This window comes from Paroedura picta, chromosome 4 (genome assembly GCF_049243985.1).
Source record: "Paroedura picta isolate Pp20150507F chromosome 4, Ppicta_v3.0, whole genome shotgun sequence".
Lineage (NCBI taxonomy): Eukaryota > Metazoa > Chordata > Lepidosauria > Squamata > Gekkonidae > Paroedura > Paroedura picta.
The window spans coordinates 110,384,563-110,621,904 of record NC_135372.1 but is presented as its reverse complement, the minus strand read 5'-3'; the positions used below and the strand labels follow the sequence as shown (position 1 = coordinate 110,621,904).

The 237,342-nt window shown below is 42.8% G+C and overlaps 4 protein-coding genes across 12 annotated transcripts; 2 read left to right on the top strand and 2 right to left on the bottom strand.

Moving 5' to 3' along the window:
- The first annotated feature begins 2,015 nt into the window (after positions 1-2,015).
- On the top strand, positions 2,016-38,407 carry LAD1 (ladinin 1). Its single transcript, XM_077335017.1, has 10 exons — positions 2,016-2,476; positions 18,342-18,485; positions 23,382-23,964; positions 24,529-24,663; positions 25,517-25,557; positions 28,736-28,808; positions 31,459-31,593; positions 33,717-33,806; positions 34,692-34,769; positions 36,848-38,407. Exons 1-9 carry the CDS (start codon positions 2,439-2,441, stop codon positions 34,728-34,730), a joined length of 1,278 nt encoding a protein of 425 aa, XP_077191132.1. The 5' UTR covers positions 2,016-2,438; the 3' UTR covers positions 34,731-34,769; positions 36,848-38,407.
- Positions 38,408-41,834: 3,427 nt separating this feature from the next.
- On the top strand, positions 41,835-73,762 carry TNNT2 (troponin T2, cardiac type). Of its 6 annotated transcripts, none has more exons than XM_077335023.1 (16): positions 41,835-41,972; positions 48,480-48,530; positions 51,666-51,676; positions 51,774-51,791; positions 52,580-52,609; positions 54,282-54,338; positions 55,311-55,343; positions 56,005-56,026; positions 59,976-60,036; positions 60,160-60,276; positions 61,640-61,717; positions 63,005-63,115; positions 64,340-64,449; positions 66,602-66,692; positions 70,488-70,528; positions 73,432-73,762. In XM_077335023.1, the coding sequence occupies exons 2-16, from the start codon at positions 48,493-48,495 to the stop codon at positions 73,478-73,480; spliced, it is 867 nt and encodes a 288-aa protein (XP_077191138.1). In that variant the 5' UTR covers positions 41,835-41,972; positions 48,480-48,492; the 3' UTR covers positions 73,481-73,762. The 6 variants fall into 6 exon arrangements, with proteins under 6 accessions (XP_077191138.1, XP_077191139.1, XP_077191140.1 ...); XM_077335024.1 differs by lacking the exon at positions 70,488-70,528 and adding an exon at positions 69,508-69,548; XM_077335025.1 differs by lacking the exon at positions 52,580-52,609.
- Positions 73,763-93,477: 19,715 nt separating this feature from the next.
- PKP1 (plakophilin 1) lies at positions 93,478-157,650 on the bottom strand. Its single transcript, XM_077335016.1, has 14 exons — positions 157,254-157,650; positions 141,286-141,386; positions 129,239-129,657; positions 113,941-114,085; positions 112,163-112,370; positions 109,443-109,620; positions 107,208-107,322; positions 105,176-105,331; positions 104,139-104,315; positions 103,553-103,706; positions 101,030-101,216; positions 100,606-100,690; positions 99,273-99,377; positions 93,478-97,775 (listed from the first exon to the last, which is right to left on the bottom strand). The coding sequence occupies exons 1-13, from the start codon at positions 157,459-157,461 to the stop codon at positions 99,306-99,308; spliced, it is 2,205 nt and encodes a 734-aa protein (XP_077191131.1). The 5' UTR covers positions 157,462-157,650; the 3' UTR covers positions 93,478-97,775; positions 99,273-99,305.
- A 24,905-nt stretch (positions 157,651-182,555) lies between these two features.
- IGFN1 (immunoglobulin like and fibronectin type III domain containing 1) lies at positions 182,556-232,748 on the bottom strand. Of its 4 annotated transcripts, none has more exons than XM_077335014.1 (24): positions 232,546-232,748; positions 223,191-223,259; positions 221,731-221,853; positions 220,339-220,478; positions 218,804-218,903; positions 217,197-217,244; positions 216,976-217,021; positions 216,095-216,272; positions 215,704-215,820; positions 214,693-214,864; positions 213,660-213,932; positions 205,429-209,307; positions 205,196-205,320; positions 202,996-203,137; positions 199,810-200,106; positions 198,321-198,620; positions 196,953-197,126; positions 195,358-195,486; positions 193,197-193,499; positions 192,239-192,327; positions 189,835-190,030; positions 187,150-187,449; positions 186,602-186,928; positions 182,556-185,128 (listed from the first exon to the last, which is right to left on the bottom strand). In XM_077335014.1, the coding sequence occupies exons 2-24, from the start codon at positions 223,207-223,209 to the stop codon at positions 185,115-185,117; spliced, it is 7,491 nt and encodes a 2,496-aa protein (XP_077191129.1). In that variant the 5' UTR covers positions 223,210-223,259; positions 232,546-232,748; the 3' UTR covers positions 182,556-185,114. The 4 variants fall into 4 exon arrangements, with proteins under 4 accessions (XP_077191129.1, XP_077191127.1, XP_077191128.1 ...); XM_077335012.1 differs by having other exon boundaries at positions 182,556-185,094; XM_077335013.1 differs by having other exon boundaries at positions 182,556-185,094; positions 223,194-223,259.
- Positions 232,749-237,342: the final 4,594 nt, after the last annotated feature.

Genomic DNA, 237,342 nt, shown 5'->3' with positions numbered 1-237,342 from the left:
GCAAATTGGGTATGTGCTGAAAAAGGGAGATTTCAGTGTGGAAATGAAAAACTCAACCCAATGCAAATCTGAGTCAAAACCCTCACCTGGAAGGGCACCAGCTACTACCACTGAGTTCCTCTGAAGGAGGGAGGGGGGTTGGTTGTTGCACTGAAGGGCATCAGGACCTCAAGCCTTCTCGCACATCCCTAGGAAAACTGCTAACCAGACACAGGTGATGACAATTCACAGAGGTCCCCCCCCCTTTCTAATCCACCCAGTGCCTACCTGGTGCTGAGCATCCCATCGAGTATCTCATCATGATATTCTAGTGTTCATACTCCCCAATCCTCAGGGAAACAATGGGGGGGGGGACAACAAATGGTTCCCCATCCCCTTCTGTCTCTTCTTATAGTCCAACAGCCCTACTGTAAGCAGGGAAAAGCCCTTTCCAGAACTTTGTATGATTGGCAGCAGTATAAGGGGCAAGCTGGGTCAGCCTTTTATTACTCTTTTTAAACATGGTTAAAGAAGGAGCACTCCCCCTGCCTCCCATGCATTGGTAGTGAGGCAATGGCCACTGCGATGTCAGAAAGTGATGTGGTGGCGGAAAACAGGTTGCCTCCCAAGGGTTCTGTTTGTATCCTGCCTGTGGTTTCCCTAAAAGACCGACTTTGGCAGTTCGCCGGTGCCTGCCCTCACACTTCAGCTCTCTCTCGCTTGGAACGTTTAAGAACTGTCTTCCCCAACTAGTAACCAGCCACCTGCTTGACAGATGAATGATTGCCCAGTCACAGTCATGCCAGGCAGATGTGAAAGAGTAGCTGGGAGAGGAGTAGGAAGTCTAGATTACTGGGCAGTGTGTTTCAAAGCCAGGCTATGTACCACTCCTTCTTGGGTTGGTAAAAAGTACCAGAGATATATTGATTTTGCTCCTCAGCTAGGCTGCTGGCCTAAGTGCACCCCTCTCTTGGAATCAAAGGCCAAGGAGTTGGTGCCATATTGGTCCATGGAGGGTCCTGCTAATCTCAGCCAGCCCTTAGATCTGCATTCCTAACAATCTCCCAGGAGGGCCATACATCCTCCCCACTTAATTTTATTTCTTATTTCGGGTAATAGAATTGAATAGTGGGTTATAGTGTAATGTAATGAATGGTAGAATGCAATGTACTTTAGAATGGGATACTGACATTTCATTTTCTGGCCTGAGGACAGAAATGTGCATGGCCAGTCACTTGTGGGGATGCCTCCATGAATGGAGCTAAGTGACAGGTTCTTTCTTAATTACTCTCAGGTTCCACAGTTGGGAATGCATCTATCCATTAATCTTTGATCTTGACATTTTTATTTCCTTTACCATGTTTTCCTTCCAGAGTTGAACCCAAACAAATGATAACCTGATAAATTTAGCTCATTACTTTTGTAAGGTCTGGTTAACATCTTTATTATGCTGGGTACTAATCCATGACCCCCTCTCTGCTTATATATGTGGCCTTGGAACACCCACTTCAATGTCTGGCAAAGTGCGCTATGCACAGGAAGACTTCCACCTCGAATAAAATGGCGTGGGTCTTCATGGTGCCCCTGGACTCCAGCTTCGTTCTGCTGCCTCACACCAACACGGGGGACCCACTTGCATTTAACCTCTCCGGGCAATTTTCCAACCGGGCCTCAGCACCCCGCTGCGGCTCTTCTCCCGCAGATCCTGCGGCGCCCTTCTTAGGAATCAGCCCTTGCCCGCCATCTCAGCGGCCCGTAGGAAGCTGCAGGGACCGCTCCACCATCTCCCAGGCGCCGGAGGAATGGCTTCGAGCAAGGGGGGGGGGGGCGGCGGCGAGGGAGGCGGGCTGAAACTGACATGAAAGTGACAAGACGAAGACGGCAGAAGCGACCGGCTTCAATGGGACACGGATGACTTGATCAACTCTTTCGCGCGCCTCCTTCCACCTCTTCTGCCTGCACCTTCGTGGGGAAATGGGCGGCAGAGACGGAGCGGCAGGAAAAACTGGTTTTGAGCAGGGAGTTGCCCCCGAAAATCCCAGGGCGCCTTGGCCCGAGCGCGGAACTGAATCCAAACCCTTCCCCAGCTCGGGCAAAGAATGGCTGGCTTTGTGCGCAGGCTGGGTCACGTCCCACCCTCGCAGGGTGCCTGCCTGTTGCAAGGTGCTGCGAAGAGACAAATCACAGCTCCCCGCCTGTCAGGTAGATAAGAGACCATGTGATGCAGCCCGGCAGTCGACGGGTGGCACCGTAGGGTAAAGGTGCACAGCGCGGCGGGGAGCGGAGCCCAGCAGCAGGCAAGCAGGGCAGCAGGCAGGCAGGCAGGCAGCGGGCAGGCGAGCGCTCTGCTGCGCGGGGCTCATCCGGCCGGCGTCTTCGCGCTGGATCGCAGACCTGTCTTGATGCCCTGAAGAGTTTGCCAACGCCTGGCGACCGCCCCGAAGCCCAGAGTCGGCAGCATGTCCTTCAACCGAAAAAACTGGTCGGCGCTTTCCAGGTGGGTGTCCCCCCCCCCCGTTCCCCGCCGCCGCTGCTACTGGGCAGGGCAGGGCAGGTCTCTCCACTCAGGGAAGGGAAAGGAAATAAGGCTGGTCGGTTCCCTTCCCAGCTCAGCAGCGCCTGGGCTCATCACGGCCAGAGAGGAGGAAAAGCGGCTTTGCTGTCAGGGAAGGCAGGCCCCTCCCGGGGAACTTTGGCGCTGTAGACTTAGGAGCCAGTAAGGCCAGGTGGTTCACACGTGCAGGGACAGCCCTTGTTGGCTTTTGACACTCACTGATTATGTGAACTGTGGCCTGGAAAGCATTGCATTTGAAATCAGGGGTAGCTAGATGGGAGCATTCTCAGTGGGGTATATGTGTGGCAGTGCATAGCATATCCTGGGGATGGAACTCTTCTCTTGACATGGCATCTATCAAGTGGTGGCCGATGAACATGTCAGCCAGGTCTTGTAAGGCCGAGTCTTGGCTGTGAAAGCTGTGTTTTGAGTGCAAGTGTAGCAATGGGAAAAGTTGCGTCCTGGAGTTATACTTGTGATGGCTTGTTCATCCCTCTGTTGTGTGGTGCTGCAGTTATCAAGTGATTAGCAGGTCTTGCTTAGAAAGCACCAAAAATATCCTGCCTTTTTTTTGACAGGCAGTCATTGAATCTTTGTCTCAAGGTGGCCCAGAGGTGCAGCATCAACTTAAGTGGTGCACCTGGGAGAAATTGACCAGGAAGAAGATGCTGCCGCTATATGGGGTATCAAAATGTCTCAGGCCAGCCATACCTTTATTCCCATTTTACAGCAGATGGAACTGAGGTTTAGAGTAACAAATTCCCACCCCACAGGTTCCCTCTCCTGTTCCCTCTCTTCAGCACTTAAACTGGAAGCAAAACATGCTATGAAGGATCAGACCCACTGCCAGCACCTCACGGCCCCACGATTCCCCTCTCTGCTGCAGTGATCAAACACATACTTTGATTCCCAAAGAGAGGCCCTGCAGGCACACCCCCGGTGAGCTCACCAAGTGCCCTGTGGCTCCAGCCCTTCTTGGGCCAAGTCCAGCCCCTGGCTTCATTGCTTTTTGCACCAGGCCTTGGTTGCTCCCAGGAACCACCCTGTGGGAAAAGTACAGCAGAAGATAGCCAAACAAACAGCCTTTGGAGAAACTGGCTGTTCCGAAAGTAGTGTGATGTTCACTGATTATAGATCTTTTAAGTCAACCTAGAAACCTTGCTTTTTACTGGCCAGCTGATCACAGTAAATACGATAACATCTCAGTGCAGGAAACAGCTTGAGATTATTTAAGGAAGATTAATTATTTCTCTGGATGAATACATCAAACATCATACATTCTTGGAGAAACCAACTGGAGGTTTGAAGCAAGAACTGATACAGTGAAGATATGGGCAATTATTGGCCTCTGGTCCACATTTGGACATCCAGCTTTTGCCATGCCAACATGTTAACCCATTTCCTGTGCAGCCATTAAAACGGAGCGTGTTCCCATGTACTGGAAGGCAACCATTGGCATTTTCTTCCAGCAATTCTCTTGTAATGGGGGGTGGGGGGCTTGAGCAACCCTAACTGCTCATCTCGGCTACCACTATTCACAGAAATGTCAGCAATACTGAAGAGTAACTATTGGAACAACTATGATTAAAATCCAGGGCCATTCCGCACCGGGATCCATGTTGCAAATTGTTTGCAGAACGAAAAATCACCATTTTAAATAGTGGAATTCGTCATTATGCATACCTGCCTTTGTAGTGGAATCCAGTTGCGTTTCTATCGTTTCCCACAGGGTTCCGGTCTCGGCAAAAATCGCTAGCCAGGAAGCACTATTGCTGAGCTCGTCCCGCCCCTGGCTGTCAAGCAGCCAATGGGCGGCCGTTATCATGCTCCCAAACAACCCCTTTCCCTTTAAGGAAGGTTTAAAAAAAAAACCACACACGTTGCAACGAATCTGTGTTGATTTGTTGCAATGGAGAGACCCATCCAGCTAGCAGGTGGTGTTTGAGCTGCCGTTTCATCGTTGCCACGTCCCCCCCGAGTGAACCCCCCCCTCACAGGTGCGATTTTCGGCCGAAAACAGTGTGAAAAATAAAGGGAAAATAAACCAGCAAACGGGCCTCTGTGCTTGGTGACTTTAAACAGAGGGACTGCAGCCAGGGAAGCCTCACTGGGTAAACGAAGGCTTGCCGGTGCATTGATCTCCGCTCGCTCAGAGAGAAAAAAATGGTGATCGCTTCGCCGGAAGATCAGAGGAGAGAGCCAGGGGGTGGGACTTTGCAGAAACCGCAACAATGGTAACGCACAGAACTTTCCTGCTAGTGTTGCAGATTGGTTGCAGGAGTGTAGCGCTTTCCGGAGGGTGAATCCACTTTTTGGGATTTCCCTGAAAGCGCTACAACGAAGCGCTTTTTGCGGATCGGTTTCAGGAGTGTTGCAGATTGTCAACGACATTGTGCATAACGGCAAAACTGTAGCGATTTCAATTAGTAACCATTGTGCTATTTTGAATGAATGCGGAATGGCCCCCAGTTAACAACCCATGTTTTTAAACCAGTTGTTAAGGATGCAATCAAATTACCCTAATAATAAGAATGATTATAGTCCTATTGAGATTGTATTCATTTGCATGTCATGGAAAGGGATGACACTATACTGATCACATGCACAGAGATTCTCCCCCCCCCCCCATTCCATTTGTGTGGTGTGTGTTTTTTTATCTCCCTGACTACAAGCCTCATTAGAGATGTGTTATACAGGTGTAACAGGGCAGGACTTGAACCCACATACCTTAGTCTTTATGGGATCTCAGGTGTGATACCAACTAAATTGCACATACCGTACAACCTGTTTTGCTCCAATATCCCAGGGAACACGAAATCTGCACACAGCAAAGGTGTGTCCCAGATAGAGGGAGAGAGGAAACCTTTCAGGTGCTGGAGGATGTAATGTGTCTCTGAGGTGCAGAAGGCTCTGTCTTCAAGGTCTGAATAAGAGTAGTGATAATCTGTTCATGAATAATTATTGGGATGTGGTGGGAGCCCAAAGGCAGATGTGGAAAGTGATGGGAGGGTGATTACCTCTGGCTTTCTGCATGTAATCAGGGATGCCACATAAGAAGGAATCATCGGCATTCAGTGGCTGTGGGGACTATACAGATGGAGAGACAAGTACCCTGGTAATGACGGCAGAGGGTAACCACGTTCATTTACTGCAGCAAAGAGGGGAGGTGGCAAGGTATAGCTTAATCTCACCAGATCTTGGAAGATCTTGGAAGCTTAGCTGTATCAGTACTTGGAAAGGAGACCACCAAGGAAGACTTGCCTTGAAAGCCCCTTGCTGGGGTCGCTGTAGGTCAGCTGTGACTTGACTTGATGTCCACCCACTTTCCAGCAGAAAAAACAGGAATCTTGTGGACCTTATCAAGATTTTATTCCAGCATATAGTGAGTTGATTAGAGCCCATTTAATCAGATGCATGTTGTTCTGAGGGTATCTGTGTGTCATCCCTTTGGTGGTTTCTTATATAAAGGGCTTCAGGCAAGACTAAAAACAGGTAGCTTTATTTTGGCAGAAGCTGTGACCAAGCAACAATCAATTATGTTTAAGGGGGGATTTGCAAGGACTCTTGGGAGACATCTTATTGTCCTCTGTTTCCCCTCCTCCGCTATTCCCTCTTCCCTTTTCCTGGAAGCCCCCATTCTCCCTTTTGTTCTTCTTCCTTGCCTTTATCAGCTCCCTGGTCTTCAGCTTTCTCACCTTCCTTTCTGCATGCAGCAGCCTCTCCCCATGAAAAGTCTGACCCAGCTGCATGGTAGCCACTGGACTAGGCCCAGTTGTGGAATAGCCACTGCTGGTGCTGGGCCAGACTGGACCCAGTTGCATTGTGGCTCCTGGGTTGGGCCCACCAGTGCAGGCACCTGGCCGGGGCCCAATTGTGTGGGCATTCTTTTCTTACAACTATATATCTTCTCTTATTTTGGAAAGTCTTAATCCCCTGATGTTTTGTTTTTGTTTTTTAGATTTCAGAATATTTTTCAAACTTCATCTCCAAATTTATTGTTTAAAATTATTGTTTCTGTCTGCCCACTTTTGGAGAGAGTGTACAAAGTCTGTCCATATCAAACATTCAGAAAATGATTTTGTAAAATCAGAATAATGGTTTTGTAAAAATAGTCATGTCAGCATAGACAGAAACTGAAATTCTGTGAAATAGAAAAGCTTGAAATTTTCAACATTGAGACTAGTTTAACAAAAATGGGCATCATCTGGCCAATGTCTGGATTCCTCCATATCCAATGGGAATAATTGAAACAGGTGGTTAATTCACCAACTGAAATGAATGGAAATTATTGAAGTGGGCTCTGGGTGGTTTACAACATCATTTAAGTATTCATAATTGAAATTTAAAACAGCCTACATTAAAAAAATCCCTCCCACCCCGTGACAAAAGGGATTAAAATGTATTATTTTCTATTTGCTGTTTTCTGAAGATGCATCTGGAATAGCTGCTCTGAGTGTAGACCCAACAGACCAGGAAGTGACCCAGAGGTCTGTCTGAGGATTCCTTCCCTTTCACTCTAGAATGGAGGAAGTGAGAACCATTATCCCAGTCTTGCTAATCACCTAGCACACCTCTGTTTATGACTGATAATAAGAGTCAAGCAGGTGATGATATTGTTATGTGTTCCTTGGTCTTCCCCAGAATTTCAGTTCCCCTTGGAGAGCCACACCTTCCAGTTTGTTAATGGCTCTTGTGTGCCAAAGGGTGACAGAGTGTGGAGCCTTGTGGAACTTCAGTCATGGGATGACCTGGATCTCTTCTCCACCCTCACCAATTCTCCAGGCATTGCACTGTCTCTGTTGTGTAAATGAACAGTACACTCTTCTTTAGCAGGGAGTGAGTTAAAATCCCAGGTCTATCACTCTGGAGGAGAGGATAGAGACAAGAACATGAGATAGTGGCACCAGCACTGACAGCATGTTTTCTAGATTTTTTACATGATTTCAAATCTCTCTCTGTTTCTGTAAAAAAGCCAAGCTGGTATTCCTACAAGGTCATGCGTTCCCAGGAAGTGGTTCCTAAAGGAAATTTCCAGTGATACTTCTACACACATGGCACACAGAAGACTTCAAAATAATTTGATGATTGAATGCATGATGCTGCCTTATACCACTGGTTAGCCAGACCCTTGGCCTGTCAAGGACATCATTGTGTATCCTTTCTAAAGGCACCTCTCCAGGCCCCCAGGCAGGGGTGTTTGATTCTTTTAACTGGAGATGTTGATCTTGGAGCCATCTGGATGCAAAGGAGATATTCTACTACTAAGTCACAGTTGCACTCTAAGACTGCTCAAGCTTATTTGCTGACTGTTTTTAAAGACAGGCTGATGTGGGTATTCTGAACTGCGTAGCCATAGTCCCTGATGTTTCACCAGTAACTGTGGCTGGCATCTTCAGAAGTAGGACATGGCAAGATGGGAATCTCTCTGTGCCAAAGCAAGGAGTGTGTGGACAGTTGCTGGGCATTTTATTTACCTTTTGGAGTTGGGAGGGACTAAAACTACCAGACAACTTCCAGACCATGGCCACACGGTCTGGAATATCCACAACAGCCAGTTGATTCTGGCCCTGAAAGTCTTTGATAATTCATTGTTAGGAACTTGAAACTCTTATCTGCTTTGATGACCTGTTTGAACAATGTAGAGATCATTCTGGAGCTCTGTCCAATTGCATTAACTCATCAGATTTGAAAAGCAGTCCAATCCAAGAACAAGGCATGTGTTATGCGGTTCATTTGAACAGGTATATACATCAAGGGCAGCTTTAATGTTCTTGAAACACATCTCCCCAATTGTAGTCAGTTGTCCTTAAAATGTTTTCTCAGAAATCGGCCCTGAGAGCAATGGGTACAACCCAGAGAAACTGAGATGAGCGTGAAGTCATGCTGAAAACAATGGCTTTGAACACAAAAGTTAACTTCACGTTCAATGGGCCAGGCACACATACCTTTCTCTGGGAAGTTTAAAAGAGATAAAATACTTTGTGGAGTTTCAGAGAGCCTTGCCAAGGCCAAAGAGGAGCCTTAGGATGACTGCAGAATCTGAATGAATGGAATCTCATGCGCTACCAGAGATTGGCCTCTCCAATGATTGGGAATGGCAATCCCATAGCTTTGTTTCATGCTGTTGTGATAACCCTTGAAGGCCTGGTCCTAGGGCTGCCAGCTCCAGGACATGGAATGGCATCAAATCTGCCTTCCCAAGTGGCCATTTTTCCAGGCGAATTGATCTCTGTTACTTGCAGGCTAGTAGTAATCCCAGGAGACCTCCAGCCACTACATGGAGATTGACAGCCTCATCTGGTACAATATGAGTGGGGCATGTGAACCTGTGCTGCTCGATGCCAGCTGGGCAATGACCGCATGGGAAAGGCCTATGAAATTGGCCCTGTCCTTCAGATAATCAGGCCACAAAACATTACAGCAATGCTACAGCCACAGAAAAGAAACATCTCCCATGCCACTGCTGTAGCGTATAAGGGGCACGGGGTGGCAGCAAATGTACTGAAATTGGAGAGAGGCAGAGATGATTAGCAGGGCTCCGGTAGATAAAGGGCAAAACACAGTCCAACCAGACAAGATGCTGGGTGATCTGCGAATGGATCTTGAACACATTTCTCTATTGCTAAGTAGCAGCTGTGGCCCATATTTGAATCAGAGCTATAGAGCAAAGTTGTGTGTGTGTGTGTGTTGCTTCCTGCTTCAAATGGCTCTGACCACAGCTGCTCATGGCCCCACTGGGAAAATGACCAGGGAGTTTGTTTCTTTATTAATTAAAATATTTATGACCTGTCTTCCTCTTGGCTCAAGGCAGTTTAGACATAGTAATTCAAAGACTGCAAATTAAAGTGGCAGGAGATGGTCCTTCAGATACATGGGCCATAAACCAGGAAGGGCTCTAAACATTATATCCAGAACCTTGAGCTGAACTCAGAAACAAACCTGCGGCCGATGTAGCTATTTCTCAATTGGTAAAACATCATCCCATCAGCTACACTCCAACATGGCAAAGAACACCTTTTGGGGGCCATTTGAGATTGGGAAGGCAACTTGGGGGAAGAAGAAGAAGAGTTGGTTCTTATGTGCTGCTTTTCTCTCCCCGAATTAGTCTCAAAGTGGCTTATATTTGTCTTCCCTTTCCTCTCCCCACAACAGACACCCTGTGAGGTGGGTGAGCCTGAGAGAGCCCTCAGATTACTACTTAGTCAAAACAGCTCTATCAGTGCTGTGAGCCCAAAGTCACCCAGCTTGTTGCATGTGGAGGGGCATGGAATCAAATCCGGCTGGCCAGATTAGAAGTCCGCACTCCTAACCACTACACTGTTGGGAAGAGTTCCCCTCTATTCTCCTGTACTGTAGCTCTGATCTGAATGCCTGTCTTTAGCAATAGATGCATGCCGGGGGTCCATTAATGGATCTTTCAAGTTCTTGTCTCATTTGACCCCAGTCATTCTCTGGTTCACTCTCTCCAGCCTCTTTCCATTTGTATTTATGATAATGGAATGGAAGAGCAGAGCGTTGTCTGTTAGGAAGGCAGGAAGGGAAACAGATAATTTGGAAGGCTGAGACCTGCCCTTGGAGTTGTTAATGCATGCCTGAGTTCCTGTTACATTATTTTCTTATGGTCTGTTGTTTTGATGATGAGTTACAAACAGGAAAACCCTTCCTAGGTATTTGGGACTCACTAATTCATTCCAATTGCTCCAATTAAGGCAAGCTAGCGGTCAATTGATGGTTTCCTGCTTATCTAGGTCTGATGACAGTTGTATCAGACCAGTAATTTTCTGGTTCATTAATAAACACTTTGGGGCACAAATGAAATACTTAAAGCAGCTTGGGATACACATTAAGCCTTTCCAAGGCAGCCTTAGGACATAGCAATGCAGTGCAGAAGATCCCTCCCTCCCAACCTAAGTATTGATGAGAAAAATCAGTAACAGTCCTGGTGGATATCATGCAGCCTACATGCTTGATGGTCCCTTATGTGAAAAGATAGTCCAGGTTTTCTTAACTAGGGTTTCGTGAAACCCTGGGTTTTTTTGACGGCCCAGGGAAGGTTTCCTAAATGGGTGGGTGCTAATTAATTTTTAATATATTTTTAAACATTTGTCAAACATTTATCTGGTGATATGACCATATATGGTCATGTTGGCCTCCACCCCAAATTGCTAATGGTGGGCCTGGAGAGGATGGGAAGGAGAGGGAGCCTGGGTGGGCGTGTACACAGCCATGCTTCCCAATGATTGCACCACCTCTGGGGTTTCTCAAACCCTGAATAACATTTCAGGGGTTTCTCAATGGTGAAAAAGTTGAGAAAGGCTGGGCTAGTCCAAGATATGTTGCTGCCTTGTGCTGCTGTGCTATGGAAACAAAGGGATGCGTCCCAGCCATTCTCTTGCAATTTTGCAGCTGATGCTGTGGGTGCATTGCATGCAGCCAAGAGTGTTGTCCCAGCCTCCATGGCATTACTGCCAGTGGCGTCTTCACCAGAACCCTTAAACAATTTTGCTGTCCCAGCTAAGTTAGTCCTGCGGTTAGGTAACATCTGCCTACTTTCATATTGTAAATACTTGGTCATGTTGCAGTCAAACTGTTCCCAAAAGATGGGTACTCAAAAGTTGAGCTCATGAAGAACAGACCAAACACATTGTGACCTACAGGAGTCTTCCTCAGTGGTCAATATATACTGTACAATGGTCTCTTGTCTAAAAACAAATTCTACAGTTTTGCTGGGTGGTCAAGAGAAATTTGTTTGGTGTAGCTCCAACCAATGTTTCTGAAGTGTTTCTTTTTGGAGCCCACCTTCTAAGAGATATGTCTAGGACCACCACTCTCAGTTGTAGTCTTATTCTGCATCAAGAGTGCATTTCATGTGTGTCAGAAAAAGTTTTCAAAGATAACATTAGGAATGTAGAAAAAATCAAGGGCGGAAGGTGCTGCCATTGGATGGACAGAGAACTAAGTTCAGATCTTGGAGGCCTGGGCTTGTAAAGCATTTCATGATTGCCTTGAGAATATCACTTGATCTCAGTCATGATTCCCTTCTATGAGGAAATGGGGATATTATTGTTAGCTGTTCTCTGGGTAGTAAAGGAAATTGTAATGCTGAAGTGCTTTTTTTGTGAAAGAGCAGTAATTGAGGCTAATGCTTAAGTTATTGTCATTAATCATTAGAAAAAATATCAAATGAAATTAACAGTTGCCAGTTTTAAAACATAACTCCACAAAATAAGAAATGAATTTGGCTGAACTTTTTGTGCTATGATAATATGAGATGCAAGAATATAACAAGGTTCCAGTAAAGGAAAACATAATGAAGGCTGGCCAAGTTATAAATAAGCCTGGATGACCAGGAATTGCATCGTTCTTTAAGATCATATTCCCAAGTTAATGACTGGAATGTATGATTCTTATGCCTGTACTTTGCTCTGAAAGCCATTTGGATCAGGGAAATATCAAATCATTTCCCCAGTACCCAATGCAGATAACCTTATTGCAGTTCCTTACTGTAAGACACATGTCAAACTTGCCAGTTCTTGCTGGTGTCCCAAAATGACAGCATTATCCTTTTGGTCATGCAGGTCTAACTATTATCCATTATGCATTAATAAGATGTATGCACATAATACAGTTTTGTTCCATTTTATGACATGGTATTTCACATTTCATGGAAATCTGATATGTTGACAATTGATAGGCTGTTTTATTTGTATGTGGCATGCAGCAATGAATTCATATCTCTTAGAATTTTGGACAGAGGTTTAGATAATAGAAGTTTGTTTCTAGAACAGAGAAATTCTGCTTAAACTGTTCTGTGGACATGACAAGCTGTTTAAAGGGAGTCTGATTTCTTCATCCTAGAGACTAGAATTTTCTCAATCAAATTCTTCATATCTCTTTCTCGATATAATGAGGTTTTTACTCCTCATAAGTGCATACAAATTATTTGGGAAAAGTTGGTCCCACCTGGGAATTTTGCCACCGCCTTGTCACGCTGGTGAGGAAGGCTGACTACAGTTCTGGTTCCCAAGCACTTGAGGTTTGCTGGAAATGGGCGTCAGGGATTTCTGTTCCCCAGCTGCTGCCACAGCAACTATAATTTATATGCATCCTCCATTCTCAGCTTCCTTTGAAAGAAGCCCAAACATGCTTGAAGTAGTGCTTCAGAAGGGCGTGCACTTTAAGAATAATTTGCACCAATTGGCTGCTTGATCTGATACCAGAAACTAATTTTGCTTCCCAGGACTACAGAGTCATTCACACCCAGCTCACAAGAAGCAAGGGACCTTCTTTAAAGATGGTGGGTTTTCTCATGGCCTGCTTGGGGCACATTTTGCTTCACCTCTTTATGGTCTCTCATCAATCCCCACGCTGTAAATGTCAATCGACAGAAAATTAAACACTAAACAATGAGCAACAAATGTTTTCCAGTTATCTAGCTAATAATCAAGATAACTGTAGATGGGGAATAAATTGAGAATGAGGGAGGATAATTTGCCCCAGGCCACCAATGAATCCACAGCACAATAAGGCTTTGATGTTTGGACCACACAAGGTTATTATTTGTTAGTTTGTTAGGTAACTGCTTGCTTCTGGTGTTACAGACTTCTAATGTAGTTGAATTTGCAAACTTGGCTTGGTAATGGGGAAGACTAAAAATTCCCATGATTTAATTCCACTCCTACTCTATTTTTGTAAACAAAAGATTTGCACTAACAAGGTGAGAGCTGTCTATCCTTAGTCATTTGGAAGCAAATCATCTGCTGGTTAAAATGCAAAGAACTCAGTCCAGCAGGGTCCCCCCCCCCTCTGCCTGCACAAATATCAGAGAAATGAAGGTGTGTGGAAGGTACTGGGACATGATGTTCTGAATCTACAAAGATCTGTGCATCTTCTTATTTAATGAAGTGCACTTTCTTAGAATTAATTGTATATGCAAGTGTTCTTGGGACAAATGAATGACCCCCCCCCTTCCGCCATTCTTGTGGACAGATTTATCCAAGGTGGACAGAAACTCTTGCTGCAGGATGCAACCAGATTCCATTTTTATATGGGATTTTCTAGCCAGTTTTTTAGAAATGCACTAGCTCAGACTGAGGATACAGCTAGGTTCCAGACATACAAAAATTGGATTTTTAAAATAGATGTAGCCAGACTTTCTCCAAATCTTTATTTAATGGATTTATTTCATTAGCACTTTGTGACTATTTTAGGATCCAGGATAGTCTTGCTATGAAATAATGATGAAGGGGTCTTCCACCTTCTTGGGGTCTTCCACCTTCTTGCTTCTGGTTCCAACTTCCCTCTATCCTGTCTTATATCTTTAAAGCTCCAGCCCAAAGTGGAGATGGAGTATATGACTCTTTGCTTCAAGCCTTCTAAGGAGTCAGATAGGATGTTGCTGTCCTCATCTGACACGTTGACAATTGATAGGCAGTTTTATTTGTATGTGGGAGGACACAGTGAATTCCCGTCTCTTAGAATTTTGGACAAATGAGGTTTAGATAATAGAAGTATCTGTTCCTCCTGCCAGAACTATGCAAGGCACACTCCCAAGCCTCCTCAACTAATAAACAATCATGTGCCACATAACTGCGGCTTTGCTGTAGGAGACAGGGCCCGAGCATTGACCTTGTAAGCATAGACCAATACAGTAAGAACCTTGCAGTGTCAAATGTGCTGCAGCCTATTTTTGAACATGAAAGCCATCACGCTTGTCATAAGTATATGGACTTGATGCAGTATCAGCAAACAGAATAACTTCCCTGATCTGGATCAGGTGCCCAAAAGAACTGCTGGAACAATATACCCCAGCATTTAATTCAGCATCGCTTAGAAGGAGTAGGGAACTTTATTTACCATAGACAGCAGTGACAAGAAGGGGAGAGCTGGCAAGGTCAATATGTAAGGGCAGATGGAGCAGATGCCCCTGGCTGATCTGACACAGAAAACTATCTATGCACTTCCCCTGTTCTTTTCCGAGGAAGTCCAGGGTGGTGTGCACATGAGTCTCCTTCCTGTTCTGTCCTCTCAAAAACCTTGTCATGAATGTTAGGCAGAGAGGTAGAAACTGTCCACAGTCACCTAATAAGTTTGATGAAACTAATCTTGCAGTGCCATTGGCGCATACTTATACCATTCTATGTTTATTGAAGTTAATGGGTTTGGAAGAGTGCAACTCTGTTTAGGATTGCACTGTTAGTCCTGCAGGTCCTGGTTGAACAGTCTTGTCATTGTAGCACACTGTAGCCTGCAGCCCACCACGCTGGCAGTAAGACCAATAAGATGGTGTGTCTTACTGCATTTTGGAGCAATATGCTTTATGGCAGCTTTAACAGCAGTTCTGAAGTGCTGTGATTCAGCAAGAGGCAGACTGTGATAAGTTGCTTCGTCTAAAAAGAGCAGGATCACCCAGTCCTCTGCTTGCCAAACCCTGAGACTCATCAGGTGGGGCTGATGATGTCACATTGAATTGCCCTACTTAATTACTGCGCTTCCACTCTCCACTGGGAATTGTACCATGATGCATCTGTGGGCTTGTGTATGTCATAATTAGAAGTCTTTGGAAAGATTTCTGCATAATTTAAAAAAATAACGTGGAGATTAACTATGTGCTAAATGGAAGAGGTAGTTAGTATCAGGTTTACTGGCTTGGATCTGAGTTTGCCAGTCATGCTTCTTATTATCTTCTGGAGCTTTTAGGAGGAGAGCCAGCATTAGGAAGCGCTGCAGGATGCCTCATGGCACGATGTGATGTCACATTGCAGTAGCAGTGCTCTAGCAACCCCCCCCCCAAACTCTATGATAGGAATGTGAAAACATTTACATTTCAGAAAGGGGGTTCATACTGGTATTCTGGGTTGTTCAGATCTCCAACTCTGTTTTGAAATTCAGATTTGTTTTTTGGGGGGGAAATTCTGAAATGTTTAGGGTTCATTGTTCCCCCATGTCCTGCATTGTAGAGGCAGTGGCCTGTTGCAGAGTACACACTTCTGGTTCCTGGACATTTCTGCTCAGCATCTTGATGGAGGAAGGATGGAGGAATACACTTCACAATGGAGCACCACTTCTCCAGTATAATTGGCAGAAATTGTTTGGTTCTAAGGCATTGTCCCCCACTTTCCATTTACATGCGCAGTTGTTTCCACAAGCAGTTAGGCATGAAGCCATAGAAGCAGCCACCAAGTGTGGGCTGGCTGACAGTCCTGAGCAGGGGTAGTCAAACTGCGGCCCTCCAGATGTCCATGGACTGCAATTCCCAGAAGCCCCTGCCAGCATTCGCAGGCAGGGGCTCCTGGGAATTGTAGTCCATGGACATCTGGAGGGCCGCAGTTTGACTACCCCTGGTCCTGAGGGTTGAACCTGCTGTGCTGGCCCCCGAATCTGGATTTCAGGGCTAAAGCTTGAGCAGTGGCAAGTGCTGCATGAATGTATTAGGTCCACATAATGACAAGATGGCAACAGTGAAGCATTTGTTTGTGCCGTCTGATTGACAGGCCAAAACGCAATAAGTTGAAAGCGTGTTGCTCACTCTTATGATTTTTCAGGCTGCAAATAAGGAGGGCAAAATGCCGAAAAGAGGTCTGAAAAAGGCAAGAAAGCTATAAAGTGTGGAGGGCCAATTCAGGCCATTCAGCGGGCGTTATTCGCTACTTCACTATTTTCAGGCTGAACATTCCCAAGTCCCTCAGCCTTTCCTTACAGGATTTGGTCCCCTGCCCCCAGAAGTGAGGTCTCCAGAACCGCACACAGTCCTCCAGGTGCGGTCTGACCAATGCAATATACAGCATGGCACAGTACCTGCTGCGAGCCCTGTTTCGTTAAAAAACAAAACAAAACCAGGTCATCGTAGAACCAGGTGGGGCAGCCTTGTTATGATCAAATCCAACAAAGGACTCTGTGAGTCATGAACGGGCCAGACGTTCCTGTGCATTTCAAACAGCCTGGTGCCCTTTCTCGGTTCACTAGCACTCGAGGGTGGGTAGAGAACTCCTCCAAGTCTGATTGGAAAGTTTCATGCCAAAGGTTCCAGGATGTTTTTCCTCTCCTGGGCTCCACGCTAGTTTTTCTCGCTTCCTCTCTCTTCCTCATTCACACAGACCCTCTCAGGCCGAGAAACCGCATAGCTGAACTTTTATTGAAAATAAAACTCAATGGAGAGATAATGATTAACCAGCCCCCTGTGATTGTTGTATGCTGGAGTGGCAGAGCAGGTGACCAGGCACCTTTCTTACCACACTCTGTAGCCGTGGCTCACTCTGTCACAGGAGTCCTCACCTGTCTTGAAGTCACCACCAAAACATGTTAACAACTCTGGAGGGCTTTCATTCAGATCTTTTTTGTGTGTCTCGGTTGCCCTTGTCAGTCATATTGATGATTGTTCCTTTGAGTTGCCAACTCCAACTTGGGAAATTCCCAGACATTTGGTAGGGGGGCTGAGCCTGGAGAAGGGAGATTTTGTGGAGGGGAAGGAGCTCAGCAGGGGTGGGATTCCATAGAGTTCACCTTATGAAGCTGTCATTTCTTCTGGGGGAACTGATCTCTAGTCTGGAGATCAGATGCAATTCGAGGACAACTCCAAACCCCAACTGGAGGCTGGTAGCTATCCATTCCTCTGCAAAGGGGAGGGATCCAGGGCTGGGCCCAGGTGTGTTGCACAGTGCAGGAAAGTACAGGAAGACACCATTTTCTCACGATATGCTAAGACATATTTTGACATATTTGTTTACAAAACCTATCGGGAAAAGCTGGGGCAAGACAGGTACAATCATCCACAAAAGACTGATCTTATTCCTTCTTCCCGTTGTTATTGTTAACCTAGAACCTTTTGTGTTCTTTAAACATTAAGAAAGCAAAAACAGCCAAAACCTTAAAGCATTTGTGGGTACTGATGTTGTACTGCAGAAATGCTATAATGCAGTTGGTATTCAATAGTTCTGACATAAAAGATGGCTATTCGACATGATGGGAAACAACAGGATATGGATGGTTAAATGTGGTTGCCATGAATATTTTGTTTTTCTTCTAAATAATAGTTATAGTATATAACTATAAGCAGTATTTCTTTTTATTTTCTGTATCTTTCTAATCTATGGATATTGCTTATTAATGGGATGACGTCTGCTGTATGAACACCCCCCCCCCCCGCCCCTGTATCTCCTTACTCGGAACTGGGCCAACAATGGATGACATCTGGTTTAAATTAGTAATGTGCAGGGGGCCTTTGTAATCTGCCTGCAGTCTCAATGAGAAAGGCAGACTATAAAGTAAATAAATACCCTTTCCAAACTGAACTCTAACTTCAGCCCTAAGCTGTCTGTGTGTGCCAGTTTTTTCCCCTGTAGGGCTTTGGCGACAGAGGACTTTGTATCACTTCTGACAGCTGTCCATCAAACGTTGTGGTTTTCATGGAGTTGGAATTCCTAGAAACAAATTGATAGATCACATATATGGGGTTGGGTAGTTCTTTTTCTCCCCTTCCCGCTAGCCACCAGATCTTGTAAAACCGCATCTGGAGTCAGGAATGCTATGATGAGAAAAGAAACATGATGACTCTTGAAAGCACAATACCTGTTTTAGATATTTGCTGAGATAGGAGACATCTGCCATGTTTTATTAAATTTTGTTTACGTAATCTTAAAATAAGGGGGCAGCGAAGGAAGGAAGGAAGGAAGGAAGGAAGGAAGGAAGGAAGGAAGGAAGGAAGGAAGGAAGTCTGTGGGGAAAGCATCCTAATTTTCTGATTTTGTTTATTCCTGATATATCTTCAGACTAAAATATGGTTCTCCTTCTCTTATGCTTTTCTCTTCAGCCTGGCCCAACAATGGAGTGCAGAAGATGAGGAAGAACAGGAAAGGGAGCGCCGGCGAAGACACCGACAGCTGAGTTCCAGCTCTGATGCGAAGCAGGAAACTCTCAGTACAGACACAAAGGTCACCTGTCAAGTACCAAATAGGTACATGTGCACACGTGCTTATGGTCAAATGCTCGCAGTGCCAGAATAGAAGAAAGACACTGTTTGACAGTGCAGGTTGAAATGGTTTCTGTCTGTTATAGAGCATGACCCAAATTTGTATTGATTTTGAAGTCAGATGGTACATTGCTGTTTATTCTTGTGGGTTCAGTTCAGGATTTAGGATGAAGAAGAGTTGGTTCTTATATGCTGCTTTTCTCTACTCAAAGGAGTCTCAAAGCAGCTTACAGTCGCCTTCCCTTTCCTCTCCCCACAACAGAAACCTTGCGAAGTGGGTGAGGCTGAGAGAGCCCTGATATCACTGCTCAGTCAGAAAAGCTTTATCAGCGCCATGGCAAGCCCAAGGTCACCCAGCTGGCTGCATGTGGGGGAGTGCAGAATTGAACCTGGCTCGCCAGATTAGAAGTCCGCACTCCTAAACACTACACCAAACCGAGCAGGTAAATCTAGATAACTAGATAGTGGAAGAGGAAGTGGGTCAGCATTTGTACTCAACACGTTGATCTGAAGTTGTGAGCAGAATCTGTGTACATACAAATTGTGTGGCAGCAGTCGGGTGTGGTGCAGCATTAGACTAGGAAACTTGAGTTCTAGCTCTAGTCTTAAGGTCTTTTACGGCTGAAAGAACTACTGTGGCTGGATGGTGCTTGAATGCCAGAGTGATGCACTATTATTAGTGATGAATCAAGTGGGGTGTGTGAGTTGTGTAGTCCACCCCAGACACAGCTTAAGGAAAGTCTTTGAAGGGGTCCTCAAAACCAGCATCCACTTTGAAAATATTTCCTTTGATCTTAAAGATGCCACTTGGGCCGCAGTCTAGGGAAGTCTGAGGGCCATTCCGCACAACTTAAATGTAGCCGAAGTCTTACCTTTTGTAAACGCTATTAATTTAACGTTCCACATGACATCATAAACAAACTGCAAAACTCCTGCCAAACTCCAGCAACGATCGGAATTTTATAGCGGATTATAGTGGATTCCCCCCCCCAAAAAAATGCTACACTCTGACACATAGGCCACCTGGCTCAGCGAGCATCCAGCCTTCCCTTTTGGGCTGGCCTAGCTCGCTCCAAGCCGCCTCACCTTTGAGGCCCCGCTCTTTTAAGTCCGATGCCCTCATCGAACTGCTCTAAGAGGCTCCTTCACCGTGCCATTTCCGCCCCATAAAAGCTGCGACAAAGATAATAAACAAATTATTAATGCAAAACACAACATCAAAATCAGATACAACAGGGTGGGTGGGTGGGTTCCGACCGCTCGCTGCTTTGGCGTTGAGAGGGGGAAAGAGGGTGGGCCAATGCCCCGCCGTGCCTTAAATAGGTGTGACGAGCACGCCTGCGTCCCCCAGCCCGCGCACGCCTCGTGCCTCTCTCCTCGCCCCCCTGCATTCCGAGGACGCTGAGTGTCCTTCTTCCCCCGCCCTGCCGCCTCATCAACAGAGGCTCTGGGGCCAAGGTAAGTCCCCAGCCTCATAAATTGAAGGTGTGTGGGATGATGAAATTCCACTATTAAATATAGTGTTTCTGCATATTGCAAACATTTAGCAACATTGGGCATTGTGCGGAATGACCCTGAGAATTTTTGCATTTGCAATATACATTGGATTTGACTTTTTAAAGCACCAAAGTTTATGTCCATTTCTGCACTTAAATCTGGCTTTTTATGTGTGGTTCCAAATTGCCCGCTCACCTACCCAGTGACAAATGACCAGTATATTTGAGGGGAAGGTGGTCAGTAATGATATCTGAAGGCAGGTACAGAATGGCGGAGTAATGGGATGCACTGAAAAGAAAGGCACAATTGGCACCATTTTACACTATGCGGAGACTAGAAAAGAGGAAATCAGAACGGGAGCAAAGCATGATGGGAGGTTGCCTCCTTTAAAACCATATGCAGGAAACATATGGCAGATTTCAACCTTGGGAACAAGGATGGAACGCCCAAATGCAAAAAGCCTAGTGGCAACTTGCAACATCAAATGGAAATCCAAAATGAGGCCAGAACAAGGTAGTTCTCAAATGTGGTCTGAGAATAGCAAAAGTTCTAGGATCAACTAAGCTTCCCTGGCTTCCTTCAGGACTCAAGCAGACTTCCTTAACAGATTGCACTGATAGTTGCTATAGTAATTGCCAGAAAGAGAACAAAGTTCGAGTCCAGTTTTATTCGCATGAGCTTTCTTGTGCATGCACACTTCTTGAGGAAGGGAAGGATTCTTCTTACTAGCACATGTTTTGCTCTTTACTTTGAGACCATCTCACACAGATAGGTTAAACAACAAAATCCGAGTTCAGTACCTTTAAGACCAATAAAGATTTATTCAAGGCATGAGCTTTTGAGTGCAAGCAGGAAGAGTGCTTGCACTCGAAAGTTCACACCTTGAATAAATCTTTGTTGGGCTTAAAGGTGCTACTGAACTCTGATTTTATTGTGCTACTCCAGACCAAAATGGCTACCCATTTGAAAATAGGTTAAAAGAAAGGCGGCACAGCAAAGAGATGCACTGGAATAAGGGGGAAGGGGAATTTAAAGGAAATTATTTTGGCGTATTCTGAAAAGGTATTTTTAGATTAGATTTCTCTGTGTCTATCTGGAATTTTATTTAGTTTCAAAAAGACCCTATTATAAATGTATAAATACATTTAGAGTTCTGTGTGTTCCAGCTCAGCATCTCTCTCCCCCCCCCACTGCTCTTTACAATAACCCCCCTCTCCTTTTGATTTTAAAACTGTTTAGTTATCATTACTAGTGTTGAATAGATCTTTCCTCGTCAGAAATTCAACATGTTATTTGACTGGGTTGATTCCCCTCTCCATTTTTCACTGATGATAAAAAAGCAAAGCATGAAAGAATGAAAGAAACACAAGGGTACAGTTTGAAAACTTTATTAGTATAAAAGTGTAGGAGTCCAAAGGCACCTTAACAACTAACAAAATTTGTGGCAGGGCCTGAGCTTTCATGATTCACTGTTCACCTCTTCTGATACAACTAGAATGTGAGTCCATCTGTCCTTATATCTCGGAGAGTAGAGTGAATTCTGATGATGATTGACAATAGCAGGTGTTGGTAATGAGACAGGAAACCTAGGTCATGATTCAGTCCAGGATGAGGCATTGTTTTGAGCTTCACTATTATTTGCAATTCAGCAGTCTCTCAAATTTCACTTTGAAATTCCATTGTATGAGAACTCCTACTATATTGTCAGCAACTGAATGTTCCCCTGCTATATTTGAAATGTTGTGATTTCTAACGGCAGACTTTTGTCCATTTATTCATTGCATCCTCCTGGACCTAAGTGAGATCTAGATTTCATTACCAGGGCTGATATCTTCATACCTAATACCTTTCTGCATAGCGCATCTAATCTAATCAGGCCTGCTATTGTCATTCATCTGCTATTGCATTCAGTATCTGAAATCACCTTTATAAAGTTTATATCTCCGATATCTGGCATTACATTTTATGGCACACATGGGCTGGTCCCAAAAAGTGACATTTATATCAGATATGGCCTTTGTCACAAATGAGTTCGACACCTCTGGTTTAGCCTTTCTCTTTCTCTTTCCTCGCAGCCAACACACCAAACCTTCAAAGCAGTAGCTCAGGTGTTGCAGCAAGATAAAACAACCTTCTCCTCTCTTAATTTCTCTCTCTTTTCCACATGTCTTTTATTCAGTTCTGTCTTCCTTTTTTTCTGTGCCCTCCCCTGACCTCAGGCGTTAATTAGAGCTTTTGTAGAGGTAGGTATTAGCAAACCACCTTTGAACATCTCTCGCCTTGAAAGTCATACGGGGTCGCCATCAGTCAGCTGTGACTTGATGGCAAATAAATAAATAAATAAATAGAGGAAGGGGTGTTAAAAATTATTTGCCCCAGGGGCCAAATAGGCTAGATATGCCACTGTTTGTACTTATGTTCTTAAGTGCTTACTTAATTCATACCCTAGTTTTTTCCTAATTGGGGACCCAAAGATTCTCTTTCCATTTGTTCCCCCCCCCATGCACAGAGGGTTGTGAGTGACAAAAGGGTGGGTAGAACCAGGACCAGGTATGTACTGAAAGCACATGCTGTAAAGGCCAAATTTATATGACCCCCTATTAGTTATAAAGATCTATGGTTTAAATTGTATATTATTTTCATTAAATGAATGTGTATCATTCTTTCGAGCCCAACTGGTGCCCATGGTCAGAATTAGAATACATCTCAGTATACTGCTCAAGGAGAGCATCTGAGCATGTGTGATTGGGAGGATAGAAGTGGTGTGAGTGAATTAATTGCTCAGTCTTCCAGCTCGTCGTATTTTTGAGTAGCTCTTGTTAACCTTGTCTAACAAGGCTATTCATTCTATATATATTTAATTTTAAGATGCAGTTTTCTATTTCTTAAACATGCTCCAACATCTTTTAGGGCCAGGTAGAACACTGAGAAATTGGGACTGTCATGAGCTACGGGCCAGAGTTTGGGGAATTGCCTCAGCTGTTAGTTCTGCATTTTAAGTTTTACCTCCCGAATGCTTGCTTGTGGCTTCTAGGTGCTGGGCATGATGGTATTCCTATACATTGAAAAGCCTTCCCTCTTAGAAATTCATTGCCTAGTTTTTTTAAAAAACAACAACCAAGAAACCAGGACATTTGGAACAAACTCCCATCCTTGAAAGACATATGCAATCCTTCCTATCCTGGTTTACATGTTTCATTCATTCATTCATTCATTCATTCATTCATTCATTCATTCATTCATTCTTTGATTTATATACTGTCTCTCACTGTAGTTCTCTGCCTACTTGACATCCACATATTCTCATGCACATTTTGACAATCAGACCTATTGTGCCCACCAGTGTTGCACCTGATTGATGCCTTCCTTTCTTTTTTGTTGTAGGTTCCATAATTCCTCAGAGGTAAAGCCATCAAAGGTGGGGAATGCCATACTAGAGAATGAGAGAAAACTGGTAGAGAAAATAAATAAGCAGGACAATAGAAGGACGAGGTGGAAGGCAGAGACCTTAAATAATGTGAAACAAGATAAGACGGAGACAATGAATGCCAGGAAGTTGGAAACTAAAGAAAAAAAAACAGAGTCTCTTACAGAATCAATTCAGGAACAGAAAGATCCAAACCCTACAAAATGCCAGGACCTGAGTCATCAGAAACCCCCCACAGAAGAAAAACCTCAAAACGTGCGGCTGATAAAGAGGGAACCAAAAGTGGGAAAACCTAAAAGTTTGGTGCAAAAAGAGGAAACCCCCGAAGTGTCTAAGGATAAACAATCAGACGAGGAGCAGAAGGTTCAGAATGCACATGACTCCCAGAGGGCACCGGAGGTCCAGAATGAGGAGACAATGCAAAAGCCTCAGCGTGCTGCTTGGGAACGCAAGAGCATCAGTCGACTTGAAGTGAAGATTAACTCAAGAATAAGAAATGGCACAGAAGCAGCTTCATCTCCGCCTGCCTCTGTCCAACAGGTGATTAGGTCTTGATACTTGTAGAGGAGAAAAGTGGAAGCCCAGGGGTTAGAAGTGATGGGTGTGAATGATGGTTAGAGGCGGCATGGACCAATGGAGCTGTCATGACTCACATCTGTTTCCAAAGCTGGCAGATTTGCAACAGGCAATCAGCAATGACATCTGCACTGCATTTAGCAAGGAGGGCTGAGTGGCTCAGAGATGGCCTAAGGAACGCTCAGTCTGATCAAGTGTTGGTGGATATTGGCATGTGAATCATCACTGCATAATTCTAAATTTTAATGGGTGTTTGTTTTGGCTTCATGCAACTGGACCTCAAATAGTTATGTGAGATTTAATGAAACTTCAGGGAACATCACTAACATGACTGTGATTGATTGCTTCATTAAATAAGTCTCCTAAATTATTCTTCAGCCGGTTGGTTTCTTGCCTCCCACAGTAATTCCAGAAGTTATAACCAGTCAGTGCAATCTGTTGGATCTAGACATGTATACTTTGCCTAATTCTGTGCACTGAACACTGCCTTTTATGTCCCCTTTTCCTTGATTCGTGTTTGTCTCCCAGGAAACAGAAAGAAGTATTCCTAAAATTGATGAAGTTGATAGTGAAGGTGGACCAGAGGTGTCTTCAGTTTCTCACCCTTTGGTTACATATAGTAGCTCATTCAAACGAATCAGTCCCAGGACAATCTCCTTCCGGGTAAGCATGAATGAGTAAGGGTATGGAATGGTGCCTGACTTGAAAAGGAAAAGGGCTTTTTTGTTGGACAAGCAGAGATTCCCTCCATCTTGCATCACTGCCTGTGCTTAATTCAGCCCCTTTTAAGCATCCTGCAAATTAGCTAACAAAAAGTCCAGAAAAGTATTAAACATGCTGTATCACTAGTAAATAGTGGAAACCATAGTACAAAATGGATCTCCAGCTGACTCCTGGAATCTTTATATATTTATGAGGTCATGGCTAATTCACAGAACTATTGTCTGAATTGTGAACATTTCAGTTTTCAAGGGTTCATTTTGCCATATTGGCCTTTGTTTCTGGAATATATGGCTCACCAAATCCTGGGAAACATCTAGGAAAGGAAGATGATTTATATCTGAGGAAAACTTTAACCATAAAAACCCTGTTGGATTAGACCGGTAGTCCATATAGTTTGCACAACAACTAATCTTTTGTTGTGGTAGGCCAACAAATAGGTCATAGAGGCCAAAGTCTTCCCCAAATGTTGCCTCCTAACCCTGATATTTAGAGGATTACTGTCTCTGAATGTGGAAGAGCAAGATTCAGTTCCAGTAACACCTTAGAGACCAAGAAAATTTTCTGGGTATAAATTTCCAAGATTCAAACTTCCCTTCATCAGATTTGAGGGTCCCTTTAGTGACTAGGATCTATGCTCCATGATTCTCTACAATCCCCTCTTAAAGTTATCTATGGTTCTGGCTATTGTTACATCTTCTGCCTGTGAATTTGGGGTTGCCAGCATTTAATCCCATTTAAACCTTTTGTTCTGACAGGGAACCTAATTTCTGATCTCCACTCCTTATGTTTCTAGGTGGTCTCTCCGAAAGAGAAACAAGATATACTATACAGAAGGTCAGCAGATGTTAGTTAATTCTTGTTTTAGATTTTTTTTGCTGTAGTTTGGGATACTTATATCTGTAGCCTGGCCATACAATATTAGGCATACTAAGTCTCTCACTACCCTCTGGACTTCTTGTTTCCTGCTGCCACTCAACAAAATGGTGGAGGGGGAGGATGAAGAGGGGGAGCTCTGGTTTTGCACCAAGGCAGGACATCACCAAAACTTTGACCACAGAATTAATGGGTGAAAAATAGAGTAGTACCCCAATGAAAAAGAGTTGTCAGTCTCCAGGTGTGGCCTGCAGCAGATGTCCCAGAATTCCAGCTGATCACTAGACAACAGAATCCTTGAGAAAATGATTGCTCTGGAGGATGGATTCTATGGCATTATACCATTGTCCCCCTCCTCCCAAAAACCTGTCCTCCCCAAGTATACCCCCGAGTTTTCAGGAATTTCCCAACTCTGGAGTTCACAACCCTAGGCGGAAGCAACATCATGCACGATGCCAAATCCCTTGGTCCACCCCCAAATTCTCCTCCTCAGGGTATCAAATAGAGCTGGGAACCTTGTAGAACTTGCATATTGTTAAACTGCTACTTTTCCCTGTGGCAATTGCTTATAATTGACAGTATGATCCCAAGCATTAATTGATGTCAATGATTCCTTATGTATTTGTTTTCCATATGAAGCAATCATTCTCTGTTGCTGCTGTGGTTGCCAATAGAGTGCAGTGGCAGCAGGGCTTCCATATGGCAGTTATCCTCACAGGTACCCTGAACCAGTCCTCACTGGTATCCACCATAATCCCAGAATTATCAGGATATTCAAACCGCAGTTGAATATTTTCTAATATCCAGTTGCTGATTTTATTAAGCCCCCTGGTGGCAGGAAGAGGAAATGGCTGCTATGTAGACAAGACCAACAAAATTCAGATTTTCCATCAACTTGGCAGCCGTCCAGGCTTTTTTACAATATTTTCTTAAACTTTGCAGCAAAACAGACGTGGGAAAGGTCAGAGAAAAACCAGGAAAACCACAGGAGGTGCATGAGCATACCATGGACCTGTGGGGAAGCAAGAATTCCCCCCCCAAAAAAGCATCAAACTTTGGGCAAATAAACCATGGGGAAATAGTGATAGTGTTCTAAGAGGAGCTGACACTCAATGCTACAATGGAAACTCAGTGGAAAAATGAAACATTAATTAATTGTGAGAGGGGTAGTCAAACTGCAGCCCTCCAGATGTCAATGGACTACAATTCCCATGAGCCCCTGCCAGCAAATTCCCTCATGGGAATTGTAGTCCATGGACATCTGGAGGGCTGTAGTTTGACTACCTCTGAATTGTGAGGTTGTTTTTGAACCCATGCCATTTTCTCTTTTTGCAAAGGAGTGATTGATAACTGTCTGTACTTTGATGGCACTGTTTTTTAATGTGCCCTAAAATGACAAAGTTGTAGAGCATGTCCCTGTGCATTCTGCAGAAAACAAGCACAATCAGGATTGGGGGAGCATCTCAAGTTCTCACACTGGCCACCAGAAGCAGAATCTGCAATTAATTACATCCTAAATGTGATATCTTAGCATCTGTACCCTTGGTAGTTGTAGAAATCACGTAAGACAAGATATTTTCCACAGAGTTTCTGGTGATTATTATAACTACGTATGCAAACTTCTGGTTGTGGTGTCATGCCACATCTATATCATGCCACATCTATATATATGTATGTGTGTGTATGTATGTATGTATGTATGTATGTATGTATGTGTATATATATATTTACCAGAAGTGGTGTACAACAGCAATTAATGTCACCACCCCCAACCTACCCAAAGTTGCTGCAGGGACCATTGGGGGGATAGCTAAGAAACCACAACAGTATTGCCAGCCTTCAAGCCTTGATTTCTGTCAGTAAAAGGAATTAGGGAGGACTCTTTTCTGGATTGTTTTAACTGCTGAGGGAGGAACTCATGAGGGCCAGGCCTGACAGCAACCACTGGGTGACTTGACTTTGTATGCCCACATGACTTTGTATGACTTACTCAGGACCAGTTGCTTGCTACTGTGCAACAACAGCCATCCCATAAGAGCTAGTTTAGTGTAGTGGTTAGTTTCAGACTAGGATCTGGAATGGCCAAGTTAAAATCATGACTCCGTTATGGAGACTCACTGGGTAGCCTTAGGCAAGTTATACATTCTCAGTCTAACTTACCTCGTAGGGTTGTTTTGATGATAAAACGGAGGAGCAAAGAATGGTGTAAACCCTATTATGGCTACTGGTAGGATATAAATGAAATAAATACATAATGAATCTGAGGGACAGCCTCTTCCGTTATGTTCCCCGGAGGGTACTCAGTTAATACCAACATGCTGATGATCTCTGGCCCTAGAGAAGTTCATCTGGTCTTGACCAGAGCTAGGGCTTTTTTGGCCCTGGCATTAGCCCTACCCTGTTGGAATGCATTGCCAGTTGAGATCTGGGCCCTGACATAGCTATCTAAGTTCTGCAGGACTTGCACTTTGAGCCTCCTTCGGGTAGGGAAAAGCGGCATATAAGAACCAACTCTTCTTCTTCTTCTTCACTCTTTCAGCAGGCCTATGGTTGGGTCCAAGGTCCAGTTGGGCCTCCCCTTTCCCTCTTTCTCCCTTTCCCCTCCCTCTTCCCCTCTTTTTATTTCCATACTGTGCTCTCTTCCCCCCTCTGAGGGGACCCATGAATAAATGAACAACCTGACTGTGGGAGAGATGGTTAGGGGTGGTTGAGTGGGGGTAATTGCTAGAACTCCTTTATGGAGGTTTTTGTTTTTATATTGTGAACTGCCCAAAACCCATTTGTGGGGAGGGGCAGTATACAAAGCCAACAAATAAATAAAATATAGCTGAAGATGGGAGGGACACAGATGGGTGGGTGAGGAAGGAAAGAAGGAAGCAGGGAAAGCTCACCCTCAGGTGGGAAAGAAGTAGCAGTGTGGGGAGGGGGTAGAGGGGAAATTGAGGAGCCCCTTCAAGTCCTTGCAAGTTTCTAACTGCACATGTTCCTTTTACATTTTCTAGCAGACAACAATCCAGTGATCCAAACTACAAGATGCCATCGGGCTTTCACTCAGGGGGCATGTCTACATTGTAATTGCTTTGATGAGGCTTGGGAGAAGTTTGTTCTCATTTTCTCTTTTCTTTCTCTGTTTCAATAGTGCTAGTATGAGGCTTCCAGCAAGTACAGCTAAATTTGGAGAGAAGCTGGAGAAATATACAACTGCTGTGCAGGTAAATGTCATGCCTATGGCAGGTTTGTACTAAGTCTTCAGGTATACGATGCAACTTTAAAAAGAGCCAAGTTATAGTTACACATTGTTATTATTTATTATATTTCTATAATACCTTCCTGGAACCAACTCAGGATGGTTCCATCGTACATTTACAAATAGTTAAAATAAAATAACATAATGTAAAATAACATAATAAAACATTAAAACAAAAATGTAAGCAGAATCTAGAAGAAGAAGGAGTTGGTTCTTATATGCTGCTTTTCTCTACCCGAAGGAGTCTCAAAGTGGCTTACATTTGCCTTCCCTTTGCTCTTCCCACAACAGACACCCTGTGAGGTAGATGAGGCTGAGAGAGCCCTGATATCACTGCTCAGTCAGAACAGCTTTATCAGTGCTGTGGTGAGCCCAAGTTCACCCAGTTGGCTGCATGTGGAGGAGCGGGGAATCAAATCCGGCTTGCCAGATTAGAATTCAGTACTCCTAACCACTACACCAACCAGTAGCAGCATCAATTATTGTCATACAACCCAGGGATTGGTTACTATCTGAAGATTTTCCAGATTAAGATGTATCAATGGGGGTATATTTATCAGGGAGGGCCTGTAGATGTTATGAGGTTATTGGCCCCAACCAAAGGTTTTGTGGAAAAGCTCCATTTTGCAGGCTCCGCAGAACTGTGCCAGCTCTGGCAGGGTTCAGATCTCCTCTGGGAGCTCATTCCATCAAGTTGGGGCCAGGACTGAGAATGTCCTAGTCCTGATTGAGGCCAGATGCACTTTCTGGGGGTCAGGGACCACCAACCAGTTGGAATTCACAGAGCAAACCTCTCTCCAGGAGACATAGGCAAGGAGGTACACTGGGACCCAACAGCAGATGATCTTAAATGTAAGAACCAGAACCTTAAACCCAATCTGGAATTCAATCAGAAGCCAGTGCAGCTGCTGAGCACATGCTGAATGTGGCCTTCCAATGTGTTCCTGTGAGGACCCGGGCAATGCATTTTGGACCAATTGCAGTTTCCAGGTCAGGGATAAGGAAAGGCTAGTGTAGAGCCAGCTACAGATTTGTAGTCTAGAAGTAGAAGAAGAAGAAGAAGAAGAGTTGGTTCTTATATGCCGCTTTTCCCTACCCAAAGGAGGCTCAAAGCGGCTTACAGTCGCCTTCCCATTCCTCTCCCCACAACAGACACCCTGTGGGGTGGGTGAGGCTGAGAGAGCCCTGATATCACTGCTCGGTCAGAACAGTTTTATCAGTGCCGTGGCGAGCCCAAGGTCACCCAGCTGGTGCATGTGGGGGAGCGCAGAATTGAACCCAGCATGCCAGATTAGAAGTCCGCACTCCTAACCACTACACCAAACTGGTAAACATCACATGGATCACTGTAGTTAGGGTGAGTTATGCATGTAAAGGTTTTTACTGAAGTCAGCATGCTGACCATTTTAAATCATCATTTTAAAAAAACGGTCATTTTTTCTGCAAGGATTATGCACTTGGAAGACTGAATTACGGCAGCAAATAGTTGGGGTGGACAATTCCAATGCTGTGTTAAACACTAATTGGCAGGCCATGGCCAGTTGCAATGCCACATGACTGCCACCCTGGCACATGCTACTGGCAGGGCCTTATAGGAATTGTCATTCACAGACAATGATACCTCAACAAGAAATTTCCATTGGGGCCCACACTCTTTTGAAAACACTACAATTTCCCCCCCTCGGAGGTATGCTGTTCCTCGTAGGGAGTGGATTGAAATGCTTGCAAATCCCTCTGAGGGAATGAATCAATTAATTTCTGCTGGTGTAATGTTGTGATAGCAGAGGTGGGAGGGCCTGCGCTGAACAATGGGTGCCTCAAGCTCCCATTGGTGTATAAGGGAATAGAGGCTGTCCATTCACCCATTGGGACAGGTGGCACAGGGAAGGAAATCAAAAACACGCTAGCATTTATGCATTCTGCTACACTGCTAGTTTTCTGTTTGTATGGAGTTTCTTTATGGAAATAAATATTCAGGTCTGGAATCCACTACCTGAAGCTGGGCAGTCCAGTTCTCTGCCCTCTTCTCTCTTCATTTCCTTGTTTTTGTGTATCAGGGGAAATCTCTTGAGTGATGCAAGAGCAGCTCAGGAAGCTTTCATTTTCTTTACCTTTAGATCCAAACAAAAATGGAATGATGTGAGTATCCAAAGTACAGCACTGAGGAAAAGGGGGGAAAAGCACCCGATTGTTACTGAAAGAAGGTGGTTACTAGCAACAGGAGGCCAAACCTTTTTCAGGGAAAGGGGCAGGGTATTTAATTACTTACATTTTTATTTCCTGCCACTCCCAAAGCCGGCTCGTGGTGGGTTACAAACAGTCCATAACGAAAAACCCCTATAAAACCCCATTAAAACATCAGAACATTACATAAAATCACAAACACCAGAATAAGAAACATGGCAGTATAACTCGATCCCCCCCCCCCCGATAACAATATCCAACAGAGGAAGTGGCAAGAGGGAGCCATAACCCAGCACCATAAGATGTTGTATGCCGTAACTGCTTCTTAACACAGGGGCCCCCCAATATCACTTGGAAGATGGAATTATCTGTCCTTTTCTTAATGCAATATGATTTTTCCCCTCCCTGCCCAACTCTCCTCTTGTTCTTAGAGAGCGGGGTCAATTAAATTGCCTCCATCTGCCCGGAGAAACTTCCAACCACTCTCAGAGGGTGTGGCCAGCAAGCGCAACATCTTTGAAGCCAGTGTTGCTGTCCGAGCTGAACCTATCACTACAGTCCGGAAGGTAAGGCCTGAACATAGATTTTTAAATGTATATCACACACACACACACACACACACACACACACACACACAGAGAGAGAGAGAGAGAGAGAGAGAGAGAGCTAAGACCCAAGGCAAGCAGCAACAATAAATAAACTGTTGATATTAAATTAATGAAAACACATGGTTTAAAAGAATAATTAAAACTAAAATAAAGTAGATAATTAAAACAATTAAAACAGCTCGGCGAAAGCCCTTTTTAAGTTCTCCATAAGCTCTTTTAAATAATTCTTTCTTACAGCCTTGCTTGAAAATAATGCAGAAACAGGTACTTATTCTTACCTGAAGTGACAAAATGGAAGCTCCAGGAGTTTTATTCTTTGTTAAAACTGACAATTCCTAGAGCTATCCTTTGTCACTTCTAGACCGTTTATGCACTGGAGGTTTCATGCTGGCCTGCAGGCTGGAGTTTTAGTCACCTCTTCCTGCACCCACACGGGGGAGCATTTGGACTGGTGTGCCTCATCTGCCCTTGATTTGTGCTCCTGCACGGACGCAGGGGCACTGAAGTTCCCAGTGCATAAATGGTCCTAGTGAGAACTTTTAGTAAGTACATGAGGATGCATGGGGGGGGGGGGATCCCACTATCACTCCAAGCAGCATGGGCAGTGCGACCAAGGGTTTGGCATCCATAGCTATAACAATGTACAGTATTGTCTAGTCCTGGACTGTAGCCTCCAGGGTGAGGAGGTTTGTAGGAGATCCTATTGTGAGGCACTGAATAATCCTGAAGTTGGAAGGGACTGGGATGCTTTCAAGGTGAAGCCCACGAAAGATAGCAAATAGCATTCTAGAGATGGATGAAACTAGAAGGCTGGTACTTCTTTTGGCACTTTTATTTAGGCAAATGTGGTCCTCCTTGGCCAGACTGCATGCTTTTTTATTTAGTAGTACCAGATCTATGGAACAGTCTGTGGTTGGCGGGGGTATGCAGAATCCCAGGTACTCTGGTTTTTAGAAACTAAATGAAGGAATTATTTTTCAGAGGACTTAATCCAATAGGGCTGTTCAGGGGGACAGGATTTTGGTTAACTGGACCATTTAAAAATTCTGAAACTATGGGCTGTGGCAGGCTGTTGGGATTTTGTGGCATGTGTTTTAAGTTTAATGATTCTATGGCTTTAATTACTTGCCTGCTTTGAACAGTGATAAAATAGCAGATACATTTTATGCTGGTGGAATCTTTCCAGTCTCTTCGGATTGCTTGGGAGGGGAAGGGAGGGGACTGTATGAACGGATCAGCAGTTACAGGCAGACTCTTCAAGGAGACTTTGGGTAACCTTCAAGAGGAAAGAGCTTGGGTATTGAACAGGTGTGTATATTAGTTTGTTTACAGTAAGGGATTAGCTGGTCCTTTCAGGGCAGAGCAGGGATGCTTTGGGACTGTCTCTAATTGGCCATGAGAGAGTACACATGCATGTTCACACACCCGCCCCCCTTGTGCCTGCTCCATACTGTATTAGGGTCTGGAGGCTTATTTAAATAGATCTTTTTAAAGGAGGACTGATAAGGTCTTAAGTAGGGTGATATGCTTAGTGTGGGCTGATGGTTAGGTTAGTTTAATTGGAAAGTACCCTGCAATATCTTGGGATAGGAAAAGGTAGCCAAAATCAGGACTTTTGAGTTATTCAGTCCATGTGCTGGGGATGGGAACTGTCTTGGTTCTGGTTGTCAGTTTCTGAAACTTCAGAAATGGCCTTGATGACCAACATCTTTTGGTACAACAATGGTGTGAAAACAAGAACAGTGAGGAAAATCTTGACTATATCTCTGTGGGCAGCACCAGGGGGATAGTTCCCATATGCTGGCTAATCCATTAAGCTTTTCAAGTGCCTATGCTGACAGGGGTGCTAACGATTTTACCAGATACAGTTCTGCTAATAAAATTCATTAAATAGTAGGCTTCTATGTGAGTATATATATGGTACTGAGAGAGAGAAAGAGAGAGAGAGATCTTCTGAAGAGATCCCTGTTTACTAAAATGTTTGTCATACTTGGAAGATCTAACATGATGGGGGCGGGGGGAGCCAGGATGGCATTCTTTCAACTCTACAATTCTATGCTGTATACTCCTCTGTGGTTTAGGAGAGTTTGACAGTTCCAGGAGGAGTGTCATCTCGTATCAATCTGTGGATCAGCCGAGCTCAGGAACCCAGCAAGGATGAAGGAATCAAGGTATGTGCATGCTGATCCATCAAGTGCGTCTGACAGCTTAGAGGGGCCAAATGCTCGCATATAGCTGCTCCAGTTGCTTTCTGCTCAACAGGAGCTCTCATACCATGGGAGGTCATTGTGATTTTGCTCATTTGATTTTGGAACGAGAGAGATTCTTCTGGGGGGATTGTTAAGGGCACCTGTTTTAGGATGGATTAGGACAAAGCTGGATCCCTTCCCTCTGTTCTCTTCTATCTACAATATCCATTCCTCCCTAAACAAACCTCAGTCCTTTTCTAGGCTACCACAGAAGGTGGGAGATTTTCCAGAGAGGCGCCATGGCTGTATCATTCTGGAATTTGCACAACTGCCATGGATCTATTCCTGTAATCAGGGTTATTTATGATAATGTTAAAAGTCCATTCAGAATGTACTTGAAGATGTGGATGGGCTGTCCGGATTTCACTTACATCTCATGGATCTGCTTGGAACTGCTGTTCCTTTTCCAAGGTCTTTCTGTAGTTTAGACTAGCGATCCCCAGCCTGTGGGCCGCAGACCACCTGTGGTCCATCGACTAATTGGAGGTGGGCTGGGAAGGATGCCTTCTCCCCCCCCCCCCGGCCCTTTACAACACACTTTGGGTGTCATTGTCTCCTATCACTCCCAGATGTCTGTATCTTATTTTGAAGGGATGTTTAAACATTACCATAGTTATCAGAAAGCGTTAGGGCAGTGGTTGAGAGTAGAGGAGTAAACTACCCCCCCCCACCGGGCCTCAGTAAAATTGTCAAGCGTAGAGTGGTCCCCAGTGATAAGAAGATTGGGGACCACTGGTTTAGACCACAAAATACTAGCCAACTATTTGTCTATGTTCCTCTAAAAACCTTTGACATTCTTTTCTGCAGGATATTCGAAGGCCTGAGAATGGTGCACAGCAAAGTTAGTGGAGGAAACGGTCCAGTGATTCTTGAAAGAAAACCAGGGTAAGAGCAAAAGAAGGGCAATCAGGACATTAAGGGATTTGATGAGTTCCTAATGAGTGCCAAAATGATTCTACAGGAATGCAGCTTCATTGCATCTGTGTAGAGTTCATAGAATCATAGTGTTGGAAGGGACCTCAGGGTCATCTAGTCCAACACCTGGCAGAATGCAGAAAATGGCCACATTGAGCATGATTTCCCTCACAAGAGAAGACTGAGGAGAAGTAGGAATTGAGTAGTTTGGCTCTTTCTATCACCTGTTAAAATTTCATTTTCTTGTCCCCACAATGGTTCTACCATGTCCTTACTCTTTTTCTTACTTTGAACATAACTAAAGAACCCTTTTTTACTGTATTTACCATTTCTCACTAGCCTAAGCTCATACTAAGCTTTAACTTTTCTAACATTCTCCTTACAAGCATTGGTTATTTGTTTATATTCATCCTTGGTTATAAGACCCTCCTTGCATTTTCTATTCATATCTTTTGAAAGCTGTTCATGGAACTACCCTGGCTTCCTTAGGCTCCTCCCATTTTTCCTTCTCAAAGAATTGTTTGTGATTGTGCCGTCATTATTTCATTTTTAAGAAACTTCCATCCCTCTTGAATTCCCAGCTCCGTACATTTTTCTGACCACTGGATTCTACTCAGGATAACTTAAAGTTTTTAAAATTTAGCTTTCCTGAAGTCCAGTCTATATGTCTGACTGTGTATAGTTATTCTCTTCCTCAAGATTGCAAATTTCAAAATCACATGGTCATTTCTCCCAAGTGTGCCCACTACTTTCACCTCATCAACTAGTTCCTCCCTATTGGTGAGAATCAAGTCTAAAATTGTGGACCTCCTAATTGTCCACTCCACCGTCTGGAAAATGAAGTTGTCAGCAAGACTTATCATTTTTATCAGAGTTGGTCTTCCAACAGATATCTGGGTAACTGAAATCACCTATGACCACTATGTCCTGCCTCCCTGAGAACTTCCTAAACTGGTCTAGGAGCATCTTATCCATGTCCTCTGCCTGGCCTGGTGGTCTATAGCAGTGGTCCCCAACCCCCGGTCTGGAGACCGGTACCAGTCCGTGGATCAGTCGATACCAGGTTGCAGCTCCTCCTCGTACTCCTCCCTGGCTGCTGCCTTGGGGGTTGTCTTGCCACTCTGCCGCCGGCTCACCTTTGGTGCTTTCCGGTGGCCGCCATAGTTGGGGCTCCTCCTCGGCATGGCACTGTGCAGCTGCTGCTGGCAGCTCCCCCCAGCGGGCAGCGGGAAGTCAGGGGTGCCAGGGGGAAAGCAAGTGGAGCAGGGGCTCAGTCGGCGGCAATGTCCCTCAGCAAAAGACTACTTCCCCACCCTGGGCCTCAGTAAAATTGTCAAACGGTCCCCGGTGATAAAAAGGTTGGGGACCACTGGTCTATAGCATACCCCCATGATAATGTGAACAATCAGTCATGAGATTCCTTCCTCAAATAGCAAGTGCGTTCATATGAGCCATTGTGGTATAGTGGTTAGAGTTTCAAACTGGGAGCTAGGAAAGCCAGGTTTGAATCCTGTCTCTGCCATGGAAGCTTGCTGGGTGACCTTGGGCCACTCACACTCTCAGCCTAACCTATCTTTTGGAGTTGTTGTGTGGGAAAAAACATAGCAGAGGAAAATGATACCACTGTGAGTTCCCACTGGGAAGAAAGGTGGGGTTTAAATGATGATAAGTAAGTAAATTCAGTCTATGTTAACCATACTACTGTCAAACTGTTAGATTGACTAGAAGTGAAATGAAATAAGTATAGGCTGAGCACTTTGGGAGGCCATCATGTATACACTCTGCTCATCTTCTTAGCCTGTTGATTTGAGAATACTGGCTTTGACAAATTAGTGTCTATACAGTGAGTCTTTAGAACAAAGGTTATTTTTTCCCTTGGAATATTTATTGGAAACATCTACTTTTCAGAATGACAATGTTTGTCAACTAGTGGTTATATAGGTTCAAAAGCTAGGATAGGTTTTGAACATTGTACCTTCAGTAGAAAAGTCATTTGCTGTCTCCATGACAATTTCTGCACTAGCCCAATGCTCTCTTGTGTCTTTCAGATGTAACATAGCAAGCTGCTCTGGGGGAAAAATATCTCCATTTAAATCAAAGGCCTGGACCACTTGAAATTATCCTGCTTCCCTTGGTTTTGGAATGTTTTCTTCCTATAGGCCAGTCATCTGGAAAATAACATCTATCAGCCAAACCTGCCTCCAGTGCCTTTGCACAGATGGGGGTCTAATGGTGCCTTTTAAAACATTGCTTCTGTTTGGTGGATGGGAAAGTTGATACTTATGGCATAGAAACTATATTACCCAGTGTATTTCTTCCCATGGAGCTAGATCAAGATGGGTAGCTGTGTTAGTCCATCTGCAGCAGCAGAAAAGAATCCAGTAGCATATTAAAGTCTAACAAAATTTCTAGTAGGGTATGAGTTGTTGTGAGTCACTGCTCATTTCAGATACCTGAAGGAGCGAGTAAGTGTGTGCATTTTCAGTGGTCCATTTCACTTCCCTCCTTACAAACAGAGGAAAGCAAAATGGTCAGGGGGTAAGGGTTCCAAGGGAGGCAGCAGGAGATCACACAAGGTTGGGGGAAGCTGGCAAGGAGGGAAAGAAGGCAGCAGGGAGGAGCACCAAGGGAGCATTGGATAGACCATGCAGTTGCCAGCCATGGCAGAAAAGAGAAAGGGGAGGGAGGTGCAGCCAAGAAGCATACCAACAGTGGGGTGTGAGGACCCGGAGGGGTGGTGGTGGTCAGAAGGCATGTAGCCAGAAGCAGAGAGGGTAGAGAACTTGCAGAGGACTACCAGAGGGGACACTGAGACTTTTGCCTGTGAGATGAGAAATAACAATGAGCAGTGATTGACAAAAACTCATATCCTACCACAAATTTTGTTAGACTTTAAGGCCCTATTGGACTCTTACTGTTTTATATTTCTTCCCAGTTGTGTATTTTCTATCTCCCAATACCAAAACTAACTTCTATCAGGAACCCTGAAGATATGAAATGGAAAGCACTTATGCGCCTGCCACAATGAATTATATACCAGGATCCACATGAATCGATCAGCAGCTAGCTTTGTTTGCCTTCAATGACGTCATCAAATGGCCAAATCTGACGGGCTACAGACCAGTGTTGGTGTTGCAAGGATGAAGAAGGCCAATATGAAGGAACAAAAATGATGACAAAGCTGCAAGAATTTGGAAAGAGGTTCCCATAGAGTGCTTGCCACCACTGCTGGAATGTCTGGATCAGGGAACTGTCTGCCTGAATGTGTGTTATGCTGCTCCCGCCATTAAAAAATAACCAAGAAGTCCCTTCTCTAAAATTGCTGGGGTGGGGGGTGAGGCAGAAAACTGGTTGTTCTTTTCTCAAAAAAAAATGCTCCCCCTTTGGTCCCTAGCTGAGACCCATTTCAGTGGGACTTAGAGTCATGACTACCTGGGACTATGTTGGGACAGTAGGCTCTTTTATCACTGCAATGCATTGAAAGTCATTTTATTTTAGCTCAGGATTTTGATTTTATTCGGCTGCCTATACCTAATTTTAGATTCAGTGGTTGAGGGGATATTTGGCTCTCATTGTATTTCACAATAAATTTCACTTTGGTTCAAGAAGTTCCTATCTTTGATTATTCTTCAGGTTGCCTTTGCTTTAAGTTGTTAAGTTGTTAAGAATAGAAGAAGTTTCCTCTAATCCAACCCCTTGCTTCCAACTGTGGTCAGTTAAATGTCTCAGGAGCTTCTCAAACAGGCTGTAAAAGACATTATAATTCTTTGAGCACTAAGGTTCCCTTGTTCATTTATGGTTAATGGCCACTGAGAGACCATGAATTTGTCTAATCCATCTCAGCTAGAAAGATTAGGGATAAGGAACCACATCAGCACTCCATACACTGCAAATAGAATAGAGTTAATATATAAGAGGTGATACGATAACCATCTTCAAGTACTTGAAGGGCTGTTATCTAGAAGATGGAGCAGAGTTGTTTTCTGTTGCCCCCTAAAGCAGGGGTGGTCAACCTGTGGTCCTCCAGATGTTCATGGACTACAATTCCAATGAGCCCCTGCTAGTGTTTGCTGGCAGGGGCTCATGGGAATTGTAGTCCATGAACATCTGGAGGACCACAGGTTGACTATCCCTGCCCTACAGGGTTCGCTGCAACTTAATGGCACTTCCCCCCTCCTTTTCTTTGTTATGCAGGTATTTTTTCTTGTAAAAGAAGAGAGAGTAGACAAATCATAACATTTAATGATGACTATGTTATATAATATCCTGAAGAAAAAGATAAGCAATAAGCCAAAAAAATAGTTCTCCCCATCTCCTCCTTGCGGAAATCTTAACAAAAATTAATATTTAACAATAAGTAGTTCTTAATTCAAATATTTTTAGCTAATCTACTTTATTATTCATTATATTATTAACTTTTAATGACTATTAATTCCATGTTATACATCTTATCACCACTACATATTCACTTTAGTATATTGAGATTTAACTGTAACCCTTAATATTATTATACTGCAATCTGAGCTGAAAATTCATTATATAACACATATTAGAGGAAATGATACAATTTTAAAACAATTGTTATTACTCAATTTCCAGTTCTTTATAAAATCATATAGTATTTTAAATTATTTTTCATTCTAAATTTATCTTCTGCTTTCCTCTCTATCTTTCTTCAAATGCCAAATAAGACGTTAATTTTGCCATTACAGCATATTTGGCCAATTCCATTTTGCAGCTTAGAAAGTTCTGGCTGCTGTCACCATAAATTCAAGTATCTCTTCCAAGACTTGGGGTAGTTTATCAAGTAATATACCCAATAGTACACTCTTAACTTCCATCGGAAATTTAAATTTTTATACATTTTGCATTTCTATTTTTTCAAGCCTCTTCTTATGTCTAACATAATCTGATATGTTAAAAAAAAACCCTTAAGAATCCAAGTATTTCTAGCATTTTTTGGTGCTACTGGGCTTCACTGTCAGATTACGTAAGTACTTATCACAGGAATGGGAGATATTTTTCCTGCACATATGCTTGAGTTTTAAATAAGGCGAAATAAAAATTCTCTTAATAAATAAGCTTTGCATCTTCATGTGAATATGCTCTCAGAGAAGGAATTACAAGAGTCTACAAGGAGGTGGGAAGAAAAATGTGAGGGAATACATTTATCATAGAATCATAGAACCATTGAGTTGGAAGGGACCATACTGGTCATCTAGTCCAACCTCCTGCTCAATGCAGGATCAGCCTAGAGCTTAAAGGCTGCCAGGATGTGTATCATGTTATTTAAAATACTCGTATTCCTCTTTTTAAAGTTTAAAGTGGTTCACAGAAGTGTTAAAACTATCCTAAAATATTACCAAAGAAGTCACAAATAAAAACAATTAAGAAATTGTTTTTAATTTACATCTTAACTTGATAGAATGCAACCAGGATCACTAAACATCACCAAGGGTACAAAGCATACTTCAACAGATTTATCAATGGAAGAATAATGAAAAAAGAACAGCCATATTTCCAGAGGATGCCTGAATGCTATTAAAGAAACTACTGGCAAATTTTCAGAACAAGAATTTTCTAAAGCTATGCTGCCATCATCAGCCTTTTATCATTGCCCAGTTCACTTCTGATGCAGGTTGTGATTCCCAGAGAAGGGACTTAATGGATTCATAAGTAGAGAAGCACATGCATAAGTAGAGAAGATGTTTTTCAAGTACATTGGATCAAGATCACAAAGGGCTTTTAATGGAATATCTTGGAAACAAATTGGTAGCCAACCCTGTTCTTTCAAAGCAGGCAAATATGGTTTAAGAAGTCTGACTATGCCAGCAGTGTATCTTTTTGGGATGAAGTTTCTAAGAGATTCTCAAAGGCAGCTTTTCTAAGTTGCATTACAGTGCATTAATATGAAGCACGTATAATGTAGCCACATCTTGTAGCTAAGTCAATGGCATCTCAGGTTGACAAAAATAGGTCATCCTGTAGCTAATGTAGTACTGTGGCTGGAGTTAGATTAGGATGACAAAAAGAGAGAAATCCATGAAGAAATAGTTCCAACAAGGTCAGCCATGACATTCTTTACTTAAGCCAGGGGTTGTCAAAAGGGTTTCTAGAGAACCTGGGATCCTTTGGGAGTTAATCAAGTGTTCCTCAGTGAGAATATCAGCAATGGTCCCTTGTCTACCTGCTGCAGGAGAGCATTTGAAGTGTTCTGGATTAACCCAGGCATTGATACAGGACAATGAAGAGGCTGCATAGGTCTGGTGTGCATTTGTTATGAACTGAATATGCATGCAGAAATGCATCCAAAACTTTTATTATACAATGTTCCTTGGTAGACAAGTCAATGTTGAAAGGATTTCCTTGAAAGCAGAAAGTTTAGAAAACGCTGAAATGAATCACATAAATCAGTGTGTGCATGAGAGAAATGCTAGAGGCAAAATCAGAATTTGGGTGAGAACTTTGTTCTTAGCAAAAAGTCAGATCTAAAGATCAGAGAAGTCCAGATCCAGGGTCCAGCCTCAAGTTCTAACTGGAATTTAGATGTAAGGACAAGGATGCTGTGTAGTTGACAGGAGAAGACTCGAAGTACCACAATTGATTGTTGGAGAGTCATCCCTCTAGTCTGCAATCTAATAGTGTTGATACAAACCTCCAGATTTATATGTCCTTTGTTCCCTACCATTTGCAGAAGCAGCTGCCCCAACAGTTAGGGATCTGTGATGAAGAACAAAACTAAGTGATGAAGTACATTTGCTAGCTTTCTGTATTTTGCCTTCTGTGGGGCAACACACACACACAATCCTTATCAGAGTTTCAGGCCACTCGAGAGTGACAGCTGGCTGGCTTGTGTCAGACTCTTGGGCACTTGGATATCTTGTGTTTAAAATAGCAATTCTCTGAGGCCATACAATAGCAAGTGCTTATATGGGCTCATGGGAGGGGGAGAAAAGAGTTGCGCAAGTGGGTTTGGCCAATGCTGCCAAAATAGCCACAAAGTTTAGCATTCCAAGCTGTTCCCTGCTGGCATTCTTCCAGCCAGGCATCTGGCTTGGGGGCGGTGGGTTGGGCTGGGGTGCTCTGGTTATAGCTTCACTCTTTGAAGTTGCTTCGCTTAGACTCAACACTTGTTTCCACTAGAAGGACCCTCTCCTGGTCTCTGGACAAGAGGTAAGGCACCATATCAATCCATTAGGTTCTTTCTTCTGAAATGTTTTGTATCTACTATATTTGGAAATCAATTGCCTTTCATGAAAATGGGGATGAAACCTTTATGTTAAGCAGTGCTGTTCTTAAGCTGCTGATTCTCATTTCACAGGCTAAAGCTCAATGTCTTTTTGCTAATTTGAAATGAGTGTAAAAAAAAAAAACATTTCTAACTACCAAAGCTTTATGTTCTGTCCTACATCCTAATGTGTGGCATAGAATTCAGACTGGCAAATGGGGCATCAGTGGTTGAAATGAGCGATGTTATGGAATGTATTTATCAGATCACATGGCAGATACCAGATGCAGGCAGAGAGTCTGTGGATGTGGAGGGCAGGATGTAGCGCTGGAACGAGAGGGAAATGAAAATTCGTTCAGTGCTCTTTGCACAACGGCTTGTCTAAATATGACATCTCTTCAAAAATGATGTTCAGCCACAATAGCTGCTCTGGTGGCTCCTTTTGCAGAGCAAGAAAGCAATTTAACATAGAACTACTCAAAGAGGAGGCATTAACAGCAACAACAGACCTCCAGATTGATTATGAATCATCCTTAGATTTCCTTAATGTGCTTTGTGCCGCTTAATGCCACCAATGAATGCTTTTCATATCCTCACTGGATTAGCAAAGAGATGATTGACTAAGACATTTGGCATTCATTTCATTTTGAGCTAATACCTGTATAAGTAAAAATGTTACAATTCTGAGTCAATGTTACTGGGGTTTTCCCCCCCTTCTCTATAAGACAAAAAGGCTGACTTTCTGTCAGCAGCAGAAAACTTTTTTGTCTAATTAGCTGGGTCCATCATGAAGTTGGAGACTTTAAGAAAATGTTTTGCAATAAGAATGTGCCTAGTACTCATGTCTGCAGTCTGAATCTGTAGATCAGACTTGCATGGCTTTAAATGAACATTGGTTTGATGTCTTAGTGTTTGGCTCATAGAGTCAGCATGGTGCAATGGTTAAGAGCCAGGGACTCTAATCTGAAGAAGAAGAGTTGGTTCTTATATGCCGCTTTTCTCTACCTGAAGGAGTCTCCAAGCGGCTTACAGTCACCTTCCCTTTCCTCTTCCCACAACAGACACCCTGAGGGGTGGGTGAGGCTGAGAGAGCCCTGATATCACTGCCCAGTCAGAACAACTTTTTCAGTGCTGTGGCGAGCCCAAGATCACCCAGCTGGTTGCATGTGGGGGAGTGCAGAATCGAACCCAGTATGCAAGATTAGAAGTCCGCACTCCTAACCACCACACCAAACAGGGTTTGATTCCCACACTCCTCCACATGATCCCTGCAGAGTGACCTTGAGCCAGTCGCCATTCTCTCAGAACTCTCTCAGTACCACCTACCTCACAAGGTGACTGTTGTGGACTGTTGTGAGGAAAGAAAGGGTAGGCTGTCATGAGACTTGTAAGAATAGCAAAAACTAGGGTATAAAAACCTACTCTTTCTGGAACCCAGCAGAGGCTCAGATTGAGCCTGAGATATCTCAGTTTGGAGCCAACCTCTGCCACAGAATGCTTTTATGGCCTAGACTCACAAGTGCCATTTTAAGCAGGGTTACACCCTTCTAAGCCCACTAACTTTTAGGGGATTTAGAAGGGTGTAACTCTGCTTAGGATGCCATTATTCATAATTCTCTTTTATAATATCTTCCATTTAGACAGTGATGGTCCCCAAATTGACTTCTTCAGGCTTGTAGAGAAGGTTTGTTTGGTCATGGGGAAGTAACAATCTGGAAATTATCTATTATATCACAAGTACAGTGACAAAGCAACAGGGAACTTTTGTTTAGAGTGGCTTAAAGCTATGAAAAGCATAGATTATTTTCTGAAAGTATATAGTAGATGTCTTGAAGCCTGACATCCAGACATATACAACCCTCATGTACTGGATGTTATTGTAAACTCCCCTTCCAAGATCATGCACAGTTATATGAATTGAAGCAGTCACATTCTTGATTCTGTTATCATACAGCTGTTATACATGACTTGGATATTCAAAGCTTTGATACTTAGTTCCAGAGAGTAAGAAGGACAGAGTGGTATGGAACAGCAACAGATGGCTTGACACATGGGAGTTATTTGTAGAGCTGTGCAAAACCTCCCTACCAAACCACTCCAATTTCACTTAGTTTGGGGATTTGCTTCAAACTTGCAGTAGGCAGTCTGGCTTTGCTGAAAGCTGTTGTTGAGTCTCAGGAATGTCCCAAGCAGCCACAGGTGCCTCAGCAAAGTCTGTGCAAGGCTCAAACTGCTGTATGATTAGGGAGGGGCATGAATCGAACCACAAAGAAAAATTTGCTCTCTTTGTGGTTTGTGAACCAAAGTTTGTGTCGTCTACTGTCATGGACTTCCATGAACTTTTAAAGTTCCTTTCATTTGTGGCAGTTTGTGGAGTTTGTGGAGACAGCAGAAAACTGGCGTTTAAAGGGACTGTACAAGAAAATGCAAAAACAGCTGAGTAAAGGTTACTCCCTGCCACTTGGCTGTTTTTTTTTTTTTTTTGTGCTTACTGCAAATCCCATAAAAAGACTATGGTCCCTTTCAACCAGTTTTGCAGGGCCACAAACCATGAACTGGTTCAGTTTGCAAATGAACATCCTGGTTTGGTAGTCTGAAGAGGTAGAATCCATTCTACTATCTCAGCATCCTGATACCTCATCTCCACCTCATTTGGCTGCATTTGTAGACCAAGCTTGTCACAGCTTTTTACTCCATGCAAGTCACCACTTAGTGCTGCTGTGGAAAATTTACGTTTGTGAACAACTATAAGCCATCTTCTTTCAGCCTCTTCATAATGTGGTCTACCTTACAAAGTTGTTACAAAGATTATAGAGGTAATAGGCTTGAATCCCAAATTGCCATTCTGTTGACAGAATAGCAATGCCAGTGGCAGAATGCATTTCCTACTGAGGAAGAGGAGATGGTCATTTCTATATTTTCCCCCACATTTAATATCTCTACGTAGACCTTGAGGATCCATGGCCCTCAGAAATACTGACTGAGGGGAAGAAAAAAAAAGCTGCAGTGTGGGGAAAATTCCCTTCCTCTAGTGCAGCTCTACTCACACTAATTAATATGCAAGGTTACGTATGCAAAGCACATTGAACGCATAGTGAAAAGTGTAGCTATTATTCCCAGAGTTTTCTCTTCAACCCATGAATGCTAAAAACCACATGTGGTGTAGTGATTAGAATGTTGGCCTAGGATCTTGGAGACCAGGTTTGAATCCCTGCTCTACCATGGAAGCTTGCTGAGTGACCTTGGGCCAGTGTCAAGGCTGACTTAAAATAACAGAGCTGGGAGGGGCCATACAGGCCATCTAGTCCAACCCCCTGCTCAGTGCAAGACCAGCCTAAAACATCCAGGATAAGTAACTGTCCAGCCCCTGCTTGAAGACTGCCAGTGAGGGGGAGCTCACCACCTCTTTAGGCAGCCTGTTTCACTGCTGAACTACTCTGACTGTGAATCCCCCCTCCCGATATCTAGCCAATACTATCCTTAGCCTGCCTTTGTCTGAATGAATTGTTTTCCTATATCAAATCTGAGACCCTGGACAAAGAATCTCTGTTACTAATGTAACCAAGCTTAACCTGGGTTTTAGCTAGTGAACACGCTGTACGCTGTAACACAAAATAAGTTTTATTAGGAAGAAAATAAGGGGAAACAAAGATTTTTAAAACCATATCAGCCCAGTGAATGGTTCAAGTGCTCAAAAGTGCTAACTTCCTAAATTTACTAACTGGACAGGATTTCTGCAGCCCAGGTCTTAACTTAATAAAACTTTAGCAAATTCAGCCCATGAGCAAGAAGCATAATAGATGTGCCATGTGGTGAATGCAGTATCAAGGGAGGGGGACAGGAAATAGAATATGGAATAGGAATCAGGCCTAGGAAGAGAGATTACATTTTATAGGAAATGAAGGCCATGGATCTCCTGACCTCCCTCAACCAATCACCATGGTATCTTCAAAGAGTCTTCTGGAAAATGAGCAACCCTCCCCTGCTCACCTGTGTCCAGCTGTAAACAGTGAGGTAATTAACAGGCCCGATAGAATAAAGGTTACAGTACTAGATCTCCATCCCCCACCTGGAGATTGGCAACCTCATGTATAGCTAAATAAATTAATGGCTTGAATTCTTCCTAGAGTTTTTGTGGGGGCATAGAGGAACAGTAGAAATTATTTTTGCTGATTGCCCCCTTTCACAGCAGCCCAAAATACCTCCCAAAATTCTTTTCCTAACATATGTCCTCCAAATCGCTTTTGGGGATTCAGAGGAAGTCAAAATCAACCCCCCGCCCACGGCTATGGAAAATCTAGCCAAGATACAAGGCAATGCCTCCTTCTTTCTTTCTTGAATCTGTAAATTGCTTTGGAATATTCAGTGTGGAGAAAACTGAAGTGAAAAGGGAACACAAAAATAAACCAATGCAGGCTATTTTTTGAGGTCAGGGGTTGGGTTTTTATTAAGTGGATGGAAAAGAAGAGCAATAGTGCCCCTTTATAAGGACACAAACACAAAAGGGAGCAAAGACATTCCCTCAGATTACATTTGTGCTCCTCTTAGCAAGCCTCCTCCTTCAGCCAGACCCCATTCTAATCTCTGTGTGCTAGTTCACATCATGCAACATTGCTTGCTCTTTGTTATCAATGCTGCTGACATGACAGTGTGGTTAATCTCCCATTGCCTATTTTAAGAGGACTCGGCTGTTGAGCAACAGATATATGGAAGAAAAGGCAGGCTCCATTTGGAGTTACACTGATAAATCCATGTTTTTAGAATCAAAACAATAGTGGTTTTCTGGAAAGCTTAAACCATGCCCTAGCTAGCAGAGTCCTTTTAGTTCTTGTTTCAGGGCATTCATCTTACTGACGGTGTACAGTTTATTCCAGGCATCAGCAACATGAGTCATGGAATAACACCATGAAGTACCAAGGAAGTTTTTTCAGCCTTCAACCTGATATTGTAATAATGATGAATATTTCCTTCCTTGGTTGTCATGGATGTTTAATATTATGCCAGTAGAAATATTTGATTCATGGACATCTGTTTGTTCATGTGAATTCCATGGTAGCCATGTTTCTAGAGTATGCTAATAGACGCCTCCCATTCTTCTTTGTTCCCCACAAATGGAGTGAGACAGATTGTGGAAGGCAGACAGGGGGTGCAACTAGACATTACCGACTGCATGAGTTTGCCATGCAGACTTGAGGATTAAAAAAAAAAGAATTCTTGCATTCTCCTCTGTCCGGGGGCTGCAGGACATTATCTTGTTATTTTCTCTGTGGGAAGACAAGAGACACTTTTCCAAGCTACAGCTGAATCCATGAATAGGGAATTCATATGTTACATCCTCCATATTATCTCAAGCATGTGTACAACTGATGATTCGGGGTTAATTTCTACCATGTGAAGTGCCATCAAAGCACAACCAAAATTTAATACCATAATTTGTGATATCTGAATATTAAAGCGTCTTTTTTAGGAGTCATGGCAACATACTATTTCAAATGAAAGTGATACCTAGGTTTGTTTGATGGGATGTCTGAAAGCATACCTAATAGGAACAGTGCGCATACACTCTTTACTTGCTATGACCATATGATGAGATATTCTCTCACTTAATGTAAAGCATGTTCTGCTATTTTCATCTGACAGATGTTGGAAGGGTTCTACTTCCCTCAAATCCTGGACCTTTAAGGTCAAGCTAGACATGACCCCGGGAGATCTCTGAATGGATGCCTTGTTTTTGTTTAAATTTTGACTTAAAGTCCTGCAGGTGTATGATTCAGATTGATACCTTGGTGTGTATTGTGGGTGGGGGTAGAGCCAACTCTTCCCTCTATGCTACTTTTGCATTGTAAAGGCCCTCTTCTGGAGCTTTTATTTACTCTGTGGGAAAGAACAAAGTACAGAGCATGGTACATGCACATTTCTGCCTGTGTCCTATAAAGGTGAATAATTCAGATGACCAAAACAATAGTGTAGGAAAAGAGGCCACCTCACACGGCATGCTGACAAAAGCAGTAATGTAAAGTTGAGGGAATAGTGAGGAACCATTTTGTTTTACCCTTCCTCTCCTGAGCCATTTTGAGTGCACATGACAGCTTTAGTGGATGAGTTCGCTTAGAGTCTGGTTGCTTATCTCAATATGCTTGATATCTCGGATTATAAAAACACTTTTGGATGGCAGTTTTTGAAGTGTCATAGCTATCTTACACAGTTGTTATTGAGGTAATTAAGAGAGTTGCCAGCTCTGGTTTGGAAAATTCCTGGAAGGATCACGGAGAGGCCTCAGAGTCTGCCCGGTAAAGCTGCTATTTTCTCCAGGGGAACAGATCTCTGTAGTCTGGAGACCAGCTGTAATTTCAGGAGATCTCTAGGCTCCACCTGTAGACTGATAAGATGATAATTAAACAATGTTGTTTTGTGGCTCTCTTGAAATTCCTAATCTTTCTTTTTTTCCATAGCAGGTAACTGAAAATGTCAGACACTGAGGAAATCATTGAAGAATATGAAGAGTAAGTGTTTGGTACCCAGCATATTTCTTTGGTCTTCAGTGTGTGCTGGCCAGGTGGTAAATATGTGGCCTTTTGTTCACTCATAATGGTGGTCGTGGTTCTATTACACTCAGATTTCCCCTGAAGATAGATTCAAGTGGGTAGCTGTGTTGGTCTGAAGCAATAGAACAAATGTTGAGTCCAGTAGCATCTGAGGAAGTGTGCATACACATGAAAGCTCATACCTTGAATAAAACTTTGTTGGTCTTAAAGGTGCTGTTGGACTTAAAATTCAGATTTGCAAGTTATGGTAAAACAAGGCCAAGGTCAATGATGCAAAAATAGGTAGTTATTACTCAGTTAAAAAAAAACTATTTAAAAGAATTCCAAGACCATTCCCGTACAGAGACATAAAACACTCTCCGCCTCCTGCTTGCAAATGCGGAATAGGAAACCACGTATTTGCATGCTTCCTGACAGGTGACCACTCCCGCATTATCCCGCTGCCTCATTGTGGCTTTTCCCTTCCCAATGAGGTGGCGGAGAAGCCTAAAACATGGACAATACACACTTTTCCCCTCTGTTCCTCGGGTTGTCAATCAATGCAAGCCACCAATCCCTTCACAGAGGTTGCTTTGAGGACTCAAACTTCCATCCCCCATCCCTGAGTCCTGAAATTAATTTTAAAAATACACTTCTGCATTGCCATGGGGAAATGCCACAATAGTAAAATATTTTTTTTCAAAAAACTTTCTCTTCCACGTTGCTATGGGATCACACAACAACAATAAGACATTTTCTCAGATCCCTTTTTGGGATACTTTGGATAATGGTCTCTCTTTATGAGTATATTTGTGGTAGGCTGGCCATGGTAACTGGACACTGATGACTGCGTGTTCACAATAAAGATTTAAAACACAGAGCACAAATGCCAAGCTAATAGGGAGATGGCTGCTTCATCATACACCCTGTTCATACCCCACCACCAGAAAACATAAACAGGAATGTGTTTTGGCCGCCCAAACCCAATATTACCATGCACAATGAAGAGAACATTTTATATGTACTGATGGCACATCACTTTGCGGTCGCATGGTAATGTAGACCGTGCCATTTTAAAAAATTGATCTGGAAATGGAGAGAGGAGGGTGGATGTGAAGGCAGGCAAAATGCTACTGATAATTATTTCCTTTAATCTTGAAATGGATTGCTGATATAATAACCATGGAATATTGATTTGTTCATCTCTAATATCTTGTCAAGATTTGAATTTCTCCAGAATATTTATTATTATAGAAGTTTGAAAGTCACTTTTATTTTTGGTATTTCTTATCATGATAAGCTTCTACTGGGAATGTAAGCAGATAATTTGGAGGATTCAGTAAATTCTATTGTGAGGACCATATTCTCAATAATCCATCTCTAATTATGTAATTCTTTTCTTGTAATCATTTTGATTGATTTCTTTATCAATAAATAATTATGTAGATTTAGGACTGCTAATTCAGGATTTCTTATTATTTGTTTTGGATTTATAATCCCCTTTGCAATGTAGACCAGACAGGCTATTTGATAATATAATTTTATCTTTGGAATTGCTACCCATTCTGGAAATTCTTTATACATTTCTTGATGCCCTGTTTCACACATACTTTCTCTGTTTCTTGCATGGCTGCCACTCGCTCATCAGCCTCTCACATAGTCTATTCTGTGTCCCCAAAGATCTCACTGATACCACTGAGAAATATTCTTTCACAGCCTGCCTTGTAATCCAACTGTAGCCTCCCATTTTTATCAACACCTGTTCTTCCCAGTAATTTGAACTGCATCTCCAGATGATGTATCAGATGAAGTTAAAATAATTCATTAACATGTGCAATGGACTTCATGCTACTTCATGTCTAATGCTACTTCATGTCCCCCCCCCCCCCGGAATAAACTGGCATTTAATCTGCGTGTTAATTAAATGGCTCTTATCCCAGCATTCACCAGTGCCATCTGACTCTGCTAGGTCTGGGGTGCCTAGTGTAGCACCCAGGAACACCCTGGTACCATCCAACACCTTTCCCAGAAGCCACCAAGTGTTTTTTAAAAGTTGGCTTCTGACCCTCAGTCTCCATGCTATACTTGTCATCTGCATTTCCTAAATAACTTGGAGAGTTTTCCATCATTTATGGTGATTTGGCAGCAGCATGAAAACTCTCCCTGCTGTCTGGAGGATCTATGATGTTGCTGGGGCATGTTTGACCTTGGAGGTAATTAGGTGAATCTTTGGACAGATAGGAGAAAGGACACAGGCAGTAAAGCTAAGTAGGGATGTGTGGATAGATACACTAGTGGATCAGACCCCGTAGTATCATCCTTAAGGTGATACTGCCAAGGCCTTGAAGCATAAGGTGATTCGAATGCCAGCACCTTGTTGTCCAGTGGCGGGAAACATAGAAAGGAAATAAGTGAACCTGTTCACCTAGAGTACAACATATATTACAGAGATTTAAACTTCTTTGTCTCTTCCCAGGGAGCTTTGGGAATTATAGATGAGGTAAGGATCTATGACCAAGAATTCTCAGCCAAACTTCACTGATTTGGTTGGATGTTGACTAAACTGCCAATTTCTGCTGATTCCACCTTCCAGCTGCAGACGCCCATTGTATTTTTCCTATCTCCTCGGAGAAACATTTTGGGGAGATGGGTGGGCTGCAGTAGAAGGAGGGAAAAAGGAAAGTTCTGTTCTGCCATCAGAAAATGTAGTCTGAATCCTACCCATTATATCTACAACATGCTAAAGCTGTTCCAGCCCAAAGGGTTTTTCAATCATCATCACAGTCTAGCCCTGCTCTACATTTCTCGTAACACAAAAGTAAATGGGGCTTCCATTTGCTTATCAACATTAAGGACTGGAAAGTCTCTTAATCTGCACCTGTGCCAAGGATTCAAAGTGACCAAAGCTATCTTACTGCGAAGAGTTAGTACTGGCTTGAGTCATATTTTAAATGTTGCCCTCTGCTGGCAATCAGTTGAGCAACGAAAAAAGACACTGGCTCATCGTTCTCTGAAGTGTACATGGTGGGAGTCATAACAAATTGCATTTGTGAAGTACAATCTTTTTACAACAACCATCATTCTAATGTGGGTGTGTCTCTTTTTGCTTTCCAGGGAGCAAGAAGGTAAGGAGACAAGAGCTATTCAATTCAAAATGTTTTTTCTAAATACATTGCGGCTCTAACAGTGCTTTCTCTTTCCCTCTCTTCGGGCTTGTCACAGAAGAATGTGTGGAAGAAGGTAAGATTTGTTTATTCAAAATGTTTCTCTCCTGCCCTTCCCTCAAAGGGCCCAATGTGGCTAACAATAAATATAACAAGAGATGCATTCTTAAAAAAAAATAACGTCACTATTTAGTGTAAAAACTGCAAACTATAACCATTAAAAATTCAGCCACCAGCCCAAGAAAGCAAAGAAAGACAGCACAGACAGCCAATATCAGCAAAATACTTTCCCATCTCTTTCTAATAGCAGGTAGGGATGAGTGGGTTGTTCCATAAGGCAGGGCGTAGAGTGAATCTCGGGAAACAGAGGTTTCAAAGTTAGGGGTGGGGAAGGTTCTTCTTACTGTGTTCTAAAAATACTCAATATGGCTTTAGGACTCATACGTGGATAGTCTCAATTCAACCCAGATGGTAACTGATATGTCAGACGACGCAGTTTGGAATGAGCTTTTTGCTACTCACATGGAGTCACCAGAAGCTGAACAATGTCTCTGGCATTTTTGCATGCAACTCACGACTCTTTGCGTGTGAATAAAAGCATAATTACTTATTTCTATGTATATATGAATTTGGGAGAGTTCTGGGTAGTCCAGAACTTGATATCCTGTGGCTTTGCTAATACTTGGCTTAATAAATGCTTAGCATGGGAAAATAAGCTGAGCACACCTGTGTGAAGTGAGGATCATTGTGCACTAAGAAAACCATTTTGCCTATAGATGCTTTTTCTTGACAGCACAGTTTTTTTGTGATCCCTGGCTAACCTTTACTTATTCCCTTTCACCTCCCCTGCTTGTCCTGCTTAAGAAGAGGAAGAATGGATAGAGGTGGAAGACGGTAGTAGAACATTTCTTTTTCATTTCACTTGACCGTTCCTTGCCAACAATACACAGGGTTGGCTGCTCATTGATGTCTCATGTGTAAACCTGTGCCCTGTATCACCTTTATAGCATCCCCCTCCCCAAATTTAAACAGGTTTGATAATCATCTGCTAGGAACTCTGGAAATAGTAGTCTGCTGAAAAGAATCTAGGGGGTTTCAGAGTTTTCCCCATCTTCAGTTCCCAGGATTCTTTTAGAGGAGGGATAATGGTTAACGTCATGTAAAAATGTATTTGCCTGGGTAATGATGTCCTGGGTGATGATGAGGACCTATCAAATAGCAGTACACTTTTCTGTACTTTTCTAGCAGAAGCCACCTCTCTTTGTAGACTGTAACAAATACTCAGGGATTACCATTGCCAGGTATTTGCTATCATGCATTACTCCAACTGGTTATTAAAATGGGATGTTGCTGGGAGACATTTCCTTCTATAAATACTCCTCTCCCCTGATTTGTTGTGAAAACATTTCAATTACAGTGTTCTGGGAATTCAGGCCAGCCTGGAGGCCATGGTTTTTGCCTTTGAAGTTCATACCTTTAATCCAGAGGTCCCTCCCTAGCCTTTTGGAGCCTGGAATTCTGACACAGTGTGCTGGACAGCCACACAATGGCTGCCATAGAGCCTTGGTGTTGCCAAGCTCTTAACAAACAATTATTTAAAAAAATGAAAAATATTTTAATCAAAAAAATCTGCACAGCCAATCAACTATCCAATGGCTAATCAGAAATCTTGCTGGACAAAACCCCCATGTGACCTGTCCATTTTCTAAAAATGATGGGTGCTAGGAAAGGAGTTGCTGGGCCCAACCTTAATCCATGTTGATTGTGGTTATCTGGTGATAAACTACTGTCCATGGCTTAGCTGATATGATGCTGTTCCACAGGCACTGAATGGCTTCTTCATTTGCAGGGGAAGGAAGGGTGATGTTTCGGCTGTTCACCAGATCCTGCTGCCTACTTCCTATACTGTTTGTTTTAGTCCATTGGTGCAAAGAAAGAGTATTGGGGCAGGGATTCATAAAAGGCTCCAGTGAGACAGGGGAGGTGGGGAATTGCCTTCATCTAGCACAACTCATGCCACTTTCAAACATGATTTCCCTGTGCAGGGCTGAGACAAAGCAAATTCAACCTCCATGTTTACTTGGCTTTCCCCACCTGCACCATGACACTGCAGAAATCTGTGAGTGCAAAGGCAACCTTGTGTTACTTGAGTGGGCTAGGACCCATCAATGCAACATCATACCTGTCTGTTCTCTGCCTTTATGCTTGAGTACTTAATGAGTTGACCCAGGAATGTGGGAAGCTCATGGACAGATGTATGCTGAGCAGCCTGTTTCCACATTTAAGAGGACTCCTCTTGAAAAGGGAAGGAGCTCATCTAGACACCAATGAAGTAGTCATGAAGCATCACTAGATGTTCCCAAACGTTTTCCATTGTAGACAGCAGTCCTAGGCTCTCTATTTTTTTCACTCATCTCAGCTTGAAGATTATGGAATCTTTCCCTATTTCTTATCTTGTTTGGTAAGCTTCCCAATGACTAGGGGCCATCGTAACAAATATAATTTTGTTTAGTTTTCTATTAACTTCCACAGATGTTAGTTTCATTCTGGTCTTTTTACTCCATAGACCAAGAAGAACAAACTGAAGAAGACAAGGAAGGTGAAAGGGAAACCATAACAGAAGGCATGTACTGATGTTCTGCTGAGGCAGCTCAAACTGATGGAAGCATTTTGATGGTGTACTCTTTGGTGATGCGCAACAATCACCTTGCATGAGCCAAATCTTGCATCAGTAACTTAATGGGAAATCTAACAGTCCAACCCAACCATGAACTGTAATTTGGCATTCAGCTATAGTTCCTTCTATGTGCGTTATCTTTTCAAGCCTGTCTTTATATCTTGGCTTGAATGCCTTTCCCAGCCTGGTCAGGAGGAGTATTATTGGCAAAAGGAGAATAAAGTAACAGACAGTATTTAGGGAACTGGCAGAGAGCTTTTCTCCAGTCCTTCTTCCATTTAGCATTTGCAAAGGATTATAATGCCCCTGTGACATCAGTAGCTACTACATCAGTCTTCATTTTTGTTTCAGAAACATTTACATGCTTGGCAATTAAAGAGCATAGTATGCCATTCTTAAAAGGCTTAGAAGAAAGGGTCAAGCATGAATTAGGGCATCTAAGGTGAGTAAAAACCAGAGTTTGCCCATTCATTCAAATGTCTTTAAAGACATTTACATATTAATGTCCAAAATTTGTGAGGTGATGATGCAAACTGATTTGCAGCCAGAGATTCAAAACATTTAACATTCTATACTGGCAGGATAACCTTGTGCTTTGTTTCTGATTAAAGTCTACTTTTTGAGGTCTGCCAAGGGCTTTGATATACTTAATGCTGACGTCACACCAGAATCCAACCTACCATGTCTGCTGCAACATTTAAAACAAGGACTGCTGCTGTCTCCAATTACCAAATCCCAGAATGCCAGCAATGTAACCCTTCCCAGCAATGAATGAATGAACTACAAAGCATGCAGGGAATTCAGAAGCATAGCTTAGATGAAATCAACTGTTTCATTCAGTTCAGGAGTGAGGATTGAATATAGAATTGTGTCTGTGTGATATTATCTTCTCTGAAAATTCTTCTCTTTTCAAATCAGAACATGAAGAACATTCTAAAGAACCAGAAGAAGGTAAATGAAAAACTGATTTCATGGTTTCATTATGAACAAACTTTGGATGTTCTCAGATTTACCAGGTTATTACTGCCAGGAAAGAGATAATCTAGAATGTTCATCATCATTTAAAGAACAACAGAGGTATGCTGTATGGAAGAAAAGTACTCACATTGAAAAGATATGTGCCTTTTCATCAGTGATCCTATGGGTACCATCCAGCTGATATCCTGACTAGGAACATAAACTACTCTATATATAGTAAAGAAAGGAAAGCAATGTAATCTGAGCAACTAAGGCAAGAATTGGAGGGAAAATACCTGCAATTTTAGTCAACTTGAAGGGTCATAAGGAAAGAAGATAATTGTACATGGCTCTGTAATTATGATGGTTATTATTTTCATGTATAGTTCACGAAAGTGAATCACAAGGAAAGGTGTGGGGGAAGGAGATAGGGGGATAGCAAAAAGCAGAGTGCAGGCTGTGTGATAACAAAGAGAGATTTAAAATCTGCACCATAATTTGGCAGCTGAAACCATTTCCATAAAAACTGATGCATAGGTCTCAATCAAGACAGAAGAAACATCGAATGTAGTATTTCTACAAGTTGTCTCCAAAAAAGTCATAGAAAATATTTTTTGTTTTTATTATCTTTCATTTTCACTGTGGTTTCTTGCAGGAGAATCAAAACCCAGACCCAAGTAAGTATATGTATACCTTTGATTTTGCATCAGAGGCAATTTATACCGAGCATTTTCTGCTGGTATTGAGGCACAACTAGATTGCTCACATTTTTCAGTGTGCTGTTTGAACATGCTCAATATTATTCTTATAAAACTTTTTTATGTCTGAAAAGTGAGTGCACAAAATGCTCAGCTATGGGTTTCTTTTAAATCACATTAGAGTTCCTATTTTTATGACATTTGTAATAACCTATCATTCCTCCAAAGAGCTCAGAATAGCAATTAGGTCTCATAAAACTTTTGGGAAATATGTTAGCCAGGGAAAGATTCACCTCTTAAAAGTCACTCTGTGAGTTTCACAGGGTATGGAACCTGAATTTCTCATTGCTAAGACCAATGCACATCAGTTTAGGTGGGGTGGCTAATAGGCTATAGGAAAGGATGATCATTCAAGGAGATCTGGATTGACTGAAAAATTGGGCCATAGCTAATACAATGAATTTTAATAGGGAGAAGTGTAAAGTGTTATGTCTGGGTAACAATAATGAGATGCATAAATATAAGATTATGGCTACCAAGCTGGATGTGAAAGGGACTTAAGATTTCTGGTGGACAATGTTGAATATGAACCAACATATGGCAGCTAAGAAGGCTAATGTGATATTAGGCTGCATTGTTAGGAGCATAGAATCTAGAGCAAGGGAAATTATAATTCCACTCTGTTCCATATTGGTTAGACTTCATTTGGAATCATCTGTCCAGTTCTGGGCATCACAGTTCAAGGATATTGACCAGTTGGAAGACATTCAAAGAAAGGCGACTAGAATGGCTGGAATCCAAGCCTTGTCAAGTTGAGAGAGTTGGGTGTGCATGGTTTGGAGAAGAGGAGGGAAGAGGGTGATATGATAGCTGTGTTTAGCTATGTAAAAAGTAGACGTGTTGAAAGAGGCAAGGACTAGGAGCAATGGATTCAAATTATGGGAAAGGATGTTCCACTTTCACATTAGAAAGCATTTTCTGATGATGAGGGCTGTTTGTAGATGGAATATGCTGATTTGGAGAGTGATGGATTCTTCATTGGAAGTTTTTAGGATGAGATTGAATGAGCACCTCTGGAGTATGTGATTTTTAAGTCCCTGAGAATGTGGGGGGCTGGACTGGATGGCCCTTGGTGGTTTCTTCCAGCTCTGTGTGATTATGATTCTGAGATTCAGGTGGGTAGCCATGTTGGTCTGAGGTAATAGAGCAAAGTTGGAGTCCAGTGGCACCATTAAGACCAACAAAGCTTCATTCTGGGTGTAAGCTGGAAGAAGTGTGCATGTATACCCAGGTTTAAACTTAGTTGGCCTTAAAGGCCAACTCTCCTCTAAGACCAATGAACTAAACCACAAGTTCCAATCCCATCCTGATATTATCTGGCTGTGCTGTAACATGGATACAACGGGCAGTTAGACTGGCTTTCTTAAAATAAATATATACAGCTTTGTTTTATGGCTTTTAGTCATGTTACAATTCATGTTTAATTAGGCAATGACCATTTTTAATGTTTACACAAACTAGATGTGTTGCTCATGAAGAGATAATCCTAGCAGCACCCATGAGGATCCCATTAGGTCAAGCATGTTTTGAAAGGAAGAGGTGGCTTAACCTTCCACCCCACCCCTTGCTGTTATTTCTTCTGAATGGGAAAATGATAGGCAAAGAGAAGAGGAGTTGGTTTTTTATGCTGCTTTTCTCTAACAGGAGTCTCAAAGTGGATTATAATTGCCTTGCCTTTCCTCTCCCCACAACACCCTGTGAGGTAGGTGAGGCTGAGGGAGCCCTGATATTACTGCTTGGTCAGAACAGCTCTATCAGTGCTCTATCAGTGCTGTGGTGAGCCCAAGTCACTCAGCTGGCTGCATGTGGAGGAGCATGGAATCAAACCTGGCTCACCAGATTAGAAGCTGCCACTCTAAACCTCTACACCAAGAGGAAGCCATTCTCCCCATCCCCCAGGGCTAAAATTATACATGAAAGGGTGTGTGCATCAGTTTGATGTGTAAAATCACATTGTCCCCAACCCCGATCCTCCCATCATTTTAGATACTGAGAAACAAGGTGGGAGATATGATGCTCTTTAAAGGCTAAAATTCTCAGTCCAGCCTGCACAGATATGAAGTTATCACAGCTGTTCAGTCTCTCCTATAAGCAGAGCGAACAGAAATAAGTCCAGCATGACAGGTGTAGCTGCTGTTAAAAGCCAAGCAACTACTGTGACATTCCACCTGGCGCCCTCAGACAAGCTATAAATTGTTTCCTTGGCTTGGGACAACATTGGTGTTGACATCTAGTTTAAATAAAATTTGCACAAATAGTTCTGAGAGCAACTAGAGTAAGTTTAGCTATTGCTTGAGTCACTGGGGGCTTATATGAAGAAAGAGGAGAAAAGTTAATACTGCATTTTAAAATGTTGTAAGCCACTTTGGGATTTTATGGTAAAAATGTAAGATGATTATATGGTGAAACCGCTCTTGGCCTCGACTATTTCAGGTAGGAGGTGAGTAATCACAAGACTAACTGCTACCATATATATTAAAAACATCCTTTAACACATAGAAAACTAGGGAAATCAGAGAGAAGGACCAGCCTTTACCTTGATGCACCAGTTATCTAAGTGTCAGGATTTTTCTTTCATGGGGAATCCACATGGGGAATGTGGAATTCGTTGGTTACTTGTAGTTTACAGTTGTTTGGAATATTTGAGCCATATTTATCTGTAACTTAGAAATGGGACATTAAAATCAGTCTTTTTCTCACCATTTTATATTTGACCTTTGCATAAGCTCTGCAATGAAAAGAAATGATTTGTTTGAAGGGTCCATCTTATGATGTAGTCCACAGTTATTCTTTGAAATGTGTACATAGAGTAAACTTCCAAGTGCTTCCCCTTGTTAACTTACTTAATAAAGATACAGATAACTGATCCTAAGATCTAACTGTGCTGAAGTTGGCATCTAAAAATGTAGACTGCCAACCTTTTCTAGAAATTGCAGGTGTAAACATCCTTACAACACTCCCCACTTAACTTAAGCAATGAGAAGGTTCAGAGGTGGCAGTACCTAAGTTTGTAGGAGAGAACATTAGGATTTTATGGTATTTGCCATAGACTAACACAGCACAGGAAGAGGCAAAGAGTTACTCCTTCAGAGCAGAAAATCTGCTACCACAATTACTAGAAAGATAGGAAAGGCTTATACTAGCTCACAGCTGTCTGTCTCCCAAACTCAAACTGCTGTCCCTGTCCCTCCTTCCTCCCTGCACTCAGTTGAAAAAGGTCACCTTCAAGTTATCATGGCTACTTGAAAAGAGCTATTAGGGGACCATACCCTAACAATTATCACCTGCTGTGGAAACATTAGCCAACAATTTGGGGTAATTAGTACATCAAAGGAATGGTCAGTCGGTAGGCACAACAACATTCCTAGATAAGCCCACATGGAAAAGTCAGCCACTTCCTTTCATCTATGATCCCCGGCATGCACAGTAGCCAGTAGCAAATGTGGGTTGAATGTTATACCCAATATTGCACTGAGGATGCTCTGCTCCTGGCAAGGATGACCAGTCCCTTAAGACGAATAGAGTAGGTCTTGTTTGAGGTTGTTGGGAGAACAGTGATAATGTAAATCAAACCCATGGAGTTCTAAAAATAGATGGTGGAACTAGGGTTGTCAACCTCCAGATCACACCTGGAGAGCTCCCATTACTATAATTGATCTCCAGCTGATCAAGTTCAAATCCACAGGTGAAAATACCTGCTTTGGAGGATGGACTCCATAGCATTATACCCTGCTTAGGTCCTTCCTCTCCCCAAACCCTGTTCTCTGTAGTTTCCATCCCACAAATCTCCACATAGAACTGGCTATCCTTGATAGAACAGAAGCCAAAGTATGGCAATGTCAATTGTTATTTCCTCCTCTAATTTCAGGCACTTTATGCCAAACTTGGTGCCTCCTAAAATCCCTGATGGAGAGAGAGTGGATTTTGATGTGAGTATTGACCAGTCTCAAACCACCTGAACAAGTTGTTCCACACCCAGCATTCCATGGTAGGTTTCTTCAGATCTGAGAAAAGGGAACCACATCTTGCCCATACCCTTTTCTGCCTTGCAGGACATCCACCGCAAGCGAATGGAGAAGGATCTGAATGAGCTGCAAGCCCTTATTGAGGCTCATTTTGAGAACAGGAAGAAGGAAGAGGAAGAACTGATATCCCTGAAGGACCGAATTGTAAGTCAAAGAGCTCTGTATCATATCCCTGGCACCATTAATGACTAGAAGTTACATTCTGTGGTTACGTCCATCCCTCTGTCAGGTTGTACTACTGAAAGTAGTAGCCAACAATGAGATGGCAAGGTCATAACTAATTTTCAGTCATAGTAGTATATAATCCTAAAAGAACCATCAGGTTTAGGGATCACAGATACCACAAAAGCACTTATTATATTTGTTTATTTAATACACTTATTAGATGCCTTTCTTCCATGAAGACTTCAAGATGGCTAACAAGCATAGATGAAACACAGAGGATAAATACATTAAAAACATAAAACCAAAATGTAACATTCAGGAGTGCTGCAGTCCTAGATAAAACCATCTTTAACGGCCTCCTAAAGACCAAAAGGGAGGGGAGCAGGTGTATTTCCATGGGGAATTCCCTGGGGAGGTTCCATAATCATGGAGCTGTCACTGAGAAAGCCCTGTCTTGTGTACCCCCAAATTAGTTTATTTGATTGATGGGGCAGTCAGGAAAGCCTGTGCTCTTAATTCTTGGGCAGGAATTCATGGGTGAAAACAATCTTTCAGATAATCCGAATCCCAGGAATTTAGAGCTTTAAAATACTATTTCCAGACTTTGAGTGGGGTTTAGGAGCAGATCAGTAGCCAGTGTGATTGTTGAACTATCAGGGTCACATGCTCCTGGTAGCTGGCCCCAACTACCAGTATTTACTCAAATGCAAGGTTAGTTTTTTCACAAGTATGGCATCAGAAAAATTAAAAGGGGAAGGTTGTTTTATGTTTGTATACAAATGATTATGTCCAATAATAATTTGTTGTGTGTGTATAGCATTTTCAAGGGGATCGTCTTACATTCAGGGTCATCTTCTTTTCAAGTAAATACAGTAATATTGTAGCCTAAAGTGCAGTTCTAAGGACATTTTGTTCAGAATGGTAGCAGAACTTCCTTTGTGTCCTACCCCCAAGTAGATTTACTAGTTTTTTACTTGGTTTCTATGTGCTTAAGAGGCAGGGAAATGGAAACTCTGCACATGGACTGGTCCTTCAAAACAAGGGACATTGCTATTAGGCATCAGGTTTTAGACTTCAACAAGAGGTAGCAAACTGTGCTATTTAATTAAATGTTTACTATTGGGAAAACCTGTCATTTGGGGATTTCTTGCCTCAGGCAACAAAATACTTCTGACCTGGTTTCCCCAAAAGCATTCATGTTTTAACATGCTTTAAGCAGATTTTAACATTTAACAACCTTGACTGCCCCAGGCCACACTTGCCATATTTAGGTGGGGCAGATACGCATTTGGGTATCACCAGGACTCCCCTGATCAGCTGTGAGGCTTTTGTTTTTGTACAGGAACAGCGGCGAGCAGAGCGAGCTGAGCAGCAGCGGATCCGTAGCGAACAAGAAAAGGAACGACAGGCCCGCTTGGCTGTGAGTATCCACAAGTTGCACAGGACTACTGGCACCTAGTAGGTAAGAGGACCAAGTGCTCCTCTCTGGCCCATAGAAAGTGCTGGGGAAAGCTGACCAATTCCCTGCAGAGTCCAGCCACACGGTGTGTGCAGCTGCTCAAGCATCAGGGAGTCTTGTGATTTAGTACGTGGCCTCAGGACGGCTTCAAAAGGGCTGGTTCTTGAATGAAGGGATGATTCAAGGCTCTTGAGATTTACATAACATTGTTAAGGTTAGAAGGTTTTCAGATTGTGTGCATTGTGTGCATTATACTCAGGTCTGGACAACTTCCCAGTGTACTTAAGCCTTGGCATTGGCTTAATACCAACTGGTATTGGCTTGTTGTGCCTAATGTATGAATCCAAGGTAATACCAAATAATAATTGTTATGCTCACAGTATAAACATAACTCTGTTATTGTTGTTGTCCCTTCTCTCTAGCTCCATTAAAATGAGGAAAGATCTAATATGGAATAGTTAGTACTCTGATTAATTTTAGGAATTTGCCATCATTAGGGAATAGATCCTTCCAGCACAATGCACTTGGATCCATGTAGCAGCAGCATGCCAACATGGTAGGATTTCCAACTCTAGCCTAGGGAATTCCTAGAGAGTTTGGGGGTGATGCCTGTGGGAGGGGCAATTTAGGACAGGTTTTCACCTAGAATCTATGGTATATCATAGAGGTTGCTCGATGAAGCTACCATTTTCTCCAGGGAAACTGATTACTCTAGTCCAGCCTTTTTCAACCTGTTGACTGTGGCAGAACCCCTGAAATAATTTCTCAGGCTTTGAGGAACCCCAGAAGTGATGTCAGCTGGAAGTGACATGTCACCAGAAGTGAACACAACATGCATGTCAACAGGCAGGTTTGAGGAGGAATGGGTGTTGGGGGACAGTGGGTGTTCAGGCTCCACATCCTTCCATGTGCAGAAACCTCATGCTTAGGAGGGGAGAGGGGGAGCAATGGAAGCAGTCAGTTCCCTAGCCTGTAGATGAGTCCATTAAGGCAGGATGGGAAAAGCCATGGATCCCCTTGGAGCTTCTGCAGACCATCAGGGGTCCATGGACCCCGGCTGCAAATCCCTGGTCTAATCTGAAGATCAGTTGTAATTTTAGGAAAACTTCAAGTGCCACTTGGAGGTTGGCACCCTTACCACCTGGATAAGCTGTGCCTGCCTATTCTTCTAAGCAGTGAAGTTGGCATCTGACCTCTCTGCAAATTCTTCTGCTTTTCAAAACCTCACTGTGATTGTGCTCTTGGCAGGAAGAGAGAGCCCGGAAAGAAGAAGAAGAGGCTCGGAAGAGAGCTGAAGAGGATGCAAGGAAGAAAAAGGCTTTCTCTAACATGCTCCATTTTGGAGGATACCTGCTGAAGGTATCTATCCAGCCTACGTGTGTTTTTTTTCTTGGGAGTGGGGATGTGACTAGTACAACCTAGAATTCATATCTTGGTACTGGGTGCTTGGGTGACTGATCATATATATGAATATAGTGTGGCAGATATGTAAGCCAAAAAACTTGAGAGCACACTGTTCTTGCCTTCATTAGATACTTAGGACAATTCTACACTGGATAAAGATAGTGAAATGCTTAACTTATGAAGATGCCATATATTTGACATTTTGCATGATGTCACCAACCTCCCATGTCTATCCAGCATATCTCGAGCCACATCCACCATTAAGATTCCAAAGTTTTGATTCCATAAGTGCGGCATTATAAAAAGCCCTATGCATTTATGATTAGACTAGTAATATAGCCCGCTGTATGAGGAATACAGCGGGCGCTAGGAACTAACCTTTGTGCGTGTCCCCCGGCGGCGATCCTCTGGGTCGGCTCTCTGGGGCGGCGGCTCTTTGAGGGGGCGGCCTGACGCGGCGAGAGGCGCTTCGTGCCTCTCGCCGCATCAGGCCGGGAGCAACTGCGAGCCGCGCTGCGTGCGGCTTGCAGTTGCTGGGGCTGGGAATCAGAGGGACCAATCGGCAGGTGCAAAGCGCCTGCCGATTGGTCCCTCCGATTGTCTGTCCAGAGGAAGGGTCCAATCTGGACCCTTCCTCATCACTGACACATCCCGCCCCAGAACCCCTTAGCGAATTATTTAGTCCGCGGCGCCCACGGTGCCACGGGCGGTGTTTAGATGCATAGGCATTTCAATGGAGAAGTTTTACTTAAAAAAAATTAGCGGGCATCGCAGGCCCTTTAAAACATTGTGAAAGAGGATTGGTTGGCTGGCTTGATTGACAGTCAGAAGAGAGTTGCATGTAAAGTGCGCCATTTCAAACAGCACTTGTGGAGTGTAAGAAGGTGGCAGATGAAAGTGAGAGAGCCAGAAGATGAGGAATGGCTGGAGGTGTGATAAATTTTTAGTGCTATGCCATTTTGCTGGTGTAACACTATTTTTTTCAATGTGCGGAAATGCCAGATTCTCACAATCTCTATACCTATTCTTAGGACATTACATGGGAAGCAGTCATTCTTTAACATGCCCCAGCATATTTTGTCATTCTAATTCCTGTGTGAATTCTCATTGGGGTGGAGAGGAAGATTTGTTTAAACTTAAGAAACATTGTTGACGATCATGTTAACTGGGCTTCTTTAGACAGAGAAGAAAAGTGGGAAAAAACAAACAGAGAGGGAAAAGAAGAAAAAGATCCTCGGTGAACGTCGGAAACCTCTGAACATTGATCACTTGAATGAAGACAAATTAAGGTGTGGATGCACTGTTCTTATCCCTCATTGTCCCCCTCAGTTTTATAAGCATTTCTTTTGCTATTCTGTTATTAGTATGTGATGTAACTGGGAATGGTTTTGAGGAGAAACACAATTGCTTTCCACCCAATTTGAACACTAGTCTTAGGGATTGCAAGGGATGTTCCCTGCCAGAATTCAGGCAGGTCAGAGAAAGGATTTATCCTGTTTAAGCCATTATGAATGACACACTCTTAAAGGGCTTTGCTGTACAAGCTTCAGTTGATGCAACAACTGAGGACAATGAGGCCTTCTTTGCCTTTACACATTAAGAGAAATTCCCCAGGCAATGAAAGACAAATAATGAACCCCACATCCAAAGCCCTTTTCAGACCTACCTAAGACTGTGTCCGCACACTTGGGGTTACAGATCATGTGACCTTATGTCCGTACAAGTACTTTTATCCATGTTTGAGTCCATTTGCAGCAATCCTTTCTACATAGTTCTAACTTCCAGGAGACTGGCAAGTCCAGGATTTGCCTGATTATCATCCTGTGGTGCTGGGATGTCAGTTTCACCTATGAAACTGTCACTGCATCAAGGGACACTCAAGGATTCATCTGAAACATTAAGATAAAACCCACAGTTTTGGGTGACTCTGAGCACATCCCATGATGTAATGATGTTACTTCCAGATATGCAGCTGGAAGTAATGTATCATGGGATGCCATTTCCCAACCCCACCTGACAGCAGGCAAGTGGCAGAAGGTATGGATGTTTAAAGTGGGTACTACACATCTTAAGTGGCAGGGGAGGGTATTGGCAATGCAAAACTAAGCAGAGTTTAGAAGGTGAAAGTCTGCTTAGGATGGCATGGTAAGTTCAATTGCAAACCTGTCATCAAGCCCCAAAGCTCTATAAGCTTTCAGCAATGACTGAAGATAGCTCACCTTCCATGATCATACAAATTCCATCTCAGGAAGAGGCAGCATAACTGGCCTTCACACCAAAGGATATAAAGCAAATGCAGGCTGTAACACCACTAGAGGGGGCACTGAGCACACACAAACCGAGGAAATCATGTCCATGTCCAAGTGCAGGCGGCAGTAAACCCATTGCCTCAATGTTGCTCAGTTTGTTTAAAACTTGCCAAAGAGCCCAGGCCTGGCAAAGGGATCAGGACCAGACCTTGTGAAGTGGGAATGAAAAAAACTAAAAGGGGGTACATACATTTTAAAATGAATGTAAGATAAGATATATGAAGGGGATGAAGGATGATTAGTTGGTAGACAGAACTTTAAAGAATCTTTCTGATTTAGGTACACTTTTGTTGAGCTCTTCTCACAGTGTCCTCAAAAGCCATAAATTCTATGAATGCCCATTCTCACAGGGTGATGCATATATGAGCAGATAATTAAATTCATATGCACCCAATATTCTCACGTTTTTGTACCCTATATGTAATCTTTATCCAAGATAATGTTTGGTTTGTGTGTGGATGATGTACATACTACCTGACTGGCCCTCAGTGGGGAGAGGGCAAGCCCCCACTGAGAGCCAATCATAGGTCTTCCCCAACCCCATCCTTCTCCTCAATGCCCCTTCTGGGCACTTGGGAGGAGGAAGAGCCAGCAGACGGCAAGCCAGGGAGGAGTCTGGCTGTGCTAGGACTGATGGCCCAGCCCCCTCTTGCCCGTCAGCAAGCAGGGGAGACCAAGTGACCACTGTACTCTGCCGAAGCCCTCCTGCCTGTCACCCCTTTTAAAGCCCATTTTTTAAATGGACTTTGATACTAGTATGTTAAATAAGCTGATTTACTTATATCATGTTGGCGTATGCACATCAGACTGTTTTGTATGACTATCCATCTCTTCTCCATGCTTAAGAAGCACATGCCCACAACAGGACAAAGGCCTCCATTCTTGACTAATGACCAGATTTTAACATTGGTAAAGTGGGACACCATTGACCGGGGGGGGGGGGGGTTCTTGATTAAAAATTTGGTCTATATGGAGCAACAAAATGTTTCATAGAATGCATAGAATGCAAAAATAGTATTGTAATATATATTTTTAATTGTTACATAAGTACAATTTGTCAGGTGCTCCCAGATGTCCCTCCAAAAGTGGGACAATCTGGTCACCTTACTAATGCTACATGTTTTCATTTCAGAGATAAAGCCAAGGAACTGTGGCAGAGCATTCATGATCTTGAAGCTGAGAAATTTGACTTGCAAGAAAAATTCAAACGGCAGAAATACGAGGTCAGTCTGACTGCATTTGTTGGACATCTGCTCTTTTCCTGCTTCTTTTTGTTTGAAGAATAGCTGCTAAGCTGGAACGGGGGGGGGGGGGGGGGGATGAATTTTGCTAGTATTTTCAGCTGCACTTAAACTAGTAAATTTTTCTGGATATTGCATTGAAAAAAGAGGAAAGTATTTATCTATTCTAACATTTCTTTATGTCAGCACATAGACAAATCTGACTGACTGTGAGGTGCTGTGACACCATCTCATTGTCTACACTCCTGCCAGTTGGTTGGGATCAGAGTGTGACAAAAAGCCCTGCCCTTTCCCCCAGCTGGCTTCATTGGGCCTCACTGATCCCATCATTTAATCAGATTTGTTTGGATGCAAAGCACTGTGATGCCATCCCATTCATTATACCATGCCCAACTGGCTGAGACTGACCCTTTTCTAAGAGAAGAGATGACCCCAAAAGTATAAGGAGCAAGGGGGTGGGGTGGGGGACGATACCACAAGGTAATCTTTAAAAAAGGTAACATTATCATCAATAAAAGTTTTCAAGAAGGTATGTTTCTCTTCTGGAAGAGTTACAGTACTTTAAATGGCCAAATACTCAATGTGTACTTACTTTCTACATTTAAAAAAAAACATGTATCCTTCTTGGTAACTTTATTTTTAGTCCCTGTTGTTTTTAACAGACAGGACTGATTTGACCTTATCTCAGTTTACAACCTACATCATATGTTAAAACCATTTTTTCTGCAGTGAATTAATGAGTGGAGTCATATTTACCTTCTTCAGATGGAAGTGGCTCAGTGGATAAAATGGCGTGACATCGGTTGGTCTATGTCTCTTAAAGGTCCAAGCTTGTGTTCTTGTGTCTCCCACAAACCCTACTATAAACTGCAATACAGACGCTGACTAAGCTGGATTCACTTTTGATAGACCAAGGAGATTTGTTTGTTTGTCCATTGGTGCACTCATGGCTGAGTTAGGAACCTGAAGGTTGAGCTGCAAAGATAATTCTAAAATGCAAATATTTATCAATGTTTTTAATATTTAACTTGTGCACTTCAGTGTAATAAATAGTGCATTTTTAAATTATTTTTGCAGCTCATCCTTTGGGTTCCTAACTTGTCTAGTTAGGTTGGGCTTTGTTTCCCTTTTTGGCTTTGCACTTATGGCTGAAACAAATTAATTACTGCCTCAGCAGTCCGTGTTATAATGGACTCTCAATATCAAAAAGTTCTCATTAATTACCACAGCTTATAGTCATTTCCCCAGTCTAACATTATTTATTTGTTTGTTTGTTTATTTGATTGATTTGTAGACCTCCCCTCCCGGCTAGCAGGCTCAGAATGGTTAATTGCACATGGACATAGAAATCAGTTAGTGCATAGTCAAAATTCTTAAAACAGTACAATATGTTATCTATATAAAGATAAGAGTAAATGCTCTGATAGTTCACTAGTGGAGCTATAAAATTAAAGCATTCCCAATTCTGAATGCAAATAGTAGAGAAGCAAAGAGGAGGGAGGCCCATCTTGGTGTTACATTTTGCTTATTTTGGCCTCAACCATATACCTGGTGGAAGAATGCCATTTTACAGGCCCTTCGGAACTTTGATAGTTTTAACAGGGCCTGGATCTCTGCTGGCAGCTCATTCCACCAAGCTGTTGCCAGGCCCAGGAAGGCCCTGGCTTTGGTTGAGGTCAATCGTACATCTTTGGGTTCAGGACCACCAACAAGTTGAAACTGGCAGAGGTAAATGCTCTTCAGGGTATATTCTCAGAGAAGCAGTTCTTCACGTACGCAAAGCTCTGACGGCGGAAGGCCTTAAAACCGGCATCTTAAACCTGACTCCTTAAAACTGGCAACCAATGTAGCTGCTGGAGGGCAGGTCAGATATGGGCCCTCTACAGCAGGAGTAGTCAAAGTGCAGCTCTCCAGATGTCCATGGACTACCATTCCCACTACCCCTACTCTACAGGGTCTTCATGAGGACCTGAGAAGCCACATTCTGCACTAGCTGTAATTTCCGGATCCAGGCTAAGGGAAGACCAGTGTAGAGTGAGTGTAGAATCTAGCCTGAAGGTGATCATCACATGGTAAGGTGCTCTGGGGCCAGATAGGTATTAGTAGCTTCACCTTAACCCTCCTGTGATAGTTTTAAGACCTGTTTAGTGGTTACTCTGAAAGGCCAGCAGAAAGAAAAGTCTTAGTGGAAGGGAAAAGACATCACACCAACCCCTCATTGTACAAAATGTTGAGTTATAACTCTTCCCACCTCTCTCAGCTGGGTCCACAAACAGCTTATGGTCAATGGCAGAGTCCCATTCCCTGCATTAGGTAATGACTCAAATCCTCCTGTATTCTAAATTCTTCCCTCCTTGCTTTTCCTTTGGCTTGATAGTCTTCACTGATCTACATGTCCCTTCTACAATGCCTTACTTTTCCTGCTGTTCAATGGTAGCTCAGAGCAGCTAGGTAATGTCACAGTGCCCACATGTTGAGGAGCAAGGATTAAGATGAGCAAGGATTTTATTGCAGAAGCTGCTATTAATTCTTAAATGTACCACTCCCATCATAGTTTGTAAGGCAAGTAATGGCACATGCTGCTCGCTTTCCTGCTTGCTTTCAGGCCTTCCTGTTATAGCTACTTGTACAGTCCCTTACCTCCAGAACTGCTTCCCCTTGAGCACATGGGCCCTTGGTGCCCATAAAGCTGAATGTGACCTTGCTTTCTCAGGATAAGTGCTCTCCCTCTGTTTTCCTCCCCTTTCCAAGGCTTCTTCTTTGTCCTTAATCGTCTCTTTTCTCTAACCCTGACCAGATTTCCATACTCACTGCTCGCTGCGATGAGTTAAGCAAGTAGTAAGTATGGCTTGTTCTGTGCCAACAGTGGAGTGGTGAATGTGATGGATGGGGTGTGCAGAGCCCTGATCAGAATATCCTCCTGTGATAGCCTGCTCAAGTGTGGGGCAGTCTTCTGTTTTGCATGTTTTCCCTGCTTGGCCTGCAATGATGTCTAGACTTCAGATTTCATTTACTGACCTTAGTGGAACCTCAGGTTCTCTGAGCTAAACTCTAATAAGTAAGTGGAAACTCCTTCCTAAGGAATAACTTTCTCTCTTTTTTGGCTTGAAATCTTACTCCAGAAGCATGAGTAAGCTGGCAATTTAACCAGGAAAAAGTCAACTCCTTTACTTATGGATTTGCTCTTGAAATCAATGCCATGATAGGCTGTGATTGAACTTTGTGAAGTAGGTGTGTCTGTGCAAGGAACAAAACATAAGCTTGAGCCAACTATGCAACAGAAGTAGCTTTTGAAAGCAGCACCATGTTCAGGAAATGCAGTGGTAAGCTTTGTTTACTGAAGGGAAGATATCTCAACCACTTGTGTGAAGGAGGCTCTGGCCAATATAACCATGGAATGACACTGGAAAGACATCCTGAAAATTACACCCCTGGAAGAATGGGCTCCATCTCAATCTCTGCACCAACTGGTCTCAATTTCATTTCAGCCAGCTGAATGTGTATAGATCTAGAAAATGTGCTTCATGAGGGAAGAACAGATTATTACATAAAAAGAAGGAAGATAGGTGGATGCAGATAGTCTATGCAGGGTCTGAAAGTACAAACGGAGATTCTGACATCTTACTGGGAGATGCTACGTAGCCTTGTGTCTACTTTTCATGATCCATGTAGTCCATGCTTTCTGGCCTTATAGGACATCCTATCACAGCAGCCTTCTGCTTCCCACAAAGAGTTGCATCAACATAAAGCTTCACATCCTGTCTGTTTCTCTTGCAGATAAACGTTCTTCGCAACCGCATTAGTGATCATCAGAAGGTGTAAGTACTCAAGCCCCATAGTATCCTCTCCTGCTTGATGGCACCAAGCCTTCCCAATAGGTCTTCCACCATCAGCCCTTCCTGGCTCTGCTCTCTGTGACTTGCACACCTTGCTCCCTCCCACTTGCTTTTGCTTCTGCCAGTCCTTCCATTTATGCATACTTTTCATGCTCACACTTCTACATGATGACGCTTCTGCAAATGTGCATCAAGACTTGCAGTCTTGGGTTATGCCTGTCCACTATGGAGTTTTGTCATCCCCCCTTCAGATTCACTGTTCACTTTCTGCCAACAGTTTCCCTTTCTTCTGTCACTTTATCCATTCTAGCAAACCCCATTCTAGCAAACTGTTAGACAATGGCATCCTGCTATGGTAGTACTTGAAGTTTTGGATCAAGCCCTTTTGGCTGCCCTTGTAAATGGAAGAATATATTATTGCTTAATCCCATGCTGGTACCACCTTTCCCCATTTTCCCCTCCTTTCCTTACTTCAGCACTTGATCTAAAGCTCCTGTCCACTTGCAATTTTAACATCCTTTATTTTCTCATCCCTTTTAGTGTATCCACCTTTTCTTTTTCTCACTCCCAGCCCAACTTTTAGAATTTTCTATCTCTACCATGCTTTATTTCATTTTCCTCTTTTAACTAGGAATTCTTTCCTGTTCTTATATTTCAGTTATATTGTACAGTGTCTCCCTTCCCTTGCATACATTTTACTTTCCCTTTGATATTTTCCTCTGATTCTTGAATTCTGCCACCCCCTGTCAGCATTTGATCTTCAGGAAATCCTCTTAGTATATGTCAAACAACACTGGAATTTTGCTGCAGTTGCTGAGTTCCCCAAGTCTCAACAAAGAAGTTTCTAAGCAGAAGCCATTCTCCTTCTGAAATTTGTATGCCCTTGTTAAGATATATGGCATCCAGCCTCTTTCCTTATATCGCATTTTTGTTCAGATTTTGGCTTTTCTGTTAAAATTACTGGGTAAATATTCTTGAGTATATCACAGCCCTTTGTAGCTTTTTCATCATGCTCACCCCTTGACTTCCTTTAGCCATGGCTGCAATTTCCAGAATAGGTGACCATAGATACTGAAGAATTTGCTTGGAACCTCTTGAGTACTCCTCAGCAGAGCAGAAAATGGCGAAGCAGATGAAGCTGTTTCTTCTGCCCACCAGGAACAAATCTCAATCTGCAATAGGAATGCCGCTCTCCTTAGAGGTCTTTTAGAGACTTCAAAGAAATCACTTTTATTTATACTCTGTTTCTTCTTCTCTGTCCTTTCCCCTACTTACCTGCTTAAGGAAAGGGTGAGTAGCATGTTGTGCTTCTTTTTTGGTTGTTGTGCGATGGTGTATTGTGATGGCTTGCAGAGTATTCACTGGGGAAAATGGCTTTTCGTACCAGCATAAATTGGGTATGTGTATGGATGTATACCAAGATTTCTCAGTCTTTTGACCATGGAGGTATACCTGAACATTTTTTTCTGGCTTTAAGGCATACTGGAAGTGCTGCCAACTGGCCACACCTCCCTGCCATATCCACAGAAGTGAATGTCACCTGGAAGTGACATCACCCAGATGGAACAATGGCTTCATTAGCAAATTTTCTATCACAGATGAGGCATAATGGAATAGGGCACCTGGGATCACGAGTGCATGTGAACACCATTGGCAAGTAGCTTTCACTGTAAAGATGGTCTTTTTGAGTCACAGAAGGCCCTTCTCTCCACCACCCCAAGGCCAGGAGTTTACCAGGGGCCTTCTGCAACCTAGCGCTTGGTAGTAGATGGGTGCTAGGCCACAGAAGGCCCCTCTCCCTGCCACCCAGAACTCACAGAATGCCCCCTGCCTCACCACAGAATTAAAATAAAAAAACAAACAACTCCTCTGAGTCACCTCCAACCCCCCTCCCCCTCCCCCTCCCCCTCCCCCTCCCCCTCCCCCAACACCAAGGAAGGACTCACCTTGCACAACTCCAGCCACCCCCAGGATCACAGATCAATGAAGTGGTAGAAGCCTTGACCAGCAATGGTTTAAATGGTCAGGGCTCCTCCTTACTCTCTCCAAGCCCATCTTTGGCCACTTTAGGAAGGGGTGGGTCAACATGTGCATTTAACAATTTTTTTTTAAATTAAGAAATAATAACTTCCGTGACAATGCATTCCTGCTTTGGAAAATGCTTCTCATTGGCTAATCAATGATGATTGGCCAGCTGCCAAGACGGCCTCTCCCTTTGCTTGTGTAGCAGGCTCCAGGAAGCCTTCCTTAGTAAACAGGTTGCCCTGAGCTAGTAACATCAAGGTTTAAAAGGCAGGAGCAGTAGCACCCACAAAGAAGACTATTACCTGCCACTGTTGCCTGGTACCAACTATTAAGGAGCAAGATAGTAGGAAATGGAATTGTTCTAATCCTAGAATCTAGTATGACAAGTGATGATTGTTGGTACAGTTACTTTTGCCCCGACATTTTCAAGAATGGCTACATGTTTCATGCATTTTTTAAAAAAGAAAATGCCAAATAAGAAACTCTCCCTTAAAATCAGGTACAAGTGGCAAGCCTACTTATAAAAACACAAGTTGAGATTTATTCAGGCTTCCATTTTTCTGGGCGTGTGCCGTTTTCTTTAGTAAGCTAAAGCAGGCACATTGCATGATGTTCCTACACACACCTACGCGGACTGCCTATCTCAGTCCCAGCCTACCTGTGCCACATTGCTCAGATGAGTCAGGCTGGGCTGTGGCTGGGCAATCACTATGCTAGTGTTGCTAAGAGTGATGGGATATATGTGCAAAATCACCAGCAAAACAAGATGCTTTTAAAGCACGAGGGAGCCAAGACATTCTCTGCAGAACTTATGTATGGGCTTGAGTTTTCCTCATTTGCTTTTTTGGTTTTACCCATAGCTCAAAGGCTGCCCGCGGAAAACCGGTGGTTGGTGGCCGATGGAAGTGAGATGTGGTTCCCACCCAGCCTGGGCAGAAAACAGAGCCGTGGTTTTCTGTTCTGGCCAGCCCTTCACTGTTCCTCCTAGCCAGTGCGGCCCAAGGAATGCACCAGTTCTTCTAGTTTACTCCAGAGCAAGCCACCTTTCAATGGCCTCACTCTGTAGAATGTCTGTAGCTGTGTGCGCAGCACGGTCACCGCATGGAAACACACCACTGTGTGGAGACGACTGTGTCACCAAATTTAAGAATATTGTTGTGTCTGTAAATAAAAGCTAGCCATGCAACAGCATCTGCTTTCTTTGTCAGCTGTATGAATCTTTCGCAGTTATGAGTAGAGAGCAGGGTTATCTGGAGTTCCCCTGGAATTATAGCTGCTCTTTAAACTACAGAGATCATTCCTTTGGAGAAAATGGCAGCCTTGAAGAGTAGGCTGAATGGTACCACTTCATTACTAAGCTCCTGTCCTTTAAAAAAAGCCCTCTCCTTGTACTGCCCTCACATCTCCAAGAATTTCCCAGACCATAGAGGGTCAGGTTAAAACAATTCCCTCTGTTCATCGCGGTGAACATTAAAGTTGAACAGAACAAACAAAGATAGAATTTAAAAGAAATAAGATTCTTATGGTGTACATGTTGTTTGGAGGTGTACCCCAGATTTGAAAATGCAGCTCTCTAAGGCCAACGTATCAGTTTCATGGATGTCCCTTATTAATCTCTGGATTAATCTCTCCTCATAATTTCTCATGGGACAAGGAGACTGCCTCATGGCGAATTTCCAGATACAGAACAGCAGCCCTGAGCAAAAGACTGAGCATGCAGTCTGATTTACAGATGTTTAGTTAGAAGTAAACCAGTTTCATTAGGTGGGGGCATCTCCTAAAATGTGAGATTTCAGTTTAAGGCTGTAAAGGAAGCATATTGGGTAGGATCCAGCCAGCTCAGTTCCCTTCTGTGCTACAGCCATTCCTTCTGCCTGGCTTTTAGCTATGCAGAGGAAGAGTTGGCTCTTATATGCCGCTTTTCTCTACTCAAAGGAGTCTCAAAGCAGCTTACAGTCGCTTCCCTTTCCTCTCCCCACAACAGTCACCCATTAGATCAAGCATGTTTTGAAAGGAAGAGGTGGCTTAACCTTCCACCCCACCCCTTGCTGTTATTTCTTCTGAATGGGAAAATGATAGGCAAAGAGAAGAGGAGTTGTTTTTTTATGCTGCTATTCTCTAACAGGAGTCTCAAAGTGGCTTACAATTGCCTTGCCTTTCCTCTCCCCACGACACCCTGTGAGGTAGGTGAGGCTGAGGGAGCCCTGATATTACTGCTCAGTCAGAACAGCTTTATCAATGCTGTGGTGAGCCCAAGGTCACCCAGCTGGCTGCATGTGGGGGAACGCGGAATCAAACCCAGCTCGCCAGATTAGAAATCCACACTCCTAACCACTACACCAAGCTGGCACTACACCATGCCAAGCCTATGACACCTTTCAGAGACTTTTGGGTAGTCAAAAGGGGCTCCCTCACCCATCTTCATTTCACCAGCTACAAACATAGTTAGATCCAACCCATTTACCGGAAAGTGAGCCCCATTGATTGAACGCAGTGATATAAAGCTATATCCAAAGCTTTTCACCAATATTATAAAATAGCACTTTATAATAGGCAAATATTATTATCCCATATTAAGAGGAAGAGTGCTTTTACCAACTCTCCCCTGCCATTCTGTTCCCACTTTGGCTGTGTACTTACTTGACTGTTTTTGCAGTCTGGCCCCCATGCCTTTTGGGCATGACCCTGGTAGCTCCTATTCAGCTGCAGCTGAGATGTGCTGGCACTTGGGTTCTGGCTGGCGCGACAAAATCTGCTTGGACCTTTCTCCCGCTTGGTTAAGTGAGCCAGGTTCCATCTCTGGACAGTGGCAGCATTATAAGCGGGAAAGTACAGAGGGGAGAGATATTGGCAGTGGGAGGCCAAAGCCAGGAAAGCAAAACAAAAGCTGCCATGTTGAGGCACCGTTGCCAGTGTTTATAACTGCAAGGAGAACTAGTCAGAGAATCATCTACATGTGAAGACAACCATTTCTGGATTCTTCATAAAAACCTGAGTGAGTAAATGGTGTCTACTCCATATTCATCTGGAGGTGGGGGAGGAACCCTGGGTCTATTGAGTGCAGAGGAAGCCATTCACTGACCTACATTTCTCTCAGTTTGACACAAGGTGGAACCTTGAATCTGTCTCTGACTTTGCCTTCCCTGACCACACCCACTGTATATTATAGCAGCCACACCAATCTCATGGCATTGTTCAGCCAAAGTCAATGTTCATTCCATGTCTCAGCCCATCGGGATGCCTGAGTCAAACAGCTGAGTCAGCGAGTGGGAAACAGAGAGCACCAACCAAGTCTCACAAGTCTCACTGCAGAGCCTGCCCAAGCAAGTGCCCTCTGATCCTCCCTAGAGCGAAGATGAAATGACTCGAAGCATTGACTCTCCAGCCAGCTGGGGGCAACCCGAGACTTATTTGGATCATAATAGGATGCGACTTGTCTGTATTTACTGGGACTAAACAGGAAATCAGAAATAATAAATAGTACATTTAGTGACATCTCCCAAAATACAAAGCAAAGAAATTAGAGATCACATGGAGAAAAAAACCCTGGAAGAATGAGTCGAGGCCTAGAAAGGTAGTTTGGTAAACAACCTCTTCAGTGATCTCGGAGCTGAAAACGTTCCTGGTGGGTGCATCTGAATAGCTGCTTCAAGGTAAAACCTGCCAAGCAACTTGGGTAGCCATTTTGGTTCTACTATAGGACAAACAACAACAAAAACTCCAAAGATGCAGAATTATTTGGCATGGTAGAAAGATGCAGAATTATTTGGCATGGTAGAAAGAAGCCTCTGCAGAAAGTAGTGATAAACCTTATCTTATACTCACTTAAGTTGCTAGTCCACCCAAATTAGGTCCCCCAAAATGTTGAGCAATAAAAGCTTTAAAACAAAATGTAAAATACATACACACACACACAAACAGAAAGAGATATCAATGGGAATGGGGGGGGGGTGGAATCAGTGAGAGAATGCCGAACAAAAACAGAAAACCCTTCACCTTCTGGTGGAAGACAGTGATGCAAAGGAAATTGTCCTGGATAGGGAATTCCATGGTTTTGATGCTACCATATCAAAACATTTCTTTCGCAGCTGATTAAAACTGGGGAAAATCGATGAGAGAGACTTATCTTGAGTCATACAAGTAGCCCATTGCATTTCATGAAAATAGACCCAGGCCTAGTTTCCTTGTTTTCCATGTCATTTGTTAAGAATCATAGTTGGAAGGGGTCATACAGGTCATTTAGTCCAACCCCTTGCTCAATGCATGTCTCTGTATGTTTTATGTACATGTTGCATATATTTAATCAGATTTTATTAGATGATGGTGCCCAAGGGAAGGAACAATTCTCTTTAAAATGGAACTACAAGTTATCAGCTCTTACCAGAAACACTTGCTGCCCACAGAGCTCCCATTTGGTAAAGGCACAGAGGGCTTGTGAGCTCTGCCACTAGTAACCATTGCACAATGAAACCAATATCAATGCTCAAGTATTTTATCAATTAGGGAATCATTTTTAGTGTTAGATGAAAATAATGTATTGTATTAAGTCATTCATCAGCATAAGCAATATTCCATCAATATGTGCAAGCTCATTTGAGCATCTTTAGCAGCTATTTGGGCAATGCTAATACCTGTCTAATCTTCCTGATGGTATGGAGCCCACTGTAAAAAAACCCCTGCCACAAACCTATCAGTCTCTCAGAAGAACAGAGCTCCTGAGTCATGTGATTTGCATGTTGTCTCTTGTCAGTGTGTGTCAACATATTAAATGCAAGATGTGTGCCCTTGGAGCCTAGCTTGGGAGTCACTGGAAAAGGCAAATGAAGTGACAGGATTTACTGGCAGCCTGAAAATTCCACACCTACTTTGGCCAGGGTTCATCAGCAATAACAGCCGTGCACTACAGGTACAAATGCACCATACAATCCATGTGTAACAAATCTGAGGCTACTAAACTGTAGAGGGTGTTGTTGCTGAACACACCTAACCCATTCTTCCGCCAGGTTTTTGGTTGAGGCCGGGGTCAGCGAATGAGTTCCAGCATTCACCCCCCGGACCTAGTAAATTAGATCTCCTCCCCACCCTCCCTGCCGCTTTGATAGCAGGGGTGGGAATAATGAGAGCTTCCGCCATGTTGGGATTGTTTTCAAAGTCTTTTAATGGGTATTTTAATGGGGATAGGACTATTGTGACCCGCCACGAGCCTACGAAGAGTGGCGGGAAATAAATCTAATTAATAATATTAATAATAATTCCCTGCTCCCCAGCTGGTCTCAGTGGCATATCTATCTACATCTGAGATCTCCTCCAAACTTCAGTTAATGTGTTGTTGGCATCACTGACAAGCTATTCTTTCCCAAACTTAAATGCCAATAAACCCTTCAGCAAATGCAGGCAAAGTCACCGTCCTACTTGCCTGCCTCAGAGGCTGCCCCAGAGGCTGGGATTGCAACGACATGGATCAGAATCCCTGGTAACTTTAGGAGCCAGTGGCCAAATTATACTAAATACTACATTGATTTAGATTTTTCAATGTGAATACAATACCCAAAATGACATTTCATAGCAGGATCAGAGTTTTTTTTTTAGGGAAAGTCATTGAGGAAAGGCTTGATCCTTGAAAATGGCAAAAGCTATCTAGATACCATTTTGGCTTGACCCCTACATAGTAGTACTTTTCAACAAAAAGAAAACTGATTATGAACCATTTATTATTTGAAATGCCATCTGGTTGGTCTGTCTTTTGGTTTGGACTTCAGAGGCTGGTCTCCAGTGAAACTGATAAAGGTGAATAGATGGAACTACTTTTCTTCATTTTCCTCCTGGGGGGAGGGGGAATCTGGTTAAACTGACAGAGAAAACCTCATCCTTAAAAATGAAATGAGTTCTTTGCAGGTGAATCCTAAACAGATTTTCTAAGCCCCTGGAAGTCAATGGAAGGGTGTAGGATGGAGTAGCTCTGCTTGGGATTGTAATGTTAAGTATACCAGCACTAGTGTGTGTGTGCATGTCTCCTTTCAAGAAGAAATAGCAGACTCCTAAATAGAAAAAAGGCTTCCCACAAATCTTCTCAATTTTACCAGGGGCTGGAGGTGGTGGCAGTTATGGAGATTTCCTTGTCACAGTTGTCCACCCTCACAGTAAAAAAGGAAGAGGTGAATAAGGAAGCCATATTGTGCCTGTTAAGGGCATATTTCCATATAATGGAAGGGAAGTCAAAGCACAAATGAGCTGTTCCCAAATATGAAGAGCAATATGGGTGAAAACTTGGCAGGGAGAAGATATTTTAAAAACATGATTCAGGTAGAATACATCTTTTCTTAGGTATCCAGGAAAATTGGTATTCAGTGCATGACCATCAATGGATAACAACCCTCCCCATCACCCTGATATGCGTATAAAGCTGCATTTCTGCTCTCATAGTTAACTCCTGATTTTGTCAGTGGAGGACATACAACAACTTAGCACAATTGCTACCTGTCAGCTATGCACAGAACTGTTCTCTTCATTGTGCATCACATCAAAGAATGTGAAAAATTGGGGGGGGGGTTGTTTGTTATGGGCAGGCTGGCAATGATTTTATGTCGCTTTGCATAAAGTTCCTGATTGGTCCAAAATGTTATTGATGTGTTTATGTTAACATTAAGACAGCTCTTCCCTGCAGCTCGTTCGTTTACTCTTGAGTAGCCATTGTCATGTGTACCACCTCTTGCCAGGCTTACTCTCTCTATCCTTCACTTGCTGCCATGATCACTCAGCTTACTGCCAGGCTGTGCCCCACTGCTGTGACTCCTTGTGAGTGGGTGGAGTGACCCCCCAGGGTCTTCTGTAAGGCAGACAGGCCAATCTGAGTCCTGTGGAGTAAGGTTCCTGGTATGGTGAATCCAGTGGCATGGTGCACCCACACACATGGGTAGCACCATGTTTGCATCCACTACCCTGGTTGTTTACTGAGGAGTCCAATTTATGCAACAGGTAGAAAGAGTACCTGTTGATGTTGATGAAGTTGATGAAGTTGATCAGTTCTATGAAGCCCTACAACACCTTCTAGAAGCAACGCCCAAAAATGATGTGCTTATCATCATGGGGGATTGGAATGCTAAAGTAGGAAGCCAAAAGATAACCGGGATAACAGGCAAGTTTGGCCTTGGAGTACAAAATGAAGCAGGGCACAGGCTGGTAGAATTTTGTCAAGAGAATACAATGGTCATAGCAAACACTCTTTTCCAGCAACCCAAGAGACGACTCTACACATGGACATCACCAGACGGTCAACACAGAAATCAGATTGACTATGTGCTCTGCAGCCAAAGATGGAAAAGTTCTATCCAGTCAATAAAAACAAGACCAGGAGCTGATTGTGGTTCAGATCATGAGCTTCTTGTTGCAAAATTTAGACAAATAGATTTAAGGAATTAGATCTGATAGACAGAGTGCCTGAAGAACTATGGACGGAGGTTCGCAACATTGTACAAGAGGTAGCAACTAAAACCATCCCAAAGAAAAAGAAATGCAAGAAATCAAAATGGCTGTCTGAGGAAGCTTTACAAATAGCTAAGGAGAGAAGGGAAGTGAAAGGCAAGGGAGAAAGAGAAAGATACACCCAATTGAATGCAGAATTCCAGAGAAAAGCTAGAAGAGATAAGAATGCCTTCTTAAATGAACAGTGCAAACAAATAGAAGAAAACAATAGAATGGGGAGGACCAGAGATCTTTTCAAGAAAATTGGAGATATGAAGAGAATGTTTCATGCAAAGATGGGTATGATAAGGGACCAAAATGGTAGGGACCTCACAGAAGCAGAAGAGATCAAACAAAGGTGGCAAAATTATACAGAACTATACAAGAGCGAGCTTAACATCCCTGATGACCACAATGGGGTAGTTACTGACCTGGAGCCAGACATCCTGGAATGTGAAGTCAAATGGGCCTTAGGAAGTCTGAGCAACAATAAAGCTAGTGGTAGTGACAGCATTCCAGTTGAACTATTCAAAATCTTAAAGGACGATGCAGTAAAAGTGCTACACTCAATATGCCAGCAAATTTTGAAAACTCAACAATGGCCACAAGATTGGAAAAGGTCAGTTTACATTCCAATCCCAAAGAAGGGCAATGCCAAAGAATGTTCAAACTACCGCACCATCGCACTAATTTCTCATGCTAGCAAAGTTATGCTCAAAATCCTACAAGCTAGGCTCCAGCAATACGTGGACCGAGAACTTCCAGAAGTACAGGCAGGATTTCGAAGAGGCAGAGGAACTAGAGATCAAATTGCCAACATACGCTGGATCATGGAGAAAGCTAGAGAGTACCAGAAGAACGTCTACTTCTGCTTCATTGACTATGCTAAAGCCTTTGATTGTGTGGAGCACAACAAATTGTGGCAAGTTCTTAAAGAGATGGGAATACCAGAACATCTTATTTGTCTCTTGAGAAATTTATATGCAGGTCAAGAAGCAACAGTGAGAACTGAACATGGAATCACTGACTGGTTCAAAATTGAGAAAGGAGTTCGGCAAGGCTGTATAGACATCACCCTGCCAACAAAAGTGCGTTTAGTCAAAGCTATGGTCTTCCCAGTTGCAATGTATGGCTGCGAAAGTTGGACCATAAGGAAGGCCGAGCGTCAAAGAATTGAGGCTTTTGAACTCTGGTGCTGGAGAAGACTCTTGCGAGTCCCTTGGACTGCAAGGCGAACAAACCAGTCAGTCCTAGAGGAGATCAGCCCTGACTGCTCTTTAGAAGGCCAGATCCTGAAGATGAAACTCAAATATTTTGGCCACCTCATGAGAAGAAGGACTCCCTGGAGAAGAGCCTAATGCTGGGAGAGATCGAGGGCAAAAGAAGAAGGGGACGACAGAGAATGAGGTGGATGGATGGAGTCACTGAAGCAGTAGGTGCAAACTTAAATGGACTCCGGGGAATGGTAGAGGACAGCAAGGCCTGGAGGATCATTGTCCATGGGGTTGCGATGGGTCGGACACGACTTCGCACATAACAACAACAAAAGAAAGAGTAACCAGCAAACAAAAGTGGGTGAGCCTGAGAAAGGTGGGGTCATGTCCTCCTTTTGCTTTGTACTCTCATGTAAGGTCCACCAGGTTGTCTCTAGACCCTTCACACTTTTATCCTCAGTGGGGAAAACTCTTCTTCTAAAAATTCTTTTAATGTTTCCAGTTTTAAAAACGTCAGTGGGGCAAGTGACTGGGCACATAAATTGTCTTTTCTGCTTCAAAGTTGCTGTTTGAGAGCATCCTGTGACTGATCCAAGATTAATGCAAGCCAGTGGGGCTACCCTAATATAAATTTGCTTGTAAAGATGTGTTAACAGAGGAATGGAAATGGACTCTCTAAACCAGGGGTAGTCAAACTGCGGCCCTGCAGATGTCCATGACTACAATTCCCATGAGTCCCTGCCAGCGATCACTGGCAGGGGCTCATGGGAATTGTAGTCCATGGACATCTGGAGGGCCGCAGTTTGACTACCCCTGCTCTAAACCTTCCTTCTGCAAGCAGGCAAGGGGATCTGGAGAGGTACTCAGTTCATCAGCGGAGCCTGGAGCTGCAAGCCTCCTGCCAGCTTGTCCTTCGTGCCTGCTCCCTGGCCTAGCCATCAGAGGAGTGTGCCCAGGCTGGCAGAGAAAAGAGGGAGGTCAGGACAGAGGCACCTTTGAGCAGGGCAGAAAGCCAGTGAGGATGGAGGAACCCTTCTTTGACCTTGGGGGTGCAGCACAGGGCACTCTGACTGTGGATTGTTCTGGGGGAGTTTGACTGGATGGCATTACAAAGAAGGCTGCAGGATGTGATGGGGATGCTTGATGGGGTTGGAGTTCTACCCTTCTAGGGGCAGAACAGGGCAGAGGTTCCGGCTTGCAAAGTATGTGGGAAAGAAACTGGCCCAAACTACTCTTAAGTCACAGGATAACTGATCTCAAAGTGCCCTGGGGGCTGAATGGCTGCAGAAGAAAAATCACCCTGTTTTTTTACATGGATAATGTGCTTGGAAGGCATAAGGGCTGTAAAACCCCAGGGAAACACACTGTGAATGTGATGAAAACAACCTGAGCAAAGAAGGCACCTGTTTCACACAGTAAAATCCAGCAGTCAAGGCACACTGAAAGTACATTATCCAACATGTGTGGAATTAGCCTGCCACATGCAAACTCTAGAAGAGACACTCAGCACACATTTGAAATATCCTCGGTGAAATCATTCTAAACTAGGTAATGGTACAGCGCTGTGAGTTTTGATAGGTATCAAGGACTTATGTCTCCTGCTACAATTCATGAGAGTTGTTGGGTCTTTAAATCCTCTCAGGTCAGGCCTGAACTTGAAGAGCCTGGGTGTGTGAGTTTTGTTTGGCATAAACCATGGGGATGGCTGTGAAGAGTTGAAATTCCAGGAAATCCCAGAAGATTCCTGCAGAGCAAGCATGGCATCTGATTCCCACTTCGTTGCCCTTACAGGGGTCACATCTTCAGCTCAGCAGCACTGGGAGTTTTGACCACCAATATTTGTCCTGTGAAGATCATTTAGCCCAATTCCACTTTATCAGTCAAAAACTCAGAAAAGCAAAATGTAACATGTTTCACGGCAAGTGTTTCTCTGTTATAAGGACAAAGAAGCAAGTTTTGGCTGCTCCTAAGCTGCACAGAACAAATAACATGTTTTCTTTTTTCATGTTTCTCTTGGCTGCTTCTGAGTCACATCGACCTTCCCGTGAGGCTCTGCTGCTGATGACAGAGATATTAGGAGATTAGTCTGCATTACTCCTTTGTTGCTGAGGAAGGTGTGGTGTGAACTCCAGACACAGCCTTGTAGAGAAGCCTGGGAATAGGTGGGCAGCACCAGCCCACTGCAAACTCTTCCTATGACTTCAGCGTTTGCTACTATCATTCTCTGAAATTATAGTAACCCTTACAAGCCAAATCTCAGTCAGCTGAAATTCCCCGATCAAAGTCTTATGGAATCTCCCACTTTCAAACTCTCAGGAAACTGTACATAAATCTGGGCCCACAACATAATCTACTCAAATCCTGCTGCTCAGTTACATGCACACACACATCGTGGCTGCATGGAACATGTGAACACATTATGAAAGGCACATTGTAAAGAAAAGGAAATTACCATGTACCCAACATGGAGACAGATGTAATATACAGTGTGCAGTCTTCATAAATAGAGTTGTCAACTCCTTGGTGGGGAATACCTGGAGATTTTTGGGGTGGTGGTGCTTTCCTCTGGTGCAAGGATCTTTCTTCTAACACAACACTAGAAGAAGGCTCCTTGTACAGGTATAGGGCACCACCATCAGCCGAGTAGACTGGCAAGAGAAGACCAATGTTCAAATAGGGCAAAACATAAAAGGCAGAACAGGATGCTGGAGAGAGTTCATTCAGTTATCAGTTATCATGGGCAGCAGTTTTCCCTTGGATGTACAAGCCCCGAGTTCTGCTGCAAACAGTATAGCCACAATTCAAATGAAATGGAGGAAAGAACTCTGTGAGATTAAAGGGGATGTTTATCCTTGCTGCAAGGGAAGAGTCTGTTTGCCCCTGAGGCTGAGTTCTTACTTACTTCTATGGTCTGGGCGGGGCAGTTACACCTCTTCATCCCAATACTGAAGTAACACCTGAAGGCCAGGAGGAAGCAAGAGCAAACTGGGCTGCGGCTTCTCCCCCAAACAGTGCCAGTCCTTGGATAACTGGGTTCACAGTCCTGGGGAGAGGAGCTGTAACTAGGGCTTCTCCTGGATGGTCCTAGGCTTCTCATCTGACACAGGAAGGAACAGCACAGCTGAGGCTACAACACCACTGAAGTAGCTCAAGATCTTAACCAAATGGCAGCTTTGTACCCTGTTGAGGGAACAAAGCAGGTTATTTGCTTCTGTTTTGAAAAGAAGACAATCATAGAATCATAGAATCATAGAATCATAGAATCATAGAGTTGGAAGGGCCCATACAGGCCATCTAGTCCAACCCCCTGCTCAACGCAGGATTAGCCCTAAGCATCCTAAAGCATCCAAGAAAAGTGTGTATCCAACCTTTGCTTGAAGACTTCCAGTGAGGGGGCGCTCACCACCTCCTTAGGCAGCCTATTCCACTGCTGAACGACTCTGACTGAGAAAAACTTTTTCCTGATATCTAGCCTATATCGTTGTACTTGAAGTTTAAACCCATTACTGCGTGTCCTTTCCTCTGCAGCCAGCAGAAACAGCATCCTGCCCTCCTCCAAGTGACAACCTTTCAAATACTTAAAGAGGGCTATCATGTCCCCTCTCAACCTCCTTTTCTCCAGGCTGAACATTCCCAAGTCCCTCAACCTATCTTCATAGGGCTTGGTCCCTTGGCCCCAGATCATCTTCGTCGCTCTCCTCTGTACCCTTTCAATTTTATCGATGTCCTTCTTGAAGTGAGGCCTCCAGAACTGCACACAGTACTCCAGGTGTGGTCTGACCAGTGCTGTATACAATGGGACTATGACATCTTGTGATTTTGATGTGATGCCTCTGTTGATACAGCCCAAAATGGCATTTGCCTTTTTTACCGCTGCATCACACTGCCTGCTCATGTTTAGTTTACAATCCACAAGTACCCCAAGGTCTCGTTCACACACAGTGCTACCTAGAAGCGTATCCCCCATCCAGTAGGCATGCTTTTCATTTTTCTGACCCAGATGCAGAACTTTACACTTATCTTTATTAAATTGCATCTTGTTCTCATTTGCCCATTTTTCCATTGTGTTCAGATCTCGTTGAACTCTGTCTCTATCTTCCGGAGTATTTGCCAGTCCTCCCAATTTGGTGTCATCTGCAAACTTGATGAGTAGTCCCTCCACCCCCTCATCTAGATCATTAATAAATATGTTAAAAAGTACCGGGCCGAGCACCGAACCCTGAGGTACCCCGCTACTCACCTCTCTCCAGTCTGATGAAACACCATTGACAACAACTCTTTGAGTGCGGTTCTCTAACCAATTCCCTATCCACCTAACGATCTGAAAATCCAGATTGCAGTCCTTCAACTTATCCATCAGAACATCATGGGGAACCTTGACAATGTTCTGAAATGGCGAGAGATAATTTCCTTCACAATTACAACCATCTTGCTCATTTGTGTGTGTGTGTGTGTATCTGTGTGCAGGCAGGGGGTGGATGGTTATGTTTCTTTTCATCATAGATATGACAGGGCACTGTCCAATACGTGCCACTGATAAATGCACAGCCTCAACAGCAAGAAAGGCACTAGAAAAGGAAGAGAACTCTCTTTTTGCAGCAGCTTCCAACCGAAGCACAAAGTTGCCCTGAAGTTTAATTTCATCATTTAAAGCAGGGGTAGTCAAACTGTGGCCCTCCAGATGTCCATTGACTACAATTCCCATGAGCCCCTACCAGCAGATGGACACAGGTGGGCTACCCCTGATTTAAAGCATTGACACTGCATGCTTGAATTGGGACACAGCACCTTGTGGACAGGACTAGAAAAGATTAAAGAGTGTGTTGCATTGTACTTTGATCTAGTTCGTGTTTATATATATAGAAGATCAATGTGCCTGCTGTGTTGAAAACACACAATCGAAGATGTTTCCTTCAGTTATCCTTTTGCAGCATAAATGCGCCTATCGTACAGAACAATTTCTCCTGTCCACAAGAAGTTGAGTCCTCCCTTCCCTCCCTTCCAAGCCTTCGATGGGCATGCTATGAGTAGATTCATGATACAACAAACTGGATTTTTTCTTCATTCTCTGCATGATGGTCACTATTTCCTTGAGGAAAATGTGAATTAGGTGGCTGGCACACAAATGTCTGGTGCTCATGTCATGAATGGTTTGCCTGGCAAAAGTCACACTGCTTTTCCTGGTGGAATGTTCACTTATCTGCACATGATTTATGCAGCCAATGGATCATGGCCACCACAGTTACATTGGCTGGCTCCCTCGAACCCACAGGGTAAGAGCTGCCATCTGCAATCATCTGTTCCCTCCCCCCTCATGTGTCTTTGGGAGTGACTGGTACTAGATATGATGAGTGGAGGAATCTGGTGCCCATACAAGGGAAATCTGCTCTATGATCTGGAGGTTGGATTTAATTTGCTTTGTTTAAAAGCACTTCTGCCAGAGATTACAGATATGCTTATGAGGCAATCATCATTCTCCCTCACCTAGCACTTTTCATCTTCAAAGCACTTCAAAAGGGCAAACCCATTAAAGCGACCACAGCAGAAACGGATGACTAAGTTCTCAGCAAAGCAGCGAACAAGGCAGTCTGCCCGCAACAGGTCTTTGAGCAATCTCGTGAAAACTAGTTTTGTATGGCAGGCACGGTCACTGCTTGTTCTGGTGTGATCCTCAACAGAGACTTTCTTGGCTTCCCAAGAAGCTACAGAGACAAAACTAATTAGCTAGTGACATCATGAATGTTTTAGATCAGGGAAGGAGGGTTCAGTTGGCAGTACCCTGGAGTGAGTTAGATTGTCCATTGAAAAGCCAGTTCTGCTCATGGGAAAAGTAAGATTTTCTTCCAGGCCTGATGTAATGAGCTGATGTTATGGCTTTATTAGCCGGAGGGCTCTTGACAGAGGCAGAGAACTCTCAGAAGCAAAGCACTGATCCCTGCCCACAGAATGATTCGAGACTGATACTGAAAGGGTTCCACTAAAAATGTCAAAGGGACTCTTGGGTTTTTAAGACATTTGTGGCTTTGGCATGCATTTAAAAAAAATTCCATTTAAACGCCAAACTGAATTGATGCTCCACCCATTCTCATAAATCCTTCAAATATTGGACACAAGAAACAATTAATTATGGTTTAAAATACGGCACTTCTGAACAATTATCTTTTGATACATTCACATATTACCAGAGTGCTGGTATTAATCTGTGTGATATCAACGGAAGTATAAAATTTTCAATGCCATGAACCCAGCCTATCACCCAGTTTTAGAAATGGTTTTTTGTAACCCACTTTTTACTACTCAAAGGAACACTTGTTTTTAATTACCTTTTTGGATTAGTACACAACAGGTAAAAGGAGCCCGACAGTAAATCGCAGCCTCACTAAATTAAATTGACCTATATCAATGCAAATTAGGCCCATATCAATGAACCCCAAAGTCTGCCTGATGCTGAGAATTGGAGCCTGGCCATCAACTTGGTGTTTGGCAGCTAAAGCCTTCTGCAATGCATCCTCCTCCTCCTCTTGCACAACCTCACTCCCACCCACCCCACCTCTTACTCTCAGGAGTTGCTCACAGATCTTGATAGGCTGTTTGAATGAGAGTCTTTCAAGAGATTACAGCCTCAATCATTCTGAAGGCAATAGCAGGAGTCTTCTTTATCCGGAGCACGTATAATTGCTTTGGGAGTGAATTTAACTTGAGTTCAGCTCAGAGCCTATTTTGGGGGGCTGGAGTTTGTAAAAACCATGTTTAGACCCTGCTGATCTGGAAAGAGGGAAGGCAATATTGGAATACTCTTGGCAATTTGCTGACATAAATATTAGGGGACAAGGCAGAAGATGTGTGGAAATATGAAGGAGCTGATTGCAGCATCCCTTTGAGTCCCAAGAAGGGACAAGAGGACAGGTCTGATGATGACATCTGTTGTCAAACTCATGAGATCCTTACTTTGCCAGGTTGGTCCAACAGTTGCAAGATTTTCTTTAACTGGTATTATCCTAATAAGGATACACAGACATGGTTTCAGTGAACTGAATAAATGCTGAGTTAACAAAAGCTAAAGATTTTCTCTCTGTGTTCTTTGCCTTTCCCACATTTTAATTTCGATTGAAGTGTAGCAGTGATTCACGCTGGGTCTCCATGTGTGCCAAGACCTGAGCAGAGCTTTCTTTTTGCCTTCTTTTCCCATGCTAGTTAACCACATTGAGGACATTGAAGTTCCTTCCAAGAGCTCCTACAGGACTGGTTTCAAGGACATAAACCCACATAGGTGTGCCTTTTGTTCTGCAACACCCTGCCCTGTGACATAACGTTTCAGGGAGTGTATTAACAATAACACTCAAACTTCATTTAACAGCAGGACTCTGGAGCTTGAGAAAGAATCTGAAAACTGTAGTGCAGAAGTGCCAGATTTTGCTGTGGGAGGGAGGATCCACACTCCCTCTGGAATGTACAAGCAATCACTGTCTGTCTGTCTCTTGTATGTATTCTCACTTCAACCATGACAAATAGTGCCCTTGCTTTGGCATTTCTGCAGAAGCCATTTAGCAATATGACTGATGCTTGCATATTTGAGAAGTGGACCCAAAATAAAGTTAACAAAAGAAAGTTGCTTCCTCTGCCCTCAAAGGTTGACAATTGAGCTGTGTTTGTGTCTACAATCTAACCAAGAGATCTTTCTTTCATGCAGTGCCATTTTCAGGCTCATATGTGGTTTCCCAGAACCTCCCAGTGGACTGTGGGACAAGAGCACACAGGGTAGTTGTTATGATGATCCAAAAATGCACACAGCTGGGAAACCTTGGAGAACTCTTGATTATCTCGTTACTACTGTTGGTCAAAAAATCTCCATAGAAATCCTTGCATTTGATCCTGTACAACATGAGCAGGGCTGCAAACATGCCTGCAGTGACTGACTTATCAGCAGCCTGACTCTTTATGGCCAAATATATGTTTGTCAGTATATCTGTTTTAACACATGTACCATATTCCTCAGCATAATCACATACATGGCTTCTTTGTTGGGAGTGATCTTACATTGTAATGTTAATAAAATATTCAGGTTATGTTACAAAGCTATCAAATTTAATGGCTTACAGTTATGTGACTGAGAGCTCACTTCTTCAGATATATCAAGATATTTGGTTTATTTCCTGGTATAATCTGGAGGATTTTTGCCAGCAGGCAGTGTTACTGTTTTTTAAAACTCATTTGCTGACTGGAGACTCCTTCAACTAGCCCCTCATAACCTTTGGACTTCCCACTTCAAAAATACACCATACTGTACCAATGCTGGAGCATCTCAGACATGCTGAGCGTGTGTTTGCCATGGATTGCTCAGCCACATATGCCTGAAGGCAGAAGACCCCCCCCCCCGAAGCAATACCTGGAAGGATATGATACCTTATCACTCTTATGACAATTTGACATCTTTTAGTTCAAGTTCAACAGCCAGAACATACGTGGTAGGATTTCTGTCTCCTTTCTGAAAATGGAAGTGCAAGTGTTGCTTACATAGTGCCACCTAGGCATTTTTTGTTCTTATGGTAAAATGTTCAATTACTTTTGCCTGTTGAATGTTGATACCTGCTCAATTTAGCTTTTGCCCCCTAGGAGTGCCTCAGTTCCAACTAAAGGATGGAATACAGCCAGGAGCTCTTTATATTTTATGTATAAGCAGCAGCTGGACTCAGATAGAAAGGGTATCAGTGTGAAATTTCCTTTACTTTCCAAAGTTATGTTATTGAGAGCCAGGGAAAGCATGATGGCACATTTTCTCCTTGGATTATTTCCCTCCAGCTGTTCAGTTGCTTCTGAAGTTTACTGGTGAAAATTTCAGCAATAAGAGTAACATGTTAAGCGATTTAAAAAAATCAGTCTATTGTAGCAAAACAACACAGAGTCCAATGGCACCTTCCTCACTGAAGCAGAATCACAAAAGGTTGATTTCATTTCAAAAGTACATAAGTAGAGTTTTGTGGTTCCCCCATCCATGCTAATGGAAGAATAATTGTCATACTGATTCTCCATCGCTTCCTGCATCCCCATGGGGGATGTTTTTGGGCGGTAGACCAGATTACTACCTCCTCACAGAGGCAGCCAGGGCAGAACAGTTCCACCATGAGGTGGGTGGGTGGCAGGGGTCTTCTTCATTTGCAGAATCGGTATGAGTGACATGTCACTATAGCTGATGATATATACACCTAAATCACAGGATCAACTATCATGATTACTGTTTTTGTCTGGATTTCACTAATGAATGTATTGGATGGCATTACTGCAGTGAGACTGATATTTATGTGCTTACCATGGATATTATTAATATATTGTAAACATTAAACCTACATATTACTTTCCTCTAGGATTACAGCTACTAGAAATAGTTTTCAGGATTCACAGAATTCATTAGGTGAAGTATATGTTTATCATATTACAAAGAGCTAAGTGGCAGTCAGCATAGATGGACGATGGCAGATTAATGATGGGTACACTTTATAAAGACTGAAGCTGGTACATTCACAAGTATACAATTAGGTCTAGTCTGAAAATTTAACAAGATTCAAGTAGCCACTCATTTCCATAGTTGATGACTCAGGACCAGTATAGCCCTCTGTCACATTTGAATTCTGTTCTTCCTCCAAAGAACAGTCTCTGCCTCTATTTTATTTTCGAAACTACTCTAAGAAGCTGACAGACCCACAGCCTCTAATTATAAATTTGAACAGTTGTATCAGTGGACTCAGAGCCTCTTGTGGCGTAGAGTGGTAAGGCAGCCGTCTGAAAGCTTTGCCCATGAGGCTGGGAGTTCAATCCCAGCAGCCGGCTCAAGGTTGACTCAGCCTTCCATCCTTCCGAGGTCGGTAAAATGAGTACCCAGCTTGCTTGCTGGGGGGTAAACAGTAATGACTGGGGAAGGCACTGGCAAACCACCCCGTATTGAGTCTGCCATAAAAACGCTAGAGGGCATCACCCCAAGGGTCAGACATGACTCGGTGCTTGTACAGGGGATACCTTTACCTTTACCTTTATCAGTGGACTCAGCAGATCTTATAGTATCACAGATTTGAGTCATTAAAGACATCCAAACTCAAAGAAGTCAATCAATTGCAGAAAGTTGCAGAGATTTGACTATACTGTATTGGTAAAAATGATTCCTTTTATGTTATAACAAGAAATCTAAAAAAAAGGTGAAAAGATACAAGCTAAGCAACATCTCTCAAGATCTCAGGTCAACATTTTATTCATTGGCCTCTGTTGCCTTCAATGGATGAAGAATGTCTTACACACATTTCTGTGTTCACACACACACACACACATGCTTATGCACAAATATTTGGAATTGGGACATCCTCATGGCATCTGCTGTGCCACAACAGACATGTGGATGCATGTTCCCAAGCTTTGGTGTAGCGTCAGCCTAATTATCTCTTGCTCTCAGATTGAAACCAGATGCAATCTGGAGCGAAGGTAGGGCAGCCAGTAGGAATGGAGCACTTGAGCTTTCCGACATTAATTTATATTTTCATATGTGTTTGTTTCATCTGGTCATGTCTCCACAAGCAGCCGGTGTCTTTAAGCCAGTTTGCTAAGGGAAAAAAAAAACCTTTCCAAAAGATGCCAATGCTACAGTTTCTTATCATGTCATACCTAGATAAGTTCTGCCACTCCCTGCTCAAATGAATGAGTATGGTTAACGGTAGTTTTATGAAGAACTTGCTTTTGTTGCTGAGCAGCCACTGTGATTTCCAGGACAGATCTTCAAAGGCCTGGCAACATTCATAGCAACATTCAAATTAATAGCAGCCCCACCATCGCCAGTTCCAGGGCTTTGGCTTTTGAAATGCAAGGCAAGCCTAGGATTGTCATACTACATTCTGGGAAACAAACATATAAATTAATGGATCCATAGAAAGTTAATATAGATGTGCCTGTCCTTGTCATTCTTTTCCTGGTCTTTTCATCTGCTTTACCTTCTCCCTAAAGCAGAGAGGTTGATATAAGAGGACAGACAAAGGAGAAGAAAAGGAAAAGGTGGGGTGGGAGCTATTTGTTCTCTCACTAGATGGGTATTTTCATGTATATTCTTTCCAGGTTGAAAACTGACAATCCTTTTGAGGACAAGACAAAGGCAGGGGAAGCCACTTCCTGCCCTCCCCCACTTCACTTGTCTTTTGGGTTTTGTCAGTAGGGTTGCCAGCCTCCAGGTGTGATCTGGAATTCTAGAATTACAACCCATTTACGGATGACATAGATCAGCTTCCCTGGGGAGCAGCTTTAGAGAGTAAACTCTTTGGAATACCATTGATTCTACACGAAATCCCAGCCAAATTCCCAGATCCACAGGTAGCACTTCCAAATCTCCAGGAATTTCCCACGGCAGAGTTGGCAACCCAATTAGAATAAGGGACACAGATCTGCCCCATCATATGAGTTGAGTTAGTACAGTGTTCTGCCCCCTCAGTTACTTCACAATGGTGGGAATCAAGGAGCAGTAATTTCTTAAGGGGCATTTTAACTGTTTCTGTGAGAACCCTTTCCTAATGCACACCATGCCTTTTCTTCCTTATCTATTGGTCTGACCCTGTGTGTGGGGCCACAGTGAGTGCTGTGAGTCTGTGCTGTTTTCTTTTGGCTGGCTCATATTGTAGGTTGTAGAGTCAGCCTCCCCAACAAACACCAGGACTTTGTGATGTGCAGATAAACCCTCAGCTTATTATAAATATTAAGATGAATCCTAAAATGACACAAAGATCTACATGATATAAAGAGGTGGAGAAGCTACGTTTTAAGGATTTAATGTGCTTAGTACTCATGTGTTGATTTCCAGTACTCTGAAGCCGTGTGTCCCATGTAAGTCCTACAATATGAGCAAAGCATAGCATTGGCACTCTGTAGTGCTATTAACCAGCACAATCTCTTCTCTTGCTAACTGCATCTGCAGAGCCATCACAACTTGTACAGATGTACATTCAATATCAAATATTGATGGAGAAGCATATAAAAGGCAGCTGCTCCCTGGCAACACTCTCACAGCACCTGGTGAGGCATGTGCTCACCTACCTGCAGGTACACCTGGTGTTAAGGGTATTTTTTCCAGCAAGCATATAAGCTAAAATCTGACTGACAGTCTTCAGTGAAAGAGGCAGTGCTCACTAATAGAGGGGAAAAAGGGGGGGGAATGAAAACATTTGGTTGCAAACTGAAAGAAAGACACCACAAACAGTCAAGGTGAAAAGTTAAAAGCCCTTTCAGCACTTTATTGATTTCAGACTTTCCAGTGAAGCAAATCCATACAGTTCAGGAAAAAGAATGTTGACATAGGATTCTTGCACATGTATTTTACAGAATATACTGTATAGCTCTGCACAGATGAATTGATTAGAGGGTACAAGTGGTGATGAAGGGTCAATAGGAGGATAAAGCTAGCAACAGTTCTAGTTGTGTTAACAAGTCTTCTGAAATGATTTTACAAGGCATAAAACAAAATAAACCTGGGTAAGGATTAGTCAAAAAGCTTTTGTTAAGCTGAGGGCATCACCAGTGGTGGCATTTATTGACATGACTCATGTTCTAACCAAGCATCAGCCCCTGACATGTTGCTTCTTATGTGTATAACCCTTCCCGCCAAACAGGATTTCATCCAGACCTATTGCAGACAAATTATATATCCAGACGACCGACCAATCCATATTGAGGCAATATGGGATGATTTGGGGAAAGGGGAATGAGCAGAGAACATGACCCATCCAAATATACAGGACTCAGTTAAATCTCTGGAGCTCATCATGTCTTTTCCTAAACAGTACAGCTCCGTTGCTGGGCATGATCTGTTTCTTAGATGTCAAAATCTGACTTGTTCAGGGGGAAGGAAGAGGACTGATAGTTCTTGATTATTTGATCATTAGTTAGCTGGACCAAAACCTATTAACCTAATGACTTGGAAACATAATTTATATCCCTATCTATACTCTGTGTCCTTTTGTCAAACACTGGCCAGTCTGATACAACCTGTAAGCATAGTCTGATAATCACCTATGTTAATAGGACTCTTGCAGCTTTCTGTCCCTATCCCTAATAAACATCTAATATCAAATACAAGATTGAATTCTTCTGTATTATCTCATTCAGAACTAAAAAGTACATAAACTCACTTCAAAGCTTCGGCTGAATCTTTCAGATCAATGTTTAAACATCAGAATCCCATATTGCTGCTGCTTTCTGCCATGTGCATCATATCCTCTTTCTTTGTCCTGGCTCTCTCTCAATTTTACTTTTGCTCTCAGATTTTCCCCCTCTGTCTCATCCTCTTGTCCCTTTTCTGTAACCTTTACCACTTTCAGTCTTTCTATCCAAGACCTCCTCTGCCTCTACTGATCTGTCCCTTCTTAGCTCTGTCCCCCATCCCCAAAAGTCCACTGCTTTTCTACCCTGTGCCCTAATTGTTTGTTGGCCTTTTGCTGATTAGAATCTCAGCAACTCAGCCAATGGCAAACACAGCCCATTCTGGCAGCTCAGCCAGTTACTAGCACAGTCCATCACCATCAGCACAGTGGTTGCAAAAATCTCTCAGTGTTTTACAGTATAACTTGAAAAGTGAAAAAGTATCTTGAAATGCTGGAACTTTAGAAGTTTGTATGGACAAATTATTATGGATAGATGGCAGCATTTTGTAAAAAAAAAATGCAAAAACTGAATGCCATGATCATAAATGGTTTCCGTGGCCATTGCTAGTTACGACTGGGTCCATGTTATCCTCCAGAAAAGTCTCCAAACATCTCTGTACAGAAGGCAAACAGTTGTTGTGCAATTCTCTCCATTCTTGCAGCCCTTCATGACCCACAGAAAGACTTTCAATCAAGAGCCTTGCACAGAGGAATGGCCGTATGAGGCGGGGGCTGGAGTGAAGAGGGACAAGAAAGGAATTAAACTGATCCTTCCCCTTCAGCAGAGCTGCAGCTGAAGAACGAGGAAGAATATTTTCACCTCCTTATTCCCTTGACCTCAGGACCCATGTGGCTATTCCTCTGCATAGGTTCTATAACCCCAGGAACAATCTTTTTGAGGGATAGGAAAGAGCTGCAACAACAAAACACTATGAAGAGAAACACAACTTGCCATGTGTAGCATGACTACGGCCATGTGGCACAGATCAATTCCTGTCAGCCATGGGTGGACTCTTTTGTGTTTTAAAAAAAATGATCAATTTTTTTCCATAAAATGGCAACAAAAATAACAATCTGCCTTTACTTTTCTATCAATAAGATTAATAGTTCATTATGCTCTTTGTATCAACGCCAACTTAAAAAACACTCATTGGCATTAACTGTCTGGATACTGAGCAGCAACAGGCCAAGTGCCAGAATGTCAGAAATGTGCATAATCACTACAGAAATGTAGTGATTATGGTCACAGACATACTCTTTCCACAGCCAAATTATCTTGCAGCATATGCAGAGTCATACTCAACATTCTTTCCCATTTAAACTCTCTTATACATAAAATATAAGTACAATAGCTGACAGTCTATCTTGTGGCATACATGAACACACCACAAGATGTACTCACATACATTTGCATGTTTATGCAAAAATGATCTAGACTGTAAGCTGACCATAGTACATGAGGTTGGAGTAGAAATCCTAAATTGCAGAGGGAGTTTTGCATAGACAGCTATCCAGCATTTACTGGATTAGAAAGCAGGCTGGATTGTTAGAATTATATCCCCATGACAAAATTTTAACTCAGGAGCACCACCACCCCCACTTTTATGGAATACACAAATCAGCATCAATCTTCCAGCATATAACACTTGCAAGGTAACCCATCATGATCAACAAATTTCCTTTCCCAAAGCTACACCAGAGAAAATAAAAAGTTAGTATCTTTTTACATAAATCATAATATTCAATTAATTTTATATGGTAACAGTTTGAGGACTGGATCTTTTATTTTACATTCCAACAAAGCATCTACTTTATCTTCTTCTGCTGACTTGCTTTACTACGTCATCACTGCTTGGACACAGGTCTTCTAAGAAATGGCAACATGATTGCAAGAGAATTAGAAGGTGTCCATAGAAAATATAGTAAGCCCATGGCAGATGTCTTGGTGATGATGACAGGGTGCACAGGGTATTTGGCAAGCACAGGGACAAATTCATCTTAATGGCCTATAAGGACACTGGCTGCTTAAAAAAAATTCTCACCTCTTGATCCCCATGCATCAGCATGTACTGGTCAATCAGTAGGCACCAGAGCTCAGATTACTGTGTTTGCCAGAAGATGGTCTCAGACCCAGTCCTTGGCATCTCTAGTTAAAGGATCTTTCTGGGGAAATAGCTACCTTTATCTGACACTCAGAGAGGCTCTGCTAGCGATAATAGACAAGACTGAGGTAGATAGACCAATGGTCTGACTCAGTGTAAGGCAGCTTCATACATTTAAAAGTTGCAGACTTCTGCACTTGAAAATGATTCAACAGTCAGTTCAGTTTCTTCCGTTCTTAGTGGAGAGAATCTTTCTGTTGGTATGTTCATTGACAAATCTCGGGAAGCTACTCTGATTCTCTACCATGGACATTTTTATAGATATAGATATGTTCAGGTGACAGATTTACATTTAAAAAGCAAGGACAGCAGAACCATGGTTGGCGCATGGGGGTAGCCTTAATAAAGCACAACCCCCTGAGCTCCTGCCTTTTGCACAAGTCATTATTCATATACAGTACAAAAATAAAATTTAAAAAATATTTAACTAGAACCTGTGAAGAACAAATTTCTCTGACATGAATTTGCTTCTTGAGATTTAAAAACTCAATGGCCTACAAGGAAAAAAACATGCTTATCAGTAATGTGAAATATAAAAGCAGACCTGACAGAGATAAGAACAGAAAAGGAAGTCCGTTGTTCTCAGTAAACTTTCAAAGTAAAGAAACCCAGCTATCTGAAACTACAGCACTAAGCTAAATATCTCCGAATCATGACTATTGACAGTGAAATAAACATCAGAATGTTAGTAATTGTATACGATGTGTGAAAATGAGGAATGAAAACCACTTAGACATATTTATATGGCACCCAAGTGTCTTTTATGACATCCAATATCTGCTGCTCCCTATGTTCATATGACAACTGTATAATGGATATAAAGAAATGCGGTTTTGTGAAGCTGCAAGTAGTGATTAGACTGGTACTATCTTGGTAAACTTGCCTACTGTGGTCAAGATATAAGGTTGGCAGGTTGGTGCCTGATTTTATACCTTTTCAAACTGTACTTCCTCTATTCATTTTTTAAAGATATATGATCAACATCAACTGACATTAACCTCTGAATTCCCCATGTACACCCAGAAAAAAGAAAAAATATTTAAAATACCAATTTAAACATTTTCAGATATCTATAATCAGGCAATACATTTTTCATACCTAATTTTACAACTGAGTTGAACTCTCAAAACACTGTGTACATCTTTAACGACTTAACTAATTCCTTGAGGGTTGAGGTCTCCCGGACAGGAACCAGTTACAAGCTCTGAAAGAAAAGGAAAGTTTCTTCAAAATTAATCATTTCAAAGGATTTATCATATTCACACTGAGCAATGTCCCCAAATGCTTCTTCATATGCTGCTGTACCCATGGAGAGCCCCTGGCCATGACTCTTTTTCCTTACTTCATCTCTTCAGTCACATGTGCATAACCAAGCCCAGATCACAGTAAGCTGGCCAGTCTATTGAGTAAAAACTGAATGTGTATCTCCCATATAACTCATCCCTCACCCATCCATCTCCTTTCCAATTCCCCCAAGTCCACTTATTAGTCCTCCTCCTAGGATTTACAAGTACAGCCAAGGAGAAGAAGTGAATTAAGGGAGCTGTATTGAGTCAATGTGCTCCCTTTGGTACCACAGTGTGCATTTTGCAAGGATCACATCCTGTGTGTTGCACCCAGACAACCTGCTGCCAATAAGAGGGGTAATCTCAGCTGCATCTCATCCTTGCTTCAGCTCTCCAATCCCAATGTCCAGCATCAGCTTTTGGGGATGGGGGTCACGGGATGTTGCCAGGGCAAGGCAGTGACTGATCGCCTTTGGCTGGCACAAAGCTGGGAGGATCTGACCCTGTGTTACTCAGACAGTAATTTTCTGAGATATTCTGGGTCTATTAACTGTACCTGCATTTTTTTAGCTTGACTAAGGCAACAACTCCATTTCCATTCCAGCTAAATTCTTTTTTAAAGGGCTGATCTGAACTGTTTTTATGATACGTATTAATTCCATTTCTAATAGTCAAAATCACAAAAGTACTATATCAGCTATGAAAATCATACCCAAATAAATCAGCTATTCTTTAAAAAAATAAAATAAAAAAGCTTGCATGTCGAGTCTTCCACCTTTCCTGCTTGCCAGCGAGAGTATTTTGAAAGGAGAAGATTCACATGTTAAACACAAGTGTGCTTTCACAACTAATGCCATATGTGGGTGTTTTTATTTTGCATTAGAACACAAATAGAAAATATACCATAAAAATTAACCTTTCGGCAATGTTGTGAAATCACCACCTTGAAGTATTTTGTTATTGTTAGCAATAATGATGAATGATCCACTGGCCTGATTAAAGACTGCCCATGTCTGAGAAAAAGCATGGGCAACATGGATCCAAGGTTTCTAAAGACCCAGTGGCAAAATGGGAAAGTTAGCACTTGCTCAAATCACACACCCCTTAAAATCAATGAGATCTGAAAAATGCTTCCTTTTGGTTGTGTTAAGCTGAATGCATTTTAAAAAGCTGTTGGCAGTTACAACCCATCAATTGAGTCCTGCTGGTTTCTAGTTTTGCTTGGCTTCCGACTGTAGAATAAGAATAATATGCTGGGTTGATTTGCAAACGATGCCCTCACAAGCCATTGCCAAAGTAAGACCTCAAGAAAATTAAGCCTAGCAGCATTTACATTAAGAGGTGTTGCTACTGGAGGCCAAATATTATTTTGTTTCCTTCTGAATTTTACTCCAGTCTTTAAGTTAGATGTTTACCTGCAAGTCCACAAATGTGATGCCGATATCATCTTAGAATCTAGAAGACAGGTGCCTGAAAGTGCTTCCTGTTAAGGATCCCATCATATTCTTATCATATCCTTGCTGCAGAATGAGCCATAGAAATGAAGCACATAGAAGATTAGGCAGGAAGAAAACAGTCACTTGCGGTGCCACCATAAACAGAGGTACACACTTTTCTTAAGATGGCACTGTTCAAAGAAGTCATATGTGCACATGTGTGTGTGTGTGCACACATGCAAGGGCACACACCAAATATTTCTCTTTGTTCATGGAAATATATATCCTCCAAACCACTTAGTAAATGTTAGCTAAGGAGTTTCTGATTCATCTATCAGTCTCTGGGCCTGTCCTCTAGCTGTGCATAATGCTCAAATACACACCCATACTTTTTGCATTTTTGGGCACCACAGTTGAAGAGGGATGTAGACAAACTGAAGCATGTCCAGAGGAGGGCAAAAAAGATGCTGAGGGATTTGGAGACCAAGACGTATGAGGAAAGGTTGGGGGAGCTTGGTCTGTTTAACTTGGAGAGGAGATGACTGAGAGGGGATCTGATAACCATATTCAAGTATTTAAAAGGGTGCCATATGGAGGATGGAGCAGAGTTGTTCTCTCTTGCCCTGGAGGAACAGACCAGAACTAATGGGATGAAATTAATTCAAAAGAATTTTCAGCTTAACATCTGGAAGAAGTTCCTGACAGTTAGAATGGTTTCTCAGTGGAACAGGTTTCCTCGGGAGGTGTTGGATTCTCCATCTTTGGAAATTTTCAAACTGAGGTTAGATAACCATCTGATGGATTCTGTGAAGATTCAAGGAGGTAGCAGGTTACAGTGGATGAGCGATAGGGTTGTGTGTGCCCTGTATGTGCAGGGGGTTGGACTAGATGGCCCATGAGGACCCTTCCAACTCTCTGATTCTATGATTCTGTGATTCCTGATACCATTATTGTAGGGACTGAATATTTCTTTTTAAAAACTGCCTTTCATCTGCAGTTGAAAGGAACCCAAAACATTTTAAAAATTGACTAGTTATACTACCCTTTACCAGCAATTCTCTTGGCATACAGATATCCACCAGACATATCAAGAATCTTTCTCTAGAGATCTACTTTAGATCTTGAAAGCTAAAGAAGAAACAAAATATATTTCTTAACCAAATTCTATGCACCCCAGGTTTTACAAAATGCTTATATAGTTATTCTGTCTTTGCAACATTGTTTTTGCTTTTAAGGATTCACTGAGTTCCGTTATCTAGTTGCCATATTATTTTATGAGCCATTAAACAGAGACACAACCTTGACCACTTACCTGTTTTAGCATAGACTGGAGTTCCCTGTTTGACCACAGGTCAGCCAGTAGAAGACGAGCAGCTTCAGCTGCTTTTGGATAGGAGCTGCAAAAAACAAAGAAGATAGACAAGGATCACTAAGGGTACAGAAGGTGTCCACATTATGCATATTGTAAACTAGAACTGATATACAAACTTCAGAATAGAGCTTTTCAGACTTCTCCTATGGATAACACCACCAACATTAATTTAGGCACCATAACACGTTTCCAAATACTGAGGCTCTCTAAAAATGAAGTTCACAATTTATCTGGCAAAAAGCCTAGATTAAATAGTAGCCACCAAGAAGTCATCACCTTAAACCACTTCCTGGTAATTATGATAGTATCTGTCTGTCAAATTTGCTTGTGCCTCCATTGTCCTTCCTTTATACCTTTTACTCACCCATTTCGGCAGAGGCCTACTACGTTATTTATCAGACTGCCTGTCAGGTACGGCTTGGCCATCTGTGGATTGGACATAATCAAGTTCCTTAGGGTATAGCAAGCAGATGACATAATATCGCCATAGTTGCTGGAACCTGGAGCCTGGAGAGCTAGGAGACGAGTCACATCAGGAAGTACCTGGTGAGCTAAATGGGGGAGGGGGAAACAGGCTAGATGTAAATGAAAAGTTGCAAAAAGTCCACATACTCTCAACAAGAACTGTTGAGTCTAAGTATCAATACTCAGTTTAGAAAGGTCAAAGGGGAAGCATTAGTCATAATCACAATTGTACCAATGAAGTTGGAAGCAAAAGTATTGTGTGGGAAGCCATAGCCTCAAGTGCAGCCTCAAGTAGCCATGAAATTAGAGTAGATTTACCAAGCTCAGAGAATACATGTTGACACATTCTCTATCAGGCTAAAAAACAATAAAGGTAAAGGTAAAGGTATCCCCTGTGCAAGCACCGAGTCATGTCTGACCCTTGGGGTGACGCCCTCTAGCGTTTTCATGGCAGACTCAATACGGGGTGGTTTGCCAGTGCCTTCCCCAGTCATTACCGTTTACCCCCCAGCAAGCTGGGTACTCATTTTACCGACCTCGGAAGGATGGAAGGCTGAGTCAACCTTGAGCCGGCTGCTGGGATTGAACTCCCAACCTTATGGGCAGAAAGCTTCAGACAGCATATCGCTGCCTTACCACTCTGCGCCACAAGAGGCTCTAAAAAAAAAAAAAAAAACAATAGGCAACTAGTAAACACGGGGCGTTTGTGGTACAATATTTATTTACTAGAATATTTAGACTCTGCTTTTCCTCACAGTTCAAGGTGGTTTACAATTCTTATTTTTAAAAAGCAACAGAATTCAATAAGGAAACAATTTAATCCTCATGCAGCGCCTGTAGTTCAAGCATTAAGTGCCCTAGCCCAAGAACACAGCCTTGCAGTATCTCCTAAACACTTTCACAGCCAGCACAGCTTCCCCTTCTCAGTAAACCTATTCTCTACATTAAGAATAGCCGATACATCATGTGTATGATGTGTAGATTTCTTAATGAAACATCCCAGGTGAATTGATCATCAAAAGATGAATTCAAAATGCCGTGCTATCTGTACCTGTTTCCTGTTCCCTGTAAACCGCCCTGAGCCTTCGGGGGAGGGCGGTATATAAATATAAATAAATAAAATAAATATGTATATGAAGTCATTGGCCCCAGAAAGCAACATTCTACTTAAGATTGCACTTGAAGTCACTTTGGAAGTAATTTCAGGAAGCAAGAGCAATGAAACCAGTACAAGTTCTGAATTACCTAAAGAGAATAGACAGCTTGGCAATGAGACATGGATGCTTCTAAACCTTGTTTACATGAACTTTTAAAAAAGAGTTAAAGCATACTAGAAGACATAAGAAAAAACGTGCTGATTCAGGCCAATGGCCCATTCAGTACAGCACTCTGTGTCACACAGCAGGCCCAAACCCATGTGTTTTCAGGAGGTCCGCTCGTGGGGCCAGAAGTTCAGAAGCCCATCCAGTGTGCCCCCCACCCCAAAAACAGAGCATCACTGCCCCAGACATACTGTTCCATTTATACCTTGTGCCTAATAGACCTCTACTCCATATGTTTGCTCAGTTCTTCTGACTGAAGGAGGAGACTCTAGCTTCTTGTCTACCTTTCCCACTGTCCTCCTGACACTGTCCAGTCTGCAACTTATTGATAATAAGTTCATCTCTCCATCATTTGTGTATTCTGTGCGACTTCTTGATGTCACATGCGTCATGAACCCCTAGTTTCTGACCCACGGTTTTTGTCTTCTTTGAGGTTGTTTTGTCCCCTTATGTTCCCAGATCTCCCACTGTGGCACCTCCCTGAGTCCTCTTAGCAGTACCCATCCCATCCTTGCATTTCAAAGGCTCATCCCACATTTCTTATCACCTCGCTTCAAGGCTGGTCTCACTGGTGAGGCAGTCTAAACATCAGATGGCTACCTGAGCTGTTTTGCACCTCTGAGATCATAGAACACTATTGCTCTTTTCCTGTGTGAACCCAGGTTCCCACCAAAAGCTTGCTCCCCTCCCCAGGCCCAGGTATATATTCTATGCAATCCCATGTCCCAGTGTTTCTGTCACGATTCCTGTCTAAGAGCTTATGTGATGTACTGATCTTTGTTATGATTCTTCAAATAAAGACGTTAGCTTAAAGCTTTATCCTGAAGACCAAGAATGATGTCCTTGCTGCGAATCTCCTGGGTCTCAACAGTCTGGTTCTTGACAAAATGTAGACCTTAGGAATTCTCTCTTTCTTTCTTTTATTCTCCTTTCTTTTCCTCCCAGTAATGTATTTTAGTTTATGTTATGTTGCTCATTTTGTTTCAATAAGAAGTCTGATTTGTTTCAATTCAGCCATTTGATTTGTGTGTTTCTTACTGATTCATCTTGAGAACAAACAAGACCCCAATCAACAGTTTGGAATGCAAAACAGCACTTACCCATAGTCTTGTGGAGAATGGGGTGTCGAGACATATTACTCAGCAAGGATGTTCCGGATCGGACAACTTCTGCGTTAGTGGACTGCAGGAGTCGTGCTATACGTGGTAAACCTTTCTCTTTCATAGCAATCAGTTGGCTCATTGCATTTGACATCTAGGCAACAAAATGACGTGGACAGAGTACATTAGTAGTAGTCCCTATAAGAATTATCTAGGAATGTGTTAAAGTGATTGAAACATATTTCATTTCAAATTGTGACAAAAAATGAATAATCTGAGTACATAGGAGCACCTTCTGAATTAGGAAACCCAACACCTGATCAAAACTCCTAATTATAACAAAAGAGACTGTCCTTCAAAACAAGCAGAAAATTAAAATAATTTTTGAGATACATTAGGATAGAAATTAAGATGTTTGATTATTTGACTGAAACTATTTCCATTACAGAAGAATAAGGTTCTACTGGAAAATTGTTATGTTTACAGATTTCCACCATTAGCAGTAAATTCTTTCCTGCCATTTATATCAGTGCATTAAGGAAAGACAGTTTGCTTTCCTAGCTATCTAAACAAGTTATGTTTTTACCAGTCCTCTGCTTGCAGTTAGATTTTGCAGGGCTCCAGCACAAGCTTCCAGGGTGGCATCTTTCTTGCTCTGATCCATCAGAGACAGGTAGGTCCGGATGGCATCTGAATGGTACAGCCAGCTAGATCCCTTTGGCTTATAGTCCTCCTCAGGAAGGGGAAGATCATACTCATCATACTAAGAATAAAAAAGAAGGAAAAATCCAGGAAACTGCATTTTGTAATCCAGGGTCTTTTCTGCACTGGGGTTTTCCAGTGGGTTTACTGTGCATTCCTGCCTGATTCTTTTTTCCATTCTGCATTCCACTCCATTTTCTGAGTGGATATCCCTCAGTTTTTTTGTTGCTGTTGTTCTGTACTAATTTCCCACCCATCCAGATTCAGCATCCATTCTGTCTGCTGTTTTCCTGAGTTTTTAAAGAGTGGATATACTATGATTCTTCCTCTTTATTTGCCCCAAAGCCGAAGTGTTTTCATGCAGAAATGTTGCTAGATCCCCACCCCTGGCCTTTTTCTGTCTTTGGAATGCTGGTCCTCAACTCCTAACTACCCAAATTGTGGGGTGATCAGCAAGAACTGACACCTGAGAGTAAACATAGCAACTTGAGGAAATGCCTTTGTGTTAACATAAACATGCCCGTTGCTAATTGGAGCAATTGAGAAGTTTATTCAAAACACTAGCTTCATCCCCCCCCCCCCATAACCCTCTTGCTCCTCAATTCTTTTATTTTGGGGTACAGAGATTATACTCTGGAAACACTGGAGGGGAGTTGTTCACCCAAGCCACGTATTGAATTAACCCAAGCCACATACAACACTGTGAAAATGAAGAGTAAATGATAAACGCAGAAAGGGCCCAGGTTGCAGCAACATGACATGCCGGTATCATCACATGTGTTTCAACCTACTGGAGAGCGATAGCATGGCAGTCACGCACACTGTGCCTGGCAATGTAGCAAGAACCAAGGATGGGAATCTCCACTTGAATGCAGAAGGATGTAATACACAGAACAACCATCACTAAGCAACAGGTCTTACCTCCATTTTTCCACCTCGATTGTTGAAGCAGCCAGTCAGGGTTTTGTCGGTGTAAGTGTTCCTGGCCATGTGATTAAGCTGTGTGTATTTGTTAGGCACCTCAGAATCCAGGCGGTAGGACAGATTGTGTAGGATACAGATGCAGTTCTCCACAGACTGCAACAACAGGAAAAAGCATCATCCCTTGGCTTCTATACCCTGTTACCACTATCCTAGCTGTCTTTTAACACATATGTACATTGTGTATGATAGAAAGTCTGATGTTATTACTCATTTCTATCATTTTGGAATCACAGTAAAATACTTGCTGGAAAAATGATATAAATTATATGAGAAAGCCCTTTGCAGTGCAGTCCTAAGGACAGCTATACCCTTTTAAGCCTACTGCTTTCGATGGACATATAAGGGTCTAGGACCCTGCTCTGTTTAGGACTGCATTGTTATGTATTGAAGTTGTTCTCCAAAGTAACAGTAGGAGTCCAAAAAATTCTGAAGAAGTGAATAGTGACTCATGAAGTGACTCATACCCATTTGCTAGTCTTTTAGGTGCTATTGACATCCCTTCTCTTTTCTACTGCTATAGACAGACTAAAAGAGAGCCAGCTTAGTGTAGCAGTTAGGAGTGCGCACTTCTAATCTGGTGAGCTGGATTTGATTCTGCACTCCCCCACATGAAACCAGCTGAGTGACCTTGGGCTCACCACAACACTGATAAAGCTGTTCTAACCAAGCAGTGATATCAGGGCTCTCTCAGCCTCACCCACCTCACAGGGTGTCTGTTGTAGGGAGAGGAAAGGGAAGGTGAATGTAAGCTGTTTTGAGACTCCTTCAGGTAGAGAAAAGTGGCATATAAGAACCAAATCTTCTTCTAAAATAGCTACCCATCTTGATGTATCCTTAAAGTAACAGTTCATCATAAATAGTCTTTTAAGGTCTTTTCTTTACTTGCCATGTGAAAGAAGATAAACCCACAGGGTCAATGGGACTTTCTAGAATCATGAAGAATCATAGAAAAATCATAGAAAATCATTGAAAAATAGAATCATAGACTTGGAAAGGACATCCAGGATCATCTAGTCCAGCCCCCAACACAATGCAGGAACTCACAACTACCTGCTTAACCACAGTGACCCAAATTTCATGCCCAAGCTATCCCCCCTCCATTCCAAAAATCTCCAGAATCCAGCCTGGCCTAAAGGAAATTAGATTTTTAATATCAACATGTTATATCCCATTTAAAAGCTCCATAAAGGTCATGGTTTCAGATGAACTCAGATTCACAGGTACGGGTTTTAATGGCAAGTTTAACTGGACTCAGAAGATACTGACTCATATCAAAGTGACTTCTAATAGTCCTTCCTTCCTCACACATTTTGATTATTTGTATACAGCTTAAACCTGATGCTTTAATCAGGAAAATATTTGATAGTGACCAATCCCTGGGCTGAATGACAGTAATTGATGCTGCCATTGATTGTAAAGGTAAAGGTATCCCCTGTGCAAGCACCGAGTCATGTCTGACCCTTGGGTGACGCCCTCTAGCATTTTCATGGCAGACTCAATACGGGGTGGTTTGCCAGTGCCTTCCCCAGCCATTACCGTTTACCCCCCAGCAATCTGGGTACTCATTTTACCGACCTCGGAAGGATGGAAGGCTGAGTCAACCTTGAGCCGGCTGCTGGGATTGAACTCCAAGCCTCATGGGCAGAGCTTTAGAATGCATGTCTGCTGCCTTACCACTCTGCGCCACAAAAGGCCATTGATTGTAGATGCTGCTAATACATTTTACACTGTTGTTTTATTATGTTAGGTTATTTTAACTCTTTGTGTTTGATGTACAACACCCCGAGTCAGTTCCAGGAGGATGGTATAGAAATTTCAATAGTAACAACAACAACTGCTTCATCAGTCTCAGGAGCAGCCATTTCTGTTATCCTAAGACAGAAAGGCAGGAAATCCTAATCATTCTCAGACATTTTCTCCACAGAGCATTCCACCAAGGGAACATATGAAACCACGCATTTCCTTGTACCTTGTCATCTGGCCGGTTGGCTGCCACACAGTTCTGGGAATAAGCCATCACAGAGTCAATCAGACCAGGGTAGTTTCTCATAGTCTGACGTCCTGCATCTGCAGAACTCAGGTTCCTAAAAGGAAGAAGTAATTTATACATTTGAAACAGAAAATATGAAAGCATCCAACAGCTCACATTCTTTTCCTACACTCAGGAGAAATCCATATATAGTTCCCTTGGATTCTGTGAACATGCAGTTCATCTATACAGAGAAGGCATGGAATAGAGCACTAAACTATATCGCCTGGAATGAACAGCTACCATCACTATGACTTTTTCCAAGAGAATGCCTACTTAATGCAGCCTTTGAAGTGGTGAACATGAACCTCTCAGGGACATGTATGAGTTTCAAATCTGCTCCATAAGGATTTATAAATATTCTGTGTGGGATCTGTGAATATTTAAATCATGATGACTATGAGGATGTATAACATGAGTGGTGTTTGATCCACCGCAGTCACTATCATGTATTGTCTTGCAATGCTAGCGCTTTATGGTATATTTTGAGGAGAATGTATTAGATATACTTGGAGTACTTTTTTCTTTTTTTTGCACCAGCTCCTTGGGAACAAAGTAGGATGATTTATGATATTACATTTTCACTGTGAACATATGGAGTTGGACCCAACATGGCATGAGCAGAGCTCCCTTCCAATAGCAGCATCCTATGGCCCCCCAACTCCTGAGGGTCACGGGCATTCTTAACAGTGTTGTGGGAACAGGAGACATGACAGATATTCACAGGAAACCCCTTCCCCCCATGAATATGGATGTGTCTTGATACTGTAGGTATGTCTCAAATACTGCAGGATATATGTCTGTCAAGGAAACAGAGTGCTTTGATATTAGTTGACGCCATTCTATAAAAGAAGATTCCTCGTGTGAAAGCTGGTTTACAATTCTTGATCTCACCTTTTTATGAAGAGATTGTCAATTAGATCCGATTCCTTACAGTTCCAGTTTTACAAGCAGTGCACAGCTGATGCCAGGGCTTTCTTTTTAAAAACAACCTTTTCAAACCTAAATTAGTCCCAGCTTGTTTAACATAATTGAGAAACTGTTTTGCTTCAACCACCTGCCAGTTCGAAGTAATGGTGCTTGGAATGGTATTCTTCGCCCACAAAAGTGCTGAGTCATTTAATAAAAGACAGCACTGAGGAAATATACATATGTGGACTCTTTTCACTGCCTTCCCAGGACCTTGGTCATGATTTGACCAGGGGGCTGTTGCTTCCACTGAGGTACTTTGTGTCTTTTATTCCACCAGGGGGAGTCAAACTGCGGCCCTCCTGATGTCCATAGACTACAATTCCCATGAGCCCCTGCCAGCAAACACTGGCAGGGACTCATGGGAATTGCAGTCCATGGACATCTGGAAGGCCGCAGTTTGACTACAACTGCTACTAATCTATGCCCAGCAAATGTGTGTGGTTCAGGTGTGAACTACTGCCCCTGTTCCTGCTGCATCCCCAAAGGCAGAGCTTCAGCTCATTACAGTTTCTAATTACACACCTGCTTCATCTGCCCATCCAGCAGTTCCTCCTTACTGCCAGCCAGGCATTGCTGGAGGCTGACAGGAGAAATTGCAAGTCAGGACTAATACCTACATGCTCAAGAGTTGGGAAGTTTTTCCCAGGCTAGAATCAAATCATTACATGCTCAGATATTGGCCTTCTTCAATTTAAATTGGGATTTCTGTGGTAGATTGAGGTATCTGTTAAAAAGAATCAATTAAAAGGACATAGGAAACTAATACCTAGAGGCAGTCCTTAAAAATACATATGTTTCCATTCTTTCTTTACACAATTTGAAACAGTGATGGAAAATACAATTTTCTGTCAGAGTGCTAGAATCTATTGATGGGAATTATTCAGATTATTTTAATATCTTCCTTTTGTTAATAAGGTCACAGAACTTCCATGGTTGCCACCCTCAATTTATCTTTACAACAAACCTCTGTGGTAGGTTGTATGGGGTGGGGTGGTCCAATGAACTCTACAGCTGTGTAAGAATTTGAATGTAGGCCTTCCCAGGATGCATTTTATACTCTAACTACTGGGCTCTCAAGTCACTTGTATCTGTAGTTATTTCAAAAGGACCTGCAAAAAGGAACTATTGATGGTAATTACAATGTCAACTAAAATGCATCTTAATTTCTTTTGGTAAGGCCCAAATATTTATACATTTTCATACCTCAAACAACCAGTGGCATTGAAGAATACTTCTGGATCAACAATTTCTCTTGATCTGTTACTAATGCCATCAGTCCACCCAGAAAAAGGGATAATAACACAGTCAGTCAAAACAGGAAGAGCTTCATGTATCAAATCTTCTTTAAGCTCATCAGTGGATGATAAGTTCCAGAGCAATCCTAGAAAGTACAAACAAGAGGAACATTGCTAAAAGGTTGCTATCAGACTCATATGTCTCAGCATGCACCAGGAAACAGGGCAAATCATATGCTTTAAATAAGACAACTTCCAAATATTAACTGAATTAATTTAAAACACTGTCCAACTTCTAAAGAATTTTATAATGAACTTGGAAGAAAAAAATTAGAAAATATGAAATACAAAAAGAAAAACAAAGCTATAACCATATAGAATCATAGAGTTGGAAGGGGCCCTACAAACTATCTCGTCTAATCCCCTGCAGGTTCAGTTTAAAGCACCCTTGATAAGTATCTGTCTTAAAAATTACCAATGAGGGGGAGCACACCCCCTCCTTAGGTAGCTAATTTCACTACTGAACTATTTTGATTGTGAAATCCCCTCTCCCCCTCCCCGATATCTAGCCTTTGCCATTCTCCTTGCAATCTAACCCCATTAATGCAGGTCCTTTATTGCCAACAGAGGGTGATCCTTACTGGTTTCCCCCCATTCCACAGCAGACTTCTGATTAGACCCTGTTCTTGGAAATCACCTGTTCCCAAACATTTTGTGGGGCATTTGGGGTTAGGGATGCTAGTCCTCAGATGGGACCTTGGGAGGGGTAGCAAACACAACAGAAGACAGAATCAGAATACAGGATGATCTTGATAGGCTTGAGAAGTGGGCTAAAGGAAGGTAGTTTCAGGAAAACCTTTGTTATTGAGAAAGAGTATGAAGGAAGAGGAAGACACACAAAGACAGTGCAAATGACAAGTTAAATGAGGGAAGCTGTGGTAATTTTCCTGGTTCAATTTTAAGGGGTTAGACTGTGGCTCAGTGATAGAACATCTGCTTTTTAAGCAGAAGGCATGCATTCAATCCTTGACATCACCAGCTGAAAGAACCAGATAGTGGGTGATGTGAAAGACCCCTGAGATTCTAAACCATCTCTGCCACTCTGAATAGACAATACTGACCTTGATAGACCAGCTTTCTGATACCAGCAATAATGCAGCTTCATATGTATTTAATGCTGATACTAATATTTGGTATAGATAACGGGTTGGATCCAGTTAGCTTTTCCCCCTCATTTCTATATGCATCTCACATGGCTTTTGCACATGCAGGGCTTATTGTGCACACCTGCACAGCTTTGTTTGATCAAATGGTACTTCTCATTCAATTCAAAACACACACAAAAAAACCCCTGGTTGGATCCAACCCAATAGTCCAGACTTTATTTATGTCAGTTCTTTCCCAGAACAATACATGACCCAAATTATGTTTGTTTTTTAAAAGTGAGAATATTCAAGATGTCCTAGACCGTTTACGCAATGGAGGTTTCATGCCAGGCTGCAGGCTGGAGTTTTAGTCGTGGCAGGTTGCCCCACCTCTTCCTGAACCCACACGCAGGAGCATTTGGCCTGGTGCACCTCATCTGCCCCCAATTTGTGTTCCTGCATGGGAGCTGGGGCAGAGAAGTTCCCAGTGCATAAAGGGTCATAGAGACTTTCTGGGGCTATTATTACATTGAGACACAATAAAAAACTCCATAGAGTTTCACACATGTCAACATTAAATCCTACCATTGCTCTGTTTCATATGGAAATACAATCCAAATATGAAAGATGGACTTTCCTTAACATAGCTTCCTGACAGAGGAAGAACTTGGGAAATCCCTGCTAGCTAAAAAGGTAAAGGTAAAGGTATCCCCTGTGCAAGCACCGAGTCATGTCTGACCCTTGGGGTGACGCCCTCTAGCGTTTTCTTGGCAGACTCAATACGGGGTGGTTTGCCAGTGCCTTCCCCAGTCATGACCGTTTACCCCCCAGCAAGCTGGGTACTCATTTTACCGACCTCGGAAGGATGGAAGGCTGAGTCAACCTTGAGCCGGCTGCTGGGATTGAACTCCCAGCCTTATGGGCAAAGCTTTCAGACGGCTGCCTTACCACTCTGCGCCACAAGAGGCTCATTCCCTGCTAGCTAGCAGCAACTAAATAATACCTCACTGAATTTGTTTTCCTCTGCTCTGCTTACAGGCATTCAGAGTTGTCAGCTAAAGGACTCTTGGTCTTTGGCTCTTAGCCTGAGGGTTTTAGTCTAGGGCTGGGGACTGGCTAGCATTGGCTAGCAGGGAGAGGAAGACTAGCTTTGCATTCAGAAACTTCCTTCCCTTTTCCTGTTTTTGTTGATCCTCATCCCCCTCTTCTATGAGTCACCAAGGATCCTTATTGGGAAGAAAAGCAGAATATAAATCAATTTAAATGAATGCATAAATAATTATCTTCCAGTTCCTCTAAGTAACTGAAAAGGTGCACATATTGAGGTTTCTTAATATGCAATTCATTTACTGATTAATCTGCTAAAGGCATATGATTAATCACTTGAAAATTCTTTCATTTCCAGTAGCTCTAACAATTTCTCCCCTTGCTTTTAGGTCTTCAGATGCTCCAGATCTCATTTAGATGGCCTCCACTGATATATATTTGTAGAGTCCATCATTCATTCAGTTGCTTTTACATTGTTCTAAATAGGTGCCGGCACCTGTCAATTGTTTCTGTATTTCTGTGTTTCCAGTTCTTCTCAGGAGGCTTACACACTCTCGAATTCCATTCTGCCGTCGGGTTTCTAATTTGTTGGTTGGATTTCTGAAGACTAAATTTCGAAGGGCCCCTGCTGCAGCTTGCTGTACATTTTCATCTGGACTGCGGAGAAGTTCTACAAGTTTGGCAATGCCACTAAGTCGGTAGACCTGAAAGAGAAGATAGTGAAGTACCCACTGATCCAAGCTGCTTACAAAACTAGCTGTCCTTTTCTGCAAATAAAAGTTAACATGTGGCTTCCAAGATGTACTGTATGACCCCTAGAGCATATACTACGTATCACCCCTTGCACTAGGTGTGTGCATTCAGACTACTGCTCCATTGTGCATATAGTACTTATAGTTCCTTGACATACAGTATTGTAACAATTGGGTTCAATTCTTGGTCTATATCCACTTAGAAATGGTAACTGAAATATTTTTGATTGAGTTAAATATGATTTCCCGCAATGGTATATAACTAAGAAGGAACTTTGCTCCTGTGGACCAGTATTGCTTTTTCTGATAATCAGCGATTTATTTTAATTTGATTTTAAAAATGGCAACTACCATTAGCAAAAGGGCTGTTGTTTCTTTTAGTAAAAAGTCATTTGTCAATAGAATCACTTTTTTGAAAATATTATAACACAAATCTCTGGCCTGATATTGCTTTTTTTCCATATCTACTAAAATCAGTATTAGCTAAATTATATTTGTCTGTTTTCTTAAATAACTTTTATATTGTTTCCTTGAAACCTTTTTTTCTTTAAGGTTTTTGTTCTTGCTTATTCAAAAAGTCTGTTCTAGATACACCACTATGGTACTTGTATAATACTATTTAGGAAGGTGAGAAGCAGGAAAGCCTATGTGTAATGCATGAAATGGTGTGCAGACAACACCTGCTAATTTCCTGTTTGTGTTAATCAGCTATCATTATCTATATAGAAACAAATATATTATGTTCCTTGGAAAAAGCCATACCTCTCGCTCTGCCTTTTACTGACAGAAACGAGGGCTTGAAAACTGGCAATAATGTTATGGTTGTCTAGTGATGGCCACTGAGGGCATTTGTTTCTTAAATCTATGAGCACTGCTTCGATTATTTTGGAGAGCTTAAAACATTTGTAAAAGATTTCAATTGTTCTTACAAACTTGGAGTTTTTACTCAGGTCTGTAGAAAAGTATGTCTATTCATGACTCCAGTCTCTAGATTTAAGTATTCACAGATTTGTCCACATGGAAGTATAGATACTGATGATATATTCAATCACTTGATTAGTCTAATTAGCATCTCACTTGGGATAACTGTGAAGATTTTGCCATGTATGATTTAAAAAGCCTGAGTTGACAAATAGTATTGGTTGATTGAACAGATAAGCTCTTAGTCTGAGCCAGTAACTTTAAAATAATTTTACATAAGTGAGAGCACAGCACACACTTTCATAGCACAGTTTTAGAACTATTGTCAGTCAAAGAAGACAGTATGGAGATAGTATGGAGATCTGTGGTCTGATTCTCTATTGCAGTCTGAGTTTACTGATTCATTTACTTCAGTCATGGACTCAAAAACATCATAATTTTATCACAACCTTTCAATGTGGAATTAACAACTCATGACCTCTCTCTTCCAGTGTGACCTATTTTTCTATCTACTGGGGTCACAAATTCCATTAAAGTTCCATTTAAGCATCTAGCATAAAACTACACATAAGAGAAGCACCATGATAAAAAATAATTTTACCTCTTGCTTGGCAGATTCATCTTGAAAGCAGGTGTGCTGGAGGTAGTAACCACCCATAGCCTGGTACTTCTCATCTGAGGAACACAGGAGTTGTATGGCTTTCTGTATTGTCATTGCTCCATAATCCACCTCATCATTGCAAATTCTGAATAAAAGAAGGGAAAGATTTCAGTAACTTCAAGGCAGAGGCTACAGGAATTATTAGCAAGATGGAACATTTATTTATTTAGAAAATTTGTACGTTACCTCTCAAGACCTGCTTGAGGTTGGTTACAACACTAAAACAAAACCAAGCAGTCAGTAAGAATCAATAAAAATATAAAACAAAAACATGATTTATGACCATATTATAACTAATACTCTATCACTGAGTTATACCTTCTCCCCATCGAGGATGGTGCACAACTAACCTTGAGGGAACAAAGACACTGTTGAGAGTTTTGTCATGGTTCAGATAAGTGAACAGTTGAGTAGAAATGGTTTAGACTTGTCTGCACATATGTAGCTGCATGTATGATTTTCCTTGAATATACATATAACAGTAGGCCTATTATCACATGGAGCCTAGTTTTGAGGAGTGGAGCTTGCCCATATTAGTACTGCAATTACAACAAATAAATAAATCTAGATTTAATTAAATTAACAAATGATCATAGATCTAATCTGAACTCGTTCTCAGAGTGCAGATTAGAAAATCTACACAGTGGATCCAGGTCGAGAAAGGGATGATGTTTCTAAAAATCTATGAGAAACCTGTGTTTTAAAATGTTTTCAGTGGATATGGTTAAAAAATAGTCAATGCACACAACTCAACTTTTTAAAAGTCAACTAAGATCTCATGAAATCATAGCTAGCAGTTATGGGACTGCCTCGCAATCCGATAAACCCTGACATTTAAAAATATTTTTTTAATATACATTTTTATGTATAACTCCATTTGTATTCCACCCTCTCCTGGTAGCTCACGGTGGATAACAAAAATAAAATGAACAATATTTTAAAAATTCCCAAAATTAAACATTTAAATATATATCTGTTCCACTTAATAATTCTGGTAAGGGCTTGGAGGAAGAACTGGTCTCATGGCTTAAGTGCCACTCAGCGCTTAACACCCACTCAGGGCGGCTGTCCCACCCCTGAGTACCTCCTTCTCCAACCTGCTTGCCTGTCTGCCCAGCGGCCAGCCAATTGCATTCCATCCTCCACCCCTCACCATCCCCTCCTCCTTCCACTTCCCTCTGAGGCTCAGAGGCTACAGATCTCTGCTGCGTGCGAGATGCCTCTGCCGGTGAATTCCCTGCCTGGGGGCCTCAAGCCTGCAGCCTTTCCAGATCCTGGTGGGAGGGAGAGGCCATCCGCAATGTTCTTCCACCCCCATCTCCCAATCTAGCATCTGTGGATTTCCTGAATTCAACGGGCTTTGCCCCTAGCATATATATAATTTAAGGTTTAAAAATCATTTAAAAGCTGCCACCTCTTTCCAGAATGAAAACTTACTGGGGGAAAGGAGGTGCTAATCAGCACATAGGGTTTAATTTATTGGGTGAATTAAAGGCAGGGAGGCCAATGTTTCTTGATGTTACTTCCTGGCCTCAACCATAGGCCTGGCAGAATAGCTCTGTTTTGCAGGCCCTGAGGAATTGTTTAAGGTCCCACAGGGCCCTGATCTCATTAGGCAGAGTATTCCACCAGGCTAGACAAAAGCAGAGAGGCTTTATTAACTTACTAGGGACCAAGCCCGTTGTACTTGTAAATACAACAGGTGCTAGGTGTGCTTTTGTCCCCCTCCCCGGGCCCAGAAGCGTACCCACGGCCTCCTTGAAGGCTGGACTCTGAGGCATTGTACAATTTTTAAGTCCCACCACCAGAACTCGAGGAATATTTCCAACCCAGGGGTAGCCAACCTCCATGTGAGGCCTGGAGAGCTCCTGAAATTACAGCTCATCTTCACGGTATAAAGATCAGCCACCCAGGCAGAAAGAGCTACTTTGAACAGGGTTGTGGTATAGAAGAAAAATTTAAGGCCTCCCACACAGGTTGTTGTTGAATTGAAAGACTTGAGGCCTACTGCAAAGGGTTGTTGTGCAGATGAAACAGAACACAAAAGAACCTCCGCAACAGCATCCAGTTTCATCTGCAGAATAACGCTGTGCAGTGACTTCAAATCTGCAGAGAGTTGCAAGGAAGAAATACACATGGCTTGGCTGTGTCTAACCCCCGGCCAGAGCAGTATTTTAAGTGAGAAGGGCCTTTTCTGTGGCCTCCCTGTTAGCCGTTTGGCAGAAGGAGAAATTCCCCACCCCCTCAAAAGGAATGCCCCCCCATGCCCTGAGGCTCTCCTGCATTGCTCTCAGAAATGCCTCAGTCAGGGGCTGTTAAAGGCTACTTTGCAGCAGGTCTGAAGGGGGGGAGTGCACTCTCCAGCCTCCTGCCAGCTCTGTCAGTGTTCTGAAGCAATTTACAGTTGGACATGACAGTTAGGACAGCCTTGGGGTGAAAAGGGCTGGTGCATCCTGTCCTAGCCTCTGTTCTCATCCCCCTTGGCAGCCCTACTGACCTCCTCTCCCTGTGGTGGTCAGGAGCAGACTTGCAGCGATGTCTCCAGATTGCCTGGGTGGGCGGGCTGGACTGGATGGAACTCTGGTCTGTCCTGGTGAGGGCCCAATCGGAAGGCGCTTTGCGCCATCCGAATGGCCCCTCACTCGACTGGCTGGAATTCTTGTCAGTCCGGGGCCATAAAATTATCTTTTTTAGCTCCTTCCAATTTCAATCTCCTGATTTTTGTTTGTTTCAGGCTCCCTTTTGGTTGACAATGGAGCCAGGAATAGCAAATCTTGAGCAATTTCACTTTCTTCATCATAAACCTTAAGGCCAGTTTGGTGTAGTGGTTAGGAGTGTGGACTTCTAATCTGGCATGCTGGGTTTGATTCTGCACTCCCCCACATGCAGCCAGCTCGGTGACCTTGGGCTCGCCACAGAACTGATAAAACTGTTTTGACTGAGCAGTGATATCAGCGCTCTCTCAGCCTCACCCACCTCACAGGGTGTCTGTTGTGGGGAGAGGAAAGAGAAGGCGACTGTAAGCCGCTTTGAGCCTCCTTCGGGTAGAGAAAAGCGGCATATAAGACCCTCCTCCTCCTTCTCCTCCTTCTCCTCCTCCTCCTCCTCTTCTTCTTCTTCTTCTTCTTCTTCTTCTTCTTCTTCTTCTTCTTCTTCTTCTTCTTCTTCTTCTTCTTCTTCTGTAGTGATTAGTTTTCTCATTTTGATGTTCTGTTATAATCATGCTTTGCCTTTTCTGCTTTAACCTTCATCAGTAGTCATTTCAAGTCTTCATTGTTTTCTGCCAATAATGTGGTACTATCTGCATATCTCAAATTGTTCCTTCAACCTATTTTCACTCCACCTTCAACTAATACTAATGCTGGTAATATGTCCTGCATATAGATTTGAAGAGCTAGGGAGAGAAAAAACATCCTTGTCTGACACCTTTGCCAATGGGAAACCATTCTGTCACTCCATATTCTGTCCTAACAATGGTCTTTTGTCCAGAGTATAGATTGCACATCAAAACAATCAAATGCTGTGGAATAGCCATTGCCTTAAAAAACAACCATAGCCTTTTACGATCCACACAATCAAATGTTTTGCTATAATCTATGCAATATACCTAATTTTCTTCTGAAATTCATGTGCTCCAGTGACCAGTGTAAATTTGCAAAATGATCTCTAGTGCTTCTTCTTTTTCTGAATCCAGTTTGAGCATCTAGCATTTCGCCTTTTGTATATGGTAACAGTATTTGTTGTAAATACATGGTCTATTAACTTCTGTTTTGTCTGGCCTGATTAGTAGCCTCATTCTAGAGTCCTAGGTAGAGCTCTTTTGCATCTGATCTAATTTCTGATCATTTTAACTGAAGCTGCTAGGGACTGAACCTGAGACCTTTTGCATGCAAAGCAGGTGACCAGCCACTAAGTTTCCCCATTCAGATTAAAAAAAATAACTATAACCTCTGTGATTGAAGTGTTATTATGATTAATAACAATAACTTAAGCATTAGTTCTTGCTCTTTCACAAAAAAGCACTTCAACATTGCAATTTCCTTTGGTACCCCAACACAATAATGCCCCCATTACCTCATAGAAGGGAATCATGACTGAGATCAAGTGGTTTACAAGCTCAGGCCTCCAAGATCTGAGCTTAGTTCTCTGTCCATGCAATGGCATTGCTTCCACCGTCTACTATCGACATTCCTAACATTATCTTTCAGGAACAATCAAATGCTGTGGAATAGTTTGACTGCAGCATGACAAAGTATTTACAATATGAAAGTAGGCAGAAGATACCTAACTGTAGAATTATGTAACTTAGGTGGGACAGCAAAGTTGTTTAGGGGTTCTGGTGAAGACACAGCTTGCAGTAATGCCATGGAGGCTAGGACAACACTTGGCTTGTTACAGTAACAATCTTTGCTGTAAGATTTTGAGCATCACTTTACTTGTGTGCAAAATTAATGTGATGGTCCAATACTTGCTGCAGTCTTTGCAGTCTTAACATCCTTCTTAACCTATGGTGCCCAAAACTGAACACAGTACTCCCAAAGAGGTCTAACCAAAGCAAAATACAGTGATAACATTACTCTGTATGATCTGGACACTTCTGTTCATGCAGCCCAAAATTGCATTTGCTTTTTAAGTGACCTCATCACACCACTGACTCATGTTCAGTGTATGATCTACCAAGACCACTAGATCATTCTTGCATGTACTGCAAATACAAGTCTCCTGAATCCAATAATTATGCATTTGATTTTTTTGTACTTAAATGCAGAACTTTACATTTATCTCTGCTGAAATTCATTTTTTTAATTTAGCCCAGCTTTCAAGACTGTCAAGAGCATCCCAAATCTTGACTTTATTGTGTACTGTATTTGCTGCAAATTTAGTGATTATCCCCTCTATTCCCTTGCCCCTCCTTTTCTTCTTCCTGAAGATGGGGACATTTTTCTGGCTCCACCCTTCCGGCACCTCACTTCAAAGATGATGGACAGAGGCACCAAAATTACATTGACAAATACCATTTTCCCATGATATCCACACTATGTATCATGCCTAATATGCTACTGCCACTTATATTTTGATAATCCCAGTCCAAAATGCCGCTTATTTGAAGTCTCCTCCCATTGATCATATTGACGTACACTGTCTCTTTGTATGGACTATTATAGATGAACACTGTGTAATCTACTTAGAATCTTAATAAGAAAGGTGGACTATAAACAAAAAAACAAAAATTACCTGACTCCAGGTATAATCTTGGGAATACCTGAAATTTCTTACTGCTCTGAGTTTCTGTTTATATTTAAAGGTTAGACTTCCAGGTTAGAGTATGTGGGCCTATCCTTGTCCTTGACTCAAAAACTGCAACTGGTACAGAATGTGGCTGCATGGGTCCTTACTAGGTCATTTTGGAGGACCATGTCCAGCTGTTGCTGAGGCAGCTTCATTGGTTGCCAGTTTGCTTTCAGATCAAGTTCAAAGTTTTGGTTCTGACCATTAAGGCTATACACGGCTTGCTCCCTACCTACCCACGGGATCACTTAACTGCTAATGACCCCCGTAGGGCACTTCGCTCTGTGGGTATGAATTTGCTGATGATCCTGGGTCCCTGGGAGGCATGCCTGACCTTGACCAGGGCCAGGGCCTTTTTGGTCCTGGCTCCTACCTGGTGGAATGAGCTCCCGGGAGAGCTGCAGGCCCTGACTGAGCTCTCTGAATTCCACAGGGCCTGCAAAATGGAGCTCTCTTGCCAGGTGTTTGGTTGAGGCCAGGTTGAGATCCCGAGGTTAAGGTCGGGTCTCCCCCCACCCCTGGTTTTCCCGGGCCTGGTACTGCGCTGGGCCTGGATGTTGGTCATCATCCCTGGCTGTTTTATCACCAATCTTGATTGGGACCCATACTGGTGTTTTTGGTTTTTGACGCTTCAGGTAAAGTTACATATTATATTGTTACAGCCTTGTGGACTGCTGATTGTGAATATTTAGGATTATGGTGGCTGTATTTTATGATGTTTTTAGGTTATGCCCTACCATTTGCCCTAGCCTACTGGCCAGCGGCAGCTACCAGTGGGAAATACTCTGCTAGAGAGGGAGACCTGGCAACCTTACACCAAGGAGATTAACCTATCACCCTCTCTGGGTAAAGACTCTTCTCTTTTGTCTGGTATACTCTAATTGACACCCCCTTTTCTTTTTCATTTTTCATTGCTGATTTATAGATATTAGCAAGTTCTGTTATTTATATTTATATATAAATCAGCAGTGAAAAGTAAACAAGAAAGGAGGTGTCTATATATATGGATTGTTTTAAAAAGTTGGTTTTAATGTTTGTTTTAAATTGCTAGTTTTTACGGTCTGTTTTTAAAATCTGAGTTTTATGTCTTTAAAGCTAGAACCCTCAAGTTAATAGCCTTGAGGGTTCTAGCTGGGTGGAAAGAAGACATGCAAATATTTAATCTTCAAGAAAGCTATTTTAGAGGCATGGGACTTTCTGACCATGATAGAATATGCCTTAGACAATGATGGGGATGGGAATTGATAACAGAACTTGCTGGCAAGATAGGAGATGTTGCATAGAGGCTGAACTCAAACACCTAAAGGTATGGGCTGCAGCAACAGTCAGATGCTTGATTCTCACCTGTATCTCTTTATCCCTTTCACAGAATACAAAGCCATTAGTAAAGTAATTTTGGTGCTAATAAATTTAGTAGTCTTACACACACAGGCAAATCCCTACCAAAGCACCTTGATTGCCTGTCATCACTCAGCATACCAATAGCTGTGTGGGTGGAAGCGATGTCATTGTGTCACAAGAATACATTTGCCATAGAATTTCAGGGCAAACCTAGAGTGTCTGGCAATACAGTGACATCACCTCCAGTTAAACACCCCAAAAGGATGTGCATCACTGGACACTGTTCACATGAGGCTCTGCCCATCCCAGTCTTCTTGAGATTGCGAGTGAAGGACTGACAACTCAAGAAAGGTATGGCATGTGGTTGAAAGCCAATTAACTTTGTGATGAATAAACATTAAGTGAAACTAAGCATTTCATAAAAACACAAATGCCTGGAAATAACCTGTTTATAGAAATGGAGTAGCTATAACTTAAAGGGAAATACTAGGCCAATACGATGTTAAACATGTCCCTGGGCTGTTTGGTGTTGCACTGTATGCCATCATTCAGAAAGAGAATATACTGTCATTCCTCCCTACATGAAAGCATCTATCTAAGCACTGCAGTTTGTCAGGTCTTGTCCAAAGGCTCATATGAAACTACAGTGTGCAAAAGGCAAATTTTCTAGATCCAGATTAAAAATAAATTGAATTTCTAGCAACCAATTGTTAGACAATAACCATGTTTTAATAAAAATCTAGCTTTATTACCTATATTTTTATCCATGTTCACAGTGTTATCTTGATTACATTCAATGATTATTATTGCATTAATTATATTTGGAGGAAACTTAGAAAGCAGTCCTAAGCAGGTGTACTCAGAGCTAAGTCCCAATTTATTTAATAGTGCTTGGGGTGTGCATTTAGTTAATCCAAGCTGAAATAATACTCCCCCCCAAAAAAAATACCCTATTGCATTCAAAAGCCTTTTCCAATCCAAACCATGAAGTTGCAGCAAGGAGTGAACTCTGGGCCTGTGGCATTTAAATATATTTTGGTCTCTTTAAATATCTCAGACTTATAGAGCAGAAGAGATTCGGCATTCCTGAATATTTACTGTATTTAGGAATACATAGAAACCTGAAAAATAACATTTTTTGTGCAAAATAGAGAGAAACAGACCTATCCAATGGCAATACAATAAATATATTAATAAAAGAAAGAAAAGTGTCCTTTTTTGTAGTTTTCCTTATTTCTTTATTCTGTAGGACTTCTGTCAAAACGGAATCCAGGTAATATCCGTTTTCAGTGAGATTCTTTCATCAGTGACAAGTTCTCTGAGTCTTCAATATTTTTATCAATTTTATAGGTATTGAGAATTTAAACTTTATATATATAATAATAATATAATACTGGCCATAGGCTCACATAGGTATGGGGATACCGGTCTGTATTGACATGTTTTTTTTTTTTGCACATCCTGGGAAAGTATTCTTAGGACTGAGCCTAAATTGGCAGAATTAATTCTAAGGAACAGAAAGTATTTAAAAATTAGGAGTAAGTTACCTGTATCCTGCTACTTCGCTCAGTTAATTTATGAAATTTCTACTTGCAACTGAAGTAACTCTTCCACAGACACTGGAAGTTTGGAAGTTTCTTTTTCTACAAGGCTTTACACTAAAGTTTTCTCAGTTCATAAGTGATCAATTTGAAAGAGAAATTCTTCTAATCCTTCCTTTGTCTGTTGCAGTTTCATGAGGAATCCATACCCTTTCAAATCTGTTTTAAGGACTAGAACATGACAGGAACATTACATTTTCTACATCTGTGTTCTGTATTTCTGCAGGGTTTCTCACTGATCTGTTTATATCTATTTTTTATTTCCAGAATTAATATATGGCTGTAGACCAAATTTAGGTTATTAATAGAATTCTGTGTGCAGTCCCAGCATGCACTGGGACACCATTTTTCCACAGGAACTGCATCCCTATGACTTCTCACTCAGGTCTGTCCTAGAGCATGGGAGAATGCAGCTGTCAGCTTGTCTAAAGGGCATTGTTTGAGATCAGAGTACAAAGCATACAAACTGGAAATGGCAGGTTCATCCAGGAGCCCATTTGTGGCAATGTAATTATTACACATTGGGAGCTTACAGATTTCAGCAGGTGATACAACTACCAAATTGTGGCTACATCAGCTCATCTATCCAGTACATTTTTACCTGGTCTTTCCTCTAAGCGGTTTTTAGGACAGTTTACATAACTTATTTCGTTCTCACAACAACCATGTCTAGTAAGGTAGGGTGGAGATCGTGCAACTGGTCCAGGACTGATGACACTGTGGGGATCAGAACCTGAGTCTCCAAGATCCTGGTCCAACACTCTACCCATCATTATACCACCCTGGCTCATATTACTCATAAACGTTTCCATTACTCATAACTAACCAGAACATGCTTTGCTGAGGAAAACATGTTCTTTGAAGGGTGGAGTAGCCTCAAATTAATCCTAGTTTTATTAGCAGAACAACCGAATATCCTTAACAAATTTTTACATAAAACTCCTGTTCAAAAAAAAAATCTATTTTTACAAGCCAAGATGAATCCTTTCATCAAAGTAGCATTCCTCCATGCATACATGGAGACCCCTAATATCATAGAGGGCATCTCTTTTTCATCCACACTGACCCTCTGCTCAGCCAAATGCTTACTCATGCATACACAAGAGGAGTCAGTTCAGTGAATCACTCTCAGATCTCATAGGCAGAGAGTAGCTGCTAGCTTTGGTGGGTGGGACACATGGGAAAACAGAGATAACTGGTATCCCCTGTCCTGCCTGCCACCTGTCAAAAACATGCTGAGCAAACTTGATACATCCCCTGGGCCATGAAAACTTCCCAGAATAGCCTATGCTAGCCTTGACCCGAAAGAAGACCAAACCCTTCAGTAACTAGTTTGGTTGATGGAATGTGGAAGACTGGAAGAAGTCTGGTCAGTCATGCTCTAGATATTATTGATTGCCTAGGGCTGCATGTCTGTTCATCAAGTTACTCCATATCACTGTTTCTGAGCTGCCTTCTTTGTCATACCCTAATTAGTCTAAAACCCCAGGGGGTATGGCTGAATTAGCTTCCTTTGTCCTTGGCAATCATTAGGCCAACAAGGAAAAAAACTCTTCCGATGTTTCCTCTTGGCTTTGGAGTATGTTAGCAGCTTATTTGATGCTGCAGTAGTGGCCTTCAAGTATGTCTCAATATGACATCACAGTATAGGCAAACATTTATTGGGGAAAAGAAGAGACAGAAAGAGAAGGTAATTGTTCTAGTTGTAGGGCATGTATTAGTCTGTCATCATTACATTATATTTTTGGTAAACTTGAACAGCACCTTTTAGTTACAAGTATTTGTCATATTATCCATATGAACTTTTAGCACATTGTTTGCTTACAATATTTTCTACCCTTCCATCTTAAAAGATCCACATGGGTCTGTATATAGCAACATCCCACCAACAAATTATAATAAACCATGCAACAAACTAAATACTAATGAGGAAAAGAAACCAGAACCCAGCCAGCAATAGCTAAGACACCTTAACAGTTAATCACAACCAGAACACCTTTCAAATAAGCAGGTAAAACTAGTAGTGATAGGCCATCTTCACCTGACAAAGAATTCCATAAGGAGAAAGCCTCTTCTACCTATCATCCACCTTACCTTGGATGCTAAAGGTATACAGAGGAGTTTCTGCAAATGTTCTAAGGGTCCAGTTAGGCTTATATGTGGAAACCAGCTCTTAAGTTCATTTTGCTACATGCCCTTATATCAATCAAAATTGCTGTCCTCAGTGTGAAGACCATTCCAATCAATGGATGCAACTGCTCAGAAGGCAAATTGTGGACTTACTGAATAAGCAGCCCCCTGAGGCCTGATGATATAAGCCATATATCAAAAAATGCAGGTTGCTTAAACTTGACTCTAAGGTGATCAGGGTTTGATTATATTGTTTTAAAGACAAATGTCTCCACGAGCCACTTGGGGTTTGCCATGTGTGCTTGGAAAAAGGGCTTTTCAGGTGTGACAGATGCCAGAAAGAGAGAAGGGAACTATTTGCAAGTCGGTGAAAAAATATTAAATCAAAATGGGATTTTGAAGTGTTAAATTTTAAAAACTTCTAGTTTAGGAAATTCATGTCTAATATCAGATTCATTCCATTCCCCAGTTTCTCCCCAAAGACTAGTCTGGATGGCAGCTTTCTTCACATCTAGTTCTGCAGTAAGAAGTGGAAAGAAAAGGACCACATGCAAGGAATGCTAAGCAGTATTTTACTGAGGCTACCCCCACACATTCTATTAGTTCCTGTTCCAACAGCAATTGACATGAGTTTGTCACAGATCACATATTTGATAACTCCTGAAAAACAGCATCTATCATGTGTTGGCAGAGTAATTAAGACAGTCAAGCTGTACAACCCAATAAATGTACAGATAACGGTTTATTTAGGAACTTGATATTTACTTAATAGTAAAGAAGACAGATAGGTTCTTAACTGCACCACCACTGAGAGAGCAGGAAAGACAAAAGGTAGAACTTCCAAGAAGAAGCAGGGGATTGTCCTTAAAGTAGTAATCTTGAGACAAGTAGTAATCTTGAGACAGGCAAGGAATGACACTTAAAAGGAGAGAAAGTGCTGACCTCACTATCTTATCTAATTGTCTTCTTACTTCTCTCTACAGGGTCTTCTTCTCTTCTTTGTACACTGAACATTGAATTTTCCAACATCATGAAGCTGAAAATCAACATTCGGAAGTTCTTACCCTTTCTTTATCACTTTTGCTGCAACTGTACCCATTCTGCAAAATAATTTCTCCATTCAGATTCAGGCAATGGCCCCACTACCACCACACACACTCACAAAACTAGAATCCCGTCAGACTCAATTTTGTAGGTTAATAAATGCCAACTAAAATGCCTCTTTGTGTAAATGCCAACTAAAAGAAATGATTTTTAGACAACACGAACCATTATGAATATTCATAAGAGCTTTACATAAAAACATGGTAACATCCAATGGTCAGTGTCTCAGGTCCTCAAAACTGATTTTCTATTACTATGCATTGAAGCTGAAAAATGTGCCATTCATACAACTAAGGTGCTCTTCCAGTACTCAACGGAGTGCCAAAACTGTAACAACTGAAAAGGATTCATAATGTTTCTGGTTCTGAAGAAAACAAAAATCTCATACCATTTCTGCTATTTAGACAACTTAATCCTCCCCCAGCTCTTCGTTTCTGTTCCCATGATCATTTCTCTCAACTAAGGCAGGTGTATTCTCACAAGAATTCTGTTCTGCAAGCCTTTGGACATTAAATCCCACAGTCAATAAATCATGCAGCTTTCAAAGCACTGCCAGTATAACAAATGAGCAACTTCACAGCTTTGACAGTTTTTTCATAATTATTAGTATTAGATCATGTCTGCGCATCTTCTCCTTCTATACTGAAGTGATACAAAAGAGGAAGGGGGGGGGGGGTTGCTTGCAAATGCTGAATATTACCACTGCAGGAAGGCAGGGAGTATAATCAGAGCAGTGATTATGACTGAATTCTTTGACTTCCGATTTGGAGCATCAACATGATGTAGTTCCCACAGGGAGGTTGTACACTGGAGCAAAGTCAGCACTAATGTAGACACACCTTCAGCCAAGCCTAGTTGGACAACAGTGATGACTCTCCACACATAAAAGAGACTGACATGGGAGACAACTCTAAAAGGAAAGAACAACTTCTGTCTGATAGTTACCACATTCCAATAAAAACCTCCTTTACTCAAGGTCCTTCTGAAAGAAGTCTGACATAATGTTCTTTTTAGATTGGACCCTTGCACTTCAAGGTACAATGCAGAATTAGTTATAGCCAGTGATCAGTGAAACAAAATTCTGCAGAAATATCCATGCATCTGATTCTGGTAAAAATTTCCCTGCAATTCCTCACTCTTCAGCTATATTCTCCCTATAATGAACTGAATTCCCACAATTCCACAGGGCCTGCAAAAGGGAGCTCTTCCACTAGGCATTTGATTGAGGCTGACTGATTCAACAACATCCACTGGGCCCCCAGAAACCCCCCTCATGATCTGAACCCAAAACTACCAATCTATGGGATCATGGTTAGAAAGTTATCATTATGAGAAATGTTACAATACTTATTGCCTTTGGTTATGGAACCCTCTATTATTGTTGTCGATGTTATGAATTGCACTGTATTATCCCTACATTTTGAGTAAACTGTCGTGAGCCTCATGGGAGAGCAATATAGAAATATAAGAAATAAATAAAATAAATAAAAAATCAGAGGAAGAATCTCCTAGTTCCAGGGATCTCCAGTCATGATAGATCTAGTACCTGATTGAACCTTTGGGCAGGCTGTGGCTGTAGGCATTAGACCTTGGCGAATGACTCCTCATTGGCAGGAGGTACGAGATTTGCACTGTGCAAATCAGAGTTGGATTTAATATTCTGAATGGTCAGCATGTATTTGGTCCATCTAAGTACATTATCCACATGAACTATAGCATCAGTAAAGAACACAACATCCAAGAGTTTGGTATCCTTCCAGTATGGTTCCTTGGATTGCTGGTGAAAGAAGGAAGACCTCACACAGACCAGAGGGTGCCAATGGAAGACATGCCAGAACCTTCCAGAAATATTTTGGTAACAGTCTGTTTAAACCAGACTTCAGAAATCCAGTCCAAATTCTGGTTTGGATGAAATGTGCTGCTATTTCCAGTACTTTCTCCAAGAAAACTGCTTTTACATCTCAGCTCCATGAAAATACCCTTCCCATCCACAGCACTTATTTTAAAATAATCCACAAGTAATACAAAGAAAATTGGGTAATATAGTCTTGGCTTTTCAGGTTAAAACATCCATCAAATTTTAATATCTTTGGTAGGTACATATTGGCAAACTTTTTCTGTTTTATTGAAATGATATTTTCAAAATAAACAGGAAATACTACCCACCATCTGTTCAACCTAGTCTGGTTCTGGAGGTGAAAGATATTCATTATCTAGAACTGTGTTTTTTTTAACCAAGTTGATCAATTTCTCCAAGGATGCAGAACAATGCAAAGAAACTTAGTTCGAGAGATGAGACAACTCCCCAAGCCAGAACTAGTTCAACTGGAAGGAAGACTCACCAACCAGGCCCACTGCTTCAAGACAGACAACTCCCAAATTGGAACCAGTTCCACAAGTGAATCACACCCCTAGCAAAATGGGTGCTATGAAGGGGGCCACTCCCAAACCAAGAGATGCTTGGCAAAGAAGAGTGTTTCCCACACAACATTTGTTCTTGAGGTGAATCTTCATTAGCTACAGTTCTTTAAAAAGCAAAGTGGATCTGTAATTATAGAAATACTATTACTATGATCCACAGGGCAAACAATTCTCCAGAATCCAATGGCACATGGCTTAAAATCTCACACTGAAGCAGGTAGAGAGGCACTGATTTTCCAAAGAAAATACCACCTCAGCCATCTTTTTAAAAATCCAATTTGAGCCTTTAGATTATTATGTGTGTTTGCTTGTGAAAAATCAAATTTGGGAGTAGTTGCTGAGCTGAAGCATATGAACTTGATGCTGAATATTTCACTGCCAGCAGTTAAAAAACCAACGCTGTTTACATACAAACTATTTTGCTGAAAAGTATGGACATGACAGGGCTCCTACCGCCCAAGAAGCCAAACAACTCGGGCAAATTCCTCCAAATACAGGAATGTTTAATAATTCTTGTGATGTACTACACATGGAATACTCTGCAGAGTGTTTTTTTTTTGTAGGCTTACAAAAGTCCAGTAAAACAACCTAGAGAGCAATGATCAGTAACAACAACCCTATGGTTGCAGTGACCCTTACTAGGGTTGTTAGGTCTAATCCTCCCACAAAGGGGTTTTTCCACAGTCATTTGCTTCTTTGACAAAACATCTTTTTCACAAAGCAAAGAGCCAGTCCTGACATACATCCTCCAGAGTAGGAATCAGTTTGGAAGAGTACAGGAGGTGTTATCTTGGTGTATACAAGCAGCACCCATTCAGAAACTGTGCATCCACTACAGGAAGCATTTTGATTTGCAACATCACAACATTTTGAGATTAGCTTCATTTTGCAATTGCCCTACATGGAAGCCATTTTGTGTGGTGCCTAGGAGTGGCTTAAGGATTTGCGGGGCCTGTGGTACCAGAGCAGTTTAGGGATTCCTGGACCCTAGCAGAGTACAATTGTGACAAGAGCAGCCAGGCCGGGGGCAGAGCAGCTTCCCACAATGGGAAGGGGTGCCACTCTGATTGTTCTTAAAGAGGGAAAGGGAGCGGAGAGGCTACAGCCCTGATACATGCGGTGGGGGAAGGCAACATGTGGGCCCCCTGGAAGCATGGGGCCCTTAGCACGTGCTATGTGTGCTACATGTATAAACCGTCTCTGATGATGCCGACTCTCCATTCTCAACATTCACAATGTGCTCACAAGATTTTGAACCCTTCAGCCAGTTTCTTATCATATGCATAGTATGCTCTAATTTTCTGCAAAAATTATAAAAGGGGTAAGCAGAAAAGGCATGCATGAGAACTTACTTGGAGTTGGAGTGTGCGTAGATCGCATCTTGCTTGCTGCTTGCGACAGGCTGGGCATAGACCACATCTTGCTTGTTAGCAGAGGTACAGGAGGGACTGCGCACTGGGATTCTTTTGCTTGTCCTGGTTGTGGTTATAGTGCCTTGATTGTTGCAGCTGCTGTAGATGCTGTGACGATTCATAGTGGCCTTGTGCCCAACCCGGCTACCACTTTGGTTTCTCCTTAGTGTGCTTCGGGGAGGGTCACAGTAGAGGTCTGGCTCACTTCGGCTGCTCTTCATGTTCACAAAGCAGTAATCACTGCCAGGACTAGTAGGGCTGCAGATCTTGTTGTAGTGCCTGCCACCCCAGCCTTCCATTTGGCTGTAGGAGCTGTAGCGTCGATTCTCCGTGTCTCTTTTGATTGTGCCATTGTATAGCTAATGAGGACAGAGGAAAAAAAGAAAACCATTCAGGTTTTTGACTGGATTTCTTTTTGCTTTATGAAAGGAAGGACTGGACCATAAAAGGCACTATATTCAGTTCAAAAGACCAAGTACAAGTCAGAAAATAATAAATAAAATACAGAATTGCCACTGACTTTGTTAGGACAGAAAGAAGCATATTGACCCTCACCCAGGAGGGACTCAGACAGCTGGCCAGACACATTGATGGAAAAGGGTAGGATCAGCAGACCTGAGGGCTGCAAGTTCTAATTTGGTCCACAGTTCATGTTTTAAATGAAGGCATGTGTGCTGAGCTTGGAGCCCTCTGCTAGCAAAAAGCCAACACTCCTACCCTATATTTTCAAATTTTATTTCTGTTACTATCAGTTGCTAGTTGGTCCAGGAAGGAATTTTACCTATGGTTCTGATTGGCTAATAGCTTTTGAGGTTGGTTGATCTTGCTGTCACAACTGCCTGGTGATGTTGAAGAACTGGCTGGGGGACACAAGGCAATGTGTAGGATGGCCTCCCTGCATGACCTTAAAAGGGAGTCCCCCTTGAGGGGCACTGGGGAGCTACGAACACAGAAGTCAGCCTCAGGGCTGACACTGAACATGCCTCCAGGAGCATGGGAGAAACTGTGGTTTCCTTCTAGTCCTAATACGAGGTCTCTTTCCTTAGATGGGAGAAGGTTGCTGACAGCAGTTAGGCTATCCCCTGCCCAGCCTATATTGTGCCAAGACTTGAGGAAACTAATCAATAAAATTGTGGCCTGATTCTCCTCAGCACAGCATATCTATGTCATCATCCCCTTATCCATGGCCAGGTCTCACTCCAGATACATAGAGATATTCAGCAAATCAGTCCTTAATGTCTCTAGCTCATGTACATTTACACCTACATTTCAGCTACAGGGTTGAGAAATTATTCCTATACAATGAAGCAAAACTTTCTTTTAAGGCAGCGTCCAGTAGCACCTTTAAGACCAACAAAGATTTATTCAAGGTGTGAGCTTTCGAGTGCAAGCAATCTTCCTCAGACTAAGAACTGACCATCATAACAGTAGGAATATATAAGCAAAAGTGAATCCTGTTACTTTAGTAAACTGTGTCACAGCATCCACACATAGCCACATGATAACTCCCTGCCAAACCAGCCAATCAAACCCCCCGAACCCATTTGTAGTTCACAAAGACATATCAGAAATAAAACTGTCAAAGCCATTGATCCACGGCTCACATATTTCCGATATGTCTTTGTGAACTACAAATGGGTTCGAGGGGTTTGATTCTTAAAGAAAAAAACAGATTTTCCTCATCTCTGTTATTCTGGGAGACGCGGAGATGCGGCAGGCCTGCTCTTCTGGCCACGCCGAAGCTGGGACCTCGGGGGGAGGGGGGGGAAATGCATTGGAACGGCGAGAAGAGCAGGCCCGGAGCGTCAGAGACGTGCCAGGCCTGCTCCTTTCGCCACGCCGAGCCTGGTGGGGGGGGGGGGGCTGTAAAGGCTTTGCCGCGGCACAAAGAGCTCCTGTCACTGCCCCTAGGTCAGCAAATCAGGGGGGACGCCTCGGTGGGGGGCCTGCAAGGAGCCCTGCGAGCCCCCCGCCTCACTGGCACCCATACAATGGGTTTGGCCACTAGTTTAAGTATATAACAACAATTCAATTGCATTAAAACAACAAAATACATAATAATCGTTAAAACTTATTAAAAGCAGTTGCTGGAGGGTGGGAATGAAGTTATTGTCATCTGAACTGGTGAGCCAGCCTTCTACAGTTAAACTTTTTGGTGGTCGTTCTGAGAGGCTCCTGGGAATGGAAGGTGCCTCCCCTGGATCGACCAGCCTGTCAGTTCCAGCACAGGAACTCATGGTTCTGAACCTACTAAAAGTATCCAGAGTAGTTTCTCCACTTCAAGTTACTTGGTTTGTAAACATGTAACCTGTACAACAGTCCACCCATCTTGATCCCACCAAGCCCCAGGCACACAGAAGTACAGCAACAACCTTGGTGCTCTAAAGAGTCTCTGGACTTCATGTTCAAAAATAAAATTCATTTGAACTAGGACTTTTGGGGTCACAGCTTATTCTATTAGCCATCACACTGCAACAGCTCTTTTATAAGGTGTATATATATATATTTTCAAAATACAATGTCATCAAATAAGAAGCAAGAATAGGCTAGACTAAATCAGGAGCTTCTTTTCACACCAAAGAAGCTGTTTTCCCCGTCTGCAGGAGGCATCTTCTTGCATATTCCAACCCGCCCAAGCCATGCTTGCACAGACTTGCTCTAAAGACTCGTCTAACTGAGAAGTGCCTTCCCAAATAGATAATAATTTGGCACCCACTATTCCCAGGCCTCATTGGGAGGGGGAAGATGTCAAAAGCGCAACAACTATGAAACATGGGATGCAGTTCCAAAATGAAAGACAAAAAGAAGCCTTAATCATTCCTTCCCCCAAAAAACACATCCAACCAAATAGTGCACACACATTTGTACACAAACTCCTCTTTGCTTGTTTTCCTTCCAGACACTTGGTTCTGAATGAAGGCAAAAGAAAACAGAAGCCTGGCATAAAGAACATGTTAAATCTTTAATGGAAACATAATAGCTAGCTGAACTGTTTGCAGCAAATGCCCCAGGGATTCAACATCTCTGCCAAGTTGCTGTCTCTATTATTCCTCCCCGCAATAAGAGCAGATGTTGATTCATAAAAGAGAAACCATGTTAGACAATGCCCAGTGCACTGTTTTTCCTTGACTCCCATTACTCAACTGAGATCAAATAGCTTTGAACAGAATTGACTTCAATATAGCCAATTGCAGTTCTGGAGGAGCGTCCAGAAGGCAGATACATAAATGGTTCATGACCACCATGATAGGGTTAGTTCAGAATAGATCCCTAATTTCAATTTGGCTTGGAATTGGTCAATAATTGAGTATAATACCCAATTTATTCATGGGTGTTGAGACACTGAATCAGCATATCTGACACCCCCAAAAATATTACTCAGAGGCATTCTGAATGTGCTGAACCCTGAAGCAAGGACTAAAATATGTCTGAGCATGTGTCCACTACAGATTAATCAGGAGTCAAACTCCCTGGGGACTTTTCAGTGCTCTAGTGTCAGATGTTCCCCTAGCATCAGGATAAAGAACCTGCTTCCAAGTCTGTTGTTGGGATCTACTCTCAAGTAATGAATACAAAAAGCTGCGAAGACTTAACTGCAGCTGCCATTGATGTGGTGGAGGAGTAGGCAGCAAGAAGATGTGCTTGGGGAGGAGCCCTGGAGGTGTGCAGGGTGGGCACAACATTGATGAGTCGTGCCCATGTCGGCAGCAAGTAGGCATGGACTTGGGGTGCTTAAAAGGCACCATGTGCGGGGCTCAGCCTCTTGCACCAGACTCATCACCTGAACACCTGAGTGCTCAAAGGGGTTTGCAGACATTACCTCAGTTATTCAGACTTGAACTCCTTCAAATTTACCATCCGAGCTGTAGCCCACCTCTAGGTTTAACAGTCTGCCAACACTCATATGAGGTAAGATAATAGGTGTTATTGCCCTTTTTCACATGGCCAAATTGAGTCACAGAGGTAATAAGTGTCATAATAATGTACTTAAAATGTTTATGACTTAAAAATATCTGTGGATCACCCTGTATTTTACAGAAGTGGATTATTATAATTATCCATATTATGCAGCAGGAGAAAGTAAAATACAAAAATGACTTGGATAGCTCATCAGGTCAACAAGAGAGACAGGAATTGAACCCAGATCTCATGACGCCTTCTGGGTCCACAAGCCTGGCTATTAGCTGGGTGTTTCCAAAGTTAGTAAAGTAATCTTTTATGAAAAAAAATATGATTACTATTAATTTTTAAACTGGTGGTTTATTTGTTTCTAGAGCAACATACATAGTAGAAGTAAAAGATATGCACAAACATGTTGGGAGGGTGTGTCTCTCAAGCCAGAGGGGAAAACCAAGGCAATGAAATATGATGGTGTACCACCCTGAGTGATGTGAACACCCTTAATTCTGCTTGCACAATGAATCCACTTCTGGCTGTTAAAACATACAATTGGATGAGAAAAACTTACAAAACTAGCTTCCCAATTCTTTCACCTCTTAAATGCTTCTTCCTTCCTCTATTATGTATATGTCTTTGATATCTTTCCTTTTCTTCGAATTATAGAATCAAAGAGTTGGAATGGACATCCAGGGTCATCTAGTCCAACTCTCAGCAGAATGCAGGAAATTCACAACTGCCTCCCCACTCACAGTGAACCCAATTCCATGCCCAGAGGATGCCCCAAAAAAAACACCACATAATCCCTGGTCAGTCTGGTCTGGAAAAATTCACCTTCTGACCTCAGAGTGGTGATTAGCATTTCCCTGAGTATGCAAGAACGAGCTACAAGAACCAACCTCAGACACAATCCCTCCTGCCCACCCACTTACAATCTCCCTAAATTTACAGAATCAGCATTTCTGTCAAATGGCTATCTAGCCTCTGCTTAAAAAAAGTCTAAAGAAGGAGAACCCACCAGCTCCTGAGGAAGTGCATTCCACTAAGGAACCGCTTTAACTGTCAGGAATTTCTTCCGGATGTTAAGCCAAAAATACTTTTGAATTAATTTTGCCCCATTTGTTCTGGTCTGACCATGACCGTTTACGCACTGGGAACTTCACTGCCCCAGCTCCCATGCAGGAGCACAAATCGGGGGCGGATGAGGCGCATCGGGCCAAATGCTCTCCCGTGTGGGTGCAGGAAGAGGAGGGGCAATCTGCCCTGACTAAAACTCCAGCCTGCAGCCCGCCATGAAACCTCCAGTGCATAAACGGCCCATCTGGGGCAACAGAAAACAACTTTGCTCCATCCTCTGTGTGTCAGCCCTTTGAATATAACATTTATCGAATTTAGGACATTTAGTCCTAAATTGATCACCACCAGAGGATTTAATTAATTAATTAATTAATTAATTAATTAAATTTATATACCGCCCTCCCTGAAGGCTCAGAGTGGTTCATGTAAAACAGAACAGGAACAATACAGGATAGATTTGGTCAGTGTTTTCTCCCATACTGCTATGCCAAACGTTTTTCAATCATCTTGTAGTAAGATCCATGTGGGACAGGACATGAGAAAAGTTAAAAAGAAGTTCCAGTCATGTATTAAAAAAAATACAATTTTTGCTTAACTCTTCTGTGCTGGCAGTCAGGGCAGATGACTATGACCAAACTGGTTCTGTGGAAGTCCCACTGCAAGGTGATTAGAAAAAAACTGCTTGATGGTGAGAGAAGTTGCCAACCATCTTCATTGATCATCCCCTCATCTTCCATATGCTGCATTTGGAAGCATCCATTGACGCTCATGTGAAATAATTCAGGATGGTGCATCTTATTCAAGGTCTTCTGCACTTTCAAAAACCAGATTATCAAAACCAGCCAAAGTTTCCTCCAAGCCAGCACAGGATCTAAACTGGCCTGTTCATGTAGTAACATGAACATACAGCCCATACGTCATAAACTGGTTGCTATTTCCATCGTCCCTATTTCAACTGGCATGAAATGGGAGCATGCGAGCTCAGGGTAACTGCTTTCTCACTCCCTGTCACATGCTAACATCTCCTTGTTCCATCTAACTTTTGGCTAAGCACTTGCAGGGAGGAAACATAGTTAGCTGTGCCGGACCTGGGAGAAGGCATCCTTCAGGTCTGCTGCTGCCAGGCTTCACCTGTCGGTGTAGCAGCTGGCTCCTTGGCCAGGGTATACTTCTATTCTTGCTTGAGGTAAGCAGACGGGCAGAAAAAGCTTTAAGAAGCCTGCTCAGGAGGACAACATAGATGGCAGAGCAGGTCAAGTCTGTGTACATTGTCCCATATGCCAGTCAGACCTGCTGCTCTTTAAATAATAGCGGGAGGTTTTCAAGATTCCCTCCTTTGGCAACAGAATTATCATGATGGTGGGGCCTCTGAAAATTGGTTCTGAGAACTGCTATGGCTCCCAAAGCAGACAAGAAGATTGTAGTTGAGGCTATATCCTGGCCTCTTGTGAATCCTACACAAAGTGACACATAGAATTTGAACTGCATATTATTTAGTCCTATCAGCAACCAAGCCACAACATGACACCACAGCAGCTCAGCCAATCAGTGCTGGAGACTTCACAAGTGCACCCAATATAGATTGAGGAAATACTAATTATTTCTATTTGCATTGCTCAAGTAATAATTTCAGCATAAACATAACAAACAAGAAAAGGTTCTTTAAAAGAGTTCTAATAGCTGAAATATCTAGGAAGCCCAACTAAAATGCTGTGTTTTGCTGAAGCTGAGTTTTTTTAATGAAAGGTGACAGACTAGTTTTTCTGGAGATCAAAGCAGATAAGGAAAGCTCATGGAGAATCAGAATTAGAAGGAACCTCCAGGGTCATCTACTCCAATCCCATGCAGAATGCAGGAAATTCACAACTACTTGCCCACCCACAGTGGCACCAATTCCATGCCTAGATGATGCCCCCCACCCCCCACCCCAAAACTCACACACACACAAAACACAGAATCCCAGTCCAGTCTTGCCAGGAGGATTTTCACTTCCCAACCCCAAAGTGGCGATTAACATTTCCCTGAGCATGCAGGAAAGGATCACAAGAGCCAAACTCAGACACAATTCCTTCTGTCCAGCTAGTTACAATCTGCTTAAATTCACTAAATCAGCATTTCTGTGAGGTAGCTATCTAGCCTCTGCTTAAAAGCTTTCAAGGAAAGAGAACTCATCACTTCCCTGTTCCACTGACGAACTGTCAGGAATTTCTTCCAGATGTTTAGCTGAACATTCTTCTGAATTAATTTCATCCCATTGTTTCTGGTCTATCCCTCTTGGGCAACAGAAAACTCTGCTCCATCCTTTATGTGACAGCCCTTCAAGTACTTGAAGATGGTTATCATATCACCTCTTTGTCACCTTCTCTCTAGGCTAAACAGACCAAGCTCTCTCCACCTTTCCTCATACATCTTGTTATCCAAACCCCTCACAATTCTAATTGCCTTTATCTGGACATGATCCAGATTGTCTACATCCTTCTACAACTGTAGTGTCCAAAACTGAACACAGTATTCTAAGTGAGGTCTAACCAGAGCAGAATAAAGTGGTACCATCATCTCACGCAATCTGGACACTACTTTTGATACAGACTCAAATCCCATTTGCCTTTTTAGCCATCAAGTCACACTGCTGACTCATGTTCAGTGTGTTATGGTCATCCCCAGACTGGACTTCTGCAACTCACTCTATGCAGGCCTACCCTTATCCTTGATCCAGAAACTGCAATTGGTGCAGAACGCAGTGGCCAGGATTCTCACCAATATACCATGGAGATCTCACATCCGGACTATACTTCAACAAATCAACTGGCTCCCAATTGAATACCAGATCAGGCTTAAAGGTTTTGGTTCTTACCTTCAAGGCCATACGCGGTCTGGGCCCCGTATACCTGAGAGACTGCCTCTCTGCCTATACCCTCAAAAGAGCATTACGCTCTGCCACCGCCAACTGGCTGGTGATCCCTGGCCCCAAACAAACATGTCGGTCCTCAACGAGAGCCAGAGCTTTTTTCTGTCCTGGCCCCCACCTAGTGGAACGAGCTCCCTGAAGAGATCAGGGCCCTGCCTGAATTCCCATAGTTCCGCAGGGCCTGCAAAAGGGAGCTCCTCCACCAGGCATTTGCCTAAGACCGACCACAGGTCCCCCTTAGACATCCCCTCCATGGCCTGAACCAGTTTGACCCCTCTAGGGGCCTTAGCTAAGTTTCTGTTCCTGTTATATGGTTGTTGTTTGGGATCGCTGAAGTTGTGTTGTTTAGAACCACTGTTGGATTGTTGTTGTTGGAATTGACTATGTTGTATGTTGATTCGTTCCATGTATCCCCCTGAGATGTATGTAAACCGCCCTGAGCCATATGGAAGGGTGGTAGAGAAATTAAATCAAATAAATAAATACATAAATAAATATTAAAACCCCTAAATCCTTTCTGTAGAAGTCTACTGACACTGCCATTAGTAGTATTCAAAATTATTCATATTGTGCTATTCAGATTACCAAATGATTGGCTATTCTAAATTGCATTGATATTGTTGTACAATAACGTCATTTCTTCTCATGTTTGGATAACCATATCAGAACAAGCCCCATTGGATATTAGAGTATCTTAATGTACTGGGAAGTCCACAGTTCAGTGGCAGAATACGTATTTTGTATATAGCAGGTTCACAGGTTATATCCACTTAAATATTCAGTGAACAGATCCAGGAAAGTTCTGTTTGCTATTGCAGCTTAACAACTCCGTATAACAACTAGATGGATTGTACATGAAACACCCTCAGGTATTCATTATTCCTTCCCATACAAATGTTTTAATATTTTCTTTCTAGCATTACTAGCTAAGAGGTCTGAGTAGGCCTCTTCTGCTGTTGCCCCCAAAGCTGCAGAATTAACTCTTTCCTTTTAATTACCTAAAGATTGTGTAACATCTGCCCTTTTAAGCATCACATTTAAAAGCTGGTGTTCATTGACTGGAGTATAGTGAAGCCGCTTATTCTCCTGCAATCTGACATGTTTGTTTTTACTATGGCTCAGGTGTGACACATAGCTGCTCAGTGAAACTAGATTTTATTGCAGCTTATATTTGTGAATGGCAAACCAGCATGAATGCCAAAGAGGCAAGATACAGTAATATAAATATCCATTAATTGTGGTTGCTTTTAAACACACACACACACTGAATGGATAAGTGGACTTCCATCTGATGTATTCAGAAGAAAAATATTTTAATACATTACTGTCTCTCGCCTTTTGCATTGCTATAACAAAGTACCCTTTTGCCCTCTTTTGGGTCATGGGAAACTTATTCATAAAAGGATTTAACCAACACCCACTTCTATTTTTCTTCTGACATCCTACTTCCTTTCTTTCTTGCATAGCATGCTCGCCCTCTCATTTGTGTCTGAATCTCTCTGACTGCAGCATCACCTCCTTATTTGGAGTTTATTCAGAATATTATTAGGTGTGTACTCTGCTGCGAGTCACCTTCTACCCGGCCTGCAAATTTCCCCATTTGCCAAACAGTTTAAAAGTTTCAGGTTATTATCATGACTAATTCATGACATATTTCTAATGAAACAAGTAGAAGTTGTGCATGTGGGTTGCTCCCGTATGCAAGTATGACATACAAAGCCAAATTAATGAGCACAGGTTCAGTCCCAAAGTGTCATTTCTGTACATGAGCTCAGAAGAAGGACTGGAGTAATGGAAGCAGACAGGACAAACTCTCCTATGCCTGCAGGAATCAAGGACTCTTCATTTACTATGGTGTTAAGATTTAATGGAACACATTTCATCAAACTGCCAACTTCTTTGATGGTCAAACTCAGCTCTAGATATAGGGTAAAAAATTTTGTTCATGCAAATAGACAAGCAGCCTACACCATACTACTATACAGATTCAATGATTAATGGGATAAGAAAACCTAGAGGAATAGGTATGGCCTAGCTTCAACAGCTTCTCAAGAGAGAAAAAAACAGGTTGTGTAACAAGTTCCATTAATTAGACTGATGATTGACTTGTTTAGAAGAGAGACAACTGCTGGGAGGGAGGGGGGGACACCAATCCGGTTGACTTCATTTTAACCTCTTACACCTATTTTTACACAATCCAAATTTATTTAAAAGTATTAATTATGTACAGTGATAATTCATTCACTGAGACTTAATTCCAAGTTAATATGGGTAGGTTAGGCTTCAAGTCTGCCACTACAATTACATAAGTACATGAACAAAATTAATGAGGTCCCCCTCACCCCCAGATTGGGAGTATACCATAGTTTGCAAGAATCTGTTAATTTTCGGTTGGGAGCCAAAAATGCCTTGTGCAAGAGTACATGTAGTATAAACATGTAAACGCATATGGTTGAGGCCAGCAGAAACACATCTAACACATCTGTTTTGGCCTCCCTCTCGTCTCCTCCACTGCCCCCTTCTCACTTTGAGGAGACCAGAATTTAACATCAGTTAGTGCTGACAGTGATAATTTTAAACTGTTTTTAATAATTCTATTTTATGGGTATTATTGATAGATTTTGTTGCTTTTAGCTTTGTGTAACCAATGTCTTGAGAAGGAAGGACTCCCTGGAGAAGAGCCTAATGCTGGGAGTGATCGAGGGCAAAAGAAGAAGGGGACGACAGAGAATGAGGTGGATGGATGGAGTCACTGAAGCAGTCGGTGCAAACCTAAATGGACTCCGGGGAATGGTAGAGGACAGGAAGGCCTGGAGGATAATTGTCCATGGGGTCGCGATGGGTCAGACACGACTTCACACCTAACAACAACAACAACAACCATTGTATATGGACTGAATATTGTACACAGCCTCGCGTTGACTTGCTCAAGAGGAGTGGTATAAAAATCAAAATAAATAAATAAAACATATAAATAAAAAACACAGCACATGTGCAGTCCTTCATCCCAAAAGACATACTTTCTATTTTAATTTTTTTTACTCAAAATGCAAATTATTTCCAACCTGTATATACCCCACATATATTATGGGATTTTGGGAGATAGTATATTTATGACTATGTTCAATTATACTGAATTCTCTAGAATAAATTTTTGGTTGTATCAACTTTGAAAACTAATGTTACTAAACATAGGTCTAAATATTATCAAACACAAGCTCTCTCCCATTCTTTAGTACCCATTTATAACTGGGTTACAATTTTCCTACACCAAAAGCACCAATAATGCATGTTGCAACTCTTCAGCATGCACAGAAGAATCCACCACTACTCAACAGATTCTTGTTCTTTCCCCTCTTTGGACATGGAGATGGTCATGGTCACTTTTCCCTCTTTGGACATGGAGATGGTCATGGTCACTTCCACTAATCCCATAGCCCCTCTTCCTTCTGTTCAATCAAATGCTGTAGGCTTCCCTCACCTCCCTGGACTATCCTGATGCATTGTCTGCATGTATACACAAGGCGAGAAAGGAAGATGTTCAGTCTTACAAGGTTTCCTATATAAATGGATATTTTACTCTTTTTAAAGCCAGGTTCAGGACTCTAAGAATGTCTGAGCAGATCTGTGATAAATTATTGTACAAAGCTTCCTATATATATATATATATATATATATATATATATATATGTGTGTGTGTGTGTGTGTGTGTGTGTGTGTGTGTATATATATGTGTGTATATATATATGTGTGTGTATATATATATATGTGTGTGTATATATATATATATATATATATATATATATATATATATATATATATATATATATATGTGTGTGTATATATATATATATATATATATGTGTGTGTGTGTATATATATATATATATGTGTGTGTGTATATATATATATATATATATATATATATATATATATATATATATATATATATATATATATATATATATATATATATATATATATATATATATGTATATATTTATATATATTTATATATATATATATATATTTTTGCTATCTGTCCAAATCTTTTTTCTATTTTTCCTTCTCAACAAGATGTCACGGTTCATATATAAAGTCTTACCCCATGGCCCCAGTTGTTGGTTCCTGTGTGGGCTTTTCCATAGTAGCTACCACGGGCTGTTCCATAGCCATATCCATCAGTCAGACTATCATACATAGAACCTGCAAACAAAACAACAGTATTACATGTGAAAATGATGAGCTCTACTCCAAACTCCTATTTAAGCCAACGAAAACTCAATAAAAAATGAGTTCCCCGCCCTCTCAGCAAAATAAGTTTAATTCTACTGATCTAAGAAGGGGGCAGTAAATCAAGAATTGCAATAGATGCAGCTTGCATGCATCTTAAAGTCCAACTAAATCATTTACTGTGTCCTGTTGTATAATGACAGAATTTTAAAGTGTATGCAATTCAAAATGTTATATTAAAAATCTGAAATATTACCAGCTTTTGAATATTGCCAATTCTAAAGATGACAAAAATATTTTTACTTTATTTATATCCCACTTTTCTCTTCAATAGGGACCCAAAGTGGTTTCCATCATTCTCCTCCCTTTTATTCTCATAACAGCCCTATGAGGAGGGTTAGGCTGAGAGTGAGTAAACAGTTCAAGGTCACCCTGGAAGCTTCTATAGAGGAATGGAGATTTGAACCTAGGTTTCCCAAGATATTTGATGGTTTCATAGCTTGCTCTACTTCCCAATATAGAAATGATAAAATGAGGGTTTTTTTTTTTTGCTTTTTCTGCTATTGAATTATGAAGCCAAACTTCCACATTATTATCATGTTTCACATTACTATCTATCATTTACAACCCAAGCAGACAGCCAACAGGTATTCTGAGCCATGCTATTTATCTTGAGGCTGGGGTAAATAATTCCCATGACAACTCCTCTGAGCAAATTATAGCAGAATCACTTGCACAGCTCCTTCTCTTATCACACCCTGTTGATAAGCAGTTCCTAGAACCCTAAAGCTTGAGTAGGAACAAGGGTGTTATTTGCCTGAAAGATTTACACTTTACACAAAACACTCAGCCAGAGGCTTCCAAGATGGATTTCATACAAACACATAATTAAAACTATAGATATAAAATTATAATTAAACTGCAACAAGTCATAATATTGCTTGGTTGGTGTGCAGGTGATGCACTAGGTAAAACCCACCCCTATTGGCCCTCAGTGGGGGACATGTAACCAATAGGGAGAGGGCGCTCCCCCACTGAGAGCCAATTTTGGTCTTCCCCTCCCCCCCTCCATTCCACTTCTGGGCACTTTGGAGGAGGAAGAGCTGGCAGAAGATAAGCTAGAGAGGGTGGGAGGAGGCCAGCCTGAGTGGTCCAACTTGCTGGTGGAGCTACCATGCTACCAAGCCTCCTGGCTGCTGAGGAGTGGGGAGGTTGTTGGTTGCACTCTACCGTGGGTACAGCACTGGCCCAGGCGGCCCAGCCCCCATGGCTGGGCCGCCACACTCCCAGACTTCCTGCTTACTGGACAGCAACAGGAGGCTGGATGGACACGCTCCACAGCACTGTACCAGCCCGGCTCACTGACTGGACCGCTGTGCTCTGTGGGAGCCCTCCTGCTTGCAACTCCTTTCAAAGTCAGTTTTTAAAATGGGCTTTGATACTAGTCAGTCAATAAAGGCTGTCATCCATGAAAACAACCAGCATAAAAATAAGGACACATTACAGGAGAACACACAGGAATGCTACAAAACGATCCAACAGAAATGTCTAAAATTAGATAAATGCCTAACATTTAGATAGGCATTTAAATAAAATTAGATAAGAGGGGGGAAGGACTGAAACTGAGGCACCACTGTACAAAAGCACCTGCCTATACAGAAGTCTATTGTGAATGTAGGGGTGCACAATGCAGGGGTGCTGGAGAAGAATTGAGGCCTGGTCTAGGCATGAAGCAGAATGAAGAGGTAACCAGGATACAGGCTGACAAGGTGATAGGATGGACTAAACCATTTCAGACTGTAGGGGAGGAATTACATTCATAACAATTCTGGTTTCAGTAAATTGTCCATGTGCTACTGAAATCCTATACTCCTGATCAAATCATCAGCACTCCCCCCCCTAAAAATACCACTTTTTATTTAAAACCTGGAAAAAAGTTGTTTCCCTGAGTATCAGGGCAATCATTTTTGTGTGACTGGAAAAGAAAATATGCCTCGATTTTGAGCAGTAAGTATCAAAATGAAGATATGCCTGTTAACATTCTCAGCCACTTGCCATATCAGCTAGAGTAATACAAACCACCACTGATTCCCAGGTCTGCACAGGCAGAGACATAAAGCTATGACTTTTTATAGGCTCCAACTTCTGCTGGTATTAATTAACCTGCCACTTGTGTTACCCAGTATGCCTCAGACTCAGATGAAGTACAAAAGAGGTCCCAACATATCATCTTTAACCGCTCCTCGCAGAGCGGAAGAAATAAAACCAATTGGGCCCTCCGCTTGTCAGTCCAGCCCCAAACTGCCAATCAGCAGCCGCACGCAGCGTGGCTGTTGATTGGCTGTTTACCCGGCCAACAACCAATTGGGAGGCGCTTTGCGCCTCCCAACCCATCCCACCCCCCACGAGAGCGAACCTTTGCTCCACGGTGGCCATTACTCAGTTGGCCGCCGAGAGCGAAGGTAGGCCCGCTGGCCCCTGCCCTCTACCCCAGAATGGCTCCCCAGGCCCCGGGGAGCACGATCCGTGCCTCAGTGAGCCGCGGATCACCCTCCCCGGGGCCTGGGGAGCCCTTTTGCAAGTCCAGCCGCCTGTAAAAAGGCTCCCCAGGCCCCGGGGAAGGCGATCTGCCCTCCCCGGGGCCTGGGGAGTGTTTTTGCAAGTCGCGGGGGGGGGGGGAGAGAAAAAGCTCCCTGGGCCCTGGGGAAAGCGTCCTCTCCAGAGCCCGGGGAGCACTTTTGCACAGATGCAAACTCCGGACCCAGCCTGGAGCTGCCTTTTCCCCAGCCCTCCACATGCCCATTTTTTAAAATGAGCTTTGTTCCTAGCCTGTTACCTATTACAAAGATATATTTGGAGTACAAGGCTAAATTATCATCACTAATGGCTACTTCCTACATGCTCTCATGGGGAAAAAATAGTACAATAAGTGCAAAAGTTCTAAGATTAATGAAGAAGAAGAGTTGGTTCTTCTGTGCCACTTTTCTCTACCCGAAGGAGTCTCAGAGCAGCTTACAGTTGCCTTCCCTTTCCTCTCCCCACAACTGAGAGAGCCCTGATATAACTGCTCGGTCAGAATAGCCTTATCAGTGCTGTGGCGAGTCCCAGGTCACCCAGCTGGCTGCATGTGGAGGAGCAGAGAATCAAACCCAGCTTGCCAGATTAGAAGTCCACATTCCTAACCACTACACCAAACTGGTCATTCCAACAACCAAACAACCTCTCAACAATCAAACAAATGGTCATCCCAACAACCAACCTCTGTCTGTCTGTCTGTCTCTGTCTGTCTCTGTCTCTCTCTCTCTCACCGAACAATCTCTTTTGCTCTTCTTCTCACACAAATAAATTTACACACAAATATAAATTAGAGTTGGTAACCTCCAGGTGGTAGCTGGAGATCTCCCAGAATCACAACGTGTCTCCAGACAACTCGATTCACAATTAAACCAATCATGCTGTGTGCAGTGAGAAGTCAGACTTGTAAAAATCATGTATCTATACAGATAATTTCTCAGTCTTGTAATGCCAATACAGGAAGGGGCAACTCCCCTGGAAATAAAGGAACTGGTTGTGTACAGCCCTCTAATGCCTTTATTAGTATAATTGTTTTGTGCAATATCACTTTGAACAAAGTTCTGGAGAGCTTTTTGAAGTCTCCCCATCTCAGGCATCACAGAGAGCCAGGGGAAGGGAAGACCATTTGGACACTTAGCATGGATGTGTCTCTCCATGCCCTTGATGTGAAACACCACTCACCATCACTCTATGTGGTTCATATCTGGTTCAGAGATCCCCCCTAGCCAACTTGCATTCTAGTAGGGGGGAAGAGCAGGCTGGATTTCATTTCTGGCTTAGCAGGTTTGTTCAGCCTCAAGCGCTTCTATACCTTATTTCTGTAAATGTATTATTTAGCTGAATAAGAAGAGGGAAAACCCTTTTGAAACTAAAACTGCTATAAGGGCCTAGGGAAGTTCTAAATTATTCCATTCTGGTGTGCCCAGACTGCCTTCAGTTCCAATGTAGTATAGTGCCCCTAGCACTGGCTTTTGATATCTATCTGTTGCCCTTTTATCTTGCCCTTCCATCGAGCAGTTCAGAGCAACAAACAATGATCATAGTGGTGTTTGTAGCAATACACAAGTATGTATAAAAGAGAGATGTGTGCCTCCAAACAGGCAGAGGACATGTGCCAAGGACCAATAAATAGGCAATTGCAGCTCCTTAGAACGTTTCCTTGAGTGCTTGGAAGTGAGCATCTCCGTTTCACACTTTGCATACATTACAAACATGGCCATAGCTATTCTTGTAAACACAGTTACAACACAAAGCTTCTCTAAGCCCTAAAGCTGTCATTAAGGAAATCACTGCCTCTCACCCAGATCTACCCCACAGTGTTGTTGTGAGGCCAATTTTGTAATGGTAGTTTTAAAAGATGAGATTGTTTATTGGATATATTATGCTGTTTTATTGCACTGTTGTCTGATTCTGTAATCCAGTTTTATTGCATTATTTACAGTATACATTATATTATATATTGCATTGTTTTCTCATTCTGTAATCTGTCTTGATCCTCATTGAGAAAGGTAGACAATAAATTAAGTAAGTAAACAAAAAAGTAAAAATAAGTAAGGGTCTTGTAGCGCTGATGGATGTAGAACCTACTGAACTTAATTGTTCTAGGATATAATAATAAGTAAAAGATAAATGGGTGTATGTCTGGGGTATCCACCAGTGTTATACTTTTAGTACTTTGCACCTGTGTATTTCCCAAACATAATTTCCCTGCATACTCTGTACCTATTTACCAAGAGTAATCCTTGTTGTCTAATCCCTATCCTTACCAGTTCTTGATTATCGATGCCCTATTTGTATTTTGCCTCAGTGTTAGCCTCTTGGTGACACTGTGCTAAAATTTTGTTGACTGGCAGGGTGGCATAGGGCCCATCAAGACACGACTCAGTTTTTTTTTTGGAAGTAAGATGGCCACAGCTTTATTAAACTTCAACTGGTTACCAAAGGTTGGCTTGGCACGAGGGAAGAGCAAACCCCCACAGCCATCCGGTTGCTTTCATGGGCACCAGAGGTGCCCTGGATCCACCACCCTTCCAACCTGGAGGGTAGGCCCCTAGCCCCCAGAGACCCTCCCTGGGGAGGAGGCCTGTACGATGGTCACTGGGCACCCACTTCATCTGACCATGCAATCCTCCTGGCTCTGGGCCCCTGGCCTTCTCAGCTGGGTAATGCCATGCCCGGTGCTAGCTGGTCTCTTAATGAGGCCCTTCACACCTCAGGGTCCTGGTATGCAAACTGGTCCCTAGACCAAAGGCTCTCCCTCATACCCCTTTACACCGCAGCTGTTGACAATATAGAGCTTAATGCAGGGTGGCCTGGTGGAAAACTTTCTTAGTGGTGGACCTGTGGCGGAGAGGCCAGGCTTCACCATGAGGTGCCTTAAATAGGCCCTCATGAGCCAGCCCCTTATGCCATGCCGTGCGCGCCAGCTGGCATACACGTTCCCCCGGCCAGACACTGTCACATCATTCTTGGCCCATTCCTCTCACTGCATCAACTGTAGCCGCTTAATCTTGGCCACTTTTTAGCATGAATTGCTAAAGAGTTGGTTCCACTTTTCTCTACCAGGAGTCTCAAAGCAGCTTACAATCTCCTTCCCTTTCCTCTCTGCACAGATGACACCCAGCGAGGTAGGTGAGGCTGAGAGAGCCCTGATATCACTGCTCTGTCAGGGCAGCTTTATCAGTGCTGTGGTAAGCCCAAGGTCACCCAGCTGGCTGCATGTGGGGGAGTGGGGAATCAAACTCAGCTTGCCAGATTAGAAGTTCGCACTCCTAACCACTACACCAAGCAGAATCCTTGTTGAACCCCGAGGATGTCACAGGACCCATCTCTTCCTAAAAGAACCTTTTGTTTTTAAATCAGTGGCTAGCTGGGCACTGCAGAGTAATTAAATTATCTTATGCTTTCCAAGTCCTATTTTACTGGACGCATAAATACTATAAGCATTTTCTCCTTACAGGAGAATCTATGCCTATAAGAATCACATGGATTGATTCATGACTATGCTGTCCAGTCATCTCAACAGAGAAATTTACCATGTGTGCCTCAAGCAGCCTAATCATTCAGTCTACATTCACACAGACTTGGCAATCTACAATCTTCATTCCTTTTAGATGAAACTCTGAATGTTCTCAACAATATTCAGCTGAGATGCCAGAATTTTTGAAAACAGGAATATATTTGAGGCTATATTTTTACAAAATACAGAAGCTGCTTTTCATGAAGTTCCAAAGTTGTAGTTGCCAAGTGTGAAATCAAATAACTGTAAAGCAGCCATTGAAAGCCAAAAAAATCAAACTCAGTTTGTATAAAACATTCTAAAATTATCATCATCAGTATACTAGCAAGCCAGAAAGATCAAGAAACTAAAATAATTGCCAATACAAATAAAAATGTTTTTCCCTCTGCCAAGGTGGTGTCCGGGACAGATTTCTTGAAGGAGAAATGACTAAGTAGCCCTTACCATCATACAAGCCAGCCTCACTCTAACTAGTCCTCAGAATCTCCCACCACTCTTCCAACTCCTATGAGTGAGATTAAAGAGTTTTTGCTCCGATCTAGTTCATTTCTCAGTAAGGCTCAACATTTTCTCATATAGAAAAGATGAAAAGGTGCTATCTACATATATGAATGATATTGCACTCCCTAAGTCTGGGTGCTTTCCCCAATAGTTCCATGTAATATTAAAACACACAAGTGATAGAATAGAGGAGCCCACAGAATAACACCTTCTATAGCACCTCCTAGAACCTAACTTGCAGAAAGGACTGAAACCATTGCTTCCCTAACCTGACAGACAGGAGCTTTCACTAATGCACATACACCTCTGGTTTGGAACCTTTTTCTGTAATTTATTTATTTTATTGATTTATATTTATATACCGCCCTCCCCAAAGGCTCAGGGAGGTTTACATGAAACAGGAAACGTATGGTAACAACATGTGATAACAGCAATAACATTATAACAACAATAACCTTAACATGATAACAATAATAACATTTGAGAATGATAGAACTGCAAAAGAGCCTCAGCTCAACTCTTACTGGGACCCATTGGGTTAGGCAGATTAGTAGCAGTCGTAGTAGGAGGGGAGGCGGCTTGGGGGCCATCTGGAAGCCATGACCTGTGTAATTCATTGAAACCACTTATCTAACCTTTGAAACAGAAAGTGACACAGCGGATGTCACTGCGGGTTGAAATCTGTTGGTGGTCCCCTGCCCAAAGGAAGTGCTCCTGGCCTCAGCCAGGGCTAGCACCTTTTTGGACATGGCCCCAACCTGGTGGGATGAACTCCCAGAAAAGTGAAGGACCCTGCAGGAACTTTTGCAGTTCCACAGGGCCTGTAAGACATTCTTCCACCAGATATTGGGTTGAGGTTGGGGCGATTAAGACCTATGGGCCCCTCCTTGCCTCAGTTGGGACAACGTATGGACCCTCTATATACTTTCTTCCAATGAGGCATGGGATGGATAGAAGGGATGCTTGAGCTATGGGAAGTGGGGTAGGGGCTTAGATTGAATGCTGTTGGGGGTTTAACAGAATGGGACCTTTTATGGATTTTTATTGTGGGGTTTTTAAGACCATTTCCACATGAGGAATATATTCCCAGACAGCCTTTGAATGTTGGCAGCTTTTAGAGACCCCACCACATGACGTCACTTGCATCCCATGGCTGTCCAGTAGCCAGGTCACTATTTGGCCATTTTTTTTTACTCGTGATTTCAGGAATCACCAAAACAGGATTTACCACCCTAAATGGTGTGTTCCATTGGTGAGCAACCAGTGAACAACCAAGGATAAGACCATATGGAGAGGGAAAGGCGCAACAGTCTCTGTGGCATTGTCCTACCCTTGCACCCACCCTCCCCTCTCCATTTCCTGCTCTGAGGCATTCTTTAAAAAAAAATGGTGTGGTCTTTGTTGCAGCACAATTGCAAGCCTACATTGTCAAAGGTGAAATAAAATCTTATTAAAAGTGTCTACTGTCTTTTTGTTATCAGGCAGACGAAACACAATCCCCTTTCTGTTTTCTGGAGGTGGGAAATAAGCTGGGAAAGACGGGGTGGGTGGGTGATTGGGCTGCCTTCTCCCGATCAGACAGGGGTCTGAGCACCTTTTTAAAAAGCCAACTGTTAGCATAAGGTATCTTTTTGGGCTCCAAGGACCATGTTCAGTATCTCAGAAATCCAGACAGACAGAAATAAACTGCAAAAGAAGATGAATTCCAAAAGGACGGGGGATGCAGTGTGGCAGAGCCACCTGGGACATTTTTTATCCCTTCCAGGATGCCATACTCAGGTGCAGGTGGGGAGGAGCCGGGCCAGAAATGCCCAGCTGTTGCACAGCCGCATGGCCCAGCCTCAACACAGGCCCCATTGATGCCCGGGACACAAAAGGAAACATGGATTTATCCTTCATAGAGGGCATGAGTCAGGCCAGGCCAGGGACAGACCCAGACCAGCAATGATGTAATGCAGAAGCAGGAATCTGGCCTGCCACTGGATAAGGCCAAATTTCTGGTGCAGAAAAGGTCTGTGTGAGACAGCGTGTTGTAATAGGATGGATCCAGTAGGGCTCTTTTACTGTTCTTTTGACTCTGATACTTAGGCATTCTCCACACTTCTGCACATAGTTGTAGTGTATTTTTCCTATCTGATAGTGATTTGTTTTGTACTGCCTATAATTGATAGTGATTTGTTTTGTATAGCCTAAGTATTTTAAATGCTATCATTCAAAGTTATACAGGTACCCTAGGTCTTGCAAAATCATTGTCAGTCTTAGACTTAGTTCTGGTGCACTGAAAATTTTACTTTCACTTTCACACATAAAAAATGGTAGAAACTGAGAAAGACAGAACACATTTGAGACTTTAAATTTGAGTCTAGTAGCACCTTAGAAACCAAAAAGAACTTCCAGGTATACGCTTTCAAGAGTCTAAGGGACTTTCATAATGTACCTCAATAGTATTTGATTTAAGCTACCTTTGGTTCTCAAAAGCTTTTATCCCAATAATCTAGTTGATCTGTAAGGTGCTACTGGTCTACTCTCTGAAACAATCTGAGCTCAATTCAAAACTCAAGAAGATGTTATTACAGTGCAGGGCCAGAGATGAAGATGTCAGGCTGTATTGCAAAATATATTTCTCTTCAGAGCCGTAAGAATTCAAAGGATAGTCATTCATTACATATGGAAAAGTATGCCAGTTTATGAAATAAAAATGAAATATTCTTTAATGTTGGTAAAATATATTTTAGTTTTATTATCATTCTTAAACCTCCTAGTGGTATCATATTGTCATTAATATTGCCATTTTCAACAGCTAAACACATGCTAACTTACACAAAAGTCATGATCTAAAAATGTTTTTTGGGTTTGAGGTTTAGGGAATACTCATTCTGTGATATCATCCATAGTCTAAAGGAAGTGCAATAAATATATGGCATTAAATTACAGTGTCCAATGGTAGAATTTAGTGGAGAAAATCTGACACAACTTCCCCCTGCACAGAACATTTTATAATTTTCATTGTAAGGCCCACCTTGTTTAAAGTGAACAAGAGCCAACAACACTTGATTGAGAATTGAATGCTTTCATCCATATTACATTGTTTTCCGAAGGAAATCAAAATGGTTTGAAGTTTGGTTGTCCTTTCTTCTTTGCAATCTTTATTGCAAAGATACTTCTTTGCAATCTTTATCTGCCATCAGGACTTTACCTTTCCTTTCTGTTTGCAACTAGTCTGTTTCTCCCTTTGAACACTGGACACTCCTAACCACCATTGTGCCATGAATTATCCAAGGCATTCAAGCTAATTTGCAACTAATTATAAGGCTATATTTTTTTTAATTTGGCTTCCGATCATGCACACATTGCCTTGGTCCTCCAGTGTTGCTAATCTTGTCAGCCCTCATAAAAATGTCCTAATGGGGACTGTGCTCAGCTCATGAATGGCTTTGCATCAAGTGCTCATCTATTTTTCAATTTTATAACTGTCCCTGTTTTTAGACTGCATTCCCCAAGAAAGGTATGGCTGCACATTTTCATAAAATCATAAAATCATAGAATCATAGAATCATAGAGTTGGAAGGGGCCATACAGGCCATCTAGTCCAACCCCCTGCTCAACGCAGGATCAGCCTAAAAGTGTTTATCCAACCTTTGCTTGAAGACTGCCAGTGAGGGGGAGCTCACCACCTCCTTAGGCAGCCTATTCCACTGCTGAACTACTCTGACTGTGAAATTTATTTTCCCTGATATCTAGCCTATATCGTTGTACTTGTAGTTTAAACCCATTACTGCATGTCCTTTCCTCTGCATCCAATGGGAACAGCACCCTGCCCTCCTCCAAATGACAAGCTTTCCAATACTTAAAGAGGGCTATCATGTCCCCTCTCAACCTCCTTTTCTCCAGGCTGAACATTCCCAAGTCCTCAACCTATCTTCATAGGGCTTGGTCCCTTGGCCCCAGATCATCCTCGTCGCTCTCCTTTGTACCCTTTCAATTTTATCTACGTCCTTCTTGAAGTGACGCCTCCAGAACAGCACACAGTACTCCAGGTGTGGTCTGACCAGTGTCGTATACAATGGGACTATGACATCTTGTGATTTTGATGTGATACCCCTGTTGATACAGCCCAAAATGGCATTTGCCTTTTTTACCGCTGCATCACACTGCCTGCTCATGTTTCGTTTATAAGTAACTTTGGGAGACTTTTGGGACATAACAAGGAGTTTTGGGACATTCCTTGTTATCATCTTGTCAAACCATATAAGATTTTATGTTTCTTTTTTTATAAAACTAGGACTTGAAGATGGCAAGAAATGATTGGATTGTCCCAGTATTGCTTCAATGGAAATAGAAATTGCATAGAGTCCTATTTGGAGTTGAGCTGTATTGTACTTGGAGGGAAGTCATGTGTGTGTTTGTTTGTGTGTGTGGGGGGGGGGGAATGAATCCTCTCTCCCCTATCAGTAGTTAGCTAAGGACTCCTAAAGCTTTGGATGAGATGAGATAGGGGCTTCTGCAACTTTTCTGAAAATGGAAGTCTAGAAACCTTTATTATCCTCTATCATCTGCCTCTGTCACATGCTATGGTTAAATGCATGATCCTCCTTTATATAACAACTAGTAATCAAGCCCGCTGTAAAAAAGTTACAGCGGGCGCTAGGCAAGGGAGCCCCCGGCAGCCGCGTTCCGCGCGGCTGCCAGGGGCTCCCTTGCCGGTGGCCTGATGTGTCGGAGGTGCTTCGCGCCTCCCGATGTGTCAGGCCCCCGGCAAGGGAGCAACTGCGAGCCGCGCTCTGCGCGGCTCATAGTTGCTTCCTTGTCGGCAGGGCGGGAATCGGCCGGGCCAATGGTCTGTCCGGAGGAAGGGGCCAATCGGCACCTTCCTCATCCCGGACAGAGCCCGCCCTAACTCCTCCCACAAAGCCCTTACGGCTTTATTTAGTCCGTGGTGCCCGCGGCGCCGCGGGCTGTGTTAAGATGGCATTTGCCTAGATCTGCCTCTATGTAATAACACTGTTCCTTATTATCACTGAGATGAATACTTTCTTTAGGCTTATTTGCTTCTGCCTCTTCATGTATTAACATCCTTGCAGTTGGGAAGGCATCCCAGAATTGCTGCTCTCTGCAGTTTCTTATCAGTGTTCCATCAGAACACCAGGGAGATTACCATCTAGTTTTAGCAACTTATTCTCATTCAGGTGTCTGCTCCAAAAGCACTTTAGTTACACAACAGCTGTTTGCATTTTTTATGCATTGCCAAAGAGTGAGATCCTACTAAATGTCCCACAATTGTAATGTACAATTAAACCTGAAAAGGGCTTGTTGGTGAATAGTTATTTCCTGGACTCTAGACTCTAAATAATGGCACTTATTTAGATCTGGTATTTCCTGAGCAACCCAAAATCTGTGCAAAAACATCATTTACAATGCCATTCTAAGCAGAGTTACATACGACTGGACTGTCGTCAGAAGGTAAATCATTGTATATGACAACTGACTCAGAAAAGCTTATACCCTCTTTATTTTTGTTAGTCTTTAAGGTGCTACTGGAATCAAATTTGGTATTGTCTATGAAGTTACTGCCCAGCTGAAGGACTTTTAATATGAGTGTGGAAATATTAGTTCAGACAATTTTTAAGAATCTACAATAACTGAATGTACTTGTACATTTAAATTATTATTTCTTGTTCATTACTCAAAAGTCAATTTGTATGTAACAGTTTTGATGAGCTGTATTTGAAAGTGGAATGTCAATGTTTAGACAGAGGATCCAGCAAAATGGAAAAGTACAACTATTTCTGGGTATATAGTGTCAGCCTACTTTGCTCTCCTAGGCCCTTGTTCTTCAGAGCATTCATTAATGAAAATAACCCAAGCTAACAGAACTCCAAACCAGAGACAAAGCAAGCAAAAACTCAACTTGTTGCTATAATTAGGTATGTTAAGGATATTAATCATGGATTTTACTCACTTGAAGCACACACTTCCATAATGAGCTATGGCTTGCACTAATGAAATTTGTGCCAAAAGTATACATGGCATGAAGGAATGTGCCATTTTTCACTGGCATTTAACACAATGAAAAAAGCAGATGAAGAAGCAGAAGCAGAAGGATAGCACGGAAGGACATACATAATTAATACTTTCCTCTTTTTTCTGCTTAATAATTCATGGCGGCAAGAGGGGCGATATAGGATCCCTCTGCATGCCCATCTTTTTTCATTTTGATGGAAAAGCCCCCCTTTCCCTCCATTCTTCCACTTCAAGTTGCAGGCCTTCTAAGGCTGCTTTTCATTTTAAGAAAGAGTTGTGCATCTCCATGTCGTGTCTAGTTTGGCCCCAAGGTGCACATTACAAGTGTTGAGAGATCTCCCTGCTATTCATAGACAGCCTGAATGGTGACTCTTGCAGAGAAAAAAGACAGGTATGACAATTCCAGATCCAATAAAATCAGAGTCCAGTCGCACCTTTAAGACCAACAAAGATTTATTCAGGGCGTGAGCTTTCGAGTGCAAGCACTCTTAGTCAGACCTTGCACTCGAAAGCTCACACCCTGAATAAATCTTTGTTGGTCTTAAAGGTGCTATCGGACTCTGATTTTATTGTGCTACTTCAGACCAACACGGCTACCCATTTGAACTCCAGATCCAATCATGTACCTCAGGAGCCAATCCTTACATTCCGTTTTTCAACATGGAGATATATATGTTGAGAGGAGGGTGGCCATATTTGTTTTAATTTTAGCTCTCAGTAAAACCACTTTTTCATATATCTGGAGAAAATGAAGGATCCCAAACTTTTAACCCAATTATCTCAACAAGAAACAAATATGAAAAGCACCCCCTTCGAAACAGGAAGAAGTAACATTAATCTATCTGATCAGCTCCAATAGTCTTTCTTGCAGATGATTCTTTCAAGTTCTCTGACTATTCCCTATTTCAAAATGAATGTTTCCTTGGACTTCAGTGCTATTTTAATGTAAGTAAAAGTCAGACCACAAAACCACTAGCCATGTTCTAAGACAAGACAATTATTTCTTGGACAAATTAGCACAACCAGTTTTCCACAAAGTCTGTCAGCCCCAGAACTCTTGACATGACACAGATTTTGTCTAACAAGTACTGCTTTGATAATATATATATATATATATTTGAGTTCTGGAGATCTTAGTGGTCTATTTCCAGCCTAGAATGAATTCAGAAACAAACAAAACAGACTTATTTTACCTCGAAAGGATTGTGATACCAGGAGAGTTCAAAAAACAAACATCTAATTTCTTTGCTCTGTATGGATTACTTGTGAATGAGTGACATTGCCATCCTAAGCATTGTTGCACCTGTCTAAGGGCTCTGACTTCAATTATCTCAGAAGGGTGTAAACTGTGCTTAGGATGGCACTGGGTTTTGTCTTTAGCACAGTTTTTCTCCTTGCATAATAGAACTCCCGAAGTTCTGTTGTTTTTTTTCAGAGGTCAGTTTGAGATAGTTTCAGGAGGTAGGCATACCAGTTGGCAGAAGTATTCAATTCCAGTAGCACCTTTGAGACCAGCAAGATTGGGTGTGTACATTTTCAAGATTTAAAAGAAGGGAGCTTCGATTCTCAAAAATTTATACCTTCAAAATCCTGCTGGTCTCTAAGATACAGGACTTGAATAGAGCTCTTCATTTTGGGGGGGGGGGAACCCTTGATTTGGTGTATGCAGATTTTATAGAATCACTGGTCTGAGAAACAGAGAAACTATTCTACACTCAGATAACAGGTAATCTGACTTGCATATTCTTAATGTTCTTTGGCCAACCATACTTTTTATAGGATTGCCTTATGTCTGAAGTTTAGGGACTACCATGGAACTCACGTACAGCTATAATATCTTTCTTGTTAGCATTCTTAGCTTCATAGTTGATATTGTTGAACTGCATAATCTCTAAAATGTTTGCAGTTTTGCTGTGAGTAGCTTTAATGCATAAAACCTTCAAGAGCCTGACAATTAAAATGATACATTTAATTCTAGCTCTGATGAGTCAATCTAAAAAAATGCTTCACAGTTAAAAAAGCAAGATGCAGTTAAGTGTTCTCAAATTAGTTTTTAAAGATCTCATTCATTGTATAACAATTCTAAGAATTCAGAAGGAAGAGTCCAGGTTTTAGGGTTTGGTCAATAGTTCTGGAATACAGATTAGGGGCAGTCATAAACAATAACTTGTACCTCCATTACATGGTCCATTTCCCTCTTCAGAATCCTTTACAGATTCTGGCACAGAGAACCTGATGTAAAGTTGTAAATCAAAACTGCTCTGCTTGCTGGAACATTACAGACAATTTAGACCTGTGCTACAAATAACACTTTCTGTTTGACAGACTCAAACACAGATGAATTAAGGTGGCTTTGCTACCTTCTGCCTTGGGAGTAAGTTGTTTTCTTTTTGTTCGTAAATAGATTTAAAACTCAATCCAGATAATCTCAGATTTAAATTATAATTTAGGATTTAAATGCCATTGATTTTAATAGGAGGTTATTTAATTCTCTCTTTGAAGTCAGTGGGGTTTACAGGAGCTTAACTGTGCCTGGATCACACTGTTTTTTTAATACAGTTTACTTCATGAGATTAACAAATTTAAAATCCAGTGGCAACTTTAAGGCCAACAAAGTTTTATTCAAGGTATGAGCTTTTGTGTGCACTACAATACAATAATTATTGCATCTGAAGAAGTGTGCATGCACATGAAAGTTCTACATTTTGGACTCTAAATTTGTTATGCTGCTTTAGACCAACATGGCTACCCACTTGAATCTATCTTCATGAGATTAAATTCAACAGAATCAAAGAATCATGGGGCTAAAATGGCCCTGAAGACTATATCGTCTCTTCTCAAAGATTTGGTGTCAGGTCACAGACCTCTACCCTCACTATTCTTACTCAACATTCATAACCCAAATCCTTCAAGTTAACTAGACTTGCCTGGACTGCAGCCCTATATGCAGTTTAAATCATATTTCCACTGGACTACCAACATTCCAAGAATGGGACTCCTTAAACCTCTATTCAGGTTCTATCCTACCAAAAGTTGTAAGTGTCCTGGTATTACTACAACAGAAATCTTCACACAAAATCAAAAACACCAGTTAAAGTGTCTCCCAAACACAAAGCCCCAACAAAACCCACATATCTTCAAACTCTGAGGCTCCTGAGTGGGCAACCACGGTTGAGTCCCAGAGAGCACATCCCTTGCTATTCAGAGCAAAGACAGCAATTTACCTCGATTGGACTGGCCTGCATTTGACGACATGGAGGACTTTTGCTTCTGCCGTTTCACTGTCATCATCACCTGCTCCTGGACCCTCTGTTTTCCGGTACCCCTAGTTTTCAGCTTGTGATCCGAGGGCAAAGCTAGAGTCGAATTAGCCTGTTCTTGGAAACATTCATAAGCCAGTGCTGTTTTCAGTGGAGAAGGAGAGTGAAGCATGATTGCACTGGCAGTGTGGTGGGATGTCACCTGTCTCTCCTTTGAAACTTGGGGGGGAAAGCAGAACACTGGCAAAAATTCTTGATCGGGTGGAGAATGTCAGGGAGCCTTCCTTGCCATACGTGCCTCTGCTGACAGCTTCTCTTTCCCCACACTCTGCTCTCCAGTGTGTGAGAAGGCACGCCCTCTGCTAGACTGGATATACAGCCTTCTGTCTGCGCCTGCACACACCCACGGCTGTGCTCTGGTTGCAGATACCAAAGAAGGCGCAACATATTCTCCCAGGTGCTGCAGAGCTGGTAGCAGTGTTCGTGCTGCTCTGAATGGCCCTGCACTTGGAAAAGTCAACATTCATGCAAGCAAGGGATAAAACAGCCAGAAAGGATTGGGTGATGCAGGATACAAAATAACAGCAGAAGAATCGCCTCCTTCAGCTTTGCATTGCTGTTGATCCTTCCGGCTCTCTTGCCTGGCTTCTCTCACTGCAATTGTCTCGTACCTCCAACCCTGCAATTCACTGTTCCTCTCTCTTCTCTGTTCTGAGTAGGCCACTAATTAGGAATCAGTTGTTTTATTTGCTAATCCACTAAATGATGGCAAGCATGATGTTAGCAGACAGAAAGGCTGGCCTTGAAGGAATCTTGTGCCTCGGTTAGCCTTTCTAAGGTAGCTCAACATGGAGGCCAATGTGGACTGAGTTCAACATTCTTTGGTTTTTCACCAAATAATTTCAGCAAAAGAAGTGTTCATAAAGCAAACATGTCCTAATCACACCATGCAAAATGCTTTACAAAGGAGGTAAATTTAACTTATTGCCTTGATCTTCATGTAGCACCTTTCAACTCCTGGCCTATACTGAATGTAAATAATAAAAATGAAACCTGGTGTCCCAGGGAAGGGTGTATTCCAAGAGCTGGGGCAGAAGCATCCCAAAGGAAACTCCCAGTTGCTGTGTTGTATATTGGGAAAAGCAAGGGGGGGGAGAAAACCCATGACTGAGTCACTAGACTAGCAAGCAAACTGGAAGCCAACAAATGGCCAAAAACTCCATCCCCTAATTGGAGTCCATCACACTGACTGGGAAATATCCTTTTTCTGTTACAAAAACCTGCCTAAGGTTTAGCCTTATCTGTGGACTCACTATTAGTACTTTAATCTATAGGCATAGTAAAGTTTCAAAGTGGCATTAGAGATTAAGATGTGCCCTCAGTTTTAATCCTTGTCCTTTGTTTAGCCCTCTGGTCAACAATTTCCCTACTGCAGTAAAACTAGCCAAGAACCTCTGAATATGTTAGAACTAAAATTAGCTACACCTGAGTGGTTTGAGCAGTTTTAAAACTGAGAAGTTATACAAAGTTGGTACCTTAAGTTTTTTTTAACTATTTGCCCTCCTTACTAAATTTAGAACTAAAATAATTTACCCTCTTACCATCTCCTTGCATGTCTGCTAAATTAGCCTGTTTATTCCCTCATTCCAGACCATCTGTGGTGGAGCCAAAACAATTCATCATTGGAGCAGGGCTTGCTACTTCCCTTATAAAAAGAGGTATAAAGTACCTTTTTGTGATTTTAGATCATATTTATATTTTGCTCTTCAACCTAATTTTCCCAATACACTGGGGTTTTTATTCATCAAGGATAAAAACCCACAAAGATTATTTGGATACCTTACTACACTAAATACTTTTCAGTTCAACAAGCACAATAGAATAGCAGCTCCTGATATTTATACAGATGCTCCATCATGTGTCTGCCTTCTGTACCTTTATATATTCCACAAACTCTTTTTATAAAATTATTGTAATCTGTTTGCATGAGATTGCAAGATACAAACATTTACCTTATTAACATTGACTTTTCAAATGTTTGTAATGAGACAGAAGATACAGAAAAAGCTTTGTCTGCTGGGTGTGATAGCCAGGAAAAGTGTTATAGCTCGCCACTTATGCTGCTGCTGAGTGTTGTGATAAAAGATGACTCAGAGAACTGTGGGCTCAGAATATGATTTATCATTACTTTTGCCTCAATCCTCTAAATCTATCAAATAATGAAAAACTAAGCAGAGATGGTTCATTTGTGATTCCACTTCCTTTATGCTATAATTTGAATTATGTTGTCATTCTGTATTTGTCACCATCAGAATTATTCTGAGCAATCCACAACTCATGGCCTTTGCAAGCTGGTCATATCAGCATCCTTTGAGCACTGAACATTCTGACCTTGGAACAGCCAACAGGTGACCAGATCAATATGGTCCTAATTGTTTTCGAAAATATCACAGAACATGGATACACCTTTGCAACTGGATAATCTCAGCAAACTTCATCAGCATAAACAGGGATGGTTTCAGATAAGCCACCAATTTATAGTTAACTTCCTTAACTTGCATCATTGTAGAAGTTACTATCTGAGGGAAATATAAAGATCCTTTGAAGAAGAAGACTTGGTTTTTACATTCCAGTTTTCACTACCTGAAGGAATCTCAAAGTCGTCTTCCCTTCCTCTCTCCACAAAAGACCCCTTGTGAGGTAGGTGGGGCTGTGTGAGCTTTGAATACTGTGACTAACCCAGTTGGCTGCTTGTGGAAAAGTGGGAAATCAAACACATTCTCCAGATTACAGGTTGCCACTCTTGACCACTACAACATGCTGATTCGTTTAAGTAGCAAACGCTACTCTCATGCCCTCCACATTACTTTTATAACACCTTAAAGACTAACCAATATATTGTAGTATGACAGCCCACTTCATCAGATGCATGTGTACATTTCAATTACTGCTTGTTTATAACCGTACCAAATGACCATACTTATACATTCAGATGTATTGGTACATTACTGTAGTAAATAACAGATCCAATAATCTACAGAACTTAATGCGAGTCATCCCTTTAATCGTCACAACCATAAAAAGACACAAGAACCTTTTCAAGTCAACATACTTGGCACACATGAACGGACCCATGGTAAGATGAAAGTCCCTTCCCTTAGGCTAGTGACTGAATGTGGGGTTCAGGATATAGAAGCTAAGGATCGTTTATGCACTGAGGGTTTCATGCTGTGCTGCAGGCTGGAGTTTTAGTTGTGGCAGGTTGCCCCACCTCTTCCTGCATCCATATGGAGGAGCATTTGGCCTGGTGCACCTTATCAGCCCCCGATTTGTGCTCCTGCGCAGGAGCTAGGGCAGTGAAGTTCCCAGTGCATAAACAGTCAAGAAGACTATAACTGGTCCTGGTTATATTTATCCAGAATGTGGATGTCTTGGATGGGATGGGCTGCTTTACTAACTTTAAGCTACCTGTAATCCATCAAGTAGGAACTCTGGGAGGTTTCCTGAACACAGCCTAGCTCATAAAAAAGGTTGGGAGCACATTCATCCATCTGACTCATAGATTGTCTTTCCTTTTAGACTCAGCTGACCCACATACATTCATCTGTGCTTCTATAATCTGTAGCTGTAACATACTCTATGTGGGACTGCCCTTGAAGACAAATTAGCAGCTTCAGTCGCTAGAAAATGTTGTTGACTGTGATCAGTAGCTATGCATCAACTTCAGTATGAGCTTGACTGGCTATTTAAATATTCCCAAATTCAATTCAGAGTGCAGGTCACAATGGTCTTTGTGGCTAAGCTGAGAGTTGATTATCTGAAAGACCCCCCTCTTTATGGGAACTGGCAAGCCAACTTCTTTGTCCCCCCTTTACTCTGCCCTCACAGAAGGTAATGCATACTGCCACAGTTAAGGTGAGAACATTTTCAGCAGACACACTCCCACTGTGGAATGGGCTTTTATAATTAGTCCATCTCAATCAGCCTTGAAAAAGGCAAGCAACCCTGTCTTATTTGCAAGCATCTTCGGCTATGGGAATGAGATGTCTCATCGGGGGATGAAAATGTTGGGATATGCAAGATCTGTAATGTGCATAATTCAAAAGGATATAAAGACTATCCTACAGATGGGATCAGAGATGTGGATTCAACATCATTAGAATAGGAATTTCCTGATATTTTTCAAATCATCTCGTCTAGCATCCTTCCTGACTGGCTCAATAGGAGACTTCCTGCTCCTTTGAATATACTTCCTCCCAGCTTGTCTGCACAACAGACCAACCGAATGAAGACAACAGAACAGTTAGTTAGGACTCTCTCTTTCTCCTCTTCTCTTTCTGTACCAAGTTTGTTTCTCTTTTAATAAAATCATGCTATTCTTTTAAGTTGCCTAATGCTTCACTGCTCTTTGCATATTTAAGCTCTGCCAACAGAAAAGTGTGTATTTGTTTTATAACAAGATGGGTAGCCACGTTAATCTGTCTGTAGCAGTAGAAAATAGCAGGAGACCAGTAGCACCTTAAAGGCTAACAAAATATATGGCAGGGTATGAGCTTTTGGGAGTCACTGGAGTGAGCAGTGGCTCATGAAAACTCATACCCTGCCACACATTTTGCAAGTCTAATGTGCTACTGGACCCTTGCCCTTTTCTACTGTTTGTTTTACCCAGGAATATTTATAAATGCAAATTAGATAATTAGTTGTGGGATAGAAATGTGGTGAATCTTCTGTGAAAACATAATTTCAATTGTTTATGTAGGCTGTCCTGAGCTTTACAGAAGGGTGAGGTACAGATGTTTACATGAAGAAAACAAACAGGTAATGAAATTATTAGCAGCTCTCTTAAGAATGAAATTGTCATGGCCCCCGTGTTTCAGCAGAGGAAACCTGGAAGAAATTCCAGAAGGATTTGAAGAAGCCACAGCTCAGGTGCTCACTCTCACACATCCAGCATGTTATGCACTCAGTACTACATGATAATGCCATGAGTCACTCTGCACACCCTCTAAACTAGGGACACGCCCTGCACACCGGGCTTGTTCAAAGCATTCTTGTTCTGTCTTCCTTTGGCCTCTGCCAAGGCACTGATGGCAATCAAAAGGCTTTCTGATCTTATTTTGCTGCCAAACCATTGAGATTGTTGTTTGTTGGGACTTGTCAAAACTTCTCAGGTTTTAAAAATGTTCAAATCCTTATTTACAGTGTTTTCCAGGAATATGGTAGGGAAACAAGAGGATATTTTAGGACAGGATATTTTAGGGCTGATTGCTATGCTGTCATCCAGACACAATCTCACCCAGCTTCTTTAAAGGAAATGCATTCTGAGAGAAAGATAATAGGCTTCAAGGGAAGGGTGTATTCCAAGAGTTGGGGCAGAAGTATCCCAAAGGAAACTCCCAGTTGCTGTGTTGTATATTGGGAAAAGCAAAGAGGAGCGGGGGGGGGGGAGGAGAAAACCCATGACTGAGTCACTAGACTAGCAAGCAAACTGGAAGCCAACAAATGGCTTTCTCAACCATGGGATGAATACCTACTAAGCTCATTCTTGACTCCTCCCTACCTTGGAAAGTCTTCAAAGGGAAACAGAAAGAAGCAGTGGAAGGAAAAAGCAACAGGTAGAAGGTACTAAACTAATGTTCTCAAAGAAGAAGAAAAATGTCCCCCACAAGAGAGTAAATTTGATCATTCAAATTAAGGAACAATTAAGACTTTCAAAGCAATTTTCCTGTCGTTTCCTGTAGTTTCACTAGCCTTGATCAAGCACCAGAGTGTTCACTGCTTTCCGCAAGAATGGAGGATGGCCTTGCTACAAACGCTGGCAGGGGCTCATGGGAATTGTAGTCCATTGACATCTGGAGGACCCCAGGTTGACTACCCCTGCTATCAAGGACAAAAGCACTGACTCCTGTAGCCTTTTCATGGCGGTGAAGGCACAGCCAGCCACAGCATTTTTAAAAGCACAGTGAGGTTTCCAAAATGGCACAGTACTGTAGGTACAATGAAGTAGCCTTGACCCTAATTGTTAAAACTCTCTTAACTTTCACATATTAGTCAATCAATATATTGAATTCTAAATAGCTCATCTCAATTAAATTCCTCCCCTTTAAAAAGAAAAAAAGGATGGAAGAGTATCCCAGAGTTGGGATAACATGGGAGCCAATGCACATCCATGCTTAAGCATTTAAAACAGGTTGCAAACTGACTTACGGGCTGGGGGTGGGAGAGTTGAGTCATTGCTAATGACGTTACAAGTCCTATACAAGTGGTCATGTTCTAAGCATTACTGAAATAGCAATGAACACCTACTTGAGGAATACTTTCCAACAGTTGACAATGGGATTATAAAGTTCAGGCTAAATAAAATGGATTGTAAAGCAATATCTATACTTATGAGGAAATCCAAAGATATTAAATGGTGAAGGAAGGACGATAAGGACAGAATTTCCCGCTGGCTGCTGTATAGCCCAGCTCCACAGGGAACGATCTAGTGGCACCGCCATTCCACCCTGGGCAGCCACTGCAAAGGGTTGCTCTGCCCATGAACCAATGAGGTGAACAGATGCCGTTTCACAGGCAGTGCTGTAGCTGCTCCACCTCCCATGAGGATTTGATCTGTCATTAATAAACCTCCCTTCCAGCACTAAAGGTGGGGTCATGGATCAGATTAATATGTCGTTGTGGAGCAATGTACACTGTGATGCAACTTGGCAGACGCACTCTATAGGAAATATAAGAAGATTGTGCAACAGGGTGCAGATTATGGGGAAGCATGTTTATGGAAGCAGCAGTTCAAAATCAGATTTTAGGACCTACAATGTAGGTGGTTAGGCAGGAACACAACACACTGCCCTGGAAGGAAACGACTTAGCTTCAGCTCTAATGTCAAGCTGCTCCCACCGGCATAGCCTTATGTCCTGGCCCCCTTTCTTCCGTGTTATACTCCTGTTGTGAAGATGTGCATCTTTCCTGTAGTCAAAAATTATTTCATCACCCGGAAAATGTGTTTTCGCACTACACATCACAGCAGTTGCAGTTACTAGGTACTGCGCCCGTACAAATACATTTTATTATAGCTCGCCAGTGGGGCTTTGACTTTTCCATGTTAGCAGATGTGTGAATTGCCCCAGGGGCAATAAATTGTTACAAGTGGAAACAGGATACCTGGAGAAGGTGATCTTAAAGAGTTGACTATTTGAAACATTTGTCATAAAGCAAATTCTTTGCTTAAAAATATCAGTTTGACTCATATCAGCAATAAAGTAATGAAAATTGTACACTACGTGTAGACTGTCTTCCCTCTCCTGTATGTAGCTTCAGTTAACTCACTGGATCAGGGATCAACAGGAGAGGGCACCAGGTAAGGTGGCACTCAGTCTCTTATTGAGACCCCCACCCTAGGGTCCCAGTACACAAACGGGTCCCTGACCAAAACTCCACCCCGTGCCCCCTTATTCCACAGCTGTGACAAAGATATATTCCAAACCCAAGAACCTTGACCATAGAGTGAGTGGAAGGGATGCTGTCTAGAGGGCTCCAGCAGTAGAAGAGGCCAGGCTCCGACACATGGTGCCTTAAATAGGCACCTCGGAGCCTACCCCTTATGCGTGCCAACTTGCATGGACCCCCCTCCCTGGACAGACCCTGGCCCACCCACCCACTGCGCCAACTGTGGCCGTTGCTAACTCATGGCCATTTTTTATCAATCAAATCATAAATTAGAATCTGTGGCTGTAATCTTGACCCTGTGGCTTGTGAGTGGGCAGAATACGAGACAGGCTAAATTGCTATTTCGGAATTAAAGAACAGATCATCCAAAGCATTGCATAATGCTTTTCATTCATTGTTCTAAGAAATAAGCATAATGAAGCAGAAGCACAAAATAAGGTTCTGATTGGGGAAGGAGAGTTGCTTCTTAGAGCATATGATATTAGAGCATAGACTTGGGCCTGTACCAAAATCACTTTCATGTACCAGAAGGCCTGCCAAGAGCCACCATGACTAAAGATTCCCCTGGACTTCCTCTTGCATCACTAGACCCCAGACAAACATCATAAAAATCAAATCACACAAGTTGCCTAACTCCCTAGTCCTCTGGGATGACCAAGACTTCAAGAAATTGTCCCCTTAGGTTCTCCTTCTCAGCGACACACCTGACTTTTGCAATTTCCTCCATGTCTAGCAACCAACCTGTTCCTTCTGCACTGCAAATGCCTGCATCATGCATTGCAAGCTTCTGTCTTTTATGCCTGCCTCATCTTATTGTATGAAGCAGGATTCTGTGAACATAGGAAGATTATCAATGGGTGAGCAGAAGGGCTTATGTTGGTGTTTGGCTCTTGTGGTCCTTTCTGACAAGCCCTGGGAAATGCCAATCACCACGTTGGTATCAGGAGACATATTTCTTCCAGGGCAGACTGGCCAGGGATTCTTGGGGGCAGGAGGTGGCATCATCCAGGCATGGAATTGGGGTCACTGTGGGTGAACAGGTAGTTGTGAGTTTCCAGCATTCTGCAAGGAGTTGGACTAGAAGACCCTGGAGATCCCTTCCAACTCTATAATTCGCTTCTAGGAGTATGAAAAGCCATCCAATGTATGAAGGCTCCTCATAGTATACCAACTAATTTCCTTTCTTTTTGTGTTGATTTTTGTTGTCACATTTTTTAAAATTATATTAATCTCTACATACAGATAGTCACTGAGTCCAGCCTGTACTTGGCAGTGTTTTGAAACAGAAAATGGAGAAAACCTTGTAGAAATATAATGTAAGCAACAGAGGTATTTTTAATTACTTACAATGTGGTTCAAAGTTCTACGGTCTGTTAGATGTGAAGTACACCATTGTAGAGCAAATATTTATATAGCATATAATTATTTCTAGAGGTGCTGTGAACTTTGCAGTGAACATGTTCAAGTAGTTGAATCAGTACACCACAGTGGTTCCCTTCATCACAATTACTTCAGTGGACTTAAAAGAGTGTAGCTCTCCTCACAGTTGTGCTGCTAGGTCCTCATCACTTTCTAATCCAGCCCCAATCTCTGACTCCTATGCTCTGCAAACTGGGAGGGAATACTGGGAGGGAATACTGAGAATATGTATACAGTGAAATCAGAAACATAGTTTATTTAAGTGGAGCACATAAGCAGCTAGTCTGAAGAATGAGCACATTCAAGCATACAAAATAATATTAAGCACATATGAATCTATCAAATAGAAATATGTTGGCTCCCATCTGCAGCACAGGTTTCTCCGTTTATAATGCAAGATGGTTGGGTAAACAGTTCTGTTTATTAGAAAGCAGGGAGAAAGCCAGGTGAGTTGACAGGTATGCAGCCTGATTGGCTAAGGCTGTATGTGAGTGTGAAGAGTTTGATGCGGGGTACTGGAATTATTTTTTAAAAGGAAAAAAGAAGGAATGTCTCCAGACAGGGAGAGGTGCATTGGGAGGCAGTCTTTGATGTCTTCTACCCAATAGTTACTTTACTGGACCAGAATTTTGGCAGCAAATTCCTATAGTTCAACTTACATCACTGGGAGAGTCTGACCTGTTTGTGGGATATGCTAATGAAGGTATACTTCTTTCCTTTTACAGCCTGTTAATGATATTACTCATTTTGCGAGTAATAGTAGTCTCATTGATAATTTTAAATATCTGGCCCGATTTCCTAATATCCATTAAGCCCAGGCTTGCCCTTTCCTCAGTATAGAATAATATTAGGTGTGGATGTAGTCACTGCATCTTTATAGTGGAAATGACCAGAAACCTTTTTTTTAACCTAATGTCCCACACAGACAAACTGGTTCCATCCCCAAGATGGAGAAGGGCAAGAAGCCTAATTCAAAGTAGAGGCATGATGGCAACACAAAGGAATCTTCCTAAATCTGTTCCCTCTGACTATGAGAGCAGCTTGAGTGGAGTGGCAGGTTCTTGCCCAGTTGTTACACATTACCACCATCTTGCATTTCTAATCACTATTACTGGTGTATCATCTATCATCAAAAAATAAGAAGGGAATGCATCACTATCCCCAAACAGAACTCAGGCCAGGGTCTCCTGTTTCCTATAGCACTAACTTCTCTTTACAAAGTAATTCTTGTTTCTATCTGCTGTGAGTTTTGTATTGTGGCTTCCATTTTTTTATGCCCTATATCTTCGCATCAGCACCAATTTATTATATTGTGCGGAGTATTTGGACAATTGTCTATGAGAGTATTTCCCCCCATGGTGAGACACAAACCATTCTTGGCGGACAGGATAGGTTCTCCTTGCAGGGTTCCTGACTACTGGATCCTCGTTCTGGCTTCCATTGGAACTGAAGCCAGCTCAAGGGAGCTTCCTTGCTCACTATCAGTTTTCTTTCTCCTTTATTTCCCATACTTATAAGAATGGGGAGGGGCTAGCAAAAGCCAAACACTCTTAAGTGTCCAGAATGCTTGAAGCTCCCATTATTGAAGAGTATTCTCAGAACTGTTGTTGTTGTTGTTATTATTATTATCATTATTATTATCATTGTCATTGTCATTGTCATTATCATTATTCCACCTCATCAATGAGCCAGGAGGGATAAATAAACCAAAGTTAGTAGCACAGGCTCTGATCACGCTCAGAAATTTTCACTGCTGATGAAAACACTTTGAAAACCCCTTTATCTTATCCCTGAGAACTTTTCTAATTTCTGTTGGTCATCAAGCTAGGAGGCATTTTAAAAGCTACCCTTACAGGAATAACCTCCATGGAGTTCTCACTTTTAACTCTAATAGCCATGGAGTGAGAAATTCACATTTTGAAATGTCTTTGGATTTCAAAACATTTAATTATTTTGCAGCAGTAGATCCTCATTTTTGTCAATGCCCTGTTCACTTGCTCCAGTCCTGTATCTTCAGAATGTTAGAATCATAGAATAGAATCATAGAATCATAAGAGTTGGAAAGGGGCCATACAGGCCACCTAGTCCAACCCCCTGCTCAACGCAGGATCAGCCCAAAGCATCCTAAAGCATCCAAGAAAAGTGTGTATCCAGCCTTTGCTTGAAGACTGCCAGTGAGGGGGAGCTCACCACCTCCTTATCAGCCTATTCCACTGCTGAACTACTCTGACTGTGAAAAATAGAGGCAACCTTCTATGTGTTGCTTTCCTGATCTGCCTCTATTTTTCTCCTTAGGACAGGACAAGAAATTAATAAAAAAGCATTTTGACAAGGATTTGCTTCCTGCCAACCAAAACAGCCCTGCAAGGTATGTTACCAAAACACTGTACTATTTTTATTCCTCACTCAATCTGCGTTCCCAAAATCAAAACAGCCCTCTGTTTTTAGGCTTCAGGAATACACATTTCTTTGTCAGTCTCAAGGCTGAGAAAAATAATACCAAATGGTCTATAGCAGTGGTCCCCAACTTTTTAATCACTTTTTTATCAACGCTTGAAAATTTTACTGAAGCCCGGGGGGGGGGGTGTCTTTTGCTGAGGGACATTGCTGCCACTGCCTGAGCTCCTGCTCCATTTGCTTTCCTGCCAGTGCCTCTTACTTCCCACCACCCACTGGGGGGTGCTGCCAGCAGCAGTTGCGCAGTGTCATGCCAAGGGAGAGCCCCAGCCATGGTGGCTGCCAGAGAGCACCAAAGGTGAGCTGGCGGCAGAGTGGCAGGGCAGCCCCTGAGGCAGCAGCCAAGGAGTAGGACGAGGACCCGCGGCCCGGTACAGATTGATCCATGGACCGGTACCAGTCCCCGTACTGGGGGTTGGGGACCGCCGGTCTATAGTATGCTCCTTCTGATTGAACTATACGAATTCTGAGATCTAGCACAGTGCAGTGGCTAGAGTAATGGCTTAGGATTTGGAAGATCCCAATATGAGTCCCCACCCTGTCACAGGAGCTTGCAGCATGACCTTGAGCCAGGCACTCCCTTTGTCAGCCTAACTGGCCTCAGCAGTTCATTGTGAGGATAAAACAGAGGGAAAGAACAGTTTTGTAATATACTTTGAGATTTTGATTTCTAGAAAAGTTGTGTATAGGTATCTAAAATAATAAAATTGATCTGAATTGTGATTTTAAACGCATTTGCAAAGTGTTTTGTTCTTGCTCCTCATCATCTGGACATGGAATTTGGATCACAGTGGGTAGGCAAATAGTTGTGAATTTCCTGCATTCTGCAGGGGGTTGGACTAGATGACTCTGGAGGACCCTTACAACTCTATGATTCTGTGATCTAACACAGCAAGATCTCTGGTGCAGTAGGCTGCCAGACTTCACTTCCACTTGACCTCTGGGTTCCTAGCCTTTCAACACACTTCTCTGTGGTAAGCAGGTTAGGTGCAGAAACTCCATAACAAGTGAACCCCCTCTGATAGTAAGATTGTCATGCATCTGTATTCTTGACTTAGATCATCTCTATATTGTAATCAAATCTGGCTGATATTATATGAATGCTGAGAACTGAGTTTCACTGGCAAGTACTTGCGTGTCAAGTTGTGCCTTGCAAAGTTTTTAATCCTGCAGCGCCACGACAAACAAACACTCCTCAGGGAATGCAAGATCTTGCTCATTCTCTTCCTTTATTCCACGGGAGTCAAGGCCTGTTATTTACTGAGTTTACATAGATGTTTAGGAATCTCCTCACTCGCTTGTCCTCAGCAAGTTGCTCTTGTATTAAAGACAGCTCTGTCCTCTGTTGCTGTGCTTGAGCAATATATCCCTGCTGGGAAATTACTTTAGGGATTATTGGATAAGCCATGTGAAAGCAGCTCCTGAGGCATTGCCACATCTGTGCCAGCTTGTTATATTCTGCCCTATCCATGTTCTCAGCTGAGTTGCCTGTAAATTTGGTTTCACTGTTAGCATTGTTCTCTATGCCATGCAGTCAGTGACTGTCAAGGCCACTAGCTGCTTTCTTCTAAGAAATATTAGGAAATAACATTAGTCAGGCTTGGGAGTGGCTACTGCATGTCTGATAGTTCTGCTATGACCTCATGCCCAATCTGTTGCAAGGAGCAGAAAGGAAGAAAATAGTCAAGTGGTGGAAGGAAAAGATGGCTAAAAATATAATAGATATAACTAAGCATTGGTTGAAGAATGAACTACTTTACATTATACTCACATGGAATCCAGGCCTGTTCAACAGCACTCATGGAATAGGTTTTTCTGGCAACCATTGCTGTGTTGATATGTGAGCAAAAGGCTGACATCTTCTATTTGCACATAGACCATGAACAGCCCATTTCTTCCACAAAAACATCTTTTTTTTTCCTGGGCAGAGGGCTACCAGCACCAGCAGTTTCTTGAGTCTGAAGGGGAAACAGCATAACTGCAAGACTCTGGTGAAGAGCTAATCAATTACTTGTCAACTATTCTTTTCATTTGCTAATGATCACACTAGGCCATCTCTTATAGCACAGCACAGCACAAGAGGGTCTCCTGCCTTTTAAATAAGAGAAGGGGGATGCCCTGAAGTGCCTCTGCGAATATGGGGAGGCTTAATTTTTTTAATGGTCCTGACACTGCTAGCGCCCTACCTGTTCCCACAATACCTGGCTACAGTGATCCATGCAATGGTCACTTCCAGATTAGACTTCTGTAACTTGCTCTACACAGGCCTGCCCTTGGTTTTGATCCAGAAATTACAGCTGGTACAAATACGGCTGCGAGGGTCCTCACTGGGACATCTTGGAGGGCCCATATTCAGCCAGTGCTGCGCCATCTGTACTGGTTACCAGTCTGTTTCCAAAACAAGTTTAAGGTATTGGTCTTAACTTTTAAGGCTGTATGCGGCCTGGGTCCTATCTATTTGCGGGACCGCTTATCTGTTTATGCCCCCCACAGAGCTCTTTGCTCTGTGGGTATGAATCTAGTGATTGTCCTGGGCCCCTGGGACATCTGCCTGGCCACAACCCAGGCCAGGGCTTTTTCGGCCCTGGCCCCAACCTGGTGGAATGAGTTTCTGGAAGAGCTAAGGGCCCTGTTGTTGTCAGCTTTCCACAGGTCCTGCAAGATGGAGCTCTTCCACCAGGCATATGGCTGAGGCCAGAGTGGCATCCTGGTGCCACCATCTGAGGATCTCTAATTGAGACTAACTAAGATCCTCGCTCCCAGTGAGATAATGAAAGAGAGAATTATTGACCCACATGCTGAACGGAGCTGAAGGTTTGCTATATTATTGTTCGCAATCTTGTTTATATTGTTATATGTTTATATTGTTATATTTTTGTTTTAAGGGGCATTGTTAGGGGATTTTACTGTGCTTTTATTGATTCTGTAAACTGCCACGAGACATTTGTGAGTGGTGGTATACAAATATAATTATCAGCTGTTTGGTGTGGTGCTCTTTAAAAATGCCTCCCTATGCCTTTGTGGGCAGTGCTGTCTGCAAAGACATAGAGATGTAATTTAAGGATCTCACCACATTACAGCTAACATGCACAAATGTCTTTAAATACCTTCCAAAAACTTTAGGCATGGTGCTCTTTAAATGTCTCTCTTTCCTCCCCACACACATCTTCTCATATACTGACTCATATACTGACTGAGAAAGTGTGTGGGGGTGTTTAAAGGGCCATGAATCAGCTGACCTATCAAGATCAGCTCTTGGCAGGCTGATTTGTGGCTGAATCAATTTGGCCATTGCAAATTCAGCTTGTTTAAATGCAGGGATGAGCAGTTTAGCAACCAACTGGGTGACCTTGGGCTCACCACAGCACTGAGAAAACTGTTCTGACCGGGCAGTGATATCAGCGCTCTCTCAGCCTCACCCACCCCACAGGGTGTCTGTTGTGGGGAGAGGAAAGTGAAGGCGATTGTAAGCCGCTTTGAGCCTCCTTCGGGTAGGGAAAAGCGGCATATAAGAACCAACTCCTTCTCCTTCTCCACAGCCCTGAAATGCCTCTTTATGCACATGAGCCATTTAAAGGACAAAACAAATAACAAGCATCTTAAGTGTCCCCATGACAGGAATTAGGAAAGGACTATTGACTTTGGCTGCCACCCAAGTCTTGTTATTGAGGTTTACATTCTCCTTTAAGCAGGTGCTGCAAGAGGTATCATTTGAAAGGGGATTGCACCATAGCTGGAACCCATTCCTTGGAACCAACGCCTTTTTCCTGGGACAAAGGAAAAGGGAGATAAGGAACAAAATGGTTCTAAGTGGACCTTTGGGCTGACCTGCAATTAAGAATAGCACCCCTTGCTCAATACAAGGTAACACTCAGAGCCAGAATTTCTGAAAAGGAGCTGTTAAATATGGGCAACAGTAATATGTAAGCAACAGTGTGAAAGTTTGTTGAAATTAAACTCCAAATGTACAAAACCATCTAAGTATCAAATGCTACCTCCAAACCCAGTTATTTTTTCAGAAGAACAGAAACAGGCATAGAATGAATTGTTCACTCTAACTGGTTTAATGATAACTGGTACATTATAATACAGCAGTCTGTCATTTCATTTGTCAATTCAATGATACTCTTAAAGCATACTGTGGAATTTCAAGCAGTTCTTGTTAATGGATTCTTTTCTCCACCTCACCACCCTTTCCTGATGGCACTATATGAACTGCATATTTCTGTTTCTTACAGGTCCCAAACAGTTTTCTGTTTAGTTTGAAAGAGAAGTGAGCTTTGGAATTATTCTTTCACATCACTTCCTTACTCTTCAAGATTCAGCACGATACCCAAATCACTTGTCCTTGGGGTGAAACAGGCAGCAGCAGCACTTTCTGCTGGTTCCTGTTTTGTCTAGGAAGCAGGACTGGGTAGAATGTCCCACTGACCACTACCTAGAGAGGTACAATTTCTGGAAATTTTGAAGCCATAGAAAACAATGTCTTTTCTATTTCTTCAGGGTAAAATGGCAATTGAGGAGCACTGAAATATTCATTGTATTCCTATAAAAACTACACTTATTTCACTGACTTAATAGCACAAATGGCATCATTTACAATTTTTTTAACCTATAAATTGATGACATTTCAAACTAAATTTCTTACAGAAAATTTCATTTTCTGTAAGAAAAGTTGCAAGTGAACCCAGTATTTGAGGAAGAGTTGCAAAGTGCTATGCCCTATGCTACCATAGGACATGCATCTTAATTTTTGCCATCTGAGAGAAAGGAGAAAAAAAACAGTTGAAAGTAGAAAACAAACTCTATAGTAAACAGAAAGAATATTATTTGGATGGAAATATTTATGTAATCACAATGGGTAGGACTACTAGCATGTTTGGATATTGTCAAAACTTTATAGCATTGAAAGCACTCTACTCCTTGATAATGTATTACCATTAAATGTGATAACATTGTTTCAAAAATTACATTTAAACAAAAAAGTATTTCAAATGTTATGTTCACAATATACATAGGAATCATTATCTAATGCTATAGCTTTTCTTACCTACAAATTTGCACTTTATACATTTTGAGCAAATGTGTTTGTGTTGGGGGGGGATACACTGGGGGATTCCCTTTTCCATGCATAAGCGGGAAGCGGCGGGGCATGCCACCCCTCCACAAAGACCCAGCAGAAGTCTGGCGTGGCTCCTGCCATGCGTAATGGGTCCTTAAGAAGCATTTCACTATTTCTAAAATGGAAGCTTTTCCATTGCTTCCCCCATAGTAGTGGGAAATGGAAAAATGGAAGGAGAGTACTCAAGAAACAAAAAAAGCCAAACCAATATAAACCCCCATATTTTCTCCAGTTCTCCCCCCACCCCCGAGCCTTTACATCTCCTGCCATACCCGCTCCTTCTATTTCTATTTTGCTTCTACTGTTCACATTTTTTCTTTAAACTGTGTCTCTCACTATGCTGCATTTAGTCCAGTTTTAGGATAAAATATTCCAAACGTATCGCTGATGTGTGGGTTAAGAGGTATGGAGGTTAACAACATTTCCTTAACCAGTCTCTTTTAAAAAGAATGATTTATTACAAAGAAATAGCACTTAAAACATTCATATGTATATTAGTATTAATGGTCTCTTTTAATTACTTCTTTCCACAACTGGGAAGATGTCCGCTATTAATCACTAACTGTGACATTTTTAAAGCCCCTTTGTTTTTGTGAACAACTGGGCCCCAAAAACAGATTTTGTTATTCTAGCAAAGAACTATCCAATCTTCAACTGTTTGCTAATTTACTACTAATATACTCTCACCTTATATCTGTACTCTTATAATTTTTGTTTGATGAAGTGTGCATGCACATGAAAGCTCACGCCTTGACTAAATCTTTGTTGTTCTTAAAGGTGCCATTGAGCTCAATTTTGTTGTGCTATTTCAGACCAACATGGTTGCCCACTTTAAACTATTACATCTGTTTTAGAGAACTGATCAAGTTGATTGATTTAGAAGCTAACACAGAAATGTCTACATATCTGCTTCTCAGTCACCTAAATTAACTGTATCATAATTTCATATTCTAACACATTCCAAAATATTAACTGTCCAGGGTCCTTCCTTTCCTTCTACCGTATCTCCAACTGACATTTTGCAACTGCCATTCTTTAACTGTCCCACTTCCTTAAGTATCCCGCTTGCTTATCCTTCCTCGAGATTCTAAAAAGGTCTCTCAACCTGGTGCTGGGCTACCTACTCCACCAATGATATCCCAGTACTTTTATAATTAATCAATTCCTGTTTTACAATGTCAAGTAATTATGTTAACTCTAATATGCACTTAAATTTGGGAAGACCTGGGTGTGCATTTTAGCTAAAACCTGCATTAAAAACATTTGAAACTGTGTGATGAAGTGATTGTGTCGCACCCAAATCTTCCTAAATTTGGTATCGGTGTGTCATGCTTGCACAGCTATCCACCCTCCTTTTCTCAACCCATATACAGACAGCAGAGCTTAGAATGTCCCTGGGACAGATTGACATGCTATTAAAAAGAGTCAAACACAGAGGAGCAGGATATCAAATATAGTGAAAAGAGAGAAGGTATCAATAAAAGTGAACTCAAATGATCATTTCTTTGGAGAAGGCTTTTAGTAATTGGGGCATCTTTCCTCATCTATTTTTTAAACTTATTGTGTGCTGGTTATAGCTCTGAATGGAATCAATTTTTAAGTTAATGCTAAAGGACAATAAGCAGGCTTTTGTTTCCAGGTTAGGTGGCTACATGCAGATCAGTTGGAAGCAATTAACCATGACAATAGTTAAATGTACCCTTCATTTGCTGAGGCAGTATGGTTAGCAACAATATTCATTACTGTTATGGCATTCCTATCAATGTTCCTGAGGCACCTTCTGTTTGGTAGCTAGATTGCTGAGAGCTGGGCCATTGGTCCAATCCAACTCTTAGATTCATTGGTCCAGTTCTTATAAACTTCTGCCTTTCTCTGTAGTTGTGGACTTTCACTAGGGTTCCCAGATCCTCCTTGGCCACTGGCGAGGAAAGGTAGGGTTTCCAGATCCAGGTTGAGAAACTCCTGGGGGAACTGATCTTTGTGGTCTGGAGATGAACTGTAATTCCAGGAGGCAGACATCCCTAACTTTCACACTGGTCTTCTTCTTTTGAGGAAAGCAAGTACACTCATCAAACTGGAGAGCCAGTTTGACATAGTGGTTAGGAGTGCAGACTTCTAATCTGGCATACCGGGTTCAATTCTGCACTCCCCCACACGCAGCCAGCTGGGTGACCTTGGCCTCGCCACGACACTGATAAAACTGTTCTGACCGAGCAGGAATATCAGGGCTCTCTCAGCCTCACCCACCCCACAAGGTATCTGTTGTGGGGAGAGGAAAGGGAAGGTGATTGTAAGCCACTTTGAGCCTCCTTCGGGTAGGGAAAAGCAGCATATAAGAACCAACTCTTCTTCTTCTTCTTCTTCATCAAGAAAAACATTGGTCCATAGAAAGCATATTCAACAGTATCCCTTCTGGAGTATTTATTCGTTATCTAATTTTTCTCCATAATGGAGACCCAAAGTAGCTTGCATCATTCTTTTCACCTTTGTTTTATCTTCACAACAATGAGGAATGGTTAAGGCTAAGAGTGTGTGGCTGGCCCAAAGTCACACAGCAAGCGTTCATGGCAGAAATGGGATTTGAACTTGGGCTTCCTAGATTCTAGTCTGACAATACCATGTTGCCACTCAATCCCAACACCTTGCTTGACTAACTCCTCCAACAACTTTGAGGCATCTGAGAGGAGCATGGAAAACCTCATTTGAACTCTACTGTGCATAACCAAACTGTATGTGTTTGTGGGGGAGAGAAAGATGCCCTTCTTGCTGGAAATAAAAGAATAAGAAGCTGACTCTTTAACTATTTGTGAGCAGCACATTAAATACATAATTCCAGCTAAATATTCAGTTTTGAATCATTCATTGTTTTTATGGTACAACCTTTCCCAAGTTCTTGGCCATCACATCAGGTTGATCCCCAGACATTTCCACAGGTTGCTTAATGGAAGTCCAATCTAGTGCCAGACTCAGGCAGCAAGAAAGGGCATTTTAGTACTTCATGTCAGCAAAAACTGCACTTTTGTCCACCAGAGATTCAAGATCCACATCTGAAATAAGAAGCAGTTTGGGGGCAGAAGACAGAATTTCAAAAGGCTGAGGGACATATTTCTTCTGTGCTGTATAATTCACTGTAATTTGCGTCAATAGAGCTAATACAAAGTGAAAATAAGGAGCAGTTGTATGATGGGACTTAAAATCACACAGTGGCTAAAAACACTACAAATGCTGAAGCATGTCAGAAATACTTTATAAACTGGGGACTGTGTTCCTAGGAAAAGCAGCAGCTTCCATGAGCCTTTTTAATAATGGAATAGGGTAACAAATCAGGTTACCATTCCCAGGAAATGTATGAAAGGTGGGTGAGGCATGAGCCATAAAAGTTGAATACATTTCAGGTTGGGAGAGTTAGGCTAGGAACAAAATATTGCCTGGGAATAAAAGACTTGCTTGGATTGGTTTACAGGGCAGCACAACGTTTTTAAAGGCATTTGTGTGCTGCACCTATTAATGACGGTTTGCGGATTTCCAGCCTTAGCACCTCTTGGCTGTCTGATACTTCAGTGTGCCGCAAAACAATTTGCAGCAATTAAGTATTGGAAGGAAAGAGACCTTTGGTTTCTCAAGCCTTGTAAACTCAGAGGGTTCTGTTCCCACACAGTGTGGGCATGCCCAGGTTCTGCAGTTTGCAAATGGCTCATGCTCTCCATTACCCACAACCTCCTGGGAACTAGCCTGATCTCTTTGTGCTGGGTGTTGCTCACTTTGATGAATTAGTGGGATCAGTGCAGTCAGTAAGGTACATAAACAACCAGAGCATCAACAGTCTCTTCTCATAACACTCCTTTTTAAAGGTACATCTCTCCCTTTCCATTGCTGGTTTGGTGCCAGGAACTCTGTTACAGAGGCCAGGAAGGTGGACTACAGGTAACACTGCAATGTAACTAATACTGAGACATCTGGCAGGAAGAATTCCATCTTCTGATCCCAGAAGGGTAAAAACAAACTGGAATCTTGTTGCATCTTAAACAGTGACTTCTATTCCACGTTGAGCATGTGTGTAATAAAACTAGGGAAGCACAAACACACCTGTTTATTTCATCCTTGATCTAGGACGAGATACAATCAGCAGCCTTGCTATGGTGTAGATGGGTCAGGGGGAAAAAAAAGGCCAAGGGCAGTGTGCAGGCACTTTAAATAAACCCTGACTTTCCTGCCTCCTGTTGTGAGCCTACCTACACACACGGCACCATGTAGCTATCAGCTGGTCTCTGTAGGCCTCCTGCAAAGGTTGGAGCAAGTGTTTGTTATTTTGAACAATGTGGCAAATTTACATAAGGTTTACTGGCCATAGTGTCTTCTTTTTGGTTCAGAATACGGCAGCTTGATTATTGTCAGAGGCTTGTTTCTAGGAGCACAGTTCATCTATCTTAAAAAAAAAAAACTGCTGCACTGGTTGCCAATGTGTCTCCAAGTCCAAATCAAAGGGTCAATTCAAAGGGTCAGGAGATGCTACCACTGCAAGCCTGTTTGATTTGTTAGAATTCTTTAAAGGGTAGTCTTGTTCTGCACACTTCCTACAAATCTGCAGAGTCTTCATTCTTTCAGTTTCATGTTAAACCGGGGATTACGTGGCTGGAAAATGCACAGAAATAGTCCTAAATAACGAGAATTCCAAATGAAAACATTGCTGAAAGGATTGAAGTCCATGGTTTTAAGTCCTAGGTTTATTTATAATTGGACTTTTATGAACTTTGGTCATGAGGCTTTTTCAAGCCATATTTAGAAATAGTCTTCCAAGCCCAGGCAGTGGCAGACTGAAAGGTGTGGAGAGGGCCAAGGAACAAGGCTGGGTTTGCAGTAATGAGACAAGCCAACACCCAGTTGCTGGGCTGGAATGCTGGCAGGAATGCCAAGAGAGCAATAACTTTTCTTCTCCCAGGAATTTGGTCTTGCTGTGGGGCCATGCCCCTTGGAGGGTCTGGAAGGCACCCAGATAGGGCTCATTTTATTTCTTGAACAGGCCCAGTAGTCATCATGGCTAACAAAATTGGCAGGACAGCAGTTAAGAGGCACAATTGCTCTGAGAACTGCAGAGAGGATTCCCCCCCACACCCAGATCTATATAGCAAAGCATTACACACCTCCCATTGCAACTGGCTTCCTCTTGCCTTGTTGAGTATGTCCTGAAAGAACTCACGTGGCAGCCACTGGGGAATCATCTGATGCAACCCTACCTATTTCAGAGGATTGGCATTAAGCTTAATTAGATGTTTGTGAAGTGGCCAGATGAAAAGGCAATGCCTTCCCACCAAGTTGAGCAGTTTGGTGTATGAGATCAAAGATGGGAAGGAGAACAGGGAGTTGCACTTGAAGCAGGTTCTATTGAACATGGGAGCAGCATTGCAGAGAGGGAAGAAAAAAGAGCATGCCGGTTGGGCGGAGGATTCATTAGGAAGAATGGAGAAATTCAGCAGAGTAATGGGGCAAAACTCCAGGGCTGGTCAGCAGTTCTGGAGCTAAGGCTGCAGTCCTACACCAGCTTGGTGTAATGGTTAGGAACATGGACTTGTAATCTGGCGAGCCAGATTTGAGTCTATGCTCCCCCACATGCAACCATCTGGGTGACCTTGGGCTTGTCACTGCACTGATAAAGCCGTTCTGACCAAGCAGTAATATCAGGGCTCTCTCAGCCTCAGCCACCACACAGGGTCTCTGTTGTGGGGAGAGGAAAGGGAAGGCAACTGTAAGCTGCTTTGAGACTCATTTGGGTAGAGAAAAGTGGCATATAAGAACCAATTCCTCCTCCTCTTCTTCTTCTATACTGAGCCAGATACAAGCTGCTTAAATAATTCTGAGCATTTAGGTTTAGGATTTGTTTGCAAATGTACTCAAGGGTGACTCAGCCTTCCATCCTTCTGAGCTCGGTAAAATGAGTACCCAGCTTGCTGGGGGGTAAATGGCAATGACTGAGGAAGGCACTGGCAAACCACCCCGTATTGAGTCTGCCATGAAAACGCTGGAGAGCATCACCCCAAGGGTCAGACATGACTTGGTGGATACCTTTACCTTTACCCTTATCGATTTTTAGCACAACAAAGATGGTATCAGTTCAGGAATGTATACAGTACATCTGATCTTTCTTCCCCCAAGCAGAATAACTGGGTACCATAGGATCTTAAAGGGCAGGTGGATGTTTCTCCCATGACAGAATCCCTCATAAATCAAGGTATTTTGAGTTTAGCTGGTTACACATAGAAGTGTTTGTTGGATTTTATCAAATAATTTTAAGAGTGTTCTTCCTGACAATGGCTCCCTGTCTCCCCTACCCCACCTCGCTTTTAAATGTTTTCTTTTTTCCCAGCTGCCAAGTTCACCCACATTGAAGCCAGGATCCTGCACCTATAACTTTGGTTGTTTTGGATTGAACTTTGCTTCTTCCATGCATTCCTTTTTAACCCTTTAGAACCCTTTCAGTGAGATAAGAAACAGGTGAAGCTGAAATAACAGGAGGGCATGAGAAATAAGCTGTCTCCATTGTGGGGTAATGCACGGTCCCTTTCCAGGCAGTTAGACCAATGGCTGATCTTATGTACAGTTGACAGGAAACTGGGTCAGGTGGGTGAAAGAGAGATTAGGTTTGGGATGACGAGACAGCCACGGGAGGGCTTCCATCCAGTCCTCTCAACAGCCAAACTGGATGGAGAACCAAAAGGGAGCCTTTGCCTTCCAAGCTGAAAGCTCAGAAGGGCGTGCAAAGATCCTGCCAGAGGGAGACTGTTCTTCTGACATGGGACATGAAGCAAGTCTGTAATGACCAGAATCAGATCTTTATCTAATGGTTGTTTTGGATGCTTGTTTTGAGCTGCTGTGTCTTGTTACTAGTCAAAGAAAAATTGCTAAATTGCCATTTAATTAAATGAGTTAACAAGCAAATAAGCACAGGAAAGGATCTCTTTTCTTTTGCCTTTGGGAAAGGTAGAGCACCTGTCGAGCAACTATCACATTCTCATTTATGGTAGCTGTTGCCCCAAGAGGCTGGCTGGGGGATAGCAACAACAACAACAACAACAGCAACCTTTATTGGCATAGAAATAAGACAAAGAATCCAGTCAATTAGTTCTTAAATTCACGCAGCTTAATTGCCATTTGTAAGAATTTAGCCACTTTATCAATTGTATCTGGATCCTGATTGGAGAGAAGGAACTGTACCTTACATTTATCAGAGTAGGCAATACAGTTAACTAGGAGTGGGTCTAGAGCTTTAGCCCGAATGGCATTGTATATGGGACAATAAAAGAAAACGTGCTGTATGGTTTCTATAGAGCCTTGTTTACATGGGCAGTGTCTCTGTATGTAAGGAATCTTCTGAAATCTCCCCGCCATGACTGCTGATGGGAGAATGTTAAACCTGGCAAGCATAAAAGCCCTGCGTTGTTGGGGAATAACAAGATGGAAAAAATAGAATGCTAATTTACTCGCAGCTTCACACAAGCATGGTAGGTTTAAGTACGCAGGAGAAGGAAGAACTCCTAATGACAAGCACCCCAGAGCCAGGGTACTGAAACAAAGTGTCAGACTATGCCTGGGCAAATACCTGCTCTGAGATGAAATTCCCTCAGAGGCTTTCTCCCCCTCAGGCTAACCTGCCACAGAGTTGCTGCAAGGATAAAATGGGGGAAGAGACCATGGGTGCCCACCCCGAGCTCCTTGGACGAAAGGCAGGATGTGTTAAAAAATGATGAATGGTAGTAATGAAATGACCTATGCCTCACCATTGCAAAGCAACCCTACAGCAGTTTCAGTGACAATATATTAGTATAACATGTGCTATTTATATTAGTGGTATTAATATGACAAATTTACTCTTTGTTGTCTTGAATAAAACTTTGTTGGTCTTAAAGGTGCCACTGGACTCAAAATTTGTTCTGCTGCTTCAGACCAATCCAGTGACCCACCTGAATCGATGGGTATGTTTAGGATTCAAAATGGCGGGAAACGCATCTTTATATGCCTGGGCTCCTGCATGCTAATGATGCTGATGACGACTGTTGACTACAAGGGCCATGCAAATGTTCATTCCTTGTAATACTTATCCTTACAACTCAAGCTCCATTTTAATAATGGGAAGCATTAAAAATGATGTCCTGCTTTTACACTGACACATGTGGCATTCGTTAGACTGGGCAGATAATACCTGCCACTGGCATATGCACACAGACAGATTGTTTCAGGTACTTCATCTAAATGAGAAACAGACCATCCTTCTTGATGGCTGAAGCCTGGGGGGGGGGATGGCTTAACAGTACTTTACAGTACAATGGCTCATCCCTGCCTGCAGTTCATCAATTCATCATCCTAATGAAAGTGCAGGAGAGTCACTTATGTGTCAGGGACAGGACACAGTTCCTCTCAATGTGGCCTTTACAAAAAACAAATCATGATGGTTGGGGGGGGGGAGGTTTTTGTGCAGTCCCTTCAGTGGAAGGGGAGACTTTTTACTCTTGTGACCAAGTTCTAGAAGAAGCCATGCATCATGGTACATTGAGGGGAACAAGAGCACTTCGCTAGTTTAGTCAATGTGCACCTGCCTGTTGTGCATCATAGAACTCAAGCAACTTCTCCTGAACATTATAATCCAATTAAAACACTTGTAAAAAATCATTTTAAAAAATGGCACAGGAACTCCCTTACTATGTTTAATCTTTCCTCATTTGTCAAACCTGCATAATTTAAATACAATGGGAACGCCAGACTAGAAAAAGAATGGAAATTTGCATATCATTTTCTTTCTAATGCAGCAATAACACATTTCAGACACAGGATATTTTTCCCCTGGCACACCAAGTTTATTGAAGATGGTTTTGGTATTCCAAAATGATGATACCACCACAAATACAAAAATTGAATAGGCCTGTTTTGCCTCTGCGGGCTTCATCAGGCAGCCTTGATTTGCATGTTTGCATGCCTTTGCTGAAGCTTTTCATTCATGCATGCATCTAACTCCCTTTCCACATTTAAAAGAAACAAATAAAAACAGCAGGAGGAAACCGCCCCCCTGCCTCCGCAACCTTTTAACATGACAGATACAAAGCACAGAGACTGCAAAGGCTTCACCAGAACTTCAGCTTCCGGCCTTGGCAAAGAGCTTGGTAGTCTTTATTGCTGTGTGAGAAAAGACCCTCTAGTGGAGAACTTGGGGATTCATCTCAGGTAGCATTTGCCTTGCCTTTTGAAGCAGGAGCATCCATAACACTAACTCATCTAAATTGTGAGGACACCATGTTATTGTTCCGCCAGTGAACTGTAGCACTGAAATGCCACAATCAGCTGAACCTGGTTGCCTTGTGAAAACCTAAACAGTCATGGCAAACAGTGAAGAAGCACAGGAGTGCATGCACACGTGGGGGCACAGCTCTGTAATATACAGCGCATATTTTGTCTGTCCTGAATTCAGTCTTCGGCATCTCCAGTTAAAGGGACTCATGTATGCCCAATCTCTTTAGCCCCTGCAGTGTAATACACTAGGTTGCCAAGGCAAAAAAGAAACCCTTTGGAAAGGTCAGCCTCTTGTGAGCCAATGAGCAACACTCTGAGACCTCAGCGACCTCCACCTCTTTTTTCCAGAGGATCCAACCCTATTGTTTGGCAACTTATTCAGCACTGAAGTCCTCGAGTGCTTCCCATGTGTAATCATCATCTCACACATTTTTTATTTTAGCCATCACTCATGCAGTGCAACTTCACTGGATTCTCCTACCTCAGAAAAAATTCATAATAGTGACAACTATGCCCTGGAGACTGGCAACAATTTGGGGTGCAGCTGCAGGGAGGCACATGCAATGTCTAGGCAAAGTTACAGGGTCAGTCCCTAGCCTATCTAGATGTTGGTATAGTTGGGACTTCAAGGCTCTGTAGAGTTGCTGAGTAGGGTCTGTTTCGTACGTCCATCTTAGTTAAAGACAGTGGTTCTCAACCTTCCTAATGCCGCAACCCTTTAATACAGTTCCTCATGTTGTGGTGACCCCCAACCATAAAATTATTCAAGTGTTCCTTCAAAGAAATTAAACCAAAACTGACCATTGGCATGAAGTTCCATTGTCCATGATTGTATATAAATTGTTTTCCCCCCAGGGTTTCTCAGTTCTGCCTCTTGTCCCACCATGCTAATCTCACTCTTTTCCGCTGTTCCAGACAGATTAATTCTCTATCTCTATCTACCCCACAAGGCTGTTGTGTGGATGCCCCCCCCCCCGGCCAAGCTGCTTGCCGTGCCACGACTCCTGTGAAAGGGTTGTTCAACCCCCAAAGGGGTCCCGACCCCAAGGCTGAGAACCACTGGTTAACGAGATTGTCAACTAAATAGATTTAAAAAAAATACAGTCATCTTTTAAAAGTATCCATAGAAAATACATCCAGCCGATAATTTGTCTTGGAGGTGGATCTCATTTTAGAAATCATCAAAATATAGTGCTCTATTCAGCAAGCCAACATATTTTTAGTCTTGTTATGTTCTGCAAAGATAAAGCTTGCAAATCATATAAGCACGCAGTTTCTTTAAAAATTCATTTCTGTTCTAAAGTTAGTTTCAGTTAAGAATCTGTCTCTAAACTGCAGATATTGTCTAAGGCAGTATTCTCTCAAATATTTGTTGTTAAATAAGTATTTTCATTTCAGCATTTATGAAAGTCAAGGTAGTGTCCCTGCTGGCTTCCATCCGTGTGTCAAGATGCAGGCCTCCTTAGCAAATGCCTCTTTATGTCTTTAGACTACTTCATGGAATAAGTTGTGACCCATTGAATGTTGGAACACCTCCAGTAAGACTTTGTATTCAAGATCAAAATCATTTAGTCCACCCCCAAGCACATACATAAATCACATATCCTAAGAGAACCCATATGGGGAGGGGCAAACCTTTTCAAGTCCAAATTCCACTAGGACATCTTCAGATATTTCTTCACACAGTATCATTCTGTTGAAATAAATACTGCAGTCCTGTACATATGCAACAAGCAATTCTTTTGTACTGCAAAATCATCTTCTCTAGCTGTGACCCACGGTCATGACTTCCATCCAGCTATAGTTCTCGCTTTCTGTTATATGTATATTTCCACTGAAGGCCGAGTTGAAACCAGCTTTCATTTTTTGTATGTCCCATTGAGTTGTTGCACACTTTGTTTTCCTTTTAAAGCCTTTGCTTTTATAGAAAATTGTTTCAAAAGAGGTCTGCTTTGATCACACTCACAGAACTAAGTAGAGTCTTAAGGCTGTTTTTCCACAAATGCTGATAATCATAAATATGCATCTTTCATTTACTGTGTCCATCCTTCACAAAAGCATTATCATACAGCTGGCTGTGCAAATCTGGTGCAGCAGAATCCATATTAAAAAGTAGATGCTTACCATAGGGGAGAGAGAGAGAGAGAGAGAGAGAGAGAGAGAGAGAGAGAGAGAGAGAGATCACTGGGATGTCAAGGCTGGCATAATTAAAATGTATACAGAAAAGGGATTACATATATTATTCAGATCTTGTTGACTTCCAACAGATTAAGATGTAATCTAGAAAGTGTCTAATTTAACAAAGCCTCTTATCACTCTGTGAAATTAAGACATCCAAGGTGCCCTTTCTGGGGGATACTATTCCATAAATTACTGATTTGTAATTTTTATAACTGCCACTGTAGTATCCAAAAGCAGAATGTACAAAAGGGATTAGAACTGAAGTGACAGAATTTAATCAACAAAATGCTGTGACCTCACTACCCTGATTTAAGAGTCTCAAGACCTTTGAGCCTCTGTCCAAATGACTCCTTTTTGATTTCAACTCTACCCAGGTAGAGGTTGCATGAGAAACTTTGTATGGCCTTCAGCATTCAATCAAACTTTGCTTTCTGATGGGGGAAGGAATTTCCTCCATTGTACTTGGCTTATATACAAATATTTTTACTTTCTATTTTCAAAAGAAAAACTATAATTTTTGTCTCACTGTCCCAATTATTTTATTCTCTCAACCCCCCCCCCACACACACAGGATTATAGGATAGGATAACTATATATATATCTCCTATATATATATCTCCTATAGATAGATAGATATAGATTTTATATAGATATAATATTCTAGAATCCTAGAATCATAGAGTTGGAAGGGACCTCATGGGTCATCTAGTCCAGTGGTCCCCAACCTTTCTATCACCAGGGACCAAGGACCACTCACCGGGGACCACTCAACACCTTTTACTGAGGCCCGGGGGGGTAGTTTACTCCTCTACTCTCAACCACTGCCCTAACGCTCTCTGATCGCTATGGTAATGTTTAAACATCCCTTCAAAATAAGATACAGACACGCCACAGCAATGAAGTGTGTTGTAAAGGGTTGGGGGGGATGAAGTAAAGGGCCGGGGGGGGGGGGAGAAGGGGTCCTTCGGGGCCCACCTCCAATTAGTCGAAGGACCACATGTGGTCCGTGGCCCACAGGTTGGGGATCGCTAATCTAGTCCAACTCACATCTACTGTAACCTGCCACCCCAAAAAGTATCATGAGAAGGCAAAGCCATAGATCTTCACCACAAAGTCTTCTTGCTTACCACTTGACTCCTCTGTGGGGCTCCTGACCCATCAAAGAGAAATCAGCAATGGGGCAGAGCAACTTCTGAAAGTGGGAAGTCTATTGATGCTGAGCTAGGACATCCCTGTCTTACTGTGCTTGAACATCCATAGCTTCAATAGGTATGCTGATTTACTACTGAACCCAGAGGACAGAAGCCTGAGTACTGTGATGTCATATCAACAGAGATGAAGTGCTAACTGGCTTCATGTACTGCCCACAAGAGTTAAGCATGCCAGACCTTACCCATTCATTGGCCTTTACCTTTTAGGGTGACAAAGGCTTTGCTGACTGCCTGGCCTAGAGAATTGTTGGCAACCACTCTGTATTCTCCTTCATCTGATGGTGTGACTCCTGGGATCACAAGGGAGCAGACCCCAAAATCGTTTTTGATGAAGAAGGAAGGATCTTGGGAGAGGTTCTTGCCATTCTTGTACCAGGTTACCTGTGGCACCGGATATCCGGTCACTGCACAACTCATGTGACAATCAAATCCTAAGGTCACAATGTGTGGTTTCAGTGGGACAAGAAATCGTGGAGGTTGACGTTGGTTGACTTCCTTATATCTTGGAAGCCTGACTTCAAATTTACCTGGAAGGAGTACAGAAATGAAACAAGGTTATGAAGGATTAAGAGTTAAGCAAGTGCTCTTCGGATGTTTTGTGAATATATTTGGATCTTTATGCAAACGTATTTCTTTGCAATGTCCTCCTACAAGAATAATGTTTGTAATGAGAATGACCAGTTGCACAATATTTCATTCACAACAGAGACAGCAAACCGACCCTGGTTTCTCTTTATAGCCTATTTACCCTTTGCTTTGTGAATGCTCCAAGGTTGTACTGTTTCAGAAGGGTCACTGATTCCCATGCAGTTTTTTGCCAGAACCCTGAAGAAATATTCTCGGCCTGGGACAAAATTGGAGACCGTACACTTGTTTGTGTAAATCAGGTCAGACACCAGTTCCCATGATCCCTTGCTGGCATCACGTTTCATGACCATATAATGAAGGGTATTTTCTCTTTTCTCTGTTGGTGAAGGCTCCCAAACCAGAGTCACTGTATCAGGGACATTCTCAACCAGCTGAATAGGACCAGGAGATTCTGGGACATCTGCAAAATGAAAAGAAAAGAAATCAGCTGCTATTGCTAGAATTTTGTACCATCTGGGTCCTCTCAGATCCTCTCAGAATCTTCTCCGATAGGACCCCTCTCTCAAAGTCATTCCTTTGGCCACCACCTGTGTTTGCTCTCCAGAATGGATTTCCAGAAGAACTGAGGAGGGCTCCTACTTCTGTCCAATTCTTCTGACGATGTAAGAATGTTCTTTTCAGGTAAGATGTTGATGGATATTAGGACAGGTAGTAAATCATGTCTGCTGCTGATATATTAAATTCTGTAAGGTGCATGGGTTTGGACATCTTGTTATTAGCTCTGGCTAGTCTTGCGGCCTTTCTCCTGTCACTGTTTACAGCAAGTAAGGCAGGAAAAAAAAATACAAGTATTTTGAACAGAAATTTCATGCAAAAAAACAGTTGCTGGAAGGTGGCCCTGGGGGAAATAAAGTAAAAAACATGTCTTGGAACCAGAGTCACAAATTAGGAAAGACTTTGGAAATCCCTTGACTGGATCTTCAGCACATTGATTCTTAATAAGTAATACCCACAGGGGGGCCCAAATTTGAACTAGGGCTCTGGAATACTTGCATTATTCCTGCCCCACCCCTGGTGCTTTTTTCCCAGCATCAAATCTCCCTTGCAGAACCAATGTTTTAGTTAACTGAATGTTTTCCTCAGTGGTACCTGAAGCTAGAAAAATAGGACAAGATGAAAAAAGTTAGCCTCTCCAATTATGATCCAAATCTGGACTGTTCCACAGCTGCCATTTCTGCAGAAAAAGGAAACCAGATGATGAATCTCCAGTATTTTGTCTTACTCGACCCTGATTTTAAGAATTTTCTATGGCATCTTGCTGACACTGTGCTTTAAGACAGTGGTCCCCAACCTTTTTATCACCGGGGACCACTCAACGCCGGGGACCACTCACCGGGGACCACTCAACGCCTTTTACTGAGGCCTGGTGGGGGGGGGGGTAGTTTACTCCTCTACTCTCAACCACTGCCCTAACGCTCTCTGATCGCTATAGTAATGTTTAAACATCCCTTCAAAATAAGATACAGACACGCCACAACAATGAAGTGTGTTGTAAAGGGCTGGGGGGGATGAAGTAAAGGGCCGGGGGGGGGGGGGGGGAAGGCGTCCTTCGGGGCCCACCTCCAATTAGTCAAAGGACCACATGTGGTGTGCGGCCCACAGGTGGGGGATCGCTACTTTAAGATAACCTCTTACTAGTTGCAGCAGTGTTACTGTTAATTTATTTTGTTCATTGTTCACTTTTGTTAAAACAAGGGAGTTAACTGACTCCAAAGGTACACTTAAACCCTCTACTGAGGTGTAGGATTGAGGCAAGCTAATGATTAGTTTTAAAGGGAGGAGACCTTAGTCCAGAGTTTGCATATGGAAAGAAGCCAGTTTTCATTCTTTATCTCCCAGAAATGTTTGTTGACAGTTGTTACAACTGCTTTCTGTTAACTGAAAATGAAGAGGTCTGTGACATTTGGGGATGGGTGTCTTATTCAATTTCTGACAGTTGTCCATAAAGGCTTGCCTTATCCTTATTGTTGGTGTAGTGTTTAGGTGCTTGGACTTCTAATCCGGCGAACAGGGTTTAATTCTGTGCTCCCCCACATGCAGCCATCTTGGTAACCTTGGACTTGCCACAGCACTAATAAAGCTGTTCTTACTGAGCAGTAACATCAGGGCTCTCTCAGCCTCACCTACCTCACAGGGTGTCTGTTGTGAGGAGAGGAAAGAGAAGGCAAATGTAAGCCACTTTGAGATTCATTCATGGAGAGAAAAGCAGCATATAAGAACTTTTGGCTTTCCTGCAAAATGGAGCCCTTCCAACAGGTCTATGGTTGAGGGCAGGGCGAAGAGAAGATCTATGCCCCCCCCCCAATGAGGAGTACTCCAACAAGTGCCATCTGTGGCGGTCAGCTGTTCCCCTGGCTCCCAGTGGGGGTAGATGGTGGGTTGGTTTCCACCATTTTCTGGTAGTCTGTATTTTAATTACTGGTTTTAGGGGGTTATAGGGGCTTTAGGGGACTGTATTGTTTTACTTTGTAACCCGCCACGAGCCAGCTTTGCCGAGAGGGGCGGGTAATAAATCCAAATAATAATAATAACAACAATAATAACAACAACAATAACAACAACTCATCTTCCTTTTGGGGCATTACTAAATATGTTCCTTTATGACCTCTAATAACCCCCCACAGGCTTTATCCCTTTTCTGAACCATGGGACAACTTGCACAGCTCCTACCTGCTTAGCCCAGATAAAGTCAGCAGGAATATGCTATGGAGTCCATTTTCCAGAAGAGCAAATGTGTTTTGCAAGTTTTATATGTACTGTTGCAAACCCTACATGCGCTTGTTACCTATGACTTGAACTAGGAAGCTGAAAGTCTCTTTCTTCCCGCTCTCCGTTTGGAGGGTGACAGTATAAAGGCCGCTGTCAGAATACTCAGCTGCAGGTACTAGGACTTGAGTCAGGCCTTCTCTGGTAGCAGTCGTGGCTTTGTGGGGCAGGGAAAGCCCGTCTTTCAGCCAAATCGCTTCAGGAGTCGGGGAAGCCTATTGAAAAAGAAACACACAGCCAACTTAAACTGTTTTAAAGAGCAGCATACTGTGATTTGGTATGGGAAAGGTATTTTTCCGCAAAAACAAATCTTCTCACAGACAGTGACAGTGGTATCATCTAGGCCAGGTGTATCAAACATACAGTCCAGGGACCAGAACAGGGTTGTTCAAGTGTGTTATCCGGCCTGTGAGCAAGGAAGAGGAAGGTGGCAGCAGCACAAAAAGCCACAAAAAGACCCACATCAGGTCATCTGCCTGAATGGTCCATCCTCTCTCTCTCTCTCTCTCTCTCTCTCTCTCTCTCTCTCTCTTTGTTGGGGCAGGGTGACCATGTGCTGCTGCTGACTTCTCAGGGGTGTGTGTGTGGGGGGGGGGGGGTCATCACCGCCCTGTCAATGTGAAGGTGGTGGTGGTGGGAGGTACTGAGTGTGTTGAGCAGGTATGCAATTGGAGGCTAAGATAAAACAGGAGACTTGAGTGACCTTAAAGACTCAATGAGATTTTGAGCATCATTTTTATTTTCTAGGCCGCTATACCATGCTTGTCTCCCTAAATGGAGATCCAAAGCAATTTACACAGATGTATTTGTGTGTGTGTGGGGGGGGGGGGTGCTTGATTTAGGAATTCTGATCATTGGCAGGTGGCTGGTAAATCTGTGGATGATCTGTGGTAGATTGAGCAAGGGTTGACGGTGGTGGCTCCAGTCACTTGGAGAGTATATATCATATATGACCATTTAGGGGTTGACCTTGCTAAGTGGAAAGAAACCCTGTTTCACACACAAAAATGCTTCCAGGACTGTAGAGACAAAAACTGCTGATTTAATGTAGTGGGGAAGTGCACTTTCGGGGAGGGAGTGTCAATGGACAGGAAAAGTTTCTGTATGTGGGAGGCACACTCAAGTTGGATTATACCTTGTGAGTCAGTAAAATGGGACATTCACACTGCTCCCCACCTACCAATGTAAGGATGCCACAAATGGCAGATAGGAGAGGAGTAGAGTGATATACTTTTTGAAGTTTATCAGTTTTACCAGTTTTGTGGTCTGATATCAACTTAAGGCTTTTGCTTAAGTTCTGCCTACGTTTGGGGGCCACATATAGGAATATCTGATAGCAAATGATGGACACAATCCATCAAAAATCAAGATCGCTTGTTTAACTCTCATCCATTCAAATCAAAGGATACTTACACGGACTTAAATATTGTTGAATGGTGCCAGGCTTTCTCATTAGCTTCTAACAGTAAAAAAATATGTCACATGTAGTTTGTTGAGCCTCTATGCCACTCTGGAACATTTCCTTTCAGGTAAGAGAACTAGATCCCTCTACATCAACTGTATTGCTTCTACTGAATGCAGGAAAGGAATTCTTTTGAGAGATTATCAAAACTGCCCAATCTCAAGCCTTGTTTGTTGGAAGCAAGTTCCAGTGACTTAAAACTGGACCTCCTTCCTAGTAAATATTATTAGGGTCACATTTTTAATACAGGATGTGGTTCAAAATACTAGAGCTGGGGTGGGGCTCAATTACAAGTAGGGAAGGTATTATCAATGGTATCACTATCATGAACTTAAAATGATACATAAAAGAAATGCTAGCCACAATCTGTAAAAAAAAAAAGCAAGAAAGCTGGAATTTGACTTTCAGAATATATGTGTCAGGGTCCGCAGGGTCTTTGCTACGCTTCGGGTCCGCCACGTTGTTCGGTGAGGGAGACCCGGGACTAGAAGGCTTTATCTGTAGGAAACAGCGTCTCAGAACGGAGTCGGTACTCTCTCTCTCCCGCTCCTGGGTTCAGGGTAGTTCCTTCACTACGCCTCCAACCCCATCTCCTCATTGACGCTTCCTTAAGTAGCCTCTCTAGCCCCTGTCTCCACCCTCCGGGCTTCTCAGGCGGACCTCGCCCTTCCGGGACTCCGCGTCTCTCCGCCACCGCCCCGCCCTGGGTTTCTCCCTGGCTCTCCCCGCTTGTACTGACTGCCCCCGTGCTACTGGTTCCCCCACCCCTGGCGAACTGATTCCCCACATCACTTTATGTAAGTTTCTTATCCAAAGAGGTTCTGTCGGGATCTCTTCCTCTGTATCTTCCTTTCTTAGGTTTCCGCTCCTGTCCTCACGCTCCTTCTCCGGACCCCCCGCATTGCCCAAACTAGTCATTCTTGACAATATGGAAGTGTTCTCAACAATGAGTTATACTTACTTCAAAAGGAATGCGCACACGAATGGTATTCCCGGCTTTGACAGTCATGAAGCTTTTCACAGTGTCATTTATTAGGAGCTTGGGGTGGACTAAAATGGAAGAAAAGAAGCAGCAAATTGTAGGTTTATGATGCATCCCCAAAGACACCTTGAAAATATAGTGCATGCCCAGAGATACCATCACCACCACACATGATTCCACAATAGTACTGCATTCACAACTCCTTGATCACATTCTGTAACTAATTTGGCAATTGATTATATACAGAAGGGGAGGCAAGGATGGGGAGTCTGAGCAAGCAAGCACAGAACAGGACTTCCCTGCCTTCTTCCCTTCCTACTGCTTCCCAGGAAGCCCTGTGAAGTTCTACCCCTCAGAGGGACCATCACAAACTGTGCAGAGAGTGAAATGAGGGCCCACAGTGGGAGGGAAACATCCTTACCACAGTTCCTCTTTATATGTCCAAAACAGCCATCTCGGCGGTCCTGTCTGGGTCAGCAGCCTGCTGTCCAGATGCAGCCCGGGACAGGAAACTGCGGTCCGACCACCACTTTCCCCGCTCCAGTGGGCCAATCCGGATATGCCCAGCAAAGCTGGGTGTGTCCGAATTGGGCCAGCCCCTGGAGCGCCTGCCTCCACGAGCTGCGCGTGAGCTGCACACACAACCTCTTTGTGTGGCGACACTTCTTTGGGGGCGAGGAGGGCAATAGTAAGGGTGGATTTTTTTCACAAAAATATGGTATTTCTTAAGTTACTGTCTTTGATAGATGAAGAGGTTTGGATCCAGACTTCCCTGTGCCCTCTCCAGCAGCAGCCCCAAATCCCTCCCAATTCTGTTCCCAGGGGGAGTGATTGGAGCTGCTGAAGAAAAAGGGAAATCATGGTCCATGAACAAAAATATTTCTGCCCTTAGAAAAGCTATAATTCTCAAGACATAAAGCTGCTTGTTTTGACTTACCAGAAGGAGGTACAGCTTGGATGCAAGTGTCTAATTCAACAGGATCACTAGAACCTCCATCGTTGACTGCTCTCACACGCAGGAAATACATTTCCTTGGGTTTTATCCCTCTTACTGTATAATTAACTGCTGCTATTGGGAGAGCATTACACTGGGTCCACTTCAGAACGTCAGAGTGTCGCATTTCTACAATGTACCCCTTTGCTTGACTTTCTTCCTCTGATTCTGATTTCTTCCATGACAAAGAGATGCTGGTATAGTCAGTATTGACCACTTTAAGATCCCTCACTGGACCTGGAGGTTCTGGAAAAGAGATGATTATTTGACATTTCTGCATATCAGAGACTTATTAAATTCTGTCTCCTATTATTTTGCTTGTCCCAATGTTCTTTGTAATGTGTATGAACACTCTGCTTATATCCTTGTATGAAGAGCAATATATTAGGACTAGGGCAGAGTCTGCACTTTCTTTCTTTATTCCACTGTCAATCCTGTTGAATTCAGATCGCTTTGAACTCGGCTCTTCCTCTCCCCCCCCCATTGAAACAGGAAAGTCTTCTGCATGTGGTTAGGAAGGCTCAGAAGGTGGGGGGGGGGGGAGCCAGGCCTCATTCTTTCTTTTCTTGAAGGGGGGGGATGAGGAGCCAGGCAGGGAGCCTCTTTCTTTTCTTGGAGGGGAGGGGGAGAGGATCGAAAAAGGCAGAGGACGGAGGAAAAATACAGGACCGACAGAAGTTGAGAGAAATTAGGGGCTTCTCCTTTAAGGCAAGTGTGTCACCTGACCAGGTGTAGCCTATCAGAGGTTCTCTACCATGGAGCTTTCTTTCCCAAATGGATATTGAGGATTAAAAGCAGTCTGAGATATCGCACAATAAAGGTAGGGTCATTCCGGATCAATCCTTCTTGCTGCAGAAGGCAAATTAAAATCACCCAAAATCCAAATGGAAATCGCATTCTGTGTAGAGAGCAGGGACTGAATCGATCTGGGGTTGGAATAAAAGCTCTGTGCAGTTTACACCTAGGATTACGGGGATCTGAATAAGTGTAGCATTGTTAGCCATGATAATGCCGAGTTAGTGTGCAGATGTCACACTGGTAAAACCTGCCCCATATAGCCCTGGGTGGAGGACAGGTACCTTGTAGGGAGTGGGCACTCCCCCAATGACAGCCAATAGCAGGTTATCCTCACCCTCATCCTCCTTCACCTCTGTGCTGTTTGCATGCACTTGGGAGGAGGAAGAGCCAATAGTAGGTAAACTGGGGAAAGGGAAAGGCATGTTTACAGCCCAGGCTGTCTGGCTCTCAGGTGGACCACCTTACTCAAAGGCCTCTTACTTGCTGGGGAGTGGGAGAGGCTGGGTCGCTGTGCTCTGCACTGCTGCAAACACAGTGCTGGCCCTGGCAGCCCAGCCTCCATGGATGGGCCATGGCTCTTGTCTGCCAGCTAGCAGGGGAGGCTGGGTGGCCATGTTCCACAGTGTCATGGGTGTAGTGCCAGCTCTGGGCTTCTACACCTACCGCCAGGGAGCAGGGGGTGGTGATGGTGGTCACCTCCAAAGATTTCCAAGTCCCCACCAGGAGATTGACAACCCAGCTGACTGCACATGGAGGAGTGGGGACTCAAACCTGGCTCTTGAGATTAAACCCTAACCCTAACCACTACACCATGCTCCATCTCAAGATTGAGGAGGGAGCGCCAGCACTCAGGAAGGCTACGATGTAGGCCACTGTATTCCACTTTGCCTCTAGTTCTCCATAATTCTTGGAAATCCCATACTGTCCCACATTCCTATCAATGTTATGATACCTTGTGTTACAATATCAGCTACATACTTGAAACTCATAAAGTGTAATAAAATAACATGTAGAAATATCACTGGCATATCCTCTCCATCTCCTGTGCCTTTTATCATGGTCATTGACTTTTAATCATTCAGGCTTTCCTTAATCAAGGTGCAAATTCGATAGTGCTGAAGTACTGGGATACCACCTCCCACAATCTGTATGGCAATTTGAACACAATTTAGTTTTAGTGCTCATCAAGTGAGCAGGTGTGTTTATGAACATACGCAGAATGTCTTGTGTGAATTAGCTTTCTGCCCAGTCTCTATGCTGCTTCCCAGAACCATGTCCAGTAGGAGAGTTTGTCCAAACCACTTACTCATGGGATCCCGAGCAAAAACGGCTTCTGAGGGTGCGCTGGCCTCGCCCACCCCTGCAGCATTGATAGCAGCCACCCGGAATTCATACTGCAGGCCTTCCTTCAGATCACTCACTGTGTACTTCTTGTCTATGGAAAGAAATACTCAAATGTGAAATCATGACACTTTTTTTGCACGCAATATTATTGCTACCAGAATTTCCTTAAATGTTTTGTACTTTGGGTTCTGTAGTAGAGAGCTACAGCAGAAACACAGTGAAATCACGATGTCTGTTTTGTGTGATATATTGGTCTGTTAACTGACTGGAAGACCAGCATGGCTACCCAATCTGAATCTATGTACTAGATGGCAAAGCTTTCATCCTGATGCAGGTTTATCACAGAGTTATACATAACTAGGGGAAAATAAGGATGCAAGTGAAAATTCAGACTTTGAGGCCTGACCTCCCAAGAATCCCAAAACCTTTTCTTTTCTTTTCTTTTCTTTTCTTTTTTTTTTTTTTGGGGGGGGGGTGTTGGTTTAGATCCCATGCTCACTTGCCACTAAATGGAAGATTTATTTTGCTTGTGGGAACAGTTGGCAGGATCCAACACATTTTTTCCAACTGTAGGTAGGGCATCAGACATCATCCATACTGTGGATGGGCTGTTTGTTCCATATGCATGTAGTGATTTTTTAAAAAATGAACAGTAACTTTAAATACTGGAAAACAATATCAGAGTCCAGTGGCACCTTTAAAAACCAACAAAGATTTATTCAAGGCTTGAGCTTTCAAGTGCAAGCACTCTGCCTCAGACTATGAACTGACCATCATGACAGCGGGAATATATAAGCAAAAGTTAATCTGATTTTGTTTTGTTATGCTGCTTCAGAACAACACGGCTACCCACTTGAATCTAATTGAAATACTGGGGACAGCTTGTTTTTGCTTTGTGATCTACAACTGTCTACCTTTGAGACTGCCTTTGTGAATATTTACAACTGTTTTTTGTTATTTTTTCTACATCTGGGTAGTTCACAAAGCATGATCATTTGCTCATAAGCAACATTAATATCTGAAAATGGGTATTGGGAAAAAACAAAATCCTACACTCATACCCAATAGGGAACTAGACCTGTGCTCACAATACAATCAGTAGCAGCAAAACAGGAGATAAAGAGATTCTTATCAGAACCAGCAAAACCCTTTCTGAAAAAATATTTTGTTTCCCATAGGTAAGTTTCTACTACTCTGTTCGACTTATTTTTTCATGGGTGAGAAAAGGGATTTTTTTTTCTTGATGAGCAAAGGGAACCTTCACACTCATAGACAGTCAGCAACTGGAATCCAGCGCTAGAAAGATTCTGGACTAGATGGATCACAGGTCTGATCCAGCAGGGATCTTAGGATACAGCATTGCCCAAAAACTTCCTCATCTTCTCCTTGAGCTAAGGTAATAACTTAGAATGCATTTTTATGCAGAATTATTCCAGTAAAAGTTCTCAGAAATAGGACTTCACTGCTGGTGAGCTAGTTCAGTCACCTAACTTCGGCCTTTGAGATCTTCTGCTCACTGGAATCTTGTCAGTGGCTTCCTGGGGTTGAGCTGCTTACCTGTGATGGGCAAGTCACTGACGGGAGTCCACGTGTTGCTGCCCTTTTTGCACTTCTCAACTACGTAGCCTGTGATCCGGGAGTTGCCTGTTTTATGGGGTGGTGTCCAGGAGAGAGTGATGGCACCCTTGTTGGCACTGACAATTTTGGGAGGGGCAGGAGGGGCAGGAAAAACTAAGGAAGAAAAAAATCCAATATTGTTATAACAAGGATAATTCCCAAGATATTACATGTTCTTTCATGGGTATTCATATAGATCAGTGTTTCAAAAAGTCGATTGCTAATCAAGGGAGATTTTATGTTGAGAGCTCTAAGGTGTTTAGTTATTCTTAGACTAGTTTTCATCTAGTAAAGTAAGAAGGTAGAATGTTGCCGAGATGGCTGAAACTATATGCCATATCAAAATATAAAACAAATAGCTGACAATAGTGGTAATCAAGGATTAAATTATAAATCCTTTTTTAGCAACTGTATCATTTCAATGTTCTTCGCACACACATACAAATAGTGGTGTTGATTATGAAAAGTATGGTGAAGGAAGTTACTAGAAGTTGCAGCCAAGAGAGAGATAGACTTAATCTGGACAAGGAATGTCTTCTGGACAGCCTCTCATTGCTCATGGGTTTTAATGCTGCTTCCACATGATGTCGGCAGCAATCTGGAGCTCTCCAGTGGGTGGCATGAGTTTTCATCTGGTTTGCACCACGATGAGGGAAATTGCAAAATCCCAATTTCCCTCTTCTTATGGATCAGGGTATCAGGGTACAAACAGGGGCATGCTTGTCTGGAGGGAGAAACACGCGACAGCCTCGGTAGTGTTTTGCCTGCCCTCGCACCCACCCTCCCCTCTCCATTTCCTGATGGAGATTTGGAAAGAAATAAAGGTGCAGTCCGCATAGCTACAGGACCGCAAAGCGACATGTCCTCACTTCAAATAAAATGTTCTCTTCATTGTGCATGGTAATATTGGGATCGGACAGCGAAAACACATTCCTGTTTGTGCTTTCTGGCTGTACCCAGCTCTTGGCCTAAACTGGTGACAGCTCCTCAGGCTGAAGAGCCTTTGGATGACATGGCAGACCTCTGATTGGCCCTCACTCCCTATTGGTGGAATGTCGCCCAATGAGGGCCAATCACAGCCCCCCCCCCCGAGTTTCCCAACAGCATACCAGCTCCTCTGAGTGGCGCTTGGGGGAGAAGGCCCTCCCTCCCAAGAGCCAATTAGATGGCTGGCCCATTGGCAGAAGCACCCTTCACATTTTGGAATGAGAACATTCAAATCCAATTGAACCTGGTTCACATTTCAGTTATGTGACCATTCCTTAATAATTTGATGTGATGTTAGATGAAAATATCTGACAAACATACCTTTGGTAGCAGCCATCACCTCCTCAGATTCAAGTGCCTCACTGGTTCCCTCAGCACTGACTGCTTTTACTTTGAAGACATAGCTTTTGTCATGTTCCACTTTGTTGGTGGTGAAAACAGTGCTGCTCCCATTGGTTTCACCCAATGTCAGCCAGGTCTTTCTGCCAACCTGCTGCCTCTCAATAATATACTTTTGTACCGGCTTGCCCCCATCATCTTTTGGGGGCTTCCACTGGATAGTTATGCCACTTGTGGATGTGTCAACAACTTCTACCGGACCCACAGGTGCTTGAGGCTTATCTGAATGGAGGAGAAAAACAAAGAATATGGAAAAGGTTGCTACTAGAACAGGCACGTGGCAAGATCTGTTGAGGTTCCCATCCAAAGATTTAGCCTGAAGATGGACGTGAGATTTTAAAGAGCTCAAAAAATGGGATTGCTTGGTCAGCTCTCTTTTTATCTTAATGTCATTCTTTAGCATGCCAGTGAATCAAATGGCCAGTATATATGCATTTCCTCCCTGCTTGTTCCCCTGCCTTTTAATTATTTTCCCATTCTCTTGGAAACATCAGCAGTCCATTCTTGGGTAACTGAGCCAGAAGGGAAATAGTCTCCTACTGTCTCAGGAATTGGATGAGGAGTGCTTTGTGTCCTGTCTCTCAAAGGACACCATAATTTGAATTCAGTAACACCTTAGAATCTCACTGTTCTCTTGCATACCAACACAGCTAGCCTCTGAAACTATCTTCATAAAGTCAAAAGTGGTAACTGGGCAGCAGTGGGTGTATCAGTGTTCCATTTGCTGGTATGCTTATGAGAAGTATTAATGTAAACAAGAATCTGACAATGCAACTTCTCCTTTTTAAATATACATTTGTCTTTAGCCAGGGCCCAAAGCAGATTACAGCAATGAAAGCCCTTTAACTTAACTAGGGGTTGTCAAGTCTGGGCCAAGGTAGTATGCAAGGCTGTGGCTTCCACAAGCATTGTCAGGCCTGAGGCTGCATGGCTGGCAACCAGCAGGGGATGGGAGGAGGTGAGTGGGAATTTACTGGAGGAGGGGCACCTATCTTCATTGCTGCATGATGACATCACTTCTGTGGCAACCCAGAAGTGACAGCATCACTGTGGTGTAATGCTCTAGCAATCGCACCAAAACCTTATGAAGCTTCTGGGCAAATGCTAGCACATTGTCCCAGTGCAATGGGTTGCCTCCAAGTCCTGCCAGATTTGATGTCTGAATGGTGACAGTTTGCCACCCCACCCCCCTTCTGCTGACCTGCTTCCATCTGCTAACCAGATGAGTGTTGGCAGGCATCAACAACAATTAACCAAGAATTTGCCTGCGATTAGTAGCTTCCTGGTAAGCCTACCTTCCACAGAAGGCCTTCCTGATGACTGTGTGTTATAGTTCTAACCTAAAAGCCATCTATAAATTGGTTTCTTCATTTCATAAGAACGAATGTCTGAATACTAGAGGACATCTCACCAATCACTACCAGTTTAAGAGATGCTTCCAAGCTTCCACTGTCATTCTTCAGCTTCACCTTGTAATCCCCACAGTCCTTCCGGTTGGTGCTGGATATAGAAAGTCGGGTGAAGTTATCGGAATGGTCAATGTGGATCCTGGCATCATCAAGAATTTCACCATCATCCTTTAGCCAAGTGGCTCTGATTGGCTTTTTGCCTTCAAATGGAATCTTGACCATGGCATTTTTTCCTGCCTTCACCACTACAGGCTCGTTCTTCAGTTTCTCCAGGACAGCAGCATCAACATTTGGAGGATCTAACCACACAGAAGCAAAGACTACATTGAATTTACCCAAGGTACAGAACTGGTGTGAACTTTTTAAAATAACCCACAACCTCCAAAGGAAATGAAAATCTTGATATCATGGACAAGAACATCATTGAATCCAGGAAGGTATTCTGAAATTCTTCCACAGACATCCTCCAACACAAAATCCATCATCTACTTCTCCACTGCCTTGATATTGTTGGACTAGCATTAATGTCATAAGAAATATAGGAGAACAAAAAGACAACACAGTGGTAGCTTTGCAATAAGCATCAGACATGGATGGGAGTGGCGAAAGGATCAGAGGCTGAATAACAAAGATAGGATACATGAAAGAGATGGCAGTGGAGCTTTAAAAATGTTGCCAAGGAGATAGAGTCCCAGGAAGGGACTGAAGCAAAAGAGAAAAGTGAGCTCTCCTCTCCCCAACCAGCAACTAGGCATGTGCATTTGGTTTAATAAACCCCACAACATACCAATAAATACCCTTATCGGTATTTGTGGTAGTTTGACACTGAACACAAATTCTCTGCTCTGTATTCAGCACTCATGAAATCATAGAATAACAGACTTGGAAGGACCTCCAGGGTCATCTAGTCCAACCCTCCACACAATGCAGGGCACTCACAACTCTATTGCTCATATACTGTAACCTGCCACCCTCTTGATATAGTCAATGCTGAAAACACCTGAAAATATTTGGGAATAGCAAATATTTTCAGCTTTATTATATCCTATTGGGCTATTAAAGTCAATGGCAAATCTAGCCTGAGTTTATTTGGTAATCTGTAGGGGGCAGGGTTTGAGGTAGAGGCACCATGTTTACATAATAGCTGTTAGAGTTTGTTCATAAAAGAATTCCCATGTTTCAAAAAGATTGGACCAGGGGGTTCCAAAGAAGGTGCCCCATCCTCCATTGTTTGCAAAGGAGAAAAATAGCTAGGCAAGAAGCCCAGCAGAATGTCCCAAAGAATAACTGCAGTGAAAACAAAGTGTATGTTTGTGTGTGTGTGGGGGGGGGGTGCAAGGCCGTCCCAGCAGCAGGATCAGTACCACTGTGGCAGTGCCAAACCCAACAGGACTAGGTTCACATCGGAGAATCTCTGAAGTAAAACCTGAGGTTGAGGAGTTATTTCTGAAGGGACAGCAGAGCCACAGCAATCAATGTACTGAGTTGGCAGAAGTTTTGCAAGCTGCCTGTGCAACTAAGATTTCAGCAGCAGTTATAAAGGTGCAAGTAAAGACAATCTGGGGTCTTTCACCTAAACCAGCAAGGGAAACAGAGAATTCTGTTTGGTGAGTACATGCAAGAGCACTAATAACAGATGACACTATTCTTGAAAAATATTAGAAGGAGGAAAATTCTAGAGACCTTGCATGGCACATAGCTTTGGGAGCAAGGAGAAAAACCTCTGCAAAGGAATGCTTTGCTGTTTTCGAAATTGCACATGGCACTATTGCTTCAGTTTCTGAAATGAGAGTGAAGTTTTATAAGATTTATTAACAAATTAATGCACCCCCATCAGCGTATCTAAATCATCTGCCTGCTTCGGCTATGGAAATACTTCAAGAAAGGGAGATTATAGAGGAAGAATTTAGGCTTTTTGTGCAGGAACAGTTTTTAGAGTATGTTGGCATGAAGCATTGTTAACAGCTTCTAGAATAAAAGACATGGAGGCTGGTAGTGGACCAAGAGGAGATTGCTGTGTTGATCTTCTTTATGCCGTGAGGGGTTTTGAGAAAGAAATTTTGAATAAAAAAGAAAGGAAACGGAAGCAAGAAATGAATGAAAAAAAGGAACGCCTTTAAATAAAAATGTCAGGCCAACTGAAAAAAATGCACAAAAGGTTGAAAAGAATGGTACTAAGAAGAAAACTGGAAATTCAAATAGAAGCTGAGAGATGGCTGAACTCAGGGCTTTTCTGTATGCCATAAATGTAGCGTCATGCTGACCATCTGGAGACGCTATATTCCGGCTGCTCCACATGATGTCACCAACCTCCCGCATTTGGCCAGCAAACTGTTCACTACATCTGCCATTTTAAAGCGCAAGTTGGTGAATCTCAAAAAATGGATTCACCAACCTAAAAAGCGCTATCACCCAACAGACAACCAGTAGGCCACCAGCACAAGAAATGTATGGAGGCAAAGAAGTGCTACATCCGCCTCCAATGTCCTGCCCGCATACCTGCCTCCTTCTCCCCTCTTCCTGGGACGTGAAGTTCTTTTTAAAAATGGAGAATTGCTGGAGCAACAAATAGGCAGACAGGCACCTCAGCTGTGATTGTTTGTGCTTCTATGAATATTCAGATAGGCATTTAAATTAATACGTCTATTTTTTTAAAAAATTGGCGGTCACTGGAAGTTCATATGTCAATCAGCCATGCTGGGAGGAGATGGGTTGGTGACAGTAGTACGCAAGCCAAAGTGAAACAAGACTAAAGCAACTTTCTCTCTCCTCTCACGTTTCCAGCAGCGAATGAGGAGTGCAAGATGCACAAAAATAGTCCAGAAACATTCAAGACAGCTTGAGAGATGTGGAGTGCCGGTGAGTCATGATTATTTCTCACATTTTGCCATACAGCAGGCTTCACACGATAATGCCCAGTGTGCAGAAAAGCCCTGAAAGTTACCTTTCTGCAAGCAGGGGAATTTAGGAATTCAAAGCCACTATTTTCCTAGAATTTCAAAGAAAAGAGATCTGTAGCATCTAAAAGCCATAGTTAGGCATTATGGTGCTTTAATTATTTATTAACAGAACATTTTAAACATGACTGTACATAGGCACTCTGCAAACATTGCATTATGTGCACAATTCCACCTGCTGCATTTTAACATCATTTCATTTAATAATTGACAAAGCTTGACTTTACTTGCCTTCAACAAAAAGAGATGCCTCTGTCTGGATACCTTCAGTTTCAAATTTGTATTTCCCAGAATGGCTTTCTTGTACATCATCTATTATCAGCTTATGGACTGCACCCTCCTTCTTAACAGAGAAGCCCTCCAGTCCTGTTACCTTGTAGGGAAGGGAGTAAAAGATAGAGCTATCATCTTTCTCAGAAAGTATATGCAACACAGTACATTACAGACAACAAGCCAAGTCATAGCTACAATATTCATGAACAGGGATGGGCATGAACTGGCTGATAAACAAAAGCTCGTCATGAATTTTGGCTGGTTTATGATTAATGAAGCAACGTTTGCAAAGTGAAGAACTGCCACAAATTTTCACATATTTTGATGTGGCCAAGAAAAACCGGCGAGTGACAGGAAGCTCCCTGCCACTCAGCTTTTTGTTTTAACAAAGAAGTAGCCATTTAAAAACCCCTGCTTTCTGCTCCCCATGACTTTATATGGGAAGCAGGAGTTTATACTTTAAATGGCAGGGGTTTATACTCTAGATAGTCCATAAACTGATACGAACTGGGTTGGTTCCAACCTCCTGGTTCATATGGGTCTATGGAGGCAACATCACCTCAAGGGCAACCTGCACTCTCAAGGGCAACCTGCACAGACAGCTTCAAGAGCTATGAACCACAAACCAAACAGCAAAAATGTGGTTCATGCCTAACCCTACTCAGGAATACAGACAGTACCAAAGCCAGATGGTTTCTCTGTATTGCTTTTCATACTACTCCCTGGTCTTGAGTTTTAAAGCACTGCTTAAAGATTCCAACCCACTGCACAATGCAGGAAATTCACAACTACCTGCCTGTCCACAGTGACCCCATTTCCATGTGACTCGTTCATTAATTATTTGGAGTTGGGAACAAACACTGAAGTGGCTACATTTTCAGGCAACGCTAAGTTGTTCAGGGCAGTAAGAACCGGAGAGAACTGTGAGGTATTAAAGAAGGACCTGCTGAGGCTGGGTGAGTGGATGTCAATATGACAAATGATTTTCAACATGGGCTAGTGCGAAGTGATGAACATTGGAGGCAAAAATTCTAATAAATATACATTGATGGGGTCTGAACTTGTAATAACTGCTCAGGAGAGAGATCTTGGAGTCATGGCAGGTGACTCACTGAAAATGCTGACTCAATGTTCAACTGTAATTTTAAAAGGCAACAGCTATGCTGGGGATTATTAAGAAGGGGATTGAAAACGAATCAGCCAGCATCATAATGTCCCTGTATAAATCTATGGTGTGATCTCATTTGGAATGCTGCATGCAGTTCTAGTCACCACACCTCAATAAAGATACTGTAGCATTGGAAAAGGTTCAGAAAAGGGCAAATAAAAACGATTAAGGGGATGTAACACCTTCCCTATAAAGAAAGGTTAAAGAGGTTAGGGCTCTTTAGCGTGCAAAAATTATGATTGAGGGGTGACATGATAGAAGTTTACAAAATTATGCATGGGAGAGAGAAGGTAGAGAAAGAAGTACTTTTATCTCTTTCTTACATGGGTGCATTAATGTAATTAATGAGCTAGTAAGCACAGAACAGATAGAAGGAAGTACTTCTTAACCCAACAAGTAATTAACACATAAAATTCACTGCTGCAGGAAGAGATGGTGCCTACAAGCACAGACAGCTTCAAGAGGGGAATGGCTAAACATATGGAGCTGTGGTCCATCAGTGGCTATTAGACACAAACATATAAATGGAACACTATGTCCAGGGTAGTGATGTTCTGAATTATTAGTGCTGGGGGGCAACAGTGAAAGAGCTTCTGGAATTCTGGCCCTACTGGGTGGACCTCCTGATGACAATTTGGTTTTGGCCACTGTGTGGCACACAGTATTGGATTGGATGAGCCACAGGCCTGATCCAACATGGCTTCTCTTGTGTACTTAACTGGGAAAAAAACATAAAATGTGCTTTTAAGAATATTGAGTAGCAAGAAGTTGGACAATGCCACTTGTGAATAAATATTCTCTTTGGAATGTGACAGGAAGAAACTTATATTAAGTAGTAAGTTCTTAAAGGTAAAGCATTTCACCTTTCTAGATGATCCTATAATGCACCAAAATGCATATACCACTCTTAGTAAAAATGGTTCAAAAAGCCTTCTCATAATACAAGGAAAACCAAGCATCTAAAAAAAGAATGAGTTACTGACAACATACCTTGAAGCCATCTTTATACCAGGATCCTTCAAGCTGGTCATTGTTGAGGCTGCATGAGAAGACAGCTGATTTTCCTTTCTGGGCATGGACATCAAATAAACCTTGTGTGAAACGACAATGTGGTTCTGAACAGACAAAAAAGACAAAACAGTTCATTTTGAAAAGGCATTTGTTATGTATCAGGTGTTACAAGTGTAAATTAAAATATTTTAACACAAGATAATTACACATACCTCTCATTTCCTCTTCAAGCAGAATTCCTCCTCTTCCTTTCCTGTCCCTGGTTCTTAAGATATCAGCTGAAATAAGTCCACTGGCATCAGTGACAGACAGTTGTCTTCTTCTGTCACCAGCTTGGACTCCACCATCATAAAAACCAGATAACTGATCGTAATTCAGGAACTCTTCACCAGGAACACCTGACAGTGAGCCATCAATGCCTCTATCTCCTGAACCTCTACCACCTATTCTCCCATCCCTATCATAGGGACCACCTATTACTCCTTCACTAAGCCAAGCAACTCCAGCTCTAGCAGGCCTACCATCTTTCTCATATAATCTACCTGCTCCAGCTAGTATATCATCCTTTCCATGAATTCCAGCTCCTGCACCACTAAGTCCACCTATGCCTCCAGAACCACCAAGCCCACTGGCACCTGCCCCAGCTAACATCCCATCTTTGCCATGGAGTCCACCTATACCCCCAGCACCTCCAGGTCCACAAGCTCCACTTCCAGTTGGTATACCATCCTTCCCATACAGTCCAGCTATATCTCCAGAGCCACTGAGTCCTCCAGTACCAGTTCCAGATAGCATACCATCTTTTCCATATAGCCCAGTTATGCCACCAGGTCCTCTGATGCCTGTTCCAGCTAATATACCATCCTGGCCACAGAGACCAGGTATGCCTCCAACACCACCAGATCCCTCTGCACCTGCTCCAGCAAGCATGCCATCCTTCCCATACAGCCCAGCAACACCTCCACTACCACTGAGTCCATTGGCACCTGTTCCAGCAAGCACCCCATCTTTGCCATACACTCTAGCTATACCTTCAGCAACACCAGGTCCACCTGTTCTGGCTGACACACCATCTTTGCCATAAAGTCCAGCTATGCCTCCAGCACCACTAGGTCCATCAGCAGCTGTTCCAGCTAGCATACCATCTTTGCCATAGAGTCCAGCTATGCCTCCAGCACCAGCAACTCCACCAGCACCTACTGCAGCTAGCATACCATCTTTCCCATACAACCCAGCTACACCTCCAGCACCAGGAACGCCACCAGCGCCTACTCCCACTGGCATACCATCTTTGCCATAGAGTCCAGCTAAGCCTTCAGCAATAACAGTTCCACCAGCTCCTACTCCCACTATCGCACTATCTTGACCACAGACTCTGCCGATGCCTCCAGTACCACTAGATCCACCAGGACTGGCTAACATGCCTTCCTTGCCATACAATTCACCTATACCTCCAGCACCACCAGGTCCACCACCTCCTACTCCAGCTAGTACAGTATGCTTGCCATAGACTCCAGCGATCCCTCCAGAACCTCCAGGTCCATCAATTCCACCTCCTACTAGCATACTATCCTTCCCATAGAGACCAGCTATGCCTCCAGTACCACCAGGTCCACTGGCACCTGCTCCAGCTAGCAAACCATCTTTGCCATATAGCCCCCCTACACCTCCAGCACCTCCAGGTCCATCAGCACCTACTCCAGTTAGCATACCATCTTTTCCATAAAGCCCACCTACACCTCTAGCATCTCCTGGTCCACCAGCATATGCTCCAGCTAGCATACCATCTTTGCCATAGACCCCACCTATGCCTCCAGCACCTCCTGGTCCACCAGCATATGCTCCAGCTAGCATACCATCTTTACCATAGACCCCACCTATGCCTCCAGCACCTCCTGGTCCACCAGCATATGCTCCAGCTAGCATACCATCTTTACCATAGACTCCACCTATGCCTCCAGCACCTCCAGGTCCACCAGTACCTACTCCAGCTAGCATACCATCTTTGCCATAGGCCCCACCTATGCCTCCAGCACCTCCAGGTCCACCAGTACCTACTCCAGCTAGCATACCATCTTTGCCATAGGCCCCACCTATGCCTCCAGCACCTCCAGGTCCACCAGTACCTACTCCAGCTAGCATACCATCTTTGCCATAGGCCCCACCTATGCCTCCAGCACCTCCAGGTCCACCAGTACCTACTCCAGCTAGCATACCATCTTTGCCATAGACCCCACCTATGCCTCCAGCACCTCCAGGTCCACTGGCACCTATTCCAGCTAGCATACCATCTTTGCCATACAGTCCACCTAAGCCTCCGGCACCTCCAGGTCCACCAGAATTTGCTCCAGCTAGTATACCATCTTTGCCATAGATCCCACCTATGCCTCCTTTAACACCAAGTCCACCAACACCTGCTCCAGATAATATACCATCTTTGCCATACAGTCCTCCTACTCCTCCAGCACCTCCAGGTCCACCAGCACCTATTCCAGATAATATACCTTCTTTGCCATACAGCCCACCTGTACCTCCACCACCACCACCAAGTCCACCAGCATCTGCTCCAGCTAGCATACCATCTTTGCCACAGAAAGCACCTATGCCTCCAGCACTACCAGGACCTCTACCTCCTCCTCCAGCAAGCATACCTTCCTTGCCATACTGTCCACTTACACCCCCATCACTGCCAGTGCCTGCTCCAGCTAGTATACCATTCTTACCATAGCCTCCTCCTGTGGCCCCAGGACTACCAGGTCCTGTAGCACCTGTTCCTATTGGCATACCAACTTTATCATAGAGTCTGCCTAAGCTCCCATCACCACCAGATGCTCCACTGCCTAAATGAGCTACTGAACCCTCCCTACCATAGACTCCTCCTGTTTCCCAAGCATCACCTGCTCCACCACTACCTGCTCCAACTGGCATGCCTTCCCTGGCATACAATCCCCCCATGCTTCCAGCACTACCAGGTCCTCCAGACCCTATTCCAACTAGCATACCATCTTTATTATAGAATCCACCTATGCCTCCATCACTTCCTCCTGCATGTGCACCAGCTAGTAGACCATCTTTACCATAGAATCCACCCATGCCTCCAACACCACCAAGTCCACCACCACTTGCTCCAGCTAGCATACAGTCTTTGCCAGATAATCCAAGAATGCCACCAGCAGATCCTGGTCCACCACTTCCTAATGCTGTGAATGCACCATCCTTGCCATGGAGTCCTCCAGCATCCCCAGAACCTCCAGACCCACCAGCACCTGCTACAACTAACTTATCTTTTCCATAATGTCCTCCTACACCCTCATGCCCAGCTCCAAACCTACCAGCACTAGCACCATCTAGTGTACTATCTCTGCCATACATTCCATTTCCTGGACTATCCTTGATGATACCAACCCCATTTAGCATACCAATTTCTCCGTAGAGTCCACCTTTGGTTGCTGAGCCTCCACTTCCAGCCCAGCCCATACCACCACCTTGCATACCATCCATACTTCCAGCATCACCAAGCATAGCTGTAGGTCCACCAGACCCACCAACTACTCCCTTCTTGTCATAAAACCTTTCTAGCTCTCCTGTTCCAGCCCTCAGACCACCAATACCATCTCCATTCAGCATAGAATCTTTTCCCTGTACAACATGTAGTCCACCTACACTTCCAGATCCTGCATCAGAAGATATACCACCCAGCATATCCTTTCCATTAAATGCTCCCATGCCAGCCAAACCACCTGCACCTCCACTAACACCACTTCCATCAAGCATGGTGTTCTGATCCAGTCCCATAAGTCCACTACTATACCCTGCAAATCTAGAAGACTCAGTCCCCTCTATCATATCTCCTCTTGCTCCAGAAAATTGTCCCATATTCATTTCTCTTCCATCTTTTCTCAAAGAACCATGAACTTCTCCACTGCCATCTCTATACAGGCCATCTTTGCCCATGCTGAAGCCTGAAAGGGAATCTTGGTCTTCATGCCCTTCTCCTTGACGAAGTTTTTTAGCACCATCTTCTAGAAGCTTGCCCTTCCATCCAGCCTTATCACTGTCTCCTTCAGTCTGTTTTCTCTTTCCTTTGGCAGCTGCATCAAGACAATTTATACAAAGCAAAATGGGGCAACATGCGCTTTAGTGCAAGAATGGAATGAGAACTACATTAATAAAATAATAAAATTAACATTAATAAATTAATAAAACATTAAAACAGGAGGTCTGATTCAGTTCAGGAGGATGCAAAAACTGCAGTTTCCATCAGATATAACAGGAAGTCATGCTGGATAAAACAATAATTTGGAGGAAAGATAGGATCTAGTCAGTGTCTGTCCTCTATTTAAAGAACCACCTCCTATGTCCAGTTACTTCATAATTTTACAGCACAACCCTAAATGGAGGGGCCAAAGGTGTGCAGGGAACTCATCCAGCCACTAAGCCAGTGCATATCAAAGATACATTATTAGAGCAACCCAATAGCACTCTGTTGAGGCTGGATGAGACTGCTGCAATGCCGTGGGCCTCCACCTGGGGGTAAAACACTGCACCAGCAGGGAAAGGGGCACGTCAGGGGGCATGGCAGGTGTTAGCTGGTCCTTGAAGCCACCCCAGCCTTGGAATAACACAGAGCTATGCCTGCAAAAGGCCTCTAGATAGCCCATAGGAGCCCATTGAGTTCAGGCTGAGCCAAGCCCCACATACAAGGAGGATGATGGGCAGCATGACCCGCGTCTATTGATCCCTTCCCCCCCCCACTCTTGCCTGGTGCTGCATCCATATAAGCTTTGGGTTAGGCACAAGCAGGCCAGATACTAAGTTATGTGTGACTGTGTGACTGTAGAACTTTACATCTCGCTTCATGGTGGCAGCTGAAACATACATGGGAAATGCATGCACCATACAAAGGCACATACCACTGACAGAGTGTGCAGGGAACAACCACAGAGGGCCAGCAGATGCCTAAGGATGTGATTCCCATCACAGAGAGTCTCCCATACTATTGCAAATATTCATCCTTAACTTTTCAGCAGGCATGCCAACTGGACCAGCCAAGACAGCAGCCCCTCATCCAGCAGCAGGAGAAGCCTGGTGCATCAGCCATGCAATGGAACCCCTTCCCCATCACAGAGCAAGACAAGCGCCACCCCCCCCCCTATGCTGAGCCCTGATGCCAACCCCCCCCCAGGAGCCCCATCCTGTCATGCTCAGGGTTTGCAGCCACACTCAGCCTTGCCCCCCCCCCTGCAGCTGGGGTTCAGGGTTCTGTCAGTTGGCAGACAGGCACAATGAGGAAGCCAGCTGCCAGAGAGCCCATGGCTTGCAAGATGGTCTGGGAATGGCTGGTGCTCCCCATTAGGTCCATCATTTCCATGACACACATTCAAAGGGCTGAACTCGTGAGGTGCAGGAGGAGAACACTGCACTCGGATGCTGAAGGCTGCAGCACCCTTCAGAGATCCCTCCAATCCTCTGCAGAGTCTAGTCAACAATGAACTGTGGACTTGGTCATCTGCCATTGCCTGCAGCAAGCTACCCCATTTCCCGTTGACCCCTCTAAGCCACTGGTCTCAATTCCTCACAGCTAGATAGGAGGTTCTCCTGGCTGAGAGCAGAGGTGAGCCATGTGCAATAGCAAATGTGGCTGATGCCATGCATAGTCCATCTCTGCTAAGGGGCAAGGCCAGAGGGTGGTATTATATGGGGGCAGGGAGAACGAGGCCTACAGAGGGCAGACAGTGTGATGTACAGAGGGATGTAATGTTGGGCTAGCTGGGGCAGGACTCCACTCCCACCCACTGTCCTCCTGTCACTGTAATATGCATGCATTGTCAGGGTATTCCCAGGGGGAAGTGCCATCTCAGTGTTCTTCCCACCAAATACATTGCCAAACCTGTTCCCACTTGGTGATATCCAAGATGTTCTGGGCCTCCTGAGGCAGTTCCACTGGGCCTATCTCTGTACCCAGGATCCTTCCCTGCAAGGGTAGTGGCAGCTGCTGCTGGATATCTGTGTTGTAGAGCACGGCACAGATGGCGAAGAGCCTGGTGATACCCAGGGCTTCTACAAGCCTGGAGCTCCATGAGGTGCAGACAACAGGGGCAACAGGTTTAGCTGGCTTGATCTGTTGGTGGGCCTAGTTGTGTGCTGCATTCTGCTGTTTCATTTCTGGCAGACATAGTCAGCAGTTACAAGGATGGGGTCTAGAGCCAATTTGGTGTAGTGGTTAGGAGTGCGCACTTCTAATCTGGCAAGCCAGGTTCGATTCTGCACTCCCCCACATGCAGCCAGCTGGGTGACCTTGGGATCGCCACAGCACTGATAAAAGTGTTCTGACCAAGCAGGAATATCAGGGCTCTCTCAGCCTCACCCACCTCAAAGGGTATCTGTTGTTGCTTTGATACTCCTTCTGGTAGATAAAAGTGGCATATAAGAACCAACTCTTTTTCTTCTTCTAAAGGCCCTGTGCCATATCCTCACTGCTACTCCGGGTCTCCCCTGTATGGCCATCCACATGCCTTGCCAGTTATTTACTGCCTTCTGTGGGTGTGTACACTGCCACTGGACTACAGCCATCCTCTGCTTACTGGAGAGCAGGGAGTCCAAAGGTGGCTGGTGTCACCTTCGTATTCCCCTGGCTGTGCTTGGACCACCTGCTGACAACCTAATTGGACTGTGATAGAGGAAGTGCCCATCTACGGGCTGGTGATCCAGCATTCCAGTGTGGTGTTTGCTACCACCGGAAGAAGCTCTGCAATTCCTGGCTATCATGCTCTCTGGTGCATGGTGGCAGAGTGTCTCTCTCCTGGCCCATGGTTCCTGGAAAAAACTGTCTTTGTTTAAGCAGTGGACCTCCCTTAAGCTTTGGGCTACTTGGAGGTGCTTGGAGCAAATAAGGTCTACACTGCTCTCTATTCAACCCCCAAAGCACTTGACCTCTTCTGTGAGCAGGGAGGGGATTTTAGTCTGCCACCAATTTGTTTGTTGTATTGATTCTGTTTTATGGAATGTTATTAGGTCTTTGTTTTATTAGCCGCCACAAGGTTATACAGGAGTGGTGGGTTATAAATTAAATTATGAATAAATAAATAAGATAAGATGGATGCATGCTCAAATGGCTTAGAGCCCCAGGCTTAGAGCCCCCCTCGACCAACAACAGGTGTTGGTAGAGGTCTGCCCCAGTCTGAGGCCATGCTATGATGTCACCTGTTGAGGTGGTGGAGTTGAAGCATCACATTCTTATCAGGGATGGATGCAGCCTCACACCCATGGTGCTCTTCCTGGGAATTGAAAGGTGAATCCCCTCTTGTCACCTGTTCATCCCTACCTTCCCCTTGTATGCAACTCACACAGGACAAAGGCCTGTGCCAGGCCCTAGGATATTGGGTGATGAGGCCACCAAGGACGTGGTTCCACACACCACCTGGGCGATCATGGAAACAATTACAGCCACCAGGGAAAGAGGATGTTGGTTCTGTTGCAGGCATGTTGGCCCTTCTCAGTAACCCCTGGGGGGCTGGCCACTTCTCTTTCATCCAGCCTATGATTACAAGCCAGAAGGAAATGGCGATCAGGAATGGAGCAGCCATGGCCATTGCAGTGTCTGCTTGGATGGATGAGGATGGAGAAGCCCATGGGAGCAGGGTATGCCTGTGGGTCTGCACATGATATGGCCAGGTTCTGTTGACTGATGCCCTTTTACCACCTTTCCTAGGCTCCATTGCCTTGATCTTCTCTCCCAGCATCGTGGTGCATCTTCATCCCCTCACCACTTTGAGATGGGCCATGGAGGTTGGGTTGGTCATCCTATAGACATTATATTCCCTGCAGCAAATGGATATGGCTGAGCCATTGCAACAGATTCAAACCATATCCTCAGATGGAGCCAACTAGTAGACGAGAAGAAGAGCTGTTTTTTTATACTCCACTTTTCACTACCTCAAGGAGTTCCAAAGTGGCTTAGAAAAACATTTTCCTTCCTCTTCCCACAACAGGCACTCTGTATGGTAGGTGGGGCTGAGAGAGATCCAAGAGAACTGTTCTGTGAGAACAGTTGGGTGCATGTAGAGGACTGGGGAATCAAACCCAGTTCTCAGGATTAGAGTCTGCCATTCTTCACCAGTATGCCATGCTGGACCCAGGTGAGGCATCTGGTGTAGTCCCTGGGGGCTGGAGACTCAGGCATGAGTGGGGGGTTTCTGTGTCTCAGGCTCAGCAATGGTTGGATGGCCTTGAAGAGGTTCAGGGGATGGCTACTGATCACCTTGAGTGGCTGGTGGTTGTCGCTGAGGGCATGGACAGGTGGCAGACATGCTCACAGACATGTTTCACCTATCTTTTGCACAGTTAGTTGCTGTTAGGTGGGAAAAGGTTACACCAGTTGATTTCATTTCATTTCATCACATTGCATTGCATTGTAAGAGATCAAGATTAGATTGCCACTCACGTTCAACCTCAAGCCAGGCACTTGAAGAGCGGCTTCCTGTGTCAATAGTGTAAGTCCCTTTGTCAGACAGCTCTGTGTTTTTGATGACTAGGCGATGAATCAAGCCATCCTCTGAGACAGAGATGTCGTATTTGTCACTTGGCTGTAGGGGGCAGTTTTTGTGCAACCACACAGCATCGAAGCAGGCGTCGTTGAGAGTGCACTGAAAGACGGCATTTCCTTGCTCGTGGCATCTCACTTCACCCAGCGGGTAGTGGAAACTCATTGGAATGGCTGCAGTACAAAAATTGAAGGTAAATAGACACACAACAGATTGCGATTGGAGGATAGCTCTTAATTTTTGGAGGAAATAAACCTAGATGGAACATTGAGAAAAAAAATCTTTTGCTCATTTTGGTGGCATGACTGCTATCTGCCTTTCAAAGGTACTGTAAGTACATAAGACATCTCCATGTCTTTGGAATATGTACTATTATGCAATTAAGCATATATATTCACGACCTGCACATGATTTAGCTGTACATACAGGTACAATTTAATATGACATATGACTTCCACTTTGTAGTTTCAACCCCCCAGACCCATTTTAATTTTGCTTCCCCCTTGTGCAAGCAGAAATAATAATTCTTTCTTTTCAAGCCATTTCCTGCTTCTTTGAACTCAATGTTATTCCATGAAACCTGCATGTTTCCTCATAAAATGTGCACATTTCCAAGTTATCTCTGCATCAATAAACAAGAATTATGTATTCAATTGTATTACATTTATAAAATATATAAATTACAGATACTGTACATGCAAGTATAGTATAAACTGCATATAAAACTCTAGGAAGCCAACAGGAAAAAAGAGAAAACCAAAACCACTAAAAGGAAAGAGAAATAAAAGAGAATGTTTGTTTATTTCCTAATGATAATGTGAGGAGCAACTCTAATGCCTGGATCACAACATTAGGTTTTCATAGTTAAAGTTTTTAAACTAATGGCTGGGATTTCAGGACACAGCATCCTGGCCATAGAGCCTAAGCCCTTACTTTCTGCTTCCAGCTCAGTTGAGAAGACATCCGCATCCTCCACTTTGATCTGATACACACCAGCATCTTCGGGCTGCAGATCGTTGATGATGAAATTGTACTTTTTACCAACCTTCCTCAAGCAGTGCTTCACCTCAGCAGTATCAAATCCAAAATGGATCATTTGGCCATCCTGAAGGAGGAGGGAAGAGGTTTACTGGAAGTTGAATAAATCATTGTAAGGTCAAGCAATTTAGAACAATACATTGCCCAAAATTACCCTTGTAAACATTTGCATCTGTGGTGTTTTGTCAACGATCTCTCCAGCTTTTTCGTGTTGGTTCTGGAAGGTCGGGTTGTACGGTTACTAAAATCTGCCCTCAATTACCAACAGGAGGGTTGCATCTAAGAGATTTACTGCATGGGCCTTTAAGGTAATAAGTACCTGCTTGTTGCTGTGAAAAGCAAAAATATAATACTTGCTAGATTCAGAGCAGCTTCCTTTGATCTGCTTCAATCGTTCCTTCCCTATTTGTATAAAATAAAACCTCAGACTTTTACCTCTTACCAGTCAGCATATGTACCATTTTTGGAAAATTTGAGGCCATGGGGAAAAGAGGAAAAAAACAAAACAGAAAGTGGAGAGGAAATTGGAATACAGGAACTTTCTTAGGGGGACAGCATTCAACAGACAGGAAACCATCACTGGCTGCTACCTACCTCAGTTCTGTGAGTGGAAGTACAGATGAAGATCTTACCTGGGAAGAATGGTTGCCAAATCCAGCCGTGGAACCTTGTTATGTATCATGACTTCACATTAATGTATGAAGTTGCCTTATACCAAGTTAATCTACAGGTTCGTATAGTTTAACACTGTCTACTCTGGGTGACTGCAGCTGTCCAGGTCTTTCCCAACATCTGCTGCATCAACTAGCGATGTGAGGGACTGAACCTGGGACCTTGTGCATGCAGGGTCTCCACCACTGTGCCCTAGCCATTTCCCAGTTGACTTGATCCTTTTTTGTTTTTTACCTTGTACAGGTAAATTCTGCTTTCTGGATTTTTCAGTTCCATCTCTAGATCAAATGAAGCATTTCCTTTCTCCTCATTGACTCTGACATGCCTCAGGTTTGTGATACTGGAGATATACTGTAAAGAACAAGGAGAAGATCCATAATATTAAGGGCCTCTCAATGAGGGAAGCACTGCCACATGGACGCGGGCCAGTTTTAAGCACCAACAGATCTTCACGGCAGAAGCAACAAGCAGGACAACTATTTTGGCACTGACATGGCTTTCAAATAGAGACCTCTAGAGCTCCGTGCAAATGTTCACTCCATGCCTGTTCACAGTTTTGACACAGACATGGAACCCAGATTTGGATTGGTTTACCTGGGCTCTGGTCCTGCAGAGATGGCCTTACCTGGGCTTGCTTGTCTTCTCTCTCTTTCTTCATCTCCTGAAGCCTTCTCAGCATCCCACGGAAGTCCACAACCCCATACTTCAAGCAGATCTTCTCATAATCTTTCTTATCTGCATTAAGCAACAATTGCCAGATTTGCTCCATGTCCATTTTCTTCTTAGGAAGAGCTGAAGGTGCTCTGTGGGGGCAGCCAGAAGAAGAGAAGCCCAGATTTCATGGGAATGGCAAGACACATCTTTTCCTAACTCCACTCCCTTTGTGGAATAGGAATCTAAATCCATTCACTTTATTTTTAAATTAAACCACCTGATTATTTTAAAACATGACACCATACCACATCGTTGCTTAGAGTATTCACCACTGAAAATCTGCTGCATATCATATCAAGCCAGAGTTGCACCTGGCAGAGTTATATTCAGTTGACAGAAGTTTTCAGTTATGAGATTTTTGCTTCAGGAAATAATATAACTCACATCAGAACTCCTTACCGGGAACAGAGATTGCACTTTTCTGCTGTTTGGATTAATTAAACATTTATTAAAAAGAGACATTAAGTAGCTGCAAAGCAAAATAGCGTAAAGACTCATATTACTGATATATTGATAACAAACTCCATGGAAGCTGATCCGGTGGAAGTACAAGGAAGCAGATTGTTATTAATGAGTTAACAAGTAAATTCCCTGTGGAACTTTATTCTGTATTATGAGAAGGTAGGGGGAGAATCATCTATTCCGCCCGGAGCTCCCTGAAGGAAAAGCAGGATAAAAATGAGCAACAGAGCTAGGGAAGATTTGTCCTTGAAAGAGCTGCTTTTGCCTATTTTGTTTATTGCTGGCACAGAAGGAAAACATCTTGTCTATTGACCCATTCTAATCACTCACCGCTTCTTTAGTGTTTTTCTGAAGTCCTGAATCTGTTTCTTCAAGTCTGTAAGAGATTTCAGAAATTGGCATGCAGTGAAAATGGGAGTTACAACGCTTGGAGTACAATAAGAGTTTTAGGGCAGTCAGCATATTGCCAAGTGACTGCTGAACCCCTGGTTTCTGGGCCGCCAGACTAAAATCACATAGGTTGATTTGGCCCATGTAGCTGAGGCACTTACCTCCCTGCTGTGCAGAAGGGGCCTCCTTTGTTTTCTTCTTAAAACCAACTGAGGGGTTATGAGGGAAGGAAGGAAGAAGGTGGGGGTGAGAGAGAGATCTTTAATTAGCAACATAGCTGTAGAAATGCCTTTCCTAAGCATTGACAGATGTTCCAATCTACAAGTTAAACATGCTCAATCCCCACAGAATCCAGAGGAATTAAGTGTACAGTTTGTGTGTATGCAGAGTTCGGCAGGACATTCTTCCTTTTGTGTTAGGTCATCTGGGATCTCATCTATGTTTCTGATCCAAAATACATTGAAAGCATAATATTAAGAGGGTTAAGAGCGGGAGCCTCTAATCTGGAAAGCCAGATTTGATTCACCATTTCTCCTCCACATGCAGCCAGCAGGGTGACCTTGGGCTAGTAACAGTTCAGTTAGAGCTGATCTCACATAGCAGCTCTGTCAGAGCTCTCTCAGCCCCACCTACCTCTGTTGTACAGAGAGGAAGGGAAGATGATTGAAAGCTGCTTTGAGACTTCTTCGGGTAGTGAAGAGCAGAGTATAAAAAGTAACTCTTCTTAAAATGATGTAATGTAAATGTTAAAGTCTCATGGAAATCCCTTTGTCGGCCAATAAATGTGAGTTTTCCTTAGTTTTTGACAAAAATACTATAGTAGTACCTAAATGAGGAATTTTTTTCAGATGTATTAGCAGGTCACTATCTCCATGCCAAAACATTTTGCCAAAATCTGAACAGCATATGAATTTGGTTGCATTTTCAGAATAAGCCAAAGTAATTTGCCCTTGTGTTTATATTCATTTTAAAGATTCCATGGTTCTTAATCATCCAGCATTCAAAAAGAGGTAAAAGCAACCTGGGACTTAGAATAAAGACATTATGAGTTGCTTCACTTCACTCTCTTATGTCTTCTGGGTATCTGTCTCCTGAGGTCAGTTGCCCCTAGCTATGTCAGATCCCACTTCTATACCACGGCCTTTAGAATGACAGGCAGATTCTCTGTCTCTGCCTCTCTCCCTCACTCACACACACACATCCCCCCTCCTCTGATGAAGTGTCCAAGTGATCATTTTTTCTGGTGTTTCAGGCTTCTGTCAAATCATTTAGGCCCTGGAGCACATGGTATAGATTATCATGTAACATATTGATTCGGTTCTAAAGTCAGAAAACTGGAAAACCTTTATTCAAGAAGAACAGCATATAGAAAATGCTGGTATATATTACACAGTAGGTTCATTCCAGAATCAGCTAGTCCAGGGATGTTTTATTGAACAGGAACGGTGGAAATATCAATTGAGTAGGGTGTGGGGAATCTCTGTAAGCAAACTCTACTTGTTTGCACTATAGTGACTAAGTTTTTAACAACACAAGAGTGAAAGGAAATTATCAATTGCTTTTAGGAAACACTGTAACCAGGTGAGCTGGCCAGGGCAGATGCAGATTTTCACAGCTCTTCCAGTACACAAGACTGGCTTGACATGGTTTCCTGTCACTCCAAATGGTGCTTGGTACTTTTTAAACGGAAGCCGGCTGACCAGACCTTAACAATGGGGGTGAACGTGGGCTCAAAGTTCCTCACAGCATGCTTCCTTGCCCAACCTACCCTGTATAATCTTAAGGCCAGCGGTGCATGTGGCTTCTCCATACTCATTCACAGCAGTGCAACGGTATAAATCAGCATCATCTGAGGTGATTTTGTTTATCTTTGAAAAGAAAAGAGGGGTTAGGACAGTGGATGGCTTTTGGTTCTTCCTTCCAACTCCTGTTGAAATGAGCACATATGTCCCACAGCCTGTGTACAATCCTTGGGGGCTGATTCAGTTGGAGCCCTGGGTTTTCTCCTGGGGTGTTCTTTAAGGATGCACCCGTGTTATAGAATAATAGAATCACAGAATTATAGAGTTGGAAGGGGCCATACAGGCCATCTAGTCCAACCCCCTGCTCAATGCAGGATTAGCCCAAAGCATCCTAAAGCATCCAAGAAAAGTGTGTACCCAACCTTTGCTTGAATACTGCCAGTGAGGGGGAGCTCACCACCTCACCACCATGTTCCCATGACTGCCTTCCATCCTGCAACCACTGACACTTCTGTGAGGGCCTAACTAGATGAGACACTTGGAGAACTGTGATCCAATCTCTTCAGTGTATTGAAGGCTCTTTGATCCACGCTGGGTTCCCATCTCAGGATAATCAGCTTAAGTGATTTCCTGCCATCCCATAGGCTAATGTTAATAAACTAGCTGAGCGGCATTTCATTAAAAACAAAAGCAGCCACTATAATATCTCATCTAACAAGATCAAGTAAATATTGAGACATGACATTTTAAGGTACCTGATTAAACAGTGAGCAAATGCAGTGATTTACATTTGTTATTCACTTAGTACAATCTTATCTCATCCTCCATCCATGTGGGTACATGGTTCTTTCCATTTCCATTTTATCCTCATCACCACCTTGTCAGGTAAGTTAGTCTGAGAGAGAGTGGCCCAAGATCGCCCAGTGAACTGAGGAATGCTCAAAAACACAGGCTCAGGTGGTTCCCCACCTGTCTGTTGTGAGCAATACATTATTTGCTGCATGGTCTAGCACAGTGCACAATGCACTTCTTCCCCTCAGATCTGTGGCAAGTGAGGCGTGAGAGGCTAGGGTTGCTACCACTGGAAAATGTGCCCTGTGCAATGTCTCCTGCCTCAGCCTACAGGGGAAGAAGATTCTTTACCTTAGAGTCAGGGAGTTAGATAGGAACACTGCCTAATCACTTTTCTGATCTCTTTGCCACTGTCCCACAGAGTCTCCCTCTGTTTCATCCTTCTTCTCTCTCCAGCTTGCATGCCTCCTGTATCTCTCCCCATAGAACTAGCTAGATTAGATTAGGGACTATTAGGGACTATTTCCTTATCTTTCCTGGCTAGAATGGAGTTCTCTAATAAATAGTTCTTATATTAGTTTAATAGCCCAACCAGAGCCTGCTCTCCCTCCCTCCCTCCCTGTTTTCAGCCTATCTGCACTCAGTAGCCAGCAGCCAAGGTGGCCTGCTGAATCTCTCCACCACAAAGTTTGTACAAATCAAGGAAAGTTACTGTTGGAACATCTCCCAGATGTCATCCCATATGTTTGTCGTCATTGTTAATCCTCACCTGCAAGATGCACTCATTTGTTGCTGGATTGAAATTTAATTGGTATTTTTGGGGATCATCAATGTCCTTACTATTGCGTTTCCACACTACCTCTGGTTTTGGTTCCCCTTTGACCACTGCTCGGAAAATGGCATTTTTACCTTGCAAAAGAAATAAGTAGTCATTTGTAGAGAGACTCAAATAATAAATGAAACTCAATTAAAAAAAAAATTAACTGAACAACCGGCTCTTCCTTTGGAAATTTTTTTCCTGCATCCATGAATTGACCCCTACCATAATATCTAATGAGTCCTGCTTCCAACAAAATAAAACAAAACACCCCCATCTGGCAGTAGATCAGGGACAGCACTAGAAATGATAGCTGAAATTGGTGATGCCGTCAGTTATAGATGGTTTTAAATGGTTTTAATATGTTATTTTAATTATACTATTGTTTTACTTGATGTTGTACACCACCCTGAGTTGGCTTGCCGGGAGGGGAGTTTATAAGTGGAATAAATAAATGAAATAAATAATAAATAATAAGAAATAAAATGTTAGGAAAAAAGCACAGATCCCATTACAGATCCCATACACTAGTGTGTAGTATGTTTATTGTACTATGTAATTTGTTCATCATTTAGATCCATTTTCAGACTTCTGCTTGTTTTTTGCTTTCTGAAATCCAAGCTTTATTGCTTTTTTTAAATTGAATGTCCTGTCATGTTAAGTGTATGTGATAAACACTGGGTAATCCACCTTGAATCTCAGTGAGAAAGGCAGACTATAAATAACCAAGTCAAAACAACAGCATGTTTTATTTTTCTCAATAGGTTCACTTGATCGTTAATTCACCCAATTAACTGCTAGGGCAAACGTTTTCTGCCTTTTGACCATGGGGGAGCCCCTGGAATATTTTTCAGGCTTTGAAGAGCTCTGGGACTGGGCTGGAGGTGATGTTAGTTAGCCATGCCTCCCTGCCATACCCAAAGGGAAGTGAGAGGGGAAGGGAGAGAAAGGAGTCGGTTTGAGGCAGGAGTAGGCATCCAGGCTTTTCCCCTTTTCTCAGGTGGGGTAACCACATGAGAATGCCTCCCACATGTTCCCTGCCAGTTCCCTGCTTTCACAGCAATGTTGGGGATAGCTTGTGGTTGAGTCCATTCAGGTATGATGTAGGGGAAAGGCCAGGGAGCCCCTAGGTCTCACACAATAAGGGCAATAGTATGGGTAGGGGGCCAAGCTGGGCTCAGGATATATATGGGCTGTTGCCCCAAGAGTGATGGAATTTACTGGTATGCTCTTTTGGTTGGGTCACAGATGAATTTTCAAATTAACCCAAACCCTAAAATATGTACTATTGTTTCAGAGCAGAAAGAAGCCATACATGGATAATAGATTCTCAGGGATTCTTACCTTCCTGTAATGTTAAGGTAATCGGTTTCCGTTCAAAGTCAGGAGTACTGCACCCTTTAGGAATGTCCTCAACAAACTGTGTAATTGTTACCCCAGGAACAGAAGACTTCTTCACAGATTTAACTGGAGTGGAATAAATATTGATCAGGAAAAAGCAAATCTATCGAGAAGTGAACAACAGCTCAAATTTCATTTCCTCTAAGCTGCCAGTTTTTCTGATTCTTAGGTTTTAAAGACTAAAGTGATTGCAGAATTGTTTTCCTCTGACCTTCAGAGACTCTGGGTCAGCCTGATCTATCCCTGTGATTCATGCCTTAAACTTTTGCAATGCACTACCTTTGAAGAATGGTCAGAAACAACAATTTCATGCAGAATGCTGCAGCTAGATTGCAGGTCAAGGACAGCTGTAGGGAGTGTATGTCCCCAAATGGGGCATTTTGTGTTCCTGCAGGACCCATAGGTGTGGGAGAGGCCTGCCTGATCTGGGCCTCTGCTGCCTGTCGCAGGAAGACAGGGAATGTTGAATAATTTGTGTTCCCTTGCTGCAGGCCATCCAAGGCCCTGATTCAGGCCAGGTCCAGGAGGGGGCCTTTCTGCCCTGTGCACAATAGGTCAATAAAGAGATTTCTTCAGCCAGAGAGTCTGCTTATTGGGGAGCTCCACAGTAACCTCACATCTAGTCATATCACATGCTCCAACTTCTCCATGGTGTTTACATGGACATTTGGAGTCTGAACAGAGTTTTAGGCATTGAGGGAAGCTTGGGGAAGGAGCAGGGAACCCTTTGAAGCATCAGAAACTGGTCATGAAGTACAAGGCGTTTTCAGTACAAAGGAGGCACAGTATCAGCATCCAGTTTGATTTCATGGCATCCTTACTTTACAGTTCTGTTGTGAATGCTTACTGGGGAGGAACCCTGTTTTGAATCAGTGAGGCATTAAACATGCATTTGACAGGGCTGTGATTCTTAGGTGTAGATAGGCCTTGAGTAGGGATGCCAACCACCAGGTGGAACTTGAGAAATCCCCCAAACTATAGCTCATATCCACACTACGGAGATCAGCTCCCCTGGAGGAAATGGATGTTTTGTTGGGTGGACTCTATGGCATTGTACCCCACTATGGTTCCTATCCTTCCCCTGGCTCCATCTCCAAATCTCCAGGAGCTTCCCATCCTGGATCTGGCAGCCACATGCCCCATTCTCTGCTGGTGGCCAATGGGGACTTGGCAACCCTGGAATGGGGTATATCTCTAGTTTGCACCATGTCTACTAGCTCCTTGGATTTTGGAAACTCAGCAATTAGGAATTCTTCTGATAAACCTGAGAACTATGACAGAAAAACATCTAGCTCCTGCTATTCAAAGGCCAGAACCAATCACCCAAGAAAAATCATAACATAAGATAGTATTAGACAAAAACAGCAAGATTTATAGCATTGACATTTGTTGGTGACTCTCACCACCTCTCTGGCCTGCCATGGCTCTTCTGTAGACAAGTGCAGCTCAGGAGTGCAGTCTGATAAGTCCACCTGCAAATAAAGAATGATGGCCTTTAGCAACTGTAGAGAAATCCTAACTCTTGGAATTTTCAAGGTCTTGTTTTTAAACTACTCCATGGTTTGTTTTCTGGGGCCCCCACCAGCAGGTGGTGAGATCAGCAGCCCTTTGCAGGCTTTTGCCCACCTTGCACAGACCAAAAATGACCTGGAAAATCCAAAGACCCTAAAGTTCCAGTCCTAGGGGAACTGTGATGCTGACCAGCACCACAAGCAATTGTCAAACACAGCCACTCTCCAGAAATGCCAGCTCCACTTGAATGGCCTTTTGCAGGCTTTTATTTTAAGATCATTCCATGGCATTGCCCAGTCGCCCAAAATATTATTCGTCATGTTCAAGCACACAAATGCATCTCCAGTGCCCACCTCTGCCCCGTGCAAACCCAGCATGTTTTCCTGAATGCCTGCTCCCATCCCTGACCTTCCCTGTTATCTCTGGGCTGAGCAATCCCTGAAGATCTGTGGGAATACCCTGGAGAGGGCCTACATTTGGGGGCAGCAACATTTCTGGAGGTAGTGAGCCCAACAAGCCAGTACCACCAGAAAATAATATACAGCTGAGTAATGGACCAACTGGGCTAAGATTGGTGTCAGGGCTGGTTCCAGCTTTTGCGGACCTTGGACAGAAAGCTCCCAGGGCCTCCCTTCCGTCCATTGTCCATCACCAGCTCCCCTGCTTGTGCGCTTCTTTCCTTCCCTTTCACCTGCATGCCTACACATGTTTGGGTGTTCTTCTGTTGCCTGCTCACAAGTCCTTCCACTGCCCACGTTCCAAGTCCCTGCAGCTCTTTTCCTAGAGGCACTGGGGGCAGAGCTTGCAGAAGGAAGGGCGGGCTGTTAAGCACTAGCAAGTGAGTGTGCAGGGGGCATCAGCAGTAGCAGCCCTGCCAGACACTCTTCGCCATCTCAGTGTATTCTGATGCTGGCCCTGATTGGGGTGTATCTTACCAATATGGGCACAGAACACTGATGTTCCGTATTGCTCTCTGTTCTCACAGCCTTTTCCAACTTGCAGAAAGATCATTCCTAGGGGCCTGAAGGGTTGTGTTTGTGGACACAAGGAGACCTTAAGGTTGGGAGCTGAGACTGACATCCTGAACCGTTGCAAGGGATTTGCAGGCCCCAGGGTTTTAGCCAATCACTAGACAGACTTTATGGACCAATCACAGGCCTCTCATAACAGTCAATGACATGTCTTGGCAGGAGATTCAAGAATGTATATAAGTCCAACAGTTCAGGTTATCGGTATTCAGTGTTTTCTTGTTCCAATCAATTTACTGGCTGTTTGAAGCTGAGTGTCTGGGTCTTGCTGAACCCACAATTATAATACGAAGGAAGAACTCTTGTGTGTCTGTAGGAAGCCTGAAGTGACAAGAAGTTCCTGAAAGTGCAGTTCCACTGAAGAAAATGACTGATTGCATCCCTTTCCCCCTTCCCACACTAGACAGGGACTTGTCCAGTGTTTTACCTTTGGAGCTACTGTAGTTCCCAGTTGCCTTTTTAAAAGCAGAGGACATGGCTGCTGTCCCTAAGGTACGAAACCACTAGGTGGCACTGGACAGACAAGTCAGAATCTAGCTGAGATAGTTATGAGTCTGTTGCCCTTTAAGTTTTGTTCCATTCCATTCCATACCTGGCCCGGGTCACTGCTTTTTCTTTCACCTGGTTGCTGGCACTTCATTTCTTTAAAAAAAAAATCTTTCATTTTCTTTAAGTCACTTTCATGCCTTTCGTTTGAAACTGATGCACAAATCATATTGATCAATGGTCCCAGGTTATGCAGAGCCGGCATGGAGACTGCATCAGAGAGTCAGACTGGGATATGGGAGCCTTGTGTTAGACTCTCCTACACCACAATGTATGCTGCTGGGATGTTCCATTGATCTCTCCCAGCCCAAGCTGCCTCACAGGCTTGTTGTTGTGAGGATAGAGTGGAAGAGGAAAGAGTAGTGCTGTATGCCACTTTGAGTCCTCAGTGGAGAGAAAAGTGGGGCAGAAATAAATAACATTGAAGAAATGTTCTGCAGTCTTTGTGAATGGATCATCATCAGAACAACCCCTGTATGTCTCTTCCATCAGATAAATCATTCATAAGCTATCATGACTAGGTGGAAATCACTTTATGAAGTTTTTTTAAGGAACTGTTTTGAAAACCTGCAGGGGGGAATTCTTTGCGAGAGCTTGCATGCCCAAACAGCTACAATACATAGTCATTTGGGGATAGGCGAAAATAAAATAAGATAAGAGGGGCTAGGCTTGCCTAGAGGATTCCCACTGTGTGAAAAAATATGATTTTCCACATAAATGAGAGCCAGTTTGGTGTAATGGTTAGGAGTGCGGACTTCTAATCTGGCATGCCGGGTTCGATTCTGCGCTCCCCCACATGCAACCAGCTGGGTGACCTTGGGCTCGCCACGGCACTGATAAAGCTGTTCTGACTGGGCAGTGATATCAGGGCTCTCTCAGCCTCACCCACCCCACAGGGTGTCTGTTGTGGGGAGAGGAATGGGAAGGCGACTGTAAGCCGCTTTGAGCCTCCTTCGGGTAGGGAAAAGCGGCATATAAGAACCAACTCTTCTTCTTCTTCTTCTTCTAAATCCAGCAGAGAAAGAAAATCCCTAAAACAACCAGGCCGTGCCCTGCCAGACTTTCTGTGCATAGCCTTATAATGGTAAGGACTGCTGTTCTGGAGAATCCAAGACCCATAATCCATCTTTGCAAAGCTGTGGGGCAATCAGTCAGAAGGAATTTTTAGGGCTTAATGGGGAAAAGTGGCAAGATAACCCATCTGATACAGCCCAAAATCCCATTTGCCTTTTTAGCCACCTAGTCACACTGCTGACTCATGTTCAATGTATGGTCTACTAAGACTAGTACCCTGCAAAATTTTAGCCATGTGCACACATTATAGTAAACATGTGTACAAGCTGTATACAAGATGTCTTTTGTACTTATATTGAATTAGCCTTCAGTTACATGCAAATGTACATGCTATTTTAACCTTGTGTTATTCAGATACTGAACCCAGTTTTATTTTTAAAGTGAATGTACTTTTTCTCACAAACACATATACCTGCCTTTGCTGTAATGATTGTACAGGGCTTCTGCTGCAGATCCTCACTTATAAAAAAAATAATTTCCTAACACACTTTAGGGTGATCAAGATGCAGAAGCCAAGATTGGACTGTGCCAGAAGAAGCAGGTTGGATTCTTAATTACTGAACTCACAAGAGGCAAGGAACAGGTTTAGCCACCCCCACCCCCACGACGTCTTTCTGTCAGTTCCCTTTTCTTCCATGAAGCTTGGTCATCATTCATTCTTATAATGGTGAAGTGCTGCCCTTCAGAAAACTGCTGTAGTCTGGGCAAACAAGTTTAATTTAAAAAAAAGTTTGGGAAGTAGATCCTTATTATTTACTTCAGTTACTGTCTGCCTTTCTTAATGAGCCTCAAGGTAGATTATGGAATCATAAAACTATTATGAAAGAATTTCATTATGAGAGAATTTCATAATGGAAACAACAGTGATAGCTTCTAAACTCTATTACTGTAGACTTTTAGGCAGTCTGCCCAGCAGAATAGGTATAACAATCTTGTTGTTCAACGGACACTCGGTTAACCAGGGTTCTTCAGCAGCTGGGGCAGAATGCGGGCATGCTGCTAAATTTGACATTGCATTAGAAGGCTATTATTTTATTGTATTTTAATTGAGGAAGTTGCCTTGTTTAAGTTGCTTTGAAGTAGGTTTGAAAAGTGCTATGCAAATACCTTGGACAAATCAGCACCTGATCCTTGATGAAGCAGCAGCCCTCAGAGAAATATGAGCACATGGAAGCATTGTACTTACATGGGGTTGTTGCAATATACAACTCCTTCCACATACAGATCACACAGATTTTATTTCCAGGTGGGAGCATGTGGAGAATGAGGTCTCAAAGAGGAAATGCGGTTCATGCATGATCCCAGCAGCAGCAGGAGAACATGGAGGTCTTCAGAAACAATAAGGATGATACTAGTAGTATTACCCTACCCAATGCAAGAAAATCAATGCAAAACCACACGAAGGTCTGTGTTGATATTGTAAAGAGGTTTTGGAATGGCATGTGAAATTCAAGTATAAACCACTAAGTCTAAAGAATGTGTAAAATGTCTATTGAAGACTGTCAAGGTTTCTTATGACATAGTCTACAAACCATATGCTTGTGAACTAGATCTATGTGCTAAGTGTGGGAAAAGAGAATAAATAGTTATTCCAATTTAGACAAGCCCAATGAAGACTGAAAACTAGCATGCCAGAGGAAGAACACAAGGGCTAACCTTGAGAATGGTGATGAATTCAACTTAGGTGAATTGGAAGATGAGGATGATCTACATTTACTCACTGTTGTTATTGTTAGTTGTGAAGTCGTGTCCGACCCATCACGACCCCAAGGACAATAATCCTCCAGGCCTTCCTGTCCTCTACCATTCCCCGGAGTCCCTTTAAGCTCACACTGACTGCTTCAGTGACTCCATCCAGCCACCTCATTCTCTGTTGTCCCCTTCTTCTTTTGCCCTCAATTGCTCCCAGCATTAGGCTCTTCTCCAGGGAGTCCTTCCTTCTCATGAGGTGGCCATGTTTACTCATGCAATGAATTAAAAACTTAAAACCTGAAAGAACTGAAGTCCAGGGACCTCTTCAAAGAGAAAGTTCTGATGTGTATTGCATTTCTTGTGTGTGTGACTGCTACACAACTTCATAGTGAAAGGCTCCTCAAGAAAAAAATAACTGTATTGAACTAAAGCAGTGGACCATTTAGCTCAACATCCTGTTTCCAACAAGGGCCAATCAGATGCTACCAGGAACACCCAAGCCTTCAGTGCTGACCTCTGTCCAGCATCTGGCAATCAGTGTGGTTCTGTATCCTGAAGGGCTCATTCAGTTATAAAGACCAATCAGCAGTGATGAACCTGTCCTTCATATATCTGGACAATCCCCTTTTAAAATCCACCACTTCTCATAGCAGTGAGTTCTGCAAATCAACGGCCTGTGGTGTGAAATAAGTCCTTATTTTTTTCTTCCTGACATTTGAGTGTAGTTTGCACCAAACGAATGAGGGCATGCCAGCTTAAAGTTCTTATTAACAAAAACTGAAACAAGATTATAAACTGTGTCCATGTTGTAAACCGCCCTGAGCCTTTATGGGAGTAGGGGTGGTATAAAAATCCAATAATAATAAATATAAATAAAACTAAACTAAATAATAGTTGTCCTGATAAGAGCCTCCTTCCCACCGTCCTTAGCATGTCTACTCAGATTCTTATTCCGGTCCATTCTGTGGGGTCTGCTCCCCAGGAAGGGTTCTTAGGCTTGAACTGTTAGACACATAAGGCTACCTAATACAGTAAGCTAAGCAAGAAATGTGCATATTGGGCTACCATATACCCAAAACATCCTTATCAGCTTAACAGCCAATAGTGAAACCTCCAAAGTGGTTCCCGGAAAACCACAGCTAGCTGAATTAATTAATGTTTTACTTGGTTCACTGTTACAAGCACCCTCTGCATGGTGCCAAGTTTTCCCTTCCTTAGATGAAGATGACTTGACTTTTATACCCCACGTTTCATTACACGAAGGAACATCAAAGCAACTTACAATCGCTGTCCCTTCCTCTCCCCACAACAGGCATCCTGTGAGAAGCTAGGACTGAGAGAGCTCTGAGAGAAGCTATTCTGTAAGCACAGCTATAACTGGACTGTGACTAGCCCAAGGTCACCCAGCTGGCTGCATGTGGAGGAGTGGGGAATCAAACCCAGCTCGCCAGATTAGACGATGCCACTCTTAACCACTATGCTATACTTATTCTTTGCTGCAAATGAATCTATCTAATCCCAAAAGTATGTTTAAATACAAAGTTATCCATGGGCTACGTGGCTTTTTTCTTCATTATGTGGACAGCAATAAGGCTGTCACTGCATGTGACATCAGTAGCATTTCTGGTCATAGAAGATTTACCATCCAGAAAAGTCCTTTGAACAGAGGGGTTTTTCCGCTCCACGTTGAGATGTTCACAAACAGGGCTCTTCTGTTACCCTCCCCCTTCCCATTTCAGCTCTGAGGCACCAAATGGGACCAGCATCTCCTACAGATAGCCTGTTAATTTAAAACCTTCCAAAGCCATAGTCTTTGGAAAGACCGGCCTTCCATTTCAGACCTCGCCTTCCTCCAAATTACCTTTAAATTCTTGTGTGCCACCAAAAAGCAGTGAAATATCAGGATGCTGCCACGTGAATTTAGTAGCACTGGTGGATTTCAGTACATTACTTCCACATGACCATCAATCCTCTTGCCATGGTCAGTGAAAAAGGAGTGAAGGGAGAACTGCCACAGGGAGCATCATGTCTTCCTCCTTCATCCAAGGATTAAATTGAACAGCACCCTTGGGCAGAGGTTAGATTCTTGCCTCCCTCCATTATTGCTAACTTCCAGACAACAGTCAAATGTGGAACTCATCTCTGTCCTTATGGCACATGGACAGCAAGAAACAAACTGGAATTTTTCCATATGGAATGCCAAGTGAAAGCGATGTATGATCCTCATGCTGCCTCTAATTCTCTCTGTCTACAGAACATGAAACCACCATCAGGTTCCAGTCACTGATCAGCCAGCTTTTGACTCCACTGGTCCACGGCATGCACTTTGATAGCTGTGAGAGAGAGGATCATGATTTCAGCTTCATGGCACTTTTATGGGATATGACAGTCAGGAATATATGGGCATAAACCATTTAAAGAAGGATCTTCAAAATCATTTAACTTCCAGCTTTGCACAGCATTCCCACAAAAAAATACCAAGTCAATGCATTCAGCATGGTGAGACCAATATGTTCCCCACTAGGAGCTCTACTGAAAATCAGCATTAGATTTAAAGAAACAAGGCTTTAGCTTTCATGGAGCTAGTGGGCTACAGATCTTGAGGGACACCTTCCTAGCTACTTATAAAAGATAGAGATGTTTTTTATACCTTGGTTTTCAATATCCAAAGGAATTACAAACACCTTGCCCTTCCTCTTCCCAGAACAGACAACCTGTGAGGTAGGTGGGGTTGAGAGAACTCTGGGAAAACTGCTTTTTGAGAACAGCTGTGACTGGCTAAAGGTCACCCAGCAGGCGGTAGGTGGAAGAGTGGGGAATCAAAGCCAGTTCTGCAGATTAGAAGCTGCTGCTCTCCAACCACTGCACCACACTGCCTCTCATTATGCATAGTATTGCAGCAGATACTGCCTTGCAAAAGTCTCACTTGGCTGCCTAAATTAGATGAGATGGCGCAAGTTTTTAATTTTCATTATGGGAGCTGGTTCACAGAAGTTATGATATGAATTGGGTCAATCGCTGTGCATAGCCATCTCAGAAATGCAAATATCAATTGGCAGTGATCGTTATCAGCCTAGACACAGGGGAGTTAGTTGCAAGTGATGTTGGGGAGAAGGAAGTCCTGCCCTTTGTCCAGTTCGGCTGTGGGGAAAGCTGTCAGTCTTTGTCTAGGTTCCTGAGGCTTTTGAGATGAGAGATGACTCTTTAGGTCCAGACTTGATCCAAAACCCAGTGGTTCAAGCCTGTTGGCTACAACCAGCAAATATATATGCTTTCACTGAGGCCTTTGTGCTTATTTTCTACACAAGAGTGACAGCATGCTTTTGACACTGATTCCAGTAGAAGGTACTGCAGTTCAGAAGCATTCCTGAGACACAGATGGCTAAAGGGCAATTTAGGGACCAGCAGCATAGCTCAAGAATTCTTGAACTCTAGCATGTCTCCTGCCCTCTAAGTCCTCTTCTCATTCTGGCATCCTAAGTAGAAGGTAGAGTTTCTGTTTGTCTTCTGTTCAGCAGGGATTAAAATCTAATGCTGCAAGCATAGAACACAGCAAGCGATAAATTAGCATCTTTACTCTCTGTGATGCCCCAAACTTCAGCTGTTCCATTTAAAAATGATTTAAATGATTGACCTGTGGTACTTGTCAACTTGATAGCAACTTAGACAGGAGCATGTTTTGCTTTTGAATATGATATTCACACCTCGTCCTTGCACTCCTTGCTCTTAGGACTTCCACTCGGCACTTGCTACTTTTGTGGTCAGGAATCAGATTCTGCTGTCCCCTTCTACCAAAATACTAGAAGGATAGCCAAAATCCAGTATGGGGACACCATCTAGGTAGGGATACTTCAAAGGCCTGCTAAATCCATCCTCTTTTCTCCTTTTTCTAAAGAAAGCCATCTTGATGCTCCGTGAATCGCAATGGGCACAGAAAGTATGGTCCACACCACTTGCTCCGTATAACCATATATGGTCACCGCGCCTCATCAGACGGCTTCTCGCTCTAGCTAAATTTAACAGCCGGTTTCGAAATACTGAGGACACCATGTTGCCTGGCATGCATGGAGTTAACATCTTTCAAAAATGTCAATATAGCAGGAAGTTTCTGATTTTGAGGACAGCTCTTTTCTCACATGCTCTGAAATCGGGAAGGGGAAACGGTGACATGTTGCTCATTTAGGCTGCAAATCGGCTCAGTTTCATGTGTTTGAATGCCACTGATTTCAGTGGGACTTGAGTGCACTGTATTATGAGCACTAGTACAGCCACAGAATGTGTAAACCTCAACGCTTGCAAGACAGACAACTTGTTTCCTTTTTTTGGGGGGGGGGGAATCTCCATTTTATAGCTTTCTATCTTTTTCTCATAAGATACCTATGCCTGAAATAACATCCTGATGCTACTCAGTCTAGGGAGGAGCTCCAGTCCTACTTCACATTCTGAGTTAAAAGTGAGTTTCTGTGTTTCTCAAGTAGTCGTCTTCCACTGCTTGGCAGCTCAAACTTCCCCAAGGAAAATCCTCTCTAATCAGGACCCCAAGAAACAAATATAGGACCTCCTACACAAAGTCACAGAGCTATCCATAACGCTGACCAGAAAAACATTAGAAATAACAGCAAGTAACTACCCTGAAAGGACCTCCCTCATCCCTTATACCCCATTCCATATCACACCCACACCCAATACGCAAACATATACATGCACACACATGACTGAATTCAGATGCTATTTGAGGGGCTATTTTAGAATCCATGTATTTCCTTTCTAGTGCTTTCAGGAGGAGTATCACTGTTTGATGGTGACCCAGCTGTTAAATGAAGATTACGATGACCAGTTAAACAACGCTCCTGTCACATTACAACCATCTACAATTAATTGCTAACTTCAGACAGTTGTGACTCACCTGTTTGTTTGGGACTCCTGCCTCCTCCCGTTCTCTCGACTGCTTCTCACCAGGATCTATGTTGTAGTCAACAGTCAGCTATTACACTGCTAACTTAGAACTAGGTCATCGAGAGCCTCCCGCTCTTCTCTTCTCATTCCGTCTCACTTTCTCCCTCTTGGTCTCTTAATCTCTCTCTCTCTCTCTCCCTCTCCCTTTCATAGGTGAATGCCTGTCACAGAGCTGTTAGCCTGTAATAAATCCAAATGATTTTTTTATTGGAAACTTATGGCATCTGTCTCTTAGCCAGTCCATGCCAGAGACAATGCTGCACAAATTTGAGATTAACTTTAATTCTTTGACATTTCATAAATCATTTTGAAGTGTTAATTTTCTGCAGATCTGATTTCCTCTTTGAATAGTAGCCATCAAAGCCTTCCTCTCACAAAAACTTTACATATATCCTTAGGGAACAACTACAGAGTTTTTTTAATAGAGGAAAAACTTTCAGATTCAGTAAGATTTGGTTTAGGGTAAGGATTCAGCACACAGTTTTACAATAAGTGCTAAGGACTTTATGACAAATTAAAAACACACACCTTATTGTGATGATAGGGGGAAAAACGTTTTGGAGAGGGGGTAAAATTATTTACATTCTATTTTAAACAACTGATTTCCAATACCATGTTAAGCTTATACCAAAAAGGCGAGTTTCTTTTATGACGGCTTCCCAAGGAAAATGAATGAAGAAGGGAAAACACTGGGGGGATTAAATGTTTGCACGCTGCTTTGATGTCCCTGACTCAAGTATGTGCCCAGAAAAGAATCCCATATTGATTTCCATGGGGAGGCAGACCTTCTGAGTGAGACGCACCAGGGTATGGATGTAGACAGAATGGGACCATTTCTAAATTTTTATATATATATACATATACATATACATATATAATTCTAACATGCATGTTCTTTCATGCATTTGTCATCCCTATTCATTTTAGTCTTCATACCCAAAGCAGAGCTCAAATGGATCAGGCCCTTCCACTGAAACCAACAGATCAGCCTCCAGGGACAGCAGATCCACATAGGCCCCGACACCCCAACAGATCTCAGGGGTGAGCCAGCAGAGTTAGTGCTTCCTTCTTTGTGGTATCACCGCTAGCTATCAGAACTGCATGATTATGATGAGAATGAAAAATAATTTTAATATAAAAGATATTTGCTCCAGAAGTCAAAAACAAAAGCTCCAGATGTTGCTTTCTACAATCATCTTGTACATAACCCAAGGATTGTTAAATTGGTGAACATGACATGCCGATGTGAAAGAGAGCATGACAAAAGAATTTTGCGAATGCCTGAAAATAGATATCTATTTCAGCTATCTCAACATCTGTTCCAAAAGTTTATTCACTATTGCCTTGTAACGCCATGTAAACACCACTCCCTGTCTGCATTCTTTATGCTTGGGGGAGGGGGGAATGAAGGCAAAATTCAGAAAGTGACCAAATGAAGTTTCTTGCCCCTGCAGGGACCCGTTCTGGGACCCTTTCTGTGAAGGGGACATGATTCAGCAGTAGAGCATGCATTTTACTTGCAGAAGGTCTCAGGTTCAATAGGGTGCCACATCCTGTTGCAGCTGCAGATGCTGGGAAACATTTTGTCCCATCTGAGACTCTGAAGAATGCCTGCTAGCTGTATTGGGTAATACTGACTACAGGTGTGCATTCAGGAAATCCTGAGCTGAAAATATACACGTTTTGGGTCATCACTACAATTTTCTAGAACAGTTATCCAAATCTAGAACTCCTAGGCAGTACAGAAATACCTGCCCATTTGAAAAATCCATGTCATTTTTTCATGTTTGGGTGCTTCCCATCAGGCATCTTTTCTTTTGATTCTTCCCCTAGAAGTGGCTCAGGGAAGGTGGCTCCTGGTTGGGTTCAGCCAGGCACAGGGACTAGTTCCTTTCCCTCTTTCTGCTTTGTGGGGGCAAAGCCTTATCTTATTTTGCAAGTGGGATCCCTGGGGCACAATGCTCAGGGGCTCATACACCTGGACCCCCAGTCCTATTCCTTGAAACTTGGGTGCTCTTTCATGTAATGTTGGTGTAATTTGGTTTCAAAAACCATCCTTCCACGCCTCTCCCCCAAGTCCCCTATAGGCCTTAATCACATAATCATTCCTCACTTTATGAAAGGAAACAAATAACATACCACAACAAGAAAGGATGGCAAACACAGAATCTTCAGTGGAAAAATCTTTTTATTATCAGTCAGTCATTGCAAGAGTACGGGGGGGGGGGATATACACACATGCACACACATGCACACACAGGTGGCTGGTGCCATTTCCCCTCCCCTCCCAAAGAATCATCGGAGACAAGAGGCACCTATTTAGTGTGTGTGCATTAAGTGCCATCAAATTGGTTCTGACCTATGAATTAATCTCCAAGCCTATGAATTAATGATCTCCAAAATGTCCTATTATTTACAGCCTTGTTCAGGTCTTGCAAACTGAGTGCTGTGGCTTCCTTGATTGAGTCAATCCACCTCAGGTTGGGTCTTCCTTTTTCTGTGCTGCCTTCAGCTTCTCCTAGCATTACTGTCTTTTCCATGAGTCTTGTCTTCTCATAATGGGACCAAAGTATGATAGCCTCAATTGGGCATTTTAGCTTCTAGAGACTTCGGACTTGATTTGTTCTAGATGCCACTTAATTGTTTGTGGGTTTGTTTGGTTTTTTGGCTGTCCACGGTATCCCATAAAACTCTCTTCTACTGCCACATTACAAATGAACCTATTTTGGGGGGGAGTAAAATCAACATCCTTTATTCAATCTGCTTTAAACTGATAGGATCTTTAGATTAGAGGGAGAACTATATTCTATGCAAATGTGGTGCCATTATCTTTAAAAACAACTGCTCCAGGTGTGCAAATTGGTTCCCTATTGAAAATAAGTCTCCAAGTTCCGGGACATGTACATGCACACACATAGAGGGTTTGGTTCTCAAACCGCTAATGTCCTGCCAGAAAATCAACAATCATGGTAACCATCCCAACAATTTCAGATGTAAAATTATATTGAAATATTGAGCAAGATGGACCAGTAGTCTAACATTGTTTAAGGGAGCTTAATAACTGTACATTTGTATATGTTAAAATATCTTTGGATTGAGTACTTAAGCACTAGTGTTGCCTTTCTTAGCACAGATTTCCTGTGAGTGGATGCCCCTTTGCGGGATCAATCTGCCAGAGAATACCACTGTGGCACATGAAGCACCTTATACAGGAAAGACTATACGATTGGCCACCTAGAGGCTGCCAATTTGAATGCCACAAGCTCTGCATGTACAAAGTAGGTAATCATAGACTCCTATCAACACTTTGAGCAAAACAACAAGGAATTTGAACAGATGAGCTGCCCAGTCATGGTAAGATGAAATGATGGAATGGTGGCTGCTTTTCTAGATCCTCGCAAGTACTGCAGCTTAAAGGACTTAATGTAACATGACTGCTACACAATATAGTCCTACTGATCACTTGGGGCTTCGGGGGGGGGGGGGGTAATGTCTTTACTTCTTTTATAAGTGGAATTAGCAGCAAAAATCCCAGGCTATTAGGATTCACAGTGTCATCTTAAACGGAGTTACCCCCTTCTAACTCCATTGAAGTCAATGGGTTTAGAAGAGAGTGACACTACTTAGGAGGGCACTATAATTGACTTTTCCGTGTTCTCTTCCCTTGGCACAAAACAAAAACTGCCTAAAATTCAGAATTTACATCTATGAGGAATATAGTAGCCCTTTTCCTTGCCTAGCCTTCTCTTAACCAAAGATTTCCAGGAAGGCAAAATGTTATTGAGGAGAATTTTGCCACTTGTTATACACAGTAGCATGCTCACTTGGTCTTTAGATGGTAGAACTTTCTAACACCTACTTTAATTTTGTCACCTTCTCTGATCAGCTATAAATAGGGGAGCCCAGGCCACATGAGACCACTACTGCTCGCACCACCAGCCTCGGCTGATGATCCGAAAATGCTGAATGCAGGTATCACACCGACTCTTAGTCTAAAGTGACACACCATGGATATTACACCTACCCCAACATATTATCTTCCTAAAGTACTTGCCTGGGATGAATTGTCCAAGAGGACACTAGGTCAGACGGAGAAGGGTGGGGTACCTGAGCTCAAAGGAAACCAGTCACCAGATCTTTGCTCCACTGGAAGAAGCATTTAGAAGTGGAAAACTGTTATAGAAACAGTGGATGCTTCTCCCTTCAGATGTAGTCTCCTACTGAAGACCAGTTAGCTATAAATAGGCAAGCCAAGGTCACATTTATTTATTTCATTTCTACCCTATCCTGCTCCCCATGGGGATCCAAAACTGCTTGTATGGTCCTCTTCCCCTCTGTTTAATCCTCACAACAGCCCTATGAAACAATGTTCTATTCAAGGTGTCTGATGAAGTATGTTGTGTATATGGAAGTGTACACCTTGATTAAAACTTAGTTGGTCTTAACAGTGCCATTGGATTCAAAATTTGTTCTGCTACTTCAGACCAACACAGCTCCCCACTTGAATCTATGTTAATGGAAGGCACAACCTTGTGAGGTAGGTTAGGTTGAGAGTGTATGTCTGGCCCCAGGTCACCCAGTAAGCTTCCAAGGCAAAGTGGGCATTCAGACCTGGGCCTCCAAGATCTTAGTCCAAGGCTCTAACCACTACACCGCACTGGTTTTCCACAGGAAATCATTACCACCTGTACCACCATTCCCTGGGCTGTTGACCTGAAAAGTCTATTTCCACTGGAAAGAGACTGCA

Bases quoted from the DNA above. Each gene is read 5' to 3' on its own strand.
- LAD1 (XM_077335017.1), top strand. From the start codon at position 2,439: ATGTCCTTCAACCGAAAAAACTGGTCGGCGCTTTCCAG. The intron at 2,477-18,341 runs GTGGGTGTCCCC...TTTTCTCTTCAG, and splicing joins AACTGGTCGGCGCTTTCCAG to CCTGGCCCAACAATGGAGTG. The intron at 24,664-25,516 runs GTAAGCATGAAT...TTATGTTTCTAG, and splicing joins CCAGGACAATCTCCTTCCGG to GTGGTCTCTCCGAAAGAGAA.
- TNNT2 (XM_077335023.1), top strand. From the start codon at position 48,493: ATGTCAGACACTGAGGAAATCATTGAAGAATATGAAGA. The intron at 61,718-63,004 runs GTGAGTATCCAC...TGCTCTTGGCAG, and splicing joins AACGACAGGCCCGCTTGGCT to GAAGAGAGAGCCCGGAAAGA. The intron at 64,450-66,601 runs GTGTGGATGCAC...TTTTCATTTCAG, and splicing joins TTGAATGAAGACAAATTAAG to AGATAAAGCCAAGGAACTGT.
- PKP1 (XM_077335016.1), bottom strand. From the start codon at position 157,461: ATGCTTCACTCTCCTTCTCCACTGAAAACAGCACTGGCTTATGAATGT. The intron at 114,086-129,238 runs GTAAGTTCTCAT...TCTTTTATTCAG, and splicing joins TACGCACACTCCAACTCCAA to AATTTGCAATGATGAGGTGG. The intron at 103,707-104,138 runs GTAAAAACATAA...TTTGTTGCCTAG, and splicing joins TAACTGCAAGCAGAGGACTG to ATGTCAAATGCAATGAGCCA.
- IGFN1 (XM_077335012.1), bottom strand. The intron at 214,865-215,703 runs GTAAAAAACAAA...CTCCTCCTTCAG, and splicing joins GCAGAATTTACCTGTACAAG to GATGGCCAAATGATCCATTT. The intron at 193,500-195,357 runs GTAAGTGGTTTG...TCTCTTTTCCAG, and splicing joins TTTTGCTCGGGATCCCATGA to AACCTCCAGGTCCAGTGAGG.